This window comes from Astyanax mexicanus, chromosome 19 (assembly GCF_023375975.1).
Source record: "Astyanax mexicanus isolate ESR-SI-001 chromosome 19, AstMex3_surface, whole genome shotgun sequence".
In the NCBI taxonomy this organism is placed as follows: domain Eukaryota; kingdom Metazoa; phylum Chordata; class Actinopteri; order Characiformes; family Acestrorhamphidae; genus Astyanax; species Astyanax mexicanus.
The window spans coordinates 10179825-10416439 of record NC_064426.1 but is presented as its reverse complement, the minus strand read 5'-3'; the positions used below and the strand labels follow the sequence as shown (position 1 = coordinate 10416439).

Sequence of the window (236615 nt, the reverse complement as noted above, 5' to 3'; positions counted from 1 at the left end):
CCCAGCATTCTAACTACTATCCTTATTTACAGCTTATGTGGGGACACCACACAGCATGATTTTATAGAGTAGAAATACAAATTGTCAACCCTCATTGTCATTATATGCAGTTTGCACGCATCACCACAAAGCCATGTTGGCCTTCTCCATATGTCTGACCATCAGGCTGTTGAGAAGAACTCCCCAAAGGACAGTCCTACTAAAAAAAGCCTTGTTTGAAATAATGTTCCCTAGGTTCCTGCTGGTTTTCTGTTTTGAGATGCTTCTATAGCTGACAGATGTGGAGAGCAAGTGCAGCCAGGCTTCCTCTTCATCATAGTTTGAAGCAGCAGAGCCACACAAAATAACCACAGTTTATCTGCAGCTCCACGCTAATGCTTCAGAAAGTGACGCTCTGCCACTGCTGCTCTGCTCAGTCAGTACAGCTTCATTCTGTCAGCAGGCGAGAGCAGACAACCTTCTTATCATTCTTTTTAAAGTCTAGTTTATCTTTTATGAATTTTAACAACGTTTTGCATTGTCTGATATTATTCATTTTCCAAGTATTTTCATCACAAAGTTAAATTTTTCATTAAGCATTAAGCTTACATTTGTACACAAGTGTACATTTACAGTTAATAATGTACTTTTAGGGGAGCACCGAGTGGTCCAGCGGTCTAAAGCGCTGCCACTATGAGCAGGAGTTCCCAGGTTCGAACCCCAGCTCAAGCTGTCGGTGCTTAGAAGGAGCACAATTGGCTCCCTACTCCCTCCGGGTGGGTAGATGGCGCTCCCTCCCCACATCACTTCTAGGGTGATGTCCACAGCACAGGGCGTCTGTGAGCTGATGTATCGGAACCGAGCCGCTGTGCTTTCCTCCGAGCGTTAGCACTGTGCTGCATCAGCAGCAGCTTGAAAAGAAGCGGTGTATGACTTCACATGTATCGGAGGAAGCATGTGTTAGTTTTCACCCTCCTGGTGTGTTGGGGCATCACTATTGATTACTATGGGGAGTCCTAATGAGTGGGTTGGGTAATTGGCTGTGTAATTAGAGGAGAAAATGGGAAAAAATAGAAATAATTATAAACAAAAGACATAAATAATGTACTTTTACTAAATACTGTTACTGCTAATAATGTAGCTGTAACTGACTCTTAAAACTCTGTAAACTCTGCTGACCCATCTGTGTATTTTGTGATGTTTTACCTGTTTTATGTTTTATTAAAAGCTTCTCCCTTTACTCTAATTACTCTAAGCCTTATCAAATGTTTTTTACAGACGTTGTACACATTACATGCATCATGTGGCGCAGGACCAAGAGTTATTTATATCTGAAACAAGAATCCCTGAGACACAAAGCATGCTGTGCTTTCCTCCCCTGCTCATTCTCTGGAATGATGGTGCTCCATCCAGTACTTACTGAGATGAGTAGGGGAGTTGGGGATGATGAGGTGGAGTGGTAATAATCCAACTTCCTGTCGTTACCAGGCTTTTGCTGCTAAATGCAATCAAATCATCACAGCAATGCCCTACAATCTAGTATAGAGTCTTTCCTGAACAGTAATTTCACTTGAGTGTCCCAATTCTTCTGTCAATATACTGTATATAAAAAACACCTGATTCTTCCTGTGATGCCAAAAATAAATATAAACAGTAACAGGTACTAATAATAGTCATAGGAAAAATGATCATTTAAGATCAGAACAGAAGCTAAATTCTAAAGATATGTTTTTAATGATAGATACTGTACAAAGTTAGATAGATAGATAGATAGATAGATAGATAGATAGATAGATAGATAGATAGATAGATAGATAGATAGATAGATAGATTAATTAATTTTAAGGTTTTTTTTTTTTTTTTTTATAAAATTTAGAGTATTCAGAGTTGAAATAAAATGAGTTTTATCTTTTTTCTTTTTGGAAGGCCCTGCCTCTGCTTTCCTGCCTATGCTTTTTTTTTATTTGACAAAAATTGACTGTAACAATATCACAAGAAATTGCACAAAATCAAAAACATTTCATATCATATTACAATAATTATTAATATTGCCTCTGCCATGATCTGCTTTCTCTCACTCTCTGATCAAATCCCGTCCGGGAGGGGGGAAAAACACTGCCCGCCCACACTAAAAACTGATTGGCTGTCTCACAGACTCTTTGCAGAGAACAGGCCAATCAGAACCCTCTCTGTTTTCTCTCTCTCTCCTTCCCACACGCGACTAGAGAATAAAAGTCTGTGAGATAGATAGTGCATAAAGTTAGTTAGTTAGTTAGTTAGATAGTTAGATATATAGATAGATAGATAGATAGATACTGTATAAAGTTAGTTAGATAGATAGATAGATAGATAGATAGATAGATAGATAGATAGATAGATAGATAGATAGATAGATAGATAGATAGATACTGTATATAGATAGATAGATAGATAGATAGATAGATAGATAGATAGATAGATAGATAGATAGATACTGTATAAAGTTAGATAGATAGATAGATAGATAGATACTGTATAAAGTTAGATAGATAGATAGATAGATAGATAGATAGATAGATAGATAGATAGATAGATAGATAGATAGATAGATAGATAGATACTGTATAAAGTTAGATAGACAGACAGACAGACACTTTATTTATCCTGAAGGAAATTTAGGAAATGTAAGGTGTGTATTAATGGGACTGCCTGATTAAAGAAGTTAAAGATGTGTGTAGTTTAGAGGCAGAATGACAGAACAGGTTTTACACAGGTTATTTACAGTAAGACAGTGTTTGCAGATTTAAGGTTATGTGTTGAGGCTTAAGCAGACATTCAGTGATGTACAAAGGTTTAGAGCTTTGGTTTGAACTTAAGTTTGAAAAAGACAAGCTGTGCTGTGTGTACTAAAATAACATAATGGAACAACATGCAGTTGAAGGAAAAAGTATGTGAACCCTTTGGGATTACTTGGATTTCTGCATTAATGCCTAAACTAATACCACACAAAAAATGTATATGTTTGCATGGTTTTATTGAACACAACATGTTAACATTCACAGTGAGGGGTGAAAAAATAATTTAATAACTGGTTGATCCTCTTTGGCAGCAATAACCTCTACAAACCGTTTCCTGTAGTTGCAGATCAGACCTGCAGAACAGTCTTTCTCTTTCTCTTCACTAAAATGTTTCAGGTCAGCTATAATATTCTTGGGATACCTGGTGTGAATCACTCTCTTGAGGTCATGATGCCACAGCATCTAAATTGTGTTCAGGAGCTCAGGACTCTCCAGAAGGCGTATTTTCTTCTGTTGAAGCGGTTCGGTCGTTGATTTACTTGTATGTTTTGGGTCGTTGTTCTGTTGCATCATCTCTCCTCTGTTGAGCTTCAGTTGGCGGACAGATGGTCTTAGGTTTTCCTGCAAAATGTTTTTGTTAACATTTTAGAATTCACTTTTCTGTTGATGATGGCAATCCATCCATCCTCAAACCATGATGCTCCCTCCACCATATTTCACAGTTGGGATCAGTATTTGATGATAGTGTGCCTTTTTTTCTCCACACATAGCATTATGTGTTCCTTCCAAACAAGTTTCATCTGTCCAGAGTAGATGGAAATGTGTTCTTAGTGACATCTAGTTGATTTTTTCACACCAACAGGGCTGTGTGATCCACTCATACCAGCGCAACACACACCAACACCACATCAATCAGTGTCACTGCAGTGCTGAGAATAATGACCCACCACCCAAATAATACCAGCTCTGTGATGGTAATAATAAAGTATGCAGAGAAACAGATACAGGACTCCAGTCTGTAATTACAGAACTACAAAGTGGAGCTGACAAAATGGATAATGGGTGTAGAAACAAGCATGAAACGCTTGGTAAGTGCATATTGACCTTGAGGAAACTTGGGAATTTAGATCAGAAGAAGCAGTAGGTGGCACCAAACTGCATGTAGATATGCCAGAGAATAATCATTAACCCTGTTTTACAGGAAACTGCTATCCTGCTCCAATTTGAGTATCTGAGTCTGGTTCTCAGTCCTGTAGTGGGAGTTTGCCTTTTTCTACATGTTTTCTGCATGTGTTTTTTCTGCTCCAACACACATCTACTTCACCTAAGGTTCAGAGCAGGAGGCTATTATAATGCCCTTATTAATTTCAGGAAGGGCTTGGTGGGGCAGACATGGTGGAAATAAGAGATGTGGCCTCGTTACTGTATGGTCACTGTATGGTTGTGATCTCACCCCATGAACACGATCACCCAGGTTTATGGATGGTAGAGCAGATGGATGCCATAGTTTCAGGGTGCTCTCGTGTCTGTGTTACCTTCTGGCTCTCTCCAAGGTCTGGTTCTTGCCCAAATGCTCTGCTCATATGTAGGCTGAGTGCCGCATGTGCCAACACCTCGGTTGCAGAGTATAATATGCCAAAGAACCCACGCCAGTTCCTACATATAGTTAGATTTATGTATATAACTTTGTTTTGGGCATAGACTGCGTATAGTTGGACAGAGCATCGTCTCTCAAAAGTGAAGCCACCACAGGTCGGGCGCCCCCTGCTGTTCGGTTTCAGAAAGCTGTGTAACCCCACCCATCCTCATAGGTTTCAATGGCAAAACAGACAACTTTCAATCACCTTTTTGTCTAATATACTGCAATTCTACTTCCATTATTTAAATACAACAGCTAGTGTAACCTCTGCTTATATTGTTAAAATTTTATATCCCACAGAATTCGTTTTTTAAAGCGTTATTCAGCTCTGTTCAAAAAAGGTGTGGTTATTGTAAAAGGGCTGGTTATGGGCGGGACCAATAACAGACCGTCAGCTCCGCTCCGCTCTGCAGCCTGTGACCACGAGGCAGCCCTCAGGGGCGGGGTTATTTAAATGAGCAGGCAGTCGCTCCACAGTCTTTCTCCCTCCTCTGGTCTCTACTGCGCAGACTCGGGTTTCAGGATCGCCAACATGGGGGAAGTTTTTGGCTTCATTTTTATTAAATGAATGGGAACGGCGACACGGCATCCATCTTTTTTTTACAGTTTCTGGTTTTGGGAGATTGATCCACGCCCTCACTCCTCCCACTCTCCTCCCTATATAAACCGTCACTTCCTCTCTACCTGCATGTTGAACAACCTTACACCCACCTCCTCCCCATCTTCCTCCTCATTTCTCCATTTCTCTTCATGTTGGGGGGGTTGTGGTCCACCCCAAACACTCTGAGTTTGCCCCCCCAACCCCTTGTCTTCTTCTCTGTCCAGTCAAGGGCGTGGGTCAATACTAGCAAACTCTGCATTTGGCCCAGTTCCAGTGCTGCCAAACATCATCTGAGCTTGGGCCAATTCTTCATACTATCAGGTTTAAAGCTGACAAAAGTTCCATCTAACCAAACAAAGAAAGATCTGTTAAATAGCAACTCACTTGTTTTTTTTTTTCAGTATGGCAGGTGTAAAAAAAAATCTAAAGGTCTGTAGAACTGCAGAAATCCACACTAGTTTACATGCAGTATGACTTTTACAGAACATTCTCATTATTTTGTATATATGTGCACGCACACTGTATATATGTTTAGCTTTATTGCTTTTTCTTTCTCAGAAGTTCTTTTCTGTGTGGGAGCTTCAAACTCTGCATCTTTTGACGAATAGTGTGGTTCTGATAAGATGATTCTCCAGAACCACAGCCACAGTTTCATGATGTTTAATGCAGTTTTTCTATGCTCTAAAATACTTCTGCAAGAGAAAATTCAGTTTTAAGACAGTTAAACTTAAAACCTCCCTTAAGATTTTATATGAATCAATTTGCATGTTGCTAACTGGTGGCTTTTTCGTTTATTATTTATTAGCAATATTAGTATTTGCTTATTTGACTGAAATATTGTTTTTATTTTAATTAGATGTAATATAACAACATTTGTTTGTGTTTTTGAATAAAGTACAAATTGCAGACAAGGTGAATCCAACATATCTTATGTTTTGTATGTTCAGATTAATTTCATTTGTTAATACACATCCATTCCTGCAATTATTAAGCCCTAAATAGAGATTTTAAACAGGTGATTGGTATCATAATTTGATACAAAATCAGTATCCATGCGTTTGAGAAACAAAGATCAAGGCATCATATGTTGGTATTCAGTAATTCATATCTTTTTTGGAGTAAATGGATACTGTGTTCTCTGGACCAAAGACAAAGAAAAATCACATGACCTGCCTGCAGGACTGACACTACAGACGTGTTTGCAGAATGGGACAAAATTACACCTGAAACACTGCATTGCTTGTTTTTATCTGTGTTGTAAGAAGGAATAGTAACTTTAAAAAGTGGTTAGCTGCCTTTGTGTCTACTTTTTTTGCAATATGTTACAGAGCTAAAATGCATGAATAAATGTATATTAATAAATTAAATGAGGGTGACAAGACTAAGTTTAATAAATCTTGATCTCTGTTTGTTTTGTACAATGAATCAACTACTACTGTACTACTGTACACTGGGCAATCCTGTGACTAGTTTCCATGTTTGGCTCTTGTTGAGAGCCCCTGCCCACAGTTCTACATCTGACACTTGTTGCGTGAGAAACTGCATCCACTGTTTACATCCATAGTGAGAAATGAAAACCCCATGATGATGAAATGAAGAAGAGTATTTTCCAGTGCATCATGCCGGTCTGATGTTCACTCACCACAGTTTACAGGCTGACTCACTGCTGTGAGCGTAAAAGAAGTAAATCTAGGACAGATTACAGATTAGAGCTAAGAACACGCACACATACAAAAAAGAATCACATACAAAACAAAAATCATGTTTAATCAATCATCATACAACTTACTGATTCACCTGTTAGGTAAATATCCTCTTACTTAAATATATTAACTATCTAGTCTCCAAAATGATCATTTTAATATGGAATTACTAACTGGGAGTACTGTAAATAGATCATTGTGAAATACAGTACATCTGGGTAAATTGCTGTAGTAAACTTAAAGGTATGCATGCTAATAAGGGTGAGACACGAATCTAGGTTCACAAGAACGAGACGAGACGAGATTTAAAAATAACATTTTAAAGAAAACATCAAAAATGAAAAATGGCTTGAAAACTAGAGTTTTACTTGACGAAATAATATAACACAAACTTAACAGACTGGTTTCTCTCACACATTGATTCTATAAGAAATAGAAATAAGAATAACAAATAAAAATAAAACTTTTCTAGGTCTTATATAGTTAAAACAATAAGTACAAACCACAACCAGTCATATTAAGACTATGGTTTGTGTTTTTTTCTCCTAAATATCTTGTAATTTAACTATGCATAACCATAACCAGTCATATTAAGCCTATGCTTGAAGTGCAAACAGAGACAGAACATTTTTTAAATACAGTACAGAGCTAAGGGATTAGTACAGCTGTCTATGAAACAGTCACGTGTAGGATTTACTTACAGTATTTACATATGGTTTGTGTCTTGTTGGTCACTCTGTTACTGTTTATTGTTTTCACTGGAGCCAAAATGCAGCCAGATATACATCTTAAAAGTAGCAGAAGCATCTTCTATACAAATGCTCGAATTTTCCTCTTCTGCTGAGAGCTGCTCTCACTGCTCAGCCACCACACTCTCTGCCATCGTCCTGGGTTGCCAGATCCCACTTAAAAAGTCCACACTTTTTTTTCCCTGCGAGACAGGTTTAAGCTTGACGAGAAATATCGTCACGAGAACTCGTCACACCCCTACATACTATACATTTAATCTTAGTATCTATCTATCTGGGTCAGTTTCCTTAAGAGGGATTAATTCTAGTCGTAGATGTAGACGTAGTCGTAGAACATTATTCTTCATTTTTAGTGCTGTGTAGTCCAGTACTACACTTAATCCCTGTCTGAGAAACTCCTCTATTATGATTTTTATTACCATAATGAACACACTACTGTAATTATTATTACTTTAAAAACTGTTTTACAGTGCACCAGAGAGTGCAGCTTTGAGCACACAAGCAAAAAGCGCTTGCAGAAACGCAGATAATTTGCACCGTTGCTGTGCTGAAAATATGCCCTGCCATAGAAAATCAATGGTCACCTGTCACTTTCCAGTGTGAGCGCAGGGTTAGGCGCTCGTACTGTCTCTCTCTCACTCGCTCTCATTTCTCTCTCTCTCTCCCTCTCATATTATTCTATTATTTAATTTTAACAGTCTAATCCTGATATTTCTTTAAAAGAACTCAAACACTGAAATTCATTCAGTACTTTAAGCAGTTAAAGTAATGCTGTTGTTTTTGTTCTTAATAAAGCGCCACATTGTTAAACAGTTATTTACTGTAAAAATACAGCACATGGTTACAGTGTGTGTGTGTGAAAGTTTTTTATGAAAAGTTACATGGTTAGTTTGGGCATCAAATTACATGATAAATCTGATAAACCCCTATTTTTTCACATTATCCATATATAATGAGTGAGTCTGATGATGAAACTGTAACATGAGGGATATTAGCAGAGAATATAGCCAGTACAATATGGGCATGCAGCTGACGGATTTGTGTTTTCTGGGTGGATTCATGTGTGTGTGTGTGTGTGTGTGTGCGTGTAGGCAGAGTAAGGGTTTGTTAAATCATCTCAGATTGAAATCAATAACCAGAAATGTTTGTCATTGTTTTTATCTTTGGTTAAGAAAGAAAGATGAAACGATTACATTAATGTGAAGGTTAGTAACACACAACTTCCTCTCTGGTACATTCTTGTGGTTTTCTGCTGCTTTGGTGTTGAAATTGGTTTTGGTATTTTCAGAACATGACACATGCTTACTCTTTTATGGCAAAAATATAGGGTAACACTTCTAATGAATCCTGTATATATATATGATTTATCTTGTATGCGCCTTGATTTATGTTTCATTTGCAAAGACCAAACTGCCCAATTCCAGCCTTGCTGAAGCATCTCCAGATCATCACCGACCTTTTACCAAATTTCACAGTGGGTGCAAGTTCACCTCCATTTAAAGCAGGTCTCCATTTAAACATTTGTTTTGGCCAGGTGTTGAGGAAAGCTGAAAATTGGACTCAGAGAAAATGATCTTACTCCAGTCCTCTATAATCCAACTCTTATGATCTTTTGCAAACCTTAGCCCTGGCTCTTCTTTGCTTCTTATTAAAGAAAGTCCTTTTTTTAGTGAGTCCTGCCTCTAAGAGATGGGTTTGAACTGTTTTATCCTTGCAATTTACGCCAGCTGCTATTTACCATTCCTTTTATAGGTCATTAATGTCATCCTGCGGTGTCTGGCTGACATTCAAATAAGGGGAGAGAACAACTACTCAAAATTGCTCAACTACTTGACTGTACATGCCTTATAATCCCAATAACTGTTTTTTCCACCCTTAGCAGCAACAACTGCAATCAAGCATTTGCAGTAACTTGCACTTCTTTGTAGAATTGTTGTATTTCTTCCACATTGGAAGGTTTTTAAGTTGAGTTGTTAAGGTCATGCCACAGCAGCTCAACAGGATTCAGGTCAGAATTTTGACTAGGCCACTCCAAAGTCACTTTGTTCACTTTGTTTTTCTTCAGCTAATTCAGAGGTCGTGTGTTTTGGATCCTTTTCCTTATACAGAATCAAACCTTCGAGGTTTTGAAGCTGTAAAACAGACCCGGCCCTATCACAGTCCCACCACCACCATGTTTTAGGGTAGGTATGATTGTTTGTCCTGAAATGTAGTGTTACTTTTACTTTAAAAAAAACTTTTTCCAGACTGATAGATCTAAATGAATTTATTTCTCATTTGTTTCTGAATTTTTTTTGGATATTTTCATGATGTTTTGCTTTTGAGTACATTTTAATCTACTTTGCTTTTTTTCAGGCAGGTCTTATTTAAGTGATTTAGTAATCAGGCCTGGGTTAGAGACATTAAACTCTAATCTTAAGTTACGTTTTAACTGGCGGACAAACACTTTTACACAGGGACATGTAGGTTTGGATTTTTTTCTCATTTAATATTAAAACCCTTCATTTAAAAACTGCATTTTGTGTTTACGTGTAATAATGTGTAATAACTATATTAATAAAAACCTTTAAAACTGCATTTTGTGTTTACTTGTGTTGTCTTTGACTACTATTTAAATTTGATTGATAATTTGAAACATTTAAAAGTGGAAAACATGGCAAAAAATAAGAAATCATAACTGGGCAAACACTTTTTCACACCACTCTATGTACTGGCATAATACACAATAAAATTAGATTAAAACTAAGATGCTGCCACTCTGATTGGAGCATATCAGCATATTTTTATATGAAATGAGAGTAGAGTTTGTGCACTGTTTGTCTAACCATTTCAAATTCTACTTAGCATAAACTGTGCTGAGTACAGCAAGTAGCCTATTTAAACATGTAGTGTGTGTGATAATGATTTTCACACATGATATTCAAATTTCTATTCTTCAGGGAAATGCTGTATTGATTCAGCAAATGTGTTTTCACACATTTTTTCACAGTTTCTCCTGTAATAGCAACTGTCTGCGTCTGCTAAAGAAAAAAATGTGAAACATAGTATAGTTTCAAAAGTATATTATTATAATGATATTTTCTGACCCAACAACTTTTCATAATTACAGCCTGGAAATATGACACTGGTTCACATCAATAAGATCAATAAGCAAAATAGTTGTTAAAGCTAAATACAAACACTGCGTGAAAAAAAAAAAATTGTTAACTTTTACTCTGAATAAACACATTACAACAAAAGCAGAGGAACTTTTAATAAAAAAATCTTCTGTACATTTTATTTTATTATAATAATTAAAAATTAGGCATATTTTGGTTGAAGGTATTTTGGATCATTCTTCTTTATAAAATATCTCCAGTTCAGTCAGGTTTGATGGTTTCTGATCATGAACAACCCGCTTTAAATCACACCACAGATTTTGAATTATATTCAGGTCTGGGGACTGACAGGGGCGGATTTGGAAGTTCTGGGGCCATGCAATGTTTTTTTTTTTTCCGGGGCCCTGATCAAATGGATTCTTTTGTATAGCAAAATGCAATATTAAGGTTTCATACACATTTTACAAGGTAAAATTCAAGCACTTTTAAGGCCCATTTTTAAGTTTTTCCAGCACCTTTTAGCTGTGGTAAATTAATGATAATGGTGATATCTCAAAACTGTGATTTAGCAATATTCAACATATCGCAAAAATATTCTCCACACTTCACAGAGAGTATGCTACTAAGAAACAAAATACTTCTAAGTAAGTAAACAGCAGGAATTATGGATTTATTGGTGTCAGTTTCACAAAATTTAAATTCCAATGTTCTTCACCGCATGTTTACCTTGTTAATTTGACTGAGCAGTTACTGTATATCAAATTTAGGGGTGAGTTGAGAGCATTTATACATACATATACTCAAAATGATTAATTTGCTTTTTGTCACACTGCAAGAGATGGTATTATGTTTATGTAAACACAACCAGAATTGTGTTTGGTAATAGCAGAAGGAGATTAAATTAAAGCAAAATAAGTTTTATGATGATGAAATGAAGAAGAGTATTTTCCAGTGCATCATGCCGGTCTGATGTTCACTCACCACAGTTTACAGGCTGACTCACTGCTGTGAGCGTAAAAGAAGTAAATCTAGGACAGATTACAGATTAGAGATAAGAACACGCACACATACAAAAAGAATCACATACAAAACAAAAATCATGTTTAATCAATCATCATACAACTTACTGATTCACCTGTTAGGTAAATATCCTCTTACTTAAATATATTAACTATCAAGTCTCCAAAATGATCATTTTAATATGGAATTACTAACTGGGAGTACTGTAAATAGATCATTGTGAAATACAGTACATCTGGGTAAATTGCTGTAGTAAACTTAAAGGTATGCATGCTAATAAGGGTGAGACACGAATCTAGGTTCACGAGAACGAGACGAGACGAGATTTAAAAATAACATTTTAAAGAAAACATCAAAAATGAAAAATGGCTTGAAAACTAGAGTTTTACTTGACGAAATAATATAACACAAACTTAACAGACTGGTTTCTCTCACACATTGATTCTATAAGAAATAGAAATAAGAATAAAAAATAAAAATAAAACTTTTCTAGGTCTTATACAGTTAAAACAATAAGTACAAACCACAACCAGTCATATTAAGCCTATGGTTTGTGTTTTTTTCTCCTAAATATCTTGTAATTTAACTATGCATAACCATAACCAGTCATATTAAGCCTATGGTTTGTGTTTTTTTCTCCTAAATATCTTGTAATTTAACTATGCATAACCATAACCAGTCATATTAAGCCTATGCTTGAAGTGAAAACAGAGACAGAACATTTTTAAATACAGTACAGTAATCCTGATATTTCTTTAAAAGAACTCAAACACTGAAATGCATTCAGTACTTTAAGCAGTTAAAGTAATGCTGTTGTTTTTGTTCTTAATAAAGCGCCACGTTGTTAAACAGTTATTTACTGTAAAAATACAGCACATGGTTACAGTGTGTGTGTGTGAAAGTTTTTTATGAAAAGTTACATGGTTAGTTTGGGCATCAAATTACATGATAAATCTGATAAACCCCTATTTTTTCACATTATCCATATATAATGAGTGAGTCTGATGATGAAACTGTAACATGAGGGATATTAGCAGAGAATATAGCCAATACAATATGGGCATGCAGCTGACGGATTTGTGTTTTCTGGGTGGATTCATGTGTGTGTGTGTGTGTGTGTGTGTGCGTGTAGGCAGAGTAAGGGTTTGTTAAATCATCTCAGACTGAAATCAATAACCAGAAATGTTTGTCATTGTTTTTATCTTTGGTTAAGAAAGAAAGATGAAACGATTACATTAATGTGAAGGTTAGTAACACACAACTTCCTCTCTGGTACATTCTTGTGGTTTTCTGCTGCTTTGGTGTTGAAATTGGTTTTGGTATTTTCAGAACATGACACATGCTTACTCTTTTATGGCAAAAATATACGGTAACACTTCTAATGAATCCTGTATATATATATGATTTATCTTGTATGCGCCTTGATTTATGTTTCATTTGCAAAGACCAAACTGCCCAATTCCAGCCTTGCTGAAGCATCTCCAGATCATCACCGACCTTTTACCAAATTTCACAGTGGGTGCAAGTTCACCTCCATTTAAAGCAGGTCTCCATTTAAACATTTGTTTTGGCCAGGTGTTGAGGAAAGCTGAAAATTGGACTCAGAGAAAATGATCTTACTCCAGTCCTCTATAATCCAACTCTTATGATCTTTTGCAAACCTTAGCCCTGGCTCTTCTTTGCTTCTTATTAAAGAAAGTCCTTTTTTAGTGAGTCCTGCCTCTAAGAGATGGGTTTGAACTGTTTTGTCCTTGCAATTCACGCCAGCTGCTATTTACCATTCTTTTTATAGGTCATTAATGTCATCCTGCGGTGTCTGGCTGACATTCAAATAAGGGGAGAGAACAACTACTCAAAATGTGTGAATGTGTTTTCACACATTTTTTCAGTTTCTCCTGCAACTGGCTGCGTCTGCTAAAGAAAAAAATGTGAAACATAGTATAGTTTAAAAAGTATATTATTATAATGATATTTTCTGACCCAACAACTTTTCATAATTACAGCCTGGAAATATGACACTGATTCACTTCAATAAGATCAATAAGCAAAATAGTTGTTAAAGCTAAATACAAACACTGCGTGAAAAAAAAAAACATTTGTTAACTTTTACTCTGAATAAACACATTACAACAAAAGCAGAGGAACTTTTAATAAAAAAATCTTCTGTACATTTTATTTTATTATAATAATTAAAAATTAGGCATATTTTGGTTGAAGGTATTTTGGATCATTCTTCTTTACAAAATATCTCCAGTTCAGTCAGGTTTGATGGTTTCTGATCATGAACAACCCGCTTTAAATCACACCACAGATTTTGAATTATATTCAGGTCTGGGGACTGACAGGGGCGGATTTGGAAGTTCTGGGGCCATGCAATGTTTTTTTTTTCCGGGGCCCTGATCAAATGGATTCTTTTGTATAGCAAAATGCAATATTAAGGTTTCATACACATTTTACAAGGTAAAATTCAAGCACTTTTAAGGCCCATTTTTAAGTTTTTCCAGCACCTTTTAGCTGTGGTAAATTAATGATAACGGTGATATCTCAAAACTGTGATTTAGCAATATTCAACATATCGCAAAAATATTCTCCACACTTCACAGAGAGTATGCTACTAAGAAACAAAATACTTCTAAGTAAGTAAACAGCAGGAATTATGGATTTATTGGTGTCAGTTTCACAAAATTTAAATTCCAATGTTCTTCACCGCATGTTTACCTTGTTAATTTGACTGAGCAGTTACTGTATATCAAATTTAGGGGTGAGTTGAGAGCATTTATACATACATATACTCAAAATGATTAATTTGCTTTTTGTCACACTGCAAGAGATGGTATTATGTTTATGTAAACACAACCAGAATTGTGTTTGGTAATAGCAGAAGGAGATTAAATTAAAGCAAAATAAGTTTTATGATTCTAAATGTATCACCTATCTAAGTGTCCAACTTGATTTTCGTCAGTAATGAAACTATGACACAAAAGATCACTAGGCAAATAACCTTCAATCTTTTTTTTACTGAAAATGTGTCAGCGCTGACGCCGGGCAAACAGCCCCAGAGATCGGCTCGTTCCACAGTGCTGACGCCAGGCAAACAGCCCCAGAGATCGGCTCGTTCCACAGCGCTGACGCTAGGCAAACAGCCCCGGAGATCAGCTCGTTCTACAGGGCTGACGACAGGCAATCAGTCCCGGAGATCGGCTCATTCCACAGCGCTGCCGGTGGGCAAACAGCCCCAGGGATTGGCTCGTTCCACAGCGCTGACGCTAGGCAAACAGTCCCGGAGATCGGCTCATTCCACAGCGCTGCCGGTGGGCAAACAGCCCCAGGGATTGGTTCGTTCCACAGCGCTGACGCTAGGCAAACAGTCCCGGAGATCGGCTCATTCCACAGCGCTGCCGGTGGGCAAACAGCCCCAGGGATTGGCTCGTTCCACAGCGCTGACGCTAGGCAAACAGTCCCGGAGATCGGATCATTCCACAGCGCTGCCGGTGGGCAAACAGCCCCAGGGATTGGCTCGTTCCATAGCACTGACGACAGGCAAACAGTCCCGGAGATCGGCTCATTCCACAGCGCTGCCGCCGGGCAAACAGCCCCGGAGATCGGCTCGTTCCACAGCACTGACGCCGGGCAAACAGCCCCGGAGATCGGCTCGTTCCACAGCGCTGCCGCCGGGTAAACAGCCCCGGAGATCGGCTCGTTCCACAGCGCTGCTGCCAGGAAAACAGCCCCAGAGATTGGATCGTTCCACAGAGCTGACGACAGGCAAACAGCACCGGAGATCAGCTCGTTCCACAACACTGCCGCCGGGCAAACGGCCCCGGAGATCAACTCGTTCCACAGCGCTGACGCCGGGCAAACAGCCCCAGAGATCGGCTCGTTCCACAGCGCTGACGCCGGACAAACAGCCCTGGACACCGGCTCGTTCCCCAGTGCTAACGACAGGCAAACAGCCCCAGAGATCGGCTTGTTCCACAGCGCTGACGCCGGGCAAACAGCCCCGGAAATCGGCTCGTTCCACAGTGCTGACACCGGGCAAACAGCCCCGGAGATCGGCTCGTTCCAGATGTTGGTGAGCTTTGTCAAGCTTTCTGTGCTGGACTTCCTTTGCTTCATTTTCTTTCTTCTTTGGGCACCGCTGGGATAAGACCGTTTCATGGTTGTGCCGATGCTAGCTTATTCTACCTTGCCTAGCATAACTTGCTTGTACGGTGTCTCTTTGGTGTCAAACAAAAAAGAAATAATGTGTTTAAATTTTTTTTATTTCGTTTTTTTGCCAACCTTTTGGCGAGCAGGGGGCCCCCGGAAGCAATTGTAAATATTGGCAATGCGTTTCATTTATAGATATCAAATCAGGAGCCTCTGTGATATATACAGTATTGTATATAACCAACTAGAGTAAACATATCTACAGTAAACCAGCTTGGTTTTACAGACCTGGTTTTACACACCTGGTTCTCAACCCTATATGGTAATGAAGTTGTTTACTGATAATCTAGAGTATGGTTAGTGTGTAATGTAGGTTAATGGCACAGAGCATGGTACAGCTGCATGCACATACGAGGCCTCCCTGTGAACACTGTATTCAGATCAGTGGCATAATTAGAGCTCCTGAGGTCTGACTAATCTCATAGTTTATATTCACATGTATAAACTGGTATGATATTTTAAATACGCCCTCACTGTTTTGCACAAAAATCTCCAAAATGGCAACTTTACTGGAGAAGGACATGCCAACATTAACTATCAAAATAAGTTGATGTATAAATATGTTTTGGAGCATTGCTATTGGTGGATAAATTGTGACACATAATGTAATGACATATATTATATTAAAGACAGATATGGGATGAAAAGTGGGGTACGAGGACTTTTAGTGACAACAATATAATATACATACTAACATGTTGGGTACATATTATGAAACCTGCTTATTCATTTTTTCCCCTGAAATCAAGTGTGCAGATACAGATACACTTAGCCATGGTTCAATGGATAGAATGCATACAAAAAGGATACAAAGCCGCTCCCTGTTCTCACAGCTGCCGAGTGGAAGGAGGCTCAGAAGCTTGAAAACCAGAACCAGCCGGTTCCGAGACAGCTTCTTCCCCCAGGCGACCAGGCTGTGGAACAGCCAGTAGAACAGTGTTCTTCCCAACCCACACCACTGACACCCATACAAACCCTGAACCTTACTTTACACTGTATCTATCAGACTTTCCCATATTATACAGCACTCTGCCCCCTGCACTTCCCACTCAACTCATTCCTTACCTGCACTTACTCATAGTTATTCTTTCACCTGCTGGACTATTTCCTCATTTCCACATATCTACAAAGCATCGTATATTTACTTATTCAGTCTTACTTAATATATTTCCGTGCAATATTTGTCTATATTGTGGTTGAGTGTTCTCTGTTCTCTGGAAAATTGTTCTCTGCACATTTGGTGGGAATCTGCATCCAAGTTTTTCACTCACATGTACACCTGTACTCTGTGACGTGACAATAAAATCTTGAATCTTGAATATAGTACAAAACAAAGCTGATGGCCAAAGTGTAGTCATCAAAAAATCCAGAAGTACACTGTGTAGACAAAAGAATTCATTCACTTCTTCTTGTAAAATCAAGGGTGTTAGAAAGAGTTTATCAGTAAGACATATAGTAAATTAATTCCAGAGATGATACTCCACAGTTCCACACTTCAAAATGCATTAGGGTTGTGTCCACAGGGGTGTCCACAAACATGTGGACGTACAGTATAATGTAGTAGGATATACAGTATGTTAGCACATTTCTGTTGTTGAGTCCTTAAACTTTAAACAAAGGTTAAAACTGAGAAACTGTTGTAACTGCTGAGGTGCGGTCATGTCTTCATACGGTGGTTTTAGCTAGTTGTTTTTTCAGTCTTATCTCTGTGTTCAGTGGGTTTGTTTTGTGCATTGCTTCTCACAGTGGAGTCTCACACTTTCACTTTTAATCAGCCATGGTTTCATTATAAATTACACTGGCCAAAAAAAGGTTTTCAGCTGGTAACCTACTACAAATGAACTAACTGTTACAGTGAGTTACTTTTTTAATTTGTTAAACAATCATGTGGAAAGACATTTCTTGGGGTTGTGGAAAAGCCTAATGCTAAGTAATCTACCGTACAAGTCTGTTGAGGTGGTGCAAAGATCTGTGGTTGCTGCAGTTGGTCAGGTCTAGGTTCAGTAATGTTATGTGCGCAAAGAATGAGGTCAGCTGACTATCCTACTACTGACTGATACTACTTCCTGTTGGCGGTGCGAGCAGTCGCAGCGGCCACTCCAGGAACAAAACATGGTGCTAGGCCGGAGCTGCAGGCACAAAGGTGCTGGTGCAGCAACTGTAGCAGTGGGGACATGAGCTGGTGCTGTGACTGGAGCCACCGGCACGAAAGCTGATGCGACGACTGGAGCTGTGGGCACGGGAGCTGGCACTGTGTAGAAGTTCTCCACTGGAAGGTGTGTGAAACCAGGGGAACTTAGGGATTTACGTGTGGAAAGCGCCAAGGAAGGAGATCGGAATCCACCACACCAAGATCAAAGGATACCTCCAGGTAAGTTCAAAGTGCAGAATTTATTCAAGTGTAATTAAAGAAAAAAAGAAAAATAAAGAATTAAAAAATACAATACAAATTAAAGGACTATAATGCAACTTAGCATTGAACAGCAGCCCTACAAATAAATACTGTGCCTAGGCTTCAAGACAGTACTTCACTGAGCTTACTAACTCTTCAGCAGTCAGTTACACAATGAGAGAAAAAAAAAGCTCCCCCACTCTAACTTACTGCCCCTTTAAATATTGGAAGCCCCGCCCCGGGCTAAACCAAATCTCAGCAGGTGAGTTAAAACATCCTAATTAAATGCATACAAACATTAACATTTTCTACAATGTGCACATATTCTCACACAGTTTTAAAATTACATCACAACCAGTAAGTATTCCTTTCAATTAACTTAGTCTTTTTCTTTTACAGGTTCTTCACTCCAGCTCCCCTCTCTCCTGCACTGCCATGGGCCCTTCTGGCTAGTACAAGAAGAGGAACTGTAATGGCTGCCAGTCCTTTGGAATCCCCTTCTCAGGTAAGTATCTCCATGTGTTTGTTAAAAACAATTGTCTTTACAGAACATTAAATCTCTAGCAACAGCTTTGGTGATGAGGGAGACTTCTTACCTCATCACACACTGCGACGGCCATTGCTTGAGCTGGAGCTGGCGCAGCAACAGGCATCGCTAGCACTGGAGCTGTTGCGCTGATTGGCTGGAGCTGGTACTGGAGCTGCCACACTGATAGGCAGCGGGCATGGCTGGAGCTGGTACTGGAGCTGTGGCGGCAGGCGCCGCTGGCACTGGACTCCACAAGAAACACTGAAACAGAGGGGCTTACATACACAAAGAGGGTGAGGAACACCTGGGTCCGGTAACAAGGGGGCGGGGTTACAAACTAGACCAAAGATAGACCAAGGTAGATTAAGAGTCAAGCAAAGTGAGGCAGAGTCAAGTAGGGTGAGGTAGACTAAAGTTGAGTCAGATAAAGTAAGACAAAGCAAGGCAGAGTGAGACCGAGTCAGAATTAGATAAGATGAGACAGATCAAGGTAGAGTGAGACAGAGTTAGGTGGGACGAGGCACAGCAAGACAGAGTATGGTGAAATCAGAGACAGAAGTAGAGTCAGGTAAAGTAAAGCAGAGTCAGCTAGAGAAAGGCACAGTGAGGGGGTGTGAGGCAACGCAAGGTAGAGTCAGGCAGAGTGAGGCAGAGCCAGGTAGAGTGAGGAACAATGCAGCTCCAATCAAGTTCCAAAGATTATTCCAAGTTGTCCTGCAGGCTCAGGGTGCATCAGTGTCAGCATGATCTATCTGTTAACATTTGAATTAAATACAATGCGATAGTATCCAGGAGACCCAGGTGGACCCCACTGCTGACGCAAAGACATAAAAAAGCAAACCACGTATGTGAGTAAGCCAAAAAGGTAAAAGCACATCATTCTACTGTTTACAGAAAACAAAATGCCCTCTCTCTGGCGTATGTTCTGATGTTTTGGGGTTGTTTTTCTGCCTCTGGCACTAGGAGCCTTGACTGTGTGCAAGGCATCGTGAAATCTAAAGATTATAGTAGGCCCATATACAGCAATATAGGGCCCAGTGTCAAAAAGTTGGGTTTATGTCCTAGGACATGGGTCTTCCGGCAAGACAATGACCCCAAACATACTTCAAAAAGCACCCAGAGATGAATGGAAACAAAGCACTGGAGGGTTCTAAATTGGCCAGAATTGATATTTGACAGAGTCTGGATCTTTGAGGGTGCCAATAATTTTATAAAGCCCAAAGTTACAGAGTTTTATGTGCAATGTCTTATATATATATTTTTTGTTTTTGTTTTGTTGTGTTATTCCAATACACACAAAGTAAATATAAAAATAATTAATGTAATTGCAACAATTTTCAGAAATACTTACCTCTTCAGGGATGCCAACACTTTTGGCCATGAATGCATATTATTATTATAATCATTATTACAAAACAAGTACATGTAGAGCTAAAAGTGTGTTGTCTTTCTGTGGAAGAGAAGTTGTATACTCAGAATGTTGCTAATGTTGCTAAACTGTCAAAACCACAGACCCTAGGTTAGTGTTATAATTGTAATATAAAAAGGCTGTCTGTGTTTAGTCAAAAAACACTTACTAGACTGAGGGAGATACAGTAACTGCTGCTGTTAACAAAAACTGTAAAAACTGTTATTGAGAGCAATTTCAGTAAGAGCGTTTAGGGTTTTCTATGAACCCGAACAGTTATTTGGTTAGCTTGTACCAGAGACTGTAGAGGACAAGCCATATTTTCCTCACATAAAATAAACATGTTGACTGTTGTATATAGGTTTATGAAAACTACACTGCCTGTGTTGTATTAATCATGTTTTGATGGGAAGAAAATCATTATATTCAGTATTCAGTAGTTTGATTTTATTGTTTCTATAAGATTATCACTTTAAAGGTGCAGAATAACTAGAGCAAAATAGAGCACAGATAGGTTACATACAGTAACATAGAATATACTTTATCCTTCAGTGTTTTTTTTCTTTACTATTGTTATTAAAAGTTATCTTGCAAAAAGAAAAATCACAAGAACATTAAAAACGTTTTATGTTTTATCAACTATTTTATTAAATTAGTATGAAACATAAATACTACATTAAAATTCTGCCTTTTAAGTTAGACACTATTATCCAAAGCTATAGATATACCTGTGCCTCTCTACAGTATAAACAGTTATTCTTCGTATCAGTTAAACTTAGACTTGATAACTTTATCATCTATTTCATACCTAATTTCTTAGGTATCTGGACCAAGATCAATTTTTTTTTTAAATACCAGAATTAAAAAAACTTATATTTGTTAACCTAAACAGAGTCTTTTGCTCTTTTTGGTATTTTGTTCATTTTCCTTGGCAGGTCATTGACCTCCGATGCTGATTCTAGCGTCCAGGTGGGTCAGAAACACTAATTTACAATAAGCTCGCCAATCTGTTCACACTGCACTTAAAACACTGCCCATAATTATCAACAGTCCGTCTCTCACTAGAAACACTTTTAGGAACACATGTTCATACTCAGTTTGCACACATCTAATTTAAACACCACAGTAAATTACTTAATAATTTAACAGACACAAACATATAAATCGGTGACTAATATTAGGTATAATTCTCTTTTAGTGTTAAAGAAAGTTTGCTATAAACATAAATATGAATTTGTTGTATTTATTCATTGTAACAAATGAAAATGTAAACATTGTGTATGACTGTGTTTTCACTGTGTTTATATGGAGCTGGTTGGCTAGTTTCACCACAATAAGAACTGAAACTGCTCGCATAAAATCACGAGACAGGATTCGGAAAGCTTATTGGCCAATAATGGTTTCAGACGGTTAATAATGCTACAACATAGAAAGTAACATAAAATACAATAATAGGGCAAAAAACTAAGCACTAAGCACAGCATGTTTGTGCCCATGCTGATTATTGCATTTTTAAATGGTGTTAATATTCAGCACACTAGTACACAGCACATTTCTAGAGTTTAAAAATCTGAAGTTAAACAAAAATATGTGAAAGTGTTAAATTGTGTGAGTTTATTCCCCCATCTTAAACTTCAAGTTGAGTTGAGGGGAACTCTTTGGTGGCGTAGAGTTTATTTCAGAGTTTATTGTAAGGTGTTGAGGAGCGTGACTGAACTCTCTAATGGGCGTGTCCCCCAATCCCAGCTCACCATCAGTGTGTAGTCTTACCCACCAGGGCTTTCTTCCATAAGTACACTTGTGACGCTTGTTGATTATGAAGTAGTTATTGTAATTAGTAATGATGCTTTTTGTTGTCATTTTTACTCCTAAATTTTCCAAGGGTTTTAAAATATTAGTTTTATAACTCAATTTTTTTCCATTATTTTTTAACACTGAGAAGGAGTTTATGGTAAATTTAACTCCAGCTGTGAGCTGTATTTTACTCTAGATGTGATAAATATTTTAACTCACACAACAGTTCAAAAACTCCCAAAAAAGAGTTACTGTAACTCTGTTATACAATGTATTCGACGGTCACGCAAATACAATAAAAATGAGTTGATATTAACTCTCAGGGAGTATATTCAAAAAAGCAGAATTAGATGTGTACAGTGTACTGTGTGTGGACCAAAGATGGACAAAGATGGACAGAAAAAGCAAGTGCAAGAAGTACATACGCAGCACACACATAGAAAAACTCTGCCCCTCATGTGTTGTGGAGCCTGGTATTAAAAGACAATGTGTTGGTAGTGGGGATGATGTGTTGTGTAGACTGACATGGTTACTTGTGTAAAAGTTCTAATGATGTTCAAATAAATACTGTAAAAATCAGTTGTTACGAAAAACATTACTTCATTTGTAAATTAGAAAATTTAAAATGTTCCACTCATATCTTGAGCTTAATTTATTTTCACTTTTTTTTTTAAATAAATGTAACATGAAAAATGTAAATGGCAAAATTTAACCATATAAGCTCTTTATATTGCTTGTAAATTAGATGAATCAAGCATCTGTTGAGTGTTTTAAAGTGTTAATGCTGAATTGTGCCGAATTCAATACGCATTAAAATGCAGCGGATCCACCAGGCCTATGAACACTCACTGGCTGAGTAACAAAAATATGAACACCACACAAGGGTAAGGTAAAAAAAATAGTTGAATACTTTAGTACATTGTAAGCCTGATAAGTTAAATTTACTTAAAAAAATTGAGGAAATCGGTTGCCTTAAAAAGTTAAGTAATGGGTAATAAAAACCTAGGTTTGCATAACTTAGAACATCAAGTTTTACAACTAAAGGGGAAGTTGATTTAACTTTTTTTTATTTTTGTTATACTGTAAGACCAGATAAGTTGAGTTTACTTACCTTTTTTAAGGCAGCTGGTTTGCTCAAATTTTTGGAGTTGAATTGGAGGAAACCGGTTGCCTTAAAAAAGTTTAGTAATGTGGAATAAAAACTTTATTTGGCATAAATTAAAACATTAAGTTATTACAACTAAAGGGGAAGTTGATTTATTTCTAAGGTAGCCCAGGGTGAATCACTACACACTGATGGTGAGTGTTAGTCAGAAACTGTTGGACACACCCAGTATGCAAATAGATTGTGACAGAAGCCAATAGAAAAGAATCTGCTAATGACAACAGACTAAACTCAGTTATTATAAGTTGGTTCAAGCTAAAGAACTCAGTTTGAGTAGTACAGTATATGTGCCCACAAATGTTCAACTAACTCAAAAAAGTTGAGTATTGTTTAGAAATCTCCAATTTTATGTAAAACAGACTTAAATCAATTGAGTTTAAACAACGTATGGGTTTACAGTGTACTTACACTTTAGTGTGGAGATTAAAGAACACTTCAGCTTCTACTCAAGTAATTTTTTTAGTACTTAAAGTACTGTTACTCAGGTCTGGGTCTGTTGTACTTTATACATGTCTGTACTTTGTGCAAGTCCTCTGGCTGCAGAGCTAGGTGCACCTATGGGTTAAGTGCGTCTCTTTATGACTAAACTACAGTTTTTACCCCTGATTTACATCGTTACTCATTGCTTTGTGAATAGTAATAAAACAGAAATGCAGTCCTCTTTTAAAAACACTATGTGTTAGTTCCTTTTTTCTGCACATGTTGTAGAAAAGAAAATGAAAGGTGGGTCAACACCCACCTCTCGTCCGGGGTACAACTCCCCTACGTGTTCGTTTGGTAGAGAGAGTCAGACAGGTGGAGTGAAGTTGAAAGCAAACCAAGTATTTATTACAAAGTACTGAATATTCAGGAGAACCCACACATGAAAGACCGTCTAACAGCCGTCCCAGTATAAGTTCTGACCCCCCTCTGATCTGACTTCATGTTTATACCCCAAATGACATGAAACCTGCTGATGAGGCGTTGCTAAAATCATCTCATGTTAGTATGCATATTCTCACGTGTTAGTGTTCAAGTTTCACAGGTCTGACCGGACCACTAATGTTTGGCCTTGATTGTGTCCAGCCGGACAGTGTGGTATTGTTTTAAGAATTGACTGGGTCCAGTCAGACAGTGTGATATTGTTCCAGTAATTAGACAGTGCCGCCCTCCCTGTGTGCGCGCGTCCTCCTCCCGCTTTGGTAGGTGAAGGACTTTGCACGCACAGAGAGAAAGGCCGCACTGTTCGTCCTGAAGTCTCCTTTGTATCAATTTAGTTCATACAGAGTGCACTAGCTGATGATTGATGGCCGTTAGTCAGAGACATGCAGTGAACGAAATGCTTCAAGCATGAGCTACACAAATCTCACAATAAATCTCATATGTTATATGTTAATGTGTTAGTGGCGCGTGGTTAGACCGCCATACAATAGACCCTATGTGTTAGTAAACGCCTTATGTATCGTGTGGGTTAATTTGTCACAATAGAGTCTGTGTTAGTCACATGCCTGATCAAACAATGTTTTACTATATATGAAAGAATATATTGTGATTATTGGTTAATCTTCTATATAAATGTGTGTAAAATACACTGTGAGTAATAAAAATGATCAAATACAATGTGAGTATTGGTTATGCATATAGAATACAATACTTTTATTTCACACAATGATTATGTAATTATAGATACTAAGATAAGTAATCATAATTGAAAGATATTTGTCAATACACTCAAGGTAAAATAAACAGTTACTCTTCAGTTTACATATTTTATCTAGTGATAAATGTCACAAAGAGGAGTTTAATAAAGTTGAAGTTGCAGAAATGTCTGAAATAAAAGTAAAATAAATGATGCTTTTATGGCATTTCAGTTAAATGACAGTTAAAATGAAACTTGCCTCATTTTTGTGGCAGGAAGAATGAAGAAAATGACTTCCTCTAAAGTGGAACATGATAAAGCCAAAGTTTTAGAAAGTCTGGTCTAGACAGGAAGAAGTAAGAAACGGAGGTGGGAGTGTAACACAGGTGCTAACATCTTCTGTAGGCGGCCTTTAAAGCAGCAGATTACCCTCAGTAGCTTCAGTGTATCTGAAGGAGCCGTGATGATGACTCTGAGCGTGACTCTCTGCATTACTGTTCTGCTCAGTCAGTACAGCACCGTTACAGCAGGTGAGGACTGCGTTTATACTCCAGTGTATACTCCAGTTTCATCTTTTATATTTAATGCAATGTAGTGCTGTGTTTACTGGCAGTGTAAAGCTTTGGGATATAACACAGATTTATTATAGAAGACTGTCTAATAGAAGCTGATTGGTTGGCATAGCTCAGATGAAGCTTTTCCTAAAAAAATGTATTGCTGTAAATTGTAATAATAACATTTGCCAATACACTAACAATAAGTTAATTGTGTAATATTTACATAAACTAATTTACCTGCTAATTAAAAGTCAATTAATGCTCAGCAGTAAAAGGACATAATATCCAGACTGTAAAAGTAAATAACTTACTTGGTAAAAGACTTGTTACCACTTGTTTTCTCAAGTGATTTTTGCTGAACCAACTTCAGATTTATTGTTGCTCAAACTTTTGTTTTTGCTAAAATAGCTTGATATAAACTTTAACTAAAACTTTATTATGTTGGATTTTTTTACAGTGCATTTGACAACTATTACAGACAATTATTATTATTATTATTATTATTATTATTATTATTATTATTATTATTATTATTATTATTATTATTATTATTATTATTATTATTATTCTATAAGATTGTCATATCATTTTTTGAAAGTAGATCCAGTATGTAGTTTGAAGTGTGTAGCGACAATCATGTTGATATTAATCCAATACTACTTTTTACAGTAATGTGAGATTTTGCTTACTTTGATATTTGTTATGTAATGTATTAAGATGGTAGATTTACCTTATATTTTATGTTTGTCATTGCTGTTATAGACTTTTTTCCAAACAAATTGAGGGCAAATTGTTAACCTCAAATGTATTAAGTAGATTCTATAGGTTGTTTAAGGACAATAACAAGGTAATAACAATTGATTACTGTACTAAAAAATCATTATGTTACAGAATACTGAAATTTATCTCTATCTCAGCTAAATTTCAAAGTCAACTTGGAAGCTAGAAAAGTAAGAGTCTGAGAACTAAATACTTTTAGTTTATGTTTAAAAAGAATGGAACATATTAAAATGAAAGAAACATGAAACAGGCTCAGCAGGGTGCAGTGAACACTTTGCTTTGCACTTTGCTTGTTTTGACTTGTTGAAGATTCAGTAGCTACTCAGGGAAAAGCAAACACTTCAGCTTCAGAGCAACACCTTAAAATGTTGGGAGTGCCTTTGCCTGTATAAAGGGCAGAATATATATATATATATATGTATATATATAGCACATGTTTTAGGCACCTGTGGGAATTTTAGAAAAAGAATAAGTGTCTTATCTGTGCAGTAAGTGTTTATTAGCTCAGTAAAACACATTATAGCATTACAATAAATACAAACATACATACATTTTACAAAAAGCAGAGCTTTAACAGCCCTGTTGTCCTTAAAACACCTCCTAATCTCTCCTAGAGTTAGAGTTATTTCTAGTTCTCCTCATATTAATAAACACCTGGTTTGGTAAATTACTGGTAAATGTGGTAAATCAGGTGAGCTGCTGATGGAACTGAACCTATAGACATGCTGGCTGAGGAGCATTCAGGAGAAATCTGGATTCTCTAAACTTTGTTCTTCAGCTCGGCTCACAGGATATAACATACTTATAGTTAAAAATGAAAATTCCTTTTTGTGTTTTACTGTACGTATGTTTATTTGCATGTACTTTATATAATAATGGCAATTGTTTTACATTTTATTATATTATTATTATATTGTTATTATTAGAATTTTATAAACAGAAAACATACTGACTTTCAGTTAAAAGATTGGTGAATCAAACGAGACAATACAGCTTTTTTCAATAAATGAGATGATTAAGCAAGAACCCAGTTTTATCCCTGTTTTAAACATGATAATATAAAATTAGAGCTCTAATAAATCAGGGTTCTTTTACATTCTAAAGGGGAGATTTTTTTACATTTACTGGAGTAATATTTCACCCTGGGTATTTCTACTTTAACTGAAGTATATGATTTGGGCACTTCATGCACCACTGATTATTGAGTTAATTCTATAGGGTGTTTTTAAAGTGTAGCGACAACTAGGGCTGTTCCGATATTGGGCAAAAACGGGAAGTGAGTTATTTTGTTATTGTGGTATTAAGAAATACATGTAGTAATTTAACCAGATTTTTCCAGAAGAATAAATTACACTTATATATTAGAAATAATTAATAATGTCTTTTGTGTATCAAATATTGAAGTAAAAAAAATCTAGTAAAAAACGAGAACAATGCAATTCCCCTTTATTATCAACCAAGTTGTATCATGACGTGTATGATTTAATTTTTCAGTGTGACACTGCACATCCTGAGATGTGACCTTGCGATAATGATGATGATGATGCAGAAATGATATACTGTGCCACTCTAATGACAACCATATTTTAGACTGTGTGTTAGAAGGACTGTGTGTGATTACAAATTAAATCAAATCAAATACATTTTATCAGTTTAGGATCATTGAAACATCATGGAAGATTAGCACAGCTGTACAGGTGAGGGAAAACTTTATGTGTATATGTTAAGTGATAGGACAGTCTGGTGGAAGAAGCTGTTTCAGAACCAGCTGATTTTAATGATTCTGCACCTCCTGCCGCTGGGCAGCTCTATAAACAGGCGTTAGGATGGAATTAAGCAGTTTTAGCTTTAGTAACTGAACTCTTTAAACTTAGACAGTACCTGGAATTTTAGTACAGTAAATGTTTTTTCTTAAACCTATAAATGTGCCCTGTTTTAAAAGGAAGACAGGTGGTTTCTTCAGCCCACTTTTACTGTTAAAGAGTAACCTTTAATCTTTTTTTACTTTTAATAATGCAGTTTTACCTGCTTTACTGTTCTCATGCTCAGTGAGTCAGTCTGAGAGGCTTGTGGGAAATTTTGTTTTGATTAATTGCTTCTGAAAACACTCCCACACACTCACACCAACACAGTATAGTTCAGAAACCACAGCTCTTTTTTTAAGGGGTTTGATTAAAACCGAGTTTGCACTCAATGTTTTGACCTTAACCTCAGCGTCTCTGTTACACAGATTGAAAAGTGAACAGAAGGTCTGAGTACAGCAACTGCTGGACAAACACAGACAAACACAAAAGATTTGCTGGTGTTTCAATTAACTGGCAACACTTTACAATACGGGTCACAAATAACAGTACTGACCACATTAATATGAACACTGTTAAATGATTCAGTAATGTCTTAACTGATTATTAACTGACACTAGTTGAGACATTATTAAACATTACTAAATAGTTATGTTTAAGAATGCTGTAAACAATAATGAATTTAGACATTAGTTCAAAATTGTAATTAATTATATAATTAAACGTGTGTAAACTAGTGTCAATTAATAAATAGTTAATACATCCTGTATTGTCGATTAACCATTGATAACCCTTATTGTAAAATGTTACCAATCATCTGTGAGTGATTACTGAATCTGAAATCTTCTCTGACCCCCCTCACTTCATGTCAGTTATTCTATAAGTTTTATGAGTGAACATTCGAAATCTCTGGCAAACTTTGATTTTCTTATATTATTATATTATCTTGAAACTTTTACACTCAAAAGGTCCTCACTTGATGAAAAACATTTTTTATCAATTTAAGCTTATTTATAAAAGATTTTAAAATATTTTATTGTTCAAATGATAGATTTATGTATTTTTATATATACTTTATATATTTTTATATTTTTACATTAGTGCACACAGTTGTATAATTGTGCTCTTCCAATTTTGGCTTGTTTTTAGAAAGACCCTTCTAAACTTTTAGTAGATAAATAATTTTATTTCAGTTCTTCTTGGAGCCTTTCTATGTTTTTTTTTTTTTCATAATGAAATTTTAAAACAGAATAAAGAACCACTGACAGATGTATTATTATTGTATTAGATGCCCTTATTATATTAGTCCTTGAGAAATGATAGCTGTTATAATATAAATGGGAGATATGAACTAAGCCCCTGATGTTTAAATGTCTGGCTCCGCCCCCGCCTAATGATAGATATTTATCATTGCATGTGTCTAAACACTCCTGACTCATCTATGGTTTACCATCTACTCTGTTTATTTTATTCTCAATCTCACCTGCTCTGAACTCCTCTTTCCACAGGTGTTGTGATTAAGAATCAAGGAGAAAATCTGACCATGACTTGCACAACCACAAAAAACAGCAAAAACGTTGGTTTATATCTGAAAGCAAGACGCCCCGAGAAGTGTGAATTGTTTTACTATAATACGAAGGATTCAGCTGCATCTTATGGCTCAGCCTATGAAGGAAGGGTGACAGTCAGCGGTGAATTTGAGAAACTAACGGTGAAGATCACTGATCTGCAAAAGGAGGACTCAGGCTTCTACTTCTGCCAGTACGTCTTTTTTGGCGCCAAAATTGAAAGCAATGAGACAGATAGCCTTTTGCTGTTTGTGAAGGGTAAGTTTAATTTGCCATCTTTACAAATGTTGAATAAAACAGTTCTGTCACTAAACTGTATTCATCTGTTTGCATAGATAAACTCAAAATATCTGAAAAAATAGTAATAAATATATATAAATATATAAAAGTTACAGAAAATTGCTTTGCACCCATGACGTTTTCTCATGTCTAATGCAAATTTTAAATATAATTAAATGTAAAATATATTTGTCCAGTGCTTTTTACAATGCTTCCTACCACTTAATGTGCTTTTAGGCTTATTTACGCTAAGCTCCTAAATTTCCTTCAGGATGGATCAATCATTCAATTATTCATTGGTCCAGCCCACTCACCCATGCCCACCATTCATCCCATCCATTCCACACATCCATCCACCCAACCCATCCAACCCATCCATCCATCCCATCAATTTTATTCATCTTAATTCACTCAATCCATCCATTCAAACCATTTAACCCATTCATCCATCCATCCCATCCATTCCACACATCCATCCCATCCAAACCATTTAACCCATCCATCCATCCCATCTATCACATCCATCCTTTTCATCCTAATTCACCCAATGCATCTATCCAATCCATTTAACCTATTCATCCATCCATCCTATCCATTCCACACATCCATCCTTCCAACCCATTCAATATCCATCCATCCCATCTATCACATCCATCCTATTCATCCTAATTCACCCAATGCATCCATCCAAACCATGTAACCCATCCATCCATCCCATTCATCCATCCATCCATCCATCCCATCTATCACATCCATCCTATTCATCCTAATTCACTCAATCCATCCATCTAAACCATTTAACCCATTCATCCATCCATCCCATCCATTCCACACATCCATCCATCCAAACCATTTAACCCATCCATCCATCCATCCATCCCATCTATCACATCCATCCTTTTCATCCTAATTCACCCAATCCGTCCATCCAAACCATTTAACCAATTCAGCCATCCATCCAAACCATTTAACCCATCCATCCATCCCATCTATCACATCCATCCTTTTTATCCTAATTCACCCAATCCATCGATCCAAACCATTTAACCCATTCATCCATCCCATCCATTCCACACATTCATCCATCCAACCCATCCATCCATCCATCCCATCAATTTTATTCATCTTAATTCACTCAATCCATCCATTCAAACCATTTAACCCATTCATCCATCCATCCCATCCATTCCACACTTCCATCCATCCAAACCATTTAACCCATCCATCCATCCCATCTATCACATCCATCCTTTTCATCCTAATTCACCCAATGCATCTATCCAATCCATTTAACCTATTCATCCATCCATCCTATCCATTCCACACATCCATCCTTCCAACCCATTCAATATCCATCCATCCCATCTATCACATCCATCCTATTCATCCTAATTCACTCAATCCATCCATCTAAACCATTTAACCCATTCATCCATCCATCCCATCCATTCCACACATCCATCCATCCAAACCATTTAACCCATCCATCCATCCATCCCATCTATCACATCCATCCTTTTCATCCTAATTCACCCAATCCATCCATCCAAACATTTAACCAATTCAGCCATCCATCCAAACCATTTAACCCATCCATCCATCCCATCTTTCACATCCATCCTTTTTATCCTAATTCACCCAATCCATCGATCCAAACCATTTAACCCATTCATCCATCCATCCCATCCATTCCACACATTCATCCATCCAACCCATCCATCCATCCATCCCATCTATCACATCCATCCTTTTCATCCTAATTCACCCAATGCATCTATCCAATCCATTTAACCTATTCATCCATCCGTCCTATCCATTCCACACATCCATCCATCCATCCAACCCATCCATCCATCCCATCTATCACATCCATCCTATTCATCCTAATTCACCCAATGCATCCATCCAAACCATGTAACCCATTCGTCCATCCATCCCATCCATTCAACACATCCAACCCATCCATCCACCCCATCTATCACATCCATCCTATTCATCCTAATTCACTCAATCCATCCATCCAAACCATTTAACCCATTCATCCATTCCACACATCCATCCATCCAAACCATCCAACCCATCCATCCATCCCATCTATCACATCCATCCTTTTCATCCTAATTCACCCAATCATTCATCCATACCATACATCCATCCATCCATTCCACACATCCATCCATCCATTCCACACATCCATCCATCCAACCCATCCATCCCATCTATCATATCCATCCTTTTTCATCCTAATTCACCTAATGCATCTATCCAATCCATTTAACCTATTCATCCATCCGTCTTATCCATTCCACACATCCATCCATCCATCCAACCCATCCATCCATCCCATCTATCACATCCATCCTATTCATCCTAATTCACCCAATGCATCCATCCAAACCATGTAACCCATTCGTCCATCCATCCCATCCATTCAACACATCCAACCCATCCATCAATCCCATCTATCACATCCATCCTATTCATCCTAATTCACTCAATCCATCCATCCAAACCATTTAACCCATTCATCCATCCATCCATCCATTCCACACATCCATCCATCCAAACCATCCAACCCATCCATCCATCCCATCTATCACATCCATCCTTTTCATCCTAATTCACCCAATCATTCATCCATACCATCCAACCCATCCATCCCATCTATCATATCCATCCTTTTCATCCTAATTCACCTAATGCATCTATCCAATCCATTTAACCTATTCATCCATCCATCTTATCCATCCACACATCCATCCATCCATCCATCCAACCCATCCATCCATCCCATCTATCACATCCATCCTGTTCATCTTAATTCACCCAATGCATCCATCCAAACCATGTAACCCATTCGTCCATCCATCCCATCCATTCAACACATCCAACCCATCCATCAATCCCATCTATCACATCCATCCTATTCATCCTAATTCACTCAATCCATCCATCCAAACCATTTAACCCATTCATCCATCCATCCCATCCATTCCACACATCCATCCATCCAAACCATCCAACCCATCCATCCATCCCATCTATCACATCCATCCTTTTCATCCTAATTCACCCAATCATTCATCCATACCATACATCCATCCATCCATTCTACACATCCATCCATCCAACCCATCCATCCCATCTATCATATCCATCCTTTTCATCCTAACCCATTCAACCATCCATCCATCCCACCTATCACATCCATCCTATTCATCCTAATTCACCCAATCCATCCATCCAAACCATTTAACCCATTCATCCATCCATCCCATCCATTCCACACATCCAACCCATCCATCCATCTCATCTATCACATCCATCCTATTCATCCTAATTCACTCAATCCATCCATCCAAACCATTTAACCCATTCATCCATCCATCCCATCCATTCCACACATCCATCCATCCCATCCATTCCACACATCCATTCAACCCATCCATCCCACCTATCACATCAATCCTATTCATCCTAATTCACTGGGCTAAGAGAGAAAGTAAAACAGAAAGCATGGAATCTCCACAGAATGGTAAAGTGAAAGGAATGAGGAATAGAAAAAGTGGAACATGGAAGTTTACACTAAGCTTTAGAAACTGATCCTCAGACAGGCAGGCAGCAGCACCCGGCTGCAATCAAACTTGCACCAGCACTGAGCAACAAGCAGATATCAGGGGTAGGTAGGGGTAGATATCAGTAACTCAATACTGGTGCAAGTCTGGTTACAGCTGCAACCTATGCCTGCTGTCTGCTGGTCATCATGCTGGTGTAAGTCTGCAAACCCCTGCAACAGCACTGAGGACCAAGCATTCAAAAGATCACATGGAAAACATGCAGTATGAGGGAGCAGAAAAATGGAGCAGTTAGGAGTACAGATGGTGGACACAAAATTGTCTCAATGTTTATCAATAATTTTTTTGAAGTGTATTATACACAGGAAATTTGGCAGTGTTAAATCATCACTGTTAGTGTTAAATTAACACTGAGAGTGTAAAGTTTAACACTAATAAGTGTTAATTTAACACTAACAGTGTTGATTTAACACTGCCAAATTTCCTGTGTATAATACACTTCAAAAAAATTGATTGATAAACATTGAGACAATTTTTTAAAGCAATTTTTCTTAGTAAGATTTCAAACCATTTCAAAGTTGAGTAAAGTACTAAGACTTAAATCAAGCCTTGGTTTAAACTTGAACACAAGAATCAGTATAACGATTTTTTTGCATTTATTTGAATTCAAATGACTTAAAATAAGGTAAAAAAAATAAAAGATCTTATTATCTTACACTTACACAATGCTAAGTCAGACAAAAATAATAAGTGATAGATAAGAGAAAAGAAAAAAGATTTATTGCCTTGAAAATAAGTAAATAACTTTCATAAATATACTTTAAAGAGGACATGAAACAAGTCAAGTCAAGTCAAGTCAAGAGGCTTTTATTGTCATTACATCTGAGTACAGGTACACAGTGTAGTGAAATTACGTTCCTCCGGAACCATGGTGCAACATAGAACCACAAGCAATAGACAACATAAAGTGCAGGAGTGACGACAGTGCAACATAAAATTATAAAATTATAACACTAAATAACAATAAATACAATAAATACAAAAGACGAGACAATTTAAAGACAGGACAGTGCAGTACAGATACGGTATAATAAAGTATATAGTAAAGTGTATAGTGAGGATAAGGTGCAGAGATGTGTGACATACTGTAACATATAGAACATATATAATCACAGCAGTTACTGAGGTAGATAGTTTAGTTTTTAAGAGTGGCAGCAAATATTGCTGAAGGAATAAAGTCATGTCAGTCTCTGTGTGCTGAGTGGGTGTGTGTGGGGGTGAAGTTCAGTGTGAATTACGACATCCAACTCTAACCTTATCGTAACATTTTATCATTGAGTCAGAGTTAGATTTAAAGTTTAGGTTAGGGTTAGGGTTAGGTGTAGGGTTAGATTTTAGGGTTGATTAAAGGTTAAGGTTAGGGTTAGACTTTTAGGGTTGATTAAGGGGGTTAGGGTTAGGTGTAGGGTTATATTTTAGGGTTGATTAAATGATAAGTAGATGTGAACAAAGCAGTAGTTATTAACAAATATTTAAACATGACAATTAATCATCTGCATTGATATTTATATTTAGAAATGTTAACCAATCATAAGCTCATCAGAATTTAAACATTGCGGTTCATTTTGTCAATGCATTTATTAATATTTCCAAAAATGTTAGCAAATTTTTTGTTCCTTAAAATGTGAGAAATAATAGTTATTAATCATTAGTTAATGACATATTATTGAAAGTTATTAGAAAGTTTGTTTACAACTGCTTATTAAGTGTTTCTTGCCAATCAATGGTGTTAAAAAGAGTTTATCTCTACTGACCATGCTTTCTGATAGATTTTGGAGCATTGCTGTAAGAATTTGATTGCATTCAAAATGGTGACAAAAGCATTACTGAAGTCAGGATGTTGGATGATCACCAGCTTAACTCATTCAAACTCCCAAACTCATTTTAGCAGTACTGGATGGAGCTCCAATGATTTATAGTACACAGATCCACTGCTCCACAGCTCAATGCTGGGGGTTAAAACCCCTCTAGCCCACATCTGGCATTAGGCATGGCGCTGAGGTCTGCTCTAAAAACCTCTGTTATTGATAGGTATTGCTGCTTTATGCAGCTTTTGTTTTATAATAGAACTGCTAGCGGGTGTAATGCAGCTCCAGCAGTGACTGCACTGGTTATAACTGGTTATGTTTGGGTTTTACAGAAGTGGAAAACATCGTCACTACTGCAGCTTCTACTGGCAATTTACATGATTCACCCAATGTGATGGTGCTGGTCTCCATCCTGACGGCATGCACTGTTGCCTTACTCTGTATGCTGGTTTTGGGGATATGGATCATACCCAAGGTAAATATGGGGTACCAATCCTTACAAATGTGGATTTGGCTTTATATTAAATCCACTGTAACACAGTCTATTATAATATAACCTAATGTAATACAGTCTATTATAATATATAATATACTGTAATACAGTCTATTATAATATATAACCTACTGTACTACAGTCTATTATAATATAATCTACTGTACTACAGTCTATTATAATATAATCTACTGTAATACAGTCTATTATAATATAATCTACTGTAATACAGTCTATTATAATATATAACCTACTGTAATACAGTCTATTATAATATATAACCTACTGTAATACAGTCTATTATAATATATAACCTACGGTAATACAGTCTATTATATTATAATCTACTCTAACACAGTCCTTTATAATATAATCTACTGTAATACAGTCTATTATAATATAACCTAATGTAATACAGTCTATTATAATATATAATATACTGTAATACAGTCTATTATAATATATAACCTACTGTACTACAGTCTATTATAATATAATCTACTGTACTACAGTCTATTATAATATAATCTACTGTAATACAGTCTATTATAATATAACCTACTGTAATACAGTCTATTATAATATAACCTACTGTAATACAGTCTATTATAATATATAATCTACTGTAATACAGTCTATTATAATATATAACCTACTGTAATAAAGTCTATTATAATATAACCTACTGTAATACAGTCTATTATAATATAATCTACTGTAATACAGTCTATTATAATATAACCTACTGTAATACAGTCTATTATAATATAACCTACTGTAATACAGTCTATTATAATATATAATCTACTGTAATACAGTCTATTATAATATATAATCTACTGTAATACAGTCTATTATAATATAATCTACTGTAATACAGTCTATTATAATATATAACCTACTGTAATACAGTCTATTATAATATAATCTACTGTAATACAGTCTATTATAATATATAACCTACTGTAATAAAGTCTATTATAATATAACCTACTGTAATACAGTCTATTATAATATAATCTACTGTAATACAGTCTATTATAATATAATCTACTGTAATACAGTCTATTATAATATAACCTACTGTAATACAGTCTATTATAATATAACCTACTGTAATACAGTCTATTATAATATATAACCTACTGTAATATCGTCTATTATAATATATAACCTACTGTAATACAGTCTATTATAATATATAACCTACTGTAATAAAGTCTATTATAATATAACCTACTGTAATACAGTCTATTATAATATATAACCTACTGTAATACAGTCTATTATAATATAACCTACTGTAATACAGTCTATTATAATATATAACCTACTGTAATACAGTCTATTATAATATAATATACTGTAATACAGTCTATTATAATATATAACCTACTGTACTACAGTCTATTATAATATATAACCTACTGTAATAGCATCTATTATAATATATAACCTACTGTGATAAAGTCTATTAAATAATAATCTACTGTAATACAGTCTATTATAATATACATTACATTACATTATACATACATTATAACATACTACATTATATTGGCTGCTGTTTACAAAAAAGCATGCTGGCACCAACCTTTAAATGGAAATTAGAAGTAGGTTTCGCTATGAAGCCTGTGTTATATGTGCTGTGCATGCGTGGTCAGGCTGTGCAAGTGTGAAGGAAACAGGCCTCTGAGGTGTTTATACTTGATGTGAGATGATTCACACTTTGTGTACAGCATTTCCCAGCAGGCCTTTTGCAGAGTGCGGACAATGTGGTTTGTTCTTACAAATGTGAAAAAGCTGAGTCAGGTCAACATGTTTGTTTTTGTGTTTAGATGAAGACCCTGTGTGCAAGCCAGGGAGAGGAGAACGGATCCAAAGCTTATCACGGCATATATGAAGACATGACCGCCCACCGCTCACAGCTAAGACACTAATTTCACCCCCGCCTGCCTTTCTGCGCTCACAGTGCAGAGCTTTGAACCAATCTATCATGACCGCAATCTTCCAGAAGAAGACTGATATACACAAGTGTGAACTGAATATGTTTTATATGCTGTAAACTGTACTTTGTGCTTTTCACTGTTTGCAATATCTAATCAATTACAGGTTTTGCGGCTGAATCAAGACGACATTTACAAAATCAAACCAACACCAGTTCTGTCGGTCTAATTCAAACCAGAGTGTTGCAACAGGTGTTGCAACAGGTGTTGCAACAGGTGTTGCAGGTTTTTAAGCTAGATTTTTTAAAGACATTTAATAAAAAAAAAACTAAAAACAGTATGTTTACTGTATAAAGTTGCTGTACATAATTGTCAAGAAATTAAATGTGTGTTGATTACTGTTTAGTTATGTGAAAAATAAGATAGGAGTAAATATATAGCAATATAGATATAATCAGTGATGAATGAGTGTCCCTTGTTCTTCAAAGCAAAGTGTAAAAAATGTGCCAAAAAGTGATTCTGCAGCACAATGCAGTGTAGTTTAATGAGTGGTAAATAAACAATAATGCAATATACAATTATATTGAAATCTCTGTTGTATGCTATGTATATACATATATGTGTTCTGGTAAGAAGACTGAACTATTCTCTTAATTTGGGGTAAATAACTGTAAAAGATGCTCCTAATTCTGGGTCTACCTTCAGGAATGAAACCACAGTAGTGAGAATATCACTTTCAGAGAAATCTAAAAAGTATGTGTAAATGTGTATATACTGTTTTGTGTGAAATGTCTGGTGTAATGAAAATATTAATGTAAAATGAGCTATATGAGAAATATGTTTTGATACATGCAATAAAGAATTTTGTATTTGACAGTTTTTGTGTTTATTTTTATTTTTCAGTGAAATAAAACTTGTATCATATAGTTAACTATGCTCTCTCTTGGTATGTGGATTAATTTTAAACAATTGTAATACAAAAGCATGCTTATATACTACACAATTTAACAAAAGGGGCATTGAAGCCAACAGTTTGAATTTGATTCTTTAGAATCATACATACTTACCTTGTAAAATTTTACTAAAATTTAAACTTTATTCAATAAGTGCATTACCGTTATCCGATTTCTGAAGTTATCTGATTGTTTTAAGTGGTCATGTGAACAGCTACTCCAGTTTCAGTTCACAATTAATTTCACATGTTTAAATTATATATCGTGCAGCCCAACTACATACATCAACTTTTTCACTCATACACAGCAACTCTTGGTTCTCTGCTAGTCGGCTGAAGCGCCGCTTCCTTTTTTTTTTTCTAGTGAAGCGTGCTGCGTGTCCCCCGCTACGCCCGCGCCCCTCTCAGCTCTGGAGGTGTCTGAATCTGAATGATTGACTCTGAAAACTTTGTTTTACGAAACTTCAATCTAATGTGAAATATGAAATCATTTTTGCCTATATTATTTTTTCCCCTCCCTCGAAATGGCAATATCAGCCAAGGACGGCAAAAGGGCAGCTGCCCAAGCACATTGGGCCATAGCGTCTGCACGTCACTGTGTCACGTCCTGGCCTTGTCTCATGTCTATGTGTGTTTTCCCCACGTGACCTGTGCTTCTCTGTGTCTCCTGTCTCAGTAGTTTTCCACCACGTGTCTCATTTGTAGCTCCGCCCCTTCCCCAGGTGTTCCCAATTCTAGTGTGTTTCCTGTTTGGTTAAATAGATCCCCTGTGCCACTTGTCCCTCGTCGGTCTTTGCACTAACCCCTGTTGTTTGTCTCTCAGTGTGTCAGGTGGGGGTGCAGGGAGGACGCGGAGGCGGACGCAAATGCAAACAAAAAGGGATTTATTAAAGAAAACAAATACAAAATACACAGGGAATAAACTGAAAACAGGACTGAGGAAACTGGGGAACACATAGAGCACTGACAGATGATAAACATACAAGGATCGACACCGGGGAAATGGAACACGGACCTTAAATAGAGGTGCACACACACAGGGAACAGGAAACACCTGGGACGAAGGGGCGGAGCTACAAATGAACACAGGTGAGTGGAAAAACACTGGGAATGAAACACAGAGGAGCCGGGTCACATGAGAACATACAGACAAGAGAACAGACAGAGAATAGGCAGAAGATGTGACACAGTGTCTCTTTGTTATTACAGCCTTAGCCCTAGCCCTAGTTCCTTGTTTATTTCTTGTTCCCTTTAGTTCCCTGTTTTGTGTTTATCTGTTTATTTCTAGTTCCCTGTTATTTTCCTTTGTTTTCTCCTTGCCCTGTTTAGTTTATTCATTCTTGTCTAGTTTAGTTATTCCCTGTCTAGTTTAGATTCTTGTTGTTTTCCTTGTATATATCCCTGCCCTGTTTAGTTTTGTTTTATCCTCGGTTATTCCTGTTAGTTCCTAGTTTCTTGTTTATTCCTTGTTTATGTTCTTAGTTCTGTTTAGTTCTTCATTTATTAGCCTCTTTCTTTGTTTATTATTATTATCTCTAGTTTGATTTGGGTTATTTCGTTGTTACATGTTTACTTGTCTCTTTGTTTATCTTTATTTATTTATTAAATTATTATTCGCCCTTACCAGCTCTTGCGTCCGCTTCCCTCGTCTCCCTGCCTGGGTCAACCATGACACACTGGTTGTATATACCACCCTCCAAAATAATTTTTACAGTGCACTCAAGCTTCATTCAACAGAAATAAGTTCAATCAGCTGGGGATAATGCCATCCTTCATTCATCGCCTTTGCAAAATACAAATCTCCGTATTAACATGAGAAATAATAAAGTTAGGGTTTGAGGCAGGTTATTGTATTTCTAGTGGAATCTTCTATGGGTAATGATGTGTCACATATTTTATTTAAATCATGTTGGTGACATGGCCTGAAAGGTTTCCACTTCCCCCCACACACCTGGCTTGTGTCTAAAACTGGATCTGCATTTGTCAAAGCAAGTTTCTTTACTTTCTTTAATTTGAGTCTGGCACTTGTTCTATATAACATTGTGGTGAGCATCACCACAGACAGTGAGTAACTCACCACGGGTGTGTGAGTGCAGAGGGCACAGTGTAATTAACAATTCAATATTTTTCATTTTAATCTGTTAAATAAAAGAGCCTCCAAAATAGCATGCTGTCTCGTGTGAATCCTTCCTCTCGCACATGAAACTATGTCAAGATTTCAAGGTGAATGGACCAATAGAAATGCTCCAAAATAAAAGCTAATTAAATTAATAAAGTACTGCTTTTAAAAGTCAGTAAACTGATATTACTGTAAATCAGGCTCTTTGTGAATGTTTTTTAAATTATCATTCATGAAATGGTATTTTTTAATTTACTGCCATATTATTAAAAACAGCATTACCATGATTTTTTGGTCGTCAAATGTTTCAATTGCATGAAATTTGCTTAAGAATGCATCTGTGAGAGTACGTATTGACTTGGGACTGAAATAAAGTGACTTTTTGCAATCTGCAAATGAGCCTATAACTATCACATCACATTTGTTAATTTTGGGTTGCGAGCATCCTGACAGATGTTCCGGAACACACACATTGAATATGTGAATGGCACTAAACAAGCATTACATTATGACCACCTGCTTGTTTACACACTCACTATATATGTGATCAAGTCCACTGAGCATAGAGTGGCACTTTGTAGCTCTATAATTACAGCCTGTAGTTCTTCTGTTTTTATTCTGCATACTTTTCTATCCACCTTTCACCTGTTCTAGTCAGAACCCGACAGGTTAGACCACAAAGCGAGTATTATTTGGGTGGTGGGTCATTTTCAGCACTGCAGTGACACTGAAATGGTGTTGGTGGTTACCACAGGACTGAGAATGGTTCCTGTGAGCAGTGTTTGGTGATCATTAATGAAGGTTTAGAAGATGCCCAACACAAACTGTGCAGCAACAGATTCAGATCTTGTGTCTCCGACTTTACTTTAGCCTAAGGTGGAGCAGCAGTAGGTAGGAGTGTCTAATAAAGTGAAGGTTAGTAAGTGAACACAGTGTCAGTAACTCGGAGGAAGGCAGAGAGATGGAATTAGTTTTGACTGGATTTATGTAAAACAGAGAATATAAAATATTATCAGAGTGTGGCAAAGTAATGACTCTGGCAGATCTGAATAAAACAGCCTAACTAAAGGCAGTTTAGTTTTTAATTCGTCAGCGGGGAGGGTTTGTTGGGCGTGCGTGCGTTGGAGACTTCAGGAAGACTTGGTTTTTCACTATTTAATAGGAGAAAGTGCGACATCCATGATTTTACATCTTTTACACAATCCTTGATTTCTTTAATCTCACTCTGTCGTCAGGTTTGGCTGATATGAAGAGCTGCATGTCATATGCATACGCGCATAACAGTGTAAACTAATGTCATGTTTTCTAATAACTTTGCCCAGTGGAAGCATATATAATGTAAATAATAACGGTCCGAAGATAGAGCCTTGTGGAATTCCATATCTTACCTTGGTATAACTGGAAGACATATCATTTATCCTCACAAACTGATAATGATAGGTTAAATATGATTTAAATCATGATAAGGCAGTTCCGGTTACACCGACCATGATCTCTAGTCTTTCTAAAAGGATAGTATGATCTATTGTATCAAAGTCTGCTCTCAGATCCAGAAGTTCCAGTAGGGAAACACAGCCTTGGTCGGCGGCTGTAAGTAGATTGTTTGTTATTTTAACTAAAGCTGTCTCAGTGCTATGATAAGGCCTAAATCCAGATTGAAATTTTTCATAGATTTGGTTTCTTTGCAGGTAAGAGCAAAGTTGTTGGGCTACAGCTTTTTCTAAAATCTTAGAAATAAAGGGTAAGTTTGAAATAGGTCTATAGTTAGACAGTACACTAGGATCAAGATTTGGTTTCTTGATCAGAGGTTTAATTTCAACTGTTTGCAAAAGGTTTTGGGTACATGCCCCAGGGTGAGCGATGAGTTTACTATCATTAAGAGCAGATTAATTATATCTGGCAGTACCTGTTTTAGTCATTTTGTGGGGACTGCATCAAGTGTGCAGGTTGTGCTGTTTGAAGAGGGGATAATTTTCTCTAGTTCTAGCTGTGGAAGTGGGTTAAAGACTTCAGTAAGTGGAGTTATGTGTCATAACTAAGTTTTGGGAGTGAGCCACGCCCTCACTCCTCCCACTTCCATCCCTATTTAAACAGTCACTTCCTCTCTACCTACTCATTGAACAAACCTCGCACCCACCTCCTCCCTCCCCATCTTCCTCCTTCTTTAATTTTATTCTCTTCTCATGTTTCTCTTCATGAGAGGGGGGGCTTCGGCTTCACGCTTTACAGCGAAGCTGCCCCGAACTCCATCCCAAATACTCTGAGTTCGCTCCCCCTCTTTCTTCTTCTCTGCCCAATCAAGGGCGTGGGTCAATACTAGCAAACAGGGTTTTGTTCTAGATCAGCCAGACCAGATGACAGAGAGGACGTGCTGTTTATCTGTTTAATTCTATCCCGAATGTTTTCAATTTTCTTATTGAAGAAGTCCATAAAAGCGTTGCTGGTGTGAATGGCTGGAATCTGAGGTTCAGTTCCTGCCTGGTTTTTAGTCAGTTTGGAAATAACACTAAAGAGAGCTCTCGGATTATTTTTATTAATCTCGATCTGTGAGGCCAGATATGCTGAGCGGGCTTTATTTAGTTCTTTTCTATATTTAATAAGAGCAGCACTGCTTTATCTTATCCACTTATTCCAGCACAACACACACTAACACCTTATACACCACCATTAGGCTAATCAGACTCACTGCAGTGCTGAGAATACATATGCAGAGATGAAGGATTTGTAGTTTCTTTAGTAATTTTAACTTGTTTACCTCAAATTAAAAATATATCTCTAAGGAAAGTTCCACTGCAGTTCAGAATCACTGAGATCACATCAGTCACTTCTTCTAGTTGATGTGAATATTACCTAAACCTGCTGACTTTTGTTTGCATTAGGAGTGGCTGATTAAGAAAGTTTGTTAACTGATAACTACTTTGTGGGTGAATATGGGAAAAAACACTGTGTCTGGACTTTTTGCTGCCCACACAAACTCACTGAAGACATATTTAGCACAAACCAGCTTTAGAGCACAACGACCCATACTATGTACCTTCTGAGTACAGCATGGAGGTGGAAATGACATGCAAAGGATGAGCATGCAACATGATAATGACCCAAAACTTCTAAGAGAAGAAAATCATCTAAGAACTGGCTGAAAACAAAGAAATTCTGAAATTGTTAAATCAAAGTCCAGATTTTAATCCTATTGAGATACTGGGGGGTGATTCGAAAAAGACTGTGCATGCAAGAAGCCCCTTAAAGGTCACACATCTGAAAGAATTCTGAGTGAAGGAGTTTAAAAAACTTTCTTTCAGTCAATGTCAGAGATGTAGATGGTTATAGAAAATGTGTAATTAAGATAATTTCAGCCAAGGTGGGAAATTGTAGTTTATTGACCTTTTCCTCACATCAAATTTACATTTGTTAATCACATTTTGTCACATATTAGCCTGTGTCTGTCCTGTGTTTTTCCCCCTCATTTGTTCCCTTGTGCTCCTGTCATGTTCCCAGCCATGTGCTTGTAGCCCCGCCCTAGCCATGCCCTAGTCATTAGTGTTGTCACCTTGTGTCTTGTTTGTAACCCCGCCCCCTCGTTACCTGTCTTCACCCTCCCTGTGTATAAATAGCCCCTTGTATGAGTGTTTGCTTGTGGAGTCTTTTGTATCTATGTGACTGTATATTTGTGAGTAGAGTTTGAGTTATGTGTTGCTTAGAATCTTTTTTGTTACTATGATCTTAGTCTGTTGTTTTTGTATTTTCTAGTTATTCTTTGTTTAAAGTTAGAGTTCTAGTTTAATTAGTTTTATCTGCATTTGTCTAAGTTTAATCCTTATCCTAGTCTTGTTTTTTTGTAAGTTTTTCATAAGTTGTTTGCGTTACCCGGGGGCGCCGAGTGGTCCAGCAGGCTAAGGCGCTGCCACTATGAGCGGGAGGTCGCAGGTTCGAACCCCCGCTCATGCAGCTTTGCCATCAAGCTGCCGGCGTCAGAGGGAGCAAAAATTGGCCCTGCTCCCTCTGGGTGGGTAGATGGCGCTCTCTCCCCACATCACTCCTAGGGTGATGTCTGCAGCACAGGCCGTCTGTGAGCTGATGTACCGGAGCCGAGCCGCTGTGCTTTCCTCCAAGCGCGCTGGCTGCTCGGTAATGCTGCATCAGCAGCAGCTCGAAAAGAAGCGGTGTCTGACTTCACATGTATCAGAGGAAACATGTGCTAGTCTTCACCCTCCTGGTGTGTTGGGGCATCACTAGTGATGGGGGAGTCCTAATGAGTGGGTTGGGTAATTGGCCGTGTAAATTGGGGAGAAAAATGCGGCCCGTTTCCTTTGTTTGAGCGGCCCGCGAGGTATTTTAGAAATAGAATGAAAGTTGGCCCGCTGTTAAGCAGGTTTTTATAATGTGAGATTCAAAGTTTGAACGCTAGGTGTCAGAAACGGGCCAAAGAGTCGGAGAGGGTGCGCATTTCTAGTGCAGAAAATCGTTCCAAAGAGTCTAAAAGCGGAGAGGGTGCGCATTTCTAGTGCAGAAAACGGGGCAAAAGAGTCTAAAAGCAGAAAGAGTGTGCATTTTTAGCGCAGAAAATGGGCAAAAGAGTATAAAAGCGGAGAGAGTGCGCATTTCTTGCACAGAAAAACGGGGCAAAGAGTCTAAAAGTTGTCGTAATTAAGGAGTTTAATATTAAGAGACATCATGAAATTAAACATCAATTTAAAAAATCTTAGTTTACACAACACTGTCAAAGATAAAGATAGTAAGTCAAGTAAAATGGTGAGTAAATGAAATAATCAGGAAAAAAGTATTAATTAAAGTGGTATATTTCATTATTTGGCCTGTGACTTCAAATATATTTCCCCTTCTGGCCCCCAACAAAAAAAGTTTGGACACCCCTGGTATAAGTTAATCTAACATTTTGAAAGAAATTCTCTGGGCATGCCTGAAACAGTTAATACCTGGTATGCAAAAAAAAAAAAAAAACCTACTAATACTACTTTCTTCAATACCCAGACAGGCATATTACTCACTGGCTAATTTTACCCCATTTCCATTATAGTTATTATTTTACAGTTTAACTATACTTTACTGCCCTTTCTGAACACTCTACACATGCACTCTGCATAGCGGTCACACTGGGACTTTTTGAAGCAGCATGGCCTTACAAGAAAGAAAAACATCTAACCTGTATTCTAAAAATAGAAGCCTGTTGATCTCACAAGTCTGGATTATTCTACAACGTATCACAACACCTTGACTTCCACCCACGAGGGGATTTTGGAGGAAAACTCAAGGTCCTCTCATACACCTACCCTGACTAACTCATATATTCGCCTCCATTTAATCACTTTGATTGAGCCATGTCAGATCACAGTTTCTTTCTCACGAAGCTCAAATGTAACCTTGCATCCAAATCAAAAGCTCTAACCACTGAGGCGCCTGTGCATGCACCATGCCAAACCCCAAAAAGAAATTTTACCTCCACACAGACTAAGTGCGACTTTCAATTCCTGTTTTCGGACATTGTTATTCTACCAAACTAGGGAAGGAAAGCGAGACGTGAGACTGAGGTAAGTCTTAAAGGCGGTCTGCAGACTTCCTGCAGAAGTCAGGGGTCGTCTTTTGAGACCCCAGAGAGGAACATCTCTTTTTCTCAGAAAGGCCACCACATGCCTTCACTTCTACACTCATTTCCACCAAAGCGTATACTAAAAATGATGCCTGAGCTTTTAGCGTAAACATCCGCTGTTGCAAAAGCAACCGCTTCAGTCCTGGTGGGTGGAAGTGTGAAGAGTGAAGATTTTTAGAATTTGACCAATACATTTTAATCTATAAAATATCTCTCAGAATTATTACAGTAATTAATTAATATTGATTATATTAATATACAAATTAATATTTTTTCTGATTGCCAGTAGATACAAAGATACAAGGCTAATCCTTTAGTTTTTGCTATACAGTTCTCATGCCTGGCATCTAAGGCACCACTGTTTCTCCCACACTCAGCTCTACCTGTGATCTCTAGCCCCCAGACTACAATAACCAGAATGCACCACACACTGATTCACTCACATGACACTGCACACCAGGAAGCTCATCACCAGAATATCGATTACACCTGTTTACCCCCCTGCATATACACCTACACTTCATTTATAATACTTCTCGCTTAGAATTGTTGGTTTTCCACAAAGCGTTTTACATTGCCTGTGTTAGCTCTCTCATTTTACGACCTTGTTTTGTATCTCTGACCTGTTTTTTTGCTTTTTCTAACATAGTGCTTTCCTGTGTATGACCTTTGGATTTTTCCTCATTTATGGGACATTTATTCCCTCTTGATGCTGTTTACCAGTGTAGACCTGCTCATTTTCACTAGTCTCTGTGGCCCAAATGCATCTGTGTGTGTCTGAATCCTGTCCAGCCATGACAACAGGCTTAGGTTTAAGATCAGTAAATAATATGATCCTATAATAAAGCATAATATTATTATATATTTTTAGAGTTTTCCTTATAAGATGTGTTAAACAACTTAGAACAATGCTCCTTTTATTTGAAACCATCCATTTTTCCACTTTTCAAAAAAAAAGTAATTACCACCATGGGCTGGAACAGACCATCTGCAGGACCTTTCTGTGTATTACATTGTGTAGCAATTTAATCATGCTATTGTTGATCATGTTGTGCTGTTAGTTTCATTAATTAACACTCGGTATTACGTTTTTACCTGTCTGTGTGATATTAGTACAAAATTTATTACGTTGTTGCGACTCAATTAAATGATCTTGCTTTCAAATTTATTTATCTTCATTCCAAATTTAAATACCATAAAAACATGATTTTTTTCTTCTGGTAATTGTTACTGGTGTATGCTGACTCTATGCTCTCTCGCAGCAGCTCTGGATTGAACTGGATTGTAGCAGCATTGGTTTATTACAGCAGCAAACAAAGCAAACAGAGCTGAGCGCTAGTGAACCCTGCACTTCACACCTGAAGATAGGATTTGTTGTTAAAAACATAAACCTGATCCAAACATCCAATGAGAGCTGAGCTGAATTACGTAAGTGACTTCTGAAGGCAATTGATTGCACTGGATTTTATTTTGGACTTTTAGAGTAAGAGGGGATGAATTCTTTTTCATATCACACTTTTCAGATTTTGATTTGATTAAATTAGCATAAAATCATTTATCATTTAAAAAATCTCAACAAATCTCAATAAAAATAAACAAAATATTAATAAGTACAATGGGTATAAATACGTTTGTAAGCCACTATATGTGTGTATTCACCTCCAGCTTGCATTGCTCCTCCTTTTCAGCCATGGTTTTATCCATTCTTTTTCTTGGCTTTTTTTTGATCAGACAGTTTCTGCTACAGTTATTGTTGTATTTACTGTACTAGAGTTCACTGTAAAAACAAAACTTTAAATTGTTCTCATTAAAGTTATTTTTAAGACAGCTGAACCAAAAATATTAAATTGCATCGTAAACCATAGCAAACTAATTGCCTCAACTAACTTTATTAAGTTTATTTTTTAAAGTTAAAATTGTGGCAAAAAGAGACGATTTCATGTAAATATCTAGAAAATTTTACTTAGGCTGTATTACAAGAATTACATATGTAGGAATGTCCACAACATTTCAGTGTCAACAAAGATAGACCTGTCAGATTCTGATGATCTAATTGTAGTTTGTAAAAGGTTCACAGGTGGTTATTTTAGATTTCTTGTAAACCTGTCTTAAAATATAAGGGATTCTGAACCTCGGTTGGGTTGGTGGGCGGCTCAAAGCGGGTGACGGATTTCCCTTATTTTTAAGTCCAAAACTTGACAGGTATGAGGATAGACCAGCACAGAGCAGCTGTTATTATTTGGTTCATGGGTCATTGTGGTGGGGTATGAATAGACCAAACACAGCAGTGCTGTGGGAGTTTTTAAACACATGTTAAACTCATATGTATATGACATGCTCTGAGAAGGCTTTTTGGAGAGGAACATGTTTTTTTTATGGTGTGGCGGATATAGATATATGCTAAATTTAATCTGAATCATGCTAGTTTTCTTACATTAATCCTTCATGCAACCTCACTTTTTAAACTATAATTTAATTTATTAAAGAAAAAAAACTATTAAAACCAATATAGCCCTGTGTAAAAAAGCATTTGCCCCTTAAACCTAATAACTTGATTGTGCCACCCTTGAAGACAACAACCACAGTCAAGCTTCACTGATAACTGGCAATAAGTCTCTGGAATTTTGTTCCAATCTTCTTTACAGATTTGTTTTAATTCAGACACATTGGACTGGTTTCAAGTCCTTTTTCACAGGAGGCCGGAAATTCTCCTTCTGGGTTCTCTTGTGACCTCCTGTTTGAGATGTCCATGCCCTTTTGGAAATGTGATATTTTTCTCAGATTTTTTAAAATGGTCAATGCAAATGACAGTCAGTATAATATTAAGTCATACCTGTTAGGTACAAATCCAATTTTATTAAACAAACCATTTAATGACAACAGTAATTAAAAAAAAAAATGAATGCAATGCAGTTATTAAGCAGGCCACATGTTTCAAGCAATATGGGAAAGAAAAAGGATCTCTCCGCTGCTGAAAAGCATGAAATAGTGCAGTGCCTTGGACAAGGTGTGGACACATTGGATATTTTGCGAAAACTGAAGCGTGATCATCGTACTGTTAGGAGATCTGTGGCTGATTCAGAGCACAGACGGGTTTGTGCAGATAAAGGCAAAATGAGGAAGGTTTGTGCTCGACAAATTTATCGGATTAAGAGAGGAGCTGCTAAAAGGCCATTACAAAGAAGCAAACAGGTATTTGAAGCTGCTGGTGCCTCTGGAGTCCCGCGAACCTTAAGGTGTAGATTCCTCCAGAGGCTTGCAGTTGTGCATTAACCTACTATTCCACCACCCCTAACCAGAGCTCACCAGCAGAAATGGCTGCAGTGGATCCAGACATACATGAAGACTCATTTCCTAACAGTCTTGCTTACTGATGAGTGTCGTGCAACCCTGGATGATCTAGATTGATGGAGTAGTGGATGGTTGGTGGACGGCCACCATGTCCCAACAAGGCTGCGCCGTCAGCAAAGAGGGGGTGGAGTCATGTTTTGGGCCGGAATCATGGGGAGAGAGCTGGTAGCCCCTTTTAGGTCCCTGAAGGTGTGAAAATGACCTCAGTAAAGCATATAGAGTTTCTGACTGATCAATTTCTTCCATGGTACAAAAAGAAGAACCGTGTCTTCCGTCGCAAAATCATCTTCATGCATAACAACGTACTATCTCATGCTGCAAAGAATACCTTTAGGGGCGTAAAAGAAGTGAAACTCTGGTGTGGCCACCATCTTTCCCCTGACCTCAACCCTATAGAGAACCTTGTAGTATCATCAAGCTAAAGATCTATGAGGTGGAGGCAGTTCACTAAACAGCAGCTCTGGGAGGCTATTCTGACATCATGCAAAGAAATTCAAGCAGAAATTATCCAAAGACTCCCAAGTTCAATAGATGCAAGAGTTGTGAAGGTGCTATGAAAGAAGGGTTACTGTGTTAACATGTAACTTGGCCTGTTAAGACTGTTCTGATTGAAATACCTGATGATTTTAGTAAATGTGACCACTTAATGCTGCAAATTCATAAAATTATCATTTGCAGTTCTTTATAACCTATGAAATGATGTCACGTGGTCCCTGTCTGTTCTCATGTTTCTGTGTTTATTTACCTTTTCTGTGCCTGTGAGTGTGTCTCCCACGTGACCCATGTTCCTTAGTGTTTCTTGCCCTCACCTGTGCTCATTTGTAACTCCGCCCCTCAGTCCCAGGTGTTTCCTGTTTCCTGTGTGTGTCCACCACTATTTATAGTTCGTGTTCCCTTTCTCTTGTGTCGGTCCTTGTACTTTTTAGGTCTGTTATGGTTGCGTCTCTGTTTCCTGTTTTCAGTTTAGTTTCAGTTGTTTATTTGTCTATTTTTGTCTTTTGTTTATTGTTAAATAAATATATTCACATTTGCCTCCGCTCTCTTCGCCATTCCTTGCTGCACCCTGACAAATGTTTTGAAACTCTGTTGTGCATAATGATTTGGAACAGTGCATTTGAGTTTCTTTTGATAAAAAAAAAACATTGAGAGGTTTGTTCAATAAAATTGGTCATGTAATTTGCATTGATCATTTAGGAAAAAAAAACATAATTTGCATAATAGTTTGGAACATGATGTATATGTACTCAGGTAATATTTGTCTGATAATGATATTACAGTTTGTTTGAAAATCTGAAAAATGCAAGTATGACAAAATGCAAAAACAAAAGAAGTCTGTAAGGGGGCAAATACTTTTTCACACCACTGTGCATGTTGCATATTATATTAATTGTATATGGATTGCATGTACAACATATATTTTTCATAGTATGTTAAACTCATGCATTTTATAAATATTTTAGTGGCATATATTAAACTTCAGGTAAAACTCAGTGGAGGAGTTATAGGGCTTCCAAAGACAAATTCTGACACCACATTCTGGATTAGATACAAAGGAAGAGAGCTACTGTCAAATTTCTGGAGAAACATTTGACAAGTTGAGAATGGTAATTTACCTGGAACACTTATGCTTATATTAATTTAAAATATAATTTTGAAGAAATCTGCTTTGTATATGAAGAACAATGAAACTAGGCAAGAAACCCTTTATGCTTAAAAAGTGTTGTTTAATTTGCCATGACTTTACACCAAGCAATGTATTAGATATTCCTGCACACCTACTCATTCTTGCAGTTATCTAACCACTAAATCAAGTATCAACTGTGCAGTGCATAGGATCATGCAGTTACAGAACAGCAGCTTCAGGTAATGTTTACATGAGAATGGTTTTAGTGGTTTTGACAATGGCATGATTGTTCGTGCCAGAACACCTTTAGGATGTGGCAGCTGAAAAATGTGTAAAATGTTTGTCATGCAATCACGCCAACATCTTGTGGAATCCAATCTAAAAGGAACTGCAGGGTTTATTTTACTTATTATTTTTATAAAAACTTTTTTCCCCCAATTTAGCCATGCCCATTGCCCTGCCCTGTCATCTGCACTCCCCTATCACTAGTGATGCCCCAACCACAGGAGGGTGAAAACCAACACATGCCTCCTCCGATATTTATGAAGTCAGCCACCGCCTCTTTACCAACTGCTGTTGATGTAGCATTGGAGAGTAGCATCACACTGCACTCAGAGGAAAGCGCAGCAACTCGGTTCTGATACATCAGCTCACAGACGCCATGTGCTGACTGACATTTACTTGGAAGTGATGTGGGGAAAGAGCGCCATCTACCCACCCGGAGAGAGCAAGGCCAATTGTGCTCTTTTAGGACAACAGTAGCTACCAGCAAGCAGCATGACCTGGATTCGAACCAGTGATCTTGCAATCATAGCGCCTTAGTCTACTGGACCACTCAGAGCACAGAAGTGAGGCTGTTTTGAGAGCAACATTGCTGTTGTCATATTTTTTAAGTACTAGATTAAACTAGATTAAACTCTTATTGAGTTTAAGCCGCAAAATGCAGCTTCGGATGTTAAATTCCTTCGCATATTTCTGTACAAAGTGCATAAACTTAACTGTGAATCTATGACGTGTTTGCTAGTAAGTACAAAAGGATGTTTTGATGAATATGTTGAACTGATGAAAAAAAGTATGGTAGGGGTTACAGGACACTGAAACAGAAAACATGAAACAGAAACTCTACCTAGGTGAGGTATCACATTCTCTATAACACACACACACGCACACACACACACACACACAAAGCAATGCAGCACAGTGAAAAGGCATTACTCAACAAATAGCAATTTACTTAGACTATACACTATGCTATAGGGCTAAAGCAGGAATGTTTATAGTCCATCCCTGGGGTCAAATGTGGCAAAAGGACCTCAGCATCACTTTTACAATATGCATTATTAGTGGCTCATGTGCAGGTTTTTAGTTTTTCCCTAGAGCTGACAGTAGCAGCAGTACATTGCAGCACTGTGTGTTATGGACTTTAGCTAAAATAATGAGCCAATAGTGTCACGGTTGTTAAGGAATGACAGGGTGGATGTAAATGCAGGTACAGAGATTTATTAAACAAGATAACTAAACTACAAAGACAAGACTAAAGATAACAAGCTCATGATTGAAACTAATAAAAATGTCTGTTGTACAAAAAACGAAAACCGCCCGTTGTACGAAAGGAGCACGAACAACCACTCAAGTCTATTTAAGTCAATTGAGGCTTTTACTGTCAACACATCAGTACAGGTACACAGTGCAACAAAATTACGTTCCTCCGGAACCATGGTGCAGCAAGGAACAAAACAGAACAATAGACAATATAGAGTGTAAACATGTAACGAATGTGCAACATAGGACTATTACACTACAATAAATACAACAGAAAAGACAATTTAACAGACAGGACAGTGCAATACCGATATGCTACAATAAAATGTGCATGTGTGAAAAAAGGTGCAGAGATATGTAACACACTGTAACATATAGAACATACATAATCACAGCAGTTATATTCTTATAGAATGAGCAGCAAATATTGCTGATAGGGAGAGAGACATTTCAGTGTTTGTGTGCTGAGTGTGTGTGTGTGTGTGTGTGTGTGTAGAGTGATGGGTTGGCTCAGTATAGTGTTTTTGTGTGAGAAGTGGGGGGGTACAGTTCAGTTCTGTATGAGTGTGTAGGATGAGTAGTGGTGGGGGGTTTAACTCTGTCTCTGTGTGTTGAGAAGTCTGACTGCCTGGTAGATGAAGCTATTAGTGGAGGCTCGGATGCTCCTGTATCTTCTGCCGGACGGCATCAGAGCAAAGAGTTTGTGTGAGGGATGGGTGGGGTCTTCCACAATGCTGGTGTCTTTGCGGATGCAGTGTGTGGTGTAGATGTCAGTGACGGAGGGAAGAATGATCTTCTCAGCTTGTGTGCATCCCTACTAGCCCACCGTGCTCTGCAAAAACAGCAAGCTGATTGGCTGTTTCTCTTGAAAAGCGGAACTTCATCCTGTACTGGCTCCGTGATTAGCGTTAAGAGATTTTCCATTCACAAACGGACAGTGGTCTGTCTCCTCATTAATAATACAGCTGAGCTGAGCAAAACGATCCGGGGCTACTGGAAAATTATCCCGGAAGCCCAGGCTAGCTGACGCCCCTGGCATCCACTGTGCCTTCCGATCTGAGGTGTTGCAGTTCCCAAACCAGACAATTATGAGGTGCTCGAGATGCTTTCTACAGTCCCTCTGAAGAACATGGTGAGGATGGGAGGTGGAATATGTGCTTCCCTCAGTCTCCGCAGGAAGTAGAGGCGCTGCTGGGTTGATGTGGTTGTTAGATTGTATGATCAAAGTGTAGGGGTATACCCAAGTACTGCATTTATACATGCACTTGTCTATCCTTCTCCTATTTATATTAATATGTTTATTAGTGATGTTATTCCTTATCCACACATTAATGTGTTAAAACTCACCTGTTGTGGAAAATCCCAATAATGACAGAGACGTGTTATATTGTGCTGTATTACCTGGACCTACCTGTACTCCACCTGAGTTCCAGTAAACTGACATCAGTTAAACCTTACTTTAGGCTCTTTTTATTGATTCCAAGTGAACACTAAAAAATCCTACCCAGCCTAAAATATCATAAACTCCTTTACAATCCACATTTAGAGATAAGCTGTTGGTTCTGCACTAGGGCTGGGCGATATATCGAGATTTTAAAAATATCGATATATATATATATTCATATGTGATATATGACAAAACAATATAGTTTATTTAAGCAATAGAACACGAGAGGGAGTGTGTTATCGCGAAATAACATCACGGCTGTGATTCGGTCGTAGATCATCACAGCCGTGATGTTATTTCGCGATAACATACGACCTCGAGTGTTCTATTGCTTTTATACAACAGTTTCTTTTTTTACTAAATATGTAAAGAAAATAAATCAAAGAACTTAAAGAAATTCAGTTTGAATATGCTTTAATATGGACTGAGCCTTCCGCCAAAAAGTAGTTCCACCACAACTTAACTACATACAGTGTATGGTTCAGGCAGACTAACCCACGAAAGTTAGCTTAAAAGCAAAATTGGGAATAGTGAAGATGGTAACGTTAGGAGCGTGAAATAACGCTAATACTCTCCTCTCCTGCTCCGTGGAGTCGTCTTCAGGTGAAAATCGTGAATTTTAGCATTTCTGCTTATTTTCCTTGGTGGTGTTGGTTTTAGCTAGCTGGCTGGACTGTGGTTAGGTTAGCGTAGCTTGCTTTAGCTCAGAATTAACTTAGCTTAGCCTAGCCTGGCTGGTTAGCGTTCTGGCTGTAAGACGGTATTAACCGAGCGATTTTCATTCCCTTTTTTCCACGAAAGACGAGCCTGCGCTGCAGATTGTGATGTCGGAACTAACTGTTGTATAAATCGATATATACTGCGCTGCGTTACGGTGAGCCGCATCAGTTCTCCCACTCCCCTAGTCCCGCCTCCCTTCCTCACTAAACACACTAACCCTCCCCTAGCCTCGCCTCCCTCCCTCACTAAACACACTAACCCTCCCCTAGCCTCGCCTCACTAAACACACTATCCCTCCCCTAGCCTCGCCTCACTAAACACACTAACCCTCCCCTAGCCTCGCCTCCCTCCCTCACTAAACACATTAACCCTCCCCTAGTCCCGCCTCCCTTCCTCACTAAACACACTAACCCTCCCCTAGACCCGCCTCCTTCCCTCACTAAACACACTAACCCTCCCCTAGTCCCGCCTCCCTTCCTCACTAAACACACTAACCCTCCCCTAGCCTCGCCTCCCACCCTCACTAAACACACTAACCCTCCCCTAGTCCCGCCTCCCTTCCTCACTAAACACACTAACCCTCCCCTAGCCTCGCCTCCCACCCTCACTAAACACACTAACCCTCCCCTAGTCCCGCCTCCCTTCCTCACTAAACACACTAACCCTCCCCTAGCCTCGCCTCCCTCCCTCACTAAACACACTAACCCTCCCCTAGACCCGCCTCCCTCCCTCACTAAACACACTAACCCTCCCCTAGCCTCGCCTCCCTCCCTCACTAAACACACTAACCCTCCCCTAGTCCCGCCTCCCTTCCTCACTAAACACACTAACCCTCCCCTAGCCTCGCCTCCCTCCCTCACTAAACACACTAACCCTCCCCTAGCCTCGCCTCCCTTCCTCACTAAACACACTAACCCTCCCCTAGCCTCGCCTCCCTTCCTCACTAAACACACTAACCCTCCCCTAGCCTCGCCTCCCTCACTTACTAAACACACTAACCCTCCCCTAGCCCCGCCTCCCTCACTTACTGAACACACTACCCCTCCCCTAGACCCGCCTCCCTCACTTACTAAACACACTAACCCTCCCCTAGCCTCACCTCCCTCCCTCACTAAACACACTAACCCTCCCTTAGCACCGCCTCCCTCACTTACTAAACACACTAACCCTCCCCTAGCCCTGCCTCCCTCCCTCACTAAACACACTACCCTCCCCTAGACCCGCCTCCCTCACTTACTAAACACACTAACCCTCCCCTAGCCTTGCCTCCCTCCCTCACTAAACACACTAACCCTCCCTTAGCACTGCCTCCCTCACTTACTAAACACACTAACCCTCCCCTAGCCTCGCCTCCCTCCCTCACTAAACACACTAACCCTCCCCTAGCCTCGCCTCCCTCCCTCACTAAACACACTAACCCTCCCCTAGTCCCGCCTCCCTTCCTCACTAAACACACTAACCCTCCCCTAGCCTCGCCTCCCTCCCTCACTAAACACACTAACCCTCCCCTAGCCTCACCTCCCTCACTCACTAAACACACTAACCCTCCCTTAGCACCGCCTCCCTCACTTACTAAACACACTAACCCTCCCCTAGCCCCGCCTCCCTCCCTCACTAAACAACCTCACAAACAACCCCTCACACACAGCCCCTCACAAACAACCCCTCACACACAGCCCCTCACAAACAACCCCTCACACACAGCCCCTCACAAACAACCCCTCACACACAGCCCCTCACGAACAACCCCTCACACACAGCCCCTCACGAACAACCCCTCACACACAGCCCCTCACAAACAACCCCTCACACACAGCCCCTCACAAACAACCCCTCACGAACAACCCCTCACACACAGCCCCTCACGAACAACCCCTCACAAACAACCCCTCACGAACAACCCCTCACACACAGCCCCTCACAAACAACCCCTCATGAACAAACCCTCACGAACAACCCCTCACAAACAACCCCTCACGAACAACCCCTCACAAACAACCCCTCACGAACAACCCCTCACACACAGCCCCTCACGAACAACCCCTCACACACAGCCCCTCACAAACAACCCCTCACGAACAACCCCTCACACACAGCCCCTCACGAACAACCCCTCACACACAGCCCCTCACGAACAACCCCTCACAAACAACCCCTCACACACAGCCCCTCACGAACAACCCCTCACGAACAACCCCTCACAAACAACCCCTCACACACAGCCCCTCACGAACAACCCCTCACAAACAACCCCTCACAAACAACCCCTCACACACAGCCCCTCATGAGCAACCCCTCACGAACAACCCCTCACACACAGCCCCTCACAAACAACCCCTCACACACAGCCCCTCATGAACAACCCCTCACGAACAACCCCTCACACACAGCCCCTCACGAACAACCCCTCACACACAGCCCCTCACAAACAACTCCTCACACACAGCCCCTCACGAACAACCCCTCACACACAGCCCCTCACAAACAACCCCTCACACACAGCCCCTCACGAACAACCCCTCACACACAGCCCCTCACAAACAACCCCTCACACACAGCCCCTCACGAACAACCCCTCACACACAGCCCATCACAAACAACCCCTCACACACAGCCCCTCACGAACAACCCCTCACACACAGCCCCTCACAAAACCTGACAAAAACACATAAAGCACAAAAAAGGCCAGACAAAAAAGCACTGGCTTACCTGTACTCCACCTGAGTTCCAGTAAACTCACATCAATTAAACTCTAAACACCAGTTAAACCCTACTTCAGCCTGTTTTTACTGATTTCAAATGAACACTAAAATATTCTCCCCCAGCCGGACTAACCCTGTCCAAAAGTGGTCGATTTCTCTGGGCTCAGCTGCATCTGGGATGGACCTTCACTGTTAATGTGTACTGTTGTCAGACAAGTCAGCATTTCAGATCTATATTGGAAGAAACAAACAGCAAGTCTAAAAGCCAGGATGTGTGATGACAATATTACTGCAGAAATGTATAATGAGGCTTTAGAGCAAGATACGCTGCCTTTAGGACAACATCTTTTCCAGGGACATCCAGCATTTTTCAGCAATATAATGCACAACTGCACACAAAACAAAGGTGCGGCTGCGGCAAAAGAGGAACTGGAATGTCCTGCTGCAGTCCTGAAATATGTTGCAGCCCTGAAATGCAGAAAAGGATGTTTATTAACAAATGAAAAAACATAAAGAATACAAAACTACATGAACTTCCTTTCATGTAGGTTTTTACTTCATGCAACGGAATAAAAGTCAAAGGAAATCTAATTAAAATGTTCATTTCAATACTTTAACCACCTTTTTTCTGATTTGGGTTGGTAATTTTGTAAGCATATTCATTGTTGCTAAAAGTTTTGATTTAACACTGGTGAATTTATTGTATCAATCTCAGTGCATATTTGGACACCAAAAAAACAAATTTAATGTTTATGATGATTATATTTATAATGATTATTTATAAAATGAATAACACATAACTAATTTTATTTCATTACCAATTATCTTTCAATTTGTTTATAGCTGTATTTATTTTTATATGATTTGTAAGCCTTATTCTGTAAACGTCCTTTGTTGTAAGAGTCAAAAATTACACTTTTATTAATATTATTTATTAATAGGTGTCACTTTAGTAAAAGTCATTACATTTTAAGCCACAAAAGATCTGCTCTTTAAGAAATAGGATTGGTCCTTTTTGACCCGTAAGACAGGGCAGGCGTTAAAAGTACTCTAAATATAAATATTTACTGAATGTTTATGGAGGGTGTTATGTTTTTAAATGGCTATAGAGTGTTATTTAGCGTAAAAGGCCTGTTCTTACAGTGCAGTGAGGTGTTACATTTTTACATGTTATTTGAAAATGCGGTAGCTTGAAAAGCTGCCTAACCACAGCAGTGAGGCTATAATAAACAATAAGTGAGACCACTGAAAAAAAATCTAACACGTTTGAGGCACACGCACACGCGTGTATGGGTGTGTGTGTGTCCACAATGATAAATGTAACTTTGCTTCTCAGTTCCATTAACCTCATATCACACAAAACTTTAGCACAAAACTGAAGCAAGAAAAATACAGACAACATACAAAACACATACATTTCATCTGAAGACGTTATCAGAACTGGATTAGAATCCTTCTTATTATGATTATTAGGATTATTAGGATTGTTATTAAGTTATTAATTCTAAGATTTTATATAAAACTGCTACAAATTATTCACTAATTCTTATTAAAATTATAAACACTTGCAGTTCTACAGATCCATGAAGTTTAAAGGACACATTTCACATTAAAGTAAATAATAAGATAAAACCAAACCATTTCCTTTTCTCTGCAGGTGATGCAGATCATATATTGCATTTCAAGTCAGGTAAATGTAACTGCTGAGACGCCACTGCCCCACTGTCTCTCAGAGGTGCTAAAAGCAGGATGTGTGTTTACCGCAGTGCTGTTTACTACTAACAAGTGAATTATATTGCTGTACACCACTATATATACAAAGTTATACATAATGCTGCTTTCATATTATGTAAAGAATAATGTTAACATTTAAGACTGACAACATTTAAGCAAGAATTATTTGAACTCATATTGACCTTACATGGCACATTATATTTCAGGAATTCAGGAGTTTTATGTTTCTCACTATAATCATATCAACATAAATCCATGAACATATAATAAATCAACATGATCCGTTTTACTTTTATTAGATATTTATTAGATCTACTTTTTTTATTTTAGAACATTTTATAATATTAAACTCAACAAAGAAAAATGCTCACCAATAATCATTTTGGACCATTATTTGACAGATTATCCTAACATGAGCATGCGCTTATTTCTACTAAAAACTTCTACTAATACTGCTTTTCAAATTAAGAACCTCATACCAACTGTAAAGCATGGTAAAGGTAGTATAATGGTTTAATAGATGATATGCTGCTGGAGGACCTGAATGACATGCTACCATTAAGAGAGCTATGAATTGTGCTTTGTATCAGATAATTATTTAAGACAATATCAGGTCATCTCTCTGTGAGCTTAAGCTGAGTCATGTAAAACTACAGTGATTAAAGCATGTCAGCCTCACTATGGTTAGAAAATGATGATTAAGGGATGGTAAAGAATGCACATTTTCAGGACAGCCTTGTCAAAGTCTCAACCTAAACTTTATTGTATTTTTATAACATGACCTGAAACTTAAATGCCTACAAGTAGACAATAAATCTGCCATGATGTATGAGACAATAATGAACAACTAACAAAGAAAATGTTTGCTAGCAGTTTTAGGTGAGGGAGTTCAGACAGGGGGCAGTTTTCACAGAACTGGAAACTAGCATCAGGATGGTGATGGTTCTCAGTTTTAGTTGTGGGATTTATACTTTCTCTATCTATATCCCTATACCCCTCCTTTATCCTCTCTCTCTCTCTCTCTCTCTCTCTCTCTCTCTCTCTGTCATGGTGACCCAGGCAGGGGGACGAGAAGACGGACGCAAGTGCAGGTAAGAGCGAAATAAATAATTTATTAAATAAATAACAAAGGTAAACAAAAGAAACAAGTAAACAAGAAATAAAGAAATAAACAAGAAACCGAGGTGAGATAAAACTAACAAACAAACGATAAACGAGAAAACGAATAAACGAGAAACTAATCACAGCTAAGAAAATAAACAAGGAATAAGGAATAAACAAGAAACTAGAAACTAAAAACTAACAAGAACAAATGAGGACCAGAATAAATACTTAGCTAACCAGGGCAGGGATAAATATATACAATGAGTCCAAGAAGTATTTGATCCCTTGCTGATTTTCTTCGTTGGCCCACTAATAAAGACATGATCATTCTATACTTTTAATGGTAGATGTATTCTAACATGGAGAGACAGAATATTAAAAAGAAAATCCAGAAAATAAATCTAAGGAATATATATTAATTGATTTGTATTTCATGGAGTGAAATAAGTATTTGATCCCTTAGTATTCATTAGCAGTTCTGGCTTTTACAGACCAGTTAGACACTCCCAATCAACTTGTTACCTGACCTGAAGCCACCTGTTCTCACTAATCACTTGTGTGAAAAACACCTGTCCACAGAATCAGACAGATCACACAGATTTCAAGTCTCCAACATGGGTAAAACCAAAGAGCTGTCACAGGACCTCAGAGTCAGAATTGTTGACCTTCACAAAGCTGGAATGGGCTACAAAAAGATTAGTAAGGTGTTGGATGTGAAAGTAACAACTATTGGTGCAATTATCAGAAAGTTTAAAGAGTATAACATGACAATCAACAGACCTCGGCCCGGTGCTCCAAAGAAGATTTCGCCTCGTGGGGTGGCAATGATGCTGAGAACGGTCAGAAATCGTCCTGCAACCACTCGGCAGGAGTTAGCAAATGACCTGAAGGCAGCTGGGACCACAGTTTGCAAGGAAACAATTGGCAACACTTTGCGCAACAATGGATTCACATCCTGCAGTGCCCGAAAGGTACCCCTGCTGAAGAGAGCACATGTGGAGGCGTGCCTCAAGTATGCCAATGATCATTTGAAAGATGAACCAAGTTATTGGGAGAAGGTTTTGTGGTCAGACGAGACCAAAATTGAACTTTTTGGCCTCAACTCCACCCGCCATGTGTGGAGGAAGAAAAATGCTGCCTATGACCCCAAGAACACTGTGCCCACCGTCAAGCTTGGAGGTGGAAGCATAATGTTTTGGGGGTGTTTCTCTGCCAAGGGTACAGGGCTACTTCACCGCATCACTGGGAAGATGGATGGAGCCATGTACCGCACAATCCTGAGGGACAACCTCCTCCCCTCTGCCAGGGATCTGAAAATGGGCCGTGGTTGGGTCTTCCAACATGATGACGACCCTAAACATAAAGCAAAGGCAACAAAGGATTGGCTCAAGAAAAATCACATTAAGGTCATGGAGTGGCCCAGCCAGTCGCCAGACCTCAATCCGATCGAAAATCTATGGAGGGAGCTGAAGGTCAGAGTTGCCAAGCGACAGCCCACCAACCTTCATGATTTAGAGAGGATCTGCAAAGAAGAGTGGGCCAAAATTCCCCCTGGTGTGTGTGCTAAACTTGTGGTTAACTACAACAAACGTCTCACCGCTGTGCTTGCAAACAAAGGCTTTGCCACTAAGTATTGAGTGTGTTTGGCAAGAGGGATCAAATACTTATTTTCCTCATTGAAATACAAATTAATTAAAATATATTCTTTAAAATTATATTCTGGATTTTTGTCTTGATATTCTGTCTCTCCATGTTAGAATATGTCTACCATTAAAAGTGCAGAAGGATAGTGTCTTTATTAGTGGGCAAACAAAGAAAATCAGCAAGGGATCAAATACTTCTTGGACTCACTGTACAAGGAAATAAACAAGCTAAACTAGACAAGGAAAAACTAAACTAAGCAGGGCAAGGGAGAAAACAATGGATATAAACAGGGAACTAGAAATAAAAAGAGAAAAACACGGAATAAGGAGCAAGGGAAACAAACTAGGAATAAACACGGAACTAGGGCTATAGCAACACAGAAACGCGGCGAGACAGACAACAGGAGTTGGTGCAAAGACCGACAAAGGACAAGAGACAAAGGAAGGCTTTATAACACACAAGGGAAGTGGAAACACCTGGGGCTAGGGGGCGGAGCTACAAATTGACACAGGTGGAAAAGTACTGGGACACAGGTCACGTGGAAATAACACACAGGCACGAGGACAGACAGGAAACAGGGCAAGGACGTGACACTATGGCTGCGTCCAGAAACCCCAAAAGTGTCTCCTTTTTCCTACCGATCCTCCTCCTCTCCTCCGTGACCCGGAAACTGATTTCGTGACGCCATCTTGCCGCCTGTCCGAATACCATAGGAGACGAGAGAAGCCGCTTAAAATTCTCCTGTAGTAGCCTTCCAACGGAGGGTACATCAGTGCATCCTACTCCGGAAGACTTTTAAGGATTTTCCAATGACATCACTGCATCCACTGCCACACCTGTTCTCAATCAAGAAATCACTTAAACAGAAACTGCCTGATAAAGCCAAGTAGACCAAAAGATACTCAAAGGCTACACATCATGCAGAGATCCAAAGTCAGGAATAGTCAGGACTTTGTCAGGAATAAATAAGAAAAAAGTAATTAAAATCTATCAGTCTGGAAAATATTGTAAATTCATTTTGAAAGTTGTGGGACTCCAGCCAACCACAGTTACAACCATTATCCACAAATGGGGAAAACCTGGCACAATGGTAAAACTTCCCAGGAGTGACCAGCCAACCAAAATTAGATAGATAGATAGATAGATAGATGGATGGATGGATGGATGGATGGATGGATGGATGGATGGATGGATACTTTATTGATCCCCGAGGTGAAATTCAAGAAAATGCAAGAGGTCACAAAAGACCCCACAACAACATCCAAAGAACTGCAGGCCTCACTTGCCTTAGATAAGGTCTGCGTTCATGAACCATGGCAGAGTGCCAAAACAAAAACTGCTAAGCAAAAAGAACATTAAATCTTGTCTCAATTTAGTGTGATATCTGGGGCTGTTTTGCGGCTTCAGAAGAAACAAACTTGGGTTTTGCAGCAGGACAATGATCCAAAACACACCAGCAAGTCCACCTCTGAATGGGATAGGTAAAGTCTTTAGAATGGCCTAGTCAAAGTCCTGAATCCTATTGAGATGCTGTGGCATGACCTTAAAAAGCTGGTTCATGCTGAAAAACTCTCCAATGCGGCAGAATTACAATAATTCTGTAAAGACGAGTTGGCAAAAATTCCTCCATAGTGCTGTGAAAGACAAATGCTTCATTGCAGTTGTTTCTGCTTAGGGTGAGCCAACCAGTTATTAGCTTGAGGGGGCAAACACTTTTTTACACAGGGCCATGTAGGTTTGCATTTTTTCTCTCTTAATAATAAAAAAACATTTTTATTTAAAAACTGCATTTCATGTTTACTTGTGTTACCTTGACTGATATTTAAATGTGTTTGATCATCTGAAACATTAAAGAGTGACAAACATGCAACAAATAATAAATTATGAAGGGGCAAACATTTATTTTCACAACATTTTATATCCCCACATCTCCAAAAGGAGGTCAGTATGACTGCAATGCTAAAAATAATAGCCACTCAATAATATCAGCTCTGTGGTTTTCCTGTGGGGGTTAAAGTGTGCAGGAAAACAAATGAATTACAAACTCCTATGTAGTCAGTTGAGCTTATAACATAGACAATTAATGCATTAATGCTTTTAATGTTGTGGCTGATTGTTATAATTTTACTAAAGTGTTATAACTCCTCTGCATTCATCATTTGTTTATTTTTTATTTTGCATCTTTTTTTCCCCAAAGGTTATTTCTTTTTTTGATTACTTGATGGCAGTTGTTGCACTACAGCAAAACAGCACGTGGACAACCTCTGGTGTACTTCATATTCCCATACAACAGCACCATCTTTTGGTCTAATGGCTGAACTACACCCTAACAACAGCTGTGCCAACGATTTACAGTAAATGGGGGCACTCTGATTCTGCATTTAATCAATATGTTTAAAAGATTTACACAACCACTGTTTCACAACAGTACACATACAATAATACGTATACCTGCACCTCCAACCTACTTTCTACTTTCTGTTTTGTCCAGGATGAACGGAGGATCATTCTCTCTTTTTCATTTTTCATCCACTGAAACAATTAATAAAACTCAGTTTAATTCTAAATGAACATTGATTGGAGCCTAAAGTTGAATTTGTACATTAAGTCACCAATTCTCTGCTTATATATATTTTAATTAACTTGTGCTACTTTGGTATTTTTACTCTAAATATGAGTAAATGACACAACAGAAATAAAAACAATGAATTGAATCAGAAATGTTAATGAAAATAGAGTTTTTAAGGTTAAATTTTGAATGGCACAAAATGAAATGAAATAAATGTTATGTGTTAAGTAATGTCTCAACTATTGATTAAATAACACTAGTTAAGACAATATTAAGCATTAATATATTGCAATGGTTAAACATGTTGTAAATGATAATGAATTGAGGCATGACTTAAAATGTAATAGTAATAATAATATTAATAGTAATAATTAATACACTCTTAACTTGTGAATTAGTAATTAATCAAGACCTTTTGTTGTAAGCACTGTTTAGTAATGTACCCTTATTGTAAGATGAAAAATCACATTTTCTGTTTATCTGAGGAAATAATTTCTTAATTGAAAATAATTCCATTAAATAAACTTTTAGCTGAACTTTTCCTGAAGCTTTATCTAAAGCTTTACCTGAACCTTCAACTGAACCTTTAACTAAACCTTTTCTTGAAACTTTACCTGAACCTTTAGCTGAAGATTTACCTGAATGTTTACCTGAAGTTTTACCTAAAGCTTTATCTAAGCTTTATTTGAAGCTTTACCTGAAGCTGTATTTAAAGCTGTCTGTATTTAAAGCTGTATTTAAAGCTTTAGCTAAGTCAAAGTCAAAGTCAAGTCAAAGTGGTTTTTATTGTCATTTCAGCTATATACAGAGTACACAGTGAAACGAAACAACGTTCCTCCAGGGACCATGGTGCACATAAACACAGTGTAGACAGAACAATAGTGCAACAGTACAAAAGTGCAGACAGACAATACAACACAATACAGACAAAGAATAATAAATAACAAGACAGTGTGCAAATTTTGCAGTATACAAAAAAGACCAGGTGAGGTAGTAATTACCTCTATTACACAGTGTGCAATAGAGTCCAGTGAAGTACTAGGGTTTTTAGTGCTTTCCATTTTCTGGGGTAAGTGGGGTAAGAGTGTGTGTGCATGTACAGAAAAACCATCAGTTCAGTCTCAGCAGTTAAGGAGTCTGATGGCTTGGGGGTAGAAGCTGTTGCAGAATCTGGTCCTGCTGGACCGGATGCTGCGGTACCTTCTTCCCGAAGGCAGGAGGGAGAACAGTTTGTGTGAGGGATGAGTGGGGTCATTCACAGTGCTGGTTGCTTTGCGGATGCTGCGGGTGGTGTAGATGTCCGTGATGGAGGGGAGAGAGACGCCGATGATCCTCTCAGCTGTCCTCACAATACGCTGGAGGGTCTTGCAGTCAGAGACGGGGCAGGTCCCAAACCAGGCAGTGATGCAGCTGCTCAGGATGCTCTCAATGGTCCCTCTATAGAAGAGTGTGAGGATGGGTGGAGGGAGACGGGCCTTTCTCAGCTTCCGGAGGAAGTAGAGATGCTGCTGGGCTTTCTTGGCTGTAGAGCTGGTGTTCAGGGTCCAGGTGAGGTTATCTGCTAAGTGGACACCAAGGAACTTGGTGCTCTTAACAATCTCCACAGAGGACCCATCGATGTTGAGTGGAGAGTGGGTGTGTTGTGCTCTCCTGAAGTCAACAACCATTTCCTTTGTGTTGTCCACATTCAGGTGAAGGTTGTTGACTGTACACCAGTCTGTCAGCCGCTAAAGCTGCACCTTAACATTTACCTGAACGTTTACCTGAAGCTGTATTTAAAGCTTTAGCTAAAGCTTCCCCTGAACATTTACCTGAAGAATTACCTGAAGATTTACCTGAAGCTTTACTTGAAGCTTTACCTAAAAATTTGCCCGAAGCTTTACCTGAACACTTACCTGAAGCTTTATTTATAGCTTTAGCTGAAGCTTTCCCTGATTTTTTAAACTCGATAGTATCACTGGATCAGAGTCAGTCATCTAACTAAACCTACTGAAGCTCATTAGACTTCGTGTGTTCACTCTGCCGCCTGACGGAGCTAATAGTGCTAGTGTGGGTGTGATGGTTATCTCACCTGTTCTAAAGTAAGCGCGCTAAGAGCAGGCTGCAGCCCGCAGGTCCCGCCTCAGAGCGCGAGGTGTGCGCGAGGCGGAGTCAGCCTTCAGGTGAGCTGCTCTAGGCCACGCGATTCCGCTTCTCTGGGTCAATCTGAGGAAATGCTGCGGTGAAAAACACAGAAATCCACTGATTTTCTCAATAATCCGGATTAGTTTGAAGAGGGGGCGGAGCCCGGACTGAACGCACGTGAGAGCTGAACTTAAACTCAGGACCGAGAGCAAGGTCACGAGCTTTAGTCTCAGTGTTTAGTATCAGTGTTTAGTATCAGTACTGGTGTTTAGTCTGGACTGTAGTTCTGCTGTTTCTGCTGCTGTTGCTGTTAAACATGAGGAAATCGTCCACTTCAGGTGAGTAAAGCTGTGAAATACATTACTCTTTATTACTGCTGTTATGACGTCACTAGCTTTACATTATTGCCCCACATTTTTGATTAGGCTAAATGTGTAAATATTATGATTTTATTGGGTAGATAATATGAGAAACAAGTGCACTTTTTTCACAACAAGCATATCCTAAACGTTTAACGTTTTATTTGACTCACTATTATTCACTTTAAAATGGTTACAAGGGGCGTGCCATATCGTATCATACACGATAATATTACCAACATTTTTGAATATCGTGAACGATGTTATATCCTAAAATTATTGTACCATATTACCCACCCCTAATTATCCCATCATGGTACTACTTTTTTCTGTTTTTAGCAAAAGAAAAAAATCACACTGTTCTCATTTCCCGTTATATATCTAATAGAGACAGATTATATCTGTCCAGCATCATTTTTTACTTTAATTCTGGATATATGGAGTGCATTATTAGTATCATGACATTCTGGATCATCGGCTTCTGTTACAAATCTGTTTTTAATATTTCAGTTAGGGGTGTGCATATCATATCATATGTAATAATAACATTTAATTTTCATTTTGTTGCAGTAGTGTATTCTTGAAATATTTTTTTTAATTGCATGTTTTGTCATATTGCCAAGAGTATGCAAGTGCCTTTACTAAACACCCCTTGGAGAACCCTTAACAAGTGTGCATGTAAAATGTTTTATTTGAACCCTTTTTGGTGCTACATTAGAAAACTAAAAAAAAAAAAAAGTTTTTAAAATCTATATCAAAATGTTTAATTAACATGTGAAAAACCTTGTAACCAGGTAATAAACGATTTATGCAGAAATCTGGTTAAACATAAGTTTAAAAAAATATATATATATCTGTTCAGTGGCACCCATTTCATAGAGGAACTGTGTTCTCTGGAATGTTGGTGCTCCATCCAATACTTTTGAGTTAGAGAGTTAGAGATGGGGAGTTGAAGATTGTCCAGCATCCTGTCCTCACTAATGCTCTTGTGAAAGAATGCAATCAGGCCTTCATTGATCTTGCTTCGAAATCATTGCTGTCAGTGAAAGTCAGTATGAATTCAATGTAAAAACGAATGTTTACTCTTTATGGTAAACAAGGTGTAAACATAACCCTATATTTAGTTTAAGAAAAAGTGTAAGATATGAAAATCACTGCCACTTTACCAGGTTCTTGACAAAAACCCAAGCCTGTATACTGTATACTTTCAAACTTGAGGGATATCCTTTGGCTAGCAAGTTATATAATTAAATATGTAAAAAGAGTTAAAACAGTAATTTGAAATAACCAAATTTGTGGTAAAAAAAAAAAAGTTTTAAGGCTGAATATGTACAGATTCACAAGAAGGGCCAATTCTAGTGCTGTATAAAACCCAGTTGAGTCTTTGCTTTTTCTAAAGGACCTAAAGGACCCTCTTTTTCTATCTGTACCATCAGAATTAGGGGTCAATACCTGGAATACAGGGATGGTGCTTTATTATTAAAATCAATAAAACACTGTTATAATAGCAGTGGGTAACATGGGAAAAATAGCACATCACAATGGGACTGTGTAGTGATTTGCTCAGTCTCAGTCATATTGACTCAGTGAACACACAGTAACTACAGACAAAACACACTGATTTATGATAGAGACTGGCACTCATCCACACATATCTGAATTCCAATTTAATAAACAGAGAGAAAAGCCGGTTATCCAGGTTGCCTTATTTACACTACCTGTGTGCTGCTGGATGGGCGTGGCACGGAAAGCTATAAACTTCCCCCAGATATAAAACTGCATGGCAAGTTCCATCCAGTTTTAAAATCCTGATATGGTGCTGTTTATGAATCAGAAGAACCATGACTCCATTCTGAGCACTGAGTGTGTTGAGTGTGACCTGAGTGTGGTTTTGAGTTTGTGGGAGGCGTTAGATGCCTGTACAAGTCTGTTAAGTTTGACCTGAATTGAATGAAGCTTTATTAATAGCCTGAGCAGAAGAAGTGGGTTCATCATTGGGTAGTTGATGAATTTTGGTGCTGTGTAGACCCTTTAACAAAATTATTTCCACTAAGGCAAAGAATTACAAACTTAACTACATAAATAATGGTTTATTGCATTATAATTCTTATCTATTAATCTATTTTTCTTATTAAATGATCCTAGAAAGACCACAGAAAAATGCAGACAAACAAGATTCAGTGTAGTATTAGAAAAGGTTTTGTTATTTTGTCATCTAAGTAATAACGTTATTATTGCCCCTTCACCTGTCACACCTCTAATTCTTCTCTTCACTGCTGAAACTGAGGCTTAGTTCAAAGTTAAGCTGAGTTTAAGGCATTGCTGTCACAGTGGCCAAACACACAACAGACACATGGATATCAATCACACAATTTATTAAATACAGGGCTAAACTTATAGGAATGGTCAGGGACAGGCAAGCTCAGTAACAAAAGGGCAGAATAGAAAAACAACATACCAGAATGGGCAGGCAAAGAGGTCATACACAGGATATCCAAGAATAAGTAGGGCAAGGCAAAAGGGTAGTCAAAATGACAAAATAGGTCAGTAACTAGAAAGCTAAAGAAACAATAAAGGGCAAGCAAGAAGGGTAAAAGAGCTATTTAAAATAGATTCAATAACAAGCACAGAACAAGAGAAAGCAGGGAGTATATATATACAGTGGAAGACAGGTGATAGCAATCTCAGAAGTCAGGTGAGCCGGCACGCTAAAGCATTATGTGGTCCGGCATGTCCAGGAGGTTGAGCGCAGGTGAAATCTGGGAAGTGGAGTCTTTGGTTTGAGAACTAGAGTCCGTGGCATGCGGACAGACAACTTCAGGACTGTAAACTGCCATGTGGGTCAGCCAGACCTCTTCCTGTACCACATAGGTGGAGCGAGTGTTGGCTTGTGGGACTCCAGCCCTGGATGTTTTATCAAAAGTCCTGATTTTTTTTCACAAAGGGACAAGGATAACCATGCAGCTCAACCAATCAAATGATCAATATTAACTTGTGGTAAAACAACAGAATCAAATTAAGGGGCTGAACTATGCGGCAGAAGTTAGCAAGAGGGAGTCCTTATTGGCTTGTTAAACTCAATTGCAGACTGCATTAGTATCTTTATTTTAGGGAGGGTTGGCATGAGCACAGCTAAAGGTGATTAATCTGATAATTTATGATTGATAATTGTTATTGCAGTTTGTGTTCCAAATTGTGAGAAATTTATTAAATGACATTTACAGTATTTTTAAGGCAGGACCTAATGTCCTCCATCTCGCAGCAACATAAGAGCAGTGTGTGAACCCTGCAGGGCTACCACACACACTGAACACTTTGTAAGACTTTGGAATGTCATTATATCATAAATTATATTATACAATATACCAAAAAGAGAGTGTATGTAGTGCTGTGGAGTCATTGTTGCCGTCTGATGGTATTTAACTGTGCTGATTAGGGGTGGGCAATAATGGATCGTATACAATATATCGTGAAACAAAAATATCGTGATATTAAAAATCCAGATCGTGATAATAGGGATGTTCTGTCTTGAAAGTAGTCTATTATTTACTGTGAAGCTTTACGTGTATTTATAGTATAATTGTTTTAGTTTGCAGTTTATGTGCATGCACTAAATATTCTGCAATATTTTTTGCTGCATTATATTATTTTATGCTATATTATTTATTTAGCCACATTATGATTATACTGTTATACTATTATACTATGTTCCTGAAATAAATCAGTTATTTTTTTGTTTTATATGCTATGTTGCCAAGTATATCGTTATCGCAAAAATACCCTGAAATATTGTGATATTATTTTAGAGCCATGTCGCCCACCCCTAGTGCTGATGATTTTATTACCTATTATTCTATTATCTAAATTAAACACTTTTTAAAATAATTGTACACAGTGGCAGGTTCACCAATGTAATCAATTAATTTGATAAATGTTTGTGATGCCTTTTGAAAACTTTAAGTACACTTCTTTGTCCATTTCTGCTCTGTGGATCATATAAGAACACTTTGTAGTTATAATTACAGACTGTATATGAAATCAATAGGAAAAAAAAATTCAGGCAAGCATGATCATGTGGGCTAGGTCCCATATGTTTAAAATATCTCTGGCTCCGCCAGGCTGTACCAGTTTTCCCCTGTTTCCAGGAGTCTTTTGAAGGTGTAAGAGTGTTCAGTATTCACCTCCCTCTGACTCTATTTGTAGTTTCTTTAAAGACTTATAATAAAAGACTTAAATAATAGTTTACACAGAGTTACGCAGAGTTATCTTATTATTATTATGAAAGTCTGAAAAAGATAAAAGCTTTATAACTTGTTATTTTTGTATTCATTTCCAAAGATCAGGTTATTTCTGTTGCCACAGACCAGTTGTAAGGTGTTAACTGCTGACTTTTTACCAAAAAAGCACCCTCTTTTTTTTTTTTTTTTTTTTTACAGTATTTTTTATATATATTTCAGTTTTTTTTTCTATTACATATTACCATGTTTCAGAATTTCTTTTACAATATACTAATTTTATTTTTTTCCCTTAAAATGCAGTCTACTACTAACTTTTGAACGGTTTTAATTCATTGGGTTTTTGGCATTTCAGTTTATTCACTGGATCTAAAAATGGAGTGGTAGTGTAGATTAACTGTAGGATTACAGCATTTCTCTGGATTTTAGTGCAGTGTAAAATCCTTTTTGAAGATTTCTGTTAGAAACTTTTTAAAGGGAGTGTTGTAAGTGAGGACAGGACACCTCAAAGAGACCAGGTTTAATAACATGTATGCTTGTAAATTATTTTTGTAGACCCAATTTACACTTCGTCAGACTGAAATTTCCTAGTACTGTTGCTGTGTAATACAGAATCATTAAATCTATTTGTTGCACAGCACTTGTTTGCTACTGGTGTTTTGGTTGTACTAAGATGAGTATTGTGTGACAAATACATCTTGAAGTGGGATCAATGTAGGATCAACGCGGCTCAAATGTGTCTCAGATCACCTCCAATCAGATTTGTATCAGGTAAACAGGGTCTAAAATGCTTTCAGTTTTTGCAGTTGGGAATTTTTTGAGACACTCCTGGGTGGTCCTGCTGCACATGTTGTCTAAGGTACATTCACAGTTGTCTGTGATGGGACGGGGGACTATGACAGGTCATGGGTGTGTAATTGTAATAGGAAACACTTCAGTTTTTGTCTTATCTGGCTTATGTGGAAGTCCATGATGGTGGATTTTGATGTGTGTTTGGAGTCATTATCTTGCTGTAGAAGCTATCCAGTATTTAGTTTCAGCATTTTCATGTATTGTAGAAACCGAACACATATCAGATATTAAAAGTGAGGCATTTTTAACCATTTTATTAAAAACATTAGCATTTAACACTTGATGGCAGTAATTTACGTAAAAACAGTTGGGACAGGACCATGTTTACCATTGTGAAGCATCCCCTCTTCTTTTAACAGCAGTCTGTAAACATCTAGCACAGGGGTGTCCAAACGAGATATTTTAGAAATAGAATGAAAGTTGGCCCGCTGTTAAGCAGGTTTTCATAATGTGAGATTCAAAGTTTAAACGCTAGGTGTCAGAAACGGGCCTAAAAGCGGAGAGGGTGCGCAGTTTCAGAGCAGAAAATCAGGCCAAAGAGTCTAAAAGCGGAGAGGCTGCGCATTTCTAGTGCAGAAAAAACAGACCAAAGAGTCTAAAAGCGGAGAGAGTGCGCAGTTGTAGCGCAGAAAAACATGCCAAAGAGTCTAAAAGTTGCCGTAATTAAGGAGTTTAATATTAAGAGACATCATAAAAAATAAAACATCAATTTGAAAAATCTTAGTTTACACAACACTGTCAAAGATAAAGATAGTAAGTCAAGTAAAATGGTGTGTAAATGAAATAATCAGGAAAATTTATGATTTAAAGTGGTATATTTCATTATTTGTTTTATCATAGAGTCTGTGGCCCGTGACTTCAAATATATTTCTCCTTCTGGCCCCCAACAAAAAAAGTTTGGACACCCCTGCTCTAGGAGATTCATTTCATAATAAATGAATCTTGCCAAATGTTTCCTATTGGTGAAAGGCCTGGAATACAGGCAGGCAGGCAGGTCAGTACACAGACTCTTTTTCTGTGCCACACTATTGTGAAGTATGCAGTATGTGGTTTATCATTGTCTTGCTGAAAGATGCAAGGCCTTACTTGATAGAGAAGTTGTCTGGAATGGAGCCCATGTTGTTCTAAAACCTGTATCTACTGAATTGATAGTGCTTTTTGAGATGATAATGCAACTCCATGGGCCCTATCGCACGTCCTGCACAAGGCGTGTCGCAGAGCTCTTTGTTACCTTACACCTGGCCAACAGTCTATTTTCACGCCTTGCTCCCTGCGCAGTCACAGTAGCATCTGAGTTTTATATTTATATATATATATATATATATCAACACTGATGGTCTGGCAGTAAGGTGTGTACAGGTAAATTTTTGGTGTGTTGCTATTTTGACAGCGGAAAACACAGGTGCAACTGTCAATCATCAGAGTCCATTCTTATAGGTGCACCCAGCGCAAGTACTCGTTAAAAAACACACACTGATGCACTGCAGAGCACAAACCTGACATTTAACTCAACAATAAACTATAAAAATAATGAATAAAATAACATTTCTGTTACCTTAAATGAGCTGCTGGCGTAGGTTCACAGCGTAAACGCGCAGTTCAGTATCCTCTGCTGAGATGTATAAAGCGCCACACTGTTAAAATATGAATGCATCAAAATCAGAGTGCACCTGCCTCTTAAAGGAAATGGCAAGTGACACACTGATTGGTTTATTTCACGTTCCAACACACCAACAACACACCCATTATTAACTAAGAGAAGTAGTACATGCCTTTTGTGCGTTTTAAGACACGCAAGGCATATTTTTGCACCCTCATGATACCAAAGACACACCGATGCCCTAAATGCAGCTGCACAATCCGCAATTAACCGGTGCACTATAGGTCACTAAAATAGGGCCCCATATGTTCAGAGATGCTGGCTTTTTTATCTATGCACTGATAACAAGGTGAAATCATTTACAGTTTTTTTTTTTTTTTTACATTGACAATTGACTTGTTTGAGATTATGAAGATTTATTTCTATCTTTCTAAAGTTGCTGTTTTGGAGATACAAGATTTATGTGTGCCATGATTTATCATGAGGGGATCAGAGGGCAGAACTCTAATGATGCCACCAAAGCTATCCTTGGCAAGGAGTCCCCATAACAATAACAGTGTGCATTGATTCATTTAAAGCAGTTTGCTTGCTGTGATTCAGCAGATTTTTGGTGTTTCGGAGCTCACTGCACTTGCTGCACTGCATTTCTTTTTAATAAGCCTTGCCAGTTTATTAGAGTTATGCATTATGAATAAACCACCTCCCAGCCCACTTTATTACTGAGGCTTTACTAAACCTTCAGCTTCACCATCTCCAGACTTCCTCAGCATTGTCAGAGTGTGCTTTGTTGTGGTCTTTTGTGCAGCAACGTTCAGCTTCCTTTCTCACAGCTCAGCTGCTTGTATACAGCATTCAGCGCGGGGCGGGTACGCTACGAGTTTATGTTGAGAAAAGCTACGTGTTTTGTGCTCTGTAATCTGCGCAGCTTTATAACCCCTCTCTACTCGCTGTGTACACAATGATTTGAGTGGAATGTAGGAGCTGCCAAAGTCACTGTCACACACACACACACACACACACACACACACACACACACACACACACACATGTTGGATCATGTAGTGTATCTCTCTCTCTCTTTCTCTCTCTCTGGCAGCACACTCGGCCCTGTGTGCCTGTGTGTGTAGAGACGCTGATCTCATTCAGAGAATATTCCTCAGGCTCAGACTGTGGCCTACAGAAGGAAGGACGAGTCAGAGGATGTATTGACACAGCTAAAGCTGTGCACTGCTTTAAGGGAAACTCTGGACAGTTTTTGTCTTGCCCTGGTTGAGAACAGACTGTTCCTTTCTGTCTTTATTTCCAAGCTGAGAGTCAGAGAATTGAGCATATTGAATTTATCATGGTTGCACATCGGAGAGCAAAACATATAGAGAAGTATGAAAAGGTTTGGGCACCCCTGATCATTTTCATGATTTTCCTTTATAAATCATTGTTTTTTTTTATCAGCAATTTCAGTTAAATGCAAAAGTGCAAAAGTATGGGCACCCTTATCATTTTATTGATTTAAATAATCCTAACTACTTTTTACTGACTTACTGAAGCACAAAATTGGTTTGGTAACCTCATTGAGCTTTGAACTTCATAGCCAGGTGTATCCAATCATGAGAAAAGGTATTTAAGGTGGCCAATTGCAAGTTGTTCCCCTATTTGAATCTCCTCTGAAGAGTGGCATCATGGACTCATCAAAACAACTCTCAAATGATCTAAAAACAAAGATTGTTGAACATAGTTGTTCAGGGGAAGAATAGAAAAAGTTGTCTCAGAGATTTAACCTGTCAGTTTCCACTGTGAGGAACAAAGTAAGGAAATGGAAGACCACAAAGACAGTTCTTGTTAAGCCCAGAAGTGGCAGGCCAAGAAAAATATCAGAAAGGCAGAGAAGAAGAATGGTGAGAACAGTCAAGGACAATCCACAGACCACCTCCAAAGAGCTGCAGCATCATCTTGCTGCAGATGGTGTCACTGTGCATCGGTCAACAATACAGCGCACTTTACACAAGGAGAAGCTGTATGGGAGAGTGATGTGAAAGAAGCCATTTCTGCAAGAACGCCTGAGGTGTGCTTTTGCTATATTACTGTGTCCATCAGTTATTAGATATATCAAACTGAAATGGCTGTTGCAAACACCCAAATAGTTCGAACTAAAAATGATTAAGATTAATAGGGGTGCCCAAACTTTTTCATATGACTGTATCATACAGCAGAAGAACACAGTGATATTTGAGAAATGAAATGAAGATTATAAGATTTATAGAAAGTGTGCAATCAACTGCTCTACACTGCTCAAAATCTACTAAGGCATTCATGCAGAGGAACAAGTACAACTTTCTATTTTTTGCCATACACACAGCCACAGAAATGGACACACCTGTGTCAAATATGACTTGTACTGCAGGGTGAATGTAGCCTTTAGATTTTTCTTCTTAATGTCCACAGTTCTCCAAAACTAATAAAAAATCTATTTTTTTAACCACAAATTGCTAGAATTCTTACTCAAATGGCTGTGTATTAAAAAGAACTTGGTGCAAATTTGGGGTTACAATTTAACACAACATTTATCAAACTTACAACATAAAATCACTATATATAGCTATACTCTAAGCAAAGCAATATCTTGCAGTTATTTAATTCATTTTTTTATCTGTCATAGTATAAAATGCAATTTCTTTTTCCAAATTGTATAATATTTTGCCATTAAATGAAGTCTATGTGATGTTTTTAATAATAAAATATGCATTTAATATTATTTTTACATATATGTAAAAAAAGAACATTACTGACTTCTATTATTGTTTTTAACGTAAAACTGCATTTGAAGTTCAAGGTAAGAAGTAATAATTAGTTATTAATACTCTTTTTTTCTCACAAATATCTTTATTAATTTTTAGTATTTTACAACCACAAATCATCCCCCCACCCTAAAACCTAATGCTCACTGTATCGATACAAACTTTTTATTTTTGTTTTGTTACAATTTGTTGTTACAATTTTTGTTACAAATCGCAAGAAGGGTAACCACATGTCCTCAAGCTTCCCTTTAGCTATAGAGGTCAGTTTCTTCAATGCCAGGTTGCTGGACATTTGTTTAGTCCATTGGTTTATCTTGGGTCCCTCAGTGTTCTTCCAGTTCAATGCAATTACATGCTTGGCCTGTAATAACAGGCAAAAACTGACAAGCTTCCTCCTTATTTCAGTCCCTCCAAAACCATCAGGAAAATGTGCAGCAAACAGAGATTAATTATTAATACTCTTAACTCTTAACTATGAATTTATAAACCCTGAATGATTATTTCAGTAACAAAGGGTTTATGAAACACTTGTATTTGTATGTATGTATAAGGTTATAAAGTACTTAATTTTACAAATGTTTTTTTTTAACCAACCAGTGTTTTGTGTTTGATGACAGAGACAAAAATGTATTTTTTACAGCTTCCTGATTACAAAACATGTGGAAAGTAATGAATTACATTTACTCAAGTTACTGTAATTGAGTAGATTTTATGAGTAATTTGTAATTTTTCAAGTAGTTTTTAAAATAGGTAATTTTACTTTTACTCAAGTACATTCTGACACAAGTAATTTACTTTGCTACGTTGGAAAACTCCCAATTACTGAGTACAAAATAAAATGCTGGGGAAAAAAAAAAAACAATTGTCTGAATTAAAAAAAAATTGCTACAGCTTTCAAAACTTCCACATCAAACCTGAGAAAGCATGTGGTGTAAGTACTTTTATCGATAAACAATCTGCTTAAATGTAAAAAAAAAAAAACAAAATAGCAGTTAAAGCATAGCAATGGCAAGTTAAAAAATAATAATGACCCCCATTGATCAGCTCCGTCACATGATGGGGGTGGGCGGCTGTAGTTGTGTCTCCTGGTGCGTCCGGCAGGTGGCTGGGGGGGGGATCGGGGGATTCGGGTGTCTGATGGCTCTTGGACTGGGGACGGTGGCTGCCGCTTGGTGATTTCTGTGTGCGGGCCCTGGTTGTTGGTGGGTGTGTGTATGAGAAAGAGTGGGATGTTGAGTGTAAATGTGTCTGTGTGTGTGTGTGTGTGTGCGTGTGTGTGTGCGTGTGTGTAATATCTGTTGTCTTTTGTATGTGAGTGGGGTGTGTATTTATGTTGTATTGCAGTGTGGGGGGGGGGGGGGGGCGCTGTCTTGCAGAGCGGCGGTGTCCTGGGGCCGTAGCCGCTCTACACCCTGGACTTGCCTTCCCTGTACTGCGGTTGGGTGTATGGAACTGGGTGCCTAGTGAGCCAGCAGTAGTTGGCTCTCTTCCTCCGGGGGGTAGTCCCGAGGCCCCTCGGTCCTTTCCTGGCCCTTCCCCGACTCCTACTCAGTCTAACATCGCATTACACATACAAACTCATCATACAGCTTACACACATCATATTACACATAGGGTTTTGGGGGGCAGGTGCTCCCTGCTCCTCAATTTTATTTCGCATTTTAGACATTGAGGGCCTTTGGGGGGGCAGTGTGGTTGGGTGCTGTTATTCAGTTCTCATATTACAGCTGTCCCTCCAATTGTAATAGCACTTTAGCTTTCATTCATTCTTCTCATTATACACATTCATATCACTGCAACATGCTGGGTGGGGGAGGAGGGGGGTCAGGTCTTCTCACACCCTGGTTTCGTGCACCCTGCCTGCGGTGTGGGTCGGGTGGTTGTTCGGGGCCGGGCTGGCTGCTTCCCTAGGTTGCCGCTGGCTCGGTACTGGTGCCCGCATGCCCGCATTAGGTGTTTATGTATGTTCTGTGTGTGTGACTGGTGTGCGTGACTGGTGTGTGTGACTGGTCTGTGAGTGAATGTGCACGTGTGCGACGGGTGTATGTGTGACGGATGTGTGTGTGACGGGTGTGTGAATGTGCATGTGTGCGTGAACAGTTGGTCCTGGGTTTGGGGCTGACTGAGCATGGACACCTGTGGGACATGGTTGCGGAGGGCGGGTTTCTGCCCCCCCTACCGCTCCACGCTGCTCTCCGCCGATCGTCACTGCCGCTCCTGGGGGGGTGGGCGTCCGTGGGTCCATGGGTGCGTGGCCGGATGCCCTAATGTGGTCTCTGGCCCGCCCCCTTGGTGGCCGTGGCCTGGGGGTGGCTTGGGCCCCCTTGGCGTGTGGGGGGGGGGGGGGGCTGCCGGGTGTCGGGCTGTTCCCGGGTGCTTGGGATCTCGGGGGCCGCATGCTCGGCTCGTGCAGAGGGTGCTGGCCTGCCGGGGGGGGTGGGCTGCTCGCTTCCTTTGGCTCTCTGGACTCTTGCTCTTTGCCATGGGGGCTTCGTCTGGAGTCTCCCCCGTCCTCATCTGGGGTGTGCACATGGTTACCATCGGGATGTGTGGCCGCGGGTCTTCTGGGCTCCTAATGGGCTGTGGATGGTCTGGGTCCACTGGGTTCTTCCCTATCTGCCTCTGGATCGCAGGGGCATGGTGGCGGTTTCTTGCCTCCATTGTGGTAGGCATTTCATGACATAATCCGTAACACATGACATATTTTTGCAAAAAACAATAGAATAGAAGTAACTGTGCGTGTGTGTGTATGTATTTATGTGTATGTATTAATATGTATGTATATTTATGTATGTGTGTATATGTATAAGCATATGTATAGTTAGATATGTGAGTATGCGTATGTATGTATGTTTGTTTATTTTATGTTTATTTTATTTTATTATTATTATTTTTTTGTTTGTTTGTTTGTTTTTTGTTTAGTTTTTTTTTTTTTTTTCTTTTCTTTTTCTTCTTCTTGTACCCCCCTCCTGTACCTCACACTCCGATCCTTCCAACCCTGAACTCCCACAACTATATCCACACAAAATATATATATATATATATATATATAAAAAAAAAATAATAATAATAATAATAATAATAAATAAATAAATTAAATAAATAAATAAATAAATAAATAAATAAAAATAAAGTATTGATTGTCCTCCGAAGAGGGGGGGTGGTGGTTGGGCCAAAAAAAATAAAATTAAAATAATAATGACCTGTAAAACTATAAAAATACGGCTTATAGTCACTTATATTACCCTAACCTTTTAATAGTAAAGAAAAAAAATGATCATAGAAACCTATTCCACTTGTTCTTGAAAATGTTTTATGGGGTGGTCTGAACAAATACTGCCTGAAAGGTCCAAATTATTATGTGGAATAATAGTTTATTAAAAACAATTTAATTTATGATTTGTTTTTACTTTTTACATCAAATAATTAAAAGTAACTATGTAACTTTTACTCAAAGTACATTTTAAATTGAGTACTTTTTACTTTCACTCGAGTTGAATTTTAGATGGGTACTTTTACTTTTACTTGAGTAGAATTTTAGCAAAGTAAAGGTACTTTTACTTAATTACAATTTTTCAGTACTTTTTCCGCCTCTGAAAATTGTATATATTTAATGTATGTATATGTATATATAACAACTGTGTAAAATTCAACATAGACAGAAACTCTCCTTATGGCTTTAGTGTGAATGCGTAGGTCAAAACTGTAGAATACATGTCAATCATGAAATCACAGAAACAGTAGTATTTTGTGCTGGAATGTAAATGTGTATTTCAGTGATATTAGTCTTTAATTAAGTGTGGTCAGGTACTTTGCTGGCTCAGGAGTAAATGAAAGAGTGCAGATGAATGGATGTATTTGTTAATCCGTGTTTTGGACTGTAGCCCAGAGTTGGGGGGATCTGAGTGCAGTCAGAGGAACTCAGCTGTGATAGAGTCTTTATCTCCCACTGACCTTCTCATTCATCATCCCCCAGCCTGCTCTATCAGCACTGCTGACTTTACAGCTCATTCTGTCACAGTGCAGACACTCCACACTCCACTCAGCAGCTTTCCTAATGCCCGTTTACACCACACCAAAATCTCAAGGTTTATATTGTTTCTTTTTGTTATTTTCTTATAAATAATAAATCAGTAATAATTAAGGCTTGTCAGGTTGCCACATAATCTAGTGTAGATTTAAATTGTTATACCAAACATTTTGTGCTTTAATTATACACTGCCTGGCCCATTGTTTTGATCAGCTTCTGCAATGTCACAAGATTTATTTCAATCCAGTGTTGCATTAATTTTGACCAAGATTGATGATGGTAGAGTCTGAGCACTGCACAAAGTCTTCTCCATCCAGCACATCCCAAAGATTCTCAATGAGGTTAAGATCTGGACTCTGTGGTGAACTCTCTCAATCCATGTGTGAAAATGATGATCTCATGCGCACTGAATCCTGACATTGTTTATCTTGGAATATGGCCGTGCCATCAGTGAAGAAAAAATCCATTGATGGAATAAGCTGGTCTATATTCAGTATATTCAGGTAGTCAGCTGACCTCATTCTTTCAGCACATACTGTTACTGAACCTAAACCTGCAGATTAACTGCAGCATCAACCCCACATCATTTACTTAGTTACATTCCCTTTACATTTTATAATTATTAGTTTGGACCCCCCACAAAAGACATAAAATATTAGTTGATTCAGTGCTGTTTCTATTGCATTGCCAAAGAATCCATTCCAATTGATCCAATAAGAAAATACACATACCGCTTTCCACTTTCCGGGTTGCCTATAACAATGCATTACATGCTGTGAAACTAAAGGAAGTAACATACAGCTTTAGCTAAAACCTTTTTTTTTAAATGCCCTTAAAATTAACCCTAGGCCATGTTAAGCCACTAAACAATGAAATTTACTTTAAGTAACAGCAAGGTATTCTTAAAACTTAAAATGAACCTATAAAGTCATTGTTGGTGATAAGTTGTGTTACATTAATTTCATTATCTGAGGAATAGCAGTAAGTATAAAAAAATGCTGATTAATAGATGGACTAATTGAATGAGGACTTGTTGAATCTGTCTTCAAAGTAGTCATTGATTAAATCACTTTGTAGGTAAAATTAGGCATTTAACAACCTGTTAAAACATTATTACCAGAATGCAGGACATTTAATCTATTTTATATATATAAAAAAATAATAAAAATGTGTGTTTCCCCCAAATTAAAAATGCTTCTTAGCGCCCTGCTCCTAAACACTGATGTTTGATTGAGCAAAAGCTTAGGAGTAGAGTTGAATTTGAATAGAAGCTACATTCTAACTTTTTAATTCTCTCATGTGTATACTCTTATGCCAAAAGTCATGGGACAGCAGGATGTAAATTGATAATGATTTATTACCTCAGGGGACAGCTTGGGAGTGGCCACATCTGTATAAATTGTAAGGTGTTATCTGGACACTTACCGTGTGCTCATGGCAAGGCAGTATGGATAATCGGAGTTGGAGTGAGGCCTGATAGTGAGTACCAGATGGATGAAATGTTCTAGTTACAGTTTTCTGCAGGCATTCCCTCAATCCACAGAGCAGTGGGTTGGAATGGTATCATAGAAGGCGGTGTCTGGCTGGAATTGTCCGTGTTTACAGACGGGCTACTCACATCCACATTCAGTGCAGGAGAACCCACACACATATCCCACAGGCCAGCGTAGGATTCTTTAGCTTCTATGTGGCATGTAGTCATGGTACTAGTGCTAGTTCCTATCCCATGACATAAAGCATAAGTAAGTAAGTATAGAGCTGTGCTGTCTGTCCACATTGCAGGATGAATTTGTAGCAGCGTGATGCTTTCAGGCAGCTTTCTCTCAGCTTCTGTATGGCTGTGTATGGATTATAGTTATTTTCATTACTCAGACTGCACTGTTTGTTTTTTAACATCTTGAGTTTAGACTGACGCTCAAAGGAACAGATGGTTCATTCTCCATTTCTTTTTCTCTCTCTCTCTTTCCTTTTCTTTTTCAGTATCTCTCGCTCTGTTTCCACACCCCTCTCTATTTCTCTGAGAACAGATTGTGGGTTTGTAATTATTATGTTTCAGACGCAGGAATGTGGCCCCTCACCTCTCAGGCGCGTTAGCAGTGTTAGCAGTGCTGTTAGGATTGTGTTAGTGTTAAACATTATCTCCACTCGCACAAGGAGTCACGACCCACAGCGTAATCTACAGCACACCACTGTGTCCTGCTGCTTCAGCTTTCTGTCAGGCTCCATCATCTTGGTGTACTGTGTACTACCAGTGTAACAATGCACATTTTCACATTTTGCTTTGATGAATTATATTTCTAAACTTTGGATTCTGATAATACACATGGCCTAGTTTCTCCAGAGCATTGGGTACACACTACAAGACTTTTAAAGTCGTGACATAACAGCTAGAGCTTGCATTAAAGGAGTCAACCCATAGTTATTTTTATTCATTTATAAAATGTCTAGTTGTGGTCTCCAGTATGAATGAATGCCATGTGAGCTTTTTGTGAAAAAAAGTAGAGGAGTGTGGGGGGTGGGTATCCGGGCACGATAGGATCTCGGCTCTTGTTCTTGAATATTACAGCATTGTGAAACCAGCGAGACGGACAACCTAGTCTTAGGATCTCTGTAAAATGCCAAATCCACCGGAGATCCTATGTTAACACACAGAGACACAGGTCCAGAAAGTAAAAATCCACCGGAGTTTGCTGAGCTGCAGCAAAACCCTGGTGGAATTTTACTTTTAACTAGTGTAAATAACTGTTTTAAACATACACCAAGCCAAGGTGGGCGAGGCCATGAATACTAATTCAAAGGTTGACCTAGACACAATGCTTTCCTGATCGACTCGTTTTTCTGAATAATTTCTTTTACTAGCTGCTGCAGACAATGGAGTTTGAGGAACAGTTTCATGTGCAGCATGCATATAAAACTCAGAAAAACCTATTGTATAGAAAAGGTGGACTTAAGCAGAAGGACACCTTTAAATATTTTTCGAAAACAGCTAAAAACATATTTGCGTGTGGACTCAAGTCACATGACTTGAACTCGAGTTTGACTCAAGTACCTTCAATCAGGGCAACTCAAGATACAATGTTATCATGATTAGTTACTGTGTAATTCTGTGTATTCATCAGCAGGTCTTGCTGCTGGGTGGTGGTGGGGGTAGGCAACTAAGTTAAGTAAAGCTAAGCTAAGTAATAAAAAAGACTTGTTTTTTTAAGCGAATTTCTCCAGCAACTGCTAGCGCTACACTGGGTAACCTTGAGTGTTCCGGTAAGCCATGGTGATATTAATTAGCAGTTCGTCCTCCATAGCTTGTTTTAACACAGTAAACACGCAGGCTACAGTCCAATATACTCACCTCTGAACTGCTAACACAGTTAGTGACTAATGCTAATGCTGCTGCAGTACTAGCCAGCACTAGCAGCAGGCTACAGGCCAATAATGTTGACCTCTGAATGGGGAAATAGTGGTTAGCGGCTATTGTCTCCAGTACTGGAAAACTAAACTGAAACTCCTGTATAATGCTTTAGTTCAGTGGAGTGGCTTTACTGTTTTTTTACAACCTGACTGGTAAAATTCATACAAAAAGCACACTGGTGTTACGCAAGTGGAAGAGGGGTGGACGTAAGTGCAAATATTTTATTTAAACAAACAAGATAAAATAAAACAGTAAACAAAACACGGGTAACGCAAAAAACTACAAAAAAACAAGGCAAGGAGAATATAAAACTAGAACAAAGACTAAGAAACACAGACTACTAAACTAAGACTAGGATACATACGGACAGCAAGGATACAAAAGATACAAAAGACTCGACCCTGAACATTCAAACAGAGGGGCTTAAATACAAGAGGAGAGTGAGAAACACCTGGGCTAGGATGACAAGGGGGCGGGGTTATAGACAAGACACAGGTGAGAACACTAATAGCTAGGGCAGGGCTGGGGCGGAGCTAGGGTGGAGACAGGTACCAAAACAACAACACATGGCTGGGAAACATGACAGGTAAACAGAGGGGCAGGAGCACAAGAGACCAAATGAGGGAGAAACAGAAGACAGACATGGGCTAAGGTGTTACATTACCCCCCCCCCTCAACGGCGCCACTACCAGAGGCGCCGAGAGAGAGGGAACAGGGACTGGACAAGGGACACGAACGGAGACTGGACAGAGGACTGGACAGGGAATGGAAACTGGGACTGGACAGGGGACCTAGACTGGACATGGGGCACGGACTGGACAAAAGACTGGACAGGGGGCTGAGACTGGACAGGGGGTTGAAACACAGACTGGACAGTAGGCTTAGACTGGACAAAAGACTGGACACGGGGCTGAGACTGGACAGGGGGCTGGGCACTATACAGGGATGGAGACTGGGACAGGGGAAATTGGACAGGGGAACTCGGACAAATACATTGACAGGGACAGACACGAACATGGTGACGGGGACAGGAACAGAAACAGAGACTGAGATGGGTACAGGGACACAAACCAGATACACAGGAGGGTGCCCAGGACTGGCAAATGTCCAAGGAAATGTCTGTGGCAAAGTCAGGGGAGCCAGCCTGGGCACAGTGCTAGGGGTACAGTCCGGGGGCCTAGGAGCAGGCCTAGGAGCCCGTGACTTGGGAGCAGGCCTGGGGGCATACAAAGTTCTAGGAGCAGGCACAGGGTCAGGAGCAGTGGGTACCACATGGGTGGCAGGCACTGCTGGTGCTGGAGCTGAGGCTGTAGCAGCGGGAGCTGCTGGTGCTGGAGCTGAGGCTGTAGCAGCGGGAGCTTCTGGTGCTGGAGCTGAGGCTGTAGCAGCGGGAGCTGCTGGTGCTGGAGCTGAGGCTGTAGCAGCGGGAGCTGCTGGTGCTTGAGCTGGGGCGGCGGGTGCTGCTGGTGCTTGAGCTGGGGCGGCGGGTGCTGCTGCTGCTTGAGCAGGGGCGGCGGGTGCTGCTGGTGCTTGAGCTGGGGCGGCGGGTGCTGCTGGGGCTTGAGCAGGCGCGGCGGGTGCAGCTTGAGCAGGCGCAGCGGGTGCTGCTGGTGCTTGAGCAGGCGCGGCGGGTGCTGCTGGTGCTTGAGCAGGCGCGGCGGGTGCAGCTTGAGCAGGTGCGGCGGGTGCAGCTTGAGCCGGCGCGGCGGGTGCAGCTTGAGCCGGCGCGGCGATCCTAGGAGCTCGTGACCTGGGAGCAGGCACAGGAGCAGAGGCGGGTAGCCCAGCCACGTGAACTGGGGTGGCAGCGGGCACAGGGTCAGAGGCGGCCGGAGCCGCGGGCACAGAGTCAGAGGCGGCCAGAGCCGCGGGCACAGGGTCAGAGGTGGCCGGAGCCGCGGGCAGCGCTGATACAGAGGCGGCCGGAGCCACGGGCAGCGCTGATACAGAGGCGGCCGGAGCCGCGGGCAGCGCTGATACAGAGGCGGCCGGAGCCGCAGGCAGCGCTGATACAGAGGCGGCCGGAGCCGCGGGCAGCGCTGATACAGAGGCGGCCAGAGCCGCGGGCAGCGTTGATACAGAGGCGGCCAGAGCCGCAGGCAGCGCTGATACAGAGACGGCCGGAGCCGCGGGTAGCGCTGATACAGGGGCTGTGGGTCCTGCTGGCGTGAGCGTGGCAGGCACCGCTGACGTGGAGGCGGCTGCCACCGCGGGCTTGGAAGCAGCTGGCACCGCTGGCAAAGAAGCCGCTTCAGCGGACTGGATCCGGACTGGAGGCGCAGATTCAGCAGTGGGCGAGGCTGTGGAAACCGGACCAGAGCTTGCTTCTGGAGCAGGAGTTGAAAACCAGGAATCCGGCAGGGCTGTAGAGCTTGGAGCCGGCAGGGCTGGAGAGCTGGAAGCCGGCCGGGCTGGAGAGCGAGGTGGAGCTAGCAGGCTAGCTAGCTTAGCTGGAGCTGGGCTGACGAGCTCCAAGCTGAGGAGAGGCGCCGGGAGTGGTTCATCTCCCCGAATTTGCTCGGCGAGGAACCGGAGATATTCGAGGTCCGCCCTCCTCGTAGCCTGCCACTTTGCTACGTCCATTTTTGGTCGAGTCTTATGTTACGCAAGTGGAAGAGGGGTGGACGTAAGTGCAAATATTTTATTTAAACAAACAAGATAAAATAAAACAGTAAACAAAACACGGGTAACGCAAAAAACTACAAAAAAACAAGGCAAGGAGAATATAAAACTAGAACAAAGACTAAGAAACACAGACTACTAAACTAAGACTAGGATACATACGGACAGCGAGGATACAAAAGACTCGACCCTGAACATTCAAACAGAGGGGCTTAAATACAAGAGGAGAGTGAGAAACTAGGATAGGGCTAGGATGACGAGGGGGCGTGGTTATAGACAAGACACAGGTGAGAACACTAATAGCTAGGGTAGGGCTGGGGCGGAGCTAGGGTGGAGACAGGTACCAAAACAACAACACATGGCTGGGAAACATGACAGGTAAACAGAGGGGCAGGAGCACAAGAGACCAAATGAGGGAGAAACAGAAGACAGACATGGGCTAAGGTGTTACAACTGGATTATAAGATGCACTGTCGGTTTTTGGGAAACTTACAAGGTTTTTAAGTACGTTTTATAGTGCAAAATTTTTTTTAAATCCAGTACATATCAGGTGAACGACCAGATAGGAATTAATTGAACTCAAACAGAAGGAAAAAAAGCTGCAAGGAGAACAGAATGTTACTGTGAGCAGACGGGACAATGAAAAGCAGCAGTGATTCTGGGACGTAAATGGTGGAAAAACGAGACAACAGACCTCATAAATATTTGGACTGATGTGTTTCTTCCCATAATATTAGAAGGCTCATGTTGCAGCCACGAGGTGTTCCTAATGAATTGGCCAAATGCAGCTGCAGATTGTGACTGCAGTGTCAAAGGAAACTAAAACAATAAAAGTCTGAGCGTGACAGAATAACACATTCTTTTAGCAAGGCTAAAGTGATTTCTCTGTGATTAGCTTAGCTGCAGTCTGAACTCATTCAGAGCTCTTCAGGTTCTGACAAGGATTAAAGCGAATCTTAGTGTGAAGCATTGCACTGTTGCACATGTGTGACACTTACCGACAGATGTCAGATATGGGTCACATTAAAAAGATTGTGTGAACAAACTAAACTAAATATGGGATTTGGCCATAAACGTATCCTTGCGTGACTTGTTACCACCTCTGTTTAAAGACCAACACTGCGGGATTATACAATCTGACCAGCTCTCTGAAAATCAGACAATACTGATACAAAACTGATCAAGCCTTACATCTCTACATTTTACATCAAACTACTGCCACTAAAGGTATCAGCAATTTACTGTACATTTTCAAGGACACAGTAGAGCAGGGGTGTCCAAACTTTTTTTGTTGGGGGCTAGAAGGAGAAATATATTTGAAGTCACGAGCCACAGACTCTGTAATAAAACAAATAATGAAATATACCACTTTAAATAATACTTTTTCCTGATTATTTCATTTACACACCATGTTACTTGACTTACTATCTTTATCTTTGACAGTGTTGTGTAAACTAAGATTTTTCAAATTTATGTAGAATTTCATGATGTCTCTTAATATAAAACTCCTTAATTACGGCAGCTTTTAGACTCTTTGGCTCATTTTTCTGCGCTAGAAATGCGCACTCTCTCCGCTTTTAGACTCTTTGCCCCGTTTTTCTGCGCTAGAAATGTGCACTCTCTCCGCTTTTAGACTCTTTGGCCCGATTTTCTGCGCTAGAAATGCGCACTCTCTCCACTTTTAGACTCTTTGGCCCGTTTGTCTGCGCTAGAAATGCGCACTCTCTCCGCTTTTAGACTCTTTGGCACGTTTCTGACACCTAGCGTTCAAACTTTGAATCTCACATTATAAAAACCTGCTTAACAGCGGGCCAACTTTCATTCTATTTCTAAAATACCTCGCGGGCCGCTCCAAAAAAGGAAACGGGCCGTAGTTTGGACACCCCTGCAGTAGTGTATAGAGGATGTTTGAGTGCGCAGGCCGGTGCTGTGCTCTCTCTCTCTCTGTATCTCTTCTCCTCTTGTCTCTATAGCCTCCTGACCCTGCAGCAGAGTGTTAGTTGAGTGTAGGTATCCACAGGAATTTTGGACACTTGCCAAAATCAAAGCTATGTCATTATCTGCGTCCGTCATGTTATCACTGCCATTTCCTTTTGAAGAGTGAATCATGAGCGTTCTGGAGCAGAGGCCTGACTCACACCGTATATAATGCATTAACCTGCAGATAATGACAGGGGATACCAGGGTTGCGTCACTGCAGAAAATTCCTGTTAGCACAAGATTTCAGCATTCTGCCTCCTTAAAGTGCACCACTGGAGCATGTCTTCTTTCTTAAATCACAGTCTATTTTAGTTAAACTTGTTCTCAGTTAAACAGACCTGATTTAGTGCATCCCTAAAGTGCAAAATAAAAATTCTCCATTGCTGTTGATTTAATGGCTCATTGCTTAAATTTAGCAGTTTTACAGTAAGGGCTGAACTGACTTGAGGCTAAACTGAACTGAGAATGTTTTATAAGGCTTCTGTCTTGAGCTTCTGCAGCACTTTGTAAACTATATGCACAAAAGTATTAGGATCCCTAACCAATTATTTTTAACTTCTACTGAAATCAAGGGTGTTAAAAAGAGTTTATTCTACTGTCTCTAACGTTTATGGAAGACTTTTAAGTCTATTATTCTGCTTTAAGGTTAATTGCTGAATTATAAGGCACACTCTCAATGAACCTCTGTTTCTTGGTTAGCTGCAGGCTACAGGCCGTTAATACTCACCGATGAACAGTGAAAGAGCTAGTGCTTAGCACGGTTAGCGGTTAATGCTAATACTGCTCGAGTCTCTGTGCTGGAAACCTAAACTGAAACTCCTATATAACTCTGTACTTCAGCGGAGTGACTTTACTGCTCCTTAATACCTGATTGGTAAAATGTATACATAAGGCGAACCGGATGATGTAAGGATATTAAGTGCAGCTTATAATGTGAAAAATATGGTAAACTGTATCAAAAATAGTCTGGTCTTCACTAACAGCATATATATATATATATATATATATATATATATATATATATATATATATATATATATATATATATATATATATACAGAAAATTAATTTATAACATATGCCATCTCATTCATGCTTTCTGTAAGTAACAGTAATTAACAGACCTGCTCTACTGACTGGATTTCCTGATAGGTTCCTAGAGTTTTTACTGAACTGTAAAAATCTGCTTTTAGTTACAGTGGAATTCACTACAGGAACCTTCAGACAGTCTGTACCTGTTTTAGTTGAGATTTTCTTGTTTCTTTTTTATTATTTTATTTATTTTGCCCTTTTTATTTTTATTTTGTCCTTTTATTCATTAATTTGTTTTATCCTTTTATTTATTTTATTTTATTTTTTACATTTTGCCAATTTTATTTATGTTATTTATTTCATCCTTTTGTTTATTTCATCCCCTGTTTTACTTATGGCCTGTTATCTTTTATTTAACTTTTTTATTGTTGTGTTTATAAAGTTCCTTTATTTAGCTCACCTGATTAAATACAGAATTTAAATTTGTTTTCAGTTCCTTTAGGTTGTAAATGCTTTGCTGCATTGACAATTAGGTAGGATTAGCCTCAATGTATTACTGAGTGAAAATAAAGGTTAATTAATTGATATTTTGGAGCACTGCAGTGAGGATTTGATTGCATTCATCAACAAGAGCTTTAGTCAGGGGAGGATGTTGGATGATCAGCACATCACCACATCTTCATCTCCCCAAATTGCAAACATTTGTTCACAAACATGTGGGGGCATATACAGTACATCCTGATTAATGAAAAAAAAGTGCTGCATTTGTATTCTGACTGAATTACAGCTGCATGACTAGACGCTCCCATTTCAAAGTCTACTACAGGTGGATCCTTAGCCAGCAGACATATCCTAAGATTTATTACATGCTAACTGCAGCCATTAAGATTACATGGTGACAGGAGTGGCATTCTGTGATGTAACAATAATAGCAGGAGGAGCATTGCCGTTATGTAATTTTATTACAGTCCTGCGTTAATGGTCTGTGCAGCCTTTAAAACTATGCCTTTAATGATACAGCATCTGAATTGGGACACAGCCATAAAGAACCTCCAGTTACTGTGGTCAATAAATTTTTTCTTCCCCCAGAAGGCTTTTCTTTGACCATGGGGTTCAACTGCAAACTCTGCCTTGGGGTTGAAGCTTAAAGGTGTTGATTGTGATTGTAGACAGTGACAATGGTGTTCCAGCAGATTTCAGTTTATAGAAGTCCAATAATTTAGTGGTTCCAGACCATCAGAACATATTTCCTCCTTCCAAACCTTGGCTAAGTGTCAAGTGATGCCTTGCTGCACACAGTGTCTCCCTTAATGTAGTGACGATGATGTCTATACATGAAGGAGGAAAAAATAAACAAATAAACGTCCTGATGTTACTGCTAGATATTAGAGTGTTGCTGTGTTCTCATAAGCTATTAGCATTTTAGGCCAATACAACAGAAGGCTGTTGGAATCTTCAGCTGTTTAGATATGGCTCAAAATAGCTGTGCTGGATTTAACTAAGTTAAGAGTAAAATTAGATAATTACTACATGAGTGATTATGTTTCAGCTGACAAGCTAATTAACCCAAACTGATGCAGTGAGTAGCTTCTTAAAATATTTAAATCTGTTTTAAAAGGGAGATGCTGAAGCTACTAAAATTGTTAGTACAGGGTTAAAAAGTGTCCAACACATTATAAAAAGTGGAAGGACAGTGGGGAAACATCATCTTCAAGGAAGGAATGTGGTTAGAAAAAAATCTTTAACGTTTGGTCATAGAAAACCAGCGCTAGAACTCAGGGACATGTTTAATAGTGAAAGTAAGATCTTTTCCCACAATCACAATGGGAGCGATAGGGACTAAACTGCTGTGCAGCCTTAAGAAAATCACTTGAGGATCATTGAGGATAACCAGTAAAATAGCATAAAGATTGGACTGTGGAGGAATGGAAGATGGTCATGTGATCTGATGAGTGCAGATTTACCCTGTTCCAAAGTGATGGAGTGTCAGGGTAAGTGATGATGATGCTGAAAACTAAAGGCAGTCTAAACAAGTATTAAAGTGTGTGATTTTTTTTGGCCAGGCCGTGTATTTCTTAATTTTGGTCGGTACAGTATAATTCTAATATTATTATTATAATATAAACAGTATAAAAGTCACTGCTTGTGGTGTACATCATCATACACTGGCACTGCCAGACTATGGAAGCCTATGGTGTTCTGCCCTTTCTGCTCAGCTTGAATGCAGTGAACTGACAAAAGCTCCCTGTAATGATCATCAGTCAGTAACTGAACTTCATAACAAACTTTTAATTTTGTTAATAATTTTAGAACATATCTTTTCAACACAATCCGGCCTGAAAATTCTAAACTCTTCTTAAAAGTAAAATGATGATGCTAATGGCTAACTGGCATTGCTAGACATTTTTCTGAGTTGGATCCATGTTATTGTTAGATATATTGTTCTGGTTAGATATATATCTGCTGTTTTATATATTGTGTGCGTGATGCCTGTATGGTACTCTGGTCTTTAGTTATGATGTCAGCTGAGAGAGCAATAAGGTCAATAATAAATTATGTCTTTAGTAACAGTACATTTTTTATATAGACAGAAGATGTTAGTGTGACAGGGCAGTAAGTCAAGTTGGGGAATACACAGAAACATCCTTAACTTTATTTGAATAAATATATATAATGTATACATGGACACAATTCTCACATTAATAAAGGTTTGTAAAACAGTACTTTTGGTGATGTTTTAGATATTAATGTTAAACACATGTCAAAGTGATCGTGTCATGTAGAGAAGTACATAAGAGCATAAAAAATAAATAAAGACATAATATATATGTCTTAAATGGTATTTTTAAATTTTCTAAATGACCTAATATAGAACATTTCTAAACAAGTAATTTTCTAAAGCTTTGAAAACACACTTTACTGCACGTTTGCACTTTTTTTTTTTTGCACGTTTGCTGTGTTTTTTACTAAATGGTGCAACATCAAACAGTCTGTTTGGTAGTATGACTCAATCCTAATTGTTTAAAAATGTCTTTTTCCACCACATAAGACACCTGTCTGTACATGTGAGCCACTGGCATATTGTGCCCAACGATGCGGACTGCAGAACCACTGGCAGAGTGTTTCTCTCGATGCTAGTGTGGTCATGCCCCCTGTATAAAGAAATAAATCACTTTTATTTTTTATGCTACATCCATGCTTCTTCAGGTGTTGTGAAACAGAGCAGTGCTTGCCAGTAAATGAATGAGGCTTGGAGTGCTGTGGAGCAAGTGAGCGCATGTGTGTATTGTACAAACAGTGGACAACCTCTTACTCAAACAGCACCTGCATTAACAACAGCCTGAGAGTGATGCCTTTACATGTGCTGCCCTGAGTAACCATGAACCCAGATCCAACCACGTCATATTCTTAGTGTGGGTAACCTTTCACCTGAGCGCAGATTAATCAATAGAAATAACAAACTTCAAAAGAGTAAGTCTAACTAATAACTAACTACTTAAAACAGCTGAGGAATATGCAAACAAATTAAATTCACACTAATTCTCCAAAGATAAAGTTACAAGTTACAAGTCCTGGGGCCTCATGTACTAAAGGTGCGTACGCACAAAAACGCTCACGCTCACGGTCAGATGTACTAAATTTGACTTGAATGTGAGAAAGTGCGTTCCCCCACGGCATTTTTGTTTCGGGCGTACGCATGTTTTTTTGTACGTAAGTGTTTTTTTGTGTTTTTGTCATTTGGCGACACTTAGAGGCGATGCATTGAAATTACAACTATTAAGATATCCTTTATGCACACGTTGTAGTAATAAGCCATTATTGGGTAAAATAAAGTAAATCAATCAGACAATTTCATTGGCTTACTGAAACAATCATTCAACATGTTTCTAGAATTGATTATATAAACATGCATAAAAGTTTGCGCTGGAATTGCTGGAGATGGCAGAGTTGGCATTATTGGAAAATATTGCTAATGGCCGAATTCATTGAGAGCTCATTTTCCGTGACCATTATGTTTTTTTTGGCCCATGATGATGACTGGCTCATAAACCGTTTTAAATTTCCAAGAGAATAAGAGGATAAGAAAACAAGCAGAGTGCGTGACGTGGAATTTCTTGTTAAGAAACTCATTTAAATGAAAGCATTTACTATCCATCTTAGAATAATACATTTAAAACATGGGTAATTATTAGTTATTACGCTACGAGTCTTGCAACACTTTTCTTTCTTGACTTGCATATTATACTCTAGCATATTATTATTGTTATTATTATTATTATTATTATTATTATTATTATTATTATAACATTATACTCTGCGTAATTGAGGGAGGAGTCATGGCAGGTGTGATGTTTTCATGCATTTGCGCTTGATTTCAAGTTGATTGCAATGTACTAAGAGAAAGTATGTGGGATTCTGCCTACGCACGGTTTGATATATCCAGATTTTTTTGTGCGCACGGACAAATATGCTTAGACTTGGACTTCTGGAAAAATATGCTTTGGACAGTTGAATCTTACTTTTAATCTTACTTACCTGATATATTGTACTTCAACATCAAATATGGCACCTGTAGGTCCAATATTTACCTTTCAGTATTGTTAGAGATAGACCTGCATAATACAGTATATCATTTCAACATCAATGGTGCAATATATAGTACCAGTCAAAAGTAAAAAAAAACACCTTCTCAAGTAATTTACACAATGCCCTGATCTTAACCCAACTCAAATGGGTGATTTGGGATGAGCTGGAGCTTCACAGCGTGAAGGAAAAGCAGCAGCTATTGTCCAGCACCTCCAGGAACTCCTTCCTTCAAGATGCTGAGAATGTGAGAGTGTGCAGATCTGTCCTCAAAGATAAATGTGCTACTTAGAAGAATTTAAAGTATAAAACATATTCTGGCTTGTTTTACACTTTGTGCTTACTAAATAATTCTGCATGTGTTCCTGTTTAGTTTAATGTCTTCATTATTAAACTTACAATGTAAAATAATCATAAAAAATGAAAACATGACTAGAGTTCTGTCCAGAATTTTGACTGGTACTGTACACATGCTAAATTGTCAATGTATTGTGCAGTGTTACATTACACTTATTTTTTCTCCGCTTGATACAAAGAAAATTAATGATTTTGTATATTGATACAGAGATATTAACATTATTAACATCATGACATAAAAAACATGGTTGTTAAACAACAAAATATTTTAATGTCAGTTTTTGCAATATTGTGCAGCTCTGGTTGGGGGTTTCTCTATGCATCTTGCAACCTGTATTTGGGCGGAACTTGCTAAGATGGTCTTGTTTTTAACTTTTTTTAGTAGAGTAGAGAACTAACCTGACCAAAAAGACTGACCAAACAAACTAACAAACCAAACAAATATCTCAGGTTTAAATTAGATAGCCTCTTTATTATTTAAGTCATTAAATAACTACAGTTTGAGAGACTAAACCACCTAAACTTCTTTCCTTCATAATGTGCCCCATAAACAACACGACAACGGGGTCAGGCTTCAGTTCTCACCTGCTAAAGCTGGAGAGAGAGAGAGAGAGAGAGAGAGAGAGATCAGCACTAGTTTTAGGTGTTTTGAATAGCAGTGAACATGGGGTTAATAGAAAATAGTATTTCTTTTAATTATTTTTTCAAATGATTTTATAACACATTTTTTTCAGCTGTAGGTGTTTAGTAATTTACCTCCATCTCTTAATATTGTTCAAAGTAATATCAAATGTCCATATGTTAAAATCCATTTAAAAAAAGACAGTTTGTTCTATAGTGTCTTTTTCATGGGCCTATTTGAGTTTCCCTAACCTGAACTAATTGGAGCCACGTAAGGATGATTTAGGCTAATTTTTGGGTTATAATTTCCATAGCTTCTTTACTTTTAGCCTCGTAGCTCCAGTACAAAATTACAAAATCCCACCAAACAAGTCCTGACTAACTAATGACTTATGAATGCACTTAGTGTAATTCCAAACAACAGTGAGCATCAAATTTCCCTTAAAAATGTTAAATCTGAAGAGGTTGTGTCAGTGAGGTTGTATGCAAGTCATACTGGCCTGTTGTCTAAACCTGTACAGTCACGTCCCATCTATCCTTCTCAGAACACACACACACACTAACACACACACACACTAACACACACACACTTTCCTGCACTTCTCCTTTCTTTATTTGCATTATAAACACAGTCAGTTGGGTGCCCTCTGCTCCAGAGAGATCCATGTGGTCTGTCATAATGAGCAGGAGCAGTGTTTAAATACAGCCCCCTGACTGTAGGAATTTACTGTATGTTCATGAAATAGGATTTTATTTCCAAAGCCCTGAACTGTGCTTTCATACCTGCCTTTCATGGTCTAGATTAGTCCAATTACTGCTTAATGCAATTTTCACAACAGGATAATTAAGATTGCATACAGTGCTGTGAAAAAGTGTTACCTGTTTGTCTGTCTGTCTTTTTTAAATGTTTCAAATCATCCAACAAATTAAAATATTATTAAAAGACAACACAAGTAAACACAAAATGCAGTTTAAAAGTAATGTTTTTATTATTAAGAGAAAAAAATACACATCTACATGTGTACATGTGTGTGAAAAAGTGTTAACTGTGGTTTTGACACCTGAGTTCAATTTCTCTAGCCACACCCAGGCCTGAGTATTGCCACACCGGTTCCTTATCAATAAATCAATAAATCACTTAAACATCATGTCAATATCCAAAGAAATTCAGAAACAAATAATAAAGAAAGTAAATGATATCTGTCAATCTGGAAAAGCCATTTCTAAAAGTTTCTAAAGAGTCTCAAATGGCAAAAATATGGAACAGTGGTGAACCTTCCCTGGAATGGCCGGCCAATCAAAATTACCACAAGAGCGCATTGACAATTCATCCAAAAGACCCCACAACAACATCCAAAGAACTACAAGCCTCACATGCCTGAGTTTAGGTCAGTGTTAATACCTCCACCATCAAAAAGAGACTGGACAAGACGAAAACCACTACTGAGCTAAAAGATCATTAAATCTCGTTTAAATTTTACAGAAAACATCTTGATAATCCCCAAGACCTCAGAGAAAATACTCTGTGCACTGAATAGACAAAAGTAGAACTTATTGGAAGGTACACTCCAGTACAGTTTGGGGGTCTGGGGCTGTTTTGCTTATTCAGAAACTGAAAGACTTGCTGTAATAAATGGAACTATGAATTCTTCTGTCTATCAAAAAGTCCTGAAGAAAAATATCTGGCCATTAGTTTTATGACCTCAAGCTGAAATGAACTTGGGTTCTGCAGCAGGACAATGATCCAAAACACACCAGCAAGTCCACCTCTGAATGGCTAAAGAAAAACAAAATGAAGACTTAGTCAAAGTCCTGACCTGAAACCCATCGAGATGCTGTGGCATGACCTTAAAAATGAGGTTCATGTTTGAAAAATGCAGAAAATAAGAAATTATAAAGGGGGCAAAGACTTTTTCACAACACTGTATATTTATATATAGAACCTACTGGGGATAATCTCAGTAGGCATTTGTTTCTGTGAAAAACTTATTAAGAACTAAAGAACTAAAATAGCCATTAGTTTTTATATTTAGGTCATAAGGATTATCATGCTTATGTGCAGTTTTTCCTCCCTTGAATAAAAATATATTATATTTTTATTTCTATTGAACCAAATTGTAATTGAGAAGCGCTCATATAATTGCAGGATCAAAAAAATGTTGTTTGGATTTGCAATCAAACACAAATGCAGGAATGTTATAACTCTTTATCAGCAGCATGTCTGTGTTTATTCAGCTGAAAATGTCCCTGTGTACAGCAGGATCAGCATATGGGCAGTCTGTGGGATTTGGCAGTAATATGTTAAATTTGGAGGGGTTGGGAGGGTGGTGGTAATGTATCAATAATTTAGTTAATAACAGAAAGGTATTTTAATTGAGAGTAATTTGGTTAAGTTGAGTCACACTCTTGCTCTGAATGTGCTACGTCTGCGTGTTTCTTCTTAAGCTTCATTTCCTCTGTAAGCAGAAATCCTGAGGTTTTCACATTAAGGTAAGGCGTTATCGTCCAGCGCAGGGTTCAGGACAGGAACACTGTCAGTAGAGACTTGATTGAACTTGTCTGTTTACTCTGCACTCAGTGTTCTCACTCTGGGAGTGAAAAATGCTGTAGAGCGTCTGTGGTTCCTCCATCATCTCTGAGACCCGCATTCCACCATACTGTAGAGTGTGTCAAGAACAAAGACTGTGGAAACATGAATGCTGAGGTTCCATTCCCTTCCTATTCCCTTCTGCAGAAACGAAGACAGAATTGTCTGCCATGTTGTCAAATTTGCAAGCTAAGTCAGTGTAGTAGAGATCAAATGTGGAGCCAGACACGCCTACTTATTTAAGTTTAAAAAACCAACCAAATAAGTCTGTTCTCATTTATTTTACTACATATATATATATATATATATATATATATATATATATATATATATATATATATATATATATATAGATATATATAGATATATATATATATATATATATATGTTCAATAAATTATAGTATCAGGGCTCAGCTTATTTTGACACTAAGCTAAAATGTTTCAAGTTTTTGTCGATAAAAATAGCAATACATCAGGGATTTACCTGAACACACTTTACTTTCAGACCACCACGCCCATCAGCATAGATATATTCCTATATTAACTGTGCGGGGGCAAGGCATGAAGATAGACTGTACGTGGGGTGTAAGATAGCAATGGGCCCAAAGAGTGTTAATCAGTGAAGTGAATCTAAGTAGTAGAGAATGTATACCACCACCCTACCACACGCACACACACACACACACACACACACAGACTAATTTGTCACTTTCACAGCTCTTCTATATCTTCTATCTCTCCTGATCGCTTGTTTTTCCACTCAGCCTACTTGGCGTGATCTTTCAGATTGTGTAACCTGATTTATGTTAAAGTGAAAGTGAGTAAATATACTGTGTTTTCATTGCGAGCTCTGAGCAGGAACTAGGTCAACATGCACTGATCTCCTTGATCTCGTCCTATCAAGCACATATGTGTGTGTGTGTTTGTGTATTGATCAGGTCTAATTCTCTCTAGTGTGTGTTTTTGCATCACAAAATTACAGGGATGCTGAATCTCTAAAATGATCAAATGTGTTTAAGAAACTTTAGTTTTTAGGTTTTTAATTGTCTGAAACAAAGTTCACCAATGAAAGAACTGATCAGCTGATTTATTTGCAAGCTGTGTGTGTGTGTGTGTGGGGGGGGGGGTCAACCAGGTTTTTTAAACAGAGCAATCGGAGAATGACCTTCTGGCAGTCACTTGGATCTCATGGAATATAAAGACATATTAAGAAAGAAATTAGTACAGATATACAGCAAATACTCTAGAAATATTTGTAAATATATGGTGTTCCGTTGACGAACATTTGAATATTTAAGAAAGTAATGACATTTTTATATGTTAAGCTAAATGGCTTTTAGGCTTTAAGCTAACAATCTGTCTATAAAATGCATTTGCTCACAAACACTCACTTACAGGTATTTTATTCACTGTTTTATTTTTATTTTATTTAGTAAGACTGGCAATGGAGTACTGTTTTCTGTATTTGAATAATTGGATATTCTGTTGATTTTTAGTTAATTTCATGGATGATAAAACTGGCAAAGTGGATTTTGCAGCCTAGAAACTGCTTTTTACTGCAAGGCTCGTGGCTTCCTAACTCTACATTTAAGCAAAAAAACTGTATATGAGATTAAACAAGACATTTTCACAATATGTTGACCTATTTTGAAATGCGTTGACCACTGACATATTTAAGAACAATCTGGACCACTGATGCAATAAAATATTTTGGGTATTGTCATATAAACAAATGGACATTTTTACAAAGTGCTGTATATTGACATATTTAAAAAAAATTGTCCATTAAGAAATTAAATGAAAAAATATTGGTCCTTGATATTTAAAAAAATATGTTTTGGCAGTTGATATTTTAGATGTGTTTGCTGTTGACGTAAAGTATTTAAAAACAAATGTTTAGACTGTATTGAATCTGACAGTCTGTGTGTGTTTTCAGGTATTGCTCGTTCAACCAGCGGTCGCCTCAGGAGACTGGAGAGATCCGACTCTGGGGGAGCTACCGGATCAGGTCAGTCCAGTACCAGTATACACTCAACTGGCCACTTTATTAGAAACACCTACTACACCTAGTGCTTCCACTATGTGGCCACTTTATTAGAAACACCTATATATCTTGTGCTTCCACTCATTGGCCACTTTATTAGAAACACCTACTACATCTGTATATCTTGAATAGTCTATAGTGTGCAGATATTATGTGAGACCATGTGTGTGTGGGGGGCTGGGGGTTGTCTGCTTAACACATGACAGTGGCATTTTTCTGTCCATGGAAAGACTGGCTTCCGCTCTCTTTTGTGTGTGTGTGTGAGAGTGTGTGTGTGTGTGTGTGTGTGTGTGAGAGCGTGTGTGTGTGTGTGTGTGTGAGAGCGTGTGTGTGTGTGTGTGTGTGTGTGTGTGTGTGTGTGAGATGGCTCATCTCTGAAGCATCTCCTCCCAGTGAGAAGAGTACACAGCTTTTGCAATGTCAGCTTTTCTCCCTGGCCCGTCTGCTCTGGGAGTACACTTGGCTCTTAACACACATTAACACAAACTAATACACACACAGATGTGCACACACACACACACACACACACACATTGTATAATCCAGTCTGACTGACCTGATGATCATTCAGCTTCCAGTTCCTTTTAAACACTGCAGTCAAATCAGTTTGTGTGTGTGAGTGTGTGTATGAACTAATAACATGGTTTAGGTAGAATGACAAAAACTGTAGAAAACAGACAATCATCTGGAAAAGCAACTCAAGCTCATCTAAAGCCCAACAGACCCAGATATATTATAAATCTCTGGATAAGGAGATGGGTGATTTGGGGAGTTGGTGCCTTCCCTGGTGAGAATGTATTGCACTGAGCATCTTTCAAAAATTCTGGCTGAACTTACACCTGCTGAAGAAAATGTCTTTAGAGATGTATATATATACTGTTGTCATTATTATAAGCAGGGATGTCACTGTACCAGAAAGTAGGATGTCACGACCAGTACCACTGAAATTGAAGGATTGTCAGTACCAATTTTAGATAAACCAAAAAATATATTTTAACATAAACACAAATTTGAAAAATAAAAGTCTATTTCTCTGCTCACATGTGCTAATAAAATCACAGTAGTGAACCAAAGAATGATGATGGTGAAATGTGGCAATAATAAAAGCAATTATATCACAGGTAGTTCAGACCCTGCAATGTGATTGGCTGAGAGGCATTCTATGAGTGCCGTTATCAGCCAGTAATGCACTTTATCCGAAGCTCTCCAAGTATTACTCCACCACATACAGGTAACCTAGCAACAATGCAGCGCTTTCAGACCAAACAGCGCAGCTGCAAACAGAGCAGCAATGGAACTATTTTAACTCTCAGAGTTTTTATAACCAAACAGATCGTATTTTCTCGTCCTCTTTAACTAAAAATCTTTCAATAAACAGAGATAATGGAACTGAGGTATAATCACAATAATACACTCAAGGTTTGTGTGATAACTTGTAATATTGGCACTGCTTGTCACGTCTGGTGCTGTTAGCTCCTCTGTCCCTTCCACACCCAGCTGTAACGGAGGTTCTCAGGTTAACAACTACACTACCCAGAATGCACCACCCGCTGACATCACGCACACACCTGATCACGTGACACCTCACCTGCTTCCTCCAGGAAGTCCCAAATACTGATTACTGGCACTATAAAAGAGCACACCACACAAACACCCACGCAGCGTACTGTAGGTTCTCCTCATTACAAAGCGTTCTAAATCTCTTGTCTCAGTTTATCTCGTGTATGACCTTGCCTTTGTTTTCTCGACGCCGATTATTGCCTTTGCCTCTGATATTGGATTTTCTGTGTATTACCTGGGCTGTGTATTCACTATTGCCTCTTGGATTACCTCTGATATTGGATATCTCGTGTATGAACTCTGGACTGTCTCTCGTTTATGGTATGGTTTTGTCTACATTGCTCCTGTTATTGGTGATTACCCATTTTTCTGTACCGACTATGTTTTACATCTGTTTATTTTATAATAAACAATCTTTTATCAGTATCTGCACATGTCTGCATTCTGTACTAGCCATGACACTGCTGTGCTGATTGATCGACAACTGCAGCACAGCAGTGCCAATATTACATGTTAAAGCACAAACCTTAAGTGTATTATTGCTTAAATAGTTATGTAAAGCTATCTAAACTTTAACAAAGTCATGAGTGCGCAGTGCCCAGTTACTTCAAGGCTGATAGCAGCAGCAGGAGGGTGGGCAGCTGGGCTGACACAGGTATCAGGGGTAACAGGGGGGAATTCAGCATGGCTGGCAACTCCGTTAGATCTGCCCAACTACAGATAGAGAGAGACAGGAGGTCAACAAACCTGAGTAATCATTCGAAACTGGCTGGACAACAGCCCCTGGATCTGCAGCCTTTATCTAAGTGGAAGCATTCATTATCAAAAGCTGAGTTAAACAAGCACGTTTTCATCTTAGACTTAATAATTGAGACATAATTACAGAATTATAACCTTGTGCATTTAACAGTGCAATATTAAATGTTTATAGTGTAAGTTTAGTTTATTATAATGTTGCATGGTATAAAGACACGTGAAAATCAAGACTGCCTCAACACATCAGCATAAACTATATATAAGGTAAAAACATATAGAAGTAACTTTCTGTGACTGACTGGTTTACTGCTTTATTTCTCTGTTTTCAGCACAAACATGCATTCTAAGGTATAATCCAGTGTCTTAGGAGAGCTTATTATTATTCCATTCATTTCTGATGTTTTATGTGTATAGTTTCAGTATTGGTAGTTTCAGTATTCGAAAGTAATAATTTTGGGATAGTGACAACCCTAGTGTATAGCGTAAGTTAAGTTTATATATTCTGTTATATTGTGTGTTGTATATTTTGTTGTTTTGCATACTAACTGAGATTATGCAGTATTTCACTAACTTGCACACCTGTACTTAGGTGATTTGACAATAAAGCTAATTTGATTTGATATTTTCTGTTTCTGTATTTTTACTTAAATTTCAAAGAGAGATTGTGTTAGTTTGTTGGTGTGAGAAAGTCGGCCAAGTCACCTTGTTTGATTAGTTATAAGTTATATAATTGCTGAAACAAGACTGTCTTGTGAGCACTTTTAGACAAAAGACAAGTGAGGCAACGCTCGTTAATCCTGCCATTACATCACTAATACTTATGACTAATATTTTTTTTAAATAATATCTAACTTTAATGGATGCATCACAATATGTTAAAACATCAGATGGAGATCAGGCTGGGGGGGAAATAAATGTTGGAGTATTCCTTTAATGAATGTGGGGTTTTACAGTGGGTGTAGATCTATGAGCTCTCTCATAGAGCCGCCATTGTTCCTCATTGTGCTCAGAAGCCTTTGGGCATTGTGCTTTATGACTGAAGAGATATTTCTCTATAACACAAGCAGAACAGACTACAGCCCTAGTTACAGTATAACTAAGACATTACTGCTAACGCTTTGAAAGTTGTTTATTATGTGGTTTTATGGTTGTATATATGTGAGTTATACTGGCAGCACTGACATACAGCAGTTAACATGAAGACAGATCTGATGTTTGAACTACATAGCCTAATTAAATCACTGTTGATTTTAGGGGTTCTTTGGGAGACATTGCTTCTGTCATGCAAAAGAAGTCTCATACACAATATGAGCAGTATGGAAAGTGTTTGGACTGATTTACATCACACCTACAGGAGCTTTTGTAATATCAAATTATAAATCCATATGCATTAATAAGGAGTTGGTCCCCACTTTGCAGCTGGAATTGCCTTCTATGCAGCATTTCTGCAAGATTTTAGACTATGTCTACAGAAGGTTTTTTCTATTCAGCCAGAACAGCATTTGTAAAGTCTGATGTTAAACAAGAGGCTCTGTCTCACAATCTGTTTTATCTTATTTCAAAAGATGTTGAGTAGGATTCAAGTTCTTCCACACCAAACTCACCCATTCATGCCCAGTGATGGGAATAACGGTGTTGAAATAAACGGCATTACTAGCACCGTTACTTTTTTCAGTAACTAGTAATCTAACTAATTACTCTGACTGTAACTATAACGCCCTTACCATTTCCAACACCCCGTTACTGCACGTTACCTTAGCCGTTCAATTTTTTTATAATTATTAGATATTTGTAGAATTTGTAGAGGTTAATGAGAGAATTGTTGTATTTTTTTCGTTTTAAGGACGTTAAGCTCTCTTTAGCTGCTCTGGTTTCTGTGGTGCTGCTATTTTCTCTTTTCCTCCTTGGTGAAGCTGTTTGATCCAGCTGTTAATACCATTTTAACAGTCATTAGATTGTTGTTTTTGTCCATTCTTTTGTCTTGTTTATATATAAATTTTTCCATGTGGTTTGTTTAGTTTCATCCCCAGACTCGAATTTGATTTTTGAGGGTTATTTTCAGTATTACAAGTCTTAGTAATTTTCTTTGGTCGTGTGGAGTTTTTCTGGTCTTTTTTTTTAATTCGTTAGATTATATTTTTGTCAACATTTTGGGTTTATTTTTGTTTGTTATTTTTCTAATAATAATAGTAATTACATAATTTATTTTCTTTTGTTATTTTTTTTTACGGGGTGAATAACACAAAAGTAACACAATAGTTACTTTTACTGGTAACTAGTTACTTTTATAGTGGAGTAACTCTGTTAGTAACTTAGTTACTTTTATAGTGGAGTAACTCTGTTAGTAACTTAGTTACTTTTTTGGAGAAGTAAATGGTAACTATAACTAATTACTTTTTCAAAGTAATCAGCCTAACACTGTTCATGCCTTTATGGACGCCACTTTGTGCAATGGGACACAGTAATGCTGGTTTTCACCAAACCCAAACTCATCCACCACAGAAACATGATTCATCATTCCACAGAATGTGTTTCCATTACTCCAGAGTTCAGTAGCGGTGCTTTTTGCATTACTCCATTAAACCTTGTATTAGGTAATTTTCTCATTTTAACCCGTTGAAGTCTAGGCTGTTTTGGTGTGTTTTTTCTTTGTTTTTGTTTTCAGTTCCTCTTTCAGATCTTATAACACAGTAATTATATCAGACAGTCACATGCCCTGATCTCTTTTACTCCAGAAGACATACAGCTGCTTAAAAATATAATCATTTAAAATGTAAAAGGAAGCAGAATTGTTATATTTTCCTGGAACTGATCATATTTTGGTCAAAATTTAACCAAGCGTGTAACGGGACGGTCAGGGATCGGACCCAAGCGCAGAGAGGAAAACCCGTGAAAACAGGGTTTTATTTATTTATATTTTATTATTTATATATTTATTTATGTATGTATATTTATTTATTTGTATATTATATATTATGCTGTATTACTTTTATGTGTTTTTGCAAGTGATTTTGCAACTGCCCAGACCTGGGTTTGAACCAGCCATCTCTGGGTTACTAGCCCAACACTCTATCACTGCGCCACCAGGAGAGGGCAGGTGAGGGCTGGAATTACGCCCTTAAAAGCAATACAAGAAAAAGGCGGGAAAACAAACAAAGGAGACGCCATGCGGTGTGGCTCAAACTAAAAAACTCTTCCCAAAAACCAAATAAACTTAAATTCACTTTTCTTTCTTTTCAGGTAGGTGGTGAACAATTCCACTCTACCAATTTTATTGCCAGCCCTTTGTCTAAGGCTTAGAAGGCTGTTTGTTTTGCCTTGGCTGGTCTTGACTTGATTGGGCTTTACTTGGCTTGACTGAACTTGGCTGGACTTGACTTGACTTGACTTGACTTGACTTGACTTGACTGGACTGGACTGGACTTGACTGGACTTTGCTTTGCCTTTGTCTTTGTCTTTGCCTTTGCAGTAGTCTTTGCCTTTGTCTTTGTCTTTGCCTTTGCAGTAGTCTTTGCCTTTGTCTTTGCCTTTGCCTTGGGTGTGGTCTTTGCCTTTGTCTTTGTTGTTTTCAGAAGAATACCATACCGGTCAGCACGCAAAAATGTGTGACAAAGGCAAGCAGGAAGTTCTGCCTTATATAGAGGAACCAGCAGGTGTGGATGGTTGGATTTGGAGTCTCCCTGGGGAACAGTGACACGCCGCTGCCACCCTCTGCTGGCAGCTGCCGGTGCAGCCTGACCCCTTACAGGACCCCCCCTCCTAGGGACGGCCCCAGAAGTCCCCAAACCAGCCGCACGGTCCCTGCGGAACTCCCGAATGAGTTCAGGATCCAAAATATGGCGTGTTGGAACCCAAGACCGCTCCTCCGGCCCGTACCCTTCCCAGTCAACCAGGTACTGGGTGCCGCCCTGCACCCGGCGACAGTCCAGAATGCGGCGGACGGTGTAAGCCGGGGAGCCATCAACAAGTCGAGGCGCAGGAAGTCGGGCCGGAGGGGGTCCCGTTCCACAAACAAAGGGTCTAAGGCGAGAGACATGGAAAGTGGGATGAATCCGCATGGACGGTGGGAGACGCAACCGATAGGTGACCGAGTTTATGCGTCTCTCCACCTTGAACTTTTTAGACTCCACCCGAAGAGGAAGGTCCTTGGCAGACAGCCAGGTACCCCAACCTCTCATTCTTGGTCAGCAAACATGGGCGGTGGGTACCCAAACTGGCACTCAAAGGGTGACATGCCCAGGGACGAGTGCCAGAGGGTATTATGAGCGTATTCCGCCCAAGGTAGATGGTCAGCCCAAGAAGAGGGATTGGAGGAGCTCAGACACCGTAGGGTCCTTCCCAGGTCCTGATTGGCCCTTTCAGTCTGGCCATTGGACTCAGGGTGAAAGCCAGAAGAGAGACTTACTGAGGCTCCCATAAGCCGGCAAAAGGCCTTCCAGAAACGACTGGTGAACTGGGGTCCTCGGTCAGACACCAGATCACTAGGTATCCCATGCACTCTGACCACATGATGTAGAAGGAGTTCCGCAGTCTCCTTGGCAGATGGGAGTTTGGGTAGTGCCACAAACTTGCAGGCCTTGGAGAAGCGGTCTACAAGGACCAGGATAACGGTGTTACCTCTGGAGGGGGGCAGCCCAGTAACGAAATCCAGAGAGACATGGGACCATGGACGTGTGGGGACAGGCAGAGGATGGAGAAGACCCTGTGGTCGAGACCTAGGAGTCTTATTTCGTGCGCATACGTCGCATGAGGCTATAAAGGCCCGAAGGTCTTTTTCCATACTAGGCCACCACAATCGCCTGCGCAGGAATTCCAAGGTCCTGGTCACCCCTGGGTGCCCTGAAAAGAGAGATGCATGCCCCCAGGACATGACCTGGTTCCTGACAGCTTGAGGAATGTAAGCCCTACCAGGTGGTCCACCTCCAGGGTCTGGCTCTTGCTGGAGGGCATCTTGTATGATACCCTCCAATTCCCATCGAAGAGGAGCCAGGATTCGAGGTGGTGGGATGATGGGTTCTGGAGCAGGATCAGACTCCGGAGGTGCCCATAGTCTGGATAGGGCATCTGGCTTGAGGTTCTTGCTCCCTGGCCTATAAGACAGCAGGAAATCAAAGCGACTAAAAAACAATGCCCACTGAGCTTGCCGGGGGTTCAGCCGCTTGGCCTGCTGGATATAGGCCAGGTTTTTGTGGTCTGTCCATACCACAAAGGGGTGTTTGGCCCCCTCAAGCCAGTGCCTCCACTCCTCAAGGGCAAGCTTGACTGCCAGAAGCTCCCTGTCCCCAACATCATAATTGCGCTCGGCTGGGGTGAGCCGGTGCGAATAAAACGCACATGGATGGAGCTTCTTGGATGGACCCAGGCGTTGGGAGAGTACCGCTCCCACACCAACTTCAGAGGCATCTACCTCAACGACGAATGGTTCCTCAGGATCGGGCAGCTGGAGGACAGGGGAAGACGTCAGCCTGGCCTTTACCTCCTCAAAGGCCTCTTGAGCCTCAGTGGTCCAACAGAATGGACCTGGGGTCTTCCGGGTTAGGGCAGTGAGAGGGGCTGCCACAGAACTGAAATTTCGCACAAAGTGGCGGAAGAAATTGGCAAACCCCAGGAACCGCTGGACCAAACGGAGAGAGGTAGGACAAGGCCAGTCCACCACAGCTCTTATTTTGGCTGAGTCCATGCGGATGGTGCCCTTGGACACCACAAAGCATAGAAAGGACACAGAGGAGACATGGAACTCAGATTTCTCCAGCTTTACGTACAGACGGTTCTCCAGAAGCAGCTGGAGAATCCGTCTGACATGCCCAATATGCTCCTTGAGGGACTGGCTGTAAATAAGTATGTCGTCAAGGTAGACATATGCAAAATGACCGAGGGCCTCCCTCAACACCTCATTAATGAAGCGCTGGAAAACCGCAGGGGCGTTCATGAGACCAAAGGGCATTACGTGGTACTCGTAATGCCCTGTGGGGGTGATGAAAGCTGTTTTCCATTCATCCCCCTGCCTAATGCGTATCAAATTGTAGGCACTGCGCAGGTCCAGTTTGGTGAATATAGTGGCCTGCTGCAGTGCCTCAAATGCAGAAGACATAAGAGGCAGGGGGTGGCGGTCTTTGATGATGATAGAGTTGAGGCCCCTATAGTCAATGCACGGGCGTAGGCCCCCATCTTTCTTTCCCACAAAAAAGAAGCTGGCTCCGGCAGGAGAGGACGATGGACGGATAAGGCCCATCTCCAATGCCTCCTTAATATACTCATCTAAGGCTGTTCGCTCAGGAGGTGAGAGTGCAAACAAGTGCCCCCGGGGAGGTGTGGTACCTGGGTGGAGGTTGATTGCACAGTCAAACTCCCTGTGGGGTGGTAAGATGTTGGCCTTGGCTCTAATGAAAACCTCCTTGAGATCCCAATATTTCTCTGGGACCCCTTTGAGGTCCAGTGTCTCTGTACCTAGGGTGACAGATGCCTTGGGAGTAGACCCCACATTGCCCAGACAGTGGCCCCTGCACCGTGGGCCCCAGCCATACACAGACCGAGTGGACCAATCAATATGTGGATTGTGCTGTTCCAGCCAAGGAAACCCCAGTACGAATTGTAGTTGGGGGGCTTATGTTATGTAGAGCACAATGCTCTCGCAATGAGAACCCAACCGCATGGTGATTGGTACAGTACGGTGAGTAATATGGCCGGTACCCAGGGAACGGCCATCTATGGCCATCTAGGGGCCGTTCTAGGGGTTCCAAGGGAACACCCAGGCTAGTTGCCAATGAGGCATCAAGAAAGCACCCTGCAGCCCCTGAGTCCACAAAGGCAAGCAGGGTGGTTTGATGGTGGGGGTTCCATGCCAGATTGACTTTTACTTGGAGCCCCAGGGCAATGGAGGATGAACTTAGGCCCTTCGCTGGGCGCCAGGGAGGGTGAAAGGATGAGGCCCGAGAAGTGCCTTTCCGATCCAGGTCCCTCTGACGCAGGCGGTTGTCAAGACTGATGCATGCGTCATAGAGACCTGAAAGTGTAGATGGCAGCTCTCGGGTGGCAAGCTCATCCTTCAACCTGTGGCTGAGGCCTTGCTGGAACACAGCCTTAAGTGCCTCCTCGTTCCAGCCACTCTCTGCGGCCAGAGTACGAAACTCAATGGCATAATCTGCCACTGAGCCAGAGCCCTGGGAAAGGGCCAACAAACAGGTGGCCGCTTCCTTGCCTCCAACAGGGTTGTAAAATATCTGACGCAGGGCCGTCGCAAATCCCACAGCTGTTGCACAGTCTGGGGAGTTCTGCTCCCACAAGGCTGTAGCCCAAGCCAACGCCCGTCCACTTAGCAGAGAGATAAAGTAAGCCACCTTGGATCTCTCTGTTGGGAAACGGGATGGCTGTTGCTCAAAAACCAATGAGCATTGGAGCAAGAACCCCCTACATCCATCTGGATCCCCAGCGTACCTTTCGGGATTAGCCAGTTGAGTATTTGCTTGTACAGGGATGGGTTCTGTGGGGGGAGGCGCCCCGCTAGGCTGGGCAGGAGGTGACCCAGTGCTAGGGCGCAAGGTTTCACCTATGGCTGTCAGCTGCTGGGCCATCTCCTGCAGTAGCTGGTCATGGCGCCCTAGAGCAGCCCCCTGGTTTTGCAGGGCTAGCTTAATTTGTTCCACTCCTTTCTGTAACGGGACGGTCAGGGATCGGACCCAAGCGCAGAGAGGAAAACCCGTGAAAACAGGGTTTTATTTATTTATATTTAATTATTTATATATTTATTTATGTATGTATATTTATTTATTTGTATATTATATATTATGCTGTATTACTTTTATGTGTTTTTGCAAGTGATTTTGCAACTGCCCAGACCTGGGTTCGAACCAGCCATCTCTGGGTTACTAGCCCAACACTCTATCACTGCGCCACCAGGAGAGTGCAGGTGAGGGCTGGAATTACGCCCTTAAAAGCAATACAAGAAAAAGGCGGGAAAACAAACAAAGGAGACACCATGCGGTGTGGCTCAAACTAAAAAACTCTTCCCAAAAACCAAATAAACTTAAATTCACTTTTCTTTCTTTTCAGGTAGGTGGTGAACAATTCCACTCTACCAATTTTATTGCCAGCCCTTTGTCTAAGGCTTAGAAGGCTGTTTGTTTTGCCTTGGCTGGTCTTGACTTGATTGGGCTTTACTTGGCTGGACTTGGCTTGACTGAACTTGGCTGGACTTGACTTGACTGAACTTGACTGAACTTGACTGGACTTTGCTTTGCCTTTGTCTTTGTCTTTGCCTTTGCAGTAGTCTTTGCCTTTGTCTTTGTCTTTGCCTTTGCAGTAGTCTTTGCCTTTGTCTTTGCCTTTGCCTTGGGTGTGGTCTTTGCCTTTGTCTTTGTCTTTGTCGTTGTCAGAAGAATACCATACCGGTCAGCACGCAAAAAGGTGTGACAAAGGCAAGCAGGAAGTTCAGCCTTATATAGAGGAACCAGCAGGTGTGGATGTTTGGACCTGATTACCTCCTGGAACTCTGGGATTTGGAGTCTCCCTGGGGAACAGTGCCACGCCGCTGCCGCCCTCTGCTGGCAGCTGGCGGTGCAGCCTGACCCTGTACAAAGCGCCTGTTTTTTTTTTTTTTTACTTATTTTTGTATGTATATACTTTAAATATATTCACACCTAAGATATCTTTTCAAAAATAGTTAGATTAGAGTGTTTGTGAGTTAAAAGTATAAGAATATTGATGATAGTTCATTACATAGTTTATTATTTTGACAAAATTCATGAAGAGCATCAGGCGGATTTATTTTTCTTGATAATCAATAATCACACCTCTAGGATACATGTAGATACTAAAAACTGACACTCAGAGCAGCCTATACCTTTCAGTATTTTAATCAGGGCCAATATGGCCAATAATATTCCAACTAATAACAAAACTGATTTAGAGTTGATGAGAAAAACACTTTTATTAAGGACACACAAAGAAAGCCATATCTTTTTTTTTTGGCCTGGGTACTCAAAAAAAATGTTTAGTGCAAAATAGGTCCTTAGTAAAATGTGCAAGTAAAATAAAAATTATATATAAGTAGTGCGCACACCATACCTAGCTTTAGTTTGAGTGCAGGTAGTTTCACACTTTTTCTGTGGACGCTTTTAAGTCATTTACTGATATTATTTGGTTTGAAGCGTCATATAAATATGTTTGAAGCAATAAAAGTAAAAATGAATGGTTGGGGAAAAGCGAATTGCAGGTGTTTTGGGGAAAGTCCTTTTTTTAACACTTTGACGAATCAGTGGCGATGATGAAGTCATGTGATTTACTCAGAGACCTGAGAGTGAATGTAAATACAACTGATTATGTGTTTTGAGCAAATAAATAGAATTATGGAAGAATAAAACAAGAAACTTTGAAGGAAATCTTACTTTTTAGGTGTATTTCTCAATTGATTTCTATTTTTCTTTTTTCTATTTCTATTTTTTAAAAGAGTAAGTTCTGCCCTTTCTAATCTTATATAGCTTATGTTTATGTGTGAAGGGATTCCTGAGTAATTAAGCTGAGAACACAGGGTGTGATTTTGGACGTAAAATCCATCCATAGGGTTCTAAGGGTTAAAATAACTCAGGATGAAATGGTACGGAAGCCACATAAATATAGAATCATCTCTCCTACTTGCACAACTTACACTATTGCCTGTGCTCAGTTAGACCCAGCCAACATTATCTCGTGGGGCTCACATATGCAGAATGTGAGCTAGGTGTGATTCAGGTGGGCATGAGCTCTGAGCGGGTTTGTACTGGGACCCAGTTGGGTTTCCCAAATAAGCCCTGTCATTACAGCCCCCCTTAAAGATCGTATTTTATGGTTTTATCATTAATGTTGTGGTAGTCGCTATTATGAATGAATGCCCTGTGGGTCAGTTTTTGTGCTCCTGTTTCAGGCTGTTTTAGTCCAGTGTAGGAGTGGTCAGGAGTGGGAAGAACGACTTGATTTCAGCTCTTACTCATGAATATTCAATATGCAAACATTCCCGCCTCTCACTGGCTATCAGAACTGTGACACTCCTGCCACGGCTCTGGAGTGGGCAGTTGCAAGTAGGGGTGGGTGATATGACTCTAAAATAATATCACGATATTTCAGGGTATTTTTGCGATAACTTGGCAATATAGGAAAACTAAAATAATTCATTAATTTCAGGAATATAGTATAATGGTATAACAGTATAATCATAATGTGGCAAAATAATACAGCATAAAATAATATAATGCAGCAAAAAATATTGCAGAATATTTAGTGCATGCATATCGTCGCTGTCCAATTAAAAACACTGATCTCCAAAACAGAAAAAACCTTGTAAACTTTCAGTGGAATTCAATGTAAAAAGAGTTTATTTCAGGTCATTTTGAAGAGTTTCTATTAGTCTATGCATTAAGAATTTTTGGCACAGTGTAAGGGACAGTTTGTCTGTTCAAATTATGTAGTAAAAAAAAAAAAGAGATAAGTGTTTTTCATAGGACAGCAACGATATAAACTGCTAACTAAAACAAGTATACAATAAATACACTTAAAACTTCACAGTAAATAATGGACTACTTTTAAAACAGAACATCCCTATTATCACAATATGGATTTTTAATATCATGATATTTCTGTTTCACGATATATTGTATACAGTATAATATTGCCCACCCCTAGTTGCAAGCCAAGGTGGGCGGGGCTATGAACCCTAATTATGGGTTGGCGTCAGGCCGGGGGCTTTTCCTGGTTCACTTGTATTCCTGTTTATTTTCTTTTATTAGCTAATGCAGGCCTTGAGGAAGAACAGTGTCACATGCAGCATGAATTAAACTCACACTTTTAATATGGGTCCCCTCTAGGCATCATGTGCAGTGTACAACCATGTACAATTATTACTAATGCTGATGAGGCCAATAACTGCCATTTATATGTGAGCTGACATGGAACCCGAGAAACAAAACTTTCTAGACCCATTTGTGCTACCTGTTCAGGACACATTGGCATATAATCTGGGATTAATTATATGGAACAGTTTCGACAAGGAGACAGTTTGGGAATTGTGTTGTAAATTAGGCTGCTTTAATCAGTTAATATCAGCCCAAATCTTTAAAGAAGGATTACTATTATTAATTGAAATTGGCTTAACTCTCATTTAAAGTGTGTGAGAGCTGACATCCATATGTGTAGCCAATGTGGAACCTGTAGAAAAATAGTTTTTGTTTTCCAGTTGAGCAACGCATACAAGCCCCACATGGACATGTTATCTTGGTAATATTTTTATACCATATGCTTCTATGAAAAAGAGAATGTTTTAGTAAATGGGATTTTTTGGAAGTGGCAGTCTGTATTATTTAGTTTCTAAAGTGAAAGTAGAAGCATTTCTGAGTGGAGAAGGGATAAAATATTGTGTTTAATGGTACCAGCATGCTGGAACCAGCATCCCTGCTAAGCCTAATGTAGTTCTTCTAACCATGACACACGTTTTTACGTACTTACGTCACACGTACAGCCTCTCCAAGAGGATCCGGCTCAGTTTTACTGAACGTGAGCGGCTAGTGGAGCAATGGAGACTTCAGAAGAGGAATCTCAGAGCTCAGTGGCTCATTTACCCATAGTACAAACAAAGAAAGGAAGGAGGGAAGCTCTGAAGCCAAGAAGGAACGTGATAGAGTCCTTGCTAAAACCAGGATTAATTTTGGATTGGCGTTTAAACGGTGGAGAGAGCTCCGTGACCTGAAAGTCACCTGAAGTCCAGCATCCTGAAGTCACCTTTTGACCGTTATTGCTGACACTGGTGTTTGACAGGTTCTATTTAGAGCAGCTGTAAGATATTTGTAAGCAGCCTTCCTTCCTTATCACAACAGTGGACTGACGGGTCTGTAAAGAAAGTTGTTTCTTTCTGGCCATTTTAAAACCTGTAAGCAAGCCAACAACTGCTGATGCTTTAGATACTAAACTAACCTAAAATGTTGTGCTCCCTTTTATACTCACTTATTAGTGTAATGTTTTTCAGCTGTGCATCAAAATTGTGCAAGTGTGTGCTAACAAGATTTAGGCAGAGGATTGAGAATAGCTGATAATAGGACTATATGCAAAATAAGCCTCTATACACTGTAAAAAAACAAAACTTAAAATTGTTCTGCTTAATGTGATTTTTAAGTCAGCTGAATGAGAAATATTGAATTGCACCCTAAAATATAGCAAACTAATCACCCCAACTTACTTAATTAAGTTTCTTGTTAAAAGTTGGTCAAAATAAATAATCTGTGACAAAATTGACTAATTGTAGTTGAACCCTAGTCGAGGCCATGCCAACTACTCTGCACATGCTCAGTTTGACCCTTTATTTGATCGGGGTCTATGGAGCAATGTTAATCACACTATTTGCAGATTGGGCATGTCCTTTGCACACTGCAAAATTTGCACACTGTCTTGTTATTTATTATTCTTTGTCTGTATTGTGTTGTATTGTCTGTCTGCACTTTTGTACTGTTGCACTATTGTTCTGTCTACACTGTGTTTATGTGCACCATGGTCCCTGGAGGAACGTTGTTTCGTTTCACTGTGTACTCTGTATATAGCTGAAATGACAATAAAAACCACTTTGACTTTGACTTTGACTTTGACTTCCACCTCTCACTCACCATCAGTGTGTAAGCATTCTCTACAAGCTGCCTTCTCTTGGAATTTGCATATCTGTTATATAATAGTAACTGCCTGGCCTCAGTGTTTAAGCGCGTAAGAGCAGGTTACTATATTCTGTGTTGCCAAGTCAGTCTGGTTACGGTTGCATTAATTGCAATAGTTTTACATAACTGACAATAAGGTGGATATGTGATAGTCATAAATTCCAATTACCCAGTTGCTATGTTAAATTAACAAAAGTATAGTGTTGCACCCACAAAATGATTTTGATTCATGTAAAACAATTTATTGGCGCAATTTTTTTTAGTTGGTCCTAAGGGATGGTCAGCAAAACTTGCAATACACATTGTGTAGAAATTTTTAAGTTGGTGAGTTTTAATACATATGATCTGGGCTAAAGATTTCTGGATGGCACAACTGCATGTTTTTTTTTTCAAAACTTAAAAGAATGAGTTGGTCTCAAAACTCAAAAATGTAGTGCAGTAAGTTGCCTTAATATTTTGAGTTTTCTTAACTTTTTTATTTTTACAGTGTACAAAAATATGCTTTAATACAAATATTTTTATTACACCTAAATACACCTAAATTAATTGAGAAATGGACAATATTGTTTGTGAATTGCAGGAAAATGTGTTTTCTTTCAAAAAGGGGAAAATTTGCTAGTGATCCTAAACTTTTGACTGGTAGTGTAATTGATTTTGGCCTAAGTATCACCTTAAGTGCAATGGGACAGAACTGATCAGGTGTATGAAAGAGTGAAAGTTGCATGCACTGTTGAACAGGGTAAGGGTGTGGCCTGTGCTGTTGGTGCACTCACTCACTTGCACTTACAGTGTACGTGTTTCTCCATGTGTCCGTCCTGGGTGTGTTTGGGCTCCGCCTGCTTGCCAAATGGCCTTTGACCCCTCGAGTGTGGCGAACAGGTCAAAGGTCAATACTTCCTGAGTGGAGAGAAAAAGGCCTCCGCACTCCAAACAGCTCCGGAGGGCCGTGTTTACTCTGCTTGAGCAACACATAGCAGAGCTGTGCATTAGAGCCGGTGGAGGAGTGAATGGAGGTGAACTGCAGTGAATGGAGGTGAATGGAGGTGTTTGCCTGCAGTCTGGGTTTAGAGCGCATATGTTTGAACTGTGTGCTGTTGGAGTGTTTAAGGTGGGTGATCGATGTCTTGTTCGCCCCTTAAGACACACAATCACACACGTACACACACACACGTACACACACACATTCAGAACACACCCTGGGGAAGATCCTGGCGGGGCTGTTGTGGATTCCTCATGGCACTGAGAAAGAGAGAGTGCGAGAGAGCGCGCGAGAGAGATATTTTGGGAAGCGTAGCTCAAATCACATGGCCTTGAGTTTCCATCTAAGACACAATACAGCCTCAGTGTGAAGAGGACGGGAGACTGAAAGACAGAGGAAAAAAAACAAGAGAAAGAGAGAGGTAGAGTTTCACTGTAAAAGTTCTACTTTAAAAGCTTTACTTGAGCATTATTTAGGCATAAACCTGTAAAATGAGGGAGAATAAAGCGATAGAATAGCTAAAGGCAACAAAAACGAGAGAAACAAAGAAGCAACAAAAGCTCCATATGATCAGCACATGGGTATGCTGTAATCCTGGATGCACTCATTATCACAGCACACGGAAGAAATTAAACCGAGGAAGAGGGAGAGAGGAGAGGGGGGAGAGAGAGAGAGCAGAACACAGAGAGAGAGAGAGAGCAGAACAGAGAGGGAGAGAGAGAGAGAGAGAGAGAGAGAGTGCTGAAGGGGGAGAAAAAAAGGGAAGTACAAGGAAAAAAGAGAAGGTTTTGAAGGAGAACGGCTGAGGCTACATGTGGCTGCAGAGGGTGTGAGCGGGTGTGTGTATGTGAGCGTTTCAGGCTATGGAGGGGGACAAAATCGCAGGTAAGTTAAAGGCTGAGTGCCAAATCCTTTGCTTTTTTTTGTGGAACGTGACCTTACAGCACCTTGCTGCTCACTGTAGTGTTTTTCCACTCTTCTGCTAAACTGTTACTTTGGCTCAGCTTTGGTCTTTCTCTGCCGTGTCTATTGACAGGGTTTCTCCAGATCTATACACATTAATAACATTACTTTAAAAGAACAGATTTCAGCTTTTCTTGTTTGGAAAAAGGCAGTTTGTGCTGTACTACTTTTGTCCCTGGTGGCATCGCCTTTGTGGGTTTGTGATCTGTCCTCCTGGCAGAGCTGGATTTTCCATAGGCTTTGACTAAGAGAGGAAAACATCCAGGCTGTAATAGCTAGCTGTAATAAAAATGTGTGTGTGTGTGTGTTTGTGCATGAGTGTGTGTGTATGTGTGTCAGAGTACCTCTAAAATGCTCTCAGACTACTAGCCCATATGTGGGATGTGTCAGTCAGGCAATGACATTAGCAGTGACTCTGCTTCTGAATGAAGAACTGGAGGATAAAACAATAAGGAGCAAAGTACAAAGTGATAACAACACCTTCTGGCTATAAAACCACTAGACTGTGTCTCACTGTCTGACTATCTGTCTCACTTCCGGCCTTTAGAGGTCCAGTTTGAGTCTCAGAAGTAGTTCTCACTGAATCCCATTGAAGCCTGAAAATAGACCTCAACCAGAAATGTGACGATGCAAGACTGACCTGGCTTTTGTCTTTCGTCTAAACCAGACTGTCGCCCAACATCATTCTGTCTGAACCCAACTATAGCCTGACAACTTTTAGTCTAACACTTACTTGAACCCTGTAGATTGACAACTTTCAGTGTGAACCAGCCTGTAAACTGACAATAATCTGTCTGAACCCAACTGTAGACTGACAACATACAGTCTAACCCTGACTGTAGACTGACAACATTCTGTCTGAAACTGACTGTAGACTGACAACATACAGTTTAAACCTGACTGTAGACTGACAACATACAGTTTAAACCTGACTGTAGACTGACAACATACAGTTTAAACCCGACTACAACCCGACAACTTACTGTCTGAAGCCGACTGTAGCTTGACCACCCCATGTCTTTATTCTATTTACAGGTACTGTTTGTCAAAAAGGTGAAACATTTGTCTCAGTTCTCAATTGGTTCATGTTCTGTAAGGAGGTATACGTGCTGGACTAAATATACTTTTCATGTCTTTCCTGGTTAAAAGTGTAATTTTAACTTTTTTTTTGGTTCATCTCATCTCCAACAAGGTTGGGGTTTGGTCAAATCCCATTCTATGCAGTGGTTAAATCCTGAACTGTACCAAGAGATCTGTGCCTTAAGAATGGCTCAGCTTGACACACAGGAATAGGACTGAAGCTAATAAAGCATTTGCTTGTTTACAGTAAATTTAATTTTAGATAAATTTAAGTAACTTCAACTCAATTTCAAGACTTAAATGTTACATAGAGTATACTAAAAAGAATGTATTACATTTCATCCACGTGTTGAGACAGTGAGACTTGGTCTGTTTACAAAATAAATAATTAAGATCATGTAAATATTTGAATGTGTGTTTTAACTAGAAATATTTAAATTTCAGGAATTATAATATATTATGTTTCATACATTATTTGAGTAATACTGTATAAATGAAGTAATTGTAATTAGGTAATTTAAGTCTTGAAACCGAGTTGAAGTTACTTAAATTTATCTGAAATTAAATGTACTTAAAAAAGCAAATGCAGAAAGTTACGAATAATTTTGTTCAGTGTACAGCGCTATCCAGGCTCAAAGTAGCTCCACGCCTCCTTGATAGAATCCGGAGAGCCCTGACATTTAAATCGAAGCATTAATAACTTTAAAACGGCATAAAAAGTTTATTAAAACCACTGTTTACATTCCATAGCGCTTATTTGTAGCTGTGGGTGCCGCCATTACTGTACTGATAATGACAGACATACAAATGTATAGACTCTGCATATCCTGCCTCATGGTGCCAGCTGCAACGCCAGGAGGCAGGCTATGCAGAGTCTATGTATATATGTCTATGTCTATGACATTATCAGTACAAAGATGGCGGCGCCCGGAGATTTACCTGCACTATGGGATGTAAACAGTGTTTTTTAATAAACTTCTTTTGTGCGCTTTTAAAGTTATTAATGCCTCAATTAATAGTAGAATAGTATAAGTATTTAGTTTGTAGCTTGTTAAATATGGCACTTTTTCTCAAAACTAGAAACTTTTAGCTGTGTTCTGTACTCTATGACCAATATAAGCTCACTGTATAGTTGAGAACCTATTTAAAAAAAACACTAATTGTTATTTTTAGAATTGTAGAATATTAAGTGACAGTTCTTGCAAAAAATCGTATTTAATTTAAATTAGAAATTTTAAATATAAAGAAAAATTATCTATGCACAAGAAATTGGTCTCACTACTGAGCTTGGAGAAAGACCTCTTTTAAAAATGGATGAATGGTGGCCAACATCAGATCACTCTATGGGATAGACTTTGAGAAACACGAACATGAAAAGTGAACTTGACCCAATTTCTGAGAATATTGAGAAATGATACGTGATGAGTGAACCCATCCAAACTCTGAACAGTTGGGACCAGTTGGCTTCTGGAAATATTTCAAGCTGCAGTGCAGAATGCCCAGCTGATAGATTCTGCAGCGAGGCGGGATGGGGACAGGGAGAGAGGGATGAATAGCGGGGACAGATGGAGAACAGAATGAGAGTGGATGAATGTAGTCTAGGGGGATGGCGGACAGATATCTGTGTGCATGTGTGTGTGAGTGTGTGTGTGCACAGTCCAGGCAGCCACGAAGGGGAAGTGCATTCCCAGCTGTGTGTATGGATTTACTCTTCAAGCCGTCCAACAGCAACGGATTTAGACTCCATTCACACACAATACAAGCAACACTAACATTTTTTGATCCAGTCAATTACCAAGGACAAGGATCGTCATGATTGGTGCTTTAATTATTTCAAGACAATGTAAACACACTGACTTGAAACACATTATACATGTATTACATATGTATTTATTCAGAAATCTAACCACCACACAAACCAGCTGTTAGAAAGAAATTGTTGAAGTTGAATAACTTGTTGCCTCATCTTTGCAGCAATAATCTTAACCTTCTTATTTGTGGCCAAACAATTTGGCTCCACTGGAGAACTGTTCTCATTCAGATAAATTGGCAGGACTTTGAGCATGAACTGCTTTTCCTGCCGCAGCATCTCTGCTGGGTTCAAGTCAGGACTTTGACAAAGTCAGAACATGCTTCTTTTCAGCAGATCAGATGTGAATCTTCTTTTCTGTATTAGATCACTGATTCTTATAAACCAACTGCATTTGGGCTTCTGCTCATGGACAGATAGACAAAGAGTCTACTAAGGAAATTCTGTGATACAGATAAGATTTCATGGCTGTTTCGTTATTAGTGTGTTGTAGTGCTCCCAAGTCCTAAAGCACCGACAACTTTGATACTACCACCACCATGTTTAAAAAAACGGTATCTTCTTGTTTTTGTGAACCTGGTGTGCATCTTACCACACAAAGGTAAGAAGTCAAATATGATGCAGAGGGGACATATTGGGCCATATCGTACAACTTGCGCAAAGCATGCCGAGATGTTCTTTGCTGTCTTACACCCTGTCAACAGTCTATTTTCACGTCTTGCTCCCGCACCGTTACAATAGTGTCTGAGTTTAGGAATAAATCTACACTGATGGGTGTGGTGGTCTGGAAGCAAAGTGTGTTCAGGTAAATTTCTGGCGTTTTTCTATCTTGGTGGCAGAAAACGCATAGATGCTCCACTGACCGTTTTTAAACCCTGACAACAGTTAACAGTCATCCATCCGTACCTATTTTCTTGGCTATGCAGGTGCGTATACCCCCGCTTGTTAAACACACACACACACACACACACACATATGCACTGCAGCACACAAATCCAGCTTTTACATCAATAGTAAACAGATTAAAGAATAAAACAACACTGATGTTCCCTTAAATTACCTGCAACCCCTGTTAGCAGAGTAGCTATGTGTCTAATTCAACATTTCTTTCTTAGTGACAGCATGTGCCTGCTTTACCTCCCTTGTCCAGTATCCTTATTACAATTTTAGAGAAGGGTCGGAACACCCCTATTTTCTCATTGGCTAAAACAAGAACAACCCCTCATTCTCATTGGTTTTAGTTTCAAGCACTTTGTTTCGGTCAAGCAATAAGCAAAATTATGATACAGACACCCACAGACAGGCAGATGGTGTGCAGAATCTAGCTGGTCGGCCGGATGAGTTAGCTTGCTACCTAATGTTAGCTAGCTAATAACTACATCAACTTGCGTTCAGCAGCTGGCTATGCCAGTTAGTTTTAAGGTCCCCTGTCAAACAGATGCACCTTACGCAAATATTTTCACCACCTTATCTCCCAGTGGTGGACTGTCTGTGTTAATGCTGATATTGATTTATAGGTAGCTAGCTAAAATAAAAGGGGTTTGAGGCAAATATAGGTCATGATTCTGGTGAAGAAATAGTAAACTAAACTGAGGGAAACAGTTTTTTATTTGAAAACAACAAAATTTGTTCATAAGGAGAAGATTATCCACTACAAAACCAGTAGACTAACCAATGAACCAAACTAATAACCAAAACATCATTAACTCAAAGAAATCACATACAATTTAAATAATTTCTTATTCAATTATGAAAAAATGGTTAAGAGCAGTTATAAAACATTTTACTTAACCACTATAAAGTCAGTGCAGAGTCCTCGGGCACATGTGAGCATAACAACCAACCTTACAAGACCTTGTAAAGTTAAATGTTAATAGTTTCGCCCCACTTTCCTGAAGTAAGAAAAACACATCTCTGATAGTGCACTCTTTCTGTGGCTTCTTTCAGTGGCTAAGTTGTTTTAGGTCAAGCTCATTAAAAGTTTAAAACATTGAATTTAGATCAGATTAAGATCTTCTGCAGTCAGACAAATATAAAGAGTTATTTTGGTTTACACTGATAAGTCGTGACTTTGTTACCAGTGAAGAAAATAATGTTAATTATGGCCTAATTCTTTTTCTCATTTGTACATTGGGATGTGGTTATCCAGCCCCGCCCTACGAAATGGGCCAACCCCTTTAGAGCCAGACACACCGTCCAAAAAAAAAAGAAAATAAATAAATAATTAAAGTGCTTAATTAGCAGCTACAAGCGGTGCAGTCTGCTAGTCTGTTGTAACTGCTGAACTTTTCTTTTTTTTTTGTTATAAGGAAAATGACTATAATACATTGAAACTACATTAAACTAAGATATTGCAATGGTTTTTGTAATTACATGTAAATTATTGTATGAAGATTTCTTATCCACAATATAGGGATAATGATTTAATATATTTTGACATATTTCAATATTGTAAGCAAGAGTATATATTGTTTGTCTTGTTCTGGCTACTGTGCTTGTGTAGATCTCCATATTGTGCGTGTTTGGGGGGGGGGGTGTTGCCTTCCCCACTAGCACGTTAACCTTTCTCAGCTCGCAGAATAACCAGACTGTCTGTCAGTCTGCTTGCTCTGGACTTTGAACTACTCGACAAAGACTCCACTTCCCAGCATGCACTCACACCGACTTCCCTGACTCTGCTGAGTATGTGACTCTATGGTGTTCTTGCTCCCCCAGTTACTGATTGTTTACACTTGGCCTGTCTAGTATAAATACCCCTGTGTTTTCTTTGTCCCTCGCCAGGTATTGAATATAGTTATCTAACTCTTCTACAAAGCATTTCCTTTTACCATGTATGACCCGATTTTGCCTGACTACGCTCTGGTATCTGGTATGTTGTTTATATTTGCTGCTTTACTGTTACTGACCCTGCCTGTCCCTTACTACTCCTGTAAGCCTAGCCCCTACTAGTGATTGTTCCTCTAATTTATTAGATCTCTGCTGAAGCAATGTGCATATACATATTAGTGCGCAAACAGGCCGTTTTAGGGACTGATTTATTTACTCAAGATCCAATCCAAATGTGATCCAAACAAAAAAATCCGAATTAATTAATGAGTTTTGTAATCTGTGTAACATGAACGGAGGCAAAGTAAGCTGGTGTTGGTGGCATATTACTCCTTTTTTGCATATGTTGTATACCAACCCCATGTCACTGTATATTTTTTGGATAACTGATAGGCAGCTTTGTGCTGTCACTGGTGTCTCACTGCTTTCATGCAGCATCTGTTTCCTTTCTGATTAATAGCGTTCACATAAATATCTCAAGCTTTTTATCTCAACTGATGTCCAGCAGAGGCCTGCAGAACACATGAACTTCTGTGACCAAAATGTGTGAGTGGCACATGTGTCAGGGACTCTTCTTGTTGTACTGCTGTGAACATCTGCACACTGCTAGCAGACTCTTCCCTTCTTACATCTTCATACCAGAAAACTCTCCCTCTACAGAAAATAATATCATTAAATAATGTAAGGATTCAGGAATTTCAGTGTTTGATGTACAAGGACACAAACCTAAGCTAAAAAAAAGATTTCTGATCCCTCAGATGATGCTGCACCAAGAACAGTCTTTTAACAACAGATGATGAACCACAAAGACAAGAGATTAGTTTAGCAATCCTTTGTCAAGCACTACAATACAGAGTTGCAATCACTAATACTGCTTAAAACAGTGCAAAACAGAAGCCTTATGTTAACCATGCCCAAAAGCAGTGTCATTTTTTCTGTGTATTATGGTCAGAAAAATTAGTATTCTGCATGTTTTTAGAAGAATTTAAAAACAAATGCAGAAAAATATTTTAGTAGTGTATTATTTTCTGCTGTATTTAATTTAATGTATATAAATGTACATGAAAATGGGCTAATTTAACATTCACAACTCCTTATTAAAAAGTGTCAAAATATACAAATTTGACAGAATGTGATTTATACTTTTTAATGTGATTTATTTTATGTGTTTTAAAGTAGTCAATCATGTTCACAATTTCAAAATCAAAATTTTGTAGTGTGTAGTATAACAGGAGAGGTAAGTACAGTAGGCTGATACAGTGTAGTATAATTATGCTCTGTAGAAGCTTTCTGTCCAAATTGCTTAACTTAGATTTACCACAAGGGGGCAGTGCTGTTCTCCACAACATTAACTCTAAATATTTCTCTCTCTCTGTCTCTTTCTCTCTCTCTCTCTCTCTCTCTCTCTCTCTAGATTATTTTTCCAGCGTTCAGGCGTTCTGGATTTTATTGGCGAAATGTTAGTCCACTCAGCTTCCTCCTACAGCCTGATTTTCTGTTTTATGAGGGTTGCCATGGCGATTTAACTAACTAAATGCATAAATAAACAAATATATGCATTTTGTTTAATTAACAAATTGTGTTGAAAAAAGTTGAGCTTGAACATAAGTATGTTTTAAAAATCAGAGTATTAGAACATGTATTAAATCTATTATTAATAGATATGTATAAAGTGTTAGTAAAAGTGCTCTATCAAAAAAACGTTTTTTAAGCTTCACACATGAGGGGAATTGCTTAAGTATTCAACATTTTTGTACATGCAGTTTATAGTAAAATGTAGTACTGAAGTACTGAAAGTAAAAGTACAGCACCATGTTATGTAATTGTTACAGAAATTAGTGTAAAGTTGTCAGAGTAAAGGCAGAACTGGAGTAGCGAGGTCTTCAGCTTGATCTCCTGATTCACTTAATGAAGAGCATCACATTTAGTGATAATTTGGTTTTGGAATGATGTACTGATGCAGGACAGATACAGCATTTTAGTACTTAAGGAGTTTTTTTTAGTACACTAAAAAAAAAGGTCACACTATAATATTTCGTTGGATCGCCTTTATCTTTGATTGCAGCACTCATTCACTGTGGCATTGTTTCAGTAAACTTTTGCAATGTTACAAGATTTACTTCAATCCAGTGTTGCATTAATTTTTCACCAAGATCTTGCAGCAGCATTGATGATGGTAGAGTCTGACCACTGCACAAAGCAGCTCTTCTCCATCCAGCACATCCCAAACATTCTCAATGAGGTTAAGATCTGGTGAAAATGATGATCTCATGCTCCCTGAATCACTCTTTCACAATTCCAGCCCCATGAATGCAGGAAGCGTCATCTTGGAATATGGCCGTGTCATCAGAGAAGAAAAAATCCATTGATGGAATAACCTGGTCTATATTCAGTATACTCAGGTAGTCAGCTGACCTCATTCTTTCAGCACATACTGTTACTGAACCTAAACCTGCAGACCAACTGCAGCATCAACCCCACATGGGAAGTCTGTTATTTACATTATTAACACTGGACTAGTAAAGTGCCTATAATGAAGATTTAGAAAGTTGCCTTTTTATAAATGATTTATTAAACTCATTTTTTCAGTTCTGAGGTCCAGCTGTCTGCTGCTCTTCCTCCTCAGTCAGGTGAGCGCTGTGCTGCGTAATATTTTGCTGTTGCTATGTAAACATGGCCTTGTAACACAGGCAGCCAAACACACCAGGCCTGCAGTTCAGAGCACCTGGAGAACAATTCATGACAGAGGTGTGTGTGTGTGTGTCCATGTGGCAGTTCTATTCAGTGCTGATATATCTCCACAGCCAACAGCTTCAGACACACATACACACACATTTGCTCTTTAAAGGTCTCATAGTGCGATTTTTACCTTGACCTTGAACACAGAACTGTAGGTAACAGTGCAGGTGTTACAGTGCAGTGCACACACACACACACACACACACATAGTCACACAGGAGGGCAGTGTTTAATTTGGCTGAGCTGAGGACCCGGTGTGTTTGGAAAAGTTTAGAGGAGTTTGAGAAGGTCATTATGAACACTCAGTTAATGAGCAGCAGAACAGCGTCATACACACAGCTCTGATTAACACAGGGGGTCAGGATTCATCACTCAATTAACTCAAGGTAACTCAATCACCCTTATACTGTTTATTAGTGTTTATAGTGTTTATTATTTAGCATGTATAGCCTCTCATTGCTACAACTTTTAGTTTCTAAAACCTAAAAGTCATTCAAGTTATTATATAATAACTTAATAATCCCAGAATTATTCCAAACCTTAAGCCCATCTTTAATCGTAGCTTTAAACTTAACACAAACCCTTGTGTTTAACCCTTGCCCTGACTATAACCCTAACCCTAGACCTAGACCCTAGGAGGGCAAACCTAGACCTAGACCCAACTCTAACTCTAAATCTGAACCTAAATCTTACTTTTAAACATTACTGTATTTTTTGCACGATAGGACACACTTAAAATCCTTTAATTTTCCCAAAAATCGACAGTGTGCCTTTAAATCCGGTGCGCTTTACCAGTCAGGTTATAAGGAGTTAAAGCCACTCCGTTATACAGGAGTTTCAGTTTAGGTCTCCAGCAGTATTAGCATTAGCTGCTAACTGCGCTAAGAGCTAGCTCTTTGGTTATCCAGAGGTGAGTATTAACGGACTGTTTATCGTGTTAAAACAAGCTACGTGGGACGATCCGCTAGCTAATATAGCCCTGGCTTACTGGAACACTCAGGATTCCTCAGTGTAGCTCTGTCAGTTGGCAGCGCTAGCGGTTAGCCGTTAATGCTAATGCTTTAGTGGAAATCTAGAAATCTAAGTTTACTGTAAATAAACAGAAGCGATTTACTCACCCGAATAAACAGTTTTCAGGAGAGAAATCTGTGTAGATTAAGATCCAGAACTCGTTTGACTGGTCTTTTTTGCCTGGAAAACATGGCGACACCCCTGTTCCTACTACTAGTTACTGTGTGTTACTACTAGTAATGTGCCTTAAAATCCAGAGTGATTTATGTATAAAAATAGACCACAAAATAGACGTTTATTGATAGTGCATCTTATAATCTGGTGTGCCTTATAGTGCAAAAAATACGGTAACACAACGGTAAACAACTATTTTTTAATGTAAAGATGTAATGGAGTAATGATGCCAAGATACAAAGGAACACTCACAGTGGTAAACCATGATACTAACAGCTGGCATCAGCCGAGTTGAAGATGTGATGCTAACAGACACAGCAGCACTGCTTAGAAAGTTTGAAATGGGTTAGCCACAATGCTAACAGCTGACCATAGCAGAGTTGGAGCCGCAGCGGTACCAGACACAACATCCAGGCTTGGAAGCTTTGGAACAAGTTAACCATAAATCTTGCTGCAGGTTTTAGCATGGTTGAAGCTGTTGAATACTAACAGATACACCAGCCAGGTTCAAAAGATTTGAAGTGAGTTATCTACAATGCTAACAGCTGTTCTCAGCAGCTGCTATGCTAAAAGGACTACCAGTTTAGTTTGGCAAGGTTTGAAGCGGTGTGTTAGCTTTTAATTCTATTCCTAACCTCTATCCCTAAACTTTAAACCACCTTTTTCTTTAACTCTAACTAAAGAAAGTCATCAGAAAGTAAATAAATCAAAATCAGTTAACTCAAAATTAAGTTGATGATAATCAAGTTGTAAGCAATCCAGAAATGTTGTATTGTTTTCTTATTATAAAGGAGTATATATTAGTTGTATTATTAATTTATTAACTAATAAGTAAGCTGCACAGTTTGTAAATCTTAATTGGACGTAATGTTATTTTTCAGAAGGTTAAAAGCTATAATTGAATTGTGTTTGTGTATGAAAATGGGTGTAAATGTGTTCTCTGTGGAAGATGGAGGTGATTCAATTACAACACTAAGAACTTCAGCTGTATACAGAATTGTTGTAGCTTTAAAACAGGATAACAATTGTTACTGACCATGTGTTGCTGCTGTGGGCAGCTGCTGTCTGTGTAAATGATTGTGTGTGTGTGTGTGTGTGTGTGTTTTTGTGTGTGTGTGTGTGTGTGTGTGTGTGTGTGTGTGTGTGTGTGTGTGTGTAGCCTATGCATGTTCGTGCAAGTCAGTCAGCATGGTCGCTGTGCCCCCACACACACACACACACACACACACACACTCTCTCTCTCTCTTGCTATAGGCTCATGACAGCTGGAACACAGACACTGAAAGAGAAGCTCCACCTGCTTTAGGGCAGATTCCTGCTATGAGACTGATCTCTAGAGTTCAGACAGTAATACAGAGGTGGCAACCATATCATACATTAAATACTCACCAGCCCTGTGACAATTTTTGGCCAATGTGACGGTTATGATCAACTAAGACCTTCCTGACTTTAGTGCACGACAGGGGCATCTCTAGAACCAACAGTTGCAATGCCCCACTATAATCACATTTTAAACATTCACCACATAGACCAAAATCAAATATTCAAACATTTGCCTGATGTACCAAGTATGGTTCTTAGCCAGCCCTCCAAATGAAGGCCACCAAATGAATTTACAATTGCAATGTTTTTAGTGACAGATTTGTGATGAAATTATAATTATTTGAAAGATTTGAAAGACTAGTATGGATTACTGAAATATAGGTACTAGTTTCAGGACATATGTAGGGGCCAATCATGGGATAGTTACTTAAAAAAGTAATCTGATTGCTGATAACTGATTACCCTTTTAACTGAGTTACTTTATGGATTACTTGCTTTTAAAAGTAACTAAGTTAACTTTTAAGTTACTGCCACCTCAACATTACAGTTATGCAAAAACTCACTTTATTGGAAGCTTCGCTCCATCTTTGGGACCTGTTTCAGCCAGACAGTACAATATCTTTTTACAGGGGACAATGATAAAAAATTAACACACAGTGATTTAAATAAATAACTTTAATCTGATTACATGATTGGCAATAGTAACGCATTAAAGCAGCACTAGGTAGGATTTCCTTGATTTTTCTTTTTAAAGAAGTGAAATTACAGTTTGAAACTCACTGCAGCGCTGCATTGAGGTGTAATAGAAGGAATAGCGGTGCTCTTGTGTCTGTGCTGGACCTCCTCTGAGCTCAAACCAGACTCTGTAAGTTTTCCGAGGCGGCCGCGACCAACGCTCGCGAGAACTGCGACCTGCTTTCCGACCTTTAGTTCTAACAGTTCTACAATGACAACTGGTTTATTCTTTACAAACTAACATACAGACACTCTGGCAGAATCTGGAAAGAGACCGAATATGTCTGTGAAAGCCAGAAAACGAGAATGAGAAAGTAATCCGCCTGAAACATTTATTACACTCTACAATGGTAGGGGGAGCCCACGAGCACAAAATCTCAATCCTACCTAGTGGAGCTTTAAATTACTTGTTTCTAAAAAAAAAATGGTCAGGTTAGAGTAACATGTTACTGACATCACTGGTGGTACAGAATCATGTATGTACTGTTTTAAATGCCCTGTCCCCTGAGGGCCCAACGATCACCAGCATTTAATATGCTGAGATGCCTAATATGCAGTTAGCAGGCATTAAAGCATCCTTACTAACTTAAACAGTGTGGGATGGATCAGGAATCATCTGGTAATGCCAATTGCTTTCTGTTTTAGATTTTCTGTGTGTGTATGAGTGTATGAGTGTGTGTTTATGATTATGAGTGAGAGAAGGGTGGGGAAGACCTGCTGTTTGCCAGAAGTGAAGTGAGGTGAAATCAACAGTGTGATTGCTCACAAGCAGCATGGTTTTTCCTGTTTATGGAGACCTGGGATGCATCATCCCCCAATGCTACATGCTTTAGCATAACAAGCCAGTGTGTTTCCAAACAGCACAAGCTCTTATTGACAGCAGAGCATGTCCATGTAGGGCAGTGAGAAAGCACACACTTAGTGACCGTAGCCAATCAGCTAAGATGTTTTACTACACACTCAGGCTTCCTCTTACTACAGTGTTTTTAGGTACGTAATTGTTTATCCATATTTATAGATAACAGTGTGTAATACAGTCTTATAACCACACAAGCGAGATTATACAAGATGACACAAATTCAAATATATGTCAGATTTTCTAAATCGATTTCAACTCATAAATTACTGTTTTACTATGTTTTACATAGTAACAGACAAGGCAACAAGGGGGGAAATACATTTCTTCTTCAGCGTTCTTCATTGTTTCGTCTTCATCAATAGCTGATAGAACCATGCAAAACCTTGACGCACTACAAGTGGAGTTATGTATCATAACTAAGTTTTGGGAGTGATCCACGCCCTCACTCCTCCCACTTCCATCCCTATTTAAACCGTCACTTCCTCTCTACCTGCTCATTGAACAAACCTCGCACCCACCTCCTCCCCATTTCTCTTCATGAGAGGGGGGCTTTGGCTTCACGCTTTACAGCAAAGCTGCCCCGAACTCCACCCCAATCCTCTGAGTTCACTCCCCCTCTTTTGTTCTTCTCTGCCCAGTCAAGGGCGTGGGTCAATACTAGCAAATACAGAGTTTTTAAAGATTCACAAATGTCTCTTTACAGTGCGCAATAGAAGACTTATGTTAGCAATGTCAGTATATGTAGGAAATTTAGTGTTTAGGTGTTCCTACTGTTCTAAACCTCTTTTTAATGTTGTATTTGCTCAATAAAATAGTAGCTTTTAAAATCTTCTTATCTGATAGTGAAAGCAGATTCATTTTTACTGAGAAAAAATATACGCTTTAATTAAAATACTTTTTATTCACCTACGTCACCATCGTCTACCAAAACAAGGCTGTGGGGGACGGAAGTAGCATTGTGTCACTGAGTACTAGCAATGATGCTTCACTGCTGCATTCCCAAACGCACTTCTTTAAAAAGAAAGAAATCTTAAATAGCAACAGACAAGGCAACAAGGGGGGGAAATACATTTCTTCTTCAGCGTTCTTCATTGTTTAGTCTTCATCAACAGCTGATAGAACCATGCAAAACCTTGACGCACTACAATACAGAGTTTTGAAAGATTCACAAATGTCTCTTTACTGTGCGCAATAGAAGACTTATGTTAGCAATGTCAGTATAAGTAAATGTTTAGTAAATGTAGGAAATTTAGTGTTTAGTTGTTCCTACTGTCCTAAACCTCTTTTTAATGTTGTATTTGCATAAGACTCAGTACAATTCCTTCTAAATTAGCATTTTTTCTGGATGCCACCAACTAAAAAAAATCTGCATTTTTTTCCAGTTTTAACATACTGCTACATTTTACAGGAGGCTGTTTTGTACACGAGTCAGAAATGAAAGAGACTATTCTTGCTGAAAAACATCCTGTTTACTAGGAGTTGCATGGAAAATGTGCATGTGTGTGTCCCTGTAAAACACATCGTTTAAGGGCTGCATGTGAACCCAAGTGTGCTAGGGTTACTGTACTGGGTTTTACATGTGAAAAGGTCACTGTATGTAACAGAAGTCCTTGTGTTTGTTTCCTGGTGTTCAGTATTAATATGGTTAGATCTAGAGCATGTTATGGGGCTTTCCTAGGCAATAAGTGTGTTCAAATCACTAAAGGGTGGATGCTGCGTCTGTGGTGTGGGAGAGCAGCTTCATTCCCAGGCCAGACTTTACCCACTGTTTTTAGCAGCTGGCTAAAACGTGAAGCTGCTCAATAAAATAATAGCTTTTAAAATATTTTTATTTAAAAATGAAAGCAGATTTATATTTACTGAAAAAAGAACCAATAATAAGCTTTACTTACGTCACCAATTTTTACCAAAACAAGGCTGTGAGGGATGGAAGTAGCATTGTACCACTGAGTACTAGCAATGATGCTTCACTGCTGCATTCCCAAACGCACTTCTTTAAAAAGAAAGAAATCTTAAAGAGGTCAAACCTTCCATATTTTCCCCAAAGATCCTGTACTTCACTGTGATTAGATTCACAAAATCAGTAGAGATCACCATTTCAGTTTAAGATGTATGTTACTGTACTAGCTAGCTAAGGCTAGCCATATTAATATAAACCATCCAGCCAATCGAGCCAGATGAACGTTAGCACAGAGACACAGCAAGCTAAACCCGGTTCTTTGGCTTTGACCTGATTAACCCTGAACTGGTTATTTTCTTGATTTAGCATCAAAATGAGTGGTGGGGCAACATCAAGCCATAGCTTCACAATCTGCTGTGAAGATTTTTGATTGCATTCAGCAACAACAGCATTAGTGAGGTCAAGATGTTGGGTGATCAACCACCATTCATCCTCAACTCCCCATCTTATCCCAGAAGTATTAGATGGAGCTCCATCAATCCAGAGAACAAAGTTCCACTGCTTCACAGCTTAGTGCTGGTGGCTGTATCATGACACATTGTATCGTCAGGGTGTTATTTTTTATTATTAAGCATTAATACACAAGAGGGTGTGCTATAACATAGCACAAACCTCAAGTGCATTATTGTAATTATACCACAATTCAATTATCTCTGTTTATTGAAAGATTTTGTGTTAAAGAGGATAAGAAAATAGGATCTGTTTGGTTATAAAAAACTCCACGAGTTAAAATAGTTCCAGTGCTGCTCTGTTTGTAGCTGTGCTGTTTGGCTTGTAAGCGCTTCATCGTTGCTAGGTTAGCTGTATGTAGCGGAGTAATACATGGAGACCTTTGCTTAAAGCGCATTACCGGCTGATAACGGCACTCATAAAACGACTCTCACACTATCACATTGCAGGGTATATTACCATAGCGAAGCTTACTAACTAATTGTACAAATTTGAGCACATTTATAATTTATGAACATTTTTTAGCTGAATAAACTAAATAAACTAAAAACTTACACTGTAAACCCACAGTTTGTTTGAACTCTTGGATATTATCAAACATGACTCAAGTACTTTGAGTTAGGTGAAGATTTGCACAACATATACATAAAAATAGGATTTTTAAGTTGAATCAACTTATAATAATAGATTGTACTTTGTTGGCTTTGGCAGCTTCTTTTCCATTGGCTGCTGGCACCATGTATTTACATATTGTGGGTTCTGCCCAGTTTCCGACTCTTGTCATTGATGTGTAGTAAACTCCGTCATGTACATGCCATTTCCGATCAACTTAAAGCCAACTGTATCCTATATTTGTACTATATTTTCACCAATGCAGCATCACCAGGCAACGAAGTGCCAGATTCCACTTACAATGAGCGCAATGTACCAACCCAGGTACAGCATGGCTGTTTTTCTCTTTCTGGCTCTGCCTGCTGATTAGGGGTGTAAGAAAATATCGATACACTTGAATATCACAATATTACGTTTCGCGATACTGTATCGATTCTCAAAAACGCTGTATCGATTTTTTTATTAACTGTGTTTTTATTAAACTCCCGGCAGCTAGATGGCAGACAGTAGTTACTTTTGTGTTGTTTATTCACCTGGCCGTGAGGTGGCAGTGCTGTTATCTATCTTGATCCATTCTGTGCCTCCAGTACACTGCAAGTAAGTATTACTTGCAAGTAAGCTGCATTAGCATTAGCACCCCACTGGCGATGGCAGAATCTAAACGCGTTAGGCTGGCTCCTGGGGTGTACAGAGCTGAAGTGTGGGCTCATTTTGGCTTCCACAATGAAGAAGGCAGAGTTTTTAAAACTGTTGAAAAAAGTGGCATGATATTAGATGCTACAGGACCTGTTATTAAGTCTAATGGAGCTCCCACTAATCTGATTGTTTACAAATTAAACTTTTTCCACTTAGATTAAATTAGTTTGTATGAGGGTTTTTTTAAGTATCATGATATATTGCATCGTGAGCCCTGTATCGTGATACGTATCGTATCACCAGGTTGGTGCCAATACACAGCCCTACTGCTGATGGCGAGGCAGCGTGACCCAGCATTAGATCTCAGTATTTACACTCTTCGGCCTCAGTGTCTGCTGAGCCCTCTCATCTGAGGTGTAGAGGATGAGGATCTGTTTAGGACGTGAAGGTGGATATGCGATGGCAGTGAACAGGAGATGGTGTCACTGATTCAGAGCTGATTTATAGCGCAAGAGCTGATTTACGGTGCACTGACTGTGAGTTGGGCTCCTCTTTCAGGAGCTGCTGGCCTGAGGCAGAAGATGTTGGCGGAGCTGAAATTCAGGAAACTTTGGGGAAACTGCTCCTGCTTTTACAAAAAACTCAACAGCAGATACAGCTTCCTCTGCTTTAAGTGCTTCTGACATTCGTGCAGCTGTGACTGGAAGCTCTGCTGAAGGAGAATTGAGAGAGGGAGAGAGAGAGTTTGGAGGGAGTGAAAAGTGAGAGAAAAGAGAGAGCATGCAATGAGATAGTTAGAACAGAGTGTAAACAGAATGTAAAGAGAGAATAAAGTGAGAGTAAAGAAAGAGAATATAGGAAGAGAGTTTGGAATGAGTGAAAGAGATATAGAGACAGTGTAGAGTGAATAAAGAGTGGATAGAGAGAGAGAAAAGGAGAGAAAGTGTAGAGGGAAATAAAGAGAGTGTAGTGTGTGTGTGTGTGAAGAGAGAGAGAGAGAGAGAGAGAGAGAGAGAGAGAGTGGGGGTGGGGGGGGTTTGTCATCGCTGGCTGGGTCTGGAGTGCTGGAGGGAGGAAGTGGAGGAGAAGTTTGGTGCTTTAAGAAGAGAGCGGTGGTCTCGGATCTGCGTCTAGTGCTGATCGCTAGCCTCAGCTTTTTTCTCCTTCACCGCCTCCTAATTTGGGATTTGTTTGGGGGCTGGAGACTAGAGTGTGTGTGTGTGTGTGAGAGAGAGTGAGAGAGAGAGAGAGAGAGAGAGAGAGAGAGAGAGAGAGAGAGAGAAAGTGAGAGAGAGAGGAGGGAGAGAGAGAGAGGTAGAGTCTTGCCTTGCTGGGAAAGTGGAGTACGGAGCTTTCACACTCTCACAAAAATGTCTGATTCCAGCGTAAACGCGCACTTGGAGGGAATTATCTCAGACTTTGAAGGTCAGTTTTTTCTTCTTTTCTTTTGCTGCATCTGGAGAGCTTAGCTTTAGCAGAGGAGCAGCTCGGTTACACATGCTTTGCTATACATAGATCACTGCAAGTAGCCACCAATTAGCAAGACTGTAGTTGCTTAATGCTAATTGGTGGACATTCACTTTCATTCAAAGTTAGCAATATTAGCCTTGTTGAGTTGATTATTCATTTTAATTGTTTAAAACTGTTCTGTTGTTGTCTGTTGTCTAAGATGTGTGTAAATGTAGTTTTGATTGGGCTTTAATTATTCATTTTGATATGTATTGTGTAGAAGATTTAGTGCTTCGATAAAAATATATGACACTCATATTTTAGGTATTAGGGGATTTCTCTAGTGAGAATGTGAAGTTGTGCTGAGCATGTGAAAATGTACTGTTAAAATGTGCATTGTTTTTATGAAGGACTCTGTTGTCAGTGTGATATCTCCGTGTTCGCAGTAGCTCTTGTATCAGTGGCATTAGCAGTGCTTCGGTTGCTCTGGTAACCAGGAAAAGCTGACATGGCAAGAAAAAAACCCTGGGGGAACCTACCAGACCACACTGTTGTTTTTTTTAGAATTAATATATTTGTCCTGGCATGGATGGAAGTTTAGTTGTAATAAATGTTGTCATTTATTAAAAACTTTTCCTCCTCTACTACTGTTTCCAATTAACCCTTGTGTGGTGTTCATATTTTTGTTACTCGTTTACTTTGTTACTTGTATTTAATTCAGCAAAATTAAGCAATTTTACATTAAAATGATTTACACATGCTTGCTTCACCTAAATTGCAAGCAATATAAACAGCTTACATGGTTAATAATTGCCCTTTACCTTTCTTATGTTATATTTCTTTCAAAAAGTGCTACTCTTTTTTTATTAGTTTTTTAATAAAATATAAAAGAAAATAAATTAAACTCAAGATATGAGTAGAAAATTTGTTTAGTTTAGGGTTTGGTGGGGGGTGGGTTGGTGGGGGGGGTTGATGGGGGGGTTGTACAGTGTGTGTTTATCGAAAATGTGTTTTGATATATGTTTTTCACAAAAAATGAGCCAATGCCAATGAGTTTGAGTTAGAAAAAATATTTTTTTAGTATCATTTGATGAAAAATGAAAACGGGACCCGAACACCACACAAGGGATAAAAAATCTTAAGGATTAAGGACTGCTGCTTTAAAAACAAAAAAAAAACATGATAGTAATTTCTAAAAGTGTTTGTGTTTCTATCTATCTCCCTGTCTGCTCTGCCTCTGTAGCCCTGCTGAGTGTTTGTGTCACGCAAGTCATGTGGGCCTTCGTGTGTGTGTGTGTGTGTGTGTGTGTGTGCGTCACAGGAAGGTTCCTCTCAGGCATAAAACCAGAGATACTTTACAAACCAGAGACTTTTCCTCAAGTCTGCAAGAATTACACCTGGACCCTCAACCACCCCCACACCCCCCTCCCCTCTATTTCTCTGTCTCTTATTTGCTGTCATCCCTCTTTCTTCTCACATCTCCTCTTACAGTGTCTCTTTTTGATGAGCTCCTGACAGACACACACACACACACACCCCTCAAAGATGAAATATAGACACACACACATACACACAGTAAGGCACTTTTGTACGTCATCACTTTGTTTGTTCAGTTCAGGTCAGTTAGAGTATGTGCAGCTAAAAAAGAATGTTATAAAAAACGTTTAGCAACATTTTGAAAAGGTTCCTCGAATGTTACAAATTTCCAAGAATATCCAGAAAGCTTGACAGATTAAATGATCTAAGAATGTTAACTGTAACATTCAGAAAACATTCTACTAATTATCTGGAGATCGTTGGTTCAAATCCTGGTCATGCAGCTTGCCATCAGCTGCCGGAGCCCTGAGAGAGCACAATTGGTCTTGCTCTCTCTGGGTGGGTAGATGGTACTTTTTCCCCTCATCACTCCTAGAGTGATGTTAATCAGCACAAGGCTGCATCTGTGAGCTGATGTATCAGAACCGAGTCGCTGTGCTTTCCTCCGAGTGCGCTGTGCTGTGATGCTACTCAGCAATGCTGCATCAGCAGCCGTTTGAAAAGAGGAGGGGGCTGACTTCACATGTGTTGGAGGAGGCATGTGCTAATGCTAGTCTTCATCCTCCTGGTGTTTTGGCATCACCAGTGATGAGGAATATACAGCTGAGTAGCAGCTAAATGAGTAAATTGGCTAAATTGGGAGAAAAATGAGAGAAAATTATAAATCTAATTATTATTATAAACAATTAAATAACCAAAAGTGTGGCTTTATTGCAGGTTTCTCTTCAGGTCCAATAATTTAACATTTGATTTAAAGCCTTTCTTAATGAGAGAGTGACTAAGAGAAAAAGAGAGAGACAGAGAGAGACAAAACTAAACAAAAATGCATCTGGTATTAACAGGCCCAAAATGTGACTAGCCTGGACTGTTGACACAAACATGTTGGGTCAATGGATTCATGCTGTTGGATTCTAATTCTGGAAATCAGATGTGGAAATCAAGGTTCCCGAGGAGAGACTTCATCTGTACAGACTAGGCTAGCCTGTGTCCACTGCAGCCTCAGCTTTCTGTTCTAGGCTGAAAGAAGTGGAATCCAAAGTGTAGTTATTACGTAGCCCTTTTGTCAGCTCCAACCAACAGGGCATTTCCATCTGCACAACCACAGCTTACTGTTTTTTTTTTTTTTTTTTTTAACGTAGTGATCTATTCCCAATTGCAAAGGATTAAAGAATTGTCTCTTGTTTTTAGAATCAACTCCCAGCCCTAAAGAAAATACAAAAGTCAGATTGGATTGGATCATTTCTGTACTTGAATCTAGGTGTTATCCCCGTCACACACATTCAGTTCAGTGTAACTGTCACCAGAACAACACACAGCATTACTCTGGCTCTGTGGCTTAGAGATAGTGGACAGACAGAATGTGTTTTGTGTTTTGCTGCATGGGTTATAATCACAACACTTCCACCCTCACCAGATTATTTTTTGGAAGCTAAATCTGTCGCTCAGGATTGCAGGCCTGGTCGCAGATTTGGTCGCAGGCTTGGTCACCCAGGACAGCCTAAATTGGCTTCATTTGGGAGACGCAAGACAGTCATTTCAGGCTAGACCTCGCTACGTCGCTAACGAGACAGACAAGCGTGATAGCGTTTGCTTCTTCATTCCTGCTTTAAGAAACACCATCATTACGAAGCCATTTAGGCACTTTCATGTTATACAACTTGAGTCTTTAAAGCGGGTGGAAGGGCGCCATCAAAACGGCTATTTGTGGAGCTTTTACGCTGGACTGACCACACTGTAAAGACAAATATGTGCTTTACTAAGAGTCACTTTGCTGCTTACTCTGTTTGGCTAAGCTCAGATTGTCCAAAGCAGGGCTGTACAATGCATTGATTAAATGTTTATGTACTTATGGAAATCCTGGGCTTTTGATGATTTGTTCAAACTGGTCTGTCTCTGGGTCAGTTGTTTGGCCACAATGACAGAAGTTGGAGATGTTTGTGTTTGAGTAAATGTGATGTATTCAACCCCAAGAACATTGTATTGACTGCTAATGTATTGGGTGACCTGTACAGTGCATCCACAGGCCCTTTTTTATGACAGCGCATATTAAATCCATTGCCTTTAATATGGAGTTAGCTGGTCCCCACTTTGCAGCACCATTGACTATTGATTTAGAACAGCATTTGTGAGGTCAGGCACTGATGCTGGTTGGTCAAAAAGTTCTGGCTTGCAATCTCTCTTCTAGTTCATCCCAAAGATTTTCTGTTGAACCACTCACTCTTTCACTAATGTGTGTAAAGGCAGACTGCATTTCTGGGTGCTTGATTGTATACACCTATAGCAATGGGACTGTATGAAACACCTGAATTCAGTCATTTAAAAGTGTAACCCATACCTTTGTCCATAAGTTATATAAAGCATGGTGATGGGTGGATTTGCTGGCAGTGGTACTGGTGCATTGCACAGCTGAATGTGCATTGCACAAGTGGACAGAATAATGAATCATTAGCTAGACAGTTGAAGCACAAACTCACTTTAGTGTTCCAATAGTTGTAAGATGAATGTTACTTGCAGCCTTTTGTCTATTTTCTATTCTCTATATAAATGATCATAACCTCAGTGGTCAACATGACCTCAGAAAAAGCACTAATACAACCCTAAAATCAGAAAAGTCGGAATAATATGGAAAGTGAATTTACTTTAATTTGTATTTAATTGCAGGAAGTATATTTTTATATTTCTGTTATGTCTGCATTACATTAGATACAAATGCAGGAACAAAAAGACATTAATCATTTTGTAATGTTGCCATTCCACTTAGAAGAGGTTTTTGAGATGTGAGAAAGTGATTTAGGTGTTATTTTGTCCCATTTTTCTGCAAACTCGTCTTAGAGGTGCAACAGTATGGGGTTGTCATAGTTTTTTCTTTTCAAAATTCTTCACACATTCTGTATGTTTTTGTTGCTGATAACAATCTGGAAGGTCCTGTTTGTCTTCATTCCAAAATCATGGCGTTCATTTCCTCCTAATATCTGATCTTGACGTGGTTATCTCAAGGCTTCTGTTTTGCACAGCGAAGTTTTAAGTTGCATTTACATTACATTACATTGCATTACATTTGGCAGACGCTTTTGTCCAAAGCGACTTACAATAGTCAAGTACAATGTAAAATAAGTTTAAAGGTAAAACATCTTTGGATAGGGATAAAAGGAGGTCAAAGGGGAATAATAGGATAGAGGAGTGAAGGAGGGGAAGAAGGAAATGAGGTTAGAAGTAGTTAGTATGTTAGAGGTGTTAAGAGAGTAAGTGCTCTTTGAAGAGCTCTGTCTTCAGGAGTCTCTTAAAGATAGCGAGAGATTCTCCTGATCTGGTAGTGGAAGGTAGTTTGTTCCACCATTGGGGAACTCTGTATGAGAACAGTCTGGATTGCTTTGTGTGAATGTTTGGCAAAGCGAGGCGACATTCATTGGAGGAGCGCAGCGGCCGGGAGGTAGCATAAGCCTTCAGGAGCGAGTGCAGGTAGGAAGGAGCCTGTTCTATCATCACCTTGTAGGCGATTGTAAGAGCTTTGAATTTGATGCGAGCATCAACTGGTAGCCAATGGAGCTCAATGAGCAGCGGGGTGACATGTGCCCGTTTTGGCTGGTTGAAGACCAGACGCGCTGCTGCATTCTGGATCATCTGTAGTGGTTTTACTACACAGGCCGGGAGGCCAGTTAGCAGGGCATTGCAGTAGTCGAGGCGTGAGATGACGACCGCTTGCACCAGGAGTTGGGTGGCCTGTTGCGTCAAGAACGGTCTAATTTTTCAGATGTTATAGAGCGCAAAGCGGCAGGACCGAGCAACTGAGGCCACATGGTGCGTGAAGGAGAGTTGGTCATCAACCAGAACACCCAGGTTCCTAGCAACCTTTGTCGGTGAGAGAGAGAGAGAGTCGATACTTATAGAGAAGTTGTGTTGAAAAGATGGTTTTGCTGGTATAACCAGAAGTTCAGTCTTTGAGAGATTTAATTGAAGGTAATGCTCCTTCATCCATGAGGATATGTCAGAGAGACACTGCGATATCCGTGCAGAGATTGAGTGATCTTCAGGTGAGAACGACAGGTATAGCTGGGTGTCATCCGCAAAGCAATGGTAGGAAAATCCGTGTGAGCGGACAACCTGACCAAGAGAGGTGGTGTATATGGAGAAGAGAAGGGGTCCCAGTACCGAACCTTGGGGAACCCCAGTGGATAAGGAGCGGGCTGAGGACAGCTGTCCTTGCCACGACACCTTGACGAGCGCCCAGTGAGGTACGATCTGAACCATGACAGCACGTTGTCTGCGATCCCCATGTTTGAGAGTATAGTTAGGAGGAAGTCATGGTTGACTGTGTCAAATGCGGCCGAGAGGTCCAGCAGAATGAGCACTGAGGACTGACCTGCAGCTCTGGCAGTTTTCAACGCTTCAGTCACAGACAACAGATCCGTCTCGGTAGAGTGTCCTTTCTTGAACCCAGATTGGTTCTGGTCCTGACGTGGATGCACCACGTGCATGCACCACTTGCTCTATATTGTAGTGTATTGTAGTGCTTAACAAAAGTTCACGTCCTTGGTCTCCCTACCTTGAATAGTTTAATGATTTACATGCTGTAGTGGAATATTTCTTTGAGGAACATTGTTTTAAAACATTTCAATAATTTTCTTATACTTTTGTGACAAACTGGAGCTTTTTTGTCCGTCTTTGCTCATCATTTTCTTGAATGCTGATTTTTTTAACAAGTAATCATTACAATCTACATCATTATACATAATACCTAAATTACATTATTATTTAATTACTAACCCTAAAGTGTCAGGCTGGAATGCAGGAATTGACATTTATTAATAAATAAAATAAAATTGACCAGACAAAATTAAATAAAATATTAAATATCTTTGGTTCATAGCATCTGCAATCAAATAAAGAAATAAATGTAATAAAATAAATATAATAATAAAAGTCCATTTAATAAATAATGCACTTTTTGTTAGTTAGTTAGTTAGTTAGTTAGTTAGTTAAAAAGTCATCACCTGGATTTAAGTAAGTAAATGATGTGGGGTTGATGCTGCAGTTGGTCTGCAGGTTTAGGTTCAGCAACAGTATGTGCTGAAAGAATGAGGTCAGCTGACTACCTGAATATACTGAATATAGACCAGGTTATTCCATCAATGGATCATTTATTTCTTCTCTGATGACACGAGTACATATTCCAAGATGACAATGTCAGGATTCATGGGGCTGGAACTGTAAAAGAGTGATTCAGGGAGCATGAGATCATCATTTTCACACATGGATTGTTACTTGGGGTTGTAGTATACTACGGGACACACAGTTGATGCAAAATGTATTTCACTGTGAATTCCATTCAAATGAATGTCATTTAATCCAGTCTATTTAAATATACTCAAATATATGGGTTTATCTGCCTTTTTATATTGAAATTAGCCTGTTAGCACCACCTCCATTGACTGATTTCACCTGCAGACAGACAGGAAGGCTAATCCCTTCAGCTGAGGCTGCCAGCGGAAACAGTCTGCACAGAATCACTCAGACTATCTCCAAAATCCCACTAATTCTCTCAGGCTGTCCTCAGTCTTATCAGGGCTTTCAGTTCACTGCTCACCTTCTGCCAGCCACGCTTTTCCTGCTGAAGGTCCACGTCCTCTTCAGTGGAGAGAAACACAGCATTCCATATGTGTGTGTTCTGCTGCAACTCTTTGTTTTTTTTTTGTTTTGGACACGTGAACAGAATTTTTCTACCCAATGCTGAAGCTTCTTCCACAAGCAGCACAGATTTAATACCACTTTAAAATAAGACTAGTTTATTAATGGTTAGTAATTAGGTTGTAAATGCCTTACAAATCATTAATAATCAGTTATAATACATACGTAGAAAGGGCAACAATGACCTGTTGTTTGCCAAATAGTGAACCCACAGCCAGCTATATTGTTGGCCTTTCTATGTATGTGTTATAACTGATTATTAATTATTTTTAAGGCATTTACAACCTGATTAGTAACCATTAATAAACGAATTGTAAACCATTTAAAACCCCTTTATAAAGGTAGCCTTTTTAAAGTGGTACCTTTAACTGTACAACTGTTGTATAGCTGTAAATGTCTAACTCTTTTACTTTTACTTAACTCCATACTTATCACTGGTCTGTTTCCATTGATGGACTAGGAAGGTTTTAGAGCAATGGGTTTATCTGGCTGCTGCACCACATACCAAATTAGATTAGTGTGGGATAAACTGAAGTACAGATGTGACTGGAAGTTTAAATACACTCATTATGGACATGAATATCATGGAAATATTGGGCTGTTATGTTTGGCTGTTATATATGAGACAACATACATTGAACAACACACAGCAAAAATTATCCCATAATTCACAAAGTGATAATAGTTCTGCAATGTCTCTAAACTTGCCATGGTTTCCCGGTAGTTTTTCTGCCCATATAATATGATCTCTTTAAGCAATTTCTAAGCAACTGAAGAGTCTGTCATCAGATGATTAGTTTAAGAACACCTAAGCATCTGTTAAGCATGGTGGTAGCAGCATCATGCTCTGGCACTGTTTGTTGCCGGTGGATCTGGTGCTACTTTGCTCAGAGTGGATTAAATTGTGAAGAAAAGGAACTACCTCAGACTTCCTCATCATATCCTCCATCATCAACCATCATCAGCTAGAAGATTGAATCTTGGACACAGTTGGGAGTCTTAATGGGATAATGAAAATGCATATCGAACACCATTAATTATCCAACCAAAAGCTATATTTTGTCATATTGACATTTCTATAATGAGGGTATGTCAATTTCAAACAACAACTGTATGTCATATACACCGCTATTGTTTACACACAATGATGTTTAAAACAACTTAAAAAACAGTGTTAAATGAATGTTTTGCACCATTCAAAATGTCTTAGATTCTTATGTTTGCCTATTTTCCTGCTTCCAACACATCAATACAAGAACTTACTGTTAACTTGCTGTCTAATATGTACATGTGCATCTCAAAAAATTAGAATGTCATTGAAAAGTGACTTTATGTCAGTAATTCAGTTCAAAATGTGAAACTCATATATTATATAGATGTATTACACACAGTGATCTATTTTAAACATTTTTTCTTTTATAGTTTACAGCTAATAAAAACCCAAAAATTAGTCTCTCTAAAAATGTGAATATTATATAAGACCAGCTGGTACTTTTGGCAGTGTGGGCAGTGTTCCAAGTCCTGCTGGAAAATGAAATTTGCATCTCCATAAAAGTTGTCAGCAGAGGGAAGCGTGAAGTGCTGTAAGATTTTGTGGGAAAACAAAACTGCACTGACTTTAGACTTGATAATAACACCAGCAGATGACATGACTCTACAAACAATCACTGATCATCAGTAAATTTTACATTTCATTTGAAAATATAGAGAACAGAGTCTGGAGGAAGAGTGGAGAGACACACAGTTCAAGCTGCTTGAGGTCTAGTGTGAAGTTTCCACCAATCAGTGATGGTTTGGAGAGACATGTCATCTGCTGGTGTTGATCCACTGTGTTTTATTATCAAGTCTAAAGTCAGTGCAGTTTTGTTTTTCCCACAAAATCTTACAGCACTTCATGCTTCTTCCCTCTGATGACAACTTTTATAGAGATGAGGATTTCATTTTCCAGCAGGACTTGGCACACTGCCCACACTGCCAAAAGTACCAATTGGTCTTATATGATATCCCAATTTTCTGAGATATTGACTGTTGGGTTTTCATTGGCTGTAAGCCAAAATCATCAACAATAAAATAAAAAAAATGTTTAAAATAGATCACTCTGTGTGTTTAATACATCTATATAATATATTAGTTTCACATTTTGAACTGAATTACTGAAATAAAGTAACTTTTCATATATATTGTAGATCCCATCCCTTGACAGAAGCCAATTTAGATAAGGGCAATCAATGTATTCTACTTCACCTGTCAGTGGTACTAATGCTATGGCTTAGTGTATAATTTTATATAGTGTAAGTGTGCACCAAGAAAAACACATTTAATATCATGTACAGTAAGGAAAATAAGAAAGAAACAGATTTTAAAATGTCACACATGTATCCAAATACTTTTTTGTGGCCACTCCAGAAAGCTTTTTGAATAAATCCCTCATTAAACATGGGTTTTAAAATGTTTAAAAGTCAATTCTAAAAATCAGAGTAATCATTTTATTTTCTGTTTTTATTTTCTATTTACTGATACTGTTATCATTTTTATATCACTGTATAAAAAGTATGGTTAGTATGAGATAAACAGCTGAGCGTTTGTGCTGAATGTCATTTTGAGAGAACGATGAAGTGAGAGGAAAAGTAAAGAGTGGAAAAAGTGATTGGGGGTAAAAGGCAGCTGAGGACATGAGAAGGAAAGGCTGCTGATAGGGCTATCAGACTCATTGTTTTCATGTCTTTGCTATTACTGCAGTGATTTTATGCTATCTTGGCTTACCCACACAGGCAGATACTGCAGCTTTGAAGCTTAGGGGGAGTTCTTGGCACTGAACCGGGTCAAGGCTGGGAAAGAGGTTTTTGTTGTACACAAATAAACACTGCACTTCTGCTGGAGTGATTCTCATCCAGTTCTGAATACTGTTAATTGTAGTGCTGCATGATATCTTGTGTGTTTAGCATCATCATGATTTTGGCCTTTGCAGCACTGATACTTCATAGCGCTCTAACCAGTCCCTGAGTATTTAATTTCATGTGCTGTGAGATTCCTGGCCAATCAGCAGTTATATTACTTACCCATAATAATTACATATATGTGGAGTTTTGTCTGCATTTTTTAGGCGTTGCTTAAGTATGTGTGCTACTTATTATTTTCTAATACTGAATGTGTGTACAGTACCATTCAGATTTTTGAACACACCAAATTTATTTTATTTCTTATTTATTTTCTTCATTGTAGATTAATATTAAAGTCATGAAAAACAATTAAGTAACACATTACATTACATTACATTACATTTGGCAGACACTTTTGTCTAAAGCAACTTACAATAGTCAAGTACAAAAGTAATAGAAGTTAAAGGAAAAAAACATCTTTAGAAGGAGGTCAAATGGAATAATGGGATAGAGGAGTGAAGGAGGGGAAGAAGAAATGAGGTTAGAGTAGTTAGTGTGTTAGAGGTGTTAAGAGAGTAAGTGCTCTTTGAAGAGCTCTGTCTTCAGGAGTTTCTCATATGGAACAAATGGAACCACAGTAAAAAAAAGTGTTTGGCCTAAACCATCCCCTGATCTAAACCTGATGAACTGAGATGGTGATTTGAGGTGATTTGAGATGAGCTGGAGCTTCACAGCAGCAACTATTGTTCAGCACCTTCAGAAACTCCTTCAAAACACTGAGAAGTTGACTTTTCCCCCTAATGAAGACACTATGAAGAAAATATCAAGTGTTTGCAGATCTGTCCTAGACCATCACACTACCACCACCATGTTTTGCATTCAGTATGATGTTCTTTTTGTAAAATTATGTATTAGTTTTACTCAACATATAACAGGACACACACCTTCCAAAAACTTTCACTTTTTTCTCACGTCAGTCCAAAGAATATTTACCCTGGGTAAGTCCTGGGTATCATCAAGATGTTTTTTCAAATGTAAATGTCTAAATGTGAGACGGTCTGTTGTGTTATTTTTGGTCAGCAGTGTTCATTGTATTGGAATTCTCCCATTGATACAATTTTTCATCCAGTCTCTTTCTTATTATTGAATAATTAACACTGATCACAGACCTGCGGTTCTTTAAATGTTGTTCTGGGTTCCTTTGTGACCTCCTAGATAAGTTTTCCATGCCCTTTTGGAGTAATTTTGGTTGGCTGGTCTCTCCTGGGAAGGTTCAGCAGTGTTCCATGTTTTCTTCATTTGTGAATAATAGTGAATCACTGTGGTCCACTGAAGTCCTAAAGCTTTAGAAATGATTCTGTAACCCTTTTCCAGACTGATAGATGATCAATGACTTTATTTTCTGATCTGTTTTGGAATTTCTTCAGATCGGGTGTTAATGTGCTGCTTTTTGAGATCTTTTATCTGCTTCATGCTGTTGGACAGGTTCTTTTTAAGTGAAATTGAACTCAGCTTTAAAAAAAAAGTGTGATTAATCAAAAATGCAAAAACAAAAGAAGTATGTATGCAGTTTATATTTATATACAGTATATGCAGATGTACAGTACAGCAGGACTAGAATGGTTTGGAGGCAGTATGCGTCAGGACAACGTAGAAGAGATGGAGCATCACAAGGGTGCAGCCTGATAGATCTGCGTGTAGAAAGTGTGTGTGTGTGTGTCTATGTTTATCTTATGCTGCAGCTGTGTGTGCTGTGAGAGAGAGCGGCCATGTCTCCAGGCTGCCCCAAATCTGCAGCAGCACACACACATTCCTCCAGCAGATATCTCCCCTTCAGAACGCACAGGTTATATATATTTTACACATATTTTACACATTTTTATTATGTTATCAGATCACATTAGGAACACATGCAGGTAAACATCAATTCATAGAGCAAGAAGATTTTTTTATAATGAGGAAAGTAGTTCAGATCTTGTGAGCTGGGTTAAAGAAAGAAGATTGTGTCAGAACCAGATGCTGGGTGATAATTATGAATGAGACTAGACTCCTGTAAGGAAAGTTTTAGAGATCTATTACTCATACACATTTTTAGCACTTTGTTATTTTACAATTACAGAGTATCTGTATTTTATTGCCCTCCTTTCACCACATTCTTCACTGGTCAGGACCTCAAAGGATAGACCTCCATAGATCAGCTATTATTTGGGTGGTGGATCAGCCTCAGTATTGCACTGCAGTGTGTGTTGTGCTGGTATAAGTGGATGAGACACAGCAGTAATGCTGGACTGAGAGCTGTCCACCAACAGCGAGCAACGTCCTGCGAGCAGTGTCCTGTGGGCAGCATCTTATCGGCAGATTCCTGCGAGCAGCATCCTGTGGGCAGCACATAAAGATATAAAGAACGGTTAACACCAACTATAAGGCAACAAATGAACCTAGTTTACATCTACATGGTGCAACAGCAAGATGGTAAGTGAACATAGTGTTTAAAAACTGCAGCAGCTTTGCTGTATCTGATCCACTCATACCAGCGCAGCACAGTTACTCTATAGTGCTGAAGATGACCCACAACCAGTGATGTCAGTAACGCGTTTCTCTAATCTGACCCTTTTGTTCAGTAACGAGTAATCTAACGCTATACTATTTCCAATCCAGTAATCAGATTAAAGTTACTTATCCAAGTCATTGCACGTTACTCTCTCTCACACACACACACCATGCTCCCTTCCCCATCCCTCCTCTCTCCCCCAATCACACGCGTCTCTCTTCTGTTAAATAGGTACAACCACTGGTTTACTCACTGCACTCCACTGTTTCACTCTTAACTTTATACATTTCTCCTCTGTCTCTCTCTCGCGCTCGGCGTGTCTTTAGTTTCCGCTCATTCTTGTTTTTCCGACAGTTCTTGGGCTCCCTATCTCTTTATAAATGCGGTCTGCACAGATCTGATTGGCAGAGGAGAGCGTTTGAAGATTTTACAGCACACGTGATTGGTCTGCAAGTTTCCTGTGCCGCAGAGCGCGTATACCGTAAAGACAAGAAAAGTTCAGATGCTTTAAATGAACGCTGTCAAAATTAAATCCTTCTCAGTAGTTTATCGGTTTGGGTCCTCATTGGACAACGTCTGGGTCCGGACCTGGACCGCAGTCCACATATATGTGATCCCTGGCCTAGACCATATACATGGTTCTATCATGGTTTTATAAAACCACTCCTTGCTGCCCTGCAGAAAACAACAGGTTCAATGTTCAGTTTTACAGTGTTAAATATGTCACGTCAAGAAAGACTTTCTTTATTTTATATTTGTTATTTTATATTATGTTAAGTTAATTCAAGAGAAGTGGTCTTTTATTTTTTTAAAAAACTTAAAAATGCATTTTCCAATAAAGGGAGTATTGGTAAAACTGGTTATAATGTTTATGTTAAGGCGGGGGGAGGTGGTATCTGCAGCTGCTGAAAGTAACTAATAAAGTAACTTGTAAAGTAACTTAGTTACTTTTAAAATCAAGTAATCCATAAAGTTACTTTTTAAAGGAGTAATCAGGAATCGGATTACTTTTTCAAAATAACTATACCATCACTGCCCACAACCCCAAAAAATAGCTGTTCTGTGGTGGTCCTGATCGTTGAAGAATAAAGTAAAAGTAGGATAATAACATATACAAAGAAACAGAAGGGTCAAATTATTGGCAAGCAGGGAAAAGCAGAGAAACATATAAGGAGTTGGCTAAAACTACTAAAATTGGGTTAAGAACAGTCCAACACCTTATTAAAATGTGGAAGAACATTGAGGAAAAATCACATTTAGGAAAGGAATGTGGTCAGAAAAAAAATGTTTGGTAAAATCTAATCATAGAAAAACAGCTGTGTAACCTTAAGAAAAGCACTTATCAGTGAGGATAACCAGCAAAAAAAGGCTCAGTTTGCTATGGTGTAAAAAGATTGGACTCTGGAGCAATGAAAAAGGGTCATGTGGTCTAATGAGTACAGATGTACCCTGTTCCAGAGTGATGGAGCATCAGGGTAAGAAGAGAGGCAGCTGAAGTGATGCACCATCATGCCTAGTGCCTACTGTACAAGCCTGTGGGGGCGGAGCTATGATCTGTGGTTGCTGCAGTTGGTCTGCAGGTTTAGGTTCAGCAACAGTATGTGCTGAAAGAATGAGGTCAGCTGACTACCTGAATATACTGAATATAGATCAGGTTATTCCATCAATGGGGTTTTTTCTTCCCTGATGACACGAGTACATATTCCAAGATAACAATGTCAGGATTCATGGTGCTGGAATTGTGAAAGAGTGATTCAGGGAGCATGAGATCATCATTTTCACACATGGATTGAGAGAGAGTTCACCACAGAGTCCAGATCTTAACCTCATTGAGAATCTTTGGGATGTGCTGGATGGAGAAGAGCTGCTTTGTGCAGCAGTCAGACTCTACCATCATCAATGCTGCTGCAAGATCTTGGTGAAAATTAATGCAGCACTGGATTGAAATAAATGAAATAAAGAATTTGGACCATACTGCTTAGGATATTAGGATATGATCATGAAGAATCAGCAGTGATATATTTGTTGCTCCAGCCAGTTCCCTGGTTTTGCTGTAACTGTTTAGCTCTGAACAACAATTACAGTGTTTGTTCTGGCTCTCTGTTTGTTTTGTTGATCTGGTTTGCAGAATATTTCATCATGGGTCCAATTATCTGCTTCTACATTGCTTCTACAAACTGTGCAGCAAGCAAATACACATCCTGTAGTTGCTGATGAAGTCACCAGGCTTAAATGTGAAATAATATAAACATCTCATTTATTAGTTCATTGAAAATGGTAAAAATGTAATATTTGTTTAAATTGAAGCCTCTCCCTTTAGTTTTCTTGTGTTTAATTTTTTTTTTGTGATGCTGGACGTATTAAAATGCCTGTGCTGTCTATGGTTTGCATTTCAGTCACACTCTCCTGCAGACCTCATCAGACACGACTACCTCTCTTTAGAAGAGTCTCTCTCGCCCTTTTCCCTCCACACTCATTCACATACGTCCCTATACACACAGTGAGCTTGCGTAACAGGGCTGACGTGTCTGCCTGCTGTATATGTCTCTCAGGCCACATATGGTTGGTGAGGAGAGAGCAGTGAGTGCATATAAATCTGGAGACACACACACTCACACACACACTGCATTAGCATCTGTAGAAGGCAGTGGTCCTCATACTTTGGTAATTGTAAAAAAATATATATTTGGTTTGGTAAAAAAATATGGAATAGAACAAATAGTGAGTTCATATTTTAAATAAGAATTTTAGCAAATACAGTACTTTATATACAGTGTTCTTGAGAGGCTAGAGTCATGGTCAAGCTACACACAGGCCAGTTGCAACAGGACAGGCAACTACCAATTTATATACACTCCTCAAAATAAAGGTGATGTTAAATCGATGTTTTAATCACATCTTTACTGTTTACGTTTTGAGGTTCAGTTGGACAGCTCACACAAATATACTTAAATTGTATTAAATAGTGGCGAAAATAATGTATGACATATACTCAGTAGGGGTGTGCCATATCGTATCGTACGTGATAATATCGGCAAACACTTTTAATATCGTGAACGATATTATACCCTGAAATATCGTGCTATATCACCCACCCCTAATTATCACACCAGAGTACTGCTTTTTTGCCATTTTTAGCAAAAGAAAAATTCACACTGTTCTCATTTCCTATTATATATCTACTGGAGACAGATTATATGTGTCCAGTATAAATTATTTTACTTTAATCCTGGATAGTGCTGGACGATATGGCCAAAATTCATATCACGATATATTCCTTAATTTCGGTCGATACGATATAATTTCGATATCGATATAAATACTTAGAAGGCCACAGAAAACTGCGAAGAATCCCTGCAATGGAAATATGTACCTACTACTGTCTGAAAATTTAATTTAAGTCTTTGAAACCTCCTTTCACGAAAACATTATAATACTTAAGAAATAAAAAACAGTCAAGATAAATCAATGCTCAATTTTATTTGCATATAGCAAAATAAAAACATGACATCCCTGTCAAACATAAGCCTATATAACTATTACCAATAAAAATAACTTAAAATTAGGACAGAAGCAGAGCTTCTTAGTCTTTTGTAAACAAATTTAACAGATCAAAACAAAAGTGTTTCAACTAGGATAAAGAATAAAAGAAGCCTTTATATACATAAAAGCAACAAGATTTTCCCGTCAAATAAACAAACCTACAGGCTTTATCAACTATAAATAACTTAGTTACAATATAAGCTACAAAAGTGCTTCAGCCAAAATACAACTCTTTATAAACATAAAAGGAACATGATATCCCCGTCAAATAAACAAACCTAAAGGATTCATAAACTTTAAATAACTTAAATAACTTACAACATACGCTATAAAAGTGATTCAGCCAGTATAAGGAAAATATTGTATATAGTGGAACTGATTGAGGTGGCGGAACAGATTAGATGTTTTAACGTTACCGCTGCTGGTCGGCTCCACTCTCCGGCACAATTTGCAGCAAACTGAAGTTTAGCAGACCTTCGAGAGTTGAACCAAATCCTCACCACTGAATTAGACCTCCCTCCTTCAATTAATCACTTGTGGAAGCGGCAGGGGCATTCATTTTGCATCAAAAATGTCCCGCGCTGGGAGCCAAGAGGACCCGCGGCTGACCGAGAGGACCCGCGACTGACCGCTGACCGAGCGGACCCGTGGGTGGACCGAGCGGACCAGAGGCTGACCGAGCGGACCCGAGGCTAGGCTAGGCTAGGCTCGGCTTGGTTCCGCTCCGTTCCACTCCAGCGCAGAGCATTTCAGATGCGAACCGAGTCTACCTTAGCCTTGGATCCGCTCGTCCCGGCTCCGTTTGGCTCCAGCGCGAGGCATTTTGGATGCATAGCGGACCCGAGCCTAGCCTAGCCTAGCCAAATCTAGCCTAGCCTAGCCTATGTGATTACATCATCACGCACAGAGATAGTCCAGCTACGGAGGCTGATTGTGTTCAGCTGTGCGGCAAGCTGACGCCAGTAAAACGCCTGTCCGTGACAGATTCTGTAAATAATACATATCGATATACCACAAAAGTGATATCACCGTTATTGAAACATTTCTTATCGCGATAAATACCGATATCGAATTATTGTCCAGGCCTAATCCTGGATATATGGAGATATATGGAGTGCATTACTAGTGAGTGAATATACCTCAAACTCTCTCTTTGATAACAACATAATTTTTTATTTAGTTCTAAACATACACACAACAGGAAATATAAAATACACTCATACTGCCTGTATTATCCTAAATTTGCTTGCATGATGGGTAAATGTTAAGCTAATTTCACATGTAGGATTATTTCACTGGTCTAGTTAAACTAATTTATGCTAGCTGTTAGCTGTGCTAAACTCCCTGTTGACTTGTGTGTATATGTGTGTATATATATATACATTGAGAGGTGCCTCCCTGAAATTAGTTTTTGAAGGGTGGGATACCTGCATTGCATGTAGAAGCTGGATTAGACTGGCTCAGACTTACATTGCAAACGATATGTTGTGCATTTTGGCTTGTTTTTGTAGAAAGGAAGGGGATGGACCCATGGCATCCATGCGTTCTACAGTCATTAAGGTGTGACTCAAAACATAAATGACACTTTCCGGCTGTGGGGACATCCAGGATTAAGCAATACCAATTCTTTGGAAATGCTGCTTTAAACCTAGAACAGTAAGTGTACAGTGTGTCTCATGAATCATGATTAAATTTGAAATTTGATAGTGCTAAAAAAATACCAACCCATTATTAGGACAGCTACAGTGAAGATTTTTAATTTTGCACAAGCTAAACTAGTTTTCCCCTGGAAATCTTATTAAAAGTATAAGCATATTGTAGGCTAATAAACATTAGCAACGTCGTCTTAAAAAATAACAAAACATCTGGGAAACATTTGTGGAAACCCACTTTCAACATTTACAGTATGACTTTAGCACAATTAATAGATTTGTAAGCTGTTTTAGGCAATATAATGTATTAAAAAGGTAAGAAGATATGAGTAAATTACCTTGCTGGTAATTCTCAGTTCTCAGTTTGAAAAAAAAATATTATCTCTTTGAATAACTGATAGCCTTACAATTACAGTCAGTTTTTTTGCCTTATTGCACACTCCAGTATGAGCACCAGTGGAATATTTAAAAAGAGACTGAAAGAAACGTGGATGATCACTGTCACTGAATCTCTTTCTTCCTGTTTAACCGTCAAAGTACTTTTCCATTGAACTTTAACTGTACTCTTGGGGCTAGTGTGTGTGTGTGTGTGTGTGTGTGTGGCAGGACTGCAGCTATGCAGGGCATGTGGTTCTGGACTTTTCCCTCACTCTCTGTATTCCTTATTAATTCTACCACAGGCTCTCTACAGGAAATGGCATCATCAGTGGTCAGCTTAAGTAGAAACACCCTTTCAGAGATGAGTCATGAGAAAATGTGCCTTATAAGAAAGCTTCAGGAGAGCTATAGGAGCAGATTTTATTTTGAGACTGAAATGCTGGCTATATCAATAGTGCTATGCTAGGTTTTAAATGCTTGCCATTATTCTGTCTCATCGTTCTGTCCAAGCCCAAAAAAAAATAAATCATTGCTGCTTTGACTGGTGTGGTCACAATTCCATACATAGCTTTCATACATTTGCCTTCCAGTGACTTCTGTGATTTTTTTTTCTTGGGCAGAATGACACTTTTGAAATTGGATGGGTTGGGTAGTTGGGAATGAGGTGTGTTGAATGGTAATCATTCAGCATCCTGACTTGACTTATGCTCTTGTAGCTGAATACAATCAAATCCTCACAATTGTTGGCCTCCTTATCTGTCACTTTAAGGACTGTTCCAGGGGAGTCATAGCATGATTAACCCTGTGCTCCGACACCAGTGTTCTCAGCTTCTGAAAACTACAAGGCAGTGGTAGCTTGGTGGTTAGATTGCTGGGTTATGATGGACAGGATTGTAGGTTCGATTCCTAAATAGAGAAACGGTGGTCATGATCAAACATGCTCTTTGTTGCTGAATGCAGTCAGATCCTCACAGCAATGTTCCAAAATCTATAAGAAAGCATTATCTAGACGGTAAAACAGATTCAAAATTTGATTTCAGATTAAAACAAGAATAAACAGGTTTTCTAATACTTCAATCATATAGTGTAATCATATAGCCATAACATTTGCACCACTAACAGGTGCAGTGAAAAACAACATATCTATTTATTTTATTAATTTCTATCCCATTTTCTCACCAATTTACAGGGCCAATTACCCAACCTACTCATTAGGACTCACTCTATTACTAGTGATGCCCCAACACCAGCAGCGTGAAGACTAGCACGGATACATGTAAAGTCAGACTTCACCTATTTTTGAACTGCTGCTGATGCAGCATTACTGAGTAGCATCACAGCGTTCAGAGGAAAACGCAGCTCATAGACAGCTCGTGCTGATCGACATCACCCTTTGGAGTGATGTGGGAAGAAAGCGCCATATACCCACCCAGAGAGAGCAAGGCCAATTTTGCTCTCTCAGGGCTCTGTCAGCTGATGGCAAGCTACATGACCGGGATTCGAACCAGTAAACATTAATTATCTTCATCTACAATAGCATCTGTCCAGGAGCTTTGTACAGTACGCAATCTTTATGATTTGGGCTCTTCATGCCACCACACTGGATTTTAAATGGAACAAATAAGATGCAGTTAAAGTATAGACATTCATTTGTAGTTCAAGAGGTTGAACAAAAATATCGTTTTATGGGTTGCATTGACTATTCCCTCATTAACCCATCATCATCTCTGGAGCTGATTGTAGGTAGAGCATCTGCATTTGGAAGCTATTGCTTTAAACCCACAACATAGTTAAAGGAGCTCCCAATTAAAGTGAAACAGACCATCATTAGGCTGATGATAGTGTCAGTGTGATAGCATGTGTGTACATGGCTTCCCCTGGCATGGTGTTTTTTTGAAGATGTGACAGAAGACAGAAGCAGAAGGATGAATTCTGAAGTGTACAGGATATTTCTTTCTGCTCAGATTCTGTAAAGATGCCAGGGTGTTTGGATGAAGCATTGAGAAGCATTTCACTCTGTCTTAAGAAAAAACTAAGGCAGAAAGGCACACAAAACAGCAGCAACTGAAAATATCTGCTGTAAAGGTCTGGCAAAGCATCACAAAGAAGAAACCCCAGTGTTTGGTGATGTCCATGGCTTCCATTGTTCCAGACTTCAGGCAGTTATTACCTGCAAAGTATTCTCTACAAAATATTAAAAATGATCCTGATTGGAGTTCCCAGTATGCAGTGGGTGGCAGTACATACCTAAAGAGCTCAAAGAAAGGACAAATGCTAAAAGAGAGACAGGGTCATTAGCCCAGGGCTCACTGTTGCAATACATGAAGGTTCCACCTTACAACATACAGAACTCACAGATAAGATTCTGCTGCTAATGCCTCTGCTATGAGATACAATAAGAAACTTTCAGGTTTGTTTTACAGCTTGGCTCAGTATACAACCTACTTACCTAAAAATGAGAAATTCTTGTTACTTTTTAGTGTATTTATGTTTATTTGCATCTGTTTAAATCATATATCGTGCTTTTTTCAGGCAAAAACACTTGTATTGCTGAGATAAATTAATTAGTGTAATTCGCTTAAGCGCCTAAAACCTTTGCACAGTACAGTATATAATACAAATAAATATATTACATGGACAAAAGTATTGGGACACCAGCACATTCACTGCTCCAACAAATATCAAGGGTATTTAAAAAATTAGTTTATCCTGCTTTTGATGGAGTAACTGCCTCTACTGTTCAAACGAAGCGCATTTGGAGCATTGTTGACAGGATTTGATTGTATTCAGGGACAAGAACATTAGTGAGGTCAGCATGCAGGATGATTGACACCACACCTCAAAACAATAAAAGTATTGATTGGAGCATCATTATTCCAGAGAACACAGATCCGCTGCTGCATCGCTGCTTAATGCTGGGGGGGGTTTACACGCTCTAATATTTCCCACACTTGGCATTAGGCATGGTGCCAACATTTTTTATGTTTAACTGCTCCAGTGAGTCCTATTCTAACTCTATTAGCAAAATCTCCCAACCGGCACTATAGAAGCTGTGTATGCCAATGCACATCAGTACTGACTGAGCTGTTTAAACACAGTTAATACAGAATGTATGTTAGTTTATTATTTAAGTTAAGTAAAATGAACACATGCAGGAGATGTGCAGTGCAGTCGACCTGTCAGCTTCAGGCCTGAGCTGTGGCTGCTGGGAGAATCAGTCTTCCTGTGAGCTGGAAAGAAACCTGATCCACATGTGTGTGTGTGTGTGTGTGTGTGTGACGTGTTCTTCGGTGTTGTGATAAGCATGCCGCTGCCTGGCTGACGGAGCCTTTATAATAGCTGTCTTTGTAGGGAACTCTGGGCCGTTAGCTCCACCGGGCCGGTCCTGCTGAAAGGCCTGGAATTCACACCTGCATTCTGCAGCTACCTGCGCAATAACAGACCAAGCTGAGACTGTATCATAAGCTTTTAAAATAACGATCAAATGTGTGGCTTAAAGGAATTGTTTAATATGAACATATTTATGCAGCTTTCCATTTACTACTGAAAAGCTGAGGTACACTGTATTTAGCACCTAAATGCTGCCTAATGTAGCTTTCACACACTAGAAATCAGTAATTTCCCAAAATCTTTTCTGTAAATAAATGGCCACAAACTTCTTTCAACAATTAAAACTAAACAGTTATCAATAACAAGCACAAGTGCCCACACATGCCAACGCTCACGACATGCTCTCTCTTTAACAAATGGTTTAAAAATGCTGTTGATGGGACTGTTGAGGGAATGTTACTGTAACTCATTCAGTGTCTAAACTACAGCAGCTGGCTCATGGTGCTCTGGCTCGTCTGATTACAAACACATGTAGCTCATTTTCCCTCTTTAGTTGTTATTAATCATTCTTTTCCTATAGAGGAAGCTCTATGCATTGACGTCACATTCCTGCTGGAACACACCCCCTAATTTGGCTTGACAGTGATCTATCAACAAACAAAACAAAACAAAAAAACAATAGTTAGTGGACAAAACTTTTATTCTGTCAATTGTATGTACCTGATTTCAACACTGAGGAAATACACATAGGCTATGTTCACTTTACCAGGCTGAAGTGACTTAAATCAGATTAGATTTTTTCATGGCTGTGTAAATGTGCTAAATCCGACTATTTCCAATCAAATCTAAGTCACTTTTATATGTGGTCCTAAATCAGATATGTCTCCAATCCATGGACATGCAACATGAATGTGAATGGTTCATTCATGCTCCTTTTTGCTTTTACACATGAGCTACGTGCTTCTCTCTCGTACACATCACACATCTCTGTGCAGCTATAGCTGCAAAAACAGCAAAAGCAAACCACCTGGCCTTTTTCTCCTCCTCGACCTGATCATGAACTTCAGACCAGCCGTTTACTCTCCACTCCAGCAAAAGATCCTCCACATATGAGCTGCTAACTCATCCATTTCCCTTTATGAAGCTACGAGCCGTCTCTCAAAAGTACTTTTTTTTTGGTATTTTTGATGAAGTAGGTGATGTTTATACATGTATCAATGTGCGCATGTGAGGCGTTTCAGGGACAGATTCATTTCTTAAGGTAGCCTAAGGAACCAGTAGGTAGCTACTGGTTCTAAATCCTGGTCCTGGATAACCGCTGTCTTGCTTTTTTTAGTGTTTTCCAGCTATAACACGTCTAGTTTACCAAGCGTAGGTCAGTTCATTAGTAGGTTTACAGTGGTGTGAAAAAGTAGTTGCCCCCCTACAGGTTTCTTTTGTTTTTGCTTTTTTTTCATACTGATATTTTTCTGATTATCAAACAAACTTTAATAATAAATAATAAAATATTCAAAACAATCTAGCCCTGAGTAAAAAAATAGTTTGTCCCCTAAATCTAATAACTTCTTTATGTCACCCTTTGTAGCAACAACTGCAATCAAGCTTTACCGATATCTGACAAAGAATCTGTCACATCTCTATGGAGGAATTTTGTTCCACTCTTCTTTACAGAATTGTTTTAGTTTAGTCCCGAGTTCCGATCCACCAGTTCAGAATCGCTGCTTTAAAACATTCTGGCAGAACTTCTGTCAGTAGAGACTGGGTGCACAAACGAGGAGATGAGGAATCAGAGCTCTTTAGAGTAATTGTTTTCTTTCAGTGAGTTATCAGAATGAGAAAAAAGACCTAAATAGGCGTAATGTTATTTCAGCAGCCTTTAATGAAGTGGCGGATGTTTCTCAGCGTAATGAGAACCAGAATCCATTCCGTGAAGCTCTACTGGCATCGTCTTCCACAGCTGGATTTAGAGCTGATCACGTCCAGATATTTCTCGGCCTATTTCTCATGTGTGAATCTGCCAATATGCATTTTTAACAGCTCTCTGAAATATGGCCCAACTGTGAAATCATTGTGAAATCATCGGGGGATATTTTGTTTGTGGGAGTAAAAATTAGAAAGCACACTCGCTAAATAATGTGCTGCTAAGAAGACAAACTTTCAATTAGGTTTACTTTAAGTGTAAAACTTTCTTAAAGTTCAAAATGACTAAATTAGGTATTTTAATATAATATATTAAACATTTCATCTCTACAATTGCAATATTGTGACCCCAAGAGCTGGATAATTATATTAAACTTATAGTAATTTCATACATTAAACAGTTCGATAATTGGTCATTCCACAGTAATAAAATGTGATGGTATCTGTTGCCAGCAGTGCTGGTCTGCTGGCTGAAGGCCGTCCACCTGCTCAGAGTGCTGCTGTGTGGTGTAGCTGAGAGATGTGTGGCATCAGTATCCTGAAATATCTCAGGGATTAGTTCAGCCAAACAGCTGAAGCACCCAAACCAGTAAAAGCATTCTTATCAAGATTGTACAAATATTTAAGAAGGATTTGGGGACTTATTTGTGGATTATCAGATATGATAGATAGTTCAAATGGTACTTTAAATGGAGTGATGCTGTAAAATAAACACAAATATTTATATCCATAAACATGCATGTTTGTAAGAGAAATGTGTGAGTGTGAAGAACTTTTTAAAGTGTAAAGGACCTTTCATTGATGATAAAACTCTGTATCAATTTAAAGGTTCTCATTTATGTTTCAGATTTGACTTTGTTATAGAAAAACAAAGTGGTTCTTTTAGTAAACACATCAAATAATGTATTTCAGAATGCTGGGGTGAATAGAGGAGGGCTATTTGACTAAAGTTTATACTCGTTATCATGTTTCACTACAACCCAAGTCCATTTCACACCAGACTTAAATGTTACATTTTTAAGGTGGAATAAAAAAAATTCTCTTTTCCACAATGTTTTGCAAAATATTGTTTATGATTTGGTTTTGTGTCGTTTCTTTTTCTTTTCGGCCTAAACTATTAAACAGTATGAAGTGCTTGGGTTTCTGAAGCTTGAGACTGATTGTTAAGCTGGGTGAGAGGGGACAGGCATACTTAAAGGGTTTGTGAGATGATGGGCATCAAACTCACATCATTACTATGGGAGGTATATAAATCCTGCCAAGAGATAAAACTGAAAAGAAAACATTAAAATGAAAATGCAAATACTGTTTTGCATTTTCTTTTTCCAATTGTGTGAAAATATTAAAACAGAATTAAAAACGAAATTAAACCACTTAATTTGCGATTTAATGTTTTACTTCAGCATGGCTCATATGTGAGAACAAATACAATTAAAAAGGCTTTTTGCCTCCCATACACTACACATAAACATTACAGCAGTTTTAAAGGCTACTATAACGTAACTCTCTATACTGTGACACGGAGCAGCAGCGAATCAATTCCGCCCTTTGCCTGTCAGAGTCGAAGAGTCGACTCTTTGATTCGACTCCCCGGTAACTGAAGTTCGAGCTGAGCGGAGCGCGCGCGCGGTGTTGTTGCGGAGCGGGTAGTAGTTTATCAATGGCGGCGATTTTTACAAGGCAGCTAAAACGAGTGAAGTCAGGTAAACATGAAGGACTCTTACAGCTGTCTGACTTACTCTAGCTTTATTTCCTGTTTATTCCTTACTACTTTATCCTCACTTTTAACCGAAGGGAGTTTTCCCGCTCAAATTCAAATATGAACTCTAGAAATGCAGCTGAATAACGCTAGGTTAGCTAAGCTAACTTGTGTCTGAGGTTGTAGCTAAGCTAGTTGTAGCTAGTTAGCGGTAGCTAGTTAGCGTTAGCTAAATAACTAACTAGTTATCTAAGCCGCGGTGTTTCTGCTCTTTGTAGTAAAGCTCAGGTGAGTCAGGTAACGGGTAGCGTTAATTAATCAGATTGTGCTAGTGTTAAATTGCTTCAGATATCACACAGATGCTAGACTGAGTTTAACTTCCACTGAAATATTGTAGCTAATATATTCAGTCGTTAGCCAGCTAAATATATAACGTTTTAAATGTCTCAGAAGAGCCGGTAAGGCCCAGTAAATGGCCAGAGACCTTTGTACGTTGTATAAATTCAGATATTTTAACCTAACTAAGTCTAACTAGGTAACCAAGGTTGGCTACCGTTAAGTACCTTAGGTTAGTTGACGCTAGCTAGGTTCGGTTAGGTTAGGTTAACCTGTAGCTAGCTGTGTATCTAACGTCTTCAATTTTTTCCTTTGATAAAAAATTTCCATTTATTCTGGCAAAACACTGGATAATACTTAATTATTCTGGTCATTTTAAGTAAAATTGTGCTTGTCAAGTGAGAAACTATTGCATTAACACAGTTAAAAACTGGTAACTAGCTTGGTTAACTAGCTTTACATCTGTAAAACTGGAAAAGCCTGTCAGGTAGATATTTGTCATTGAATATGAGAACTATTTGAGTTTTCTTTTTGTATGTGGCATTAAATGTCTTGTGATTGACTATTGTGCATGCGATGATGTAATTGTTATTATTTATCACGATCCGTACTTTCTGTTTAATTTGTAATTTAATTAAATATATTTGACGTTTAGTTTTGTGTGACTGGTTTTAGTTTTCAAATGGGTGTTTAAAGCTCGAAAACCAGGCAGTGTTGTACCACAGAAATAAAACTAAATAATAAATTGTTAATCCTTATTTGTGGTACAAAATAATAGTAATGTTCAGTCTTTCTTCTTTATCTCTATGGCCTCTCTCTTAACATGTAGAGTCATAGCAGTTGCTTAAGCAGTTTGCACTATGGATTAAAAAGTTGTTTTTGAGCACAAAATGATGGAAACTATGTTCTGTACTTTTTAGTTCAAGTCTAACACTATTTTTTTTCCTTTTCAGCACTTAAAAGGTCATTTGAAGTGGAAGAAGTTGATACACCCACAAATCCATCGCCTCTTTCACGCAGAACAGGGAATCCTCTGCGTTCTTCCACTGGCTCAGCTTCCAGCCGCTTCCATGACCTGGGATCACGCAACTCTGAGAACACCTCCAGACATGGTTCTGAAACATCATCCAACAGCTCCAGGCATGGCTCAGAGAGCTCGTCCTCTGGACAGCGCTCTCCAAAAAGCGGTCTGCGGCGGGCAGACCTCCTTTCTGGGGGAAGAGTTGCAGAGGCAGGTTCACGCAGGACGGAGATTTCCATCGATATTTCATCCAAACAGGTTGACAGCTCGCCCAGCCCAGGCATCGCCCGCTTTGGCTTGAAGCGGCCTGAAGTTTCTCTACAGAACCGCACTCCAGAGCTTGCAACCAACCGAAGGCCAGAGCTTTCGCTGGGCCGGACCCAGGATGCCCCAGCTGCACTGCGAAGAGCAGAAGCCCCCCAGCTCACTTCCAGGATTCCCGAGCCTGTCCAGAGAAAAACTGAGCTTCCAAGCCCGGTGGACACATCACTTCCAACTCGCCGGCCTGAAACTAACAGACAAGCAGAGATGCCGTCTTCAACCAGAGAGTCTGAAAACAGCTTCGTCTCAGCCACCAGTGTGACCTCCAGCTTCACTGAGTTTAAAACACCTCTGTCAATGCAGGAGAACACCAGCAGAGCCCTTGAGAGTAAGTTGCATTTTTTTCATATATTTTTATTAATTTAGTAGAATCTTCTTCCAGAGCAACAGAGTCACAACCTGCCATATTTTGCTTGTTAAAGTCAAGGTTTTATTAGTATATTTATAATGATGATTTATGGATCCAAATTATATTTGTAGAAGTCTTGGGTCTCAAGCAGCTTTGTTAGTCTGCTTTAAAAATTTACAATCATTCTTTACATTTGTATTAATTCCTTTATTCATGAAATATATCTCTGCCTCAGTTATGGTTGATAAAGCTGGGAGTAATAATGGAAACAGACCCTAGTTGTTATGTTGTAAAATGGCTGAATTATAGCAGAAATGCAATGGCTGTTGTTTGCTGCTGCTGCAGCTAGAAGCAGAAGCATGTTGTGTTTATGATGCAGTAGAAAAAGTTGAGGGTAGTTAAAGTAATGTTGTTTCTATGGGCCTTTGTAAAATTCATATTTTTATATTGTTTATAAACTCTCATTATCTGTGGTAATTACAAGAGTATGAGCACTGGTTGCAGTTAATGAGTCAGTTGGATTTAGAACAGCCTTTATTCCTAGTAGATATGGGGGCAAAAAGAGATTTTTTTTTTTTGGGCATGGTATGGTAAGTATTAGGGTTTTAACAAGTTACTAAATATATTACTAAGTATGTTTGCTTTTCTTGAATTGTATAGTTAAACCCAGTGAAAATAAAATGTAAATTAAAATATATAGGGTACTGGTTTCTGAACATGTCATATTTAACAGTTTAATGTTTCTTGTTTTCCCTTGAAATTGTAAAGAACTGATCATTTTCTAATTGTAGGGATGTCTGCTCATTTTGTATTTTCACAGAATGCTTAATATTACCAGAATATAAAGCCATGGTAATGAGAAACCCAGGAGTTAGGAAAGAATGTACCCTTAGGCTCTGTTTTAGGCTGACGTCAGACAGCTGCCATGATTTGGCAAATCCTGAGGCACAGAAACTGACTGGCCACGTAAAAAACACCTCCTTGTTTCTATAGGCATTGTTCATTTTCAGCTACACTGACCATATAGGAAAACTTTGATGTTTTTTAATGGTCAGAACCCTTAAGAGCATGTATTACTGGGATGGTGGGTAATTCTCAAAAGAGAATGAGAATGAACATAATGCAGTTATCAAATACAACATTGTACCCAGCAAATTGAATGTCCTTTTAAAATTGTATGCAGATGATATCATGTCTGTAAAATATATGGTTTGGGATGTTGTCAATCCACAGCTTTGTCTTTTAGCTATAACACTAGCCTAGTCACTGGGAGTAAATATCACCTACAGAATAGATAAACCAAAAAAGCTAAATACTGAAGTTTATAACTTCTATATTAATACAGAACCACTGGGCAGCTAAATACATAAATGCAAAATCATAGTGTTAAGTGACCTTTCTGTTGAATTAGCTTGCAGTGATGGATGGGGTGTGAGGAAGGGCCATCTGCTCCACCCAGTATAAGTGAGGGCAATTACATTCTATTGAAAAGCTTGTGGCATTTTAGAGTATCAAAATAGCCTTTGATTTACACTCTGGCTCTTTGAATTTGGTCCTCAGTGGAATGTCTCAAATTTGCACTCAATTCACAAAATTGTTTGTTAACACAGTTAATGAAATTTGTTGTTACTGTTTGTTTAATGTAAAACAATTTGCTGCCAAGCTTTTGGGCAAGGTACTTTATCATACCCCACAATTAACCTATATTTGGCAGGTGGTTGGATTTATTATTAAGATGCTGGAAAGCCGGAATGCATTTTACTTGAGTAAATGGGAGAAAGCTGTTTTCTATTCTGCACTGCAACAAAATGATTTTTCAGTATTGCATCTGCTGCCCCGCCTCCGTAGTGAACGTCTTAATTTTAGCCGTCTGCCACAGAACTACTAGCCATGCTCTGAAAGCAAAATATGTCTCAGATGTTTGCTTGCCACACTATTCTGGAACGCTGTGTGTTTGTGTGCATGCACAGTTCTTCATCGAATCTCTGAAGAGGTTTTGGTTTGTTGGTCTGCTGCAGATGCAGCTCCTAGGTGTGACATTCCAAATCTGGAGATCATAAAAGTGCAGCATAAAAATAGAAAGCCTTCAATTTTCAGCTTTTTCCAGTGGAACTCTGAACTAACTGCTTTACACTCCAAGCAGACATTGCTCTTCTGCAGGAGTTTGTCTTGTGATATGAAGAACTGTTTGAATGTTCATAAAGTGGTTCTTTGAAATTTCACAGTTCTGTCATGTAAATAACCATTGTCTGTGCTGTGAAACTAATTTTCTTGAGAGCACTTTGCTGATTACCTGTTGACTGTTTCAATATACAGTACCATGTGTTTAGAACATGCTTGAATTTTTATCAACATACAGTATTTGTATGTTAAGTTTAACACTCACATTGTTGGATGATTGCTTATGCTGTAAATTTGATGTTCTAGTTTGTGTCTATAAATCGTAGTACCCCAGTTGTACAAAGCTGGGTGCTCAGACATTTGCAAACTGTTGGCTTTTAAAAGTGGTTTAAATTATTATTGTGCTCAAAACATGCACAGTAATCGGGCCAAATAAGCCCATTTTATCAAAAGGTCTGGTTCAGTATCATTTAAACTTAAGTTAAGTTTTGATCAGTCATATTCTAACGGATACCGGGGCAGCATCACTAAATAGCTAGCAACATAGCTCTGATGCATCGACCAACAGATGTCTGGGCTGACCAGCATTACATTAGGAATGATGTGGAGAGAGAGTCATATACTCATCCAGAGAGAACATTGGCAATGTTGCTCTTTTATGATTCTGGCTGCTGAGGGCAAGCAGTGTCCGGCATTTGAATTGGCAGTCCTCAGATAACAGTGGAAGCGCCTTAGTCTGCCGGACCACTCAGAGCCTCTAAATTAATTTTTTATTAATTTAACATTTTATTTTAATTCTCAAAGTACAGAATTATGTTTTTCATCACTGGAGGGATCATAGACATAGAGTGTGTGACTGTTTCAGTGTTTTTCATTCCTACAAGATCTTTTTTTTTACCCTTTAGTTTTGACTAAGAGAAAATCCAGACGTTGAGGAAAACCTTCACAAGATGTGAGCGAGGTAACATGGTTCACATTTGGGTTCAATTACTAATCCCACTTTGCTCCAGAGTGGACACAGCGAGTGCGTGCATGCGTCAAAAGGCTTCCTGTAAACCAGCTGATTTAAAGTCTCATTTCATGGAAGACCACATTTTTACCTCTATATATAGATGTTGAGCTTCAGGAAAAGTCAATCTGGCATATGAAACTAAGTAAATCTTTTATTACAGGTGTACAGTTATCACCCTATTTTTCAAGACAATCTGGACAACTTACAATGTGATAAAATATCAATAGCAGATCTGTTATTGAATAGATTGCAACCAGATCGATAATTAACATGGTAGGATAATAAGCCCAGTTAAAATCACAAAAATTGAAAGAGAATTATTTATGAACACAACAGCAAAAGTGTACTGTTCACTATGTTTGATCACTAGAATGAATGTGTGTTCACTCCACTGAATTCCAACTCCATTAGAATTGAGGAAACTAAGTGGGACTGCTCTTTCAGTTTTATGAGCGGTCAGCAGTGGTCACTCTGACTGTAGAGACAAATGCAGTTCATGTGTCTCATTGCTTTTACTTTTGTGTGTGACACACAATTATGGTTTAGGTTGACTGGCTGTTTATAAGTGACCTTGCTGACGTGCGGGCACACTCATCCGCTGGGGGTTTAAGGTTTGTGTGACTGTTGGTTCAGAATAATAGGAGTCTTTTCAGGCACAGGCCTCGATCTTTCTTTGATGACATCACTGTGGTTCTCAGTGTGGTGAGAGATTACAGCTCTTTAACAAAGAGCTAAACCGAATAGTAGTGTAATGAGGTGATTTATAATGGGATGCTGGATTAGTGGGTTATTTTTTATGACACTGATTTTGAATACCCCCATTTAGATCTGTTGGGAAGTACATGAAGTTCTGATGAACCTACAGAGGTCATTCAGCACAGCGAAAGTAATTCTTTTCTTGCTCAGTTTTCTTTGGAAAGTAATCGTATTAAATTATTATTTGTTTTAATGTGTCTACTGAGGGGACAGTATAAACAATGTCTAGATTACAGAGATATTCCACATATGTCTTTCCTTTCTAAAAAGTATTTTTTTCCAAATGTAACATAAAAACCTATTTTTCCTGAAAGTTGCTGTTAGTAGATATAATGGATGCTTTACTTTTGTTAAATTATTGCCAAACTTTCTATTTCCTATAGGACCTAAAGGAAGTATACACCATATATATGTGATAATTTATTTCCTTACTTAGCTAGCTTAGCTAATAAGGCACTGCTATTGGGGTCTATAAAAAAGATACAGCCTTAGTAGTAAAGATACAGCAAGAGTGCTAAGTAAGGTTAACCCTTAAACTTCACTTAACATCAGACTTTTGCGGCCCGGCAGCCGAGAAATAACCCCCTACCCACCGCTGCAATGTCACCCCCTACCCACCGCTGCAATGTCACTATTCCTACGGCAGCACAAATAACCTCCTACCTGCGGCAGCGCGAATAACCCCCTACCCACGTCCGCGATGCCACTATGCTCGCTGCAGCGCAATTAGCTCCTCTTTAGCTATTAGCCGTGTTGAGCGAGGCCATAAAGTCACTGGATGACGTAAACACCCTAATGTCTCTAATCAGCTCGTATTTCTGAGGATTTTCTTTTACTAGCTACTGCAGACAGTAGAGGTTTAAGAAGAGTTTCATAGTGGCACGTTGTACAGTTAACAGAGCACCCTTTTACCCCTACATATAACTATTATTTAATTTTTTTATGGATTAATGATCTTTGAGTGTTGTCCTTATCAACTTTGCTCTACTTGAACATGATGAACCTGGTTGAAAACGACAGTGTAACTCGATAGTGTCAGCAATGATGCTCTATTAGCCCTCATAGCAGAGTGGAAACCGTAACTAATGGAATGGTCTCGCACCCAAAGCAAAACACGGTCACGAGTGTGAATGTGTGTGTGCGTGCAGCAGCTGAGGGAGAGTTATATGTCTGTAGGGATAGTCTTTGGTCATGCCTGTTTTAATGTGTAATGAGGCGTGACCCATGACCTGCCCCAGACAGAGTTAACTACAAGTACACATCCTCCACAGTTATACTGCGTGCGTGCATGCTTGTTTAGGAGCCAAGGTTCTCGTGGGGGTAATTGTTTTTGCAGCATGTATGAGATGGCTGACATTAAAGCATAAATCCCAAAGGAGAACATAACGCAGGAGTGGGGTTCCAATGTCAAGGGGGCTGGACCATTTGTGGTCCACTTCTTTTGAAAAGAGGCATGACATTTTGTACTGGAGAGTTCAATATCATTGGCTGTGACTGTTGTGGCTGTGACTGTTGTGGCTGTTGTGAGGTTTGATCTGCATATGAATAATGTATTAGGTTTAATTAGCTTTTTAAATGAGAATATTGCTGTGAGAGAGAGACCTGAGAGTCTTCAGGACAGCAATTCCTCCAGCTTCTATGGTTTGAAGGAAAATGAAGCAGATTAAATTTGCGGCTCAATAGGTAACTTGCTGGATTAGTGTTTGTGCTAACCGGACATGAATCAGCGTGGATTGTGCTCCCGGTGGCACCATGAGGGTAATGCAATGTCAAATGACATGCAAATTTAAGAACATGAAATCATACAAGCATACTAGGAGGTAAAAATGCTGTTGGCAGGTCTGAATTATTTTTTGGCATTAGTAAATCAATTCGTGCACAACTGCAGACCCTCTTTAAAGCAAATGCTTGTTCTAATACACACATGCTTGAGCAATATATTCTAGAAACTTATGGCAAAATACATACGTGGTTCTTTGTTGGTCAGCATTAGTAAGATATCAGTTGTAATCCAGCAGAAGTGCTGTTTTTTAAATATAACTTTATCTGTTTTTGCCAATGAACTTGTATGTTCTACTTCATAGAATACTGTAAACATTTGTTTATTGCTACTGTTCGATTTTTACTCTTTATCAAAACACTTTATTTGTTAGCGTGTTTTCCAAAAGAGAAACTTATCACAGTTTGTTCTGGTGGTGAAAAATATTTATAGAGTGTGAGATCCCTGTTCTCTGGCCAATACCAGTTTATCCTATGAGCTCTGTGGTGTTTTGAACTCCCTCTGACCTGAATGAAGAGTTTGGAACACTGGGTGGAATATCTGTCTCATTTTGATGTTTGTATCGTACACATGGAGTGTTCCTCTTTTGGGCAGCCGAGTCACTTGCACACAAACACAACTTTTTAACAACTTTGGGTTAACAAAGTCCCTTTAACAATTTAGTGTTTTTAATATATATTGTGAGAATCAGCTGACAAGTCCGGTCTGATGTTTGTGTGATTCAACAAACATTATATATTTTGCAGTATTAATTGCCCTAAATTCACTACCATAAGAACTATACAGTGGTGTGAAAAAGTGTTTGCCCCTTCATGATTTCTTTTCTTCTTCTTCTTTTTTTTGCATGCTTGTCTCTTAAATGTTTCAGATTATAAAACAAATTTAAATATTAGTCAAAGACAACACAAGTATTGTGTTGATAATGAAGGTTTTCATTATTAAGGAAAAATAAAAATCCAAACCTACATGGTCCTGTGTAAAAGTGTTTGCCCCTGCCCCAGTTAAAACAGAACTGTGGTTTATCACACCTGAGTTTAATTTCTCTAGCCACGCCTAGGTCTGATTCCGACCACACCCAGGCCTGACTATACCTGTTCTTAATCAATTACAGGGCCTACCTGACAAACGAAGTAGACCAAAAGATCAAAGCCATTTCTTAAGTTTTGGGACTACAGCGAACCACAGTGAGAGTCTTTATCCATAAATGGTAAAAACGTGGAACAATGGTAAACATGGCAGACAGACTTAAATTACCCCAAGAGAACAGCATCAACTCATTCAAGAGGTCACAAAAGACCCACAATAACATCCAAAGAACTACAGGCCTCACTTGCCTCAGTTAAGGTCAGTGTTTATGATTCCACCGTAAAAATTACACTGGGCAAAAATGGCCTGCCCGGCAGAGTGCCAAGACATTAAAAAACACTGCTGAGCAAAAGAACATTAGGGCTTGTCTTAATTTTGCCAGAAAACATGATTATCCTCAAAACTTTTGATCACAGTCACAGTCAACATAATTACAACCAAGGAAATATATCAGCATGGCTACCTGCGCTGTTTAGGAGATTTTCCTTGCCTCAGCCATGACTCCTCTCTCTACTAGATAAACACATGCATTTGGCACATATTACTGTCCTCAAGGGAGTTTCACTTTGTGTCATTTTAAAATGAAGTCAATAAATAATGAAGCTTCTGTCTAGACAGCTGTCTCCTCCATGCTAGGAGCAGTTCTGTAGTCCCATGAGTTTTGGGAATAATTTATTATTATTGACTGCCTGTTTCTGGTTTTAGGACAAATTGTGCTGTCTTTGGAACATGAAATTTTGTGTCATTTTTCTCGTGAAAAATTAATTTTTAAAATGCACAAGAAACAGCACTGCACACTCAAAATATCATAGATCTGAATGAATGAAATGTTCTTATTTGAATACTTTGTTCTATACAAAGTGCTGACAACAAAATCACACAAAAATAATTAATGGAAATCAAATTTATTAACCAATGGAGGCCTGGATTTGGAGTCACAAACAATTGAAGTGAAAAAACACACTACATGCTGATGCAACTTTTAATGTAAAGTCAAAATGAGGCTTAGTAGTGTGTGTGGCCTTTACGTGCCTGTATGACCTCCCTACAACACCTGGGCTGCTCCTGATGAGACGGCGGATGTTCTCCTGAGGAATCTCCTCCCAGACCTAAAGTGTCAGTCAACTCCTGGACAGTTTGGTGCAGTGTGATCTCAGGCCCTCATACCATCCTCATGGAGTCGGTTTCTCTGTTTGTGCAGACACATGCAAATTTGTGGCCTGCTGGAGGTCATTTTGCAGGGCTCTTGCACTACTCCTCCTGTTCCTCCTTGCACAACGGCGGAGGTAGTGCTCCTGCTTCTGGGTTGTTGCCCTCTTACATCCTCCTCCACGTCTCCTGGTGTACTGGCCTGGTGTACAAACCTTTTTTGCCTCAGCTCGCATTGATGCTCCATCTTGGATGAGCTGCACTACCAACATTAAAAAAAGAAGTGGTCTGTGCTCCCCACCTGCAAAACCACTCCTTTGTGTGTCTTGTTAATTGCCAATCATTTCCACATGTTGTCTGTTTCATTTGCAAAACAGCATAAGAAATTGGTTGTTAATTAGTGTTGCTTCCTAAGTGGACAGGTTGATTTCATAGAGGTTTGATATCCTTGGAATTATATTGTGGTGTTTGTGTTCCCCTTATTTTTTTTGAGCAGTGTATAAATGTAAATTTTTGACTCTAGTAAAAATTTCCTGCTGCATTATTTTCAGTAACATGGAATGAAAAACTTGTTCTGTTTAAGGTTTTTAAATTGAAGAAAATTAGACAAATTAGTCTTTGTGTCCCACTGTCATGGTGCTTACCTAATTGCAGTCTTTAAGGGGAAAACCACACATTTTTCTAGTCTTGTTCCCTCTGAGCAGTGTCCACTCTGACCATGCTCCGGTTGATGTGAATTGTAAACGGTCACTGGTGCAGGACCAGCCCCAGCGTTCCCACAACGCCTCCAAACCACAATGATTGGCATCTCCAAGGAAACAGGGCAGGGAATGACAGTGTGTCTAATGGAAAATTATCCAATATTTAAATTGGCCAGGAGTACCTGAATGATGTGTATTTACTGTAGCTAATTTATTATTTTTTCGGAACTAAAGAAGCATACTTCAAACACCAAACATGTTTTGACTCGGTGATTACGTTTGAGCTGAAATTGGACAGTCACTTTAAGTGCATCCTAAGCATTTTCATATCCACAGTCATGAATGAGAACTAAATATACTAAATATTTAGTATATAAAAATACTAAAGGTTTTGCAGCCATGCTTGTTTTACATATGGCTATCTAGCAGTTGAATAAGGAACTGCATGGTCTTGTGATGTACTGTACTGCTACAACAACTCATTAAATATGGGTCATATGATCTGACCAGATCAGCAAAATTATTGACAGATGGCAATTGCATATTTGGGATGAAAATCATCTGAGATCAATCGGTTTAGTCCATTTCTAAAACAAACCTATTAAACCTAACCTAAAATATCTACTAAAGCTACACTTTGATATAAGGGTGTAATTGTTTACGAACCATCATGGATAAGTGCTTACAAATGTACAGGGAATACATGGTATTATACTAGTTATACCAATTTGTACAGTGTATGGGAGAAGATTGATTAAGGTAATCTGAACTCTTGTAAATTTGAGTGTAACTCCAGAAAATACCACACAGTTTAGTGGTTATCAAGTTAAGCATCAGAGTCGCAGTGAGTAAGAGAAAATCCACTAAAGGGTGCCCTTTAGACCAGGGATAGAAAACACTGCTGTGGCTAATTTATAGCTGTATGTGATTGTGTTCAAATGGCTCCCTACTCGCTAAATAGTTCACCAACATAATATAGTTTCATTTACAATAAAATGATCCACATAATATCCAGTAGGAAAAGGTGCAGCCTGTGTCTCCAGCCTCTCTTAGCCAACCGGAAAATAAATGCCAGAATGGGTGAATAATGTGAAGCAGTCAATTGCACTGATTAATTAAATCTTATGTTCTATTTTTAATGCTACATTTTTGCTACATAAGGTTTATACGTTTTGCTACATTACAAAACACTACAATGCATAATTAAATTATCATTAAAATAATAGCAACAATAATCTAACACTCTGCTGTTCTGTACTGGGAATTCACAGACTCTCATTTGGAATTAAGTCAATGTGGTCAAAGTGGAAACACTTCAGAAAATTGCTGTATGTGTTAGATGGAAAGATTGATCGACTATGTATCTAAATCAGCTAAATTAGAGAAATATTGGCAAAGTTTTACCCCCGAAATACGATCAGTCTTTCCTGTGTGTTGTGGCAACATGTACTGACATTTATGTCTTATGTTACTTTGGACTCTGAGAGCTCCAGATGTGTGTGCTTGCAGCTGACCTACTGCTGGATGGGTCAGTGGAGTAGGAGTGCATTCCTGAGAACAGATAAATGCCAGGAACTGAGCTTTTGTCCATTCTTCTGTGTTTGGACACAGACATTCTCCTGACTCACTCAAACCACTGCTCATCTAGGCCACTTTACTAGTAGGTGTGGAAAATGTGGTGATTCTGTGTGTTTTTGTTATTGGGATGCATTCAGTCACATGAGTGTTTAAAGGGCTTTTGGTAAATAGAACCTTTTCAAAGACAGGCAGTATCTACATGTTTTTACAGTTCATTAGTGAAGTGTTTTAGTCATTCTTTGCTCAGTGATTATTCCTTCAAGCCAAACATTTTTGCTTTTTCTTTCTGGAAAATAAAGAGCTTTTGATATCCAGGCTGAGGGAGTAGAGCTTATGCTTGTCACATGGTGAGAGAAAGAGAGAGCTGTTGTAAATGATATATCGCAGAGTCTGTGCTCTTTTGGAGAAAAGCCAGTGGCATCCAATCCCTATCAGATAGAAAAGAGGAGTAGAGAAAATCTGTATAAGGCCCTTTTGGACATGACCTAGCACTGAAGATTAAGTTAGACAACACTGCAAAAGTATAACATCAGACATTTTTTTTAAACAGTATGTATATCAGTATTTTGTTTTTCCAGAGTTTTACATACAGCTTGCAAAATAAATAAATTAAACAGTTGCTGATACATCACTAGGTTGGTTATGTAGTTTAATTTGTATATAAATAAACATCTACAAATTATTTCTAGCCACTGACCAAATCATATATTGTGTGTATTGCCAATTGCATTTGGGAACTGTCAGCTGAATCACATTTTGTAAGCTTTTTCCTAAGTGAAATATGGACTTTTTAAGGAAATAGTCTGGATCTTAGTGATCAGTGTCCTCTAGGCAAGAAAATTCTGTTAGAAATTGGGCAAGTGTTTTGAAGCTTGCACCATGCCTACATTCTCCCTTTTGCATTCTTATCATGGTGTTAAGTGTTTCTCCTGGTGCCCAGAGAAAGCATCTACTAAACCCAGACAAGCACAGCAGAGCATTTAGGTGTGGAAAAACTGCAGTTTGAGACGTTTTCATTATATCTGTACTGTAATTTGAGGGTGAGAGCTTTTTTACATATCTCTGTGACTGCATCTTCTCTCTGTGTCCTGTCTGTGTGCTGTTTCTCTGTGATTCCTCTCTTTACCTGACTGCTGTCTGCAGCTCTTTTGTTCCTGCTCCTCTTCTAAAATACAGGATGGTGTTTCAGTTTCCATCTGAACATCTTAACACTTAATAGCCTCACTCTTACTTACTATGATGATGTCATCGATGTGTAGACTTTAAACAAGAAACTAGAGCTAGCACAGTTTGGGACAGACACCACGCTAACACTTAGCAGTGATTGAGAAACTGAGTTACACAGGTGCACTTCTTTTCCACCATTGCGCATCACCCAGGCAACAAAAAGGTTGTTGTAGTTTGCATCAGTTTAGATGATAAAGCATACTTCTAAACAAAAGATGTTTTGTTTATGGTATTGTACACAACCCTACTTATACGCTGTTCTTTTTATTCATTTTCCTCTAATTTATTAATTAACCCGCTCCAGTGTCATTATTAACCCTTAGTTCTTTCTTAGAGAATAAAATTAAATGCTTAGAAAAGTATACTGTAACATATTTCACCACAATAAATGGTAATCAACCAAATTGTCCATCCTTACTGAAAAAGGGTTTTATTATTTAGCAATGTGAAGAGGTTGTTGCTCAGTTCCAATTACACCCACCAAAACAGCATGTTTCCATCAGGGAGCCACACACAGAGACTCTACGGAGCCGTGTTGTTAGCTTTGGCTAAAAGTCATTAGCCTGTTCTTCCTTTGTCTCCATCAGCAGATGTGAGGCAGGCAGCTGGAATGACTTGAGCAATGCCTTTAAGGCAACTATCCTCCCCAATGCCCCAAATGTAATCGATCAACCAAGACGTTTGGTGTCTGAAATTTACTTATTTAGTTTTGCACTGAAGCTGCAAATCTGATGTAGCTAATATGTAGTGAAGACTTATACTCCACTAATTAGCATCATATAAACTGCAAATTTAAATCACACAGACCTCAGGCTGTTTAAAGTTTTCTGCAACAGATGTATGTGCTTTCTTACTCAGAATGACAACCTTTTATTTATAACATTTATTTTCTTTTATTTTTTGGATTAACGATCAGATTTCAGCTCTTGCTCATGAACATTTATATATGGTTTTATGTAGACATGGTTTTGCCTGATGGACTTTTTCTGAATATTTTCTTTTACTAGCTACTGCAGACAATGGAGGTTATGGAACAGTTTTATGTGCAGCGTGCATAGACAACTCCGAGATACCTACTGTGTTTCACAAAGAACAAAGTGGATTTTTGTGAAAGGACACCTTTAATTTGCTTAGCTCCTTTATTGATTGATACCAGAGCTTCACAGGTTGCCACTGGAATGCTTTTCCACTCCTCCATGACGACATCATGGAGCTGGCAGATATTTGAGAGTTTGCGCTGCTCCACCTTCCGCTTGCTTTTTCACAGTACATATTGTAGTTCATGTTTCCCTTAATGAAATTTAACTCACCAACACCTGCTGCATTCATGCAGTCCCAGACCATGGCATTCCCACCACCATGCTTGACTGTAGGCATGACGTACTTATCTTTGTACTCCTCACCTAAATGCCGCCAAATATGCTCAGAGACCATCTGAACCAAATACATTAATCTTGGTCTCATCAGACAAAAGGACATGTTTCCAGTAATCCATGTCCTTTGTTGACATGCCTTCAGCAAAGTGTTTCCGGGCTTTCTTGTGTGCAGACTTCAGAAGAGGCCAGAACAATTTGATGTAGTGTGCAGCGTATGGTCTGAGCACTGACAGGCGGTCCCCCAAACTCTTCAGTCTCTGCAGCAATGCTGACAGCACATTTGGACATGATGCTGAGCATGTGCACTCAGCTTTTTTGGACGACCAACGCAAGGTCTGTTCTGAGTGGCTCCTGCTCTTTTAAAAAGCTGGATGATATTGGCCACTGTGCTGCAGCTCAGTTTCAGGGTGTTGTCAATCTTCATTTAGCACAACAATTAGTCTTTTAGGATCCTCAGAGTTCTTTGCAATGAGGTGCCATGTTGGAACCTTCAGTGACCAGTATGAGAGAGTGTGAGAGCTGTACTACAAAATTGAACACACCTGCTCCCTTTGCACACCTGAGACCTAGTAACACTCACAAGTCACATAACAAATGACATGCAGTGCTCAGTTTGGACATTTAGGGGTGTACTCACTTTTGTGTCTGGTGGTTTAGACACTAATGGCTGTATGTTGAGTTTTTTTGAGGAAAGAATAAATTTACACTGTTATATAAGCTTTACACACTACTGCTTTTATTGTGCGAAAGTGTCATTTGATCAGTGTTGTCCCATAAAAAGATATCTCTGCAGAAATGTGAGCGGTGTACTCAATTTTGTGATGCACTATGTCAACAGTGGGTGCATTTATTAAAAGGGGTTTCTACAAATATTTGGGCATAAAGTGTATTTCACAGTTGTAAATGAAAAAAAAAAAAACGTTTTGAGTGAGTGAGTTGTGGTTAAGACATTTACTGATTGCATTGTGCTTATTTCTTAAATATAAACTTATATTTAATAGCCTTATAATAGCCTTGTAGCTCCAGCACAAAACTAAAGAAGAAAAACCTCCTGCTGACCTCAAACCTGTTTTGTGTGATCTTATAGTAAGATGGAAATAATTGGATTCTGTCACTTAAGGAGTGTATGTGATGAGGCGACTGGCTTCTCCAGAGCTGCCAGCAGTTCCTCGGTGCGGCTCAGAATGGGAGTGAAAGTCAATACAGTTTGAAAGGAGGAAAACGGGGAGGAACAGCTTGTACGTGTGAAAGGAAGTCATAAATGCAGAATACCAGCCTTTGTTGTTTGTTGTTTATAGTGAAGTACTTTATAAGCCTGGGGGAGGGGGTTGGGTTTCAGTGTGTGTTGGAGAACACACTGTAATTTTACAATGCACCTCTTTAGCTGTTCCCTCCGGCCTCCCCTCTAAATGTGCACTTCTGCTTTTCTCCAGTTGGAGTCACTGTTAGACAGGTAAATATCTCTCTTTCTTTCTGTGCAGAACAAGATTATTTTACATAATTTAATGAGGCATTGTCACTATTTATTTTGTCACACAGTTCAAGGGACCTTTTAATTAAAAAAAATAATTCAAAAGTAATTCTAAAAAAAAAAAAAAAAAAAAATCATGTTTTCCATTGATCTCCGTTCGTTGGCAAAATGTATTCACCATTTACATTTAATGAGTTTATTTTATTTATTGGCAACATCGTTATGCCGTTACTCCCTGTACAGTTTTTAATAATAATTTGACCCATATTGAGCCAGTTCAGATCAGCAGAATAAACTTAGTTCCAGAACAAACTTTAGAAGTGCATTACCAAGCAAAGCTGATCACGCCAGCCCAGAAAACAAAATGTTGATTACCAAATCATGTTGTAATATTTCTCAGGACACTGAATATTATAAATTTGTCCCACCAGTCAATGAGAAAACAAAAGAAAATATTTCTGGTTCAGATGGGCCCCTGGTAATGGGGCCACACAATTAGATCACTGGAGAATGTCAATGGTATCTATTTCTACTTCTCAAAATTAACAACAAATAAATAAGGATCTAAGTAGACAGGCCTTATTATAATCGAAACAGTTTGCTGTTCATTTAGGTAATTGGATGATGTGGAATTACGTACAAGTTTTTTGTAATCTATTGTAATCTTGTTATATGTACCTATTTCTATTAAGAATTTAAATAATAGCAAAGTGGGACATTAAATCATAAATTAAATACATTTGACTTAAAAATTAGATCAGTGTATAAATTGTAACATCAGGTATTGTGCTCTTTGTTGTACTAAGTTATTACTAATTAATTTCTTTACTAGTAAATCATTTACTAGTACTAATAATTTGTATTGAAGTGCTCTTGTCTGAGCATGGGGTCCATGAACATTTCAGGTACAGACATTAGTGGAGAAAAAACATGTGTTTCTTTCAAATGTATGATATATTGTGTTAAATGCACACATACTGGTGGTGATGTTCTTATAGGCTTGAAATGCAAGAACAACTTGCTTTCCCAGTGGTCCATGTTTGGAGTATTCATGTTCAGGGACTGTATTCCTCTCCAGTTAATAGTGCAGAAGCTTCTACCCTGCAAAAGAAGTCAATTGGAAATGACATTGACCCACTAGTGCATTGTATCCAGGTATCTAGTAAGGTTTCTAACATGGCCGTGGCATTGTTACCGCATCTTTAGCTTCTTTTCCACATTTCTTTTGAGTTTTTCTTTTTCCAGTGTGCTTCTAGCTGTTGTAACTTCTCACCCACTAGTTTTGAACCATTGCATTGCAGTTACCAATGTGCTGAATGTACTTGAAAGATAACTTTCAATTCAGTTTGATCTGCACTGGCTAACATTGTGCTAAATGTAGGACCAATCAAACCATCCAGACTGAACAATGCTAGTTCTTTGGGACTGGTTTTGTGCACACATGAAGTTCACAAATTAACCCACTACACAATGTGAGGTTGTTTGTTTCTGAGTTGTTTCTGAGGATGGATATGCCTGTAGGGAGATAAAAAATAATTTGCATTCGTGGCATCTTTAACAAAGAGACACAAAGGTAAAAATAAAGGATCAAACATGGATCAAACTTAAAATAGGAAACAGCCTTTTAAATATGCTTGTATCACCCATAATTTATACTTATACTATACAAATAATGTTCCTAATTAATTTTGTCCATTACTTTCATACATGTAAAATAAGTTCAAAGCTTTGTGTATAGTGAAACATACTAAAGCATGGCTGCTTTATGTACCGCATTAAAGAGAAAAAAATGCTTTGATATGATAATGATGAGAGCGGTTTGTTTGTTGTTCATCCCCCACATTTCACATGAACAGTAAAATAGTTTTGATGGCTGCACAATAGTGTATGTGTGTGTTTCTTGGTGTATATGCACTCCAGTTGATGCCTAATTTTTCCCCTTCCCTCTATTACTCTGTGGTCAGCACTTCTAAATGTATCCTATTGATTCAAGGTCCACTTTCTGCTCTCCTCGCAGCAAGTGGGCTGAGGCTGAGGTCACAGGAGTGAGTGAGTCAGTGGATTTTGGCTTTGGCTTTGGGTAGGGCTCTTTTCTCTCCTGTCCATTAAAGAGATATTTCTGCAAAAATCATTACATACCCTCTTTCTGCAAATGTTGTGAATCAGTTTTGGAACTGGATGGAACAAAGCTAACATAGGTAAAAGTTAACTCAAACTACAGCACCTGATGTTATGTTAATCAGTAGGGTCTAAAGCCCAATTTGTAGTTCTCCGTCGAACCTACATTGTAGCCTACGCATATCCAGCGAGAGTCACTACACTGAGAAACACGTTTTTACTTCTGCATGCATGTATCTGCAGCTCTGAAGTTTAAACCGTGAAGGTAGGAATTTGTGAGAGGGGATGCGAGGCCTGGCGGACCAATCATAGCTGCGGCTGTCTGTGTCGAGCAACGCATAGTTACATTTTTCCAGAGAGGTGCGCGTTGAGCTATGGCGTAGTGAACGCGACGATGCATAGGCTACAGCATAGGTTTGACGCAGAAGTATAAATTGGGTTTAATGAGTTTACTGTAAGTTTCAGCCTCAAACACTTACTCCTGAGAAGTAGTTTCTGATTTAAATACATACTAAAATTAACTTAAGCACCACATGTTTGTGGAGTGTGTTTTCGGCCACAAATGAAGCAGACACAGCACTCTAGTGTCACTGCTGGACTAGTAGTTCATCAGGCAGCATCATGTGTCCACTGATAAAGGTCAAACACAAACTGTGCAGCAAGAGTTGAGCTTCTGTCTGACTTTCTGTCCATGTAGTGAAGCAGCTATAGGTAGGAGTGTGTAGTATAGTGGACACTGGACAGATAGTGGACACAGTGATTAAAAACTCCAGCAGCACTGCTGTGTCAGATCCTCTTTTACCATTACAACACACGCTAACACGCCAGCACCATGTCAGTGTCATTGCAGTGCTAAGAATAATGACCCACCACCCAAATAATAATAACTGCACTGTGGTGGATCTGTGTGGGGTTCTGACATTTAAAGAAAAGGGTGAAAGAGGTATAGTAAAATATGCAGAGAAACAGAAGGTCGGCAAACTTTAAATCTGGGGTTTTATTCTTATTTGCTGTGCATCCCACCACACAACATTTTTGACATTAAGTCAGTTAAAAAGAAAAAATGTAGTGCAGTCTGCAGTGCAGAACAACGATAAACTACAAGTTTTTTTCCCCCCACATGGTGTAGGTGTGGCCTAATGTTACTGTCTCTACACTGTTTTTATCAGTTTAAGTGAGGGTTAAAAAATTGTCAACTCCAAATGTTCATTGTTGACTAATCGCCAATTACTCCCAATACACAAAGTACTGGGCACAGAAACACAAATACAATTTTTTGGACATTTAACAGCATTGTTTCTGTTGTTTTGAAGTGATGGAGAACTAGAAACAGGTACCCACAAAAAAGCAGAGATGGAGGCTATGGCAGAAATAATCGCTGATTAATCGACTAATCGTAAAAAGAATCTTCAGATTAGTCGACTACCAATATAATCATTAGACGCAGCCCTATACCCAACTAAAACATTCTGGTGTGGTGACACACAGACACTTAGCTATTATCCAAGTTTAAAACACTAAAGTGTAAAACATGGATGGAGATGTTTTACAGCTCATGTTATATGAAACCCGGCTGTTTGTATTGCAGATGAAATTGTCATAGATGCAAAGCAGCCGAGATGGTTAGATAAACAGATATAGGAGCTTTCAATTGAATTAGCCTCCAGCCTGTGCTCATATGCCTTCTAATCAGTTTCTCTGCAGCAGGGTGAACAAAGACAGTCCTGTTTTTACAGGGGAAGAGAGCAGCATCGTCTCCCAGGCTCAGAGCCATTCCGCCTGACAAACTGGTCTTTCACTCAGCTTCCTCCGCTCTGTCCTTCCAGCCACTGCATCATCAGCGTGACTCTGCTGGAACTGGCTATAGTGGACCAGTACAGCTTTTGCTGCACAGATGCCCCAATCTACTAATCGTCCAATGGGAAGCAAACCCTGAAGAGCTTTTTTTTTTTTTGTATGATTTAATAAAAGTGCAATTTGGGAATGCACTGATATTGGAATTCTGGGCTGATGCTGGTATCTGATATTTGATCAATTATCTGCTGATGCCAGTACATACACATTTCTGAAATGTAGAAGCTGGGTGAGCATTGCAAATAAATATAAAAACTCTTGCTGTAAGGCTATAAATACAATACCATAAGACTTTTTTTATGTGGTCATCCCCAAACTTAAGCTTAAGGTGGTTTTGGTGCAGGAGCTTCTTTTTTGGAAGTCTCTCAGTTCATAGTGATGTAAAACTCAATTGTCTCTAAACAGTGACTCTAGTGTTTCAGCATTTTTCATTTTACATTTTATCCTCTTGTGCACCAAATTCTTTTTCTTTGTTTTTTCTTTGTTTGTTTGTTTGTTTGTTTGTTTACAGGTGAACGGCTAATGCAGTTCTGAGAAATCATTATAATCCTAAAATTGCATTTTTATGATTTGTAAATACATTTTAGGTAATAATTCTAAAAGGTTTCTCCCTTCTTTTTTAAATGCAAAACCTGAAGACTGTGTTCTGCTGGCCTTTGCTGCTGCAAGTGAAGAGCTAAGCTAGTTTCTCTGCTCATCTGTAAGGAATTAAAAAAACAACAAAAAAACTTCTGAAACAATATGAACTTGATTAGTGCTGTTATTTTGTTGTTCCAACCTCTATTCTACTTCTTCACCCTGCTGGTCTGGCATAGTTCAGCAGGCGTCCTGCAGGAGGCCAGTGTTCTCTGCCTGGCCTTGGTTGTAACTTAAATAAAAAAGCATGTGTTTGTGGAGAGATGTGTGTGTGACTGTGTCCCAGTGTGGAGTTGCTACAACCCTGCTAGTGCTGGCCAAGCTGTTGATCAGGCAAATTAATGCTGGGGTCATTCTGCAGTCAGTGTCATGGAGACATGAGGTTGGATAGTTTTTGTTTCTGAATGTTTTGCTATTTGATATTTGATGAGCTGCGAGAGAGTGGAGGCTGAGCAGATAGATTTCCAGCACAGCTGGAGGCCTGCTGGGACACGTCAGCTTTTAGTCCCCGAGAGAGGCATCGTTCTGTGTGTGGGACAGTTACTCTCTTACCGAGCAAGCAGTGATGTGGGAAAGTCCCATCAGAGCAGTTCAGCTGTGCATTAATACATACAAAATCTTACACATAGAAAAAAATGTTGGATAAACCTGGAAAAATGTTATCACAGTCAAAACAAAACATTTCTCATTTCTCCACAATGGTAGTTTTACAGAGGAAGGCAAACGATGGGGGCCATTAATTAACCGTTCTTCAGAAAATTGACTAACCGTATTTTCATCATCATGATAAAAGTTTCCTGATAAATACATTAATGGAACCGCTGTAAGTTTTTATTAGTGAATGAGTATGTGCTCTTGGGTAATTTCAGAAGAAGGCACTTTAATTAATGATAAGGTTTAAGTAATGTTTAATGGACCAGGCAACATTATGTCGTGTTTACACCTAGACACTTTATGTATCTTGACTTCTCATGACTGTATCTGACTGATAACTTAAACCAGTTTAGGATGTGGTTTAAGAGATATTTGAGCCATATATTGTAGCATTTTAAGCACACCTGTCCTGTGTGTGCAATATATGTGCAGTAGTTAACCTGAGGTAATCCTCTCTCTTGTAACTATTGTAGGGTGTGAACATTGCAGGCAGTCATTGCACACAGTGTCTAGTGTTTTGTGGTGTTGGAGTGTGTGTTGCACTGTGAAGCAGCTGTAAACCCTCTATCACTGGACTGTGATCAGACAAATTAGTGTGGGGTCGTGTCATGGAGGTGGTATGTTGAACAGTTCAGTTCAGTTCATGAGTTTTGTTTGATTTTTTGATGAGCTGTAAACAACTGATTTATTGATTAATTCAGTTCACGTAATTAAAATGTATTAAATATGTGAAAATGCCAGATTGATATTTGCTTTGAATAAACTAATAGTTTATAATCTGTGTAGGTTTCTAATAAGTTGTCCTGTACGTCTGTGTTTACTGAATATAAAGCATAGTTTCTTCTGTGGGACAGATGATTGTGTACTCAGCTATGATTACAGTGAGATTTGATTAGATTCCATTCACTCCTCAGGTCATTTCAGACTAAATGCCGTGCAGCTGCTGCAAAAACTCAATAAAACTGTAGCTGACGTTAACACTAGAAAAATGGATTGATGTAATTTTATACAATAGCTTGTTCCAACCACTTAATTTGATTTGTTAAACACTTATAAAATAAATTAATTAGGAACACTCTACTGTTACTGGGCAGGGCCTCTTTTGCTCTATAAAAACATTCCTTTAAAATTCTCAACCATGCTGACATCCCAAAAGTGTCCTAGTGGACAAACATACAAGTATATACTCGTATTTTAATTGGCACCACTATATAATTGCATTTAACATTTTTAACATTCGTTATTTTATTTACATTTAAATATTCACTATAAAAAATTGTTTTTAAGAACAAGCGCAATTAATTGCAGTTAAGCACAGAATAGTGTTGTGAACAGGGTCAATATCAGTATGGTCTGAATGAATAGTCAAATAGTTTGTGGCATTCAAGTCATAATAAATTAGTATTAACATGGAACATGGAATATTTAATTAGTATTGAATGGAACAAAAGTTTTTTCATAACATTAAACCACCTCCGTTTTAAAGTTGATGTGAGCTGTACCTGAAGCTGCTGACTAATATCTGTGTAACTTTAGACTATGCACTGCTGCTACATGATTAGATAATTGCAGTAATAGGTAGGTCTACAGGTGTCTCTAATAAAGAGCTTGGCGAGTATATACTGTGCTCCTGCCAAAGTTACTGAATGGAACTCTATCAGTTCCACTGCTCCACAACTGTATATGAACCTGCTCTCGACTGTCACATTCTACTTTCAGCGCCTTTTCATGGTGATTATGTATGATATATGTGTTGATTATGATTAGATGTATGTGCGCAAGTGAGAGTGCAGGATTGGTGAAATTTAAAATATCCAAGACTTATTGCTGGACCTTTTCATTTGAGTTTTCATGCAATAGGCATGCCCTGTCACGGAGTGCGTTCCAAGTTGCGGAAGATCGCATTTCTGAGCTGTGGTTTCTGAACTTCAGCACCTTCTCGACTGTTTCTCAGACTTGCTGGGATGCATGTTGTGTGTTATTTATGCAGTGCTACAGAGAAGCATTGTTTAACTGTGGAACCTAAGAAGACCACTTCACTGAAACACACTTCTCATGTGTACACACACACACACACACACACACACTTATGTAAGCAGTACAATCGGGTCCACTGTAAAACTAGGCCTGTACGACGAATGGTTTGCATTAGACTCAAGAAGGAATAAATCTCTCTCTTGCTCTTTTTCTCTCTCTCTCTCTCTCTCGTGCACTTTCTCTACCTTTCTGTTTAACTCGCTCTCTCTCTCTCTATCTCTTTGTGCACTTTGTCTTTAACTCTCTCTCCTCTCTCTCTCTCTCTTATATGCCCTTTCTCTTCAACTCTCTTTAGGTCTCTCTCTCTCTCTCTCTCTCGCATGCACTTTCTATACCTTTCTCTGTAACTCTCTCTCTCTAGGTCTCTGGCTCTTTCTCTCTCTCGCGCTTCAGAAATGTTTGTGAAAATTTGAACTGCATCTTGTTTTATTTGTATAAAAGTTTGAAATGTAGTGACTCAGTGAGGGAAAGGCTGAGAAATGTGCAGAGGCATGTATTGAGAACGCTACACTGTGTGTTCTGTGCTTCTTATTTCTCTTTCAAAATCCTTAGGGACACACAGCTGGAAGAGCTTCAGCAGCTGTAAACCGACGGAAACGAGCAACAGTGGGGTTGGGGGGTGGTTAAAGCATGTCCACTTTAGTGGGATTCCTACGGCGTCCAAAACACATACTCTAACATTTATCTCATTTGCGGTCCTTTTTAAAGCCGCTGTTTAAGAGCACTTCTGGAGATAAGCAGGAACTGTGGAGAGACGCAGTTAAAACGAGGGATGAGTCAGAGTCCGTTTGAATAGGTTTGGATGGTCTCTTCCTGCAGTCAAGTGGCTTAAAACTAGGGCTGGGCAAAACGGCAGATATAATTGTATCTTGATATGATAGAGAAAAACTTTGATATTATATTGTTAATATGTATCTTTTAATGAATAAAAATAAATGACAATGTTCTCTTCATGGTTTTCACTGACTCATCAAACTTAACTGCATTATGTTGTTTGAGACGGTATATTTTAAAGTAGTTCTAAACTTTTGCTATGTAACACTGTTTCGTAGAGATGTGACAGTATAGTGTGGACATCACCCTTGCTTCCCAGTTTTAGTCCAATTATACAGTGATACTTTTACTCTTAACAATTATTGTTTTTCTGTATTTAAATTTACTCTTTACATTGTGAGAACATCTAATTATAAGTTGTGCCCAAAGTGTCAGTATTTTGTGTTACCATGATTATCCATCACTGCCTTACTCTCTTAGGCATGGAATTAGTCAGAATTGCACAAGTATTCATGGAGGAGTATTCCGGCATGTGACTTTAATACTCTGGCTATATATACACGAGAGGGAGTGCTATAACTTATAATATTGGCACTGCTGTGCTGTGGTTGTAGGCGCGAGGCCACAGGTCAATATAGAGTAGATCAGCCCAGTGGTGCCAATATTACGTTATAGCACGAACCTCGAGTGTATTGTTGCAATTATACCACATTTCCATTATCTCTGTTTATTGAAAGATTTGAGTTAAAGAGGATGAGAAAATACAATCTGTTTGTTTATAAAAACTCAGCGTTAAAATAGTTCCATTGCTGCTCTGTTTGTAACTGCACTGTTTGGCATGTAAGCGCTGCATCGTTGCTAGGTTACCTGTATGTGATGGAGGAATACATGTAGAGCTTCAGTTGTAGTGCATTACTGGCTGATAACGGCACTCATAGAATGTGCAGGGTCAAAATTAACTGTATCAAAATGTGTATGGTATCACCAGGTTCTTGCCATTATTCAACCTTAGTATTGATATCTGCACATAAACATTTAAAAGCCTGTCGTGACAACCATATTCACCATAGATGTACTGTAAGCACAGATAGAATGTGGGAATTGTCATTAGCCATCTGTACAGTGCGCACACAAACTGTCATTCTGACTCTTTCACTGTGCTCTCTTGTGCTCTTATTTCTTCTGTCTGTTTTCTTTTTTTCCTGTCTGTCTCTTGTCACACACTTTCTCTTTCCCTTTCTATCCATTTGTTTTTATTCCTTATCCCTCCCATAATCATCTCTCTCTCTCTGTCCCTCACTCTTTGCTATCTCATGTTTTCCTGCTTCGGCTTGTGTTGCTGTAGTGGGAGTGGCCTGTCTGTGTCACATGACCCACACTGGTGGGCGGAACCTGTGTGAGCCTCAGTCTGTCCAGCTGTGTTTCACACAGGAGGATTCAGCGTGAGCGGCAGGGTGAGTCTGCACTTTCTCCTTTTCTTTCTGCCTTTATTTTTCTCCTTCTGTCGTTTTTTTTTTGTTTCTTTTCTTTTGTCTGCTTGGTTTCTGTCCTCTTTCTGATTTTGTGTTATTTTGGTAAATATTTAGAAAACTGATACTGTAAATGTAGTAGAGTGCAGACTCATGTCTGTCACCTCCAGTAGTGAGTGACCAGCTGCAGTCACATGTACGTCGCCTGCTTGTGTATTTCAGGTGATATTTGTGCGCTTCATAGACTGTTACATACATACACATTACTGGCAGATGTTTTATGCTAAATCTTTATGAATCTAATCCAAGTGTGCAGTATTTGCTTGCTGAACAAATGTAAGAATTAGAAGGAGTGTGTGTGTGTGTGTGTGTGTGTGTATGTAAGGTGGGCGTGTAAGTCCCCCCCCCTTCATTTTTCTCTGTCTGCGCCTTCTCTTTGGGCCTTGTAATTAATGCTCCCAGGTTACAGTCTTTCCCCCTTTTTTGCCGCTCTTTGTAATTTTTGTAATTTCGCTGTCTCCACTCACTGTTTTCCCCTTGCAGTTTTTTTTTTATAGCTTTTTTTTTTTCTTCCCTCAGATCCACTAAGGGTGTACATATGTACATGTTTTTTATTTAATATATGACTACTATATGAAAATGGTAGTGCTAGGTGACATGAACTCAAATCCATATCACCATTAATAACATTATTGCCTTGCTTAGGATCATTGAACAATAATTTGAATGACAATGAGCACAGTGTTTTTTTTCTCCCTTTTGTTGCAAGTTGCTTGAGTTGCTCAGTGTTTTGAGTTCTCCCCATGTTGCTTGCATATCATAGATTGGACTGGACGGTGTCACGTGGTCACCTGTGGTAGTATGTTTTAAAGTGAGTTTTGATTTCATTTTACAATTCAGATATACTCACAGAATGGAATTCCGTGTCAGGATAAAGTTGGGCAGTTGAAAATATGTAAACTGGTCTGATTAGTACATTTTCTTTATGAACAATGCTTTATCTGTCTTCATCTTGCTCTCTTTATCTTCATTTCTCTCTCCCACATTGTGTTACAGTTCAGAGATGAACTGCCACAGTTGACAGTATTACAGAGTACTTTTCCATACGGTTTGAATTAAGACTGCATAATATATAATTTCACCATTGTCATCACCGTGTGCTCTTGTGCAGCAGGACATGCAGTGTCACATGCAATGTCAAATTAAATCAAACATGTCGGGCTATAAATTTCATGATGTAACGACATGATAAAAAGGATACATTTTGCATTTTCTCCTTTATACACAGAGTGCATTATTAAAACCACAATAATTCTGTTGTACTATTTTTGATAATGCAATATAGATTGTTTGTTTTTTGTTTTAACTATAGTGCCCACCCTAGTTTAAATGTTTTTTCCCATTAATTGATGGAGCTGTTATAGTGTGTGAGAAACTGCATTTTATATAGAGTAAAATAAAATTATGAACAGGTTTGTGCTTTTTATGTGGAAAATGTATGAACTGAATCCAGAAAAAGTAAATACATGTACTATGAAATGCAAAATATGGATATGTAATGCATGCCAGTACCAGGTATAAACAGGCTTTTTTTTAAATTATATGTTTTAGAAACATTTAACAGTGTTTAAATACTACTTTAACATATGAATGAAACATAATGTGTCTATAAATATACTTAGATATACATTAGTAAAACTTTCACAATTAGTTACATAATTAAATGGTAAATTTACCATACTTTTAACATCATAATGACTGCTGCAGTTGCTGGTATTCAGTCTACAGTCCACAGCTACAGAGATTCTGGTTTCTCGAGCAGGGGTGGGATTGTGGTTTGTGGGAGGCGGAGCTGTTGTATAAAACAGGCCTGATTCCGAAAAGTATTGGAATTCTGGTTCTAACTTCCTCACACTTGCTGTGTTCATGCCGACTCCTGTCCAGCACAACCACAGCTGTTTTCTACCCTGTGCTGAACGCAGCCAAATCTCTGTGGGTTAGCATTTGTTTTTTAGAGGCAAGTACTAGAACCATGCTACGCATTGTAAAATCCATATCTCTGGTTGATTTCTTTGGAAACGCTGCCATAGTGAGCGTAAGGCTCAGATACCCAGAATTCCTCTGGGTGATAAACCCTCGGGCAGCTGCTGCCGTGTTGTGTTTCGGTTCTCTCTGATCTTTCACTTCCAGGCGATTGAGCCGTTAGAGTGGTGTCATGGCTGAGTGGTGATGTCATGGTGAGGGTTACAGAAATAAACTCTAAGGTCAGAGTATAGCTAACCTCTCTGAATTTCTGATTCAAAGTTCTAAACCTAGAACAACCCAAAAACCCACTTTCACATTCTGGCACTCTCCATACATTTTTGTGGGATGGAAACATTGTACACAGTTGAGTTAGATTGGAGTAGACACTGTGAGTGCGTGTTTGGCTGCTCTGCTTGCCTTAAAATCACCTGTTCTGTCTGTGAACCACAAGCATTCAGTCATTTCTTCAAGGGCATCCAGACCTGGAATTGGTTTCATTAATACAAAACCTAGTGCAGTTGTTCTGTTTGTGCAGTTCATTAGAAAATTGAGAACACTGCCAAACAAACTCTGAATAAACCAGCATTTAATATTCAGTACATGCACAAATTTCTTTTATTCTTTTTTTACTTGTGCTTGAGTCTCTTTCTCAAGTTTAAAAAAGTTTCAGAGGCTTGTTTGAAACTGTTACAAAATACTCCTAATAGTTTGCATTAATGTAAATTAATGTAATGTTTTGGATATTTTGCAAAACAATTAATGCATTCTTTGATTTGGCAACAATCGACTGAAACCAGTGTAGATATTGAATGCATTCATTTGATTATGGGGTTTTAAGAAAAAAATGAGTTCACTGCGAAGTTTGCTTGATTTATTTATCATTGTATAATAGTAAATTAAGTAAAGAAAAACTATAACTCGAAAACAAAAGCAGACTGTATCTTTATACTTCAGTGGAAAACAGACAGCGAAAACAGTGTATTAAGTTGTTTTTGGAAGGGTTTTAATTTTAAAATCCACAACAGATTCTGTTTTGTCCATCATGCGTTATGTATTATTGTACATGTTTTTAATCAAGTGCAATATTCTAAAAACAATACATGGCTTATACAGTGCATTAAGATTTTTCTTATGTTTAAGACCTTTGCAGTTGTGAGAGGTTTGTGCACATTTGTTAATATTTTGGAAGCTTGTTCAAACCTCAAAAACATGTGACCTGTAAGATAATGCAGTCTTTTATGCACACATGCACACATCAGCAGGGCAAGACTTCAGCTGTTGCCAGGCATGCAGAAAAACATCCGAAAAGCAGCTACAGTTACAGATACAGAAACGTCTGTGTTTCAGACTAGTCTGCTTATTGCATTACATACTTCTGGAGTTCTGGAGTTTTTTTTTTTTCCCAGACCTGTGTTTAGTGTGTTTGCTTATTACACAAAGATCGGCCTTATCCATTTTCTGAGGAAAAACATAGACCGCATAGATATGGAATAGTATATTTTATTCATTATGTGCTGTAATTCTGTTTTCCAATGCATGTTTTTTGTTTGTTTGATTCTATTTAATACCAAAATGATAGTCCAGAAGAAGTGAGACTTGTTGTGTTAAGGGTTCCAGAGAAAAATAAATGTTAGGATGGCACTGTGAGCAGAAACAGACTAGTGAAGTGGCGGTGCCTAAATGATGTACAGGCAGAAAGTGAGTTTAGAAAAGGATTTCTACTAAGTGCCAAAAAAAGTTTCTTTTATTGTAAATATACTGTATATAGTACATGAAATAATAGCACCTCTATTAGAAATGGATAAGAACTGATTAATGTAAAATGAATGTTTCTAGGCAAACTTGGAAATGCATCATCGTACAGGGCTTCTGTAATGTTTTGTTGTCGTTTCAGAAAATAAAACGTAAATTTAAATTAATCACATTAGATTGTTGTGCAAAAATGTGTATTCCTTGTGAATTCCCATGCAGAACTGCTCTATGGAGCCTACTTTGCATGCGATTCCTCCAGCTTTCAGACAGTTGTTGCTGGGTGAGGTCGGAGCTCATGAGTCCAAGCCAACATTGTCTATATAGACTGCAGAGGGAGTTTTAAATGAGTAATGCAGCACACATTGGAAGCTAACCTACTTTATTGTTATTGGCTTGTAATTGCACTTTTTTTCTTTAAAGCCAAATTTTGAGTCTGTGCCCCTTTTGCACTGCTCGAGTCTCAAACAGTGTATGACATAAAAATCTGCAAACTAGAGCCAATGGAAAGATGCTAACAAAATACACTGACACCCAGAACATGCAAATTGAGCTCGGTATGTATATAATGATATCAATTTGATTGAATGAATGAAAAATATTTCAATGCACTCAGTGCTGGCAGTTCTTTGTTTAAAGAAGAGGTAGTCTCTGTTAAATCCAATAAATTTTTAGAGACTGGTATTATAGGCAGGGATTAAGGTTTAATCCATGTCTGGGAATCTGTATATGGGCCTAGCAACACTGCATTTGTAATTGTATTGGTATTTGTAAGACACGTTCTGGTATTGTGATGACCCTAGTGAAGTCAACTGTTTATACTCTAACTGCTATCCTGTGCATGCAATTTTCTTTTTAATTATAGTATTAAAATAAATCTAAATTACTTGTTTTGCTGTTATCAGAAGTACAGGTCTTAACTTCAAGGTCAAATTTTGGAACCCTCTAAAACTCTTCTGTTGTTCAGTGGTCCCAGAGTAAAGCTTCTTTAGGCTGGCTTTGGCTAAAATGCAAAGAATGCCACAAGAAATTTTATTGCAATTTCTTGATGGAGAGCAAACTCCTCCTGAGGAAGTAATAATGGAATGAAGATATTCAGCTCAGTTTGGTTTGTTTGTTTTTGTATGTGTTTGCATTATACACTGTTGGATCTCTGAGCTGTAAGCGGGTTACTGGAATTTGCCTTAACTTTTTAGAAAGTTCTTAAGGTTGTCTTTAAAACATCTATCCATCAGTAATATTACCAGGCCTCTCACCTACTTAGCATATTTAATAAAAAACAATATTATGACAGGCCTACTAACAACATTGTGCAAAGAGTCTAAAACACAAGGAAGTAAAATCCATACACAGCATTCAAATACTTACAGAGCCGAGTCTGAACATTGACCTTTTTTCAGTGCCTAAACAGACTGGAGAGTTGAAAACTTTGAAGAAACTTTTGTTTCTTATTTCACAAATGTATTTGACTAAAATTGGATAACCTGACTGTAAGGGCACTCTCTGGTCATTTTCATTTGGAGTTGAAAACCTATTTTTAGCTCTGCATTGTGATTGTTCATTTAGATACTGATGCAGTGTAGACTTTTATTGATGGTCATTTTCTCAGCAAAGATGTGTTGCAGTTACTCAGCATTTTCCTGCTCCAGCTAATCTTCCAAAGACACTTTGTGAACGCCACACAGTAGATTTGTGTGTGCCTAGAGTTTATTGGGTCTTCATCCGTATTAGGCATCTCTCTGAGGGAGGTTGAGGGTTGAAATCATATTCATCCACATGTAAGCCTCATTGCCTTCTGCCAAAATAGTTAAAACCATACCTGATTAGTTTTTGCTGCAGGGTATCTTTCATAAAGCACAGCATAGAAAGCACTATTGGAGCTGGATTAAGTTTCCAAGAGGAGGTTGCATAATGTGTAATTTGGTGGGTTAAGACTGGCTTAGTAAAGAGAAAAAATATCATTACAGGACACTGCACGGCCATGTTTGTTCAGGTCCCGCAGAATCATTGAAATGTTGAAGTTTGCATCACCTCAACTTTTCTTAATAATGACTGTGAACTAGTCATAGACTTAACAAGTTGAAGTTATCAAAAAGCTCAAATCTCATGGGGTTTGTCATCTTCTCCACTGTTTACTGTATTGGAAAATCTGGCTTTGGTTTTTTAAACTCTTGTCTGTCTCTGTATGTATGAATGTTTAAGTTAAATGCTCATTTTGCAGCGCTGTCACATGTTGTGGAATGTAGAGAAGAGCAGATGTTTCTAAGTCATAAAAGTCTTTAGTCCCAGACCGGTTCCAGAACTGTGCGGAAATGCCGTTTGTAAAAATGCCACCGGGAAATGTCGTTTGCAAAGCAGTTATTGCTATGCTTGATATGCTGCATATGGTTTAGGCATTTTCCAGAGTCCGGTCATCTATCACGATAGAACCAGTTTGATTGAACAACAGACAGACATTGCCTTTATTTAACTATAGGCCTACTTTAAGTTGCATAAGATAGACAGAAAATATTGCTACTAAGTAATGGACATATATTTCTATTATCGTGTTTGCATTATGCTTGACTGAATTGGCTAAATATTTTTGATTATGTAAATATTTTGGCTCATTATAACTTTTATAGATGTTTTTATAGATGTTCACAGGACACATTGTCAAAAGAAACTGGTGAAAACTGTAAAACATTGGGACAGGTTTGAGGCTTGTTTGCAAAATGTGACCAATTACACTATCAGTAATGCTTTTGCCTGGATTGCAATAATGATCCAATGATTCTATGTTGTTTTCTATTGCTTAAAAATAGTACTTGGCTTTTTACAGTCAACAATTTTACTTTTGTTTACCTTAGCCTTACTTTATTTCAAAGTTGAACTCAGTTAAAACAATGTATGCTCTGTGCTGTTGTGCACTCGTACTCATGTCTACACACGTGTTCACATTCTAATTAGCCACATAGCCATTAACGAATGCTTGTGGCATTCTCTAGACCTCCTTTATGAACACGTGTATCTCTGGCATTTTTTTTTCTTACTTTATTTTCTTTCCATACTACCTAAACCATGTGGGAAATACACTGCAAACACCAAGCCAACAGTTTGTACCAAAGACAAATGCTGTCCATTGTTTGTTTAAATAGTTCATGTATTGTTTTTAAGGTAACATGTTCGATTCTTTGTGACGGTCATTTCAACCAGCACTACTTTTGTTGAAAGTCAATCTCTATACACTTGCACTGCAGAGAATCAGTGAGTGTCTCCTCTCTGCTACCCCAGCCTCCCTGTTTTCTGTGGTTCTGCAGTCATTGGCATCTATTTTCAGTACAAAAGCTCTCGGCTATTCACAAGGCATCATTTTTTTTTTATCCCTAATTGAAAGCAGAAAAAGAAGACTAATTTAGTCCAGCTCTGGAGTTTATTGTGGAAACTTTGTTTGTTGCATTTAAAACCTAAAATCACTGAATTCTTTTTCTTTGCGTTTATTTGATCGAAGCCTTGTGAAATACGAACGCACTTAAATTAGTATAGAAGACTAATAGCAGTATGAAGTTCAGCCTGTGGGCCTGTATTCATTAAACTGGTAATCAATGCTGCTCAGTGCAAACACTAATTCAAGAGATGGGAGTTTTTTCTTATGTGCACCATATGGTTCTAGTAACTGCTTGGAAATCTCAGAAATTTGTATGGTTTCATTTAGTCCTGAAAACAAGCCTCTGGTTCTCAGTTTCTCCCCTCCAGGAAGTCAGTCCGTCTGTCAGCCACAGTGTTCTCCTCTTTGCTCATCCTGCGTCTGTTTTTTGGTGGCTGACCACTCCGGCCTGGTCGTTATCTCCTGAAGCCCTCGGCCCTGTCAGTCCGCACACTTCCTGTCATAACATTCATTTAGTGGAACTGGGAAGTGACACGAGTCAGACTGAGGGCTGTGTTTAGTGATTTTCTTAATGCTCCTGGCCTTTACTGGCCCTGATGCTTTGTTTTTACTGGCCAGAACATTTTCCTGTTGGAGCTGAGTAATGTGATATGATATATATTTCAGTATCTCAAGTTATGAGCAAATTATGGATATTATTGTTGATGGAACTGCAGAACAATGCACTACAATCATTACAAAAAGAGAATATTTATTCATAATTGATAATGGGTCTATTCTGTGTAGCGCTGAACAATATGGCCAGAAGTTATATTGCGATAAATTACTTAATTTTAGTCAATACGATATAATTTTGATATCGATATAATACTACTACTACTACTATTACTACTGTCACAAAATGTAATTAAAGTCTTTAAAACCTCCTCTCTCAAAAACTATATAATACTTTAAAAAAATGGTCAAAATAAATCAATGCTTATTTTTTATTTGCATATAGCAAAATAAAAACATCCCTGTTATACATAAACCCATAACCTATATACCTATTACCAACATAAATAACTTAAATTACAACAAAGGCAGAGCTTCTTATTGTTTTGTAAACAAATTTAAAAGATTAAAACAAAACTGCTTTAACCAGGGTAAAGAATAAAAAAAGCTTTCATATACAGGAAGTGGACATTTATATCCCTGTCAAATAAACAAACCTATAGGATTTATCAACTGTAAATAACTTAATTACAACATAAACCACAAAAGTGTTTTCGCCAGAATAAGGAAAATATTGTATGTAGTGGAACTATTTGAGGTGGTGGAACAGATTAGATGTATAACCGCTGCTAGTCGGCTCAACTCTCCGGCACAGTTTGGAGAAAGCTAGTCTGAAGCCAACCCGCTTTCACAGAAGAGTAAAGTGGCCAGCGTGGGGGACAGGCCACAGGGTCAGTTCATTGTGCTTCGTCACTGAGGAAAAGCGTCATTCTCGCCTTGCGGGTGGAAGGGAAGCCATGTGCAGAGGCTGCAGACACTAAGGGCACTTTTTTCCTTTCCATTGTGTCAAGGAGTTCAGAGGCTTTTAGTACGATCAGGATGATTAATGAGCATTTTATTTCATTTATTACTGTAACTGCTCCAAGAGGCAAAAACAAGGGGGAGTCTACTTACACTAGGAGTTTTATTTATTGTGGTTCTTCAGCATTCAGCAATGATTCAGCCAAAAATCTCATTGACACAGTTTCTGTCTTACCACAAATGTAGTAAATCGGCCAAGATATGTTTGGTGTTCTAAAACTGAAGTACTTAAATTTTGCCCTGGCGTTTCCAAACTAATGAGACTAAATGAAGTGTGTTCCCCACCAATTGGATGGTGCGTAATGGTGAGTGAGAAGGTCCCAAGGTCCAAACTAATATCACAAGAATTCAGGATACTTTTGTGGTGATTTATATTTTTGCCAATATCAGCAGGCTACAGTCCAAGGGTATCAGCAGGCTACAGTCAAATAATACTCACCTGTGGACAACAAAAGAGCTAGTGTTTATAGTGGTTAGCGGCTAATGCTAATGCTTCTCCAGCAGTGCTAGCTGGGCTGAGCAGAAGGCTACAGGCTGATAATGCTCACTATTTGAACGGTGAAAGAGCTAGTGCGGTTAGCGGCTAATGCTAATACTGCTGGAGAATTAAAGTAAAACTTCTGTACAAGGCTGCACTGCTCCTTACAACCTGACTGGTAAAAGTCATGCATAAGGTGCACTGGATTATAAGACGCATTGACGTTTTTTGGGGGGAAAATAAAAGTATTTTAAGTGCAAAAAAATTCAATAAACTACTCAGCTACTAAATTAGTCAGTTATTAGTTGCAGCCCTAGAGTCAGGTAATTTAGTGTAAGTACCAAGCAGTGGAAAAGTGCTGTAAATTGAAAGCATAGTGGAGTGGTCAGTAACTACCCTCCTTGTGACACACTAGAGTTCACTTCCCTGGCCAGGCAAGAACATTGCACTACACCAATAAGAGTCCTTTCCTGAACACTAAATTTTCCTCTCTGTTTAACAGAAATCTAATGTAAGTCTCTTTGGATAAGGGCATTATTCTGATGCTGTAAATGTATGTTTACAGATTGTAATAAACTATAAACTATAGCTATTCATGGGGTTGCCAGGCCTTAGCCAGTGTGTGAGTTGGTTGGGTGGGTGTGAGTTGGTTGGGTGGGTGTGAGTTGGTTGGGTGGGTGGGTGGGATTATCTTTGTTATGGTCATGTGATTCAGACAGTGTTCTAATGGATTGTAATGACCCACAGGAAGTACAGAGGGAGTAAATGAATTATTAGCTACATTAACCCCTGTTGCTTCAGTACATTTTTAACAAGCTTTTTATGTGTCACGGTGGGCTTATAGCAGAGCTCTACATAGTGTTTCTGTAGTGCTTTTTCACATACCGGAGCTTGTTTAGCACTGCAGGCACTGGAAGCACATTACCATGGCACACAGACAGTGGAACAAAACGCGTTAGTGTTTGCCTCGCTTTTACGGTGTTTGTCAAAGCTGCTGTCTGTTCATTGTGCTCTAGTTTCACTAAAATTCTCCTCTTGGTGCCAAAGAATTGCTGTGTTCTCATGAAAAGTCACTTTAGGGAGTGTTAGGGAGGCCCTCTAACACTATACAGGGTATCAGGGGGAATGGAAGTTAAACATTTTTTGGTTACGATAACCAGTGTATCAGTGGAAATTTATTGAAAGATAATGGCAGTAATGACATGATCTTTTCTATTTTCTTTTCTTGTCCAATTTAACGTCTCTGGCAATAGGACAAGCAAATAAGCCCAGGCTCTAGCCATCTTCACTAGCTACTACTAATGGGGTTGCCAGACCTTAGCCGCTTCCACCAGATCCTTCTCAGGTGTGCCCAGGTGCTATCAGGCCAGCTGAGACTCTGAGACTAAGGGTCTCCTCCCAGATAATTCTGGTATTGGTATTGGTCTCAATGCAAAGCAGCAGCCTCTACCCTAAGCATCTTCCCTGATATCAATACTGCAGCTTTTGTACATAACCTTTGGTCAATGCCTTTTCCTCTCACTTTTGATCCAGACTGAATATCACCAAGTAACTCTTTTACAGGTGCTGGTCAACGAATTAGAATAATTTGAAATCAACACTCTTCACAGAAAACAAAAATTCGAGCATTTATTCTAATTCAATGAAACGGTTTCTCCATTATTCTAATTCAATAAAATAACAGTGTCACAGTTAAATGGGCTAAATGGGCCTTTTGGAAAGCTCAGCTGAGCAAATTCTTTTCCAGGTAACAAGTTCTGTGATTAGTCTAACGAGTAGGACAGGTGCGGTGAACACCTGATTTGCTTTCTGCACAAAAAATGCATTCAAAGAATTTCATGATTGCACTATTTCAAATTATTCTAATTCGTTGACCAGCACCTGTATTTGGGGTGAGTTTTCACTCCCTTTTTGGAGGGAACATGCCGTTTTTATGCATGATATCCACAAACTATGGCTTTAGACTTGGAAAGGCTGATTGTAATACCAGGCAGATGTGTGTGTGTATACAAAGTTTAATTACAGATGAGGAATGCAGTCAAACTAGAAAGGAGCTTTTCCTCTCACATAAATAGCACAATTTCAACCACCAAATAAATGTGCTGTTTTGGACAAAAAAAAAAAAGACTTAAGTCATTGGAAATTGTCAATGGTGGTGGTAGTTTGAGTTTGTTATAAATGTTAAGACATGGTCAATGGCTCAGCTGTGCCTTGTTTGGTCCTCAGTGTTTTGTTGTAAACATTGGCTGTTCAAATTAGATCCTGAATATGGAATCCATATAAGATATCTTAACACGGAAAAAGTCATTCATTATCATGTTTTCACTTTTGGTATAGCATGTCGGTGAATAGTTAAATTTGGATTTTGGGTGCAATATTTGTTTAGGTTAATAACTATTTATGTTCATAGCTTGGGATTCATTAAAAGCCCAAGCTATGATTTCTGAAAGCAGCTGTAACTATACACTAACTATATACTATTAAATGCACTTTTCTGAGAATTTGGCATGGCAGATTTATGCCATTCCACCCAGTGCCCATAGAATGAGGCTAGCATTAGTCAGTAACGTGACTAAAGCAGGAAACACTGAGCTGAGTTGATAATGTCTGATGTATTCACAGGGATGACCTTTCAGCCTGCCTGTGTTTCTGTAGAGTTTAGTTCTAGCGTATTGTAAATGTCTGCCTGTGCTATAAAACTGTAAATATCATGCTGTTAACAGCAGTTTGGTTTGAAAGGTCTTCACATCCTGCCTGTCATGCCCAAGTTTAAAATGAACAAAATGTGCCACAGATGGATTTAGTTTTTTTTTTGTTTGTTTTTAAGAGCAGGGCAAAAAATGTTGAGACTATCCTGAATTATTTAAAAATCCATCCATCCAAGTTCTGGTTCTAGTGTCTGAGAGCCATAGCAGAAGTCCAGATTCATCAGGCAGGCTATGATCTTCAGCCTTCAGCTGGTGATTCTGTTGTTGTCTAACAAAAATGAAACCTTTCAGTTTCAGTGGTACCAGTGACAGTTAATAAAAGTCCTCTTCATTTTCTGGTTTGACATGGGACATCCTGGAGTTGGTACAAAAAGTATTCGTATGTTAAAAAAAAAATAATAATAATTTAAGGTTAATGTTTTTGTTCTGTCTAAAAATGCTTAATTCTCAGTTTTAGTTCTTTTGCCTAGATTACCTAGCTAACTAATTGCAGATTTTCTCAACTACCTGCTCTTAGACTGAATATGTCACTGTGGATCATTATGTAATAGTGTAGTTGTTTGTGCAGAGTAGTCCAGTGCAACAGCTCATTGTCAAGCCTTTTTAAGGGTATTAGGGTATGTTAAAGCAGAGAATCCACAAAAATTTACAAGGCAGGGTTCCCCTAGGACCTTGGTTTGAAAATGCTGCTGTAGAGAATGATGTGTGTTGAGTAGACTAGTGGTGCATATGACCTTGACTTGACTGAAAGGAAATAGTGAAGGAGGAGTGTGCTGCTTTTTTAATGACTGGAAAGGATCAGGGAAGTGAGGAAGTGGTTTTCTGGCCTGAGAGGTGGAAGCTAGGTGTGTCATCTTATGGGCAGCAGTGAAAACAGAATAGTGTTGTGAGAAAAGAATGAATGGCTGTTCTTGCAGCTTTCTGACTGACTGATTTCAGGAAGCAGAAGGTTTTTCAAATACACTAAGTTCTCTATAAACCTCCAAAGTCGTTTCTGTATCTTCAGACAGATTATTTTCTGTATATTCAGACCATTTCTGAGTGTGGAGAGTTGTCGGTTTTGGCTCTGGTGTGAGAAAGTTGGGGGTTTCCCCACTTGTGTTTTCTCTGTGGCTGTATGACCATTCAGAATATGGGAGGAGTGATACCACACTGAGTTTTTCATTCTCAGTAAAGCACAGCTGCCAGATGTTTTGCATGCTACTCCTTCAGTAGTACAGACACTGTTTGTCAAATAACTGGGGACACCTAGGTTCCATTCTGAAATACTAGGTTCACATGCGTGACTTGCACTTTAGAGATTTGATTTGTACCAGTACCACAGATAGTAGAACATGTACTTGCACCAAAGATACTGAAGAATAAACTAAGACTAAATTCAAGCAGAAAAAGTATTTTAAATCATGATACATTTTTTAAGGGATTAACACCACTAATATCATTTAATTTTGACAATCTAATGCTTATATTTTTAAAAAGAACTTTTAAAAACTCAAATGCATTTAGTAATATGCTCTGGGAAGAATGTTTGTAGATTAAGCAGTTAATACTTAGCAGTAATGCTGTTGTTTTTATTCCTAACAAAGTGCCACAAACATGCTTATTGTTTGTTACATTAAGAGATCCAAAGGTATCGCAGCCTCTCATTGTGACAGTATGATAGTGAGATTACTCATGTCTACTGTTAAATAAATGTATTATGTGAGAATAATTATTGCTTTTTGAATTTTTTTTGGTTGCGATTTTAAAAAAGGTATCGATCAAGCCCTAGTCTTTATAATCATTTGAATAGATTTGTTTTACTTTTTGCCATTTTTATTTTTGTGAAAGTGGTCTTAAAGTCTTAAATTTAATGTCCCATATCTGCCTGTGTTCTGCCTGTTTCTCTTTTCCTATATATTTTGCTGTACTGCACAAAGTGTTCAGTTTCCATCTCATTAGACCAGAGAATATTTCCACATGTTGCTGGACTCTGAGCTGGCTTTTAAATAAATGTGGCTTCTGTCTTGCCAGTCTGCCAAAAATACCTGATGTATAGTCTGCTACAGACAGGGTTGTCCATCAAACAGGTTCTCATATCTCTGCCCAGGACTTTTGGAGCTTTAAGACTAAGAGTCAAGTTCATTCTTGCCTGTATAACAAAAGCAAAGCTCTTGAAAAGTTCAAGGTTGCCCAGACAAATTATTGGAAACACTGTGGTCTTGGGCATCTTCAAAGACTTCCTTGATCTTGATCAATGCCTTCCCAAATCTGATTGCAGAGATCCACAGTTTGTTATTACAATACGCAAGCCATGAAATTCAACAATCTAAACTAAAGGCTCAAAGTTTCAATTTGCACTTTTTTATCAGCATTTTTTACTGCATGTGCGTACTTTGTGTTAGACATATGAACTCTTTGACATTAAGGTGAATTGGACAGAGTGCTTTAAGAGTCGTCTTGCCTTGCTAAGGGCAGTTTGCAAAGCTGAACTTGCTCACCTTTTTGCATGCTCTGTTTCTCTTTCTCATTCTCCAACTTGTTTCATCTCCCAGTATAATTATAACATTTATGTTTATTAGTAGAATGCAAAAACTCACTGTATATATGGAGTATTGTTGCTGTCATTTAAAAACCTTGCATCTCCAAAATGACAACAGTTAGAGAAGGAGAAACTTTCAGTACAAGTGTCGGGTAGAGTCAGTTAAGATTTTCTTCTCAGCCATTTTGGTGCATTTCTGTTGCTCCATTCATGATGAAATGTGGACACCATGTAAAGAACAACTTTGAGATTCACTTTGATTGTAATACTTGAAGGCCTTTTTGACAGTGTCTGTTCTGACAGTTGAATTTTCTGTAGTGTAGGAGTTAAATAGTGTCCGGGTTTTTGTTTTGCACGTTAAGGAATTTGATGGTTTCTGGTTGTGCCCTGATATATAAGTCTGTGTGTGTGAGAGCTGAATAGCTGGTGCCAGGCCAGGAGCTGCCAGTGGGTCAGGTTACTGGTCTTTTTTTTCTTCCTTTCTTTCCACAGTCATTCCACCCATTGAAGGGAAGTTGCTTCATTGACTTTTGCTCTGTCATGAGTGCAGCAGTTTAAAGCAACTGGTGCAGTGTTTTCACAAAACGGGTTTCACTAACTGGGTCATTTAAACCCAATAGGACACTCTTTTGCTTCAGTCCTATTGGACAGAATTAACTCTCGGCTCAAGTTATCTGACTGAAAACCCTGCTTTGTGAATAGGCCCCGTCCAGGAAACAGCATGTACTGGAAAGTGAAACTCATTTAAAGCATTCCTGAGAAATTTTAGATTATCTCTACATTAACCATTTGAGTTAGTGTTGTTCTTTACATTTCCTACTTTTAATCCTACCGCATTAAAAGAAACTGACTCAGTGTCTTTTAAGGTATATGTAAATTACTTCTGATCTGAGTGGCTGCCTCTGATAGTACCTCATGAAACAGCAGTCTGGGCTGAAACTCTCCTTGTTACTTAAGCCAATGTGGTGGAGCATTTCTATTGGTCCATTTATCATGAAATTGACACAATAGACAACTTATTAACTTAAATGTTGCTGACTGGAGTTTTTGCTCTGTGTGATTTTTAAACGAGAAGAGAGATCACTTTTAATATTAGAGTATAACTGTAACAAACAGGGTTTTAATTTCAGGGCTATTACTGCCTATGAAACATTCTGTATAAATATATGATATGCCCCCTTTAAAGAGCTTTCATCTCTTGGAAGCTGCAGAAGCTGTTGGGTGTTTTTCACCCCTAAGCTGAGGAGTTATCACAGAATGTGTGCGTTCAGGAAGTGGTGACTTAGTTGCTGTTGACATTTGACATGAAGCCTGTTGCTTCAATGCTTCAATCGTGGTTTAAAGGCATTTATCGCTCATCTAAGTGCAGTTAAACTCGTTTTTACCCAGCTGAGAAGATGACTGGTTTCATTTTGACTTTGTAGAGGTTAGATATGAATTTGCTCTATCTGTGCAGTGGAATGGAAAAGTGCACAATAAACGACTGTTTCTAAAGGAATGTTCCAGCATTTTTCATACTGATCTGTGTGTAGTTTTTGTTAAATGTAGTTGTTTACCACAGAGAACACATTTCAACACGTTTCCCTGTACCTGGAAAAAAACTGAAGGAAAAATGAGTGGCTTTATATGCGCTCAGTAATGGAGTCATAATCACATGTCTGCAGTTATCTGGCTATTAACAGTTAAATATTATGCAGTTTCCTACATTGAATTAAAGCCTAGAAATCCAGTTAAATCAGATAAGGAGATTAAATTTCCCAGGACATTTATGTGCTTTTTTGCTATCTTTCACTATTGTTAGTCTGTGCATGTAACCTTTCTTTAGAAAATTGTGTAAAGCTACTATTAATCATGCTTGCCTAATCAGGCCCGGTGTACATTCACTAAATGACATATTAAACATATCAAAAGTGTAAATCAGAAGACTAAAATATCAAAATAAGTTTTGTAACTAGTAATCAATAAAAAAGAAAGCCAGTTCTCTCAAAATTAAGTGCAAATCTGCTGTTGGATGATTACTGTTTAATACTAGACTGCCATGAAGAGAGCTTAGGAGATGCTTCAATTAACACAGTGACATAGCACAACTTTTCTATTCATGATCGAGCTGTATGTATTATGCAAATTAGGCGATGACGTCATTTGGCGACTTGTGTTTAAAACCTCTGGTGTTGTTTTAACTGAATCCTTGAGGCAGAATCAGTATCTCTTCTGCCTGATTTTGCATACTTACATGCTTACATCATTTCTTCACCGTAACTACTTGGAGTCCTTTATGGAATACTCTGAAAATGAGGTCATTAGGAACAGCAGGCCTGGAGTAGGTACCGTCTTTATTCGACTGTATGTGAGCCTACTCCCTTGTGATGGATTACTGCTGGACTAGATGGATGCATTAATAAATGAGTGAGAACATTTCTGGCTGGAGAACAGGCTCTGAATGTATGGATATTTACGCAAATTGGAGAGTGTTAATGTGTCAGACTTCTCTAGCTCTAACCAAAAATTCCTTATTTCAGCATGTCTTGTGTTTATTATGTCTATTTCCCAGCTGTGCAGGAACCCTGTTCTTCCAACACAGTTGGAACACACTGTTCTTTAGTACTAACAATTTGTCTTGTTATATATGATGTGCCTTCTGGTGGCCTGTAGCTCCACTAAATGTTATAGCTTATAATATTATGACATTGTAAAGAGGGAAAAGTGCCTCTTTTTGAAAATATCTAGTTCATGATGATCAAAATGTGCTGCTGTTTGCTTTTCAAGGATTCATGGAGACTTTCATTCACATCACATGTGATCACATTTTGAAATTCACATAAGAAATTTAGCATGATAAAAAGAATTCTGCTGATCAGTAAAGCTTACTATTACTAGCCTACTATTGCAATGCATGCATAATATTCTTAAGAGCCAACTTAGAAAACTTGTTGAGCTATGAACTGTTGATGGTTTTTAATTGTCACTACTAGGGGTGGGCAGTATTATATCGTATACAATATATCCTGACACAGAAATATCATGATATTAAAAATCCATATCGTGATAATAGGGATGGTTTGTCTTAAAAGTAGTCCATTAATTACTGTGAAGCTTTAAGTGTATTTATTGTATAATTGTTTTAGTTTATATTTTTTGTTTGCAGTTTGCAGTATTGCAATATTTTTGCTGCATTATATTATTTTATGCTATATTGTTTATTTTGCCACATTATGATTATACTGTTATACTATTATACTATATTCCTGAAATGAATTAATTATTTTTCTGTTTTCCTATATTTCCAAGTATATCGCAAAAATACCCTGAAATATTGGGATATTATTTTAGAGCCATATTGCCCACCCCTAGTCACTACATTAGTTCATTGTACTCTTTACAGTACACAATGCTTGTAACCAGGATTTTTTTAATGGTTGCTTGCACACTACATGACCAATCAGTAATATTTGATCACAAATTACAAGAAGAAACCTGAACAAGACTGTTTTGCTCCATTGGATCACAGTTGTTGAGTACTGACCACATCAGCCTACCAGGAACACTCCACCAGATCAGCCATGCTGGAGATGCCGTCCCAATTTAATCCCAGCTCTTCTCTGAGTGGCTCAGTTTCTTATGCTGTACACCACTATAACAGGAGCAGTTGCTACTAGGTTTAATTCATTTTGATAATGTGATGCGTTCATCTAATTTTCACTAAATATCATTCTTCTGTCTCTCTTCACAGGGTCAGAGTTCACTTCCAGCTACAGTAGCAGTAGCAGCAGCAGAAGCAGTATGGCAGAGCCAGTAATCTCAGAAATGCCTCCGAGCGCATACCCGGAGAAACCCAGTGTGGACTTCAGCTATGTGGGTATTGATGCCATCCTGGAGCAGATGAGGAGAAAGGCCATGAAACAGGGCTTTGAACTTAACATCATGGTAGTGGGTAAGACTGATTGTTTTCCTCTGTCTAAACTCTAACAACTTAGATATGGGTTAATAAATTATAGAAAACCCCTGTATTGATCTAGTTCTTTGGGAAAAGGAGGAAGTCAACAGATAATTTTGGATAACTGGCTAAAAAGGAGATTAATGCTCAGGTGTAGTATGTTCCCCTTTTCATGGTCTTATAAAGAAATGTAAAGGTATAAAGCTGGAATGATTTCATAAGCTCAGCAACAACCAAAGGCCTGTGTGCCCACTGAAGTAGAAAAACACAGTTTTCCTTCTATTCTTGTGCACTTGCTGTATTTTTCATGCTGTAAGGCACACTTAATATCCTTTATATTTTCCCAAAAATGTCAGTGCGCCTTATGTATGAATTCTACAAGTCAGGTTGTAAGGAGCAGTAAAGCCACTCTGCTGAAGTGCAGCCTTATACAGGAGTTTTTGTGAAGTCTCTTCAGTATTATTGGCCTGTAGCCTGCTGCTAACCCTGGCTAGCACTCCTGAAGCATCATAAGCGTTATTCACTAAGCGCTAGGCGCTTGCTGTTTCACCATTCAGAGGTGAGTATTATTGGCCTGTAGCCTGCTGCTAACCCTGGCTTATACTGCTGGAGCAGCATTAGCATTATCCGCTAACCACTAGTGCTAGCTCTTTCACCGTTCAGAGGTGAGTATTATTGGCCTGTAGCCTGCTGCTAACCCTGGCTTATACTGCTGGAGCAGCATTAGCATTATCCGCTAACCGCTAGGCGCTAGCTCTTTCACCTGTTTGGAGGTGGGTATTATTGGTTGGCTACTAATGCTACCTTAATTAGATTAAGTATAGTTGTTTTTTTTTTTAAAGCATCTTGATTGCTTTAGGTCATACATATATATAATACATATATATAATACATACAGTTGAGGACGATATTATTAGCCCCCTTACAAAATAGTCCTTGTTTTCTAAGGATTTTCCAAGTGATATTAACCAGAGTAAAATAAACTAAACACAGCTTTTTTAGACATCGTAGTTTTATTTTGGATGCTTACACTATATTATATTCCACTCAGAAATGAAGATATTACACAAAACACAAAAACTATCAGGGTCAAAATTATTAGCCCCCCACATCCTAATAGTTAATTGTGTATCCTTTTTGCTGGATTACTGCCTGCAGACGTTTGTTGTAGTTTACAACAAGTCTCTCACACTTCATTTGAGGAATCCTGGCCCATTGTTCTTTAGCAAATCTCTCAAGTTCCTCTAGATTCGATGGTTGTCTTGCATGGACATTTTTCTTTAGGTCACCCCACAGATTTTCTATTGGATTTAAGTCAGGGCTTTGTGCAGGCCATTCAATGACATTCACTTTGGTCATCTGGAGATGGTTCTTCACCAGGAGGGATGTGTGTTTAGGATCATTGTCATGTTGGAAAATGAAGTGACGTCTCAGACCCAGTTTCACAGCTGACTGCTTAAGGTTCTCTTTCAAAATAGTCACATATTTTTCTTTATTCATGATTCCATCCACCTTGACAAGATTTCCAGTTCCAGATGCACTGAAGCATCCCCATAGCATAATACTCCCACCACCATGCTTCACTGTGGGGATGGTGTTCTTTGGGTTGAATGCCTGTCCTTTTTTTCTCCAAACATAAGCAGTGTCCCTGTGGCCAAAGAGCTCTAGTTTAGTCTCATCAGACCATAAGACACGCTTCCAGTATGAATAATTTTTCTCCAGGTTGTCCCGAGCATACTTAAGTCTTGCTTGAAGGTGCCTCTTCCTCAAAAGTGGAATTTTTCTTGGTCTGCACGCTCGCAGGTCATTCCTGTGCAGAGTTCTAGTGATGGTCTTCTTAGAGACTATGATTCCTGATGTGGCCAAGTCATTTGCCAGTGCCTTGGAAGTTAATCTGGGGTCTCTAGACACATTTCTCACTAGTATTCTTTCCAGTCTCTCTGAAATCTTTCTCTTTCTACCTCTGCCAGGCTTGTTCTGCACTGTGTTGCTGTCTTTGAATCTCTGAATGATGCCTCTCACTCCAGTTCTTGACACTTGGAAACGCTTGGATATCTTTGTATATGCCTCTCCTGCTTTGTGTGCATCAGTAATTCTTTTTCTCAGGTCCAAACTGATTTCCTTTGTTTTTGGCATGTTGCTTCCTCAACTGCCAGCTCCATAATGAGGCTTTTATACCATGTTTTAACTTAAATGAGTTAATTAACTTAACTTAATTGAGTGCAATCATCTGTTTCACCTGATCACCTTTATGCACTTCACCTGAGAAGGTAAAGCACATCACTGCACAAAAGTGGCTTGTGTGATGACTTAATAAATGTTAATTTCTTAAAGGGGGCTAATAATAATGTCCCTGGTCATTTTAGCTTATTCTTACATAATAATATTTTGGTGCACAAATATAAATATTTTGGTCCTTCTAATGAAAAATTGTATGTTCAGAAATGCTCTGTTAGAACTGCCTTGCTCTGCTAAAAAGGATCTTGCCAGAATTTAATAGGGGGGCTAATAATATCGTCCTTAACTGTATATATAATACATGGTGTCTGAACAGTGAAGGAGTGGAGGTGTACGTGAGCTCTCTTGCTGGATAAAAAAACTTTTACACATGATTCTTTTGCTTTACTGAGACGAGGAAAGTTGCATTTTATTGCATTGACCTTTGTAATTAAACGTCTACGGTTTTTCAGAAACCCTGTAATTTCATTTAAGTTGATGTGACCCTTTGAGGAAAAGTGGTATGAATTATGAAAAGCAATCTAATGAGGGAATCCTTTGATATAACGAGAGGTTGGTGATCCACGCTTTAATTTTCCAAATCACTACATATGTCAACATGTGATTCACTTTAAATAAAGCCCAGGCAGGCATCTTAAAACATTCAGTCGGTGTGTGTTCCCGTCTGTATGCGCATGTATATCTGCATGTGGTAGTTAAGGTAAATTAAGTGTTGCGTTTCCTGAAGCTGCTTTTCATAGCTGCCTGGTTGTGCATACGTCCTACATTCATGAAATGACGTGTCAAAGTGGCTGCATTGAAGGTGGCATAAAATAGACTGTAACATGTCAGAAGATTCGGAATGAACTGCATTTGTTTGTGTCTGTCAAACAGAAACGCCTGCTGGAATGCAGTTTAATTTAAAGTTTCATTTTTTTTAATATGGAGTTTTATTTATATGTAAACCTTGTTTAGTTTAAACATTGTTAAATATGTTTTCCTGAATGAGGCCCACGCTAGATAAAAAGAATTGTTGAGAAGCTTTGAATTCTTTAACATAGCTGTGATAGATTGATAAAGGTGACAGGTTTTAAGGAGCTTGGTGACGGCTGGAATGTGAGAGTTTAGCTGGACCAGAGCGACCTGCTGTATCAGTGCCACTGCTTTAGTGTCATTTACTGTTTCAGTCTCTGCTCTGTATCTACTAGTCAAAATTTTATTTAGGGTTACACTTAATTGCTTAGTATGCATTGTTTAAGTTCTGCTGTATCAGGAAAGCAGAAATAAAAAAAAAAATTTAAAACCAGAAAATAAATTTAAAGTATTATATAGTTGTATAGTTGTCTAGCTATGCTAACTTCAGCTGGCTAGCTAATAACAAATGTAATCAAACTGCCCATTTTTACCATAATATCAGACCTAAGACAAAAACTACAAACATTATACAGTGTGCATGTTAATGCAACCAACAGCATAGCACTCATAATCAATAATATATGATTTATGTTTAACTATATAGTTGCATAAAAGCTCTAATAGAATTCAGCTACTCCTAATGCCTGGTGTTCCAGTTCATCTGTTATACCAGAGGGGAAATTAAAACCGGTACACACCACCACACAGCTAGAGGTGCTGCAGAGCACTGTTTAGAACAGCAGCACTAAAGAAGCACACTGGCAGAGCTTGCTAGCTTACGCTAGCCATTTAGCATAAGAAGTTAAATCAATGGAAGCTCAGCTCTGTGGAGTCAAATGCTCATCTTGAGCTGTCCTGCCTGGAGAGAAATGAGAAGCTCCTGCTGTTGTTCCTCACTGTAAGTGTTTTTATCTGAGTAAAATAGAAAAACAGCAATTATTTACTCAGAAAAGAGATCTTTTAAAATATAATATTATTGTAGCTTGAAGGATCATTTTAATGCACACTGAATTGAATTTATGGGGTAATGTGGCTGATTTTAATACTGGAATGCCTTTAATGGCTTCAGGTCTAATGTATTGTAAATTGATATGGAACTTGTCTTACTTGTGCAATAGAGCTTTTAAAAAATATATTTTATATATATTTTTTTATGTAAACATTGAGTATTTTATGTTTGTTTATAGTGTATGGAACTATAAAATACTTAGATGTCTATAGCTTACATACTTCAGCTGTTTTTGAGCTAATGAAATCTGATTTCTTCATATACTGTGTAATTTTGTAGGAAAAAATGACCGCAATAGTAATCAATGCCTTAGTGTTTTATATTATTTGTACTCCTAACAGAACAGTAAGTAACAAACCTATTTAAAAGCTCAGTCATGCAAAAAAAACAATACCGTGATATCCCATGAAACCGCCAGAATCTGGGAAAAATACAGTGATATACATTTTTGGTCATACAGCCCAGCTCTAGCTTCTCCTTGTAATGAACAGAATGTACCTGCAGATTGTCTGTTTTAACTAAATCACTAAATGGTCAGTCACTTAAAGCAATAAAATAAAAAAATTAAGCAAAAAATAACTGTCTTTCCACCTCCAGTGTCTAATTCTAACAGTTTTGAGGAAAAAAATGAGATTGAACATGGTCTGGTTTACTATTAAAACCTCTGAGGATGGGTGGAGCTACATATACTGCAGCCAACCTGCAGAAGCGTTGTACTGCTGTACTGTCCATGCTTTTCTTCAGTCACTGATTGAGTGTTGTGTTTTGGAACTGCACGTGATGAGTGTGTGTTATAATCTGTGTTTGTGTAAAGATTGCTCGGTGTATAACAGATTGAGATCTGTGGTAAGTGTGGAAGATGTTTGAGTTGCTGGTGAATGGGTGTAAATTGCTGGACGAAGGCTGAATGTGTCAAAGTGAACTCACTGTTCCTCTACAGCTGCAGCTGCTTCATGCGGCTATGCTGGTCAGGCCGTCTGTTTATTTAACCCGGTCAAACAGCCAGAGCGAGCCAAAGCCCAAAAACCCAGCCAGCCCACTGACCAGCTGAAGCCTACCCACAGCTAGCCCTCTCTAGCCATTTGATACCTCTTTACACTTACTGGTTGGATGGGTGTGTTATGCATTTTTACTATAGATTTATTTATATTTCAATTTCAAAAATGTATATACTGGTGTCTGAATTTAACTTTTATTGCAGCTTCTATTTTTGTTTTTACTTGTCAGTTCCTCTGTTGGAATATGCAGGGGTATTGTTTCTACACTTACTACTAGAAGTAAATGTTTTTGAGGGTTGTTTTGTAATATTCAATGATGCAGAGGTCTGGACTGTCCAGGCGGTTATGTTCTAAAACCTTATGATTTTTGATGGTTTACTGGTATCAATTCCTCAGTAAAAGCTTCTTAATTAATAAGTTAATTTCTACCCAATCCACCAATACTGCTTCTACCCACTTTCATCATAGTTGAGGCTTTGCAAACCTGCCCATATTTCTGTATTTTAGCTTCTGTCTCTTGTTTTAGTTTAGTGGAGCTCTTCACCAACCACATACCACCACACAGTATTTAAAAGTTATTCAAGAACTGTGAACTCCTTTGAGCAATGTAGTTCTAACAGTAATACAAGGTCAGCAGTAATCAGTGTCTCAGAAAATTCTCCAAAACTCTCCAAACCATCACTGATTGGAGAGACACACAGTCCAAACTGCCTGAGGTCTTGTGTGGAGTTTCCACCTCTCTTCCTCCAGACTCTGCTCCCTTGATTTACAAATGACAAATGCTTCCCTCTGCTAACAAAGTTTTTCCCAGCAGGACCACACTGCCAAAAGTACTACCGTATTTTTCGGACTATAAGGCGCACTTAAAAACTTTTAATTTTCACAAAAATTGACAGTGCGTCTTATAATACGGTGCGCCTTTTGTATGGATTTTACTCGTCAGGTTGTAAGGAGCAGTAAACACACACTCCGTGCAGCGTTATAGAGAGTTTCAGTGCTATACAGAGTCCAGAGCCGTGCAGCTCCGAGGCTGAGCAGCAATAGCATTAGCTAGATGCTAACCGCTAAGCTAGCTAGCTTATTCACTGAGATCAGTATTATCTCAATTTTACTCGTCAGGTTGTAAGGAGCAGTAAACACACACTCCGTGCAGCGTTATACAGAGTTTCAGTGCTATACAGAGTCCAGAGCCGTGCAGCTCCGAGGCTGGAGCAGCAAATAGCATTAGCTAGCTTATTCACTGTTCAGAGATCAGTATTATCTAAATTTTACCCGTCAGGTGTAAGGAGCAGTAAACACACACTCCGTGCAGAGCTGTGCCGCTCCGAGGCTGGAGCAGCAATAGCATTAGCTAGATGCTAACCGCTTAGCTAGCTAGCTTTTTCACTGTTCAGAGATCAGTATTTTCTAAATTTAGCACTTTTAATACTGCTGGAGCAGTATTATTAGAGTTAGATGCTAATAGCTAAGCGTTCACCGTTCAGAGGTGAGTTATCGGCCTGTAAGTCTGTGCTGCTTTGCCTGGCTAGCATTAGCTAGATGCTAAGCGCTAACTCTCTCAGAGGTGAGTTTTATCAGCCTGTAATCTGCTTGTTTACCGTGTTAAAACAAGCTACGGGGGACGAATCGCTAGCTAATATCTCACTGTCTTACCAGAACACGCAGGATTACTCAGTGTAACGCTGTCGTTTAAGTTTGGGTTAACTTTACTAGTTTAGGTGACTAGCTAGCGTGCTAGCGGATAGCGCAGCAAGCCTTAGTGGACATCTGGAAATCTAAGCTTACTGTAAATAAACTGAAGCACGTTACTCACCCAAATAAACAGTTTTCAGGAGAGGAATCTGTGTAGATTAATATCCAGCACTCGTTTGACTTTGAAATAGCTAGATTTGTATACTGAGACGCTCCACCGGCAAGCGACCACCCCCGGTGGGGGAAGGGAAACATGGCGCCACCCCTGTTCACTTTGATATAGGCACCCTTTCTAGTGTCACTTAACGCGCCTTATAATGCGATGCGCCCTATGTATGGAAAAATAGCAGAAAATAGGCGTTCTTTGATAGTGCGTCTTATAATACGGTGCGCCTTATAGTCCGAAAAATACGGTAATTGGTCTTATATAATATTCTAATTAAGTAATATACAGATTTTGGGGTTTTCATTGCCTGTAAGCCATAATCATCAACAATAAAAGAAATGAACACTTAAAATAGATCGCTCTGTGTGTAATACATCTATATAATATATGATTTTCACATTTAAGTTGCACTAGTACTTCAGATAGTTCTCTTCTTTGGAGATGTGCTGGTTTTGTGTCGTGACTCCAAGGGGAGCAAACGATGAATGAATGTTTAATCTTGTCCATTCTGCTGACCACAGTGCTGCAAACTAAATCCTACCTGCTTATTATTATTGCATGTATGAGGAGAGACCCACAGACACACCCACCCTGTACAGACCCAATATTTTACCTCAGTTTTGGTTTGGTTTCTAATATGTCCATATTAATGGAAAGCAAACCAGAACTTTAAATGTAGCATTGTATAATTTTCCTGATTAGTCTGGGCCAGTGAAACTGAATAAATATAAATATTGACTCGGTCTTAAGTTTGCTTTAGTTCAGATGCTATGCTAATATTGCTAACATACTGCACTTCTGTAGACTGGAATGACAGTCAGCATACTCGTCATTCTGACGGCATCGACTTAAATTTGTATTGTTTGAACCATTAACATTATCCGTTGCATTTTTCATAGTAAACTAAAGAACAGGTCAGAAAGCCCACATGTATTTGCTGATCAGTAATATTTTGTAAAACTTTTTTTGTAAATAAATAATGTGGTGTTTTTTTTTTTCTTCTGTTCTTCGTCTGAACTCTGTGAACAATGTTATGTGATAAGTCCAGTTATAGATTCAGCTTTAGTTTTAATACAGAATTAGATATTAATTAGAATTTTTGTCCCTTTGAATATATTAATGATAAAGCAGAACACATGTAAGAAGATCACTGTTATGATCTAGGTATGTAGGTATGATTGTGTCTGGCTGTAGTTTTGATGAGATGAATATTTAAATCTTGTTCAGTAGACAAGCCTAGTTTGGTATTGTCATGTATTGGCGGTTGCATATCATGCAGTGTTTTGGATTTTTGAGGTGTCTGGACTTTATTTTCTCTATGTTGGAATGCGAGTGTGTGCGCTGGTGTGCATGTGTTTGTATGAATAACTCTCTCAAGCTGGCTTTTGTCCACTTGTGCTGTTTGGTTCTGTCACACAGAGTTTTATAACAGCAGCTTTGGTTTTAACTGTGTTAATGATTCTGTGTGTGTGTGTGTGTGTGTGTGTGTTTTTGTGTGTGTGTGCAGGTCAGAGTGGTTTGGGTAAGTCCACGTTGATGAACACACTCTTCAAGTCCAAAGTGAGCAGAAAGTCAGTGATGGGCACAGCTGAGGAACGCATTCCCAAAACCATCGAGATCAAGTCCATCAGTCACGGTACAGTCTCTCAGTAAACTCCTACACACTCACTCGTTCATTTGCAGCTGCTTTGGATTTCTTTTTCCTGTCAGATCCCACATTTTAGTTTGATGAAATTCTGCAGTCTAAAATGCTGATGTCACGAATGGAAAGTAACTCTGTAGTGGTATGCAGAAATGTGGAACAAGAAATCCCAAATGCAAATTGCTAGATTGTTTTTATATTTATTTTTGAGACAGTTGTGCAAAATAAACTTTGTTCTGTCTGTTAGGTGTTTCAAACTGTGTATTCCCAAAGGGCTTGCATTTTCTATTGTTTGTTTGTTTGCTTTCGTCTCTAAAGTTGCTGTGCATTTTTACAAATAACTAAACATAAATTGAATTATATTCTATTTAATTCAGTATAATTTTGCTTTTATATGTATTTTTTTTATATAGAAATGTATAGCTCACATTTGATTGATTTATTTATTTATTGTTTGTTTGTTTATTATTTATTTATTTTATAAGCTCAATATTTTTCGCTTCATACTCACAACCTTGGCATGACACTTTTTTACTACTTAAACCATGATTAGGATCCAGGTCATAGAAACAAAACAAAATAAATTTTAATGTAGAATGTTAAATCTAAAATGTCAGTTTTACAGTATGTTTATTTAAAAAAGGCATAGTAACAAAAAATATGCATGTTAAAGTGTTAGGTAAATTATCAGAAACAGTTTATTGTTGTATTCTAAGTTTCTTTCTTCTTATTCACTAATAATAAATAGAAACATAAACTTAAGATATGAAACTGGAGTACTGCGCCTGATCTCATCACTATGAAACACTGTAGAGAAGCTGAATTTGTGTGTGTTTTTGTGACTTGAATGAATATGTCCCTCCTCTGTGCAGACATTGAAGAGAAAGGTGTGAGGATGAAGTTGACCGTAATAGACACGCCAGGCTTTGGAGATCAGATCAACAATGAAAACTGGTAAAAGAACTCTTTCTTTACAATAAATGTTTTATAAAACTCGTCCATTAATTTGTTATTTTGTGGGTATTGCACAGTATATGGGGATAAATTCTAAAAATTCTAAATTGGACAGCAGGAGTCTTCCGATTTGGTGGACAAATGTTTGATCTAAGATTGTATATACATGTTAAAAGCAAATATGATTATAAAGCACTTTACTATTACAACTGATGTCGCTTTACAAAAATCCAAAAATAGGACAAAAGATTAACAAATTATAAAACACAAGCAACAGGGGCGAGAGTAAAATTGTCTGAATGGACCAATAACAGTGCTTTTAAGTTCACTTCTACATCTGATTATAATCTTGTTATATAAACATTCAATAAAAGTTCAGCTAAACTTCTATTAATTTTCCAAATTAGGCAGTATAGGTGGTAAATTAGGCAGGTAGGTGCTAGCGATGGTATGTTTTCTAATCATAAAATAAAATAATTTGTCAGTCAGTCAAGTCATTCAATGCTAAAGCTTAGCAAATTTTGAGCCACTGCCTGTTTTTTTAGGATATAAATTCTTATCATTGCCCTAATACAGAATGACTGTATTAGGGCTGTTAATTTGCTACTGTTCCTGCTGTTTTTGGGCATGCTACTGATTTACTTAAGTGATCATGTGCTCTAATGTTTCATTTCATTTCATGATTCATTTCCTCCCTCTTCTAGCTGGCAGCCCATAATGAAATTCATAAATGACCAGTATGAGCAGTATCTGCAGGAGGAGATCAATATTGAGAGAAAGAAGAGAATCCCTGATTCACGCGTCCACTGCTGCATTTACTTCATTCCCCCCACAGGACACTGGTCAGTATACAAATGGATGCACATTTAAAATACACCAAAAAGCATGTTAATATAATTTTTTTCACCTGTTTCAGATCATCAAATAAATGTAAATATGTAAATATTAGTCAAAGAAAACCCAAGTCGTTTTTATTTGAAGGTTATTATTTTTAAGGGTGAAAAAAATCAAACCTACATTGCCCTCTGTGAAAGTTTTTGCCTCCTAAACCTAATAACTGGTTTGGCCACCCTTAGCAGCAACAACTGCAACCAAGCAATCTTTCACAGAGCTGTGGAGGAGTTGTGGCTCACTCTTCCTTACAGAATTGTTGTAATTCCACCACATTATAAAGTTTTCAAGCAGCATCTCAATAAGATTGACCAGGGCACTCCATAGTCTTTGCTTTATTTTTCTTCAGCTGAGGTGGGCTTGCTGGTGTGTTTTGGGTCATTGTCCTGCTGCAAAACCCGAGTTCGTTTTAGCTTGAGATCACGAACAGATGGTCGGACATTCTCCTTCAGGATCTTTTGGTAGACAGCAGAATTCATAGTTCTATTTATCACAGCAAGTCTTTCAGGCCCTGACGCAGCGAAACAGCCCCAGACCATCACACCACGTTTTACTGTTTGTATAATGTTCTTTTTCTGGAATGCAGTGTTACATTTACGCCAAATGTAATGAGACAAACACCTTCCAATAGGTTTCACTTTTGTCTCGTCAGTCCAGTATTTTCACAAAAGGGGATTATCAAGATGTGTTCTGACAAAATTGAGACAAGCTTTAATGTTCTGTTTCCTGACTGATAGATCTCAATTACTTTCTTTCTCATTTATTACTGAATTTATTTGGATATTGGCATGATGTCTAGATTGGTAAGATAAGGATCTTTTGGTTTACTTCGATTTGTCAAGCAGGTCCTATTTAAGTGATTTCTTGATTGAGAACAGGTGTGGCAATAATCAGGCCTGTGTGTGTTTAGAGAAATTAAACCCAGGTGTAATAAACCACAGTTCGTTTTTACACAGGGCCATGTAGGTTTGGATTTTTCTTCCTTAATAATGAAAACCTTCATTTAAAAACTGTATTTATGTTTAACTGTGTTTGTGTTTATGTTTACTTTTGTTGTCTTTGACTAATATTTAAAATATTTTGATGATCTTAAACATTTAATAGAGACAAACACGCAAAAAAAAAAAAGAAAAAAAGAAATGAAATGGGCGAACACTTTTTTACACCACTGTATTATTGTGATAAATAGCTTTTTTCCCCATAAAGGGTTGTTTACTGTTTCAGTGATTGTTCTATATGTCATTAATATGAGAGAGAGTATCTGAATGAAGTGCTATAAGTCTTTTACCCTGTTCCCACCCTCTCCCGGAAGGTTTCGTTCAGTTCCCGTAGTAAATCTGCAGTATTTCTCCCGCTCCCACCCTCAATCTAAACATTTCAGCACTCTCCTGCCCACGCAGTCCTATAGAGACTAACTGACATCCAGTTATCAGCTCAGTCTTTTCTCACAAACATTATTTCCACTGGAAAACCATGGTCATGATCTTTCTACGCATTTACTTCTGAATTAACTTCACCACAGGCTGTTTAAATGGAATAACCATGTTTATTATATTTATATTGTGCAGAACCTCATGGGAAATAAAGCAGAGAATGTTTATTATTGGTCAGTTACACAGTTGTTTCCGCTTTCTCTTTAGCCATATGCAGCATTTGGTTGTTGCTCTTATCCTGTTCTACTAGGTGTTACACTGGTAGATGATGCACTGTCAGTAGATTTGTCTAAAGACAGTTTGTAATTTAGAGAGGAGCTGTTAAATTGTAGGGCAACAAATAGGGGGTGGTCTGGAATTGTTAGGGGTGTAGTTGTACATGACTTTTCCATGCAGTCTCGTGGCGATAACACAGTGTGCTTTTAGGGGAAGTGAATCATGTCTCCCACCCACAAACCTTAGATGTGAGCTTGGGGTGTAATGGTATATGTATTCTTTGTGAACAGTCACAGTACGTCGGTCACGGTTCGGTTTGTGCAAACACATGCAGAAAACACTGGTGCAGGCAGTCTATAGGAGACTTGTAAAACTAATTAACAAAATGTGGAACTAATGTTCACAGTGTTCAGAGTGCACTCGGAAAGTGTAGCTGTAGCACTGTTGCTATTAGCAACTCGCTACTTTTAGGCCTGCCCTGAAAAGATTACGGCGTACCCTATGCCATAGCCTATGCAAGTCCATCAGTCACTGTACAGTCTCTCAGTAAACTCCTACACACTGACTCGTTCATTTGCAGCTGTTTTGACTTTTTCCTGTCAGATCCCACATTTTAGTTTGATGAAATTCTGCAGTCTAAAATGCTGATGTCACTAATGTAAAGTAACTCTGTAGTGATATGCAGAAATGTGGAACAAGAAAAAAAATCAAGAAATACAAAGTGCTAGATTGTTTTTATATTTATTTTTGATACAGTTGTGCAAATTACAGTTTGTTCTGTCTGTTAGGTGTGTCAGACTGTTTTCCTAAAGGGCTAGCATTGTCTATGTTCTATTTAATTTAGTATCCTTTTTTAAATAACCAGAAAAATAAGTATTTGGCTTTATATGTTTTGTGTCACTGTTCAGTTTGTGCAAACGCATGCAGAATACACTGGTGCAGGCAGTCTATAGGAGACATGTAAAACCAATTAGCATAATGTGGAACTAATGTTTACAGTGTTCAGAGTGCACTCGGAAAGTGTAGCTACTGTTGCTATTAGCAACTCGCTACTTTTACACTGCCCTGAAAAGATTACCGCGTACCCTATGCCATAGCCTATGCTGTAGCTCAAGGCGCACCTTCCTAACTACCGCTGCTACTACTGCAGCTGTGATTGGTCCGCTGGGCCTTGATTTTTCTCTTTTTAGTTTGAAGCCTACAGTAAACTTGTATAGTTGTTGGATTTACAGAATGTGGTAACTGTAGTGGTTTAGGTTAGAGAGTATTACTGGTAGCCATGGTATTTTGTGTGTTTGTGTTTGTGTGTGTGTGTGTGTGTGTGTGTGTGTGTGTGTGTGTGTCTGTGTGTGTCTGTGTGTGTCTGTGTGTGTGTGTGTGTGTGTGTGTGTGTGTGTGTGTGTGTGTGTGTGTGTGTGTGTGTGTGTGTGTGTGTGTGTGTGTGTGTGTGTGTGTGTGTGTGTGTGTGTGTGTGTGTGTGTGTGTGTACCTTTACATCTTCACATAATTGTACTGCAAAACTAATGGTTAAAGGCACAAGGTAGGTTCCACTAATAGACTAGTCTGTATAAAATATGTACGCTCCTGCTGTGCTTTATAAAGATATCTGTCCACTTATGTTGTAGCAGAAGATGAAAAGTTAAAGATCACGTCCAGAGGGACAGATAGGACAGACTTGCTCCATGTTCTTTTGCTGCTGTTTGTTTGTGTATCTGTGTTTACTTGACCTTTGTCCATTTACGTTTTTGCTGAAGGTTTAGGTTGTAGAAGAGGCAGAAAACCTTTGCATTTCTACAACTTGCAGTGTTTACCTAAGTCGATACCCATTTATCAATCCCCCTATTTTACGCAAGCAGCGGCGCAAATATACAACTTTCAACATCATAATTAGACTCTGCTTGTCACAGTGACTGATCTGTGTGGTTTGGCACATGTGAAAGTGAATAAAAATGCATTATTCACTATGATAAGTCTAATCTTGCTCAGGGCTCCTGTTCATGCATGTGTAATTTTATTGGCTTATGAGAGCTAGATGAGAGAATGGATGCATCTTTGCCAAGAATATAAAGATTGGTTTATTCTGATATTGATTAAATGTTTGTTAAATCCCATGAGTTGGACATTTAACCCTATTTGGCCTTTCACTACATATTCACCCTAAAATACTTGAAATACATTTGGCTTTTTTGTTCAGTAGCTTCTCAAAGACAGCTCACTGAAACTTGCAGAAGTTTGTGAAAGGACAGAATATCATGTATATTTCAAATTTTTCATCAAGCAGCAAAAGAGCTACATTTGCCTTGTCATTGCACATGCTCCAGTTGTCTAGCTGGAGCAGCCCTAATGCATATACAGTAAATGAAGTGGGCTACCATCACATTTTAGCAGAGTCTTCCAACTTTCAGTGTTTCGACCACTTTGTTGCAGTAGAGCTCCCTCTAGTGCCTTTCAAGCGCCATTACCATACATTATTTACAGTCTGCAGCATTATGACACATTCTGCTGTGTGTCATCGCCAGTCCAGGAAAGTTGGAGGTGGTAACATGGTGTGGGGGATGGTGTTAACACCTTAAAATCATTAAAAGTAGAGGTCTGCACTCACGCGGGACCCGTCAGAATAGCTTGGCAGGAGCAGGAGTTTAATCAATCGAGATGATGCAGGAGTGGGACCACATGTAAAAAAAAAATGCGCTAAAAAATAGTCTAGACAATTCTAATAATCACACAATGATTTCCATGCATAACAAACAGAAGGAAAACAACCAATCAATCAATAAGATTTAATTGATTTCAATTTTATGTATATTTTTTTATTCCTGAATTAATCTCTTCATCCAGTGTACAGGTATAAATCCACCTCTTCTACAAGATTCTTGATCTGGCTGCAATCATGATTAAATCTTAAATCTTGATATGTGCATTCAACACTGAGAGTAACTCAAAGTAATTCTAAAATTAACTTAATTTTAGAATTGAAGTGACTAAAAGAAGTGAGAGCGGGCAGGAGAGGTTTTAAAAGTGTCACAAAGTGTAAAGGTATGTCTATGGCCCTCCCTTCATTACCACAATTGTCCTTCTTCTAATAGTATGTACTACTGATAGTAGTAGTATGCAGTAGAGTCTCATTGCTCTCTTCTCAAACTGTTTTTTGCATGCAAGTGTCTTAATGGCCTTTCCAATCACCGTATCTTAACCCATTCTAACACCTTTGATTGTGAAAGAACAATTATATTTGGAAGTTATGCTAAAATAATGGTAAAGGAAATATGCAATCAGCTTTTACAATTCTGTTTTACTTCATGTATCACATGACCGTGTCCTTTGGGGGGTCATGGGGGTCAACATGGCCCAGAATGTCAAAAAGATGATTACATTATCTCCTAGAATTTGCAGCAGTTTGCACAGATTGGTAGTGACAACAGACTGAAAAAATAGAAAAGTAAATATGAAAAATAGACATGTTTACACAAAGCCCTTGACTTGTTCCTTGCCCTGGTTGTAACCTTTTACTGCAGTCCAGTCACAATACAAGCTTTAAACTAGTTTAAAACATCAGGTGTGAACCCAGCCCTGCCTTATAGGTATATGCAAACAGCTTTTAATATATCACGTAACAAAGCAGTTACTGAGATAAAAACAAAAAAAAAACAGCATTTTAGATATTTATATATCCTGAGTGTGCAGGTAGTTACTTGCCCAAATATCCATTTGAACATCAGGAATTCTCCAGACTCTTAAAACGCCTTGGTTAAAATGTCTAACTAATTACACAGTCTGCTGTACATTTAAGCTGCATATAGCTTGTGCATTTGTGTATACATTCTCATGTTATGTACTATATGGTACAAACAGCTTCAACTCCAAAATAAAGCAGGCCCCTTTACTCCTGCTGCTGTGGGGTAGGAAAAGTTTTACTGGATGTCTGCCAGCTGTAGTGCTTAGATAATACAGGCTGATTCTGAAAACAGATAAATGTTTCTCAGTGTTTAGAATGGACCTCTTCGTGTGTTTTCCATTTGTACTCAATTTTTCCTTTACTACAAGCTGAGGCTTAGTGTTCGTATGTAGTTTTACAGCTTTAACCCTAACATTGAGCACATACTGAAAAGCTCTTGGTCTGTTTCATACAATCAGAAAAACTCTAATTCTATAGGGTACCCAGTGAATACCCTGGTCTGGTACTTAGATGTTAACAGTAAATTCTTAAAGTCCTGTCAGTTCAATGCCTACATGAAGACCCAGGTTTAGCAGTTTACTATGTGGTTGCTCTTAATCACATTTTGTCTGCTATGTCTCTTTTTACACAGTGTATCCTGGTGCTTTTGCTTCCCCAGGTAAACCGTACATTCATTCTTGACCTTCCATTAGAAGTAAATAAGAAAACTGAACTCATTAGACCAGGCAGCCTTCTTCCATTGCTCCAGGGTTGCTAGTTGATTTTTTTTTTTTTTTGAACACTGCTCTCGAGCCTGGAACGGTACAGAGTACAGAGGCGCTGGTCCTGTTGAAGTCTGTTTCTGGGTTTCATTTCAAGCAGACTGGGTGTTGAAGCTATCCACTCCTGGTGCCATGTGTAGGGTCATGAGTTCAGCTTTCAGTGCCAATACTGATTGCATGGTCAAAAGCACTCATCTGGTGCTGGCCTGCATAGATAAAATGGATAAAAGGAGCCCCTGCACTGTTACTTGCCTTGCATCCCAAAAGCCCTGTTCCTCTGCCCTTTCGTATTTGTATCCTAGATCATAAAAAAAGCAGCAAACGGCCAAAGCTTTTCAAAGCAATCCTATATGCTAAAAAGTGACCAATGGAATTTCCCAATCCATGAATTTTACTGGTCAGATAGAATTATTGTGTGTGCTCTGGTCAGTCTGCAGCTAATGGAACCCTATACACCATGGAGTAGTCAAAGTAGCCCTTCTGTTGTTTTTCCCATCTGTCAAAGCTGATGTATGTAAGTTTTTTGATTTAAGGCCCTCTCTGGTTATAATGTGTAACTGCACCGAGCATGCAAAAGAATCATTTTAAACTGGGTGGGTGTGATGCGGTCTCCTTTCAGAGCGGATGAATCTGAATCCGGTTATGTTCAGTCGGAGAGAGAGAGAAAGCACTCAGGCAAAACTTCACTTCATCTACGCACCTTGTTTTTACTTTGAGTGAATGACCAACTAAGGTCTGAGTTTCCTCTTCTGAAGTCTCCATTGGTCTACCAGCCACTTGTGTTCAGTAACAGTAAACCGGATCCTCTTTTAGAGGCTGTACGTGTGACGTAAGATGCGTGACGTGGCCAGAAGAACTCCCGCAAAAAAAAGCGATCCGACACCCCAGTTTTTAAAATGAATATATTGGGTTTAGCAGGGATGGTGGTTCCAGCACACTGGTACCATTAAACACAATATTTTATCCCTTCTCCACTCTGCTTCTACTTCTGCTTTCAGTTCAGGAACATAGGAAGATAATATCACTTTAATTGCCTTCATTGATCATGTGCATTGATGAGCTTTGTGAGCCCAGAATCCCCTTCCTGGATTGTGGTTTGTTCTTCCTCAAGCCACTAGCATCAATAGCTAGTTACTACTGCTGCCCTTCACAGCCCTGTGCCATAATGATTAAGTCGCTTAGCTCTTCACACCTTCTAATTTCTCCTTCATCCGCATGTTCCACAATTCGCACACCACCCAACCAGTATCCCAGGCTTTGCTATGCGGTGTTGTTGAACCTTTTTCTGCTACATCTGTAAAAGCCAGCACACATGTATGCCTACACTGTGCTGTGTGCCAGCTGAAGATTTTTTTTTTTGTTCCACCTGCTCTGGTCAGTGTCACACTAAGTCTTGTTATAGTTACACCACAAATGAAGGGTTGGTGTTTACCCACTGTTGCAGATGTATGTGTGGTTTGTGTGGGAGCTGCAGGGTTTCTTTGGGCAACTATGACAGTTAGAGAGCAACGTACAGGCTGGCCATGCTGTACAGAGTATTTTAGCTGTACTGAGTATTTTAGCTATACTGAGTATAGCTTAATTACATATTAAGTGTCATTAAGTAATTTGGGTGTGCAAATAAACTGTATTTATGCCATTGGTTACTTATCACAGTACTAACCTTTCCTATGCAGTACAGACGTTATATGCAAATTCTGTCATTTGTTGCCGTTTCAAGATTGTGGTGTTGAACAGAAACTAAAACAGAATTTGTGATTAGCTCTCCAGTTTTGTTTTTGCACATTTACCGTATTTTTCGCACCCACCGTATTATAAAGCGCACCATCAATAAACGTCTATTTTCTGGTCTATTTTCAGACATAAGGTGCCCTGGATTAAAAGACTCATTTTAAGAGACACTATAAGGAACATCTTATTCAGCTAATGGTATCTAACCAAGTCAAGTAAAGATACGCTAAATAAACAAAACTGTAATAATAATAAAAAAAAAAGACTTTCTTTTAAAGTCAGTCGAGCGCTGAATGTTAATCTACAGATTTCTCTTCGAAAACTGTTTATTTTTTTGAGTAATTTGCTTTCATTTATGTACACTTAGATTCACAAATTTCTCCACGGCTAAGGCTGGAGCATTAGCATTAGAGGATAACCGCTCTAACAGTGCTAGCCAAGGATAGGAGCACGCTACATGGCAGATACTACTCTGCTGGAGAAACTTTACTGAAACTCCTGAATAACATTGCAGTTTGGCGGTGTGGCTGAACTGCTCTTTACAACCTGACTGGTAAAACACACAAATAAGATGCACTGTGTTAAAAGACACACTGTTAATTTTTGGGAAAATTAAAGGATTTTATGTGCGAAAAATTAGTAAGTATCGAACATTTAGATTCTGTTATTGTGTATTGATTATTTACATTATTGTGCCATTGCATTCTTAGTTATCATACAACTTTTAAAATCCCATAAAGATGGAATTAGGGAGTTGTGAGTGTTTGAATGCACCTAGATGTTAACATAATCGTAATAAATGTAAATTAGCTTTAGAAAGTGTAATTCTTCCCATTTCTCCTTCTTTCACTCTTTTAGTCTGCGGCCGCTGGATGTGGAGTTTATGAGGCGTCTCAGTAAAGTGGTGAACATCGTCCCGGTCATCGCAAAGGCAGATACTCTGACCCTGGAGGAGAGAGATTTCTTCAAGAAGAAGGTCAGCAGCTAAACATTAATTAAACCATCTTTGTGATCTAAGAAAGGGTTACTGGTTTTAATGATATGCTGTCCTTATTGTCATTTTTAAAATGTGCTGCTGAAAGTAAACTGCTCTGCTTCTGCAGTCTCCATGCAAAACACACATCAGGACAGCAAAACACAGCTGTTATTAAAACAGTAAACAATAAATTATATAAAAGCATATAATACAATATAATAATATTAAAAATAAATAATGGTTCAGTTAAAATCACTCAATAGCTGTGGTGAAATCTTTTTCAGCTGTTAGAGCTTAATTTAATGATCTCCACAAAACTGCTATACTCTATTCTTATTCCCAGTTTGCACTCTATTTAAATACTGAATAATGTTAATATGTAATAAAATTCATCTCAAATCTCATTTAAACTTTTTCCAAAATATTTTAGTAATGCTGTAATTAAATCTTGTTCATTTGGGAATTGCAAGTTTGCTTCAAGCCCTTTTGAGCTTTTAGCCCAGAAAACTTTTTTTTTTTTTTTTTTTTGCATGATTGGGAACAGCTGGCCTGTGTTTTTACGGTTGCTATGCTCGGCTGCTTTTGTAGAGGTTCAGCTGGCTTAGTAAATTTGTTGTCTCGAGACCCTTCTAGTCACTTTCAAAGAAGCTGATGAAGACCAGCATAAAGCACAGGAATCCGAAAGTAAATTAGGGCCAAAACGATGTGCTTTATTTTCCAGTCTGTTGAAACATTGCCTTTCTATCTTTAACGCTCTTAATGTAGAGCACTAGCTCTAGGGTCAGCAACAGTTCTCTGATAATACCGATTATGTTCAAACATCTTCATTCTACACAGATTTTAATTTGGAAATCATGGTAAAGCAGCGTGTGCTATGTAAAGTCACAATGTTTTGTACTGAGCAATAAAAAATAAATAATATAGAAGAAAAGTTAAAAGACGGATAGACTTTTTTTAACACATTCTAAAATTGATGTTGAGCGCTGTAGATATGGTTAAATTTTTGTTTTTAACCCAATCCCTTTGCCCTTTCGTGAACATGTTTTCAGAGATTGGATTGGTGATGTAAAATATAAATGTAGATGGACAGACCCCCCTGCCCATGCTCTCCATTATTAGTTGTTTGTATTTGTGCACATTCACTTCAAGCTGAGAAACACAGACAGAAGGAGCAGTATCACAGAAATATGTTGGGTAGCCAATTGCCATATGAATGGAAAAGAAACTCTGTCGGAAAAGAAAGTTCTTTAGAACTTATTTTTAAAAAAATGTTATGCTTTTTAGCCATTGTCTCTTTCAGCTCTTGTTGGATGGTGTTGAAACGTTTGACTCCGGGCTGCCCCCTAGTGGATACATTTCTTAATATCCACATGAATGTGAATATGTTCTGGCCACCGTCCTTCATTCTGAACAAAAGAGGCAAACTAAAAGATTTGACATTTTTGTCCTGCATCTGGTTAATTGATAAATAAGCAATAATAAATTATTTTTATTGCTTGCTAAACTATTCCTTTAACCATCATGTAAACTATGTTTTGTGGTTTTTGGTATATCATGCTGTATGACAATATAAAAATGAAAGAAAGGAAAGTGTTCTAAAGTGAATTCAGAATTTTGTTTATTTGATGGATAACACTGTGTTGTACAGTGTCGTAGCTCACATAATCATGTTAGTGTCAGTGTTGCAGAAGTAAGTGTTAAGCGTTTGCTGTGTTTGTTTGCTGGCCGTGAGTTCTAACAGCAGGTCTGTGTCTCTCTCTCTCTCTGGGAAACCCTCTGAGCTTTCTGAAACACAGCCCAGATTTTCTGGCTCCAGCTCCACCAACAGACGAGTGAAAAGGAAAAAATGACAATTTTATATGCAGGACTCTCTCAAGGGTCAAGTCTGATTGGATGAGCAGTTTCATCTGAGGTCAGGGATTGGCCAAAGCTGCTGATGTGGCAACTACGGAAATGTGGGATGTCACTTCCTGTCTTTGACAGCAAGGCGTAGGCATATTAAAGAGATATTTGATGGTGAAGCCTGAAGGAGGGAATGTGAGAGGCGTAATTGAAAAAGACAGCCATTCATTTAAACGGCTATTATTGGAAACGAACTACAGCAGCGCTCCATGTGTTCATAAACACTGAGGAGAGAAATCCTCAATCATCTGCTCCCTTTAGAGCTCACTGACAGCCACTGTTAGAACAGATCTGCTGTTTGAGGGAAAAGCAGCTAACAGTTGCAATTATTCTGTCAGAATTAATGCTTTATATGGTGCTACTCTCTAAAAATGAAGATGCTTCAAATGGTTGTAATTGTGATGAGCCCTGCTATAGGGGGGAAAAACACTTTTGATTCCATTAATCAAATTTGAACTTTTTATTTGAAATAGGAGAGAGAAGGAGAGAGAGGAGATGAAGAAAAGAGTATGAAGAAGAGTATGAAGTTCTAAAGAAACTTCGTTTAATGTAAAGTTTAGTTATTGAATTAAATGATTTCTACAATCTCTGATTTCTGATATCAGACAGGAAGCCAAGGGGGGAGCGGGGAACCCAAATCAGAACATTGAGATTTTTCACAAAGTGTTTAGACCTGGGCAGCTCAGTTAAATTTCAGTTCAGTTTTTTTTTTGTGTGTGTAATCTGTCATTACTTATCCACTGTTGTACTACCTAGGACACTACATATGTGACAGTGTTTTGTTAGATAATGTTCTGCACAAAGTTGAACTGGCTTTTTGAATTTTGTTATAGGCAGCAGCTTATAATAATTGTTCGTTCTAATTCTTCCTATTTATTTATTATTATTATTATTATTATTATTATTATTATTATTATTAGTAGTAGTAGTTTTTTTCCTCTTCTTTATCAGGTTTTGTTTATTTTAATGTTGGTTTAAAACTCAATCAGTATCACAGAAAATGGAAATATTATTTAAGACCATTTGGTACTTTGGCAGTCCTGCTAGGAAATTAAATCTGTATCTCCATAAAGCTCGTCAGCAGAGAGAAGTATAATGTGCTGTAAAATGTCCTGGTAGATGCGCTGACTATGGACTTGACAGTGGATCAACAACAGCAGATGACTCAGCTTCGCAAACCATCACTGATTATCAGTACATTTTGAGTTTAATTTGTAAATCAAGGGAGCAGAGTCTGGAGAAAGAGTGGAGAGACATACAGTCCAAACTGCTTAAGGTCTTGTGTGAAGTTTCTACAATCAGTCATCTAATCTGCTGGTGTTGGTCCACTGTGTTATCTGCATCTGGATTGATATTTCATTTTCCAGCAGGACTTGGCACACTGCTCACATCGCCAAAAGTCCCAGCTGGTCTCATATAATATTACATTTTCTGAGATGCTGGCTTAAATTTACTTTTCAATATTATGAATATTTTTTGAGATGCACCTGTATTAATCTGATGCTACCTTTTTCACTCATCCTATTGATTGAATGTATGTGTTAAGATATTCTCTTAGCATAAAGTACCTTTACTCACATACAGGTGTGTATTTGTGTGTGTGTTCGTGTGTGCAGATCAGGGAAGAGCTGCGGGCCAACAGTATCGACGTTTATCCTCAGAAGGAGTTTGATGAGGATGCAGAGGACAGACTGATCAATGAGAAAATACGAGTAAGTGCAGTCTACAGGCAGCATTGATCCACTGTTAGAGGTGTACTGTGTTCTGTACTGGTCTGATGGAGTCTTGGATGAGTCGTGGCAATATTAGGCGTTTAGTGATTTCTTTAAAGTGATCTTTCAACAGAGTAAACATACATGTTTAGTAGAAAAATAATTGGTGCAGCTTTATTTTTATTTATTTTTTTAAATCAACAGTGTCAAAAAATATAGTGCAACACTGCTAAGGTTACGTTGAACGTCTCTTAGATAGTTGCACCATCACTAGATGCTCTTGTAGCCATTATTAAGCTTTTAGCAGACTTATGTTTGGATCAAATTGTTGGTATTCTGAATTAAACCTGACACTTAATTACAGTACATATTGTAAATACGGTTAAAGTCAGGAATTTTCAAAAGCTTAATGTTAACCTGCTTTATTCATCCACAACTAGCCCATCCCAGATGTGTGTGGGTTCATTCTCTTGGAACAACCTGTTTTGTCCAGGTTTCAACCACCTTGCTTTTAGTTTGTTAAAATATAGAATTAATGACATCCTTCTTCATTATTCACAATCACAGCCACATCTTCACTTCTCCAAACATATTTCTGTTTATTGTGGTCATTTATGTATTGAATACTTTGTATCATGAAGCGGTTACAAATGCTATTAATTGTATTAAATAATATATATGTTTTGGCCAAAACACTTATATAGTATAATAGTATATAAGTTCTAATCCAAAAACAAGAATGTTCCAAAATGAATACAAGTCTCAGATTGGCACATAACCTCAACACACCTCAAACTTCTGATTATAATGATTGCATTGTATCATGGCAGATGTTGGTACTGAGTAGTATCTCTGTTCTATGAAAAATAAAGAATTGAGCATATTCTCTGGATCTGCAGGAGATGATTCCGTTTGCGGTTGTTGGAAGTGATCAGGAGTACCAGGTGAACGGGAGGAGGCTGCTGGGGCGGAAAACCAAATGGGGAACCATAGAAGGTGTGACTTTTGGCGTCTTATTCCTCTGTATTTTTTCTCACCTCTGCTTAATTCAGAGACTATGGCTACAGTAACTCAGCAAGTGAATTTGCAACACTGAGGCTTAGTTAACGTTATGTAACACATTGGCTTAGCTAACGTTGTGATCCTTAGCCTTATACAGCACACATATTTCAGCTGGAAATCACTTTATTTCACACTTTATTTCATTTGATAGTAAAGTGCCACACTGCAGTATGACTTAAAACTTGTCATTGTTTGATATACATTTTTTGCTCTCTCCACTACTGTATTTTTCACCACTATAAGGGGTACTTAACATCTTTTAATTATCCCTAAAACTTGACTGTGTGCCTTATGTATGAATTTTACCAGTCAGGTTGTAAGGAGCAGTAAAGCCAGTCTGCTGAAGTGCAGCGTTATACAGGAGTTTTACTGGCATCGTGGCTGGAGCAGTGTTAGCATAGCCGCTAACCGTGCTTAGCACTAGCTCTGTGAGGATATCAGACAACAATCTGTGTGTTTACCATGTTAGAACTATGAGAGCTACGTGAAACAAACCGCTAGCTAATAATGCTCTGGGTTAACTAAACATTTAGGGTTTCTTAGTGTAGCGCTGTTGAGTGTCATTTACAATCGATAAGCGCTGCTGCTAACTGTGGTGTCAAGTGATACCAGTGGCTAACACTGCTAACTAGGGCTGGCTAATGCTGCTGCTAATCAGGGCTAGTGCTGCTGCTAACTGCAGCTAGGGCTGCTGCTAATCGTGCTGTTGAAAACATTGAAAATCTAAGCTTACTGTAAATAAACAGAAGTGCTTTACTCACCCAAATAAATTTGTTTACTTAGCTCTCCCCGTGATGAGACCTGCTCAATTAAAAGGGAAACATGGCAACACCCCTGTTCCTTACAAGTGTTGCTTAAAATGTGTTTTATAATCCAGTGCGCCTTGTGTATGAAAGTAGACCAGAAAATAAACATTTATTAACAGTGCGCTTCATAACCCCATGCGCCTTACAGTGAGAAAAAAACAGTAATTTAAGCTGATTTTAAATATTTGTGCCAGTGTTTGTAAATGTGCTACCATGGAAATCAAGCCACAGGCCACACATTGTATTTTTTTGTTAGTAACTAGCAGCAGTTTTCTTTGTTTATCAAAAGCCTGTTTTTTTTTTTTATTCCAAGTAAGATAGTTTGAAGGGTATAAATTCTAAGAGGATATCAGTTGTTAAAAAGACAAATGCCCTCTTTTTGTTTCCTAATGAGCTCACTTCACAGTCTCTTAGCAAATCAAAGATTTTTTCTTCAGTTTCAGTCAGTAGTGAAAGGCTGACTTTCTATTTTTAAAGAGTTTCTGAGGAAAAATGACATGTTAATTACTCTGTGTGTGTGAGGAGCGCAGTTCCTCATATTAAAGCCCTCTTTTTACACTAGCTTTAATTTCCGGCCCCGGAAGTTTCAGAGCTGCTGCTGTACGGTGGCTTTCTCCTGCTCATTTATTGACTTTGACACAATCTATAATTTATACACACAATTCTCCCGCTGCACGTTCGTCACACAGAATTTGTCAGGACGTCAGCCTTATCTTTCCAGGAAGGCTTCAGGAGAAATTAAATTAATGAAATGCGTGATGTCTTATCACATCACCTCTTACCCTCATGCCCCCCCTTGTGGCTAATAAAAGAAAAACCTGCAGAAATGATGCTGGGAGAGTGCTATAAAATATCGTACTCAATATATTGTGACACTTGTAATCTAATGTTTAAAAAAATCATATGATAGCAGCAGTATTCTGTCTTCAAAGCAGTCTGTTATTAATGTGAAGCTTTTTTTTTTGTGTAAAATCTTCTGATTATTTTGATAGATTTTTGTTTTGCTATTTTGTATTATTACATGATAATTTTTTTACCTTAATATTTCTTTATAAGTTGTTTACAAAACTGACAAAAGTTTACAGACTTCTTATTTTACTAAATGTTTTTTAATGTAAAACTAAGTTACTTTAACATTTATTCTGCTGCAGTAGAATATTCATAAAATTAATAATGTATATAGGTCCATTTCTTATTGTTTAAAAAGTAGAGAAACAGGAATGAATGCATGTATCATTGTTCTTTGAGTGTAACTGTAGTTTTATGTGTTTGTTTTTGTTTCTCTGTGCAGTTGAGAATATTGCCCACTGTGAGTTTGCTTACCTGCGAGACCTCCTAATCAGGTATTCAGAAATCTTTGTCTATTTGTTATAATTTGGAATTTGTGTTTTTTCTATTTAATATTCAGAAACTTTAACCCACAAAATATAGACTGTAGCCTAAAGCGGATTTCATCAGTAAATGCCTTTAGGCTGAAATGTTGTTAACAATGTACACAAAAGTTATAAATAAGTAAATTATGGCAAGTTTTAATTCAGGATGCCAGACATTCATGTGAAAACACTGATATTTAATCTTTAAAATACCTTTTTAGAAATCTAAAACTTTCATGACAGCCAAGTAACTATATATTTATTACAAGATTAAAAAAATAATAATACGTCGCTAGCTGTTTTCAGTGTGTCCCTTGTGGACCTTTTAGTGTTTAGTTAAACTGACAGTGTGGAAAAATTATGATTCTGCCAGTAAAATACAGACATTGACATTGGACCTGAAAATGTGCCTGGACAATGTTGATGATTTGGCTTTGTGCTGGCTAATATGACTTTAAATCAATATCATGATTACTAGAATATTTTACCTCAAGTATGAATTGTGAACATTATTTAATAGGTTTGTTAGCATTTAACATTTGTTAATGCTAACAAACCTAATTTGCAATGAGAGGTTTATCATTTAGATTGCAACTATGTACTATTTTATAGTTTTTTATATTTGGTAAATAGATTAAAAAATAAAGTGGCAATTAGTCAGCATCTTAAAATGTGTGTATACCTTAGTAACTTTTGCGCCAATGTAGCAGAATACCAACACTGAATAATAAACTATAATTAAGATCTGATTTCAATCCCTGACTGTGATTTCTGTACAGAACCCACATGCAGAACATCAAGGACATCACCAGCAGCATCCATTACGAAATGTACCGCGTCCGCCGTCTTAACGAGAACAACCTGCAGGCTAACGGACTGGCCGAACACAACCCATCCTCTCACGAGATGTAGAGCCTTCATACCTCTCTCTCTCTCTCTGCCTCCGTCAGTCATCCTCTTCTTCTGTGCTCCTCCACCTGCACTCCAGCTGCCACTGCTGCGCTCCGCCCTGTTCTTCAGCCGCAGCAGGACCCGCCCATTGACTGTGGACTCAGCTTTCATCATTTCCCCTCTGAGGACCATTTCCCCCTCACACTACCCTACTTAGAGAAGAGTGAAACACACACACACACACACACACACATGCTCTTTCATTTTGAGCCATTTGCCTTTTACATTGATTTGTTTAATCTCCGCCCACAAATGTGTTTTTTATAGAGCAGGACGGTCTAATCTTACCAGCAAAGGGCTTGAATGGCTACAGCTTTTCATGTCAGCCAATCAGAAGCTCATGTGTGTTGTCAGCTGTTCGATGACTGATCAGTTAAATAAACAGGTGGAAATCAGGTGAGCTGCTGGTTGTTTAGAATGTTGACCTGCAGGCACACATTCTGGAAAATTCCTATTTAGCCTTATAAGAAACTCAAGTACACATCTTAGTAAGACTATAATGTATTTTAATATATATTATTAATTAAATAATATTTTGTAATACTAAAATTATAATAAATGTATTTATTTAATTTATGCACATCTGTTATTTCCAGAATGCTGTAGAGTATCCTTATCAATATTAGCTCCACAACACAAAATGAGAAAAAAAAAAAATCAATCTTATAAATTAACAATGAATAGCACTGTCTAAGAACACCACAGTTTCTTACTGGCTTGAATAGAAGTTTTTTAAACATACTTTTTTAGTTGCAGAAGCTAAAAAAGAATACGTTTGTTGGCGGAGCATAATGGATAAATCAGGTAAATCATTTTAAATTTAAAATTAATCAAAATGTGGAGCCTTAAAACTGCTTTCAGAAACCTTTTCAGAAAGCCTAAAGATTTTGGGAGAAAATGATGAGGCTTGCAACAAAGCCCCAATTCACTTAAGACCACCAACAGTGTCTGTTGGAACATTAGGTTACTTTATCCAACACCAGTGCACAGGTATGTGTGGGTGTGCGTATGTGCCCTTGTGTGTGTGTGTGTCTGCTTTCTTACAGCAGTAGTTCAAGTAAGTGCCATGACTTAAGGATGAATGAACGCTAATGATGCTCCCAGATTCATTCATTGTCACGTGCATTAGTCTCGGCATTAACATTTATCGGCTAACTGTCCCTGAACTGTGCTGCATCCAAAATTACACATCACTCTTCCTCCACCACATGAGCACTGCCACTTACCTGTCCACTTCCAGAGTGCTTTTAGTATGCCCAGTGTGCCGCAGCACTGCCGAGGTGGCCTCGAGGGGGTTAACTTGTGTTTAATAATGTTTCTTTTAATTGTTTCTGATTATGGGACACAGCATGGTTTCTTGTTTTCACTGTGCTCTGTATATACTTAAACCATCAACAGATCAGATCAGCTTCAGATCAGATCAGTGCTGCCCTGATTAGAGGCGGGAGGGTGAAGGGATCAGAGATGGGTAGTAGATTGCACATAACTGATGAAATTATTAGATGTTAATTGCTGATTTTAAACGTTTTAGTGCCAAAATTCAACACTTGCGTCCAGTCCAAGGACATTTCTGAGATGTTCCAATGCCTGTGGGCTTATTTATTGGTGAATATGGTTCAACATGCAAAAATAGACATTCCGGCTAGATCAGGGGACCCCAAATATCCATAAAGGGAAGGTGTGGCTGCACTCTTTATAACTAACCCATTGTTTATTGGAGAGAAAATGTGAAATCACACTGGCCCTTTGTGGATAAGATGGGTGAGCCGTGCACTAGAAGATCAAGAATGGTCTGCAGGACAATTTGGTAGATTTGCATAACAATACAATATACATAACTTAAATTTATCCCACATGTAGATAATCAGTCAGTATTTCTTGGGTGTCTTGAATTTGTTTCTTTTGGATTCATAAGGCTAATGTGGTTTACAAACATTAGACATCAGTTTACACCAACACTTTTTTCAAAATGCATTAAGAGACGTATTTGTATGTTTCAGCTCAGTCTAATCTCTACATTATAATCAGTTGAAATGAGCAAACTTCATTGTTTAGCCTGGGAAACATTGTTTAAAGTGGTCGATCCCTTATATGTAGATCCCAGTATAGTAAGGTGCTGTAATGTTTCTAGGTTGCTGTAATTCTTACTATGCCCTGAACATCATTAACATTTACCAAGACTTGCGAAAAAGCAGGATTTCTCAGTTTAGCCAGATAAACTTAAACCTGAACCCAAGCTAAGCTAAGCTGACTAAAACTAAAATACTGAGAAAAGTGTGTTGGCTTGTATTTACAGGAAAGACCTCTAGGTTTAGCAACATTAGCCTTGTAGCTCCAACAGAAAACTAAGAAAACAAATTTTCATATTGAAGAAGATATATCTGTTGTTCAGTCAAAAGTTATTTCGCCAAACCCAAATCTTTTGAATAAAGATAAAAAAAATGAATAAAAAAAACACCATTCAGAATCCTCTGCTGTTTCTGCATTGCCTAAAAATATGTATAAACCGAGTAACAGTCCAGATTTATTTGAGCAGCACAAGGATCTCTGTTCTCTTCTTCAGTTAAACATGGTCTGTCTAAGACCGTTTTTATTTGAAATCAGTATTTTCACGTTTTTCTCTACCTGTCCAGATTTATATACAGTATATGTGTGTTATCACTCTGACGTGAATGCCGCCACTGTGCCTTAATAAGCCCCTCTCGCCCTTCCATTATAGAAGCCATGCCTGTCCTGAGAATGGAGAAAATCCCACTTGTTTTTATTAAGGCCTTTCCCAAACCTTCCAACTGCTTTTAATTAGAGCAATATTTGTGTTGTCCTGTGCTGTATATCCATAGTGATTCATTTTTTTTCTACTGGTATTAAGAGTAACACAAATATCTTTGATATGTTATTTTAAAGAAATAAAGATTAAATATGAACTTTATTTGAAATGTTGGTGTGTTTTTAAGCAAATATTCTGACATTGTGTGAGTATTTGCTTGGTAAGATTATTAAAAGGTTGCAAACTGATCCACTGACTTTATAATAAAACAAAATGTTAATAAATAATGATACTAGACTCACATGAGGAGAGAACTTAAGATGTTGTTGATAACATTAAACTACTACATTTTGTATTAAAGTTAATATTTATTTTAGTATCAGTATTTACTGCCCAGATAAGCAATACACAAAATACTTATGTACAGTGGTAAGAAAAAGTCTGTGCACCTAGATGACACAATTACACAACTCCACAAGTCCAATTATAAGAAAAGGTTAAGGTGCCAATTGCAAGTTTTTCTATTCTTTGCATTTTCTCTAAAGAGTGACGACATGGCCTCAAAACACAACTCTCAAATTACCTGAAAACAAAGATTGTTTAACATCATGGTTTAGGGGAAGGATACAAAAAGCACAGAGATTTCAGCTGTCATTTTCCACTGTGAGGAACTGAGTGAGGAAATGAAAGACCACAGACACAGTTCTAGTTAAGAGCTGAAGTGACAGAACAAGAAAAAATCTCAGATAATCAGAAGAGAAGGATGGTGAGAACAGTCATAGTCAACCCTAAGACCACAGACTAGCTCCAAACACCTACATCATCTTTCTGCAGATGGAGTCACTGTGTATTATTTAGCTATTCAGCGCAGTTTGCACAAGGAGAGGCTGTATGAGCGAGTAACGCAGCAGAAGCCTTTTCTGAGCAAACGCCACAGAGTCGCTTGAGGTATGCTAAAGCACATTTGGATTAGCCAGCTTTATTTTGGAATAAGGTGCTGTGGACTGATGAAACTAAAATTGAGTTTTTTGGAGGGTGGTTATTTATGCATGGCGGAAAAAGAACACAGGATTTTCAAGACAAACTCTTTTCCCCACAGTAAAATCTGGTGGTAGTTCATGCTGTGGGGCTGAGTATTCAGTGCAGGTACTGGGAATCTTGTTAAAGTTGAGGGTCTCATGGATTCCAGTCAATATCAACAGATTCTTGAGAACAATGTTCAAGAATCAATGAGAAAGTTGAAGTTGCGCCGGGGCTGGATACTTCAAGACAACGACCCTAAACTATTTGATTAGCTGAATGGAGTGTGAAGTTTAAGTTGCAGTTAAAACCTGCCGGAGTGTAGCTCTACAGGAGGATTGGGTGCAACTTGGGATGACAGAAGTCACATGAAACACCATTACAGTCAGCAAGATTAGCAACACCCTAGAAACCACTTGAGGCATCCGCGTGCTTAGAAACACATTGTAACAGAGCAACATCACACACTGTTTGAAAGAGGCACTGTACAGGTTGATTTTACTTCCCCAAGTACAAACCTTAAGAAAACATTTACAGGTAAAGTATGGAGCACAAGGTGATGGATGTGCAACAGAGACCCTAAATTATAGAGTCCCTCGCTACTTTCAAGAACCTTCTAAAGTCTGAGCTCTTCAAAGAGCACTTACTCTCCTAACACCCTCTAACAAACTAACTACTTCTGACGTCCTTCTTTCCCTTCTTTTTCTTCTTAATTTCTTCCTGTATCCCAATATTATGCTTCTGGCCTCTTTCAGGCCCTGATAAATGGTTTCCTTTGAACTTGGATTTTATGTCCTCAATTGCCAATATACCTTGTTATTTGTAAGTCGCTTTGGATAAAAGTGTCCACTAAATACAATGAAATGTAATATAACACATACATTGCAATGTTTTACTTTGCATATAACCAGTTCTGACCAAATTTCTAGATGATGTCCATCACAATAAGAAAAGACTGCTCAGTTAATTAATTAACTGATTCAATTTCAGGTTCTGGACAACTTGCTGTGACAGATAGAATCAGAAACTGTCCGCCATCTGTTCATGACCTCAAGCTCAGATGTGCTTGGGTTCTGCAGCAGGACAATGATCCAAAACACATAAACAAATCCACCTCTGAATAAGTTAAAAAAACTAAATAAAGGTTTTGGAGTGGCGTTGTCAAAGTTTAAGTAGTAAGAATTGAGATGATGCTGAAAATCCTCCAATATGGCTGAATTAAAATAATTTTGTAAAGAAGTGTGGACCAAAATTCCTCCACAGAGATGTGAAAGACTCGTTGCCATTACAAGATCTTGGTGAAAATTTAATGCAACACTGGATTAAAATGAATCTTGTGACATTGCAGAAGCTTATTGAAACAATACCACAGTAAATGTGTGCTGCAATCAAAAGTAAAGGCAGACCAATGAAACAGAGTGTGTGACCTTTTTTTTGGTCAGCCAGTGTATTTCTTTGACGACGAGAGTAAAACATCTTAAAGGATGTCTGATTCGTCATGCGTCACATTTTTAACTATTTCATGTAACATCAACCATATCATGCCTCTGCGAGACATTTCTAGAAAGATCTATCTTGTCTCCCTCCTCCCCCTTATAAAACTGAGGGTTCCATTTCTGACTCCGCCTCACTAATTTGCATACAGACACTGCACTAATTACCGCTACTTTGGATTTTGGCTTTTTAAGATCTTAATGCTTTGTTTGATGTTGATGAAGGTGCATTAGAGGAAGACCTCGTCTCTGTTTGTCTGTTTCATTTGTTTCTTTATTGCTGCTTCCTCCGTCTGTCGTTTTCTTTTCCTCTTTTTTTCCTCTGCCCATTTCTTTGCCACCTTGCTGCCCCTCCCCCCGTTTTTCTGTTTTCCTTTTTCCTCCATCCTCTCCGTCTGCTGGCTCAGTGCCAGACACTCAGACA

General features: G+C 38.7%; 2 protein-coding genes across 6 annotated transcripts; both read left to right on the top strand.

Annotated features, from left to right (window-relative positions):
* Positions 1-25071: 25071 nt before the first annotated feature.
* si:ch211-165d12.4 (uncharacterized protein LOC100142635 homolog) lies at positions 25072-38423 on the top strand. The gene is made up of 4 exons (XM_049468223.1): positions 25072-25211; positions 29329-29646; positions 35443-35585; positions 37442-38423. Exons 1-4 carry the CDS (start codon positions 25145-25147, stop codon positions 37541-37543), a joined length of 630 nt encoding a protein of 209 aa, XP_049324180.1. The 5' UTR covers positions 25072-25144; the 3' UTR covers positions 37544-38423.
* Positions 38424-66811: 28388 nt separating this feature from the next.
* Positions 66812-233840, top strand: septin9a (septin 9a). 5 transcript variants are annotated; one of them, XM_022671920.2, is made up of 12 exons: positions 66812-67121; positions 99779-99850; positions 160935-161651; positions 203625-203825; positions 212333-212461; positions 213340-213421; positions 214126-214263; positions 222988-223105; positions 226624-226719; positions 227619-227715; positions 229879-229930; positions 230740-233840. In XM_022671920.2, the coding sequence occupies exons 1-12, from the start codon at positions 67100-67102 to the stop codon at positions 230870-230872; spliced, it is 1857 nt and encodes a 618-aa protein (XP_022527641.1). In that variant the 5' UTR covers positions 66812-67099; the 3' UTR covers positions 230873-233840. The 5 variants fall into 5 exon arrangements, with proteins under 5 accessions (XP_022527641.1, XP_022527659.1, XP_022527647.1 ...); XM_022671938.2 differs by lacking the exons at positions 66812-67121; positions 99779-99850 and adding an exon at positions 116632-116730; XM_022671926.2 differs by lacking the exons at positions 66812-67121; positions 99779-99850 and adding an exon at positions 134307-134448.
* Positions 233841-236615: the final 2775 nt, after the last annotated feature.

Coding starts and splice junctions, on each gene's coding strand:
- si:ch211-165d12.4 (XM_049468223.1), top strand. CDS start 25,145: ATGATGACTCTGAGCGTGACTCTCTGCATTACTGTTCTGCTCAGTCAG. Junction 25,212..29,328: donor GTACAGCACCGTTACAGCAG/GTGAGGACTGCG, acceptor CTCTTTCCACAG/GTGTTGTGATTAAGAATCAA. Junction 29,647..35,442: donor CCTTTTGCTGTTTGTGAAGG/GTAAGTTTAATT, acceptor TGGGTTTTACAG/AAGTGGAAAACATCGTCACT.
- septin9a (XM_022671920.2), top strand. CDS start 67,100: ATGAGGAAATCGTCCACTTCAG. Junction 99,851..160,934: donor TGGGGGAGCTACCGGATCAG/GTCAGTCCAGTA, acceptor TTTCCTTTTCAG/CACTTAAAAGGTCATTTGAA. Junction 226,720..227,618: donor TGATCAATGAGAAAATACGA/GTAAGTGCAGTC, acceptor CTGGATCTGCAG/GAGATGATTCCGTTTGCGGT.